This window comes from Ochlerotatus camptorhynchus, unplaced genomic scaffold (genome assembly GCF_037179485.1).
Source record: "Ochlerotatus camptorhynchus isolate MF236.1 unplaced genomic scaffold, CSIRO-AGI_Acam_v1.1 ptg000143l, whole genome shotgun sequence".
Classification (NCBI taxonomy): Eukaryota; Metazoa; Arthropoda; class Insecta; order Diptera; family Culicidae; genus Ochlerotatus; species Ochlerotatus camptorhynchus.
In genome coordinates this window covers 575,352-824,896 of record NW_027040633.1, presented here as the reverse complement: position 1 = coordinate 824,896, position 249,545 = coordinate 575,352, and the positions used below count along the sequence as shown (strand labels likewise).

At 39.5% G+C, this 249,545-nt stretch overlaps 1 protein-coding gene and 1 pseudogene across 2 annotated transcripts; both read left to right on the top strand.

The window, feature by feature from the left end:
* Nucleotides 1-48,027: 48,027 nt before the first annotated feature.
* Ncc69 (sodium chloride cotransporter 69) lies at nucleotides 48,028-213,395 on the top strand. 2 transcript variants are annotated; one of them, XM_065221505.1, is made up of 12 exons: nucleotides 48,033-48,173; nucleotides 48,822-49,002; nucleotides 113,532-113,573; nucleotides 169,397-169,846; nucleotides 176,448-176,562; nucleotides 200,641-201,265; nucleotides 201,324-202,018; nucleotides 202,079-202,883; nucleotides 207,276-207,323; nucleotides 207,564-207,658; nucleotides 212,282-212,696; nucleotides 212,772-213,394. In XM_065221505.1, the coding sequence occupies exons 4-12, from the start codon at nucleotides 169,497-169,499 to the stop codon at nucleotides 213,014-213,016; spliced, it is 3,393 nt and encodes a 1,130-aa protein (XP_065077577.1). In that variant the 5' UTR covers nucleotides 48,033-48,173; nucleotides 48,822-49,002; nucleotides 113,532-113,573; nucleotides 169,397-169,496; the 3' UTR covers nucleotides 213,017-213,394. The 2 variants fall into 2 exon arrangements, with proteins under 2 accessions (XP_065077578.1, XP_065077577.1); XM_065221506.1 differs by lacking the exon at nucleotides 207,276-207,323 and having other exon boundaries at nucleotides 48,028-48,173; nucleotides 212,772-213,395.
* On the top strand, nucleotides 211,385-211,533 carry LOC135700858 (U4 spliceosomal RNA; annotated as a pseudogene).
* Nucleotides 213,396-249,545: the final 36,150 nt, after the last annotated feature.

The window sequence follows — 249,545 nt, the reverse complement described above, 5'->3', positions numbered from 1 at the left end:
GCAAAGAGGTAGACAAATGATGTCTCCGGCAAAGTTGCTTGAAATTTTGAAGAAAGTGGAAGCACCATACTTGACGCAGTTAAGACAATTTCAAATTCAAACATGTTCTAAAAAATGAGAATCTTACCAATTCAATCAATATTTTACACAGTAATAGTTCAGTAAATACAGAATGTAGGAAAAATAAATAAAACGTAAATATCTGTTGATTTCTTGATGTTATAATAAATTTCTGTTTGGTACTTTGGGTTCCTAACTTGACGCATAGAATCTGTAATGTGCCTTATTTGACGCAAGGTGTTCTTTATTTGACGCACTTAAAAAAATAGCTTAATTTCAACAAAAAAACAAGTTTTTATTGAATGGTTGATGAAATATGGTAAATATACAAATCATTAAAGATCAAACAATCAATTTCATCTTCTTTGGAGCAGATTTAGGTTTATTTTCAAGACGTTTTGCTGCGGCCAATTTCTTCGCTTCTCTGGCTGCCTTTTTCTCCGCTCGAATTTGAAACGAAAAACGAGGCAGCAGATTTCCGAACTGATGTACCTCTTCGTGCCATGTCCACGGCTTTACCGAGTGCAGTATTGCTGTAGGTCATGTACTTTGTTTTGGGCTCCATGTTTCACATAGAAAATAATAAGGGCCACTGTGAGCCTAAATTGACGCAAAACATTTTCGTTAAATAATGTGCTCTAAACATACTATATATTGCTGAATCAGCTGTTAAACGTTAAAAATACTTACAGTTTAATAGTTAGTAACGTATTATTACACAAAAACTGATTTTCTGCGTGAAAACTAACAATAAACATTAAACTTGCTCCTTAGCGTTGTTGCTACGATGAGAAAAAAATGACGCATTTGACAGATGGCTTTTTCGTTTTGATTTTGATTGCTCTTATTAGCAATAAACAAAGTATGTTTTTTGTTATGAATGGGTGGCATGAGTGTAAACAAAGGACAGAAAATTACAATTTCGGTGCAATTCAAACCGAAACAGGAGTTATGATCGAATTGATTGGAAAGTGCGTCAAGTTTGGACCCGCGTCAAATATGGTGCTTCCACGGTATATGACCTTGAATCATATTGATATCATATTAACTTTATACCAAAAAAAGCACCTTTCAATTTCAAGAGTGTTGCGAGGGCAGCCGACCAGAGAGGTCGTATGTACTACCGTGTGATAATTCGATTAAATTCCATTCAAAGTGTTTTTTGTTACTTCATACGGGATATCATACTCATATGATTTTCAGAGTTGGTTGGATATGCTATCTAAAATCAATATGAAGCATTTTTTTTCCTCTGTTCGGGACATAACACTACTGCGACCAGTAATTTTGATCGATTGTAGTATATCCCGTGTCTTTAGTTTAGGTCATGTCGTATTACTCCATCACTATTGAGAAATGATGAAGTATTCGGTTTTGATACAGTTGTCATTCTTACCTTCATCGCAAGGAATCGATTCTAATTGAAAGGTTCCGCTATTTATACCCTTCGGAGTTGGAACACCCTCCAAAGGCGCGCCCCTTTGTCAGTCAAAATTGGATTCCTTAACAACAAAAACAAGCTATGATACCGATAATGACCATGCATCAGAACCCTAGTCTTAACCACTTCAAACTAGGGAACAACGATTAGAAGATTAAGAATCACATAGGTGAAGACTAACAAACTCATTTTTCCTTGTTTCAAGATCATCCTCGGTCCAGGCAACCCGAGGACTTATCACTATCAACAAGGCATAAAAAGTAACAAGGACTAAGATGTGTTCCTTTATTTACTGAAAAATCCTGTTCCCCTACTTTGAAGTAGTCAGGATTAGGAATCGGTGGTAGATCTTACATCCCGTAACGTACCACGAAAAGGTTATCTACCCACGTTACGGGGCAACATGAAGCATTAGTGTGATAATTTATTAGCTAGAGGAAGTTTTGAAGAGGGTAGATTGATAGTTCCACAAAAGTACGGTAGTGTGAAAAATTTGAATAGAAGTTGAAAATGTGCGAAGGGCCATTAACATTTTCAACTTCTATTCAAGTTTTTCACACTGCTGTACTCTAGCGGAACAATCAACCTACCCTCTTCAGAACATTCTCTAGCTAATAAACTATCACACTAAAGCTTCATGTTGATATTAGATTGATTTGGTGAGTGCGTTCCAGTTGAGGGGTGTTTTTATGATTTTTTTACCATTGCTGTTGATTCACGTTTACTACGTTGGGTGTGTTGGTCAGTTTGCGGTAGGGTGAGAGTTTCAATAATTTGTTTGTGTTTATGCATGATTGGTTTTGGCGGAGATGATGAATGTTGAGATCGCGATCGAATAGGCTTGGTGCTTAACCGATTATATTTTGATGTATTGTCTGTCGTGTGCGAATATAAAACAATTCCGTTGTGGTTCTCTGGAGTGGCTTTTGCCTAATTGGAGTGGGCCGAAAAAAAATTGAAGTGATATAGAAGAAAAGTTTACTCTGCCTAATTATCGTGCACCTTTAGCTTTGGTTGGAAGCATATATGCATGGAAGCTTCAGGAATGCGCTTCCGGGCAGCATGTGATCGGGATACATATATTGATTTGGTAAGTACGTTCTAGTTGAAATTGCCAGTTTGCTTCCCTGCACGTTGGCTTCGATCGCATTCGGTTCATCGGTTTGTAAGGTTGGATATGTGTGATGTTGCGATCGCCATCGAAAATGCAGGTTTGGCACTCGGTCGATTAGATTTTGATGTGTTGTAGGTGTGTGCTAGTTTTATTTTTTGACGTAGGATTACGTCTTTCGACAATATAATGGGGGTGCAATTTCAAAAAGTCAAAATCGACCGCGTTACGAAAAGTGGTCAGGATTTGACCACTTATAACTCTGTCACTAGCGTGTGGATATTAATTCTAAACAAGCCAATAAATTGGAATCTTATCTACGAATCTGCTAAAATGAACACTTTTTCAATTTTCAAAAGGTCACTAATGAAAATTGCACGAATGTACAACTGTTGCTATAATAATGAAAATTATCACCGATTGACTGCGAAAAGCGCTTTCCCCAACACAGATTTAAAAATCGAATTCACTCTGGTCTCACCGAACACTTGGTGTTCATTCAATCCGCGTGTGGTAAGTGGTGGTATCCAGTTGTCATCATCATCATCAGCAGCAGCAGCAGTGCTTCCGGCGCATGGCGTTGTAGATTGTTCTTCAGTACACGACGAAAGCCTGCCTGCAAGTTGCACCGCTACTGATCGGATTTCAGTTGCTCGTCGTGAGAGCCGCTGTGGGCCATATATGCCAAGCGCATCACCGTTCTAAACAATATACAACTTGCCAGCCTTATCTGTGTAAACACTTTAATAGCTCAACATTACTCAACCATCACGTCAAAACCACCATAAATTTGTTGTAGAGTATTTTCTGGACACTTCTCGCGTTAACTTTCAAATAGACCAAGCGGTCGATTCTCTTCATCGACTTTCTCTTTCGTTAATAGCTCGGCTCCAAAAACAGGTTCAGCTGTTATTATCGTCTCATACGCTTAATAATAGTTTCTGTTAATAGACTATGTAGAAAAATTATCAGCGAAAGAGAGAGTCGATGAAGAGAATTGATCAATGTAGATTGTTCTATTTGAAAAGTGACGCGAGACTTGTCAAGGTCATCAATCGGCTGTCAGTTCCAATAAGTAAAAATCTAACATACCATGTATTTTTAAGGCAACGTTGGGGGTGCAATTTAAAAAACCAAAATCGGTCACGAAAGTGGTTTGATTTTGATCCAGAAATGATGAATTTTAATTCTTAATACACCAATCGATAGGAAATTTGTCTACAAATCTGTTGAAATTAAGAATTTATCACGTTTCAAAATATCTATTGAAAATTTCAGGAAAGTGCTACTGTAGCTATGATAATTAAAATTATCACCGATTGCCTGCGAAAAGCGCTTTCCCTAACACAGATTTCAAAATTGAATTCCATCCGGTCTCACCGAACGGTGTTCATTCAATCACCGCGTGGCGAGTGATGATGTTCTCCAGTACACAACGAAAGGCTAGCTAGCTTTGATAATGTACCCAGCAACAAAACGGTCAAATGCGTCAAGTATTGTGGTACATACAAATTCTCGCCATGACCGAATACCACATGACAATGTCAATTAGCCAGAAACACTTCAAATTAAGGTAAGGTTTTCTCTAGGACGCTATAAAAAAGCAAAAAACTCGAATTTATATGGTTGATCGTGAATATCTCGCGACTGTAAATATTTATCAAAGAAATTCCTCTAATCCATTTCCACTTTTTTATTATCTATTGAATAAGCCATCCGTACGTTTTGTGCACGAAAATTCGTAATTTTGTCATCAGAAGACGAGGCGTTTCCGTGATGGGAAAAATGATTTCCCTAAAACAGTCGCCGAATATTGATACCGAGCACTGAGCATGCCAGACGGTACCTATCTTTATGCCTAAACTGGCTTCAAAGCTTCCAACCCATCGGTTCTTTCAGGACCACAAATTACTGATAGAAGAGTTAACTAAAGAGTTCAAGTAAGAGCTTGTATTCAAGACATATCGTCCAGGACACCGACAGAGCACCTGAAAAACATAACTCTCAAATTGCTTCCGAATTTCAACCTATCGAACTTTTTTACTGATAACGAGTTGAGAAATCAATTTAATATTTACTTTACTTTTGCTGTGACATCAAAACTACCTTTCGTAATCCTACGTCAACTCTACGGCTGTGTCTTGGATACAACCTTTTACTTTAATTTTTTGTATATGTTTCAGTCGCGTGTGATCTGAGGGGGGCGACACATCTAAATCTTAATTCTAGATGCTCAACATATCTCACTCTAGCGAATCAATATTCGAAAAAAAATCTTTCATTTCTTGCATCTACTTGCATCGCGCATCTTCTTTTTGCAAGAAATCTTCAGAATCGTCATCAATCTTCTTGCTATCTACTCAGCGTGCGCGCAGCTAACCACATCAAAATACAGTTTTTCCTACATTTTCCTAGATAGAGTCGACTCCCTCGGTGTGATCCATGTTCAACGCTTTAATTGTATTAAGGATTATTTTGAAGTTTCATTGATAATGTTTTATTGTACACGTGCAAGCAATCAGTCGGATAAATGTGGAGTACAAAAGCGTTCTTCTCGGAAGAATATGACTTTTGTTCGACCCAGGTTCAAATACACTGGAAAAAGATAATAAGATCTATCCCAGGCCGTTAATGTAGAAAATCGTAACAGATTGGCACCGCCGATCAGCTTGGTATTTATTTTTACTGAGAACTCAGCAAAATTTATGTTTGTTAGCTGAGATCTCAGCGAAATTCCCGTTTGTTAGCTGAATCTCGACAAGTTTGTCATCGAGATCCAGACAAATAAAATGCCTAGCTAGTCAACGGTGCCAACATCGCTAAAAAAAAAAACTAAGTGTGTATACCGTGGACCCCCGGTAATCTGACCGTTCTTAATCTGAACATGTTTTATTTTGAACCCCGCTCATCTGCACGCCGTGCAAACTAAAAATTGCTCAAACTTCATTTAGCACATGGAACGGATTAAAGTGAAATGGAACGATACGAAACAAAACGCACAATAAAAACAAAACAGCAAATACGGTTACCGGATACTCGTTTTTTTGCTGGTCATAGGGTTACTAGAAGTTCAAATTAAAATTGAACCCCGTTAATTTTCACGAAGCGTCGTTCAGATTAACGGGGGTCCACGGTATTAAAATTTGACGTATTATTGATCCGGCTTGAAAAATATTGTTAACTGCTTTCGGAGACGTCATTTTATTTGAATAATTTTTTTTCCCGGGCTTGAAATATCGTCGGTCGTAGCTTGTTGTGATGTAAATTGCTTTTGAACAACAGTTTTTACTTACTGAGCAGAAGATAATGATTTAGCTGCAGACAGACATTCAAGCAAGTACAAATTTTATCAAATATGTTGTGTAAATTTTCAAACTAAAATACATAAGAAATCACTTGTTTACTAGCGCCACGTAGGTTACAAATTGCGACAGTAAAATTGACAGACTATCATCTTATGACAAATGAAATGATGGCTGAATGCATTTCATTCGAAGTACCATCGTTTGTTAGATCTTCAGTAATAATTTCGGAACCATTTGTATTATCATTTTTCACTTGAGGATGAACAACGTGCGAAAATGGAACATCGTCGGATAGTAGCCTAAATGAAATCCATAATAGTAAAACCGCAGATAGAATTAACTTCTTTAAATGTATTGAATCACATTAATTACCCTCTATGTTTGTTATTCACGTCACGAAATGCTGCAGCGGGGAAACGATCCGAACATTGTTTTCGTTTTTGCATGGCCTGTAGGCCGTATGCCTGATACGCTTCCGTGATCTCTTGTGATGTGCACGCCATCACCCACAGTGAACAGCTGTAATTATTTTTTGTTAGGATCATCAAAAAATATTCCATAACTTGCAGTGCACTGTATTTCGGAAAACTGTAAAATGACACAGCTCCGAGTTTTCCAGGGCTCCTTTGATTGTTTCCGCAATAGTAATATTCACGTTTTCTTCCCATCTCGACAATAATGTCCTTTATTCATTTGAAATAAAACAGCAAAAAAGGTTATCTTCCATTTAATTCCACTTAATTAATTTTGGTATCCATGACAGATACGTATTTCGACTACAACGTGCAGTCTTCATCAGTGTCATTCCCACTAAAGAACTTATCAAAATCTAACTCCCTTAAGTACTCAAACAGCAAATAAGGAAATGTAAATTGCGAAGTGGCATCAGAGCCCGGGCTTCTGGATCGTTTCACATTAACAACAAATATAAGAAATTCTCAACACTGATCATTACCAAACGTATCTCATAACAATTTAAAACTCACTGCGTGTTTATGATTATTTATTTGATAATATTTTATATTTTATTGCAATACCTTACGTGGAGCTTTCTTAGCATCGTAATATTTGTTCACTTTGCACAATAGGTAGCCGGTTTGACAGTTCAATAGGTACCTTGGCTTTAGTCTTGGCGTGACTCTTATACACCGACTCTGGAAGCGACCTGGACAGTGCCAAACCCTTCATGCGAAACATCAAATTACATGAGAAGTCAATGACAAGAACTGCAATCATACTAAGTGGTTCTTATCCGGGTGTCCCGGCAAAGTGCCAATCTCTAACATAGATCAATATTCATCGTGTGACACCTCAAATCAAATCAGAAACTGGAAAACAAGATCGATGGTAGTTATACTGAGTGACCAGAACAACATTGACCAAATCTGGACACGTTCCGGGAGCTCCCGTGAAAGTGACCACTTCCTAACGTGTCGCATTGGCCTTTCAGGAGAACAATTAAAGTGCAACAAATTAAACCATATTATTCTCCACACATGTGGTATATCATTGAAAATTTGGATTAACTTATGTGTTATACATATTTTGCACGTTGAATTTTAGATTCTGTTTTGAAAAGAGCTTTTAATATGCATTGTAAAATACAATTTCTACAGTGTGTGCTCTAATTTCAGCTTAATTGACAGAACCCCAAGGGTGCAAAGTGTGTGGCGATGCTGTGAACAAGCACGCTTCCCGGCAAGGGGACAGGCGTGCTGTGTCATAGCATCGCCACGCACTTTGAAACTTTGGGGTTCTGTCAATTAATATTCATTTAACGAATAGTCAAAAGCATATGGTCGGCTCTATTTAGGTAGAGGTATGATAGCACAAATTCGTATGTAAAATTCTTCAATTATTCCGATTCAACATTGCAAATATTTACATTTACAAGGTTCAAATTTAATTGTTCGGTTGCATTCGTTGCATTGCACCCAGTACCAGTAGCGACCTTAAATTTAATCCACCCCTTTGAGTGCTTTTCAGGACTGGAAATGTGAAGCAAACATATGTAAATCCTGCTTCTCCTGCACACGTCGGGCATTGTGAAGTTTGCTTTACCTCCTACACACATAGCAGGAATGTTGCGCACATACAGGGCATGTAAATTTTAGTAGAATAATTGAACTAATTGAGACAGTGTTTTCCGGGAACCATCAGCAACTTGTCCGTTCTACGAGAATTAATGCTATCCGCAATCAAATACATATGGCACCGTAATAGATTTGCAAGCTTTGCCATTGCTCAGAGGAAACGAGAGGCTTTTCACCTGACTCCCAACAAACACAGAATAGAAATCAGTGGAGCATAGACCCATAAACACCAACAACGCTCTCTCGCCGGCTCCCATCATCAGGGGCTTCCTCACGTGTGACTCGTGCGTCGAGTAAATTATATTCGCAACAATGCCTTTTCAGTTTGAAGAGAAGCCTCCCTCCAACGTACTTCTGTGGAGGTTGGCTGTCAACTGCCGGTTTCAAAACGTGTTGTTTACCTGTAATGTGTGCAGCCTGGTAGAAGTGATTCTCGTTCTGGACCCGGCCAGCTTTGAAATAAAATTACACCACAAACGACTCTATTTGAGATTTTCTTCGACACAGCATCCAACACAGCCTTACATGCCAACCAGTTACCAAGCTAAGCCGAGAGTAGTAGATGCGTTCTTCCCAATGAACTTCACGCTTGCTTGGCTGTGTAAAGACTTTCAATTATGTGCGGTCGTATGGAATTTCCTTCGGTTGTTACTCGTCCGTGGGTCGTTGGCATGGCGGGGAGGGGTAATACAAGAGGCTCAGGCACCCGAACAGTCGGGGCTTGTAATGGAGGGAAACTGCTAAAGTTAATGGAATACGGGATATGGCTGCTACTGTTTTTTACCCTTCTTATAAAGAAGGGTTTATGAATCGCTTGAAAAATTGACTTTCGATTAGAGGCTTGGAGGGCCGAGTGTTATATACCAGTCGACTAAGCTCGACGAGATCGAAAAATGCGTTTGTGTGTGTATGTGTGTAACGAAATAAAGTAAGGCGTGTTTCTCGGCAACCGCTGCACCGAATTGGACGCAACAACCACCAAATAGAAGGTATTGTGGTCCTATTGAATATGTTTTGAATGATATGACTGGAACGATTCTCCGTTGAATACGGGCGTCAAACCCATCATGAAACACCTCAAATCACATTAGAATTGAAAACATTGATCAATGGCGGTCAAACAGTATCCGAGTATCCCCGGGAAGTTGGCCAATATATAATTAGGGCAAAAACCCACCATGCGATACCTCAATTCAAAAACAAGATCACTGCCCAAGTAACATTGCATGATTTATCGAGGTTTTAAAGTATTCTAAAAGTCTAAATCATGGTCTAGAGAGAGTTTGAGAGGTTGAGAAATGTTATGTAGTTAAATTGTAGCTTTTATTTTTATTACACTGCATTTTTCATGAAACATATCGCAGCATTATTTCATTGGGTTTAAAAAAAATCACGAGCTTTTCTTAAAATCTCCTTCATTATTTTTGCTAGTGGTTATCCTCAGCATGTCTCAGCGGCTAGCTTGTACCAAAATCTGGACAAATCTCCAGCATCTTGAATCACTTTGCCAGTCTTCTTCAACTTCCGATTAATAATTGTTCAAAATTGTTCAACTGGGTGGAATTGGAGGCGATTGGGTAGATTAATGTCCTTTTCGATAAAATCCAGTTCATTGTCGTGATACTACTGGAAAACCTGCCAGCTGTAGTGATAGCTTTCCAAATCTGCCCAAAGCATCAAAGATCCTTTGTGTGTCTTAATAAACGGTAGAATGCGTTTTCCCAGGTACTCTTTCTTGTACACTTTTGAGTCTATGGTCTTCTTTGTGGGTTCTTACCCTACCAGATCATCAGATCAGGTTCCGGCAAATTTGTCGGAGGAAACGAACTTAAACTTGCTGAGAACCAGTGGTGGAGAGTTCACGAAAACTTACTATGACTAGCGATTTTTTCCCTTGGTGAATTTTTCCCCAAGAGCATATTCTAGTGGTCATTTCAAAACTTAATGAATCGTGACGAAATTATCAGCATTGAAAGAGCAGCGCTTTCCAATTAAACTGCTACACTGCCGATCAGGCTAACTCAGAGAGAGAGAGAGAGAGTCACTTTTACTCGGTTGCTTGAGAAATTTATAAAAGGTTAAAGACCTACACACACTTTAATTTTTTCGCCGAGATTCCAACAGCCGAGTAGTTCTGCAATTTATTTTGCTGAGATTCAGTAAATTAATTGCCGAGACTCAGCTAACAAATAACATTTTGCTAATATATCAGCTAAACAAGAGATATTTTGCAGAAATATCAGCAAAAGTAAATGCCGAGGTAATCGGCTGTTGTAGATTTTACCGAGCTAGATTAAATGTGCACTGTCTTTCACACCAACTCAGAATTGAGTAGAGTCGACTCAATTTCATCAAAAGTGGATTTACTCAAAAGTGAGTGGAATTTTTCGGGCTTTTCCAGATAAAAATCTAGTCTGATCGGCCGTGCATCAAAAAAAAAATGGAACTGATCATTAAAGGTGCTCCTATAAAATAAGCTGTACTTCCGGATTCTAAGTGAACCATGCTTTAGGACCAGGCCTGTCATGGTTGTTACTTTTGGTCACTCCAAAAGTTACCTGCTCTGAAAACCAATTATTATTATTATTATTATTTAATTAATATTATAGAGTGTCCAAGAAAGTAAAAACACACTTTCAACTTGCCGCCATTTGTTCCCCGATGAAGTTTATCAGATTTTCATCGATGTGTGTCGTTATTACTTATTGCTCAACAAGCCGCATCCGTCAAACCGAGGGCTCGAAAGCTATTTGATTGCCTGCTATGTGGAAGACCAAGACCAATGCAGAAAGTTGACGATGCCGATAAGTCAATTTTTACCGAAAATATTGGTAATAAGGTCATGGTTTGGCAGATACTACCTTAGTGTGGCAAGTTGTCAAAGCCATTTGTGACGAATGAGACAATTAACATTGAAATTTACGTTCGGAAGTGTTTGAATTGGCATCTGCGGTCCATGCTCGATAGACACGGTACCTTGGTACAAAGCAAACAATGTCCAATACGTGCCAAAAGAGATGAATCCTCCGAATAGTCCAGAGGCCCGGACACTTTCCAAGGGGTATCTGCGGAAACACTTCAAGGCAGTGAGATTAATCGAAGAATTTGAAAAAGACTAGACAAAGTGGCCAAAATTATCGCCAGGGAATCTGTGTGGCAGCTCATGGGCAGCGTCAGATCAAAAGTTTGCTCCTTGGCATACGATTAAAGGAACTGCGGATTATTTTTTATCCAATCGAAAGAGCATACTATAAAGAACATAAATATGAAATAAAAATTTGAGTTCATTAACTTTTATTATACTATTATACTTTCTGGGCACCCTATAACTGAGTGCAAAACTATCAATCAACTTGCATTCCTTGGTCATAAAAGCTACGCACCAAAAAGTATAAGGGAACTTTTGGACGCCCGTTCAGATTACTCTGCGCTCATACAACGTAAGAAATGTTCTGTCTTGATCCATATTTTGCACCTTTTGCACTTATATTTGTACCAAGGTCAAGAATAAACGTTTGAAAAAAAAATCTGCTTACAAACGTGCCTTAACATATTTGGGCGCTACAGATATAAAATGTGCTTATGCACTCAAATTTGCGATAGGTTCAGGGCAGTCTCAAAGACTCCGGATAAATTCACTTCAGTGAAGATCGCCAAGCTTCAGGGCAGTTCCATTAACTTCAAGAAAACTGCAAAAGCTTTTCAGTAAACCTTGGGGCAGTCCCATGAATATCAAGAAAGTTGCGGGAACTTTTATAAAGTTCCGAAAACCTCATGACAGTTCCGTTAATTTCAGTAAAATAATGGAAACCTTCAAAGAACAGAAGCTTAGACAACTTCATAGAGTATTTTTCTTTATTAACAAGGCTTTTCGCCATCGGCTGGTTCGCCTAAGAACTTCATAGAAGATCCAGAAAATTCACGGAAGTCTAGATAATTTTAGGAACCTTTTGAGATTTTTAGGGCAGGTCCATTAGTTTTAGGACAATTCCAGGAATATCATCAGGAGAATAGTTAGAGCTTCTGGGAAGTTCCATAAATATCAGGACAGATTAGAGATCTTTAGTGTAGTCCCATTCAAAGGAGGAAGTTCAAAGAAGCTGCATGAACTTCAAGGCGGTTCCATTAGCTTCAGGAAAACTGCAGGAGTCTTGAAGAAGCTTTAAGAACTTCAGGGACATCCAGATAATTTTAGGGAAGTCAAGAGAGTTTCAGAGAAGTAGAGAAGTTTATAAAATAATTTATTAATTAAAGCTCAAATTAAAAAGTTATTAATTTTCTGGAAAACTTGAGAACTTCACAAAAATCTAGAGAATTTCAAGCAAGTTCCAAAAATTTCATAGAAGTTCAGAAAACGTTACTTAATGTCCGAAAACTTCAGAAAAACTCTGAGAACTTCTGGAAAGTTTTATGAACATTAGGAAATCGCGATAGCATTTCAAATCAAGTGCCGTAAGCTTCGGGGCATTTTCAAGATATGGGGCAGCTTCAAGGAAGATTATTGCATTTCCTTTAATTTCACGAAAATTTTGGAAAATTTTGGAAAATTTTGGAAAATTTAAAGAGGTTCCCAAACCTATCATGCAACACATACAATCACATGAGCATTAAAAAAAAACAATGGTAGTGCTCAGGATCAAATGTGTCAAACAAACCCGGTTATGTGCCCTTAGAAAGAACCCAATTGATTGAATGATCGAAATGAAGTAAGAAGTGTTAGATCTCACCATAGGGTAGATAGATTCAGTTTTTTTTTGTGCTTATGCGAAGCACGAAATGATGCCGATGGTAAACGTCGTTATCAGCCATAATCTGCTTACTGAACTTGATATATGGAAGCGCATGATGTTTCACAGGACATTGGATTCTTATTCGACACGCAGGATAATGGGTAGGTAAGTGAAATCAAGTTGAACATTTCGTGGATAAATGATGCAGCTGTATGGGTGCTCAGCGTGTGACAGTATGACACGTGTTGATGTCAGATCGTTTATGATATCCATATCCATTTTCGCTATAAGAAAACAATCATCTACTATCACAACAATATGAGTACCATAATGCGCTCGGTATAATGACGGATCTAATTAGTGGTGGCAGCTGCTGCTTACGGCAATCATGGGCTCCGCTGTGTGAACGTTGAACCACCCGACGTCGCATTAATCGCTTCAATAACACGTGAAGAAAAGCGTAAATATCTCGCCCAATTTAACGCTAACGGCACTCTTTATCACACGCTTTTGTTATAGCCACTATAGTTGATATAGTTTACTATTGAACTGTCCCTTGCTGGAGCCAATGGAGCATGGCATTTCCAAATTGGATCAATGTAGTAGAATTATTGTATTTAATCACATGAAAATTAAATACGTTTACGTTACGTTATGTCCACTTGTCGATCAACGAATCGATTAACATGATTCGCGTTCTACCGCGAACTGAGCGTTGGATTTGAAATATTGATGCATATAATCAAAAGTTCAAAAATTAAATTATAGATTGTAAGCATCATTATTGCGAGCGGCGCCGGTGGTGTAGTGATAAGCGTGATTGCCTCTCACCCCAGCAGGCTTGGGTTCAATCCCAGTCGGCGCCGCCGAGATGTTCTGAGGCATAACATGTCTGATCACGGGAAGTAATTCCGTATGTCCCCAGGTAACAAATTGATGCTTAACAAGAACACTTCATCGATTTCAATTCAGTCTTAATTTGAATAATTGTTGTCCATATACCACTTTAACCTTTGTTCAGCTTTTAAACATCAAAATCTGGTGATTTTAATCAGCCGAAAGTTTAACAGCAATATAAATTATAAGCTTTTCGAGGCATTAAACAACAGTCTTTTCCAACCCTTGTTCAGCCTTCCAGTTTAGTTTAAAGAAATAAATAATGGAAGACCGCTTCGTATCTTATACTTTTCATGAGACTGCTTTAGAATGTTGCTCACTAATTGGATTTACATGTTTATATTGTTAATATATGTCTAAAAATTACCTTTACATTTCGCGATTCGAACCAGCAGTCGCTGATTCACAGGCGTCAACTATATCCACTGGACCAGAAAAGCATACTTGTGGAAAAGGTAAGATCATTAACTTGAAGCACGTCAAATTTAAGTTGAGTAATAGCAACCAAAAGAGTATTATACAGCAATGCAGAATTGTAAACAATAAATTGGGACAGTAAAAAACTCCTCTCATTTCTAGTGCAGTAAACACAATGTGGACACAAAAGCGCGATGTATTTCGATGCTATTTTAGTGCTATAATTGAATTATATTTTTGAAATGCGGTATAAAAATTAAGTGCAATATAAAGTGTTAATACATCCGACGTCGTCGCAGTCCACTTCTGCCTCGAGCTATTCTTTAAAAGCTCCTCTTAATTTACTCTACTGCTGGCACGGCTTGGGATTAAAAAGGTAGGCAGTTAATTTAAAATAACTAAAACGTCGGAAATGCAACAAGTGACACTGACGAAATTTAACAATATTGTGAAATACATTCACATTATTCTATCAGGCTATCAAAATATTTGTAGCGCATTGCTGGATTGTGGAGTAGTGTTAAGCTTAAATAAGTCTTGTTCAGTCTTTAGATCAGCTAATTTACTGAGGTTGAATTATGGAGATACAATTCGCTTTATGCATTACTAATCAACTATATATTCAGCCTGCTGTTAATCAGCTTCTTACACCTTAAATCAATCAATATTCAGCTTCTGTTCTTACAATTCAGCTGGAATTGTAACTTGGGTATTCAAAAATTAATCGAGGATTGCGTTTTTCGCGGAAAACATCGTACTGGATAATACGCAAATGACTTAAATAAGGTAGAGAACTACTTCAGCATACGCGTCCCTATCCGTAATAACGGGCAGAAACATCAAATAGGGGAAATGACGGCTTCGGCATGACATACTATTTTCGGCAACCCAAATTGAAACACTATTTTCACTGGATTTTCTTACGAAAACACTTCGCTGAATGCATGCAAACGATTCTTTATGCTTTCAGCTTCAATTTGACTATATTTTTACCACTGAGAAAAAGCAATCTAGCAGGGTTTTCTTGAAATGAAACACACGCACTACAAATTGTAGCTGATTTCGAGTTGCCGATAATAGAACAGCAGATTTACATGCAGTTCAAATGGAACGGTTGCCGAAGAAAAACTGGTTGCCGACAATACTCGCTTTACTAGAGAAGATTGGAGCTTTGTAAAAGCGTTTCAAAACAGTTTTTGACAATTCTTTCGACTGAAATTGTTAGAGCAGCTGGCAGCAAAAGATTGTAGAGAAAAAGGCTATAGAAAGAAGGTCGCTGCTTAGGTTGCCGAGAATACGTAAATTCCCCTATATCAATTATTCTGACGTGAACGCCCAAGTAACATTTTAAGTTCTATGAAACACTACAAAGCAACTATAAAACAACATTCATAACACCCTGGTCAAGGCTATTTTGTCATTAATGCATCCACCAAAACATCATTAAGACTAGAATATGCCTGACCCACCCTGGAGAAGGTTCTGAAGGGTGTATTCTCGAAGCTCTTCAAGATTGATTTACTGCAAAAGGTTGTATGACGAATGCATTGAGAACCATTTGAAAGCTACAATAAAAGCTATTTAGCAACAATGGAAACCCTTTCCGAGCCATTTCCCCTAGCCGCATGCTGAATCCACTAGGAAAGCATCAATCAAGATAGAAAAGGATTTATGAATCAGATCTTATCAAAATAATTAAAATAGAAACTGATGGTATAAAAATCTTGTTGAATATCCAAATTTATTACAATAGTTCTCATTAAGTGGCCTAGTTTTAAGTGCCATATTAAATTTTCTGTGAAATGTACGTGAAAACATCGAAAAAATTAAGTCCACCCTCGTAAAACGTCGATTTGACTAATTATTTATCATTGAAAAGAAAAAATATATAGGGTAAATTATGGCTTCGGCACCCATTGACTGTTTTCGGCAACCGAAATTGAAACGTTAAGTTCACTGAATTTTCCCATCAAAACTCTTCGCTGAATATATTAAGCCGATTCCTTACCTTTTCAGCTTCAATCTGATTACATTTTTACGACTGTGTAATCCTGTTCTGCCATATTTTTTTTTAAATGAAATATACACACTACCAAATACGGCTGATTTCGAGTTGCCGATAATAGAACAGCTGGTTAACACGCAGTTCAAATGGAAAGGGTGCCGAAGAAAAAGAGACTGCCGACAATAGTCACACTCACCTGAGAAGTTTGGAGCGTTGTAAAAACATGTTCAACCCGTTTTGATCAATTCTGACGATTGAAATTGGTAGAACAGCAAGCAGCAGATAAATGTCAACAAACAAACCTGTCATGTATGAGTGTGACGCTGAGAAATCGCTGATAGAAGTTCGGACGCTGCTTAGATTGACGAGAATACGTAAATTCCCCTATATATATTCTTCAGATCGAGTTTGGCCGAGATTTGCAGGCTGAATTGTATTTATCTAAAGCCATTTTGCTTGATCCTAACTCGTTCAGATTTATGGCAGCAATTATGGAGGCAAAGTTGTCTGCAAAAAGTTAATCGTCAAAGTTTGTTTATCTTTCGATAGTTGCGCTGTGGGATCCAGGGTTCTTCCAGGTGGATTTCTCCCGATAGATTGGGAGATTGGTACTCAGACAGTTTGCGATACTGTTTTACAAAAAGATCCCCTTCTTCCGAATGGTTACAGAAGTGCACCATCCAACGATGCAGGGATGTACGCTTGAAATTTTCGAAGAGTTGATTCTTTCGCCGAATAAAATCGCTGGTATGGATCGGAAACCAGCTAATCTCCGCTAACTAACAGTTTCAGTGGTTTGCTGTTGGTTGTCATCTTTTCGCAAGATTTGGAGAAGGCTGGTATATTTTTTAAACTTTCGACAATGTTTTATGAATTCGAGAGCCCCGCTCAGTTTGCTCTTCTCCGCCAGATGGTCAGTCGTTGGTTCTTCTAAAGAATTAAATTTTGTTGAAATCGACTTGAATTTTTCATCCTACATAAATTTCCTTGTCATAAATTTGGCATTTATTAACTATGAAGAACCATCTTTTAAGCTCAATTTGTAAACAGAGTAATTGGGGAGTCAATGATGCACCTTAAAAAGCCTAAAAAGCAACAATAAATGCTCTTTGCTTTAATGCAAAACCTAATGGTTTTATGGTTGCTTTTATATTATTATAACACGTTTATAAAGTATTTCATCAAGACATTAATAAACAATTGGTAATGACGTTTATGCTTGAATTACAGAACAGTTTTAAGGAGGGATTGATAACTGTTTTAAATTTATTTTTAAAACAAGACAGTTTTTGATTTCCTTGCACAGTAAAAGGTTTTTAAAACAGCAAAAAGCTGAATTACTAAGCAGGAATGTTTTACACTTTGAAATGCTATATTTAAACTAAATGGATTTTTCATTGCCGTTATAAAACCATCATAAATCAGAGTGGATGCTAAATCGTTACTGAATTGTTACTTGGGCGAATCAACCACGAAAAACCAAGTCTATAAGAACGCATAACATGAATATTTACATCTTTTCTTCTCAAAAACAAAAGAATGCTCCTAGCGAATTCATTTTATCTGGCTTCATCCGCGTGTCGTAATGAATCCCATGACGTTTCAATGTGTTTGAATGCAATTGAAATTCGTATGACAGAATTGGAATCAAGAAGGTTAAAAATCTTTAAAATGTAAATTTATTAAAATTTATCAAAAGTTTTTTGTTGTTTATTTTTGAAGAAAATTGTGATTTTTTCAGTGTGTGTTTTTTTAAAAGGCCATTCAGTTTCCTACAACTTTATCATAGATATCATTTAGATTAGATGAGCACTTTTCGTGCTATGATTTAATGAAAAATGTCTTTTGAAAAAAATAGGCGAGAATCAAAATGGCCGAACTTCGGCACAAACTTGGTACAACGAGCAATTATGTGAAATTGTATGGATTTATGATAGATAAAATCTAAATATTTTTAAATTTATTCGCTGTTTGGCTTGGAACTCTTTGTGTGGTTTACTTTCTCTAAGATAAGTTGGAAAAGTATGTGAAGTAAATGGGAGAAGCACACTTTTTTTTTGCCAAGTGCTGTGTGAAGCATGAATAAGGTAGCTCTGCGCGCGGCTGAGGCGCTTTCCAGCCCTGAAGCCCATAATGAACATTTATCATGCTTATTTAAAATAAAACCATTTTAAGAATCCCATAAATTTTTTTTTCTCAAAAAATCAGTATCGTGGACTTCCGGTCATGTAAGCATTCTTATTTTGATATTGTTTTTGCTTGTACGCTAACGCTGCAAATTGTTTAAACGTTATCTAGCACCTGGAAACCTCTGAAAATGTATGATAAGTCTTAGACAAAAACTTCAAGTTCACAGGCAAGAGGAAACATTAGAAATGTTATAATCTGGACATATTTTGATGATAATAGAGGTGAAATATTAGTGATTCCATCTGTTCTCGTCAGTTCAACTCTTCTTGTCAGACTTTACACGCTGATTTTTAATTAATCTACAGTATGCAAAAAAAGTTTATCCACCCCCTACCAATTTTTTTTGTTTTTCTGTTGAAAATCAGTTTAATTTTATGACTGTTCCTCCATGATCAATCAATTTATGTTGAAGTAATGAAATTGGGTTGTTAGCGGAATGCTTAAATAAAACAGCAAAAAAAAAGGTTACCCAAAGGCTTGGTAGCCATCATAATGAAGTACTTAAGGGGGTTAGATTTTGAATAGTTCTTTAGTGGGAATGACACTGATGAACACTGCACATTGTTTGTGGGCCCAGGACCACATTTCATGGCCCAGTGATGACTGGAATAAGGTGATCTGCCCTTAAGACCTTTCTTATGAAGACGATTTCGTACGGATTATGATGTCAGTTGAATGGAAAACTCGCTTTCAATCTGTTTCGCAATTTTCGGAGCTGATAGTCCCCGGTCCAGCTCCGCCTTCTTCACGATAGCTCTGTCAATTCGGCCAGTTGCATTTGAAGGACGCCCCGATCGCTTAGCTGGTGAGATAGAACCACGCTTTTTGAACATCTGCACAATTCTAGCGACCGTATCTTTGTGAAGCTGGACAATATTGGCAATATCACGGTAGCTTTTGCCAGTTTTGTGATGTTCAATAATCAAATTTCGGATACTGATCGAAATTTGTGCTTTTTTGGGCATTTTGCAACAAATAACTTCCAATTTTGAACACAAAACTGAAATTTTGAGCACGAAAATTTCAAGAGCACTAAATGACAGCTAGACACAATGTTTTCATTCGAGAAAGTTGCAGAATACACACTAAAACTCTATAAAACACACTTAAATCATAGTATCCGTTTGGGGGTGGATAAACTTTTTTTGCGTAATTTTTTACAATTTTTCATAATTTATCTCATGGAATCTCAAGAAAAGATATAAACGCCGTATTTTCAATAGCAATGTGATAAATAAACATAAATTGATAAATCATGGAGGAACAGTCATAAAATTAAACTGATTTTCAACAGAAAAACAAAAAAAAAATTGTAAATTGGTAGGGGGGTGGATAAACTTTTTTTGCATACTGCATCTAACACAAATTTGTAACCAAATCAAGCTGTGATTTGAATTTTAAGAAATAGTGACTTTAGTGACTTTTTGGTGAAAAATTTTACTTCTTAGTGCCTGACTTGCACATAGTAACCTATACTAAAAAGTTACCTGGTACCAGCCATGCATCTTCGATAGACACATTCAATTGTTTTTTCAAACTTGAAAATAGAGGTTATGTGCTTAGATTAGATGGAAATTAGATCTTAACCCTATATTTGTTGCTCATTTCTTCTACGGATTTTGCGTAACACATAGGGATGCCATGTTTTAAGAAAAAAATATTACATTAAAAACAATTCACCATACCCTTTTTTTTAATTCTTAGATATAAATCGAATGAAACCCATTCCAACTTTTTGTACAAAAGTGGCGCTGGTGATGTATTGGTAAGCGTGACTGCCTCTCACTCCAAAGGGCCTGGGTTCAATCCCAGCCGGTGCCGTCGGGATATTCTAAGGCATACATACAATCTTTGATCATGCTTTCCTTTGGAAGGGAAGTAAAACCGTTTGTCCCCGGTCCATGAGTTGTGATGGGTCGATAGGTAGGGTTCAGGTGTGGGAGCTGCTTCCTTGGCGTCGGTAGCATCGCTACTCAGTACGGAACACAAGATCGACGGAAAACAAAATAAAGAAAAAAAACCCGAATTTATCCACCTATGGTGTGATCAGACCCTTCTTACTTATTCAAGTTTATTTATTTTATTGTCATTATCAGTGACCAAGCCCCCCACCCCCGTGTCATCCAGTGACGCTACGCCACTGCCTGGGGGTACCCGGAATATATCCGGGTGTAGTCTATTTGGTGAGGCTACCAATCACCTTATCATCTTATTTTAATGTGATTTAATGGGTTTTAATTCAATTCATATTCAAGCAACTTCCCCGGGGTACCCGGAACATGTCCAAGTGTGTCCAATGTGGTCTAGAACACTTAACACGACTTGCATTGATCTTATTTTTGAATTCTGTAGTAATTTGATGTGTCGCATGATGGTTTTGATACGTTTTCCGTTAAATCCAGCGTGAAGGCCCATATTCACCGAATCTTATTCCAGCCATATCTCCGGAACCGGTTCACCGATTCCAAAACCGTTCAATAGCGTTCAATGAGACCCCAAGACCTATCATTTGGCGCCGAGTTTGTCCAAATCGGTTGAGCGGTTGCTGAGAAACGTGAGCGCATTCATTTCGTTACATACACACACACATACACACATACACACGTACACACACACACACAGACATGTTCCGATCTCATCGAGCTGAGTCGAATGGTATATGACACTCGGCCCTCCGGGCCTCGGATCGATAGTCGGTTTTTCAAGTGATATCTATACCCTTCTTTGTAAGAAGGGTAAAAACATTCGTACAACATGTCTTTTTACTTTGATTTATTAAGGGGGTAGTACACTTTGAACGTCCAAAAAGTAAGGCATTTTCGTTAATTTTTTAAGCAATAAAACACTCAGGGAGGGCAAATATGTTATAACCCATTTATTAGTCATCCTTCGAACTAAAATTGGTATTTTTTTAAACTCGATTGGCGTCTCCCCGTGGCCGGTGCACCAGTCGAGCGTCCTCGCGCGGAAGTCGGAAAACGGCGTGGGAAAATACTCCTTTCCATGTGATCCTGGAACATAAATCGAACAAAAATCCTGATTAGTAATGAAATTTGGGTTAGAAATACGAATTCTGATTTTTTTTAAATTAATTTTTTCAAAAGTTGTGGCCTTAGGAAAAAAAATCAATTTTTTCACCCTAAAAATGCTTACAAAATCGTGGATTAAAAATCCATTTTTGACAAAATCGAAAATGTGGATATGTATTTCTAAGCAGAATTTAATTTTGAACAAGAAAACCTAGGCGATATCCAAATTTTAAGATAACTGGTTAGAGTTATTTCCCACGCCAGTTTGAAAAACCCCGTTTCGAGATAAACGCGTTTAAAGATAAAATTGCTCTCTCAGCGCGCCGGTACATGTTTTAGAAATCGCTTCGTAAAGCAGTAAGGAATATTCTGGCGGACTTGGAGTCTTTTCTAAATTAAAGTATACATCCCAAGGAACATTTTAAGCCAAAAAAATGCATTTTTTTTTGAAAAATCAAAGTGTACTCCCCCCTTAATGTCAGTCAATTCCCATAAAAATAATGTTTAGATCTTTGGGGCAACAAAGGGCGAATCAAGGCCAGAGTTGGTAAATATCACGGCCGTCATGTGACAATGAGAAAACAGGTTCTCTCTCTATCACGAGACGAAGCTACCTATCATGAGCTTTCTTGTCATTTTGCAATGACCAAGCGCACATGAGAATAATTCTAATGCGGTTTTGACATCAAAGTTTCTAACTGATTTTTGATGGATTTAGGCAAGCAATAGTATATAATCGGTAAAGAGAATATATTTTTAAGAATTCCGCGGTTCAGCTAACAAAAATATCAATAAATGAGCTAGTAATTGCGATCTTCACAACATTGTCACGTTCTGTCATGATTTTGAAGAATATCTCAATCATAGTTTTCCAATGCGAGTATGGTGACAGAAGTATCTCAGTAAATATCGCGACATTTGACAGTTCTGATCAGGGTCCAAAAATTTGAAAAGTAAAACTGTATGCATTATGTATTTTCGAAAAGCATTATGTTTTGTCGTCCCATATACGGGACGACGGGAGGGTCCACCACGGCACCGAATGGAAAAGTGGAAATGCCAACTCCCTGTCTTTAACATTTCGTGAATAGAGGGCGGGCTCTTCTACCCACTCATTGGGACATCCTCCAGTTGAATTGCCTGTTTTTTGACCGGTTGTCTGATCCTGGAGATTCTCATTTATCCTATAGATTCACGTGGGTGATGTTGCCCACGGATTCACTCAAACCGTTTTTGGCCCTTCATAAGCAGGTTTAGTACAATTAGAGGTTACTAAGATTAAATCTTAAAATTGATTGTGTGAAATATCTTTACTTCAGATTTGCTCCGGAACATACTAGCGGGGGAAAAGCATTGTGCTGAAGAGTATGTGTCCGAAGGACGAAAAGAGGCAGAAACTGATAGCAAATATTATAAATTAACAATATGGTTCACTCTTCTAATATCCCCAAGACACGATTTTTCCCGATACTAGCGGCTCTAGTGACGCGAAAGGTGACTAGTACACTGTAAATTGAGCGTAACAAGGCTATCAAAAACAACTCACTGTTGAGTAAAATTTAATCACACGGTAAGAAAAAAATAGTCAAAATTAAGTTTATATCTCAAGCGCCGCCGGGATTTTCTGAGGTAAAAAATTTCTGATCACGAAGGGTGGGTGTGGAAGCTGCTTCCCGGGCGTCGGTAGCATTGGTATTCAGTACGGAAAACAAATCAAGGAAAAAAGTTTATTTCACCCAACTAGGTACTATGTGGGAAGCCAAAAGTAAGTAAAGTCCCATGTACTCAATTAATGATGTTTTGTTGTTTTTGACATCATCCACATCCAGAGGGCCAGTCACTTTCGAATATATGGGAATGGTAGGAAACCATTTGGAAATGCATGAACATTTTCAGTTTTTATTTATTATCGTCTTTATGAGCAGTTTGGCAGTTGTCACAAATGACATCAAGATGCCTAGCCGGAGTAAATTTTGTTCTGAATAGTTTTCAATCCGATAAGTAGGCTTACTCAGATTGGGCTTTTCCGCTTTTTGCGCTGCCGTTCCGCTTCCGCTGTAATTGCGTAATAAAAAACGGAATGAAACGATGCAAAATGGAAAGCAGAATCAAAACAAAACCGCAAATAAGGCTACCAGAAACTCAAATTTCTAATGGTCATAGTGTTACAAGAAGTTCAAAATAATAATAAACCCCGTTAATATGCACGAAGTGTCATTCAGATAAGCGGGGGTCCACAGTATTGTAGGATATTTGGACACCGCAAAAATCTCCCTCTTATACCTGCACCATTCTAAACATGCGATTATAACCATTTCCCCAGAATTTTGGTACATTTTACTCATCGTAATAAAACTGGTTTACTCAGATTCTGAAAAATTTCTTACTGCACATAAGAATGGGTACCGTCTACCCAGTCTCAGAGTACACAGAAAATGAAACTTACCCAAAGCTTGAGTTTAAGCAACTCAAATTTAAGTAAAACCGCAGTAAACTCAGCACAGAAAATACGATCGACGGAAAACAATCAAGAAAAAAATCTCTGTTAAATCTCTATAGTATTTCGTACTTACGACCACTTTAAATTTCCGACGATTGCACATAAAAACTCTCCATAGTTCAGTCCACAACACTCAACTTTATCGTTTTTGTTTTGAGTTATGAAGGTTTTGACGTATGATAGAGAAAGCTAATACGTAGAGAAACATGTAAAAAAAGCCTACTTACCAAATGTAAACAATGACTTTGAACGATTTCTCATGAGTATTGACTCAATCTGCCAAACTGACACCAACATCTGAGAGATAACTTACTCTATCAGATGATATAGTTAGTTTGAGTGGGCATGTTGCAATTTGGGAACAACCGACGTTTAAATGCATGGCATACATTTGGCTTGTACGCCTTTGCACATGTTGCTGCATGGAGAACGAGGTACCCAACACGCTAACTTGAAAGTACCCATCTATAAGTAAAAAAAAAGGTCAATTTTGAAGAAAAGTGACTAAACTAGTTTTAGTAGTTTTTTAACCCATTAATGAGTAACTGTTATCCATTAATGGGTAACAGATACTCATTAATGGGTAAAAATTGCTAATTTAATGGTAAGTCACTTATCTTTAAAATTTATATTTTTCACCCAATAATGGGTACTTTGAAGTTAGTTAAAAATTGAGTTTTCTTTCACTCATCATGTGGCTTTCATGAGGCTAGCTAAAATTAAATAAATTATGAAAACTAAATTTTGAGAAATCCTCATCAATAATCCATTCAGTGAAAATTACCTAACCATCAATTGAATGCAATTGGCGTTCACAGCGACTCTGTAGCTCTTTATTCCTACGTTAAAATCCATAAGTAAACTTCAGACTGTGCGTGAAACATGGCGGACTTCGTGATAGTACGAATAGTACCGGTGGAAACTAACGATTTTAAATTGATTCACTACTTGAATTGCCTATTGGTCCCAAGCAAATCGATTAACGTACCCTATTCTTGTCGAAATTCTAGTACTACACTATGTTTGTTTTGATTCTGTATGGAAGTTTGACAGATAAAATGAGGGGTTCGTGGATTTTCCTATGTTTCGAGGAGTGCATCGATTAGCTTGGGACCGAAGATAGTACCAGAACTGAGCCAAAAAGTTGAGCACATTTTTTCGGGACCTTCTGGTCTTAAAGTTACCTCTATGGTACTATCCTTTCACTTCACTGAAAAATACCTTAAGAAACTGTCAATCATTTCTAGAAGATACCATTTTTCGACGGTGCCGTCAACGCCAATAAAGGAGCACGAACGAAGGCGATGAAGCACACAAAAATGACAGTATCAAAGGCAGCGCAGGTTGCTATGATTTTCATCCAAAAATAAGTTACAATTTCCCAATGGTGAAAACATGACGGTTGAGTACTTATAACTTAAAATCGAATTCATTTTAATTTTTGTTTGTTTTTGAGTGTTTTTTTCTTACCGTGTTTGTTAATCTATTACCCAAAATTGGGTTAACGATTATTACCGTGTTGAAAGTTTTCCTCCTGTCAGTTGCCAATGTGGTATGTAAAGAGGGATGGCAGATATAATTTGCATTTTCTTTTGTTTGTTTGGATTACCTCTAAGCTTATTGTACATTCAAACTATAGCAGATATAACGTTATTTAGGCACTTTTGATATCATATTATATAACGTTATTACGTTATTAATATCAACTATAGTCTGAACGTAGTACAATGTCATGACGTCAGGGTAGGCGTGTAACATGCATGAGAAAGCTAATACTGTTTGCCACACCTTTTATTTGACTAAACGTATGAATTGATTACACGCTTAAATAATAAGGCCACGAATGTTTTTAGTCACCTTTCTCACCGGGAGAGGGTATTACTTATGCGTCTTTTCAGAAATATATGGGAATTCTGGAAGTGAACCATATTGTTAATTTATAATATTTGCTGATAGGCAAACTGCCGGTCATCGTGATGGAGTGAATCAAGCGGGCCGTCATCCGGGAAGTGGACGCGTTTATTCATAAGATTTTTAAATACTAAAAGGCAGGATCTAACGATCTTTTAAATTTGTCGAACCTCTTAACGGAATCCCTTTATGAAGAGCTTTGAGTGTGTTGGTTTATTTCCTTTAAATTCCGTTATAATTGCTTATCTTTTGACAGATACGCGTATTTCGTCTACTACTTGCAGAAATCATCAGTGCCAAGTACTCAACACCACTGATGTAATGGATTATTCGGACCGTGATAGATGCACATGAGGATCTAGTGGAGTTGCCAAGGTGTTTTTACCCTTGGCAAACGGTAAGCTCCAAATTCGCTATTATCGTCGTCGTCGTTGGCAGTACTATTCGTATATTTTACGTAACCATCAACTGTAGAAAGTACATGAATTATCGTGTATCTTAATCGTTCGCTACATATCTCAAGAGAACTTAATCGTACTTTGACGCGAAGCGCTGTGGATTGTGAGATGCTCGGATCGTTTTTGCATACTGAGCAGAAAATCATGGATTCAACCTCAAGGTCTTCCACAGCACAATAAATCGACATCGTCATTTGTATGTATATTTGAGATTAACCATCAACCTCGGGAACTATTTGCATTATCGTATTTTCAGTCATTCGTTACATACTTACCAAGCGAAAACGTAGTGGTGTTTTGTCGCGGAGCGTTATGGTTCTGAGAAGCCTAGAGGGATCGTTTTTGCTTACTGAGCAGAAAATCATGGGTTTATTCCTAAGCTCTCCGTCATGACTCTTAAAATTCATGATCACTAAACAGAGAGATTAAATAAACAACAAATAAACAATACATACGTTTGGTTGCATCGCCAACTTGAGGTGAATCCTAACCGAATACCCTACCCAACCCTCCAACTCCTTAGCACTTATGAGGGTGTCGCTAAATCGGTGGCCTCTCGTTAAGTAAGCACTATCAACATTTCCTTCCCTATCCCTAGGTATAATAAAGATGGGCATGGCCGGGAATAGCGACAGTCATGCTTATGGCATTCTTGTTTAGATTGGAATCAATGTTTATTCCCTAGCATTATTCCTGAGAGTAGTCTAACTGAGAATTTCAAAAGAGTCGTGAGTGTCGCTAGTATCCAATCTACGAAATATACCATAACAACGCTAACGCTAATGCTTCATACAATGGCAGGTTCAGTACAATTAGAGGTTATTAAACTTGATCGAGTCGAACAGCGAGGATAAAACGATGAAATACTCCTTAAACCTTTGAAAAACGCTGCTTTACTGCGTAGCTACTCAAATTTACTGTCCTACCCGTGTTTTTTTAGTCAGCATTTAGAATGAACTTCCAAAAGAAAGCTTCTTTTAGAATCTTATTAGATATGGATCATATTCATAGAATTTATGGATCAATAGGAATTCTTAACGGGGTTTTATGGATCTTTTATGTGTTTTTAGGGAGTGTTTTAATTTTTTGCAGTGGATGTATTATGCTCATGAATGCATAACAGTCCCATGTGGAAAATCAGCAAGCCGAGAAAATTGCAGTTTATGTTAATGTTTTTTTTCTTTTATGGTATGGCTGGGTCATCCAAGTTTTGGTATTTCTATAATATTTTCAGAACAAAATAGTTCACTTTATATGCACATATTAAAATTCAGGTAGTTAATAATCGATTCCAGAAGTTAACTTATTTTTTGCCAAAAAGTCACATGGAACTGTTATGCATTTATGGGCCGTAATTCCTGGAGCAATATTAGAATATGTTTAATCAATATCCCCTGGGAATTTTTGAACAGGGTTGGGCAGTTTAAAACCTAGGAAAGCTGGAAATCTAATTTAAATCAAAATTAGCTGTTATGATGTAGATTGACTGCTGACTGCGTGACTGCTTTCTAACACCCCAATGGGTCTGGGTTCAATCCCTGCCGAGGTCGGTGGGATTTTTCTGAGGCATAAAAATCTCTGGTCACGTCTTCCTTCGGAAGGGAAGTAAAGCCGTTGGTCCCGGCCCATGTGTGTTGAATGGGTGCGATATCCTACGCAGGTGTGGAAGCTGCCTTCCTGCACATTCGATTGCCGTCAATGGATGGCAATCGATGTCCGTCGGTGATTGGCACTAGATTGCGGAACAGAGACCGACGTTAAATAAAGGAAAGAAAAGATGTAGATTTTTAAATTACTCCAGTTGAACTCGATTTAAATGATATCAATTTGATTACTGATTTTGTATTCAGAATATTTAAATGGATATGGGCCTGGCATAAATGTCACAAGTTACGAATGACATAAAATGTGTTAAGCAAAACAAACAGGCAATAATCTTTAGTTCAACGACAGATGAAATTGAATTAAATTTTTAACAAGAAGTTAACAGCAAAACTTGAAGTTAGGTTGCTTTCATTTATTTATTTATTTAATCAACCCATGTAACTAGTACAAATACGTATACAAGTTTTTTTTCTTATGAATATAAAAAAAATATTGTCTGCTATTCTATTTTTACTTCTTACGAGTTATGATTCCGTATGAAGTTAAAATTTTGTTGTAGTTTATGCCGAGACATTGAAAACAGTATTGATTATAAGACGCCACCATGCTATTTAATGGCCGAAATTTTGCATAATTTGTGCGATGATGGGTTATGGCAAATACTTTTCGATTTCTGAGTTGTCGAGTAGGTGCATAAAAAATTAATTTTGAAAAAAGTTCTACTGGGTTAATGCACTGCGAAACGATATCGTTTACAAACGAATCTATTTCATATTGACGTCGGATGGAATAGGAAATGATGTCCAACCTAATTTACGAAGGGCATATATTAGAAATTGCTTTTGTACTGATTCTAATCTTTCTTCGTGAGTGATTGAAAATGGAGATCATACAATGCTGCAATATTCCAGTATTGACCTCACATAGGCAATATAGTTATAGTGTTTTAATTGTGTATGGGTCCTGAGAGTTATAGCAAAAGCGTTTGATAAAACCTAGCATGTTATTTGCCCTGTGCATTATTGTATTGTAATGGTCTATGAAAGTTAGTTTGGAGTCTAATGTGTGTGAAAGAGTTAGGAATTTAGGGATTAAAATCCCTAACTCTTTCACATTTTTCTACATTCTGATTTCCTAATGCAATTGAAATGTATGATGGTGCTCTTTTTGTGCTAAATGATATTAAGTTTGAAGATGCTAATTTCAAATAACAGACTGTAGTGGTAATTTTTATACGATAGATGGAGTAGATGAAAGCATAGAGTTGATAGTTCCGTTAGAGTACGGCAGTGTGAAGATTGTATATAGATATTAGAATAGCGAACTAGGACAACTTTTAAGGAAGGTACAAATCGGTTTTTTCATCTCTCTTTACCAAACTCCCCCTTTGGAGAGGGATGGTGAGGGGTGTCCCCCCCCGCCACCACTGGCAAAAAGAGATGAAAACCGACCCGTTCAAGTACCAACTGTGTGTTTGAAACAGTTCTACCGATTTTTACCGCACTTCAATTGTTATTTGAAGGAAGGCATCCAGTCGTAGGTTTGGAAATTGCAACTATTGTTTACCCTAGAGTCGGTGTATAATGAGTCACGCCAAGAGAAAAACAGTTGAACTCGCATCACGGCTTTCGAAAGATTCCCTTTCTTTTAACTTGGCAACAGAGGACTTCTGCATAAACTTCAAATGACTTCTAGCGAGGAAAAAAATTAACGGCTGTAGTAAATCGTTATATCGGTGATTTTGTCGAATTATCTTAAAGAAAAATAGTAGAAATTGTCATTACTGATCATTACAAAACGTATCGCATGACAAATGTAATGCTAACCGCGAGTATATGATCATTTCTTCGATTATATTTTATATTTAATTGCAATACCTTTCGTGGACCTTGCATATCATCGTAATGTTTGTTTACTTTGCACGATAGGTAGCCGGTTTGACAGTTCAATAGGTAGACTTGGCTTCACTCTTGGCGTGACTCATTATACACCGACTCTAGTTTACCCCTACCACGATATGTGCTCCTATCATCGTCGACTTGACGATCTCGAGGGGACACGGGTGGGGTAGGTGTTGCTACTGTACCTTTCGACCATTGACAGTAATTGATGGTATGCTCCCATCCAGAGTTATGTTCTTTGACTATATGTTTTTAGTATTACTTCTACGTGAAGTCAACGATTTACATAGTTGAAGATGCTAATTTCAAATAACAGACTGTAGTGGTAATTTTTATACGATAGATGGAGTAGATGAAAGCATAGAGTTGATAGTTCCGTTAGAGTACGGCAGTGTGAAGATTGTATATAGATATTAGAATAGCGAACTAGGACCACTTTTAAGGAAGGTACAAATCGGTTTTTTCATCTCTATTTACCAAAATCCCCCCGTCGATAGTTGGTGGTCCTCTGTGAAGATGTGTTCTGCAACCTTTGATTTGAAATCATATGTTAGGCCTTTTTCCTCTTGCTTTTTGGCCTTATTAACCTCCGCTATATGTTCTTTAAATCTAGTTGCTAAAGTTCTCTTGGTTTGTCCTACATATACTTTGTTACAATGATTACAGCTTATTTTATATACACCTGCTTTACCTAAAACATTAACTGGGTCTTTAGTGGATCCTAACAATGATTTCAACTGGTTATGTCTACTGGTGAAAACTAAATCTAATCCGAATTGTTTTAACTGTGGTCTTAGTTTACAAGTAATATCTTGATCAAATGGAACGGACACTCGTTTCAATGGTTCAGGTGCTGTGGTGAGGGTTGTAAATAATCTCCTTTGTAGAATTCTCGCTTTTTTATCGATGATTGCCTGGATTGTGGTCTCCTTGTATCCGTTGAGTCTTGCTGTTTCGAAGATGTACTGTAATTCCTTAACCTTTCCTGTATCGCTGAGTGGAAGAGTCTGTATTCGGTGAAGCATGTGGTGAAAGGCGGCCATTTTCTGCTGGAACGAATGGTTGGAAGTATAGGGGATAACTCTTTTGGTGCTTGTTGGTTTCCTGTAAATTTCGTATTCAAGCGAGGAAGATGATGACGATTCCTTGATGACTAGAAGATCGAGAAATGCGAGTTTCCCGTCTTTTTCTACCTCGTGAGTGAATTTGATATCCTTATGAATTCTGTTGATCTCATCTAAAATTTGTGGAAGGGCTTCCCGTTTAACTACGCTGAAGATATCGTCAACAAACCTCCACCAACGGTTTGGTAATAGTCCTTTCTCCTTCAGGATTGTCTCCAAGTTGGCCATGAAAAGTTCACACAAGAAGGGGGATAGGGGGTTACCCATTGGGGCTCCTTTCGTCTGCTTGTAGAAGTTACCTCGGAAAGAGAAGTAGTTCTCTTCCATACGGGAAGCCAATCCCATTCTACCCAGGATCAAAGGTCTTCCCAAAGTCCATAGCCTCTAAAAGCTTTGGAATGCAAGAGATACTGACTATTCCACGATAATTACGTATCAGATTTCCATCCAGACTTAAAAATAGGTACCAAAAATGAGCTTTTCCATATTTTTGTGAAGGTTCCGGATTCCAGTGACATATTAACAGCCAAAACAATGGAGCAGTGAGTTCCATTGCTAGACTTTTTAAACATACTGGAGGAATTCCGTCAGGTCCAGAACCTTTTCAGGCGTCTAAATTCTTTAAAGCCTGCAAAATATCCTGCACATAAAGTTGATTGACGCCAATGTCTCTTGAAAACGCTAAATAAAATGCAAAATAATCGCGGATGTCTAATGTCGAGATCCTTTCCGGAAAATGGCTAAATCCAGTCGATCGAATATGTCCATATAGATAGCCAAAGTTTCAAAAACACTCTGAACTTCTTGATATGATATCGACTTATTTTGCGACAATTGAAATCAAAATCATTTTTCATTATGATAGGAACAGCAAACTTTCATTATGTAACCAACTTTTCTCGGGTATACTCTGAAGATTTTGTATAACTAAAAAAAAACATAACTGTACCAGCCTCAACTTCCTCATTTTGCGTTACGTAAATTGTTGACGACCCTAAGTATTTTATGTAATGGCATTTGCAACAACAAGTTAACTTTATTAGTCCGCCTATTAAAAACTTTGCGTTTCCGATAGCTTTACGAATAAAGAAAGTGAATTTATCGATCGTTTTAAATGTTCACTGTTCACTACAGTAAACAGAGCTGCTTAGCAAGCTGGATTATCATTTCATCTTTATCTCCGCTGAGAGATGATCACTTGAAGTTAGTTATGATATTTTTCGGTACCCCACGGTACTGTACATTAAGTTGAAAAGTATTTTTAATTAATACTTCAAACACTGATGATTGATAGAAATACAAATAACCCTCAGCCATCGTTATCCTCATATTGACAAAGCGTGAAACCCCAGACTGCAGTGCAAACAATAATTTGAATTTTAATTACTCGTCTATCACATTGAGATATGAAAAAATCGTATTGATTGAAACTGTGACGTGATTTTCTCTGCACATGCTTGGTGTATCGGACCAAGCGTCATTCATCACGTTACCTACGGTGCTGTGCTAGGCATCGGGAGATTCATGCAAATTAACAAGATTCAAACGATTGTTGATTGCAGCGCTAGGGTCGATAGATACTGTCTAGATTTGGTTATCTTACTGATAGACACGTTCATTGTTGGTAATTGCATTCACACTTTTGTCGACGATTGATCACACCCGAAAGAAATCGATACTCCGTACCATTTTCGTCCTATACAGCGGAAATCCACAGCGGCGCCGGTGGTGTAGTGGTAAGCGTGATTACCTCTCACCCCAGCAGGCATGGGTTCAATCCCAGTTGGCGCCATCGGGATGTTCTGAGGCATAACATCTCTGATCACGCCTTCCTTCGGGAAGTAAAGTCGTTGGTCCCCGGTTCATGAGTTGATGGGTCGATAGGTAGGGTCCAGGTTGGGCAGAGGTTGAAACAATTGACGTTTTTTACTACACTCGCTTCGTTGTTGAACCCAACAGTCTTTTTGTATTCGTACACTCATGCTCTACCGTCGTCTCTCTCACACAACACAAACGGTAGAATTACATTCGAGCCTAAAGAACATTATCAAATAACTATCATATGACATGTGTGATTTCGTTCTAATTTCTCAATTTGGTATAAATTAAACTATTTTTGATCCGAAATGTTATTACTAGAACATCATTGCTTGCTATTTTCAGAATTCACACAAGCATAACATCAGCAGCTCTTATTATGAGAAAAACTAAAATACATACATTCGTGACGGTCTTGGGCGACAGTGTCGTATGATAGAGCCTGTCATATGACATTTCAGTTTGGTACTGTACTATGATAGCTTGTTTTGCAAGTGTCGGAGGTAAACGTAGTCGATTATCATAGAAAATGTGTCGACTACCGTTACCGCTAACAAGACTGGGTGTGGGTAGCATTGGAAAAAACAAGGTCGTCACCAAATTAACCTGTGGAAGCATGTGAGGATCAGAGGTATAACCATTTTTAGCCTGAATAACGAATACATAAAATTCTTAAAATATCTTAATTTAGCTTGTGAAGCTCTGATTTTCATAATTTTATCATCTGCCGGTAGGCATATATTTTATTTTTATTATTATATGACACGTGCCTCTATGATAGTTCATTCAGTGGCTGTTTCGATGGAATAGGAGAAACCTAACACCGATCGGTAGTGGTAGATTGACGATCACGATCGGTCGCTCGGTTAACACACAAAAGAGCGGGTATGTAAATATGTCGGAACAAACGACACCGAAACAAAATTATGGATTACCGAATTGGAACAAGCGGAATGGAAAATTTCCATTGAAGGTGAATGATTCACTAGTTTGATGACCCGCCGTCCGCCGGTCTTATGAAGAGAGTGTGCGAATGAGTTATTTTAGCAGAATAGAAGAGTGGACATTTAAGTACATTGCACAGTAGGGTTAACAGGTATAAAACGCCCGCTTAATTAAAAGTGGCTATATTTTTACCGATTTCTCTTTAATTAACGGAACGATCACGTCAATTAAGTCAATCAAGGAAAATTACTCTAAATCGGTTAATTCAATAGATTATTATTAAAAAATAAATTAACTGAGCTACAACTTTGCCAAAAAATGTATACGTTTATTTCTGTAAATAAAAAAGTTATATATTTATTTCAATGATAATAAGGATCACCCCCTATGAAACAAAAATGAGGGCCCAACTATAAAAACAATTTTGCCGATAACACTTTTTCTCTAAAGCGTCAATTTGAGGCTCTAAATGCATCTATCCGGCTTAATTCCCATTCTGGACCACTGTGCAATGGTCTTCTGATTGGAAGCATGTGGGGCAGGAATCGAGCCATCTATGATATCTAGCTTTGCCTATAACAATAGCACTAAGTGTCTGCGATTTTCAAAAATAAGCATTCAAATTCAACAATGGGTCACTGCTCATATGGGTGTATCTATCTCACTCACTCATGCAACCTTGAAAAAACAAAAAATGCGATTATAATGCACATGATTATATTGAGTGATTGATTGACATCTATTTCTATTTCCAGCGTCTCGTTAACAGCACCATACTAATTGCCTAAATAAGGTGCTAAGCGCGGCATTCCCCAGCTACATCTTTGTGGTAGATATAGTGGGTTTGAGATTACTTTTTTCCTTGATTTGTTTTCCGTCGATCTTGTTTTCCGCACTGTGTTCCAATGCTACCTACCTATGGACTGGGGACCAACTTCCCTTCGGAAAGAAGGCTGTTCAGAGATTTTATTCCTCAGAAAAACCCGGTGGCGCCGAGTGGGATTGAACCCAGGCCCTTTGAGGTGAGAAGGAATCCCATTGTAGAGTGTGTTTGAACTAAAAAGAAATTACCCTAGTAACACGCTTGTCACAAATCAATAGTAGACACTTATATACGACTTATTTCAGTCATAAACAAGTTGCTGCAACTTATTGTGATGAAAGTGTGCTACTCGGGTATATGCAAACCCTGTCCAAATAATGCAAAGCATGTCTGAGCTTTCACTGAGGAGAGGAAAACGACCATGTTACGAAATAGAGCGTTGCTTTCGAATCAATTTTATTTTACCCTCCACGAATTCCATGAAACTTCGGATAATTGTGCACTGGGAGCAGTTTCACACCACCAACTGCCAAATCGATCTGCATGAATCTTTTCATAATTTTGAAGTAATGAAATTGGGTTGTTAGCGAAATGCTTGAATAAAACAGCAAAAAAGGTTATCTTCCATTTAATTCCACTTATTAAATTTTGGTATCCATGACAGATACGTATTTCGACTACAATGTGCAGTCTTCATCAGTGTCATTCCCACTTAAGAACTTATTAAAATCCATCCATCCAATATTTGCTGTTTTATTTAAGCATTTCGCTAACAACCCAATTTCATTACTTCATTATGATGGCTACCAAGCCTTTGGGATTTTCCTTACTAAAGAGTTGTATAGATTTTTCTCTTTTAGTTTATTAGGTTATTTGGTTTTTATTAGTTAGGTAGGTTCCGATTCAACACATTGTAGTTTCATTTTTATACCTGTGATCTTGACTTTTTCACCTAGGAGATGAGTACTTAAGGGGGTTAGATTTTAATAAGTTCTTTAGTGGGAATGACACTGATGAAGACTGCACATTGTAGTCGAAATACGTATCTGTCGTGGAGACCAAAATTTATTAAGTGGAATTAAATGGAAGATAATCTTTTTTGCTGTTTTATTCACAATTGTTGTTATGGTCAAACATTCACAGTGGTGTAGTGGTAAGCGTGACTGCCTCTCACTCCAAAAGGCCTGGGTTCACTCCTAGTAGGCGCAGTCGGAATTTTCTGAGGCATAACAACTCTGATCACGCCTTTCTTCGGAAAGGAAGTAAAGCCGTTGGTCTCCGGTCCATGCGTTGTGATGGGTCGATAGGTAGAGTCCAGGTGTGGGAGCTGCCTCCCTGGCTTCGGTAGCATTGGTACTCAGTAGGGGGCACCCCTAACTCTGCCACAAAATAAATTTTTTAGATTTCATGTATCTAGAAAACAGTTGAAGATTTTAGTTTAACTAGCATTAGTCAACTTTTTTTTTAATGTTCATCTTCCACATTTGTTTGAATTTCCGAATTAGATTGAAATTAGATTCATTATTTAAGAAAACTTAGAAAAGCAACAATAATTTTTTTTTCTAAGTAATTACAGACTATGAAAATCCTCATGATTCTACATTTTTGTTGAACGACTGAGGACTATTATTCAGATTTTAAAATTTTAAAATATTTTGTGCTTTAAATCCAATTTGTATCTTTGATTTTTTTTCTCTTCCATGAAACTCCAATGACTCTTAAACTTTCCCAAGAATCTGACATATTGAAATATTTTCAAAATTCTTATAATTACCTTGTTTTTCAACAGCATGGCACTTCAAAGATTGACAATGTTGGCTAGAATCAGCGTTGCCAGTATTCCAGATTTATCTGGATTTTCCAGATTTTTAGTCGTCTTGCCAGATACACAGACAGACCACGTATATTGCCAGATTTTTTAAATATGTTTGAGATTTTCCCAGATTTTTTAAACATGATGCTTTAAAAATATCACTGCAATTGATTTAAACTCTAATAAAAAAATAAAAAAGCCAAACTTGCTTCTTTAATTATTTAAGGCCATCAACGTTGGACATTATTGGAATTTTAAGGTAATTCTAAAAATAGTTCACAGTTAAGTGTGAGGCGAATTATTTGTGAAATCAAAGGAGAATTTCAAGCTACTTATGAGTAGAATTACATCCATCTTTGTGGGCTTCGGGGTCATGCGGTGTCACTCATCATTTAGTCGTATTGTGAGTGCCACGAAGTGAGGGTTCGATTCCCGGTTTAAATTTTGGCAACCTGAAAATTTCCCTACTGGTCTAATTGGTGTTGTGTGTTGACCGCTGTCTAGTGTAAAATATTCAGTCTGTGCAACCTCTGGTTGAAGAAGGTGTCAATTGTCTTGTCAACTCTGATGACCATTGCATGGAGATTTAGTCAATAAATCCGGAAGATAAATCATAGAAAATTCTTATGATGAAACTTAAGGAGTATGCTGATACGTATCGTGAGAATAATTTCAAAGGAATTCTGTCCAATCTTTCTATGGAGATTAATTTTAATAAAATTTTAAGCGCAATTTCTGGGAGACTTTCAAAACCATTTTGGAAAAGTACTTGAGTACTGAGGTAATACTGAAAAGGATCTCAAAACAATTCTGACCTTGCCTACAAAGCAGTTCAAACGAAATTATCGGATAAGTCTGAGAAGAGTGTGACGGTCATTCTGAAGAGTGTACCAAGTAAATTGTTAAGAATATTTTAAGAATTTCATAGAGAAAAATGGACACAAAATTGAGCCAATTCTTGCCAGTTTGAGGGAGTTGTGGAATTAGAGAGTGATTTACAAGAGATTACAAGAGGTAATGCTAAGAACTCTTAGAATGTTACTGGAAAAGATTAGATATTTTCAAGATTATTTTAGGGGAATATACAAAAGGAATATGGTAGAATTCTAGGATGATTCAAATCGAACTAAAAAAAAAAGGCGAAGATATCCTGTGAAAAGTTCCAAGTAAATTCAGACTAACAAAGAAGTTCATGATCTGGGACGCAGGAAAAATATAAATTCGGGAATTTAAAATCATTGCAAGATCCACTTTCATTTTAGTAACATAATAAAATTATTCTTTGGCATAAAATTATTCATAATGGTCATGAGAATTAGGTAGTTTAGGTAAACTGTGTGGGAGTTCCAAGATGTTAGGCTTTGATTCCCACTTCAGCCCGGTGAATTTTGCTTCAAAATAAAATTGCCTACTGCTCTGCTGGGTGTTGTGTGTCGTATGATTTCAAGAATTAAACTGTTAATCTGATCAACCTCAGAGTAATATTAGAATTATATAGAACTAATAAAATCTTTAAATTCTGGTACTGCATCAAAAAGTAAGGAATACATCGACTAATGGTTCAAAAAATCCATTCCATCAAATTTCCTTGATTCTTTGCTTCTCATTCTTTTTAAAAAAGTTTCAGATTAAAATACAATTCTAACCATATTTTCTGCTGTTTTTTACCCACATTTGACTCAATTTTTGAAATGCCGCGTAATAGATATTTGAACTTTTTGGGCACACCGTGTCAAAACTTTTCAACTTCTGGATGATTTTAGCAATGCTTACAAGTTATTTGCTTTATATAATTTATTTAAACATGTAATTTATAACCATTCAAGTTCCTACTTTCAATAAATTCCAGATGATCATACTGACCTTTTTTACGGGAGATTGGCACATCACTTTGATTTCAATAACATTATGTTAAAAAGGGGTTTTTTTTGAGCATTCCAGATTTTTCCAGATTTTATATTTTACCTGGTCCAGATTTTTCTGAAAATGACCTGGCAACGCTGGCTAGAATTCTGAAGAAATTTTTAGTTCGAGACATAATTTCAATGGGTTCTTGAAAAATATTAGGGAATTTTAATGAGAATCCTTGCAACATTCTAAGTTTCTGAATAATGCTTATAGGTAAATGTGAAGAAATTATCAAAGGAATTTTAATGAACATAACAATGTATTTAAAACATAGAATAAACTGAAGTGCGAGGTTTCATGAGAATACCAACAATACTGTAGAGTGAGTTAAAAAAAATCAGTAGATGGTGAAAGTTTGAAGAGGATTCCAATTAGAATCCAAATTGTTTCTAGTTAGCGTTAGCGTTAGCGTTGTTATGATATACTTCGTAGATTGGATACTAGCGACATGTTGATGTAGTACTTACTTAACGAGAGGCCACCGACTTAGCGACACCCTCATAAGTGCTACGGAGTTGGAGGGTTGGGTAGGGTATTCGGTTAGGATTCACCTCAAGTTGGCGATGCAACCAAAAGTATGTATTGTTTATTTGTTGTTTATTTAATCTCTCGATAGCCGGCTATCGAAAGAACATATTAATTTTGTTTAGTGATAATGAATTTTAAGAGTCATGACGGAGAGCTTGGGATTAAACCCATGATTCTCTGGTCAGTGAGCAAAAACGATCCCTCCAGGGTCATCGAGCATCTCAGAACCATAACGCTCCGCGACAATACAGGACTACATTTTCGCTTGATATGCAAATAGTTTCCGAGGTTAATGTTAAATATCAAATATACAAATGATGGACGATTTATTGTGCTGTGGAAGAGCTTGGGGTTAAATCCATGATTTTCTGCTCAGTAAGCAAAATCGATCCCTCGAGGGTCATCGAGCATCTTATAATCCACAGCGCTTCGCGTCAAAGTACGAATATATGGATGAACTATCTATTATTGAATAACTAATATTTACGATAATTAAATGAAATGAATAAAATATAAACTACAAACAAAACGTGACTGCTAAAATCTCAAAAAGATATTCTCACAAATATATTTCACGCCACCAGGAATCTCAAAACCATTAGACGTTATAATGATACTCTGCACATGTTAGACACAAGAAGAGGCCAAAAAGCAAGCGTCCGACACACAAAACCCGTAAAATCCACTTGCAGTCACAATCAACGATTCTACGAATCGCGAGCGCTCACGAATCATAAAACCGCTGACTGCGACACTCTGAAAGCGAAATTGACAGGCTCTATGCGTCAAACACCCGCCCTCCAATCTTCTCCCGCATCCAACAGCACAACTCTCCATTACAACATCTAACGAATTCAAAACTCCGAAAATCACTCATCTATAGCAAGTGAGTGGAAGCAACCCTGCATGCAACCATTCTTCATGATACACTTTTTCTGCCTATCTTTCTATTAAGCCTGTGGACATGCGTTAGCTTCGAAACTTCTAACCAAACTGGGTAAATTTTCAGATCACAAAAAAAACTTGAAAAAAACTTTCAAAGGTAATTACAAGTAAAATAAATATTGATTATTTTACGCAAAAACGAGCAAATAATATTAAATCTCTTGTATCATATGCTAATGCAAATTGATTGTAACAAAAATAATATGCTTAAATAAAATAAAATATTAATAAAATTATATGCAAAATTTACAAGAAGATCATTACTTTATTGGTGAGAAGTTTTTAATAAGCCCTCCCAGTTCCTCTGTATACAGAACAAATCTGATACTATAATCAGAATTGCTCAGTCTGCATGAAGCAACCGATTTCATCAAGGAAGTTCTATTAACAACCAAGAATTAATCGTTTGAGGCATACTGAAGCATTTTGAAGGTGATATGTGTCACTATAGGAAATCATCATCGTTAAAAATATAAAGAAATTAAACATAACCCTTTGCTTCAGTACCGTCAACCTCCATGTCCATGGGGACGGAGAATCCAAATTGTTTCTAATGTGTCAGAAATTTTGCATGTGAATACATTTTTTTTTAAATCATCATAATTGGGGCTTCCACCCAAAATAAAAATGTCGATTTTTGCGACTTTTGTACTGTAATCCAGGATGGTCTAAAAATAATCATAAATGCCCTTTTTTTCTAATCCCAACCCATACTTTAAGAAAAATGTAAAATAAAATGTTTCTTACACATTTTCAAGTTAATGATGATTATTGAAAAATATGGGTCATTCCAGCTCAAGTGGGTACAGAATTAAAAAAAGTTGTGGTCGATGTCACCGATTTGAGCCAAACTTGGCCAAAACGCTTATTTTGGCATTCTGAACAAACGCCTTTTTTGATTTTGCTCTAAAGTGCCTAGATCCTTCTGGGCTACAACCCTGTATTCCCGAGATTTTTAAAAATTTCAACTTTCAGAAGAGATTACTCCACAACCAAATAAGCTATTCGTGATCTTAGAACGTCAATTTGAAGGTTTTGTAATGTAAATATATATAAGTTAACAGCGGTAGCCTACATTTTCCAACAACACAAACACCGGTGACCAAGGAACAGCTCATAAACAAATTGCCGGCTTAAGCATATTCAACATCGGCACCATCGAACCATCGTGGACACCTGACAACAACAGCAACTAGCCTCGAGTGAACCTCGGACTTGCAGAAGCAGCACTTGACAACGACAACGACATAGGACAACGACACGGACTATGGCCCCCGCTACCTTGGTAGAGAAATGCAACGTTAGGACTTTTAGGGCCATTTGGTAGGTTTCAATTAATTTGGATCGATTAATAAAGCTCAGTCTCAATTGTACCTTCTTTTTAAAAACATCGTTTGAAGAATCCGTTTATTAATTTATATATATACATAGCTCAGCTTCTACCCGGAAAAGATCTTTTTCCCAACAATCCAGAGATAGTGAATTAAATAACCTCATGGTGAAAACGTGTTAATTTCAGTGTTTGTTTAGTAGGCTCTGCAACTTTTGTAAATAGTATGATAAAACAGTGTAGTTAATTAAGACAAGTAAAACTTTTTGTACCAACCACTCTCAGTTGAACCTACAGAAGAAGGAAACTAGAAGAAAACGGTAATTCTTACAAACTAGATTATGAAAACTATGCTGGTTTATAATAGGGACGGGACAGGGTAACTAATGCTGGGTCCCAACTAACCTTTTCAGATTTATAAGCCAACTTTCCCAGCGTTGTGCTGTAAAAAAGCTGAAAAAAGCTGCAGATACAGCTACAAGCAAAGCTAGCCAAATAGTTTTGGAGAGCGTTTACTCAACTTTTTCACAACCATTATTCAATTTGTCAGTCGCACTAAATAACAGCAGCCAATAAACGCTAATGTCACTTCTATGCAAATATTAATCAACTTACAACTTGTAGCTGCGAAACAAAGCTAATAAAGTGAATATATTTCTCATTTTATGGCTTCTTCACAAACAAGCACTTTTGCTGAATAACATGAACATCAAATGTGCTTTTTTAACAACTAAACCACCTGTATTCAGCTAATAAACTGGGTTAGCGCTACTTTGGAAGCTTTTTTTACAGTCAACTTGGTTTATTTTTAGACATGTGCAGTAGACTGATGCAAAATTTGACTTTTTCGCTCCACAGTGCTTAAATGGTTTCAAATCGGTCCTGATTACCCTCCCAAAGTTACAACTTATTTGGTTAGAAACAGACTTCGCACAAGCCATTTGAAGTTTACATGTAAATCACTATGGGAAATCTCAACTTTTTGTTCATTGCCTTCTAGTCTTCTTCCATATTGAGCTACGAAACAGTTCGATATCCATTCTAATAAACAATTTTCTCAGCTACAACTTTGCTCAAGATCGTTTCTATGTAAAACGAGACAGGAAAAAGTTATTAATTATTTAAGAGGTTGGTAAACTTATGACATGATCAAGCAGCTGCTCTGTAGGCAACACTGTATTTTGCAGTGTGACATAGTAGCCATGATTTTTGTGTCCTATTCAACGCCCCAGAAACACCAATGTTGCCTGCTGAGCAGTTGATTGAGCATGATCATAAGACATCAGCGCATTGAACCATTGATAACTTTCGATCCTTGCATTTATTCAAAATGTACTCTTCAGCAAAGTTGTAGCTGGGAAAATTTCCTACAAGTAAAATTGAAATTTTTTGAAGCAGACTAATATGGTGAATTATTAGATAGACATGAACAAAATTCTTGGTTTTACCATAGTAATTCCCATACAAACTTCAAATGGTTTGTGCCATCTCAGTTTCTCACCAAATGGGTTCAAATTTTGAGAGGTTAGTCAGGATCCGATTTGGAATCGTTTAAGTATTGTGCAGCGAAAATTTCATAATTTGCCTCACTCTAATGTGCAGTTTTACAGCTTTTACTCTACTCCTTTACAAAGCTGAAGTAACTAGTCGAGGAAAGTTATTTATATGCACTATTGTAAAGTCTCAACACAACGGTATTATTGTATTTTTTTCCTTTATTTAACATCGGTCTCTGTTCCGCAATCTAGTGCCAATCACCGACGGACATCGTGCCATCCATTGACGGCAACCGAATGTGCAAGGAAGGCAACTTCCACACCTGCGTAGGATATCGCACCCATTCACAACACACATGGGCCGGGACCAACGGCTTTACTTCCCTTCCGAAGGAAGACGTGACCAGAGATTGTTATGCCTCAGAAAAATCCCACTGACCTCGGCTGGGATTGAACCCAGACCCATTGGGGGTGTTAGAAAGCAGTCACGCTTACCACTACACCACCGGCGCCGGCTGGTATTATTGTAGAAAGTCATGTATATTTGTTTAGGTCAGTTCAAAGTGTTGGCGTAGCGAAGTTGGTTGTGTCAAGGTTTGCCAATACGGTCGGCTCGAGTTCGATTCCAGGTTCCGGTGCAGGGTAAATAATTTGGTGGTGTGCTAATTTCAATTAACTTGATTCTCACAGCAAAATCAACTCAATCAATTGCTCCAACAACAACAAAAAAAAGCGTAAATAATATTTAACCGACGTCAACGGCGCCGGTGGTGTAGTGGTAAGCGTGATTACCTCTCACCCCAGCAGGCCTGGGTTCAATCCCAGTCGGCGCCGCCGGGATGTTCTGAGGCATAACATCTCTGATCACGCCTTCCTTCGGATGGGAAGTAAAGCCGTTGGTCCCCGGTTCATGAGTTGATGGGTCGAAAGGTAGGGTCCAGGTGTGGGAGCTGCCTTCCTGGCACGTCGGCACCGACGTCAAGAGAAAGCTGTGTAGTGATTATTGGATAACCAGGAAAAGGTTGAGTAAGCGCCGTTGAGGGTTGAGTAAGCACACAACTAAACAGCAGGTTTAACAGCTGTATATAAACGTAAAATAGATAAGCAATAAGAGTTTGTCCCAAGCGTCACAACAGCCATAAGTAGCTGACTTAGTTCGTCAGATTTGCTTGCATACACTGATAAATTGAAATATTCCCATTTTGCTTGAAATTTAATCAATTTGACATTAAACTCGGTTTAATCATATCGAATGATTAAAATTTAATCCTGTCTTTCTAAAAAAATAAGCATCTGATATTATTCCCAGCTTAATCATGGTTGATTAGATTGTAGATTATCTTTTTTTGAATAAATTTTAATCATTTTTGATTCTATTTTAATAATTTTTGATTGAATTTAAATCTTTTTTGATTATATATCAGTATTGAAAAAGAATAAAATTTAATACTGGAAAGATTATTTCGATTTTAAACATGCATGACTACTGCCGAAGTAATCATGGCTCGGACTCAATTTGATTTAATTTATCTTTGAGTGTAGAGGTTCAGTAAAGGTTGCCTCATATCGTATAACATTTGAATACAACTTGAGGCTGTATGAATGAAATGAATAAAGCGTTAGGTCTGAAGGGCCTTTTTCTTTTATTTTGTGGTTTAATCTGATAAGAAAGTATCCGGTGAGTGGAACTCCGCTGATGCTTCGTGCTCGGAAAGCGGCCATTGTGATTATTCTCACATGGGGAGGCAGAGACTGCCCCAAAAACCACATCCGTTATCATGAAAACTACCGACCGCCATCGTAGATTCACCGTAACCAAAGCCACCGCGTGGTCAACGATAGTGTTAGCGGGTTGAATGTAGTCCCCGACTATCATCAGTGTCATCCTCGGCTACCCTCCTTCGGCCTTGCAGATAAATTATCCGGCTGCTGCCGTCCGCCACCACCTCCTTCACCAACACACAACCGCTACAACTGTCGTCCATCACCGTCAACCGCCGTTATCGACACCAGCGTGGATTCCGGTCAGGAAATAAAGTTTGGAAGCATCCTAAATTGTGACGTCATGAATATACAAATGTTAAATGAAATGTTAAAATAGCTTTAATGGTAGTCTGTTATTTCGAAGAGCAGCCATGGTTAACATATTTTCACTATTTTCGCAATTCCATCAGAAACTGGGTTCACAAGGGAACCATCAGGTCTCGCCTTTCAAGTGATACGAGTTAAAATTTCTTCTTCGAGAGTGTTGAGCATTCATTCAGTGCTAGTTCTGTCGGAACCTTCTCTTTGACAGGCTATCGACATCTGTGGTTGATTATTATTATCTGTGTTGCTCCATCACACAAGCAAGAGTGAATGACCCTGAGTTAGCAGATAACAAATACTTGAATTTTTTTTTTCAAAAATCATAACCTTTTCATCTCTTATTTCTCTTCCCTAAAATAGGTGAAGCAAGAGTAAATGACCCTGAGTTAGCAGATAACAAAAACTTGAGTTTTTTTTTCAAAAATCATAAACTTTTCGTCTCTTATTTCTCTTCCTTAAAATAGGGGAAGCAAGAGTAAATGACCCTGAGTTAGCAGATAACAAAAACTAAATTTTTTTTTAAATAATAACCTTTTCGTCTCTTATTTCTCTTCCCCAAAATATAGGAAATGACGGCTTCGGCATGACAGACTATTTTCGGAAACCTAAATTGAAACGCTAAAATCACTGCATTTTCTTACGAAAACACTTTGCTGAATGCATTCAAACGATTCTTTAGGCTGTCAGCTTCAATTTGATTATATTTTTACCACTGATAAAAAGCAATCTAGCAGGGTTTTCTTGAAATGAAACACACGCACTACAAAATGCTGCTGATTTCGAGTTGCCGATGAAATCTCAGCTGTTTAACACGCAACTCAAATAGAAAGGTTGCCGAATAAAAAGATGTTGCCCATTGTGGGCGACTATTGTAGTCGCTCTCACTAGAGAAGATTGGAGCTTTGTAAATGCGTTTCAAAACAGTTTTTGACAATTCTTTCGACTGAAATTGTTAGAACAGCTGGCAGTAAAAGATTGTAAACAAACTAATTCTGCAAATGCGTGTGTTTCTTATAGAAAAAGGCTATAGAAAGATGATCGCTGCTTAGGTTGCCGAGAATACGTAGATTCCCTTATATAAAAAATGAGTTTTTATTTTAAATAAAAAAAAAATAGTGATATTTTTGTTTTTCAAGTGGCTCCAAATGTCCTCTACAACATTGCTAAAGGTACCAAGCCGATTGGACAAACATTTTTAGAGTAACAGTTTTCTGAAGATATGCTTAGCATTTTCCACTAGACCCTTTTAAAATTAAGGCTGGATTAAAAATGGTGATCTGAAAATGCAAAACGGTGCTGAAAATTTTCAGTCAAATCCAAAAATACGAAAATTATTGGACTTTCGAATTAGTCTGGAATCGCTCTGTACAAAAAAACCACCGTAGCCGTCTTAATAAAGGGTGATACGGTCAAAATTTGGTCAATATCAACTTGACGTATTTCTTTCAATTTTGCATTTAAAAAACCTGAACACCCCTCATTTTGAAGGTGTGTGTGTGTAGAATGTTGCTCCTATTTTGATTTTGGAATTCACTCTTCAGTTGTCAAAATGCAAGAAGAGCAGCGTATCAAAATTTTGCTCGCGCATCGCGAAAATCCGAGCTACTCGCACGCAAAGTTGGCAAAATCGCTAAAAGTTGCCAAATCAACCGTTACAAATGTAATTAAAGTGTTTGGGGAACGTTTGTCGACAGCCAGGAAGTCTGGATCGGGGGGAAATCGAAAACCGGAAGCCGCTGAGACGACAAAGAGAGTTGCCGGTAGTTTCAAGCGAAACCCTAACCTCTCTCTCCGAGATGCCGCAAATAAGCTGGGTGTATCGTCTACAACCGTGCATCGAGCCAAAAAACGAGCCGGACTATCGACTTACAAGAAGGTAGTGACTCCAAATCGCGATGATAAACAAAATACGACGGCCAAAGCGCGATCCCGGAGGCTGTACACGACGATGCTGACGAAGTTTGACTGCGTGGTAATGGACGACGAAACCTACGTCAAAGCCGACTACAAGCAGCTTCCGGGACAGGAGTTTTATACGGCAAAAGGAAGGGGAAAGGTAGCAGATGTTTTCAAGCACATGAAACTGTCAAAGTTCGCAAAGAAATATCTGGTTTGGCAAGCCATCTGTACCTGTGGCTTGAAAAGCAGCATTTTCATAGCTTCCGGGACTGTCAACCAAGAAATTTACGTGAAAGAGTGTTTGAATAAACTTCTGCTGCCTTTCCTGAAGAAACACGGTTGTTCCGTACTGTTTTGGCCGGATTTGGCATCTTGCCATTACGGTAAAAAGGCCATGGAGTGGTACGCCGCCAACAACGTGCAGGTGGTTCCCAAGGACAAGAACCCTCCGAACACGCCAGAGCTCCGCCCAATTGAGAAATACTGGGCTATTGTCAAGCGGAACCTAAAGAAGACCAAAAAAACTGCTAAGGGCGAGCAGCAGTTCAAGGCAAACTGGCTTTCTGCGGCGAAGAAGGTGGACAAGGTGGCTGTACAAAATCTGATGGCAGGGGTCAAGCGTAAGGCCCGGCAATTCGGATTTGGAAAAGCGGAAGCCTAACTGAATATTTTTCCTGAATTTTATACTAATTGAACTTGAAAAAGAAATTTAATTTGATTTTTTAAATAAACGATTTCACCGATTTACACGCGTTTTCCCTTGACCAAATTTTGACCGTATCACCCTTTAGCTACTTTTACTAGCGACAGCTTTTAATCCATTATAAAAGAGACACCTACAACTTTGCTCAAGACACTATACCACTAGTCAAGTGTAAGCAAAATTTAACATTTTGCAGCGCCACAAGAATGAAAAAAAAAAATCCATTTTGAATTTTGATGTAAATGACATACAAAAGTTATAAATTAATTCATACACGTTTAAAGTTGCTTTCCGCGAAGCTGTTACCCTCGGCAACGAGTTGTTTACCTAACACGTGCTCGTTGTTCCCCGCCGCGTTTGGAGCATTGCAAACAGCGAGAGTGGCGGGCAAAAATTCCATCACATAATTCCGCGCATCACCGGTAACCAGCGCAGCGCAGCGACTGGAGAATGAGTGCCCGTTAAAAGCTATATCAACTCTCGCTCTTTGAGCGAATTCGAGGCCGGTCTTTTGAAAGTGAGACCGGCGCGGCGTCAGGGTCCGTTTTCGCGAGACCGGCTTTATGACAACAATCGAGAATCGCACATGGAGCATCTCCTAGAGTGGAAAAATTGCGAACTCCGCCAACCGTTATTGTGGTTGTTCTCTCGCAAGTCGCAACTCTTCTACTCATCGTCGTCGTCGTCGTCGCGGCGCATACGCGCATATATAATTCCAGCGAGTATCGGCCAGTGCTTCTCAGTTCCGATCGTGTTGCTCCGTGGTTCGTTTGTTCGTTCGCAAGGCGGGTTTGTATGCTAGTGATTTTGGCATAAGTTTGGAAGATTTTTTGTGGGTCAATTTCGGATTTACCGGATCGCGATCGCTTCTTTTTTTATTGGATTGTAATCAAAGTGATTACCGATCATCACGCGGGTTTGATTCGTGGGGTAGCTTGGTGGGGTTCCGGTTGTGCGTTTTTTTTTGGTTTTTATTAAAGAGAGTGTTGTAATTCGCTTTTTGAGGGGCGATCCGGTATAAGGTTGGCCTCCGATACGCATAGGCTGCGCAGAAGTCTTTCGGTCAGGTGTCGGTAAAGAAGTGTCGCGCGCTTGGAAAGGTACATAATCGCTTGTGACGGTCGCCATGTAGGCAATAAGTGCGGTGTACATTCGCAGCACTGATTGAGAATCGGTGTTTTCTCCGGTTGAAGAATTGTTTGCACTGCGTGCTGGCTGGAAAGCAAACCTTAACGATAATTTATGTGCATAGATTGTAAAGCAGATGGGACAAGCGGAGTGGCACTGCGCGGCGTCGTTGGAGTGTGTCTCCGTACAAGAGTCCCATTATTAGGTGTAATTATTTGTTTGCCATTCATCAGTGTAACGAAACGTAGCGAAAAATTGTACATTCAATGGAAACCGATTGACCTAACTTCAAGTGATACTATTAGTATAGCGTTTCTGTTCGTTTTTCGATTCTCCTTCTTCACCGACCGACAAAGTTTGTTTTGAGTTGCTACGAACCGCGCAGGGAGAAGTAAACTAAAGTTATACCGATTAGGGCAGTGTGAACATAAACGAAGTGAAACATTTGGCGCAACTGGAAGAAGAGAATACCACGCCTGAGCGAATCTTGAACTCCCAACGTGTGTCCCAACAACTTAGTTTTTATGTTATTATTATTATTACTTTTTTTATTTATTAGAATCAGGTTCTGTTCCGTGAGCTTATTTTCGTTATGGTTTTTGTTGTTGCTCTTATTGCAGTGAATCATTAAGCTGATTATACATACTGAGGTGTTCGTTTATTTGTGCTTGCTTGAGGTGTTTGAAGTATTAAAAATAAAAACTGCTGACTCTGCTGCTGGAAGCAGGTGATCCTGAACTACTGAGCTGTTAGCCATCGCAACGTCGACGCCATCCACGGGAAAGCTGTATGCAAACGCAGGTAATTTTGCTCCCATCATTCTGGGTAGCCACCAGAATTTATATACCTACAGCCATTTATGGCGAATCTAAGGTGCAGGTATGCTTACCTCATTGACTGATCGTGATTGTTGTTTTTCTGTTCTGCTTGCGCTTTGCTTTACCTAATAAAGGATTTTTGTTTCGCATTCACAATTTTTGCTGAGGCACGACAAAGTCGTAAATAGTGTTATTGAATGGAGCGACACATGGACGGACGGTTGGTTGGTTGGTTGATACGGTGATTTCCAGCCGGCGATAGCATTCAGCTGACCAAATGTCACGTGCGATGACGACGGTAGCGATCATCGACCGTTTTTGTGCCCCTAAGGGATGTGATGTGATGAGTGATGACAGGAAGATTTTGTTGAAATCATGTCAACAGGTATTTGGATTATAATGCGTACATTTGTAAGGAATTCTAAAGTTGACGGTTGATAACTGTCGCTACCCGTACTGTTGCCCCATGTTCGATAGAATTCTTATTAAGGCTGTGTTCCATTTGGCGAATTTTCACTTAAGATTCAAATAATCCTTAACCTTAAACCTCTAGCAAACAAGAAATCAGTTTTGACAGACACCTTCTGGAAAATCGGTCGATCTACAAAAGAGGGATTAACGAACATTTTAATTTATTTAATGGGGATCTATGTGAAAATTAACCAAATGGAACTAAATAGAGGTAGTATTGAAAATAACGAAAGTCAAATGACAATCATAGTTTTTATAGTAAGATGAGGTGAAAGTGAAACCTTATATTGGGCCAAAATAAAATCATTTAAATCATTTAAAATTAGAAACAGGATCAATGATGATACAAATTAAATTCTTTTACACTTAATTTGGCCGAATATAAAACTGATCCTTAAAAGATAGACCAACTACCGGTATGATTTTGAATTCAAACATGACAACATTTTCTTGTTCAAGTCAACCGTTTAGTTTCGAGCTCAGTTTTTTTTGGCTCAGTCGTCAAATGCAACAAATTAATTATCACCGGCAGTCCGCATCGTGCTCTCTTGCCGTGCGGATCTATTTGCTTTTTGCTGAAGGAAGTGTTACTACTACCTAAAGCTACAACAAATTTAAACAGCACTTTTCAGTGCTCAACCTGTAAAAATTTTCTACCTTGTTCAACTCTTATTCCTCTTCGATCCTTGTTTGGACCCTTCCCGAGGTAATCCTTCTTGGATATCGATTTGGAAAATTCCTCTTCGATCCTTCAGATTCTTATAGTAATCTGCTTGGAAGTCGATTTGGATAAAAATTTACTGCCGCCATGGCGCCTAAACGCAAAAGAAAGGGGCAAACTCTTGACCCCCCTTCTGATGAAATTAATTTGAGTAATCAATTTGATTTGCTCACGGATGATGAGAATGATCCATCATCCAAGAAAAATTCTAGTAAACTTTCCCGGCTTAATGCCAAGAAGGAAAAGATTCCCCCTATTGTGATAACCACTACCGATTTCCATGCTCTTCGCATGGAACTTTTGAATTTCGTGAAAGTTAAGTTTTCACTACAAATTGGACGTCGGGGTGAATGCCGTGTATTGGCTGAAACCTTGGACGGATTTAAATGTCTTCTCAAGTATCTTACTGAGAAGAAGCACAAATTTTTTACTTACGACACCAAAACTGAACGTGTGTTCAAGGTTGTCATGAAAGGACTGCCCAGTGGTGAATCCCTGGATCAGATCAAAGATGAACTGGCAAAATTACTTGGAGTTGTGCCACTCCAAGTAATCAAAATGAAAATGAAATCCCGTCCTGGCGATTCGCGTAACGGGATTTCTAATGATTTTTATTTAGTTCACTTCAAGTCTAGTGAACTAAACAACCTTAAGGCCTTAGAAAAAGCTAGCCTTATGCTCCATGTCAGAGTGAAGTGGGAACACTTCAGGAAGACTGGAGGAAATTTCCAAAACCTCACCCAGTGCCGTAAGTGCCAGGGATGGGGTCACGGAACTAAAAATTGCTACATGCCAGCTAAATGCATGAATTGTGGTGATTCCTCTCATGCAAAGGACGACTGTCCTGTGAAGGAAGATCCTAAGAAATTTAAATGTTCCAATTGTGGTGAAAACCACAAATCCAATTTTTGGGAATGTAAGACTCGCAAAGCGATCCTACAATCTCGTTCTAACCGTCAGGTAGGAAACGCACCACGTTTCCGACCAGGTACAAATTCCTCTGCTGTTAACAACGGTCAGCGAGGAACAAATTCTACATTCGTACCCGTAGGTACAAATATCTCCCCTGCTTCAAATGTTTCATCTGTACCTACTCCCCTCGCTGCTAACAATGTTCAGCGAGTTAATGGAGCTACCTATGCTGCTATTGCAGCGGGTAGAAATCAAAATACTAACCAACGTTCTAACGGAAATTTTGACAATTTTGACTTAGGAAGCATTACTGCCCCCAAAATGGAATTTTTACAGAATTCATTAATTGACATGATTTCTGATATGCTTAAATCTAACTCCATGTTTGATGCTATTCAAACTGGAGTAAAATTTGCAAATAATATTGTCATGACTTTAAAATTCAGTAATGGATTTTAAAGCATTAAATATTGTAAATTGGAATGCTCGATCTCTTAAAGATAATGAAGACGAGCTATTTAACTTTTTGAGAGTTCATAACGTGCATATTGCCGTTATAACTGAAACGTTCCTTAAACCTGCCCATAAGGTTAAGAAGGACGCAAATTACTTGATTTATAGAAATGATCGTCTTGATGGACCCTGTGGTGGCGTTGCCATCATTATTCATAGACGAATCAAACATAAAATTCTTTCTTCATTTGAAACCAAAGTTTTTGAAACTTTGGGGGTTTCTGTTGAAACAAAATTTGGACAACTTACGTTTATAGCTGCCTATTTGCCATTCCAATGCGTAGGCCAGCAAAAGAATTTTCTCAAGGGTGACCTCCAGAAACTTACCCGTCATAGGTCTAAATTCTTCATTATTGGTGATTTAAATGCAAAACACCGCTCATGGAATAATGCTCAAAGCAATTCCAATGGTAATATTCTGTTTGATGATTGTTCTGCAGGTTATTACACTATTCAATATCCAAACAGCCCAACATGCTTTTCTTCTGCAAGAAATCCCTCCACTATTGATTTGGTCTTAACTGATTCATGTCAACTTTGTAGCCAATTGGTTACCCATGCTGACTTCGGTTCTGATCACCTTCCAGTAACTTTTGAAATATCCCAAGAAATAATTTGTAATCCCAACAGCTCTACTTTCAATTACCATAGAGCTGATTGGGAGCAGTATCGAACATTTATGGAATATAACTTCGATCCAAACATTCCTTTGCAAACCAAAGATGAAATTAATTATGCTCTTGAATCTCTGACTACTTCTATAGTTGAAGCAAGAGCTGCCTCAGTACCAAAATGCGAGGTTAAATTCGATTCAATTATAATAGACGATGATCTTCAGCTCTTGATCCGTCTTAAAAATGTCCGTAGGAGACAATATCAAAGAACACGCGATCCTGCCATGAAGGTTATCTGGCGGGATTTGCAAAAACAAATTAAAAAGCGATTCTCTGCCCTGAGGGACAAAACTTTTGAAAATAATATTTCTAAATTAGACCCGAGTTCCAAACCCTTTTGGAAACTCACAAAAATTTTGAAAAAACCTCAAAAGCCTATTCCAGCGCTTAAAGAAGGTGGTAAAATTTTGATCACAAATTTGAAAAAAGCTCAGAAACTTGCTAAGCAATTCGAGAGTTCCCATAATTTCAGTTTGGGTCTTACTAGTCCTATTGAGAATCAGGTTGCTCGGGATTATCTGAATATTTTCTCTCGGGAAAATATTTTTGATGATTCCTGGGGGACTGATTTGGACGAAGTAAGGTCTATAACTAAAAATTTTCAAAATATGAAAGCTCCAGGTGATGATGGAATTTTCTATATCCTCATCAAAAAACTCCCAGAGAGTACCTTGTCTTTCTTGGTAAAATTATTTAACAGATGTTTCCATTTGGCATACTTTCCTGATAAATGGAAAAACGCAAAAGTTGTTCCAATTTTGAAGCCGGATAAAAATCCAGCTGAAGCTTCTAGCTACCGTCCAATAAGCTTCCGTCATCATTTAGTCACCGGCAATAATGCCTACATTACAGTTAAAGTGGATTCTTCCGTTTTTTTTACGCATCGAGCCGAAAAGTTACAGTTTGCAATCTTCTAGTTTTTTGAGAATCCAAATTATTAAGCTCATCATCATCATTTTGTATAGTTGTACATGTTCCTAATTTTTATCCTATAATAAAGGAAATCATTTTGTCTATTTTAATAACGCTATCGCAATTATATGTACAATAAAAACGTATTCGTTTCCGAACGAATATCAAACTTTTAATGGATCACTGTATGCTGTCAGTTTTAATTTCATCACTACTGCACCACCTTCATATGGGCAAAAAAAACCCCGTAAAAGTAATGTATCAAGATTTGAATATTTTTCCATAATTATCGACTTGGGAAGCGAAAACAGAAACAAATATTTGGTGGGGAATTTTTTTAATACTAACGACATCTGTTTCAAAAACCAACCATGCTTTTGATCTATTGAATGCATATTAAAATCTGCCATTTTTCGAGCAAAAGTCCCAAACTGCAGTTTAAGACACTCCACTAGAACACCTACCCTATAGACACCCATTAAAATTCTCTTGATTAATAAGTTTGACATATTAGCTGAAAGGTTTTGAGACCATGCTACACGGAGTGATGTTCGTAGTATTCTTTATAACGTATTATTAGAAATGGGAATAAGCTTAGGAGGGGGTGGTTTTCGACTCTCGCAGTCTTCGATAAGCAGCTACAACGATATTTTGCGTCTACTATCCGATGTTTCGATGATTTATTTTATCTTTTTCTAGGATTAGAGGCTTCGTACGTTCGAAATAAATTATCGGAACGTCGGATAGTAGACGCAAAATAACGCTGTAGCTGCTTATCAAAGACCGCGAGAGCTGAAAACCACCCCCACCTAAGTTTCTCAACATTACAGTCGAAAAAGCACCCTGGTTATGCGAATAAAAAATTACAACCAATAACAGATCTGGTGAATTTAATTAAGTAATTTGATAATCAAACAGATTTAAATATTTCTTAACAAAATGGTTCAAATCTAAAATCTACAATAAAGTTAAGATTTTAAAGTATTTTTTTTTTATAATGATTTGAGAATTACACTTCTAGATCTAAAAAAAATTAACAAACACCAGATATTGGGCTTTTTTTTAATTTTAATGAATAATTTAAATTTTAATTAGCACAAATCTAAGATCGATTTTCTCAAGTTCTACATCCTAAATTTTGGTTTGGGTTTTTCCAAGTCCAAGATCCGATAAATGTTAAATGGCTTGCAATGTTGGTTTTTTAAGCCTGGGGCCTTAAAGAAAAGTTAATTCGCAATTATAAAAAAATCTCTAGTGCGAATCAATACAAATCTTTCTGGTTTATAATACTAAAAAAAATAATAAATCAGGAATTTGTGAAAGAATTCAAAAATTGAAAGAATGAAGTCTCAGACATTTGATTAATTTTAAGTTCGCAATCTTTAACACATTTCATTTTATGAATAATTTTTGCAGTGAAATTGCATGAAAAATACTTTTGAATAAAGTCGCTTAATGTTCTCTTCAGAATTAGTATTCTCCGAAAATACTAAGGGGTAATCAACTCTGCACACTGTACCGGAACACATCACGGCACACTGATCAACACGTTAGGGAACTTTGTTGACAGTCGTTGATCTTTGCTTTGATCAGGATGAAATTAACAAATCCATTGAACTAGACAATCAGATGCCTGATTAGAAGTTAAACATATAGGACTTTGCTCGAATCTCTTCTGCAGCCAGTACTCTGTCCAATTACCTGCACGAGTTTTCAGAGTGCGGTGATAAATATCAGCGCCGAGATCATCACCAGCAACAGCAATAACTAGGTCACAATCAGGGTCATCCTCTTTTGCAACCAACATGATTGCAACAGTTGCTTGGAGTTTCCTGTAGCGACAATATCGGTAATCAAGGTTCACATGGGTCAATTCCAATGGGAACTAAGTGGTGGCCAGATACATAGCGTCATACATATCAGGCATATTTCTCCTCGAATGTGCGATATGCGGAGCCACTGGTTGCTCACCGTGTTTGAATACTCAGAATTCGTTCAATAAATATTATGACAATCACAAACGTCATTAAAACTTCAGGGTCACCAATCTCATGGGATACTTGATTGAAACCATTGGGCACAGATTGAGGTGTGCAGAGCTGATTACCCCTTGGTTTTGTTCAGAACCATTGGTATTTCGAAACGCTCCTTGAATTTCGCTTTGAATTTTCTAATAAATATCACCGGAATATCCTTGGCAAACCCATATGCTACGAAGACTCCATTTACGCGGTCCCAATTAGGCGCGCTCTTCGGGGGATTGCTGTACGCTCTTTCATAATCTCACTATCGGGTCGTCTGTCTCTGTTCATTCGATAGTCATCGCAAGCAAGCATCAATCCTACGTCAAAAACATTTCTTATGTTATATAGGGCCCTTAATCTGGCAAACGGTTTCTGTCTTCGGCAAAGTTGATTAATTGGAAAATACCGGTCAAACAGTGCACAGTTGATCAGCTGGTCAAAAACAGTCTGGTAGTGAACATTTTTATTCTCAATTGCTTCACTAGATGACGTTGTTTTTCTTCATCATGTCCGCAATCTTGTCGTTACTCTGCATTCAGCGCTGACCTTCCGATTTCTTTACAATGAATCATCTGGCAGGCTAACCAACAGATGGCGACTTGAGCGTGAACGCACATCGAAGGTACATGATTGAATCGGTGATTATCCCTTTTGTCGGTGGTGGCGGGGGGATATACCTCCCACCATCCCTTATCACGGAAGAGTTTAGTAAAGGGGATGCTCGATCCGATTCTTACCTTCATCAACATTGTCTGATATTGTCGTTAAGCATCTCCACCTATGTAAATCGTAACTGCACGCATGAAGTAATAAAACATGATTAGTTAAAGTAGCTGTGATGCATTTTTTAAATATCTTGTGAATCTAACTATCTCACCCTGGGGCAGCAACACGATCAAAGCTGGAAATCAAATTGAAATCAAAACTTGCTGTTATGATGAAATTTATTTTGAATACTTAACAGTTAACACAGCAAAAATGAGAGCAACATTTTACGATGTTGAATCAAACGGAAAACTAATCCTGCTATCAATGAATTAATTTGATTATTGATTTTTCATACATATTATTTAACTGAAAACGGGCCTGGCAGCATGCATACTTCTCACGTTGAAAGACTTGAGTTCAAATCTCACCCCGTACTAGTCACAAATGACTTAAAATGTGTTCAACAAAACAATTAAACAATAATCAACAAGACGTTAATAGCAGAACTTGAAGTTCCATTTGAAAAACTAAAAGCACGATATATAATCAGACTTATTTTGCGACAATTAAAATCAAAATGAGTTTTCATTATCATAAGACCACTTACTGAGATCTCAGGAAAAGTGACGTTAGGCTGCTGAGTATTGGAAAATGCTTTACGTCGTGTTTGCTGAGATCTCAGTAAAATTGATTGCCGAGCGCCGGGTTGTACGAATCTCAGCAAAAAATTGCCGACATTTAGCAACAAAAAACTTAGTGTCGGTATACTACGAGGGGTGCGACACATCTAAATCTCAATTTTAGATGGTCGAAAAATCTGATGCTAGCGAATCAATCTACAAAAAATCTCTTTTTCATCTTCTCGCATCGCTCTCCACCTTTTTGCAGGAAATCTTCTTGAAAATGATCGTATTCCTATCTATTAAGCGTGACTGCATCTCACAAAAGCAAAGCAAATTTGAGGTAATTGAAGGCCATTGGCTCACGTTTATATGGGCGACATTTTTTATATTTTTTTCAACAGGCCAACCACCAGATGTGTGCCATTAGGAGAGAAAACCACTCTCTGAAAATTTCAGCTCATTCGGATGTAACACGAGCTGGCGCTTTTGGTTAAATGTATAAATGGAGAATTTGGTTGAAATGTACGGAGAAATAGCAATTGATTAAGCCTGGTACGCAGCTGAAAAGTAATGACGTTTTTATGTGCTACCGGATAGGACACGGAATGCAAAAGAAATTACTTTTCCTCAGCATTTCTTGACCCAGTACGCAGTTCAAAAGAAATCGGTAAAGGAAAGATCGATTACATTAGTATCGTGATCGACATGAAGGTGGCGCATTCTGAATGCAATTTCACTTTCCTTGCGGAATAATGGTCTGATCAATTATTCCGTTAGGTAATGTTGGCGTTTATTGCAAAACTGATGTTTTGGATGCATTTAAACAACATAAACACTAATAAGTGTTGATTTTACAATTTGACCACATCTCCCTATAATCTCAAAATTTAGCAGACTATAGCTGTCAAATTTTCTTTTGGGAAAAATCCTCAAAAATTACTTTTCCGTTTTCTTTTCAGCTGCGTACCAGGCTTTAAGATCAGAATTTCAGCACATATAGCGTTAACTATAAGGATCGAAGAGTGCTGTGCTTGTAGATGGAAGCGAAAAAACTTCCTCCCGTATTTTTTTTGGATTTTCCGTTGTTCCGGATTTTTTTAACAGTAGAGTGATATTGGTGACGCACTGATACTTGAATTTCCTAAATCGAGTTCGATAGTGTGCGAATTATGTTGGACGACCAAGAGGTGTTTCAAGACTACATTCGGGACACTCCGTGCAAGCTCTACCCCAACCGGATTACCCCGTGAAGCGAACAGTCTACAATTGGGTTGTTTAACATCGAAAAATATACCAATTTGAATACATCATCTGATAGAGCTTTGTTTTCTGAGCACAACGATATTTTTATCGATCCCGTAGACATTCATCTTGATTTTTAAATCAAGATTTAAATTTTTGATCGTTGACACTAAATCTATTCGTTGACAGCTCGCTCCCATACAAAGTCCCACAAAGGGGCGCTAAGATGGTGATTTTCGCTAATGTAATCGTACTTATTTAAAATAGTTCCAGTGTACTAAAATTGATGAAATTTTGGATTTCGGTTCCATTTTTAATGCAGATAACGAATATGTATCAATACCCCTAAACAACCCAATTGCGACTTCCCCTCTAAAGCCTGGTACGCAGCTGAAAAGAAAACGTAAAAGTAATTTTTGAGGATTTTTCCCAAAAGAAAATTTGACAGCTATAGTCTGCTAAATTTTGAGATTATAGGGAGATGTGGTCAAATTGTAAAATCAACACTTATTAGTGTTTATGTTGTTTAAATGCATCCAAAACATCAGTTTTGCAATAAACGCCAACATTACCTAACGGAATAATTGATCAGACCATTATTCCGCAAGGAAAGTGAAATTGCATTCAGAATACGCCACCTTCATGTCGATCACGATACTAATGTAATCGATCTTTCCTTTACCGATTTCTTTTGAACTGCGTACTGGGTCAAGAAATGCTAAGGAAAAGTAATTTCTTTTGCATTCCGTGTCCTATCCGGTAGCATATAAAAACGTCATTACTTTTCAGCTGCGTACCAGGCTTAACACGTCAGGTCAGCTTGTTGGGTTCATTTGGCCAGGTTTGGTGAGTTCGTTCCATTTTGTCCTTTATAATATTTTCATACTTAAGTTGTTCATCAAACCCGCGTTTATCGGTCAATTTAAATGTTTTTTAGTTGATAGTACTGCCACCTGTGGCGCGTATTGTCAATTCTTGTGTTTGACGTTTAGAAACTACCAGAGATGAACTAGCCTTAGGCTAAACATCTCTATAATAAAGATTTAAAAAAAAATATTACACAAAGTGGGAATCAAGCAAATACAAAGATTGCTTGCCTTTCACCCTGCGTAAGTGTAGAGCAGTGGAGCAGAGAAGACAGACACACACCCAGAAATAACGAAAACTTGCTCCGACGCAAAGAGCGCCACTCAGAGTAGGGTTGCAAATGGGAAACCCAGCAAAAAAGCAAAATTCTTCTTCGTTCTGCACTTCTTCATCTCCTATGCATGCAGTCGTGTTAAGCAAAGTCTGCAAAGAACTCAAAGAAGACATTAGCACTTGTTGTATTATATTCGCCCCCTGCGCCGCACGGAGTGTACCGCTCATTGTGTGGATCGCTTTCTCAAAGATTAGTTGGAAAAGAGTGTGCGAAGCAAATGTGAGAACTACACACTCTTTGTCGAGTGTTGTGAGTTACATGCACAAAGTTGCGCTCTGAGGCACTTTTCAGCCCTGCCGCCATCTGTTCAGCATATTGCCCATCACAGTATACTCAACAGATGGCGGTAATGTTTTTGCGACGATGTGAAAAATATTCAATATGTTATGTCAGTTTGTCTGTGGTTGATCCTTTCAACCAGAAGGAAACAATTCATACATGCACGAAGGCTAATGAAGAATTAATCGATTTGTCAGAGAAAATTATTCTGAAGCTCAATTTTGGCCAAAGGAATGCGCTGATGTTTTGGATAAGCGTGCCCACACCCATTTGAAGAAGCAGTAACATTTCTCCTGCCGTTTACAACTTCGTATCTATGTGAGGCTGGGTTCTCCGCAATAGTTGCCATTAAAATCAAATCCAGAAATAAACTAATCTTGACTTTTTCGTTGCGGTTGAATTTTACTAAAATCAATATCAATTAAGCACGTCATCGAGAATAATCGCAAACAAAGTATTCCATCTGCACAGCAAGGTATGCCTGAATAAAGCACTATCATTCAATACAACAGATTGTATTAAACCAAAAATAATAAAAAAAAAAAAAGATTAAGATCTCCTTGGGGTCGAAAGAAGTACGCATATCGTTTTGGTAGGAATAAGTTTGGGAACCTCTGAACTAGATTACCTCTTAAACATAAAAGTTCATATTTTCCACAGGCCAACATCCAGCTGTTTTTGACATGACCCGGGCTGGCACTTTTCATTTTAAGTGTATACAGGGAATTTGCTTAAAACGTTCATGTAAACAATGCTAATGTACATACAAAAGCGAATATCTCAATAAAACTAACTGGGATCATTTTGAAAATTAGAATCTAATCGAGAACATAGAAACTTTTTTTTATGATCGACAGAGTGTAGGGGTGTAATTTTTCATATATTTTATCCAAACTGCCCATCCGAAATTCAAACTATAAGCTCCAGCTCATATTTAAACCAAATGAGCTGCAACTTTCAGGGAATGGGCTTCTCACCTAAAGGAACAAAGCAATGTCTAGATCTGCTTGGAAAATTGGAAGCATTATTTTTGTCATTTGCCAGTTTAACACTCCGAACACGATGCCTTCGGTAAAATGTGTTACGGCAAACTTGCAATCTATCGGTAACCTACATAGTATTGATGTTTTAAAACCTGCCCAATTTACCGTTAAAGCAATCATGTTAGCTCGAATTGCACGGTGCACATACCTGAAGTTTGAACTTAAATCGCAGTAGCATTTTTGTCGAAAAGTTTGGATTTTCAAAAGTTCATCTGCCCATGATATGCAGACGCTACCTAGCAATAAATTCCATTTAATTAGTTGCAAAGCTATGCTCACTTAAATTATCAACGAGTTTTTTTTTATTGACGAGTTGCAATTTCAATGATTTCTCACAAAAGATGCTATCCAAACACTCACGATGTCTGCTTCTCATCGTTTCACTAAGTCCAATAGCGGTATACCTATAATATGGAAAGGCACTCTCCTACGTGGGTCGGCTCGTTTCTGACACTATAAATTTATCAATTAAATTCTTGTTAAGGCTAGTTACTGCTCATCAATCTTCACACAGAAACACCTATGAGTAAAACGTGTCTGGCTGACGATGACGGTGTCGTGCTTGTAGAGTGTGTGTATGTGTGCTAATGATTGCGGCACGTGACGAGCAGAATCCACCATTCCACCGAAGAATCGATCATCGTTCGAGTAAGTGAGGTAGATGCTGACTTCTAAATCTTCAGGGTTTTTTTGCCAGAACCAGTCATGCCCGTACGTATATACTGCAGTGATGCTGCAATGATCTTGCCCGTGAGTAACCTTGAGCGGGTCCCCTCGCCCATCAGCAGAACTTATAAGATTCTGTTTTGTTCGCTCTCCCTGTTCCAGTTTGGCCTGCCTTCGTTATTAATTTTGTATTTGCATGCGTTCGTTCGCGCTGCTTCGAACTCATCCATGTATATGTTTGCTATTTGCGAGAGCACCCAGCATCATTAAACAAAAACACAAACCACCTCGTTTTCATTTCATTCATCTGAATCTCAGTCCCGCTCGTTTGATCTAGGAGATTTCCTCTCGTTCGGCGACAACACCCCGTTCTCACGAAGTTTATTGCAACATATATCTGAGTGGCAGTAAAATAGCAAATGGGTAGAGCCGCTTTGGTTGATACCACGAGATCATTGGAAGAAATCAAGTTGTTCTTTTTCTGAGCTTGACCTTACCCAAATTCACCGACCGCGTTACGCAATACATTGTGTTGGGAGTCCAAAGTGTGTGACACCGTTTAGTAGAGCGTAATTTTGAAGAACAGTAGATTCGCGTGTGGCGAGCCGATCTATGCTCCTGGCGGAACCAGAGGTACCCACCCATCGCCGCTCTAGCGGTATAGCGGTTATTGCTCACCATGATGGAGGATTATAAAATACTGACAGCGGCGTGCAGCGTTTCTTTTGTGGGGAAATAGCTAAACATAAATAAATTTCAGAAAACTTTCCATAATCATTCGCTGTGAGCAACAGTTCATGTTTGTGCCTAAAGTTCGACCATTTCCGCTCTCGCCTTATAGCGCGAAAATGCCTCTTCTAATCGAAGTAACGTCTGAGTAAAAGTTTTAGGACAATAGATGGGCTTTCCAGCAGAAAATGTCGGAGATGTGTGTTGAGACATGATCGCATTAGTGACATATTGTTGCTTCATTAAATAAAAATAAATAGATTTGCAATTTGAATTCCTAAATATATTATTTATAATATATTATTTACAATATTTTTAAAGTTTAAAAAAATCGATGGATGGATTTTGATTCATTTTTTAAGTGTACGGATTTAGGTATACAGTCAACTGAATTATGTTTGTATTTATCTAGTGAAGGCAATTCTTTGCAAATTCTAAATGTCAAGTTTCATATAATTTACTCTTGATCCAAATTTCAATAATCTTGTATGTGGCTTTCGTTGTAGGGTCATTAGGCCGAAAGCCACAAAGCAGATTGGGTAATTAGGCTTAATTTTAAAACGTGAAAGATTGAACTTTAACTCCAAAATCAGTTGATAAAATTAAAGTTTTGGGACTTAAAAAAGCGCTACAATAGCAATACAAAAGGATTCTGAACTTAGACCTAATTCTAAGATCATCGATTTGGATAACTTTTCACAATTCTTGGACTTAAGACCTTGTGCGTAGGAATTATTTTAAGAACTAAGATTTGGAAAAAAATGAGATCTTGCATATAGGAACATTTTCAGCTGAGAAATGTTTAGCCAATTATTGTTCATATCAGATTTCTCGAATTTAAAAATCGTATGGACATAGTTCATCATAATTTTTTATAGAAATATGTGGATGGAAGATATAATCAACATATAACGTGTGATCTTCAAGTTAAGAGCTTATCTGCTAGGATCGTTCATTGTTGATTTTACAGACTCTTACAGCATTATATTCTAACCGTTTCGGAAAATTGGCTTACTGTAATTCATCAAGGAAATCAATGAAGAGGATCAATCATCGCAGTTAGACCCTTATGATTCCCTAGATTTAATGCATTTTGCACATGTGAACATTTGAAAAATACACGTAATATGTTGATTATGTTATCGTTACAGCTGAATGCTGTAAAAAACCCACCAAAAAAATCGATTTTACTTGCAAGTACAACATATCATTATATCATCTAATGATTTCATTATAAAAGTAGTAGTAGTAGTAAAATTATATTTATTTCTGTTGATTATGGTAGTACATTGATTTATCATTTTAATTGATTAGCCTTCCTGGCTCTTCATCTTTGTTTAATTTGATATTCTAATTTAATATTTGCGTTTTTCAACTAGTTTACAGAATACCCCTTTGGGGATGTGTTTTATTTGAATTGAAAAAAGTGATAACCTACCTAACTACGAGTATAACTTAACCTAACGTGCTAGATCACGTATGATCTGATGATTTGATCTCAGACAGGTGTCTCTGAACCTTTCCAGAATGAATACTCTCCGTTCTTCTAATGTCTGAATTCCAGTCAGGAGGTGGATCTCAGAATTTCTAGTCCGCGGGGGACTGTTTAGGTAGGACCATCCTAAGGATCTTGTTCTGGATCCTTTGGAGTTTAAGGTGATGGCATTTTGCGCAACTCTCCCAGATTGGCATACCGTACTCGATTACAGGAAGGATGATTTGTTTGTAGACAGCAAGCTTAATTTTCAGGGACAGCTGTTGACTTCCTGTTGATAAGTGGATACAACGATCTTATCAAGATGTTGCACTTGGTTTTCGTTTTGTCAACGTGCTCCCTGAAAAGAAGCTTGCTGTCTAGTGTGAGCCCGAGGTACACGACCTCTTTGGACCATTCCACCACTGTGCCGTTCAGGCAGATCTTGTTATTCTCCGACGGAACAAGTCTAGGAGATTTAGAGTGTGGAAAGATGACCTGGGTCTTTGCCGCGTTGATACGGATCTTCCAGCTGTTGAAATATTCAGACAGGACGTCCAGGCCTCTTTGAAGTTTGGCAGTCAGACCTCCGATGACCCTTATAGACGATGGATGTGTCATTTGCGAACAGAGACAACGATCCACCATCAGGGAGAGCCGGCATATCGGAGGTGAACAGGTTGAATAGGATGGGGCCAAGGATGCTTCCCTGTGGAACCCCGGCACCGATGTTGAAGGCATCCGATGTGATGCCATTCAGAGAGACTCGGAACGTTCTGTCTGATAGATAGTTGTTTATGATCTTCACTAGGAAGATTGGAAGACCGTACTGCTGCAATTTGAACACCAGGCCATCATGCCAGACATTGTCGAACGCTTTTTCAACGTCCAACAACGCCATGGCAGATGTTTTCGAAACAGACTTGTTCCGTCTGAGAATGTTTGTTACTCGATTCAGCTGGTGGACGGTCGAACGACCTTTCCGAAAACCAAACTGTTCCTCGAGTAACAAGTTGTTTTCATCGGCAGATGTTAGGATCCGGTGGTACACTGCTCTTTCGAACAGTTTTGATAACCCTAAGAGAAGACTGATTGGTCGATAACTTGAAGGAGAGGACGGATCCTTCCCAGGTTTCCGGATGGGTATGACTTTAGCTGACTTCCAACACGATGGGAAGTAGCCAAGTCTGAGGCACTGAATAAAAATCAGTGCCAGATGGTTGTAGAATCTGGAACTCAAGTGTTTGAGTTCCAGATTCAGGATGTTGTCGAAACCTGGGGCCTTTATGTTTTTAGATGATTTGATATAGGCCAACCGTAGGTCAGCCGTAATCTCGGTGTTCGTGCAGGCGACTACTACTGCCTCTACCCTTAACATAAAATAGATACTGTGCCTACCCATAGATGTCACCACTTGTCCCCGTATCATTGTTATAGCTTATTATCTACTGTTCTTGTTATGTTACAGTAAATAAACGTCTGTAGTACTTTTACCTCCGCCATGGCAGGACGGTCAGTAAATCGATCGTAAATCATTATTTTGAACTATCACACAACGTACAAATTGGGTCCTATCCGTGCGCGATCACTCGGATTCCTCTGGAAAAACGTTAGGAATCTGAAGAAGATTGGTTGCATTTTCAGCAACCTCAGATTCATGAGGGCTGACGATGTTTTGTCCGAGATTATGGGAGCTGACGAAGTGTTGACCTATCGCGGCAGCCTTCTCTTCAGGAGTTATCAGATGAACCACTGGGTCACCGGGACGATCCAGTGGGGTCAGTGGTGGAATGGGCCTAGGCTTGTTTTTTAGATTTTTTGTAAGTTTCCAGAAGGGCTTAGCACAATCTGGGAGAGAGCGGATCTTACTAGCAAAATCGTTATTTCTGAGATCCACCATCCTGGCCTGAATGATCTTTGTTAATCGATTACAATTGGTCTTCAAGTTAGGCAGGCCAGTACGCTGGTACTGCCTACTAATGGTGTTACGGAGTCTAATGAGATCTTTGGTAGGGCTGTCAAGGTTCAGAGTGTTACTCACCTGTCTGGATACTGGCACGTGTTGTTCCCTGGCCCGGGAAATCACCTCCTCGATGATTTGTAGACACCGGTCAACATCTTCGGACGTCCCCGGTTGGACATCGTAGTCGATGGTTGTGTCGACGCAGTGTTGATATTGCACCCAGTTGACTCGATGGTAGTTGCGCCGGGAAGCTTCGAATCGGTTTACCGAGGATCCAACTTCGGCCACCACCGGGTAGTGGTCCGAGTTCAGCTCCTGGAATGCCACAGGTTGCGAGACGTTGTGTCCCATGTTGCTTACGAAGATTTCGATGGTCGCATGGACCCCAGACCGACTCAACCGGGTGGGAGAGTCCGGGGTCAAGATGATAGTGGCCCTATTGCAGGTCTTCATTGAGGATGATGCCGTTTCTATTGCTCCGACCATTGCCGCAAGCTTGGCGTTTTGCGTTCAGATTGCCAGCGATGATAAAGTTTCCGCTCCTCCGGGTGAGTTTGATGATGTCTTTCCGGAGGGCCACTGACGACCCGTCCCTGATGTTGGTTTGCTTGGGGCAGTAGGCCGCGATGATGGTGATTTGGCCAAGTGATGTGCTCACCTCCACTCCGATGGCTTCAATTGTTTTCAGCAAACTTCCGGTAGGAGCCGGCAACTGATGTTCCGTCTTGCAGCGATGGCCACTCCTCCACTTCCAGAGCAGGTGCGATCAAGTCTGACGAGCCGGAAGTCGGGAAGGAATATGTTCAGTTCGGGCTTCAAATGCGTCTCGGTGATGATAGCAATGTCGACCTCCTTGGTGTTGAGGAAATCGAGTAGCTCTCTATGCTTGTTCGTCAGTGAGCAAGCGTTCCAATTTGCAATTTTTATAGCTTCACGGTCTATACTTGGTGACGAGTGACAAGGCAGCATGAAGCTGTTCAGATCGAGTCTTGCAGGTGCGCATGATGATGATGACCTCGGCCACGAGCGGCACAAGTTCCTCTGAGGTGAACGGAGAATCGTCGACAGATTCACCTGAGACAGCACCAGCGTATGATAAACCAGGGGCGGTGGATGAACCTGGAATTGGCTGGGCCGCAGCAACAGCGAGACGATGCTGAACTGTCCGACTGTTGGGAACCATTTGGATACTCCCAGGATTGGCTTGTTGGTTGTTTAGCGGAAGCGGGGCTAGGTTCGGAACATGTCGACGGGCTGAAGAGCTGGGTACAGGACTTCCGTGAGTACAGGAGGCGAACGATGATTACGAAGGCGACCGAGCTGGTTGTTGATTGTGGCCTTCCGACGGATATTAATGAACTCCTTTCGCTTGGGACATCCGCGATTGGAGGCTTGGTGGTTTCCACCGCAGTTGACACACGTTGGCTCGATGTCATCGACTTGCTCACAGGACGCAGTTGAGTGAGTTCCAGCACACTTGCCGCAGTTTGTCTTCATGTGGCAGTTTTTGGTGCCATGGCCATATGAGAGGCAGTTCAAACACTGCGTTACATCACGATGTTGGGGTTTGTAATGCTCCCAACTGATGGTGACCTGAAACAGGTCCCAGATTTTGGATCTCAGAGCCGCAAGACTGGTGAATCCCTTCGTGAAATGCACCAGAAACAACTGATCACGGAAGCTGGTTTTTGGTTGGGACGCCCGTTCATCTGGTACACTGCCTCAGGCTTGAGCCCGAACCGCTCCAGCTCGGATTTCACCGCAGTCGCCTCGAACGACGGTAATCCACGCAAAACCACCTTCAGTGGCTTGCTCGATGGTAGATAATGCGTGAAGAAGTCCACGTTGTTGTTCTTCAGGAAACTTCCTATTTGTTTGTACTCCTCCAGGCTGGAGCATATGATTTTGGTACCGATGCTGCAAAGCTTGAAGCGAGGCAGCAGCTTGTGTTTTGCCAGTTCGGCACGCAGCTTGGCAACATCCTTCACCGGCGTGAAAAGCGGGGGAATTCGCTCTCGTCTTGTAATGGGAACGGCGTCACCATCGTTATTTTCTTCCGGGAGTACTTCATACTAGTTGGCTTGCAGTACTCGTTTTCCGGCGTCATCCTGCGACGCGCTAAGCTTGATTAGCACCTTTTTTGAAGGGCCCGCTGCACGTTTACGTTTACGCACCATTTTTTTCGTGTTTGCAAGTTCAATTAAACTTGCCAGAACGCGAGAAGGTGGCGACACTTCCACGGCGCAACGCGACAGCACAAAACGAAACAAAATCGAATCGAGAACTCGAGCGCAAATACGGACTGAACAGCTCGACAGTCGAGCAAAGAATCATGATGATTTCATTATTCCAAAAAAACAATTTTTTTATAGCAAGTGAGTGGAAGCAACCCTGCATCCGAAGTCCATACTTTTTTTACATATTCTGCACAAAAAATACTTTCTAAGCTCCACCCCTGACAGGATTTACCACCGTTTTTTTATGAATGGGGTGGGGCAGAAAGTATATGTTGTGCAGAATATGTAGTAAAGGATGGACTTCGGATGTTAATCTAATTGTATATAAAGAGGTACCAGATATGTTTTTCAGTCGATTGTTGCTAAATGACGAACATGATCAAAATGCTTCGTGAGCGAATTTTTTCTCAAATTTAAATGTTTTGGCTCTCTGGCTGGTAATTAACGGAGGCACGACAGCAGCGCTCTTTTTTATCTTTTCAGGTTCAAGCAGAACGATGTGCAACCAAGTGGTACTCGATTATGACGACTAGGTTGGTGGGGAACGTTTATTTAATAAGAAAAGTGACAAAATTATCATTTGTACATTTTTCAAAAGTTTTTTTTTATTGAAAATTGGAATAGTATTTATTTCAGAAGATGCGTAAAGTAATATCCTATCGATTGGCGTATTTGGATTTTTATTTTATCTATAAATGACACATTTATAAGCGTTCAAAACCTAACCCAACTTCACCACACATATTTTTTGATTTGCACCCCAGTATAGTCGACAAAGACGTAGTTCTACGTCAATTTTTAGTAAAATAAAAAATCGTCACAAACATCATTAAACGAACAGTTATTGAATCCAAAGCTAGTTCTGTGGAATGGAATTGACAGAAACGGGGAGCTACGAAATCTGCGAAGAGGAATGTACCATGGAATCCGTTCCAGGAGCTCGGGACAGTCCACATTGCCGGTAATTAGGTCGAAGATGAACAGTCGTTGCAATTGTATACGCCTTGCTAAGCGAGATTTCAAATCAATTAGCATGCATCGGTCTGGATAGCTAGGAAGAATGACTGGATTATTCCCTAGGAGCTGACGTAAAGCAAACCTCATGAAACTTTTCTGAATCCGTAGCGTAAAATGGAGACCACACTGGGGAAGCATATTCTAAGATACTAAGAACCAGCGAGCAGAATAGTATCTTGAGGCAATACACATTGCTGAAATCAGAAGCATGACGACGAATAAAACCAAGCACAGTGTATGTTTTAGCAGTTATGATGCTTATGTGTTCACAAAACTTTAACTTGGAATCGATCGTAACGCCTAGATCGCAGATTGAGTTATCACGTTCTAGGGAATCCGGTCCCATGCAGTATGGATGAAGAGTAACGCTATTGCAGCGGGTGAAGGATATCATCTTTGCATTTTTGCTGTTGACTCGCATGCCCTTGTCGCCGCACCAGACTAGCAAATGAATTATATCTTCTGGTACTGCAACACAGTCGGCAGGAGAAACAATCACACGTAAAAAAATAGGTCATCAGCATAAGACAGTTTGAATGATGAGAGCAGCTCACACAAGCCATTCACATAGATGAAAAAATAATAAGATTGAGAACACTGCCTTGTGATACGCCAGATGGAGTGTCAAAGGTCCTGGAGCGTACGGAATTCACCACGACGAAAGTATTTCGGTCAGACAGGTACGAGTTGAGCCATTCCGTGATCCAGGTTGGAAATCCTATGTGATTCATTTTGCTAATGATGAGGTTGTGCGGTACTGTATCGAAAGTTTCCGCAAAATTGACATAAACCGAATCCACTTGCTGTTTTGATGCTATATCACGTGATATCGCTGACACATAACAGATTAGGTTTGATGTCGTTGAGCGGTGATTCATAAACCCGTGCAGGCTGTTGCTGATGATCGGGGCAGCAACTCTGCATCGAGCTGTGTGGATCAGTTTCTCCAACATCTTACTGAGAGTGCAAAGTATGGATATAGTGGAAATGAATCTAATGTTGGCCTATGTATCTATGATTGGGCCCATCGCTAAAAATCAGCTATTTATCAATTTTATCTAGATGAAAGCGTCATTGGGACGGTACTAATGTATATTTTTGGTCGCCGTTGAAAATTTAGTCGATTGTTGAATTTATGTATGGGCCCAAATTAGGGGCATTTAGGCCGACATTACATCAATTTCCCCTACCTACCACGATCATTGGTGAAACATTTTATATTTCCAGACGGTCGATGGTCGGTACTACGGATGCCGTTTTCCATGCATTTGGGAACGTTCTGTCTTGGAGCGAGCGGTTTAAAGTAGCAGCGATGGGCGAGGCAAGCGTAGCGGCACAGTTTTTCCGCAACAAAGGAGGCAGGCGGTCGTTCTGGTTCCTTTCGTTGAATCGAGATCTTCGAGGGCTTTCTAAACTTCGCATGGAGAAAACTGTATGCATGGTAGATTAATGTTATGAGACGGATTCTGCTCGAAGCCTGCTTGGCTCACCGGTGATGCTTTACTAAATACGCTCTCAAATAAATTAGCAAAGAGATTAGATGAAATCCCAGAAGAGCGAAGGATTTTCCTTGACAGTTGTATGTATCCTACACAAATAGTTTTCGTGTGTTGCAGAAAGGGCAGCTTTGTACTCAAACTCAAGCTCACGGAGTCTAGCTTTATCGTACATATTTTTCGTACGGAAAAACCTGTTGCGCAGCTTACGTAGATTGTTTCGAAATGTACGTAGCTCTACAGTCCTCCACGGTTTGTTGAAAGCAGAAATCGGTGTTTGACTCTTTCGAGGTACATGATGATTTATCACTTCAGAGAGAGAGATTCGTAGAAAGCTGATAACATCTGGTTACTGAAGCATAACTTTATAATCGTTCCCACTCAATATTCATAGAAATTGAATTCTACAAGTCAAAGTTGCATGCCAAACAGTCAAATTTAAAACACTTGTCCTGATCGTCAAGTACGGATGGTACAACACTCTCGTCAAGTACTATGATGGCTGGTGTGTGATGGTTATCAACAGGTTATAGCGATGCAGGTGCGGCAATCAGGTCACGATATTCCGGGAGATTGGTAAACGCCAGGTCAAGGAGTCTTTCGTTTGTGTTGACAATGTTATTAATCTGCCTCAAGCCATTGTCAAACATAGCTTCTCTCAGTATCAGTCAAGGCTTTTGAAGGAATAAAACCATTAATTTCCTCGTCATTTCCAGAGAATTCCAGGGAAGTTTAAAGGTGTTCACGAGAATTCCATTTATTTTAAAGCGTCTTCATTATAATTGAAGGCTTTAGGGAAGCTCCGAAAACATCAAGACAGATCATAGAACTAAAGGACAGCATTCAAAGAAATTGCAGAAACCTTAGAGAATTTTGAAGAAAATTTCCGAAAAGATCCGGAAACTTCGGTTTGCTCAGAGAAAATTTCTGGAACGCAATAAAAATTATATGAACATCCGGAAAATATGAGAGTTTTTCAAGGGTGTTGTATCATGGAAATTTTAAGACCTAAACAATTTCGAAAATTTAGCTAAGTTGATTAAAGAACATCAAGGAAGTTTTATTAATTAAAAAAATGCGAGAACTTTCAGCAAGTATCGATATTTTCAAGAAATTCCAGAGAAATTCTAAGAAATTTAGATATTTTGAGATTGTTTCGTTATATTCAGCACAGTTCCGAGCACTTCGAGGACGATCAGATAACATCACAAAAATCCTATTAACTTGAAGAAATTTGTAGCGACCAACAAGGAGTTCCTTGGAATTATGGGATATTCCGGATATTGAGAACATTCAGAGAATTATAAATATATCGCAGAAAATTTACCGGAACATTTTATAAATTTAGAGAAATTAAGGTAAGCATAGAAGGGCTGCATTTTCCAGGGAAAATTAGTGATTTAAGGCAAAGTTTCGTGAGCGTTTATTAACTTTATAAAACTTAAGGAAAATTGTAGAACTTAAGTTTCTTAATTTAATTCAAGAGATTCAATTAATTCCAGTAAAATTGTGGGCTCTTTAAAAAAAATACTAAGATATTCAGGGCAGTCTAGAGAATTTAAAATTTTAGGAAATTTAAACACATTTTGGGCAGTTTTTAAAACATCAGGAAACTCTAGACTATTGAAGAAGCTATGAATTAGTTTCGAAAATTGACAAATCTTGAGAAAATCATAGAACTATATTGATTATTTCGTTGCGGTAGCTTAAAAAAGTTCCTTAAATTTCAGAATAACTTCAAAATCTTCAAAAAAGAACAGAGATTTTCAGAAACATTTCGAGAACTTCATAAAAGTCTGTGGATGGAACATAAATGAAGATCGGAGAACTTCAGGAACTTATATGGATATTTCGGGAGCATTTCAAATAAGTTTAGCAAAGCTCCAAAAACAAGGTGAATTCCAGGAAAATTCAGTTCCATTAGTTTCACTAAATTAGCGGAAAATTTCAATAAGTTCCCAAATTTCAGAGAACTTTAGAGAAGTTTAGAAAATTATTGAGGTTTTCACATAAGTCCAGAAGTTTACGGAAGCTTAAACATTTTTTGAAATAAGGTCAATTAAATTCAGGCTTCATGAGAACTGCAAACACTTTAGAGAAGTTTCGAGAACTTCATGAAAGATATTGATCTCGCTAAAAAGCTAAAAAAAAACTTCAAGCAAGAACAGATATCCTCAGATCAGATATATCCCAGAACAGTGAAATTACATAAATTTTAAAGAAGTTTAGAGAAATTCAGTGAAATTTTTAAACTTTCGAGAAGATGCATGATCGGTAGGAAAATTGTGGAAACTTTAGGAAGTCCGAAAAAGTTTAAAGAAGTTAAAAACAATGATCTGAAGTATTGTGATCATCATGTTAATTTCTCAAACAACAAAAGAACTTCAAGTCAGTTTCATTAACTTCAGAAATAGTTTGGGAACTTTCAAGTTGTTCCGAAGACCTAAGAATAGTTCATTACATATTCAACGGAGATTTCGCATGAAAATTCGCTTGGAGTCCTCGTCACACGGCGACCGAAATTTGAGTTTAGTTCACTCATAACCGCCAAAAGTGCAGGAACTCAGCGATGAGTAAATTTGTCTCATGGTGTCCTGTGGAAAACCTAAAAAATCTGCCGGAAAATGAGGAAATTGACGAAAATTTTATTCAGTCTCGGAGTAGTACCAATAGACTGAGTGAATCAAATCTTTACTTTTCTCAAATTCGGAAATTTTTCCTTGGAAAATCCTGGAAAAACCTGGGAAAACATGAGACAAATTTTACTCATCGCTGAGTTCCTGCACTTTGGGCGATTATGAGTGAACTAAACTCAAATTTGGGTCGTTCTCATTCGCCGTGCACTATTCGCTCGTATTCTCCCGAAACTCTCATGGAATTATTTCAGAGATTCACTTGGAACGTTTGTCTGAATTCTCTAAAAAATATCATCAGAATACAGTTAGAATACTTCTCGCAACTATCCTACGAATCAAATTTTACTTTTTTTTTTGCCAGGAATTGCCTTGAAATTCTCCTCAGTATGAAATCATAAGGAAAGATTTTCAGAATTTTAATTGAAATCATTTCAGATTTCTTTTTTAATCTAATTCCTTCCCTTGGAATTCTACTCACATTGAAAGCTTCCTAAGAATTCATTTTCATTTCTCCTCACAGATTCCTTATATTTCTCCCCTTAATTGGTTTGGCAATCTCTCCTGGAATTATTGTTCGAATTTCTTTGAAGATCTCCTGGAGTTGTTCTCAGATTTAATTGTAATCCTCTTTTTAGCATTCCCTTCACACCCTAAGTATTCATCAAAAAATTACGAGTATATACTCCGATTTCAAATGTGTGAATAGAAATAGCTAGAAATATTGAATATTTTTATTTTTATTTTTTTTTTTCTTTGGTATGTTTTTTTCCGTCGATCTTGTTTTCCGTGCTGAGCACCAATGCTACCGATGTGCCAGGAAGGCAGCTCCCACACCTGGACCCTACCTATCGACCCATCAACTCATGAACCGGGGACCAACGGCTTTACTTCCCATCCGAAGGAAGGCGTGATCAGAGATGTTATGCCTCAGAACATCCCGGCGGCGCCGACTGGGATTGAACCCAGGCATGCTGGGGTGAGAGGTAATCACGCTTACCACTACACCACCGGCGCCGTTAGTATTTTAATTTTAAAATGCATTCTTTTCTTTGGAATATCATAAGTAAAAAAAAATCTTGAATAATGATAAGATTCCATGAGACTACCAGGTATTTTCAGGAGAAATAAAATTAACTGAGAATTCCCGGTTTTCAGAATTTTCCAGGCAGTAGACACTTGGAGGTTTAGTCATAAACTTTCTATTGAATCTTTAATTTTAATGGTTCCTATCGTACATATTTAAGTGTTTATGAGATTCTAATTGAATAAATCTATGGTATGCCATCAGAACGATTAATTTTCTTCCCTTAGGTAACTATTTGGTCACTTATTTCTTCAACTTGGTCACTAAAATCACTATTTTTGGCAGCATTGATCGCTAACAGCCCTGAAATTACAATTTTATGCAAACTGCAATTTGCTCAAGATTGTCACAGTTAGTTATCGAAATAGATTCACACTCCAGGTAGGGTTTTTGGCCGCAATTAGTACACCACCACCCCACAAATGAGGGCTGGTTAACTCATTCCGATCACAGCGGAAGAAATCGTAATCCGACGAAATTTCACTGCTGCCAATATCGGCACGGAGCCATGTTTCCGTAAAGACAAGTACGTCATAGTCACAGCTGGATAAAAGAAGACGGAGCTGAGCAATTTTTGTGCGCAAACCTCTGACATTTGATAAAACACGGTTTGCTGTGGAGGGCGCAACGGGACTTGGCGGGATGCTTGAAGAGATGATATCACGTGCAGCAGCTACTGTGAGAGATGATTCAGCGGCTTCGAAAGCGTCAATATCCGAGTGAAACCCGTTTGCAGTGTGGTGACTAGAAGCGATAGGCATTACTGGAGGAGAAGTATTCTAGTCATATGTGTACTTGCCTGCGATAACGGTTTGAAAGACCCCTCTCCATGTTGAAACCTTCAAATAATTTTTTTGAATAACTTATTTCCCATAGGAAGGTGGTGCCATGCTGTCAGTAGTTGTGAGAGTTGAGAGTTGAGAGTTGAGTAGAGTTGAGAGGCAGTCACGTTTACGCGTCGCTACTCTCTTTTCTAATGTTGAATAAAAAAAATGTGTTAATCGGCTTCGCTTTAAAAAGAAATAAAAGATAAAAAAATATGCACGGTAATTTTTTCTTAGTAATTTTTAGTAAAAATTCAAGAAAAGTGAAAAAAACTAAACTTTTCCAAAATTTGTTTCTTCAATTTTGTTTTTTTAAAGCTCATGAAAAATGAAAACTTTTGGAATGTTAAAAACTATGGACACATGAAAATTAACAAAAATCGTAGAGCAAGAACTTTTGGAAAAATGTTTGAACTTTTTATTAATACATTTTTTTTATGAAATTTTATCGCAGGAAACCATTTTTTGAAACCGTTTCCTATGAAAACATAAAATAAAAAAGTGCTCAAGGACTTTGTTTACCCCATTGACGATAATAGGTAGAGGTATTCCCGAAGCCGACATTTCCCCTGTGTTAATTTGATGAGTGCATAATTTTAAACATTCCATAAGTTTTAATTTTTCATGAGATTTTTTTGGAAAAAAAAATCCATAAATTGAACAAGATTGCTTGATTTCTTTATAATAGAGACTTTCAGCCGTTGAAATTGAACAAAGATATTTTGAGCGTTTTAATTTTTTCACGCTTATTTAGAATTTTTACTCAAATTTATTAAGAAAAAGTACCGCGTATATTTTCCTCTAATTTCTGATTTCTGATTTTCTAAACAACTTTGACTCACGCGTCATTTTGATCAGAAGTGATCGTGTTAACGTGTTAACGTGCTACAATATACTGTAACATTTCAAACACACCATTTTGAAAATAAAAATAAAAAATAAAGGCTTGTGTCCTAGACACGACCGAAGTATGACGTAGAACCACGCAAAATTGATGTTTGTCATGAATTATTGACTATTATACTTATTGTTATGAATGGAACTAATATGCGATATGCAATAAGCTTGAAATGCGAAGAAGAAGAATGGGCGGGGCGGGGCGGGGCGGAACGTATCTTTTGTGCAGAATATGGAAAAAAGGATGGACTTTGGATGTTAATCTAATTGCATATATAGAGGTACCAGATATGTTTTACAGTCAGTTGTTGGTAATTTACCAACATAATATCATCGGATGTAAGTCTCCTCTTAAGCAATTGTTTTGAAAGTTTTGACTTTTGTTTTTACTTATAATTGTAGTTTGTTTAAAATTTATTTCCCGGAAAAAAGTGATCGTCAAATCCATGTCTTTTTTGAGTTGACGTTATAGACGGGGGGAGGGGTATTTTGCATATCCAAGTCTCATTCCTCATTATTTGACAGGTGATCACGCGGTGATCCACCTTTATCCGCTGACTTAGTCCTGCTTGCTGTAGGACCAAGTGCCTCGCCGTCCGAAGCGGTAATGATCATAGGCACGACAGCAGCACTGTTTTATATCTTTTCAGGTTCAAGCAGAACGATGTGCAACCGCACCTGACAGGATTTCCCGTCGTTTTTTATGAATGGGGTGGGGCAGAAAGTTTCTTTTGTGCAGAATATGTAAAAAGGATGGACTTTGGATGTTAATCGAATTGCATGTATAAAGGTACCAGATATGTTTTACAGTCAGTTGTTGGTAATTCATCGAATGTATGTGTCCCCTTAGGCATTTTTTTTTTAAGTTTGGCTCAGCGTGTAAAAATTGTTATTATTTATAAGGGGCTGTTCATAAACAACGTAGACAGAGTTTAAGTGGGGGGGGGGGGGGGGTTGGCAAAACAATTGTATGGACAATTGTCTACGCAGGGGGAAAAAAATTATAAGAACAATATTCGTTGAAAGAACTGCAAAAAAAAGAAGTAAACACTTTATACCCCGCTCACATTACAGCATATATCACGTGATATACGCTGTCTTGCAATGAGCACTCATACATCTAGTTTTCAGTGGAAATCCTATGTATGAGTGCTCATTGCAAGATAGCCTATATTACGTGATATTATAGAAATGAAACATGAAAAACAATCTCGTCGCTCATTTTCAACTTCTATTCAATTTTCATACTGTCGTACTTTAGCGGAACTATCTACCTACCCTCTTCAGACCATTTTCTAGCTAATAAATTATCACACTAAAGTTATCTAACATGAAGCTATGCAACCATCTATGAAAATCCTGAATTACCAAAAATCAGAACAGCAATCTTCCTCGGAAGAACTCTTCATGTTAAAAAGAAGAAATGAATTTCTAGAAATGATGCATGAAAACAAACTTCAAGTGCCAAAAATCAAAATAACAGTACCCATCGAAAACTGCTTATTCTTAAAGGGAAATAAACATCGGGCTATTAGCCCGTGCAATTTTGATATCGCTATGATACGTTCAATCAGCTCACAATCTTCACGGGACAAAGGACTTCCGTCTCATACTCTTTTGCATCCGCTTCTTTGTCATCGCCTTTCTTCTTTTCTTCTAAGGATCTGGCTAGTTTGCACAGATAAAAGTTCTGAATTTTAATTGTGATGTAAACATTCAATCACGTAGACTTGTATTTCATTTCACGCAACCGAGCAACTTGCAATATTTGCGACATTGTATGAAATGTGTCAAAAATTTACATGATATATAATGTAAACGTATATGATATGTGACGCTCCATTTATGTGCATCGTATTGAACAGAACTTTACACTACTTTTTGGAACTGTGTGAGTACTGCTCCACTTTGGCTTTGTTCGTGTCTCGTCAACCAGAACTGGACTTTCTTTTTTTAAAGTTCTTAGGGTTGCCTGTTCGCACAGATGGCCAGAATCTGACATGCATCAAAATCGTTTAAGGATTTGATTATTGTCGGTCAGGTTAAGTATCCAGAGCCACATTGGCCACATCTGGACATGTACCGGGCTCCCTCAGAGAAGTGGACAGAATCCGGAATGGACCAAAACTCGTCATACGATACATCAAATCACACTAGGATTACAAAATCAAGATCATTGGCGATCATATTGAGAACATTGGCCACACTCGGGGGCATGGTTCGGATGCCCATTGGAAGTTAATGGATTTTGATTTGAGTGAAATCGCATGATGTGATGCATTAAATTTTATATTTGTAAGAAGGTCCATCTTACCATCGGTAGATACATTTCGGGGTTTTTTGGTGCAGCCAAACCTAACACAATCAGACAGAATCGTCCCTTACTCTTCCTGACAAACGCCTATGCATTCAGCACTCTCCATGCATGTCATATATGTGCTATTCATTTACGAATAATCTTTATCGCCCTTACTCTACTTCTGCTACTGCGTTGCGTCTTCGCCGTCGTTGTCAGCAGCATGAGGAGCATTCGCGTGTTTCTGGCCCGCTTGTTCTTGAACCTGCATCGAATCTTCCGCAGTCCGCTATTCCTATTCCTCACAGATTTCCCCCCAGCCAGCCGTTGTGTTTTATATAGAACAGAGTGTATTACGGTTTATTTACGTTTATTGATAATTTCCTTCCTACTGGCACACAACATAGCTACTACTAGTAGTTGTTTCTTATTCTCCACTATGGTTTTGCATCTCGTTTCGTGAATTTGCGCTCATTGGCGACATCATCCATGAGCAGAGTGGTTCCCATTCCGTTACGGCTGCTGCCGGGGTGCGGTGATAAGTTGGAAACATGTCTATAGATTAGGTTTTATGCCCGCACATTCATGGTTAATTTACACGTTCAAAATGGTTTGGTATTTTTTTTTCTCAAATGGTCCAATTAAGCAAAACGGTGATAACACATTGTCAACCCCAGCAGCGAAAAAGTATGGAAGCAAATGTATTACAGCAGGTCGTACGACAATGACTTGGATAGTCATGCTTCATGTATTTATGATTGTCTAGTATGCAGTCTGGAGACCTATATTTCTGGCGGGATCGCGTCGGGAGCGGAATATAATACGAATGCAATGCATGCATCGTCTCTGCAAAGTTGTTCTTATTTGTATGTATATCGCAAACATGCAGCGTGCCGTCGTCGTCAGTATTTATGAATGTGCATAAAGCGATCGGTTTAAAGGTGCACGGGGTAAATAGGTTTTGTCCGTCATGGCTTTGGTTTCGAAGAAACGTGCAATTACCCGACGTGTCATCAACCGTTAGTCTGCAAGCTTGATTTGTTTTCACAGTATAAGCCGTAGTCGCTGCACCTGGTTCGTTATTTTAAGCGTTTGATACATAATTAAGTCGAACAGAAAACATCGATAACTTTTGTTTTACAAGAGCATACAAGTCTTGCTAACTCAATGAACCGTTTTTGTATTTAATCATACCCTTCGGCCAACTGACACTGCATTTGATTGACAAATAAGCTATTGAACTTGTCATAAATAATGCCAGTAGATAAAAAGGCTCGATACATTGGGCTGCATTTACAACATGCACAGCTCTGCGCGTGAGCAACAGATAGCATGAAATCAGCTGATCTGATGAATGGTTTGATTGGCGTGTCTTTAATCTAGATCATGCAAGTCAATCAAAGATATAAATGCAAAGAGGTATCTCGATCGACACGCGCTGTAATGGATCTTTATAAAAAAAACTAGACATGTTGGTTGAGTTCTTGTTTATTATATGACACAATCGTTCATCGAAGATTTCTAACTTGAGTCATATTTTTTATGTTTGCCGAGTACTGTACTAACCCTTTTGGAACGTATGGGTTATATATGCCCACTAGGGTGAGTCAAGATTTATGGCAGATCATAATCGATTGCTTCCCATAGTAGGTAAAAGTGAACTGGCCGTTGGGTAATTTTTTCTTACCGTGTACAAGCTTATATGCGCCTGTAAGTATGCGCATAGCACTAGGGCAAAAGAAAATGGTCAATAGGGTTTTGAAAAGAAGTAGAATCATGATTGCAATTTGCGATCTTTGCCAAAGTTGTTCAGCATAGATTTCTCAATCTAAGTCCAATATTTCAAGAGCAAATTTTCATTATGTCGTAAGTAACATTCGCACCAATCCGAGAAAAATAAAGTTTAGTTTTGATGACCGAAAAGTTATTCCTATTTCCAATTAAACACATATAATCTCATAGTGATAGCAATGTTTAACATATTTAGCAGGGTTTTAATCATACAAATGAAAATCGCTAGCTTTCATGCTAAAAATACTGGTTTTTGAGTCAAAAGTTATTATACGTTGTTTGGTGGCCCCTATTGTTACTTAAGCCAAAGTGTATTTACCAGGATATTCGGGAGAATTATCAATTACGTCTCCTTACGTGCAGCCCATTCATCATTTTAGGACCACCGAAATCATCTTAGCAACAAACAGTTAGATTTATTCACTTTAATAATGAAAAAGCGAAACGACGAACGTACACTTTTCACTGGTTTCTCAGCGCTGTTACTTAAGGCAAACGGCATCTCCATATAAATCAGGTGACTTAAGTAACATCGAAAACTATTTTGATTGGAAGGTGATTACGTCAAAAAGCAATTTGACTGGTAAATAATTTTAAAAATGGGATGTGATTCTATATTCGGACAGTATATAGTGTAATAGCAGGAGCATCGATTGACACTGATAGCTCGACTTTGTTTACCTTTGTTACTTTCGACGTAATGAAAATTTTCTCTTGATTTGAACTTTATTAGCGATATTTTTAGCTCGTTGGCAAGTTCATCTCGTACCAAGGTGTGATAACAATTGAGCATTTTTTGACCTTTTGATAATTAAATTAAAAGTTTTGTTCGTTTTCCACATTTTCCCACACAAACTTTCATGTTCTCCCGCAAATCCAGATCAAAACCAAATTCGTTCAAATTTGGCACAGTTGTTGTAGAATACAGATTGAATGAGCAGTGGTGAGTAGGGGGTTATTATGTTAACCCACCCTAATGATTGGTTGTATACAATATAGAAAGGAAAAGATTCCTATATATTCCGAAAGTCGAAGTGACTTTTGTCACTAGTGAAGTGAGGAAAGTCACGTCGTGGTTACGTGACTCTCTGTGCAAATCAAATGGAGAGTCACGTCACCACGACTCTCGGAATAACCCCCTATAACTAGTTTCCCTTTTCTTGACAATTTTTAACTACCCGGGAATCGGAAAACAGCTGATGATGTTCTGATGTTATTCATACATCTTCCTGAAGTTGTGTTCTAATTTGTAGGGGATGATTCTTCAATATTTTCTCGGAAGTTTCTTCCAAATTACTCCGGATTTTTGTTTTCCTCGAAAGTTTCTTCAAACCATCCCTGGAAGTCCTGTGGAAGTGTAAATTGATTCCGATTTTACACGAAAGTTACTTTTGACTTCCCTGGAAAATTCATCTGAGTTCTACTGGAGTTCCGACTTCCACAGAAGTCCTGGTGACTTTATCTGGAAGTGTCTTTCGACTTTCTCCCGACTTTCCCAAAGTCTCTTCCAAATTCCTTCGGAAATTATGGTCACCTTGCCCCAGAAGTTTCTTCCGACTTCTCCGGAAAAGTTCATCTAATGATATTGGAGATGAACTAGCCATAGGCTAAAAATCTCCTTAATAAAGAATAAAAAAAACTGATGATATAGAAGTTGCTTCCAACTTCGCCCGGTAGCTACTTCTGACATCGCACAAAAGTGTCTTCCAACTTTCCTTAGAAGTTTCTTTCAACTTTCTTCGGAAACTTCTTCCAACTTCTGCTGGAAGTTTCTTCCTGCCTCCCCCTTTGAAAGTGTCTTTCGAATTTCCTACATCTTTTTTATTTCGATTCATTAACATGTCTATAAGAAGTTCATCAAATTTTTCTCTACTACGAACTTTGAAGTTTCTTCCGACTTCCTCAAAAGTCTTTCTTGTTTCCCCTGGAACAGTCTTCCAATTTCCACGGGAAGTTCTTTCAGAGTTCGCCTGGAAATTACATTGGACTTTTCCTGGAAGTTTCTTCCAACATCCTCCGGAAATATCTTCCAGCTGCTTTCGGAAATTTCTACCGGCTCCTGTTAATAGGTTTTTCTAATCAAATAAGTAAATCTCCCAGCTTATGTGGTTCATTTTTAGTGAAAATGAATGTTTAGTATGGCTTCTGTACAAAAAAGTTTTTTCCCGGAAAGTCGGATCAGTTTCCCGAGAATCAGCTCCACGTCAAATCACGAATCAACGAGACCTGCTCCGATTTGCATTGAACTTTACATAATTGCATTCACATTTGAGCTAAAATTTAGCCATTTTGAATCTCGCACAAAATTTCAAAAATACGTATTTTAACAAATCAAACTCAAAAACGTCACCTCTAATTGAAATGATGTCGGAGACAAATTGTTTTCTGAAAAAAATACACACGGTAAAAATGGGTAAAAAATTATCAAAAACAGTGTTTCAAACTTTAAAAATAAAAAAATTAACCGCTTCAATATTTGTTAAACGTTTTTCATAAAAAGAATATCTTGTGGCCAGTTCCAGGCCAACTAGAATAAAAACATAAAAAAATTAAGACTCGACCATCTCCAATCATCTCCAGATCAAATGATCTATCAGCTCATTTGTATATCAATTCTATGTGAATAAGTTGTTCTAGGTGCTCCAAATTGTCCAGGAGGTCAGGCTATTTGATCTACTGGATCAAACAAGGCTTGTGCGATGTTCTGACCTACAAACATGTTCATAGAGTTTTGTACATAATTTATAATTCATTTTAAGGTATATAAAAGTAGAAAACGTAAAAATCCGGACACGCAAATCTTGTTAGCGAATCAATCTTCGAAAAATCGTCTTTCTTTTCTCGCATCTACTTGCATCGCGCATCATATTTTTTTTTCGTTAGCTAAACAATAAACTGACTTTAAATCAAAACTGGAGCTACAGTAAAATACCAACGAAAGTCACCGAAATTTTCGATGACGAGAGATAACATACTCTTTTTTTTTTCCTTGATTTGTTTTCCGTCGATCTTGTTTTCTTTGCTGAGCACCAATGCTACCAACGCCAGGGAGGCAGCTCCCACACCTGGACCCCTTTACTTCCCTTCCGAAGGAAGGTGGAATCAGAGATGTTATGCCTCAGAACATCCCGGCGGTTACGACTGGGATTGAACCCAGGCCTGCTAGGGTGAGAGGTAATCACGCTTACCACTACACCACCGGCGCCGCTGGATTACATATTTCATATGTCAAAAACATACAAACTCGTTCCGTTCGGTAGCTCTAAGAACAGAAGGTCCCGAAGAAACGTACTCAGCTTTTTGGCTCAGCTCTGGTACTCCTTCCGGATGCACCCCTCGAAACATAGGAAAATCCACGAACCCCTCATTTTATCTGTCAAACTTTCATAGCGAATCGAAACAAACATAGTGTAGTACTAGAATTTCGACTAGAATGGGGTACGTTCATCGATGTACTTGGGACCGGTAGGATAGTCCTAAGAGGAAGAGGAGACAACTGGCTTATTTTTGTCTGTGACGTGTTCTTCTTCTCGCGCGGAAACAACCGTGCAAAAACTAGATCATTATGGGCGACGCAATCGACTATCAAAATACAAGAAAATAGATTCCCTGTTGTAAAAATTCTCGCGTTTCTTTACGTTCACCCGACCAATCAGACGCTGGTTTGACAGAAAAATTGTTCAAAAAAGGCCCCCTATTGTCTCCTCTTCCTCTTAGGGCTAGTTCAGCGTGGGCCAATTTAAAATCATTAATTGCCACCGGTTGCTCGTTCGGAACGTGTTCCGATCATCGAAATGAAGGCCTCCCTAAAAATAAGCATTGCATCCAGTTTTGGGATTCATTTACGTCATGAAAACAAAAAATGATACCAGCTTCCGGAAAACCATTCATAACTGATGCATCTGCTAGGGCCACATGACTTGCACACGAGTTGCAGATTCTACGATGTGGTGATAGACAATTTCTGCCGTTCAGAAAAGAGGAAACAAAAAACTTCTTTTTGGTTAGGGTGGTTCAAATTTGACCATTTTCCTCCTTCAATTCTAAATCGGTTCTTCGTAAAAAATATTATGATTGTTTGGTCTTACTGTCGTTTATCTTCTGACATGATGATTTAAAAGCAACTTTTGGTACCTTAAGCGTGCTTGTCCCAGATAAATGCGTTCAGTGATGCCAGAACAGATAGTTCATTGACTCAATTTCCTTATAGCCGATAGCACACTGAGGAACAGAAAGGATTATTTGGACCACCCTAGTCTATCAGCATCACATTCGTGGTCAAATAGCAACCTTCGCCATAACGAGTTGAAAACTGACAAACGATGACAATTTAAAGCTTGTGGCAAATCCATGGGGATTTTCTTGGATTCTGCACCAAACCAAAACTATATATCTAGCCTTCTCTCCCGGGTAACGATAGTTAGAGACTGACGACTGAAAGAAGAGAATGGCGTTCTGCGTCATCACCTCAATTCTGATGGGAAGTTTGTCTGGTTTTTCAATGGAGAGCAGAAACTCTAGTAGGGGAAATGTTGGCTTTGGCTCATCTTAACCTATTATCGTCAGTGGGGTATATAAAGACCCAGCGTGCTATTTATTTGCAAAACGATGCTCTGGAAGATGATGCACCTTAATGCAAAAAATCAGCGCACACGGACTTCATTCACCCCCTGTTTATAATAGGTAACGAAGTGCCGAAGCCGTCTTTCCCCTACTTACTTTGTTGTACTGCAATACGACATTTCATCGCAGGAAGATAAAAAGTTCAGTAAGAAATTCAACCAACAGCTGTGAATCATCCGGAAGCACAATTGCTCGTTGCAGAAAATGCAGTTTTTCTCCTTTTATTCTCAGGGAAACTCGTGAAATGTGGGTGCAAATTTGCGTCGTCTTGAATAGTTTATTTAATCGGTATACAACTAGCAATTTATGAACCTGAACACATGATAAGTGTTTTAAGTTTAGACGATCGTACGGAATAGCGTCGTTTGATAAATCATCTTGAATTTCATCAGTGGGCCTTCACTGACAAGATGAAGATAAGGATCTGATTGTTAATATAGACAAATATTGGCACACTAATTACCTACAACGCCACGCTGCCCGCCGACCAACTTCACACACTCAAAATAAACGTGACTACAACACCGCCAGGTGTGATTCACTGTGGAAGTAAACTGTGCAATATGGTAACCTAGTGTGCCTTTCAGTAAAATCACTTACTAACCGGGCAATTGAAATCATTTAGCGCTTGTTTGTAGCAATTAGGCAGTGGGTGATATTTACCGGCACTGCCGGAAGATAATGATGATTAGACGGTAATTTAGTTTTCGTGATTGTCAATCGAACCACACTGCATTTAAATGATTAGTGGGAGCACATTTGCAACAAAGTTGATTACAATACGTTTTTGGAAACATAAAAAGCCGGGATTCCAGATAAATTAGAGTCATGTACCGTATGCGTGATAATGTGTGCACCATCGTACAAATAAGGTTCCCGTTTCACCTGTGCATACAATGCCTTGGTTTTCTTTGCATGCACGTAACCTATAGCTCATACCGTAGTAGGCTGTGTATGAAAGAAAATGATTAACTTAGTTTGACAGTTGCACCATGACGAAGTAGCAGCGTATTCGTGATTTGTCCCACGCGCAAATGTCGCAAAAAGACATTTCAATCGCCGTGGGAGTGTCCCGGTGGACCTTCAAAAGGGTTTTAGACCGATAAAAGAAAGGATAACTATCCGCGAAGGGGCCACAGGTCGTCCGAGGTCAGCTCGGGTTCCGAGGGTTATCGCTGCTATCAAAAGGAAGATTCGGGTGAATCCAGTGCGTTCAATAAGGAAAATGGCGAAGGAACACGGGATCAGTGACTTTACGGCACGGAAGATCGTAAAGGAAGATTGCGGGGCGAAGTCGAGGGCACGGGAAAAAAACTCACATGATTACCAACCGCATCCAGGAGCTACGAGTGGAACGATGCAAGAAAATCTTGAACTTCCTTAAGCGAAAAAATCCGGTAATCCTGTTCACCGACGAGAGCATGTTTACCGTCGATCCCGTATAAAATTACCGAACCGACTGGTATATTAGTTAAAAAACGTGGCCGACGAGCACAAGAACGTGTATCTGACCAAGCAACCTGCTAGCGTTATGTTGTTTGGATTGGTGGCTTCCGATGGCAAAAAAATGGACCCGGGGTTCATTCCAGAAGGCGACAAGGTCAACACGGAGGTCTAAATCGGGATTTTAAGTAAGTATGTTCTTCCGTGGATCAAAGAACAGTACGGTCCGAAGCCAAATGCTGTATTTTAACAAGATGGGGCTCCGTGCCACACCTCGAACCGCACACAGAAGTGGTTGCAGGAGCATCTTCCATTCTGGACGAAGGATATGTGGCCGCCATCCAGCCCCGATCTTAATCCGCTGGATTACTCAATATGGCGGGTCATGAAGGCCAAGGCCTGTTCTAAACGCCACCTGAGTACAGCAAGCCTCAGACAAACATTGACCCGTACCTGGAGAGAAATAGATCCAGAGTACATTATTAAAACCTGCCGTGCAGTGCGTGTGGAGGCCGTAATTGCAGCAAGTGGAAACTCGATCGATGATTAACATAGTTTAAGACTCTGAGAAACATCCCCCCCTTTTTTTCCTTTGGTTTGTTTTCCGTCGATCTTGTTTTCCGTGCTGAGCACCAATGCTACCGACGCCAGAGAGGCAGCTCCCACACCTGGACCCTACCTATCGACCCATCAAGCTCATGAACCGGGGACCAACGGCTTTACTTCCCTTCCGAAGGAAGGCGTGATCAGAGATGTTATGCCTCAGAACATCCCGGCGGCGCCGACTGGGATGGAACCCAGGGCCTGAGGGTGAGAGGTAATCACGCTTACCAATACAGCACCGGCTTGCTTCAGCTTGAGCTTGAGCTTGATTGACCGCCCACGGTTGCTAATCTGATATTGCCAGATCAGCTGTAATTACACAGAGAACCAATAGACGATGCTTAGGACTAGCAATCATCCTCAATGTGTAAAAACTGGTGATCTTAAATTAGGCAATACCAGCGCCGGCCGCGCCCGAACACAGGTCAAGAAAGGAATGGGAAGGATTGTGTTGACATGACACTCGCTTTGATGGAAGCCGAGAAGACCTCTGCACTTCCACGAGGAGTCCCTGGGATGTTGGATAAGAGGGTTGGGTTTGCAGCAGGGTTCGTTTTGGTAAACGATAAGCTGAATTGATGTCCTAACGATCATATAACGCGAAGGAGCTTGGGACTAAACCCACGGTCTTCTGCCCAGTAAGCAAAAACGTTTGCCACTAGGCAGACGAGCACCTTTTTAATCACCGAGTTGCTGTTATTACCATGTAGTCATATTAACAAATAAAACGATTGACGAATCTTGAATGTGGATGGGCCTGAGATTAGACTCATGATGTTCTGCTCAGTAAGCAAAAACGGTTGCTCTAAGGCCACCGAGCCCCTCATATCACATAATACCGTTGCTCAAATTTTTGTATCCATTCAAACCCGGCATCAACGAGAACAACGAGTTTCGCAAAATACACGATACACAAGCGATTTTACCATAAATCTCTTTGATGTGTAAGGACCTGGGACCGCGTTTTTCTGCTCAGTAAGCAGGCCACTGTAACCAACAATCTTTCAAATCCGAAAACTAAAAACTACGAAAAAGTACTTAGGCCTTCATTAAGTTCCACTTTCACGCGACGTACAATGTTTCAATTTGCTCTTTACGTATTGTTCAGGCTAGGCCCTTTTCAAAAGTTACGCGAGAAATACGCACAATCGTCGCCTACCTCGCAAAACTGGTTCCAAACGACAACAAAGGCATAAGCAACGATGGATTGTTGAACTTTGCTGGCTCCGGTGGTGTAGTGCACAGCAAAAAAAAATCTAATATCGATCAACGTAATTCAAGCTGGTGTATGAAATAATGATGTAATTGTAATTTTGTAATTTATCGACCACTGTAAACCAATCTGTCGTTCAGCGTTATCGGTTTTTGTTTCTGGATCTTTATTTGCCTCTGTGATATACTTACTTGCGGCATACTATTTTGGGAGTGTGTATGAGCGTGTACCATGTACAGTAGCTCATCTCTCATCGTGATGCTGGGACATAGTAGACAAATTAGAGAGAAAACAAGGAGGTATTAGTTAGTTATATGTAAACAAACAAAACAAAAGAAGAGAACAGGAAAGAAGAGCAGAAAAATAAAAAGGGGATAAAGTAGATAACAAAGATAACTCCGGCCGAGATCTCAGCGAAACCCTCCCCGCCGAGACCCGCACAGCCGAGCTCGGTAGAAAAAACTAAGTGTGTAGATAGATTAGTAGGAAAATAAATAAAACTACTTTATGGCTCAAAGTGCAATGAATGAGTGCTAGTTTCGGAATCATTTCAGTGTTAGAGTTATGTTAGTTTTGATCCGTAATCAGCCCTGCCAACCCCTCCAACATTAGTTGCAGGCAGTGGTTGTTAGATAATGCGGCACTGTAACTATTACTATTTTAGAGGTATGATTCGTCAAGTTTATACAACTCAATGTTTCAATTGAGGCAAACTATCTATCTTACAATTACAAAAGCAAACCTAAACTTACAATTATATGCAAATGCAAAATGAAACTTGACAAATCATCGTCAATCCCCTTATTCCAGGGCAGGGCCTGACGATTTGAATCTAATTTTGAGCAGTGAACGGGCACCATATGGTACATTTTCTCACCATGAACCTATCATTTCCAGCCTATCTGAACTATTTAATAAATGGAAGCCATAACATGGGTTACGCTCCCCCTAAGCGGGCCCTCCGCATCCTGTCTCTGTCTTATCTCAAATACAAAATGCTAATGGTATGTATGTATATAACTTGGAAATGACGTACAATCAAATAAACCCGTAACCCACTCACTTGGTCAGGCTTCAGAATCATCCAGTGGGCAGTGCGCTCTACACTCCAAGTTCCCTTTTTTTTCAAATTTACCGCAAATTTGATATTTTACCCATTGAGTGTTGATTAGTCACAATGAAACATTGTGACAGAAGTTGAGGTTACTAGTGTATTAAATAATCTAGGTCCTATTTAGGATTATATCTGAAAAATCCAAATCTGGCCAACGCCCACCCTAAACCTAAACCTGTTCTAATCCACCTGAAATGACTAACGAATGGAAGACTTTGACTACCCAGCCATGCAATAGTCTCATTCCGTGCCTTATGGCAACTTGATGATTCTATTGCGCTCATCTTCTGGCACCACCCAGGGGAGACTTGGTTCTGTACCCAGTTCTTAACTTATCTCCATTCCACTCAGCTACTCGCAATTTCTTGTGATATAGTGGGCGGAATATTATTATATGAGACAATTCAATGCAGACGTCTTTCCAAATTTGGCAGACAGGTAATCGGTGAGTTACCACGATAGTTGCTATTCAACAACTCGACAACGTCCCATCGTCAACGCCTGCTATGAGAATTTCCCATTGCAGACGCCAACGAAATGACGTCATCGAGCTATCGATCAACTACTACCTGGTTATCGCCTTGTACCTTATAGCACGAAGCTAGGAGGCGAACCGGAAGAATCGATGAGCTACCTCCCCCCGCTTACCAATACAGCACCGGCGCCGCTAAACATCCCCCCTTTGAATAAATAAAAAAAAACTCGAAAACGAATTTTTGAGAATTTTTGTAATTTTTACATTGCTCAATGATGCAAACATTATCACGCATACGGTATGTAATATAGATATTATAGATTACATAGACAAGTGGAGGCACAGTAAGTATTTTTTTGCAATAATGAAAAATAAATGTTCTTATTTGTGCAGTTTTGTTTTGTTTTGTTTCAAGCGCAAAAGTTCTAAATGAAGTGCAATACAAATCTTTGTATTCATTGTTACAAGTGGTTTGCGAAATATTTTATTTCTTGTGGACTTTCAGCAGACTTCCATCCAACCGAGCAGCACCGTATTTGCAGCGTTAGATTGTCGAGTATGGTGAGGCATCCTTATGGTTTTTAAATTAGTCTAGTCTAGTCTAGTCTAGTCTACACATACACAGCCAGTACTTGAAAGAATCCTGGAAAATGTTAGCATCCTTATGGTTTTTTAAATTAATCATTTAATTTACACAAGAAAAATATTATAATCAAATGAAAATAAATAACAAATTTGCTCATAATATTACAATACTTCCCCCGAAAAACACTATGATGACGTCATTCTCGTTTGGCTACACTAACCAGCTAGGTGGCATCCCTATCTTGTTTGCCTTGCCATGAAAAGAGCTAACATCGCTGCGGGCCCGCGAATTGTGGGCCCCACTGACAGCTCATAATTTGTAAACAAATAGAAGATTCAAGCCAGAATTTCAAAACAGGCGTGACTGATATTTTAGATATTCTTAATATTTTTGCTTACATTTTGTGAAACATAAACTTTGAACTCATAAAATATTATTTTATGATTTTCTACCACGAAGTCAACCATTTATATGGCATGAAAGGGAAAATAATTTCATTTCATAAAAATAAGAAAATTCAGTCACGCCATTTTTGCAGTTCACACTTGAATTGTGACGTTTCAGATGTTGGTTTCAATAACATGGCGGCATATCACCCAGCTGACGCTAACTGACAATTCGTTTGGCTACATTCTACTTCGCCTCCGCTTATTTATTGAATATGTCTGTATGTGTCTGAATTGGTAATTCATAAACGTTTCAAAAAATCAGTGATGCCGAAAATTTAATATAATTTTGAATAAAACTTAAAAACAATATGCAGCTAATATGTACAATTTATAAAAGCTATGTTCTTACAGCCCATAGTAATGAATTACTGTTATTACCGTGCCTAACTTAAAATACAAAGCCTACACTGAATTGTTAGTCTACACTTTACTATATTAACCTAATACCTAAACTAATGAAAATTAATAATTCCACTTTGAGCTCATTTGCTTAAAGACAGTGTTTAGTTTATTCGTTGGAACAGGAGTGTTCGACTGTGAATGGAATTAATTATTTGGTTTCGGTTTGCAGTCCTATAAACACTAAAACAGAACCATCACAGCAGCTACCATCCGACTACCCTCCAATATCACTAGAGAATAATCCATATTCCAACCAAATCTCACCTTCTAGTCAACCATCCTCCAATGCAATATCCAATAATCAACCACCGAATAATTCACCATCAGACAACAATTCACCATCCAATAGTCATTCTACAACCATAGCTCAAGCACTTAACCAAACAATAATGTCAAAGCTGGATATCACATACGAACCGAGCAAGTATGTTCCACTCAGTGTTCACTCGTGTTTCCAATAGTGATCTATTGAAAATTGGTAAAATATTCATTTTAGCAGGTTTGTAGAAAAATTTCCAATCGATTGGCTTGTTTAGAATTAAAATCCATCCGCTATTGACAGAGTTATAAGTGGTCAAAACCTGACCACTTGTTGTAACGCGGTCGATTTTGGTTTTTTGAAATTGCACCCCCAATATGTTGCCGAAAAACGTAATCTTAACTCCCCTGATGATAACTCTAGCCAGAGTCGAAACGTAGAGATGAACTACAATATTTTCGTTATGTTTTAGAGTTTATGGGACTGCAAAGTCGAAACCCAAATCTTCTGACTATATTTCAAAGAAATTAACGAGGAGAATTCTAATTCAAATAAGTGAATGAATTGTTCTAAGGAGAATCCCAGGATATTTCTGAAAAGAACTCAAGCCTTTTTATATGTTCAGTTTTTTTTTTGGCATTAAAACAGTGAAGAACAAATGATGTTATATCATTATAATTAATTACTATGATATTTGCCTGAACTTTCGCGCGCCAAGTTCAAAATTTCCGTGTTATGATTTATTGATCAAAATCGATAGCATATAGAAAAATTAGGCGTTAGTCAAAATGGCCTAATTCCGGCACAAACTTGCTTCATTGCCCCTGGAGAACAATAATGTAAAGTTGCTTGGAATTCGGAGAGAGAAAGATAAAATCGATTCGTCATTTTGCGTGGAATTGCACTTTCCCGCTTAAAGATGCCAGTCTCGGGAGACTATAAAACTCCAATACATTCCCGTAGACATTAGTTTTTAGTAATCTATGTAGCAACGTTGTAAAATAAGTATCAAACATACCTGACCAGATTCTAAGTGTTCCGTACTCTGTGTTAATAAACTGACCTCCAGTGATCCATGTTTTCCGTTAATATGACCGTTAAAGAAACCAGTATAAGTCCATTTATCCGTTTTTGCGTTTCGGCCACTGATCATCTAAACAACTGACCAGATTCCAGACAGACACGGAAATGTGCGATAACAATGTGTCTTCGATGGAAAGTAAGCTTTCGAATAATGGCAACCATGGATTGAGGGTTTGCATCAGACAGATTGTTAACATCTGATACGAAAAAGGACTAGTCGATTCGATTGAACTATTCAATAAATTCAACCACCTGCATCCATCCTTGATAATATCACGTATTTAATAAGCTCCACTTCTTCTTTTGAGGGGTTTTTTTTTCTCAGTAACTCCATCATTTCCCCCATATGCCGCATGCACTTGCCCTGCTAAATCGTATAAATGTAATTTTTCTCCATATTTTACTCTGTGCATTCTACAGGCACAGTCTAGTCATTGCGCGTGTAAGTGCCATTCATAGGAGCATACTTTGCATACATAAGCTCAACACTCTGACTAACAACGTGTGCCGTACAGTCTCCGGAATGCTCATTTTTCCATCTGACTTCGATTCGCGGTATCATTGGAGTGTATAATTTGAGCATCCCTACATCTACTAGACCACATGCTGCCACACTCAGCTCTTTAGCATACGTCCCTGATTGGTACCGAGACACGATCTCTTCGCAGAATTGGTCCTCTCGTCGTCCGAACTATGACATAATTGCATATTGATTGTAAGCTCTATCTGAATCAGGTTTTACTTTCTTATGGTCCCTCTAGATAGAACCATCGACGATGGTTGGCAACTGCGCTCGATAGGTAGGTACTTAATAACGAAAACGAGTTTTTCTTCTTACCGACTTGGATCAGGATATCCTTTGGCACCGTCGCTATCGTCGTTGTCGTCGTCGTCGTCGTCGTCTTTACCGTACCTGCTAACCATAGCACTAGAAGCACCAGATTTCAGTACTCATGGCGTGTGTTTAAACCACTGCTCTTGAATGTCCTCAAAAATGTATTATCATTTCCGTTTGCTCTCCTCTGTTTCTGTTTTCATTAAGCTGGGACCAGAATTTCCAGTTCACCAGACCAGCAGCAGCATGGTCGAGCATGAATGCACTTTTTACGCTCTCCCCTCATCTCCCCTGCACAGTCATGTGTCATTCCGTGAATGCATTTTTGCACTCCAGGTTAATCTTCGTTTGCGCTGCGATGCTTCGAAGAAATTAAATTTGGCTTGTGGCTTGAGGCCTGAGCTCGTTTCTGATACTTGAGGACCACCGCCATGACCAAGGTTGAATACATAACCGCTTTATGCGGTGGATGCTTGCTGCTGGTTGTCTCGTTGCTACACGCAAAACAAACGACATGAACATTACATGCAAGCGTGTATTTCTTACACCTCTTGCATATATTTCTTACGTGAAATTTTATGACACACACTCAGCTAAGTTTTACTTGTTCGGTAATTTATTACCGAAAATATTCGGTGAACGGAGAATATTACAGATTTTTCGGTAAACAGAATTAATGTTACCAAATTTTTGGTAAAGTTTGAACGAATTTCCGTTAATCGACTCAGTGAAAAAAATGCAGTACAAATGAGACAAACACCGAATTCGGTGAAAAACTCCCGATCATACCGTAAATTGCATCAGTTTACCGAACTCTTGTAATTTCAGACTGTCAAATCCTGAGACGCCTTTGTTTATAATTGAATGGTGAAAAGTGCAACCGGCAGGCTCAATGATTGGTGATGGAGAAGGTATAAAATCGAATTCTTAACGAGGCGAGGTTGAAATATTCCGCAAGTAAATGTTTGCTTAATAAGCTCGATTTTTCAGGCATCAGCGATACCGTATTTTTCGGTCACGATCAGACACCAGCTGATGTTTCCGGATTACAGTAATCTTTGTCCCAGTTTTCCGAAGGAACAGAATCAGCTAATGGAAGACATTTTTTATGAGAAAATTATAAAATTTGTAAATAGAATCCCGAAATCGTTTCAAAACCGAAATAACTTTTACATATTTACACAGCATAGTTTTAATATAAAAGAACCGAATCAATTAGTTAAATAAAATAAGATCGAATATTTTCGTTCCGAAACGTTCAGTAATTTTAACAACAAATTTTTACGGATCATCCGGTAGTCTTTTCGATTACCGAACTGATTACCGAACGTTCAGCTGTTGAAAGTTCGGTAAAAAAATTACCGAATACGTAGTACCGAATACGAATACAGGCTGTAGCGTTCAAGGATTCAAGATTTTACAGAATTTATATTTTTGTATAGAACCATTACTAGTCGATTTTCTAGCGTCAGTGCATTGCGTCAGTCCATTGCATAATGGACGTTAGGCATAAAGTCATTAGGCATAATGGACTATAGGCATAAAATACATTGCTGCTGTGCAACTCTAGAAACCTGTTTCTAGCATGGTAAACAATGCTTAAATTAGGCTAAGCGTTGAATAAAAAATGATACAAGTTAAACAAACATAGTTTATTTAATAAGCACAGTTTGGAATCCATCAGCTACATATTTACTTAGATCCAAGCGGTTAAGTAATCTGGCAATGAAAACTCAGCATAGTTTTGAATTATATCTTGAAAACAATCACACATTTGTTGTAATATATTCTTACACACATATTGCAATTTTCAAAGAAGAAAAGGTTTTCCTCAAAGAACAGCTCATGAAATAAAGAATGGTGAATTCTGTGATTTTTCATTCAACAAAAAAAAACAGCTAAGGTTGAATAAAATATGATGCCAAAGAACAGCTCATGAAATGAAGAATGGTGAATTCTGTGGTTTTTCATTCAATAACAAAAAAACATACCTGCTGCTTCCATACTTTTCGATATAACGATTCTATTTTTGTTGTCATCAGAATGAAAACTAGTGGAACCGTCTGCTGATGTGAGGGAGCGATACTTCCATGAACAGTGACGCGTTGCCGAAACAAACAAGGAACTGTGGCAAACGTACCATCTGTAACCCAATACTTTGTCTGTCCAAGACGTCGCAAGTTTTCATGAGTTCCAAAAATTACGCTTCTTTCATTATTGTCACCGAAGTCAGCAATCAATAGATGGTCCCCATTATCATCCTTCTGGAATTCATCGGGTAGATTATACCTAACATCCATTATGGCTAACGTCCTTTATGCCCAACTTCCATTATGCCTATCGTACATTATGCCTACCGTCCGTATGCCTACCGTCGTGTACCCCTAACAACAGTTGTTATATTCTTGATAGTTCATAGAAGGTTTTCTGTTAAACGTTTTGATGTTTTATAGCAGACCATGTTACGAAGAATCTTATATCTCAGTAACACAATATGTAATCATTCAGATATTTCCTTCTGATCAGTAAGCTCCTGAAACCAGCTGTACCATGCGACGAAGACCATTTCAGTTTTCCCTCATTAATCTGACATAATCGTGGTTTAACTAGTGGGTCAAACTTTTTCATCTGACGCTGTCAAACCCTTCTACACGGTAAGAAGAAAGTTCCCAACGGCCAGTTCACTTTTACCTACTTTTGACTAACGGGTGTTCAATAAAAAATGAGAATGATTTCAGTGCCGTCCAGCGCTCTTGTGAGAGCATCGCGACCTAAGAGAAGAGGTGACAATACGGGGGCTAAAATGAACCACTTTTCTGTCAAACGTGAACCAGCTCCTGATTGGCCGATTTCATGTGCGTAAAATAGAGATAGAGATAGAAATAAAAGAGGAAGAAGTCAATTGTCACTTCTTCCTCTTAGATCGTGACTAAGTTGCGTCGTACGGCTGATCAGGGCCCCTTCTCCAATATTCATTGACGTTTTTTATAAAAAAAATACTGAATTCGTTGAAAAAAAAAAATTTTTTTAGCTATACTGAAAAAATTCAATTTTTTGTTGAACACCCGTTAGTTGGTCTCCTTCTAATGTTGTCAAAAACGGAGAAGCAAAACCACCCAACGTAGTAAAGTGTGGGAACCAAACGTTGAGCATAATCATATTTACCTGTTTTTGGGTACAACTAACATACTTTAGGGTAGAAAGCTAGTGGAAAATTCCATACGAATTGCACAGAAATAAATGGAAACTATTTTGACCCACTTATAACGCTGTGTGGTTTTTATGTAAATATTTATCGATTAAGTTGAACTAGGGGAAATGGATGTAATGTCGGCCTAAATGCTCCTAATTTGGGCCCATCAGCAATCGACTAAATTTTCAACGGCGACCAAAAATATCCATTAGTGCCGTCCCAATGACGCGTTTATCTAGGTAAAATTGATAAATAGCAGATTTTTAGCGATGGGCCCAATCTTAGATCCTTAGGCCAACATTAGAGCCGTTTCCCCTATAATTGAAATAGAATGTTGATCATTAAGAATTCATTCAGTAGTGAAATATTTCGAGCGTTTCATAAAGTTCTATGTCGAAGGTACGCCTTATTTATGGTTAGGTGTTCTGGATAAAACTAGTGATATATTTTGCTATAAAAAACTCATCTTTATAGATAGTAGCTTCTATTGCACATGTTTACGTAAGGCGCCATGGAATACTTCGCCATTCGTTTGGATTGGCGCAATTTTTAAATAAAGGAATAGATTTAAAAAGGCGACCTTAATTTTAAAAGAAGAATGTCGTTAGGATCTTTCTTCCCCGCAAAAGGTACTCTGACTCATCCATTTCACTTTCGAATCGGGTGGTGAACAGAAGTGCGCAAATTAAGTTCTCGTTTAAAATCGTTTGTGCATTTGGCCTTACTTTAAAAAGTAGTTTAATATAGTGAGTGAGCTTTTATTTTTCAGAAGTTATGTTTATTAAAATGTTTTTTTCTTTGTACAGTGTAGCTAAAAGATCTATTGAATTCCGCGTAGTCTGTTCGATTAATTTTATTAGTGAATTTTGTACAAAAAGGTAATAATTAAAATTATTTTTATATTGTAATTATATAATTAATGTGAGTTCGCGTTGGATCTCCAGTGCTTTGTGGTTTCTTGTACGGGCTTAAAAGATATCTTCGATTCGGCTCGCAAGGCGGCACAGATAAAAATTCTGAATTTTAATTGTGATGTAAACATTCATTCACGTAGACTTGTATTTCATTTCACGCAACCGAGCCACTTGCAAAGAATGTTGTTTACAAAGATGGGTTTTTGTATACAATATTTGCTACATTGCATGAAATGTGTCAGAACTTTACATGATATTTAATGTAATCGTATATGATATGTGACGCTCCATTTATGTGCATCATATTGAACAGAAATTTACATTACTTTTTCGAGCTACGTGGAAAAGGGGTTCCGTTAAGTGGCATCTTTCCCGTCGTCCATGTGAAATGGACCATTAGACTCAGCTAAATGGAGAAAAGTGAAGTTCGCTATTCCTCGGAGCGAATTTTCCCCACGGTCGCCAATCAACCGTCGACGAGGTCCCTTTCCCGCTACCAATCCCGTGGACCATTTTGTCTGAGAGCGCGGACCGTTTGAGTGCGTAGCCAAGAGCGTATCACCGGATTCAATCCAAGGAGAGGGGCGGGTTTCATTTCATCCCGGGCGGTCATAGCGGAAGCTTAGTACCCAAAGCCATGCGGTGTTTAGAATGTTTTTCCCTGCTCAGTTCGAAAAAGTAGTGTTCAATATTATGCACATAAATGAAGCGTCACATATCATATACGTTTACATTTTATATCATGTAAAGTTCTGACACATTTCATGCAATGTAGCAAATAATGTATAAAAAAGCCCATCTTTGTAAACAACATTGTTTGCAAGTTGCTCGGTTGCGTGAAATGAAATATTTTGATTGAATGTTTACATCACAATTAAAATTCAGAATTTTTATCTGACTGGAATAAAAAAACACTCACTATCTTACGTTCAGTTTTTCCTTCGGTTTTCGCTCAGTTGAGTAAGCATTCCTTCTTTCTCTTTCCGTTTCGTTCATGTTTTGGGTTAGTCAAAGTAATTCGTTTCGTTAATACTTGTGGTTCTACAGAACTTGGCGTTATACCTTTAATAAAGCTATTCGTGCCATTAGTGATCGGAAACCGTTCAAGAGGTTCCCTGAGATAAGGTCTCATAAATCGGGCTAATTCCAAACACGACCAGTGGTCTCTCCTAACCGAGAGTGGCGTTTAAGCCACTGTGTTTTACGGTTACACACTTTACCTACTTTTGGGTTTCCTGCAGTATAGTACCATAGAGGTAACTCTAAGATTAGAAGGTCCCGAAATAACGTTGCCAACTTTTTGGCTCAGCTCTGGTACTCTCTTCGGTCCCAAGCTATACGAAACTACCGATTTTAAATTGGCTCACTACTTGACTAGCCTATTGGTCCCTTGCAAATCGATTAACATACCCCATTCTAGTCGAAATTCTAGTACTACACAATGTTTGTTTTGATTCGCTATGAAAGTTTGACAGATAAAATGAGGGGCTTGTGGATTTTCCTATGTTTCGAGGGGTGCATCGATTAGCTTGGGACCGAAGATAGTACCAGAGCTGAGCCAAAAACTTGAGCACGTTTCTTCGGAACCTACTAGTCTTAGAGTTACCTCTATGGCAGTACCAAGAGCTTCAGGAGAATCGTAAGAACTATAGAGAAGTTTCGAGAACTTCAGGGAGGATCAGAGAATTGTTAACTCCAGAGAAATTACAGAAAGAAGTTACGAAAACTTCAGGGAAATTGTTCAAATTCCAGGAAGTTCCTAAAATTCCAGAAAAAACTGCAGGAACTTCGTTAAGAGAATTGAGGAAACTTAACGGAAGTCAAGAAGTTTAAATATATCAAGGGAAGTACCAACAATCAATACGAAACTAACGATTTTAAATTGGCTCACTACTTGACTAGCCTATTGGTCCCAAGCAAACGATTAACGTACCCCATTCTAGTCGAAATTCTAGTACTACGCAATGCTTGTTTTGATTCGCTATGAAAGTTTGACAGATAAAATGAGGGGTTATTGGTTTTTCCTATGTTTCGAGGGGTGAATCGATTAGTTTGGGACCGAAGAGAGTACCAGAGCTGAGCCAAAAAGTTGAGCACGTTATTTCGGGACCTTCTAGTCTTAGAGTTACCTCTATGGAAGTACCGTGAGCATTTGAAAACTTAGGAATGGCCAACTGATTGTAGACAAGTTTTATCCAAACCCCAGTGTCAGGGTGTTTAAGGGAACAGTGCGATTGTCCGCCACCCAGGAACTAAACACGGCTCTGTAAAAACTGCAGCGCATTGAAATCTGACAATTCAGAAACAACGCTCCCAAGTAACAGTTTACGTTTTATGAAGTACTACAACAAAACAACATTCATAAAACCCTGATCATGACAGCTTTGCATTTATTACATCGACAAAAAACTCATTAAGGCTGGAATCTGTCTAGTTGGCTCACCCTGGAGAAGGTTTTGAAGAGTGTATTTTCGAGGCTTTCCAAGATTCGGTAAAAATCGACTTATGCGATGCGCGATACGATGCGTCAACACTTCTGCCATCACGAACGGTGTAGTACTGATCACCAGGAAGATTTTTGTAATCGCACACCGATTTTTTTTTTTTTTTTTTTTTTTTTATTAATTTATTTGTACAGGCTCAATCGAATAAACTTTACAGAGCCGAGTTATCATTTTCATTATACATAATTAATGTCTTAAATCTAGAGTTAAAGGAATTGAACCGATTACTCGCGGTCGTCTCGAGGTTAGTGGAGATTTACAATTTTTTGGATGGGGAAAGGGAGAAGGAGGTTTGAAATATGATTTATTATACAAATATTTAATTAATCCTAAAACATGAACTTATTTCTATTCATCTTGAAGACAAACATTAAAAAAAAACCTACACGCACAATACACAAACTAAACACAAGGTTAATCAAACTTACAATCTAAGGTTAGTATTCTTAAAGTAAACATATATGAGTTTCATAAACTCCAGATCACGTCTAGCCAAAATATCCCGAACTGGAACATTAGGTTGTCTACCTCGAGCCCGAAGGGAATCGCACAGCTCAGATCTGACTCCACGATGCTCAGCACAAGACCAAAGGATGTGATCGGCGTCTTGGTAACCTTGTCCACATTCACAGAGATTGCTGTCTCCCAGCCCAACACGAAACAAGTGAGCGTTTAACGAATAGTGATTGGACATGAGGCGAGACATCAAACGAATGAAGTCTCGACCCACATCCAACCCCTTGAACCAAGGACTCTTCGACACCTTAGGGATGATCGAGAAAAGCCATCGTCCCAAACTTCCTTCACTCCATTTATTTTGCCAGCTGGTGAGCGACTGTTGACGATAAATGAAGAAACATTCATTGTAGGCGATTTGTCGATCGTAAATATCGCCTTGCATAGCGCCCACCTTAGCAAGTGAGTCAGCCATCTCATTGCCCGGAATCGAGCAATGAGATGGGACCCATGCAAAGGTGATGACAAAAGATCTTAAAGATAAAGCACTTAAAAGCTCTCGTATTTTCATGAGAAAATAAGAGGAGTGCTTTACCGGCCTCATAGAGCGAATAGCCTCGACAGAACTGAGACTATCCGTAAAAATAAAATAATGATCTGGTGCAAGTGAGGCGATCGTTTCTAGCGTATAATATATTGCCGCCAGTTCAGCAACATATACGGAACAAGGAGCATGAAGCATTCGAGAGGCGCTATGAAATTCGTTAAAAATACCAAAACCAGCGGACGACTCTATTAGTGATCCATCTGTGAAGAACGATCTTGCGGAGTCAACTTGGCCAAACTTTGCAGCGTAAATTGACGGAACAATCATGGAACGATGATGTTCTGGGATTCCACGAATCTCCCGCGTCATAGATAAATCAAAACTAACTGAATTGCCGAAGTCGGAGAAGCATACACGATGGGGATTATGCTGTGAAGGGCTGACATCATGAGTTATGTACACGTAGTACAATGACATAAAACGAGTTTGAGGGTTTAGCTCAAGAAGCTTCTCAAAGTTTTCGATTACCAGTGGGTTCATAACTTCACAACGGGTGAGGAGCCTGAGGGACAATTCCGAAAACCGATCCGATAGTGGCAACATGCCCGCCAACACTTCGAGACTCATCGTATGAGTCGAGTGCATGCATCCTAACGCGATACGAAGACAACGATACTGGATACGTTCCAGTTTGATGATGTGAGTTTTAGCCGCCGACTGGAAGCAAAAACTACCGTACTCTAAAACCGATAAAATCGTTGTCCGGTACAACGTCAGAAGATCTTGTGGATGGGCTCCCCACCACGTTCCGGTAATTGATCGAAGGAAATTGATCCTTAGTTGGCATTTTCGTCTCAGATACTCAATGTGGGATCTCCAGGTGCATTTGGAATCGAACCAGACCCCGAGATATTTAAAAGACATGGAATGAGTGATCGGTTTACCCAAAAGTTGAAGCTTCGGTTGTGCTGGGCTATGCTTCCTAGAAAAAACGACCAACTCAGTTTTCTCCGTGGAGAATTCGATACCTAGCTGGATAGCCCAAGTAGACAAATTGTCTAAGGTATCCTGTAAGGGTCCTTGCAGGTCGGCCTCTCTGGGTCCTGTCATAGACACTACTCCGTCATCTGCAAGTTGTCTCAACGTGCAGTTGTCCCTTAGACAATTGTCAATTTCTCTGACGTAGAAATTATACAGAAGGGGGCTTAAACATGAGCCCTGGGAGAGATCCATGTAGCTGAATCGTGAAGCTGTAGAGTTTCCATGAGAAAAGCTCATATGTTTCTCTGACAGCAAATTGTACAAAAAGTTATTAATTAATGAGGAAAGGCCACAAGCGTGGAGTTTGTCTGAAAGGACTTCAACCGATACTGAATCAAAAGCCCCCTTAATATCCAAGAACACAGAAGCCATTTGCTCTTTTTTAGCAAAAGCCAACTGGATTTCTGTGGAAAGCAACGCGAGACAGTCGTTCGTTCCCTTACCCCTACGGAAACCAAATTGAGTATCTGAGAGTAGGTGGTTCGTCTCAACCCATTTGTCGAGGCGAAAAAGGATCATTTTCTCCAACAATTTTCGAATGCACGATAACATCGCGATGGGACGATACGAGTTATGATCTGACGCGGGTTTTCCAGGCTTTTTAATGGCTATAACTCTCACTCGCCTCCAAACATCTGGAACAATATTGAACTCCAGGAACTGACAAAACAAGTTCAACATGCGCCTCTTAGCGACGTCTGGGAGGTTCTTCAACAAGTCGAACTTGATCCTATCAGCCCCCGGAGCCGAATTGCGACACGAAAGGAGCGCGAGTGAGAGCTGCAGCATTGAAAAAGGCTGGCTGATCTCGTCTACCGAATTCGTCGTTTCGCGAGGAATCATCTGTGCCGGCACGGAATCAGGACATACTTTTCGCGCGAACTTGAGAATCCACCGATCCGAGTACTCCTCGCTCTCGTTGTTTGAAGACCGGTTACGCATCCTTCGCGCCGTGTTCCAAAGCGTATTCATCGACGTTTCGCGCGATAAACCGTCCACGAATTGCCGCCAGTATCCGCGTTTCTTGGCTTTGATGAGGCTCTTGAGTTCGTGTTCAAGAGTCGAGTACGCTTCGAAATACTCGGGTGTTCCGCGTTTCCGGAAAAGCTTAAACGCGTCGGACTTTTTACGATAAACCTCAGTGCATTGCTGGTCCCACCAAGGGGTAGGAGGTTTCCTACGAAAAGACGTTCCTGGAACCGGCCGAGTTTGAGCTCGAAGCGCGCTGTCCAAGATCAGATTGGAGAGGAAGTTATATTCCTCCAACTGTGGAAGCTCTTCTACGGACGACACGGCTTCATCTATCGCGGTCTTGAACGTTGTCCAATCGATATTACGGGTGAGGTCGTACGCGACGTTAACGGATTCCGACGAATTGAACCCACTGGCAATCGAAATGCCGATCGGCAAGTGATCACTACCGTGGGGATCCTGAATCACATTCCACGTGCAATCCAACGATAATGAATTAGAGCAAAGTGTGAGGTCTAATCTACTTCCATTTGAGGATGGACCAGCCAGACGTGTTACTTCTCCATTGTTAAGAATTGTCATATTGAAGTTATCACAGAGGTCATATATCAAAGTAGAACGGTTGTCATCATACAGTTCCCCCCAGCCTGTACCGTGGGAATTAAAATCTCCCATAATCAACCGTGGAGTAGGAAGAACTGAACAGATATCTGAAAGTTGTTTTTGACTAATCGAAACTCGGGGAGGAATATACACAGAAGCAATACAAAGGCTCTTGCCTTTAATAAAAGCCTGACATGCGACAACTTCAATACCTGGAAATTGTGGAAGATTCACTCTATAGAAGGAATGGCACTTTTTGATCCCCAAAAGTACTCCTCCTCCACGCGAATCCTCACGATCCAGTCGAATAATGTTAAAATCATGAAAAGGAAGATCGATATCTGAAGAGAGCCAAGTTTCACACAGAGCAAATGCATCACAATCATTATTGTGAACCAAAAACTTAAACGATTCTATCTTAGGAATAAGACTTCGACAATTCCACTGTAGAACAGTGATCAAATCCCCGACCTCGTTTGGAAAATTATCCATCGAACGAAATGATTGCTGCAATGAGGGGCCACTTCAATGTCAATTGCTTCAAGAGGGTCTTCACAGAAGGAAGCATTGCCAGAACAATGTTTTTGAGAGGATCAGAAATATTGAGGTACTTGAGAATATCGTCCACAATTTTATCAAATGAGAACAACCCGGATGAAGAAGGGGCTTCTGTTCTTAAAAATGGGCCATCAGGGGTTTTTGATGTTCCCGGGAGAGATGGAAAGTTCTGGTTATAGTCAGTTCTGCGGAAACCAGGAGGAGTTGAAACTTCCTTTTTTCCATCACTCCTTGATTTGGGCAAGCTGATTTGGGGTTCCTTATCTGCAACTTTCCGCGAACGGATGCGTTTTCGTTTCCGTGCAGAACCTTCCGGAAAACTGAAAGAAACTCCCTCCTCAGCCAAGTCAGAGTTAGACTCGTCATCAGACAAAACAGCAAAGGGATTTTTGTCGTTGGTTGATGGTGTGGCTGTTTTTAGCATTGCTGCAAAAGACTGCCTGGAACGCTCCTTAAGAGAGCGTTCTAGTTTCTCCCCGCGTTGTTTGTACGCCGGTTACGATGAGAGACCTTGAGGAGTTCCCTTACAGTACACGCATTTTGGTGCAGTGACTGTGCAGGCGCCATCCTCGTGCTTCTCCCCGCATTTGGAACAGCGTGCCTTGCTGCCACAGTGAGAGGCCGTATGTCCCAACTGTTTGCAGTTTTGGCAGTTCATGACCCGAGGAACAAACAAACGCACAGGTAGCCGAAGTTTTCCCAACTCGATGTAGTGAGGAAGGGCTGAACCAGAAAAGATCACCCGAAACGAGTCTGTGGGGGTAAAACTCTTTTTACCCTCGCTGACAGATACTGAGCCCAGTTTTTGGACATCCAGTATCTTCACCGGGGGGAGCAAGGGGTTCTTGAAACGGCCAACCGCCTGCTTCTCCAAGATCTCGGGGGTCAGACTCGGTTCGGTGACCACACCTTCGATCTCCACATCACGAGCTGGTATGTAAATCCTGTACTCAATCGTAAAGAGCTGGGAGGCAGCAATCTCGTTAGCCTGCTTCAGGTTAGAAACGACAACACGAAGTTTATTATGCCTAACCTTCGTGATCTCGGTCACGGCCGAGTATCGCTTCGTCAGATCAGTGGAAATTTGCATCAAGTTCAAAGGTTTGTTTTTGGGCTGAAAGTAGACAACCCATGGCCCAGTCGAGTCATCTGGATAGGCTCGCGATCGGGGGCTTTTCTGAGACGAACCATGAATGACAGGACGTTTTCGTCTTTTCTTGCCATCGAGTGGCAAACTGGTGTCATCTTCCGACAAAATGTCCGTATCGTCTTCTGACGAGACGTCCATTTTGCCGTACTAGTGGGAGCGGTAAACGCTCTACCACTGAAACGATGCTTAAAACCACACAGACACAATAAACAGAAAAACTACAAACACAGAAACACAAAATTAAATTTAACTGATGGGCGAGAGAAAGAAACAGGAAAAAAAAAACTTATCTGCTATACTACTACCACCGAGTGATTACACAGCAGCAGCGGAGCGACGCGCAGCGTGGGTGACCTTCGATGCGCGTGTGCGGGCGATCTTTGTAGTGGTGTGCTTGTATGAGGCTCGGCACTCAGCTGGACACACGATGATGGATGACCGGTATAAATGCGGAGGCAGATGCTGACACTCGATGACGATGATCTGTGTGCAGGTATGCGTGATCACGCACCGATGAAGCGCAAATTGGTTTGCGAATATCCAATTGCAAGTGAACAATTTTCTTTCCGATGACGCCGAAAACCACTTTCTTCTCAGAAAAACTCACTTTCAGATAATTGTTTAGCCGGTAACTATGCCAGTAATCACTAAGCGAGAAAAAACTGATAATTTAAACCAACCGAATACCGAGAAAACTTCCGAAATACCGGAGCGCGAAACAAGTCGACTGTACTTCTTGCTAGGTCGCAGTGGGATGAATCGCACACCGATTATCCGCACATTAATTGGTCGTATAGCTTTCGAGCTCTCGGTTTGACGGATGCGGCTTGTTCTTCACTCCGCTTTAGCTTATTCTGCTTTTTATACGTCTTTAGACCCATTCTTGCCTTGGCCCGCTCTTCGAGGATCCCACTTTTTAGCCACGTCTCGAACCGAAGCACTTGCGAGTGAAAGCTTGCACCATTTTCCGGTCCAGATTTTTGTCAACAGGGTTCGGTTTTTCGGTTTCCATCACCATACTTCTGAATCACGTTTCGAACGGCTCCGATGCTTACTCCTTCCATTCTCGCTAATTGACTCAGAGAAATTGTTTATCTTTCGATAGTTTTGTTGTACAGTTATTGTAACGAGGTTTTGCCATAGAGGTAAATCTAAGACCAGAAGGTCCTGAAGAAACCTGCTCAACTTTTTGGCTCAACTGGTACAGTCTTCGGTCCCAAGATAATCGATGCACCCCTCGAAACATAGAAAAATCCTCGAACCCCTCATTTTATCTGTCAAACTTCCATAGCGAATCAAAACAAACATAGTGTAGTACTATAATTTCGATTAGAATGGGGTACGCTTATAGATGTACTTGGGGCCAATAGGCTATTTAAGTAATGATCCAATTTAAAATCGATAGTTTCCACTGGTTGGTTCAACTCCAACATTGGATCAACGAGTTCGTGACATCCTCGATCCGGGTTATTTTTGACGTAGAACTACGTCTTTGTCGACTATACTGGGGTGCAAGTCAAAAAATATGTGTGGTGAAGGAGTGTTAGGTTTTGAACGCTTGTAACTTTGTCATTTATAGATGAAATTAAAATCCAAATACGCCAATCGATAGGATATTACATTACGAACCTGTTGAAATAAATATTTTTCCAATTTTTCTGTAATTAAATTTTTGAAAATGTACAAATGATAATTTTATCGCTGATTTCATGAAATAAGCCTTTTTCCCAAACCCAGTCATCATAAACGAATACCACTTGGTTGCACATCATTCTGCTTCAACCTGAAAAGATATAAATCAGCGCTGCTCTCATGCCACTGCTCATGCAGGACCACACAACATTCGCTGCCAGACTGTTGAGCAGTTCAGTCGATTTGAATTCTTTCTAGTTTCGTTCGTTCGTTCGCAAGTCGAATTAGCTCCGCGTTGTGTAGTGACGCTCTCGCTGACCCAGCCATGGGTAAGAAATCGCGCGGTAACGCGAGTGCCGGTTTACCGGGAAAACAGACTCTCCCAGGAGACGGCGCGACCACCGAGCCAGCCCAGAAGAAGCAGAAGAAAACCCCATTGCCCATCCCGACAGGCGTTGCGGACCCGCAGCCGGGGCCTCCCGGAACTAAACGACCCAGACCTGAAGACAGCAGCGCGACCGTATCAGCAGCAAAAAAGCTGCTGAGCAACAATCCGTTCTCCGCCCTGCAGAACGGAGCGCAGCCGCAGTCGGACCCTGAGACGGTGCCGAAAAAAGTTAAGTTGCCACCCTTCTATGTGAAGGGCTTCCCTCCCGGGCTATGGGAGCAGCTGGATTTCTACATTAAGCAGGGCCTTCGCTGCACCATTCAACGGTGCACGGAAGGCTACAAACTGATGGTCCTGGCCGAAAAACACTTCAACGCAGTTCAGGCCCTCTTGGACAGAATGAAGCTGGAGTACTTCTCCCACGACATCGAGGCCACCAAGCCGCTGAAAGTGGTGCTGCGCGGGCTCCACGACATGGACACCACCACCTTAATGGACGAGATTAAGGCAAACGGCCTCAAGCCGGTCGAAGTCCACAAGATGACCCGCAGCAAGGCCATCAAGTATCGTGACCAGCTCTACCTGGTCCATCTGGAGAAGAATTCCACAACCGTGAAGGATCTCCAGACGACACGCACACTGTTCCACATCGTAGTGAAGTGGGAGCGGTATAAACCCACCCACCGTGGCGTCACTCAGTGCTCGAACTGCCTATTGTTCGGGCACGGCACCAGGAATTGCCGCATGGCCAGCCGCTGCATCAAATGCGGCAATAACCACAAGATCGACAACTGCGACAGCATCGAGGAAGCCACTCCCACATGCGCCAACTGCGGTGCCGCCCACAAGGCCACGAGTAAGGCCTGTCCGAAGCGGGCCGAATACGCTGAGATCCGGAAGAAGGCCTCGTCCAACAGCCAGCCCGGTCGCAAGAAGGTTCCAGAAAACAACGCGCAGAACTTTCCTCCGTTATCACCGGTCCAATCACGGCCAATTCCAGTGTTGCCGCCGCTCCCGCTCAACCAACAGTTGGCTGCCGCTGCAGTACCCGGTCAAGCCTCCGGGCCATCGACGGATCCCCCTGCTCCGGGATTGGCCGGTACAACCGGTGAAGCTACAGACGATTCTCCGCTGTCAACGGATGAGATCGTCACACTGTTGGCCCAGGCCATCATCATCAAGCGCACCTGCGCAACAAGAACACAACAGCTCCAAGCTATCATCTCCTTCGTCGCTAATTATGGACCGTGAACCCATAAAGATCGCCAACTGGAACGCTCGCTCCGTAGGGGCGAAAAACATTGAGCTTGCAGACTTCCTCCGCAAGCACGACATCGACGTGGGCCTTCTCACCGAGACCCACCTCAAGACCGGTGACAGCTTCTGGCTGCCCGACCACAGCATTGTCCGGCTTGATCGCACCAGCTCCAGGGGGGGCGGTGTCGCGGTCATCATCAAGAAAGGCATCAAGTACTGCACCCTACCCCACTACCGCACTTCCATCATCGAGGCCGTTGGCGTTGAGGTGGAAACATCGACCGGAAACGTCCGGTTCATCGTTGTCTACTGCCCCCGGCAATGTACCGTTAGCAATGGTACAGCACAGCAGTTCAAGAACGACCTTGCCATCATAACCCACACCAATGCCCGCTTTGTAATCGGAGGGGACCTGAACGCCCGGCACGAGGCCTGGTGGAACTACCAGCAGAACCAGAACGGCCGCCTGCTATTCGACCATTCCCAGCATGGTCTCTATTCCGTCTGGTTTCCGGACGAACCAACCTTCACATCACCGACGGGCAACCCATCGACGCTGGACCTGTTCTTGGCAAACACCAGATTAGCCAAGCCGGTTGCCGTCAACGACCTGAGTTCGGACCACCAACCGGTGCTGACCGAGCTGGGCTACAACGTGGCCCCTGCACCGTGCCAGCGGAAGGACTACCATCGAGTCAACTGGGTCCAGTTTCGACGCGTGGTCGACCGCCACATCGACGACAACCCACCGCTCGACACAGTGGATGACATCGACCGGGCCCTGGAGGGTCTCCATCAAGCCATATCCGTGGCTGACGAAGAGTGCGTTCGACGAGTTCCTGTGAGGGGTAAGTTTCAAGCAATTGATTCCCACACCAAACTCTTGATTCGGCTCAGAAATGTTCGTAGACGCCAGTTTCAGCGGACTGGGGATCTGCAGCGTAAATACGAAATGGTCGATCTGAATCGGCAGATCGCTTCCAGAATGGTCTCAATCCGGAACGAGAGTTTCGGGCGGCTCGTTCAGAACCTGGACGACCGTTCCAGACCATTCTGGAAGGTTGCCAAGGTGCTGAAGTCTCACCCCAAGCCCATTCCACCACTTAGAGTCAATGACGAACGGCTTATCACCAACGAAGAGAAGGCCAATGCAATTGGGGAGCACATTGCCCAATCGCATTTGCTTGGCTCTACAATCCCAAGTCCACTCGAGAACCAGGTTGTGCAGTGCGTCCAGACGTTAGATGCCTCCCCTTGTGTCGTCCCTCCAGAAGAACGGATTACAGAGGAACAAATTTGCTCAGCGCTGAAACACAGTACGAACATGAAGGCTCCCGGGTTTGACGGAATATTCAACCTAGAGTTGAAAAATCTCAGCGCGAGGGTGCACTCGCTGCTGGCTGCCATCCTCAACAGATGCTTGGAGCTGCACTACTTTCCAAGCATCTGGAAGGTGGCAAAAATCATCCCGATCCGCAAACCTGGGAAAGACCCTTCACTAGCGTCAAGCTACAGACCGATTAGCCTGCTCTCAGCGCTGAGCAAGCTGTTCGAAAAATTGATCCTCAGCCGACTAAACAAGTTTGTGGAGGAACATGACATTCTTCTTCCGGAACAGTTCGGGTTCCGTAAGGGGCATTCCACCAATCATCAGCTAGTGCGGGTGATGAATAACATCCGGAGTAACAAAGCTGTATCCAAGTCCACAGCCATGGCCTTGTTAGACGTCGAAAAGGCGTTTGACAATGTCTGGCACGACGGACTTATATACAAGCTTTGTAACTCCAACTTTCCACCATACCTTGTGAAAATCACCCGTAACTATCTCCAGCAAAGGTCGTTCAGGGTGTCGTTGAATAGTTCCCTTTCGGGACAATTTCCGATCCCAGCAGGTGTTCCGCAAGGGAGTCTGCTGGGACCACTGCTTTACAGCATCTACACGTCGGACATCCCTCCTCTAGGAGACGGTTGCGTGTTCTTTCTGTTTGCAGATGACACCGCGATAGCCGTCAAGGGTAGGATGCCTCGTGAAATTACGAACAAGCTCCAACGATGCCTTGACACCTTTACTGATTATGCCACCACGTGGAAAATCAAAATTAACGCCTCGAAAACCCAAGCGATCATGTTCCTTCACAGACAATCGCCAAAACTTAAACCGTCTCCCTCCTGTACCGTAATAATGGATGGTACAAGGGTCGAGTGGTCCACTGATGTTACTTATCTCGGGATGTTGTTCGATGAGAAGCTCCTGTTCCGCTCGCACATAGAGAAAACCCTAGTTAAGTGCTCCGCCTTGGTTAGGTGTTTGTATCCGCTCATTTGCCGCAGATCCCGCCTCTCAAGGCAAAACAAACTGGCTGTTTACAAACAGATCATAGCCCCCGCGATCTTCTATGCCGCCCCGGTGTGGGAATCGTGCGCTCAGACCCACAGGAACAAAATCCAGGTTGCACAGAATAGAGTGTTGAGGATGATCCTAGATCGTCCATTCGACACAAGAATAGCAGACCTCCATCAAGAGGCAGAAATTCCCAAAGTAGATTCCAAAATTGATGATATGACAACCAAATTTATCCAAAAATGTAATCTTTCTGAACATGCTTTAATAAGCAATTTTTACATAGTAGGTTAAGTGTATATAGTAGAGTAGGTTAGTTTTAAGCTGTAAATAGTAGTATTAAGCAGTTTCTCTTCAAATTCTAAAAACAAAACAAACCAATCCCACCAAGGTGGTCGACCGTGTACTAAGTCTAGGACTAATTCTGTAAAACAAATTTTGAATTTTGCCCATACCTAAAGATGAAGAAAGCAATTAAATCACTTAGTAAAAATTTATATGGTAATCGTCCAAGTTAAACTAAAATAAAGATCATTTAAACTTAAAAAAAAAACTGCCACTGCTCATTAACGCTTCGGACGGCGTGGCGCTTGGTCCTGCAGCAAGCAGGACCAAATCAGCGGTTTAAGGTGGATCACGGCGTGACCACAATGAGGAAAAGCAATGCCCCCCCTTCAACAACCGCTCCTACCCCCACCCCCCCACCATCAAACCTCTCCTATCCCTCTCCCCACCATCAAACCTCTCCTAAACCCCTCCCTCAAATACCTCTCCTAACACCCCCCCCCCCTCAAATACCTCTCAAATACCTCTCCAACAATAACCCGAAAGCGAGACAGACTTTGACGATCCCTTTTTTCCGGGAAATAAATTTTAAACAAACCACAATCATTAGTAAAACCAAGTTTTACCAAATTTGAACAAAAAATTGCATTGAAGACATGTTTGATGACATTCAGTTGGTGAATTACACACAACTGTCGGTAAAACATATCTGGTGCCTCTATATATGCAATTATATTAACATCCAAAGTCCATCCTATTTGACATATTCTGCACAAAAGAAACTTTCTGCTCCACCCCATTCATAAAAAACTGCGGGAAATCCTATCAGGTTCTGAACCGGAAAAAATATAAAAGAGCGCTGCTGTCATGCTTTTGCTCATTTTCGCTTCGGACGGCGTGGCACTTGGTCACGCAATAAGCAGGACCAAATCAGCGGCTAAAGGTGGATCACGGCGTGACCACAATAATGATGTAAACCCCCTCCCCCTTTCACAACAACCTCTCCCCCTCCCCCTTCACAACAATCTCTCCCCCTCCCCCTTTCACGACAATTTCTCCCCCTCCCCCCTTCACAACAATCTCTCCCCTCCCTCAACAACCTCTCCTAACCCCCCACTACCACTCATCAACAACCTTCCTAACCCCTCCCCCACTCATCAACAACCTTTCCTAACCCCCCCCCACCCCTCAACAACCTTTCCTAACCCCCCCCCCCCCCACCCCTCAAATACCGCTCCTAACAAATCAATATCTATGTGTCGGCCACATACTTAAAATATGTAGGGTAGGATGGTGCAAAACGCACCCTTTAAGCAAAATCGTCAATGGCTGGCGAATGGAAGCTAAAATCAAGAAGAAAGTAATGGCGTTTGGTTCATTACCATGTTTTCTACAAAGATCGAGTGATTTAGAACTACAAAAGGATGATTTTCCATGACTTTCAAGGTATTTTCTAAATTGCTTCCAAAATGATAGCGGGGCAAAACGCCTGATTCATGATGCAATATGCACCACAACATTGGGACAAGACGCACGACAACAATGACCAAAACGCACCACAACATATAAAATGCACCCCATGGTAAAATGCACCCCATGGTAAACAAACCATAACCCCTGCAAGTAGATAATGCAAAGGGATGCGGTATTTCAAATGATTATTTCTTTATGATACATCAGAAATAAGGTCTCAAAATCTCAATAGAATGTTAAACTGTGATTCATCAAGTAAAATATCTAAAAAATATACGAAACGTTAATTTGTTATTTTTTTTTTGTGATGTATGATGTTAAAAGCTTAATTTACAGTCGATGATTTTAACAACTGTGTCCTGTTTTGCACAAAATGTAATTTTTTTTAAGGAATCAGCAGGTCAATACATGATTTTATGATCAAGAATTATTTGTGAAACCTCCAGTTGAAAACAATCACAAACCGTTACCCGGAAAATGCATCTGAGGAAAAGTTATCGCTGTTTTTCTAAAAGTGGGCATTTTACCCCAGGGGTGCATTATGGGCTATTCTCCCTTACATATAAAAACCATACGTGACCACACATACTATTCATTTGCGTGTAAATTTCATGTGTACTTCTGAGTGGATTCTGTTTATCTGTGGTCAAATGAAAATCATGTGGAATTTCACATGGATATTTGTCAAGAAAAATGTGTAAATTGTTTTGAGTCAACCATAACCGAAACATTGAAATACTTGAAAATTTTAAGATAAAGTATAATAGTCAAAAATGCATGAAAAACATCAATTTTGTGTGGTTCTACGTCATACTGCGGTCGTGTCTAGGACACAACCCTTTACTTTTTTTTCCATTCGAAGCAGTTAGGCCACGGATACACTTGTGTATCAAACTATGAACATGAGCATTATTTGCATAATAAATTATGAGCACATCCTAAAAGTATTCCAGTGTCAAAATGCAGCTATGAGTTGTCATACAAGTGTATCTGCATTCACTTTACTCTGCTCGTCGTCGGCTGCTCTGTTGTTGTTGACCGATTCAGTCGGAGCTGCTGGACCTCCCAGGAAGTTTTGGAATTGGATTCCGTTTCCCTTCCGTCAACAGCATCGCTAGAATTATTCCTCCTACTTCGACTATCCTTCGGAATTTTTTTTTCATTCTGTGTTTGAAATCCCCAATCGATTTGCGGATCAATCTCTTTATTTCAATTTGTAAATAGTGGGGGTTTTGTGATACGCTATATTGAAACCAAAAAGCAATAATTTATGCTTTGTTCCCGTTTGGAAACGAATGGTTTTATAATTGCTTTTATAATTATAAAACACATTCATGGAGTATTTACAGAACAGTTTTATAAAGGAATAGAGCGCTGCATTAAATTCATCTTAAAAACTACTTTTTTACTTTATCGTCAGACTTTGAAAGGTTTTTAAAACAGCATAGAACTGACCGACTAATCAAGAATATTTTGCACTATTAAATGCTATATTTAAACTAATGATATTGCTTATTGCCGTTATAAAACCACAATAAATCAGAGTGAAAGCCAACTCCCTTTCTTGTTGTATTCATATTTTCTTCAATGTTCTCTAAATCTTTCGGTCGGTATCTCAAAAATATGTTATATAATTTTTACAACACTCGCTTTATGAACACTTTTTTTTATTTATTTCAGGATTGACGTCTGATTGGTCGTAACAGGACGGAATTGACACAGGTACAACATTACTCATAGCTATAGCCCACATCACTACCGTTGAACTATATGCAACAATCACTATTCACTCAAGTTTCGATGCCAAAATTAATCCGAAACGAGAGAATCAACGAATGCGAATAATTGCGTTTTCTCCGAAACATAATAATTGATGGCAGTAATTTATTACACTTCATTTTAGTCATTTGGCTTCCAAACGCCAACTTCAGGAGAATAAAGAATAACTCGAAATAAATAACCCAGCAGTTCATTTGCTTTGATTGGTAAACCTGCTTTCGTTTGAAACAACTTACAGAGAGGTACCGTTGTTTACGGGTGGAATTTTTTGCCGCTATTTTTTTCTGGATTTCTTGATACCTGATTTTTGGTAATACAGATATCATTTACTCAAAAATCAAAACTAAAACTCCATCCGCAATCAACGGTATCTCTCTGTATGCCGATACCTGATCTCATATTTTTCCCCACTACCCATGATTCCAAATTTGCTCAACTGATTCTTTTTTATGTTCACCGGATACCCTGTTGAGTCCTGTTGTTGGAATGTTTATCGTGCCATGTCCAAGTTTGTCAGTTGTTTTCCAGTCCGTAGACTACTAGGTTTAGGTAGCTCTCTTTTGCGGCCACTCGCCCGTTCAAAGTAGCCAAATTTTGAGCAAAAGGTCGTTTGTTGTTCCACACAAATGTAAATATTTCACCGTCAGTCATGCGTCTACTATCCCTTCCCAAGCCTGCTGAACACATCCGTCGTCGCCACAAGTTATGGAAATGAGCTGTTTTGGGATTAGCACGTACTCGCGTTTTGCATAAATTGACCCACTTTTCAGTCGATGGCCATAGAGTGAGGTGCTACTGCTGCTGCTTCAGCTACAACTGGTCAACTGGAGTGGTAATCGGATATACCTACCTTATGTATATATTTACATTTTGATGATCGGTCCGCCGGAGTTGTTGATGACTGGTGGCGGCATGTGGGCTTGCCGAAGGTGAGGAATTTCGGTAGCGCCGGGATTGTTTCATCGTTCCGTTCGCAGTGTAGGGGTTAAGGGGTTGAAAATTTAGAAATACTGTCTGTATCTAGAATAACAGGTGACAGGATTCGATGGTTTTGTTTTGTTGCTTTTAAAAGTTTACTTCTGTTGTGAAGAGTTTCGTAACCAGTGGCTTTCTTTAATACCACATTGCTATTGATGGCACTTGGTCATCTTCCCAGGATTTGAATCATTGCACACTACACTGGAAGTGAGAACCGAAAGTTGTTGTTCTTCGGTTTTTGCCAACTCAATTTGATTGAAAGAGTCGATTTCGTTCTATGATTTATTGGAAGTCGGTGGAAGTTGAATTTCAGCACAAATTTGAACGATTTTCCTCACAACGAACAATTAGCCAATGTGTGAAGTTTAGAAATCACAAAAGATCAAGTTGCACGAGTGAGATTATTTATGTGCCCACTCACAATAAATAATCTCAGTGCTCATTTTCTTTCTCCACCGCAAATACTTAACCTTGAATTTCCTGGAACCCAAAGCAATTAATCTACTCCATTCCTGGGGCCACATTGCGCATCTCGAAACGAAAGACTTTTTTTTACGAACGCTTGTATGAAAAAGTTTTTCGTTTCGAGATGCGCAATGTGGCCCCTGGTCCTAACCCATCATCGTGGGAATAGACTTGCACCTTCATCAAATGCCAGATAATTTTAACCTCTCACTCTTGCGATGCTTCGTTTCAACCCATCTCGAGTGAGCATCCATCCATAAAAATGAAACACATTTGGTGGGTAGATGTTGACTCGTTGTTCCATTCGCATTGCGGAATCCATTAACATGGTGGTGGTGATGGCGCTGCCCCATCCCTTCCTGGGTCGTTGACCGAAATTTGCGAAAACCAAACAGCACCATCGGCAGCAGCGAGCAACGTTTTGAGAAGCGGATTAGCGCAGAGCCCGCGGGGTACGTCTATAAAGGTAAACCCAGGTAAAAAAGTGAAATGAGCGAATGATTCAACGGTATGTGTGTTTACAATCCCGACCAATCCCCGCAGGGTAATTAGAGGTAGGTGTAAACCTGTTTGACCATTGCTGTTGTTGACCTACCTAGCTCGGCAGAGGTGAAGGGATGCTCGACAGGTTGGTTCCCAAAAACAAAAACGCGTGAGCGCTGTTCAGTTTTGAAACGAACCGATTAATCTTGAATAATAGCTCTTCTGTGACAGATAGATTACGGTTCTTCTCAAGTGTGTCTTGCGTGAAACATGATGGGGAGACTCATTTTAGGTATTGAACTCTGCTATCGACTTGATCAAACTGCTGTGTTTGCATTGGCTTTGCTAAGAGAGTGGCCACTTCAGATCTATGTAGGCTCCCACTTATCGTTAGATGCTATACATTTATTTTTTATATTCATTTATTTGGCATGGCTCTTGATAAAACTTTACGGAGCCGAAAGTCTTTGAAAACTATTCTAAATTGCATCACGAAAAAAAAATGCTGTAGAAAATTACTCATGGGGTATTTTCTCTTGAAAATTTGGGTAGAAGTAGTTTAGAGTGTATTTTTATCGCTGTCAGTTTTTTTTAAAGTTGGAAGAAATGGCGTCACCGGAAAAGCAACGTCGCGAATTGATTTTGCGCAAGCACCTGGAAAATCCTCAACTCAAAGTTTGAATAGGGGTTCCTGGGGTAAAATGCACCAGTTATGGAAATCAAGGTTTTTTCCCGTTAAAATTAAAAGCAACAATGAATATCATGCGTTGCATAAATTCTCAACATACATGAAAAGTTTAAAAAAATAAATTAAAAAGTAATTTTAGAAATTGATAAAATAATCTGGAAATGCCACTAATTGGGGCAAAATGCACCCATACTGGGGTAAAATACCGTACAACAAAAGGGCAAGCCATAATGATGACTTAAAATCCACCCCAACAATGCAATACAATAATGGGGCAATATGACTCTCTTTGCCGTCTGATCATGACTACTTGACGCAGAAGAACGTTCGACAGCCTCCAGTCGATCGTAGTTGATCAAAGGTCCATGACCGCTTAATAGACTTCGGAACGTTGCGGACCTTTCGGAAGAAAGAATAGCTTGTTTACTAAGGGATCTTTTCGTCCCAAACATAGGAGTGCATTTAGCCCCGAATGAACAAAGAAAATCTTTTTGATTATAAAATAGAAACACATATTAAAACCTACCGGTAAATTATCAGAGCGATGAAGCTCTGAATGTTGTAAGGTAGGGAACGAACATTCTAATTTTGATTGATTGGCCCAATGTCACCCCCACTTACGGTACTTAAATTTAAGTGGATGTACAGATGCTCCTTTGCTTCCATCTCAATACATCACTTCACCTTATTTTTTTTCTATTGACAGATCCAACAGCTGAAAGTTCATTGAGATCTTATTTAATTTAATAGTTACATGCATTGACCTGACCTCGAGAACCAGTTCGATGACATTTTTTTACAAACTTTGCTCATGTCAACTTTACGTCCCCCATGGGCTGGTCGGTGGGCGCGCTCCGATTGATTTAGTGCCCAATAATTAATTGGCTTATTTGCCTATTTTCAGCCTATGCCACACGATAGTGAAGTGAATAGTTATGACCCGTACTAGACGCGGCATGTTTGCAACCAACTAACTAATGCGCGTTTACCATCGCCACGAGAACCTTTAACGGTATTCGGTGGGTCGTATATTGTGTACCTATCTATACCGCCAGAGGCAGATCATTAAATTGGAGATTGTGTTTTTTTTGCCAGTTTACTGTTGACGAGATCATGAAGCCGTGTTGACGCCAGCATTTTTCCTATATTTTTTTACAGTAGCAAATCGGTATTGATTAGTCAGGTGTGTGCCAGAATTGTGCCCTCATCGCCAATCGCTTTTATGGAAGTCGTAAATTACTACCCCTCTTGGTCTGGTGAGCTTCAAGTTATGGAAATAAACAATCATTAGCAGCCTAGAGCATATGGCGATGTTGATGACGGTGCTCATAAGTTCCTCTCCGCCGGTGCCAGCTTCCCAAACTGTACCGCATGACAGGTATTTACGAAGCAAAATCGCTTGCAATTAGGGACTGAGCAATACTGACATTGTCAATCTTCATTTGTGTCCCGTGTGAGACATGAAGGTATTTTTATATTTAGCCGAATGTTTACTCAATCAGTGAGACTCTGTGCACTCCAGACAAACGTCAATAAACTTCGTTCAATTTTTTTTCCGTAGAAATCGAACCTCCTTGGAAAGTTGTCATCTTTTTCGTATTCATTTTTACGAATTGGGACACATAGGGTAGAGCACTACTTCGGCATAAACGCCCATTTCCGTCATATCGGGCAGAAACGTCAAATATATAAATGATTTCGACGTGAACGAACCAATCATACGTTTGGCACGATAGTTTAGTTCAAAAGGTACAATACAAAGTCTACAAGATCGCATAACATGAATATTTACATCAATTCTTCTCAAAACCAAAAAACGGCCTTAATCCGTATGCCAAAGTGAATCCAATGTCGTTTCAATGTGTTTAGACGGAATTGAAACTCATTTGATGGAATTGAAATCAAGAACGATTGTTAGATTTTTAGCAATATCTCAAAATGTTTGACTCTATATCAAATCCAACGGTACGTATGAAAGCTAAATAAAATGAGTAGTTATTTTTTATAGAAACATACCCATTTTGGATCAAGCCCGTTCGAAAAAATAAAGGTTCAGTGCGGGTTGCGCTTAGTACGACGGACATTAGATCTTAACCCTACCTAAATACTACACATAGGGCAAAGCACACCTGGCTGAATCTGCCCACGAGCCACGAGGACGATGCTCTGCGAAGGTAGACAGACAAAACAGTCAATCTGGGGAGACTTGTAAACGAAAACTTTACCTGAATACGAAATTAAGTTGTTTATTTTACCATGAAAAAGTTCTTTCAGGCAATTCAGTGTAGGCACATGGGAGATGGGTGTGTCTCTTATGGACTTAATATTGGTGTTTAAGGGGCAGACATGTAATCTGAGAAGATGTGCTATTGTGGAAATCCTCTTTTTTGGGTACAGGCAGTGTAATTAGTTAGTAGTTGGATCTCAACTATGATTGGTTCATTTATCAAATTTGCTTCAAGCGACGTAAGCGATTCTAAATCAGTTAATTTATATTCCAATACGGAATGATACATTTCCGTGACGAAAATTAGTAATGTTCCCTATATTATATAATGAAAATGATTAGTAATTTCCATTTCATTCCACTACGCTAATTGCTTATCCTACAGATAAACGTATTTCGTCTGCAATGTGTCAAGTTACAAAACACTGAAGAAGGATGCATATTGTAGACGATATACGCGTACCTGTAGGATAAGCAATTGACATAGTGGAATGAAATGAAAATTACTAATCATTTTCTTTATATAATATAATCCTCCTCTGTTTCTTTTTATAGAAGGTATGTGGAACTAAATTAAAAAAAAAAAAAAAGTTTGGTTTAATCTCATTTCAAAACCCTAGAAGAATCGAAATCCAGGACCTTGAATAAAATGGAATCTAAGCTTGTAGAACTTTTAAAGATTTTTCAGGTTCAGGTGTCGGATTTTGAAAGTTTTCCGTTGTCATCGATTAAAAAACAATAAAATATGTTGAAATTTTTTTAAAACCTTGAACTTGCAGAAATAATTCTCAGGAGTATTCAAATGTAGTTTTGAGAAGAGCTTCAAGAAAAAAATAACAATTGCTTCCCTCCTAATTCGTGGTGAAAAATAAAGATAGAATCAAATGAATTCCAAGGTAGTTCTGAGGAGAATTCCAAAAGATTCATGGAGCATTCCAAGGTAATTCGAAAAAGAAATTCTACTGATTTTACGCGTATATTTGAAAAAAAAAACTCACTCAAAATTATTCTGAAGAGTTAACTGTTAGGGACTACTGCTTTAATCCTAGAAAATAATGAGCGGAATTCTAATTCAAATGAATAGAAACAATTTAAAGTATTTTCTAAGGAAAATTCCAAGGAAGTTCTGAGTCAAATTCTAGAATAGTTCTGAGGAGAACTCGGTGGAAATGTTGAAGAAAATTGCATAGGAATTCTTAGTAGTATTCCTTAGAAATGCTGAGAAGAATTGCTTACTAAATTAAACCGAGAGCTTCAAATGAAGTCAGAGATGTATTTAGAGGTGTTTTTTTATATCTTTATTAATGAGACTTTCAGCCCTGGGCTGGTTAGTCTCCGGTTTAAAGGTGATTACTTGCAGTGTCCATTTTCGCACTACGCTTCGCATTTTCAAAAGACATAATATTGTGGTTTTTGCAAATGCACGTAGCTCAAAATACTACTTGATATTTACTGTGAAGAAGCAAGCAATGTAAGAAAATTACAGATTTATAAATCACGTAACGCTTGAACTTACGAAGTGTAATAAGGGGTCATCCACAACTACTTTACCCTCTTACTTACCATGCTAGGGAGCTGAAATATTGCTGTATTACCAAAACGTTGGAGGCATGAATACAACTGTAGCTGAGTACAAATGGTTTGTTATGATATGTACGCCTTCACCGAAACTTGGTTGAACAGCAACACACTTTCTAAGCAAATATTTAGTTCGGATTTTACGGTCTATCGCACTGATCGTTCTCGAGCTACTAGCCCCAAAGCTTCCGGCAGTGGTGTCTTGCTAGCAGTTCGTTCTACTTTTAACTCTCGGTTACTTCATCCACCTAATAGCTCAGGTGTCGAACAGTTGAACGTGGTCTTCATTTGCGTGTTGTATTTACCCCCGGATCGAATTGGCAATTCTGATTTGATCGATCAACACATTGACTCACTTTTTTGGTTGTATCCAAGATTATTGCGATTGACGAAATCCTTGTTGTTGGTGATTTCAATCTTGCTTCAGTTAACTGGTCATCGAATGAAACAGGGTTCTTTCATTCTCGCTCTAATGGCTCATTCATTACACCTCTAGTAGCATCTCTCCTATAGCGAATTTGTTTATTATTCAGTTCCAACCTGGATCGGGTATCAAGATCGGCTCTGCTTGTTTTCTAACAAACGTCAGTTTGATCGTTTATTTTTTAAACCTACCTCAGGTACAGGTTTGCACTGACAAAAAGTTTGGTTTCACACTGGGTTGGAACTGGTTCCAACCCCGATAATAAACAAATTTGCTACTGGATTGCTACAATACTGCTGATCTTCTGCAACGGAACGGGATCTCCAATTAAAATCATAGACTGCTTGATCTATGTTTCCTTAGCCGTGAGCTCGCCTCTAATTGCTCGGTTCAAGAGGCACCTGAACCACTAGTTAAACGTTGTAGACACCATTCTCTGCAGTTATCATTACACTTAAATCAGGCTCGCACTTTTCGGGTTACCGTGGACAGCGTATCGTATGACTACCGTAGGACTGACTTCGAGGGAATGGCAACCTTTTTCGAAAACATCAGCTGGGACGATGAACTCCGAGATCGTGACCTCTTCTATTTTCTCGAATATTGTCGTGTATGTGATCGACCAGCCCATCCATCCATCCATCGACCACCCATATCTAGTAACCCTCCTTGGACCAACCACCGACTCATGCGACTAAAGTCATCCAAACGAGCTGCCTTGAAGACATTTTGTAAACTTCGAACGGATGCATCGAAGAGGAAGTACAACCTCGTTAACAAACAGTATAAGCGGCTCAACAAAAAGCTTTATCAAGCCCATCAGCGCCATCAACAAACTAAACTCAAAGCAAATCTCAAGAGCTTCTGGAATCATGTGAACGATCGGAAGGAATCGGGCTTACCTTCTACAATATACAATACGGATCAAGAAGAATCAGATATGGAGGGAATCGCTGACCTGTTCATGTCACAATTCAGCAGTGTCTTCGTCAAAGAAAATTTACCTAACGAGCACATCGTAGCCGCCTTAAGTGATGTTCCCGTACTTTCTGCTGTTGGGCCGCATCTGTCTATCTCGACTAATGATGTTCGTAGAGCACGCCATCGTTTGAAAAATTATTTCAGCACTGGCCCTGACGGAATCCCTTCCGCGGTTATTAAGAACTTTATTGGAGTGCAGGCCGCACCTTCAGCATCCATCTTCAACCTCTCTTTGGATTCTGGGATCTTTCCAGACTGCTGGAAGAATTCTTTTGTTTTCCCTGTCTTCAAAAAAGGCAATAAGCAGTCGGTGTCCAACTACCGTGGTATCGCTGCTTTATGTTCAGTCTCAAAACTTTTTGAACTATTGGTGCTAGATTATTTAAAACACACATGCTCTAGTTACATCGCGATTGAACAACACGGATTTACGCGAGATGGAAAGAGGTCATCAAGTGGATGCTATCTACACCGATCTTTCTGCTGCTTTTGATAAAATCAATCACGAGAGTGCAGTGGCCAAACTAGAGCGACTTGGTTTTCACGGTTCCCTTCTTGATTGGCTTCGCTCATACCTCACCGGTCGACATATGTCAGTGAAGATTGGAGATCATTTTTCTCAACCGTTCGCTCTTTCTTCTGGTGTACCTCAAGGCAGTTATCTGGGACCGTTCATATTTTTATTGTATCTGAATGACGTTCACTTTTCGATCCGTTGCCTGAAGCTGTCTTATGCTTGTTGGAAGTAAGTAGTGAAAGCCCCTGGATACGCGCATCTATCATGTGAGTCTCTATAGTGGCTCCCAAGATCGAGAATGACAGCTGCCGTATGAGTGTGTATGAGTGCGTGAGAGTGAGAGACTGACGAAGCATAAATTGCTGATGTGTGTACAATTTATGTTTGTTGACTAGTCCATTGTAACTTGTAAATAAAGACGCACGTAGAACGTAGTCCGCGGTTATTTTTCTTTGGTATCACGCGACTCCCAAGACGGGTGTTTATTGTCCGGTAGTTCGGTTTGGATAAACCTGTGTACATCTGCTTGCGCAGGGATTCCCACAGGTTATGGGCCCAGATCCGTGAAGAAAGTAATAGTGGAAAAGTGTTCTCCGGTGGAGGAGACATTTTGTGTGGATTGCGTTGCGTTTGTGCTTTGTTTACGAGAAGATTTCCCCCGGCGGGTGTATGTGCTGTTGTCCGCAGCTGAACGTTTTTGTCGGGTGAAATTGTGCTGTTGGCAGTGGAGTATCGGCCAAGTGTGTAGCACGGAACGGAATACGAAACGGAAAAAGTTTTGTTCGAGGAGGAGAAATTTTGTTTTTCTCTCCTGTACGGGCTGAAGTGCAAACTTATTGTTTGCTGGTCCGGTCTCTAAAAGTGCGATTGTTTGAACTGAAGAAGTACGCTTCGTTCGGAAAAAGCTTATAGTGGAATAAGAAAGAACACTTTGTGGAAAGTATCGAATTGTGAACATTGTTCGCTCGATTGTGAAGCTGTTTTCTTTGCCCGACCGTGCGCGTAGTGTTTTTGTTTCGTGGAAAATGGCCGAGACGAAGATAACATTAGACCGGTTGAACGATTTTAATTGGGCAACTTGGAAGTTCCGGATGGAGTTGTTGCTGCTCAAAGAAAATCTGTGGACAACGGTGATTGACGCGAAGCCGGAGGTGGTTACAGCAGCTTGGACGAGGAACAACGAAAAGGCTCGAGCGACGATCGGTTTGGCACTAGAAGATGGTCAGCTGTGCCATGTTATGGGAGCTGTTAGTGCAAATGAGATGTGGGACAAGCTCAAAGGCTACCACGAGCGAGGGTCTCTGTCGAACAAGATCCATATACTGCGGAGATTGTGCTCGATGCGGCTGAAAGAAGATGGCAGTATGTCGGAGCATCTAGTCCAAGCGTCAGAGTTGGTTCACCGACTAGCCAGCATGGGAGAGCCGTTGAAGGAACATCTTGTTGTGGCGATTTTGTTGTCAAGTTTGCCGGAGACGTACAACCCGCTCGTTACTGCTCTTGAAGGCCGTCCAGAAGAAGACCTGAAGCTGGAGTACGTGAAAGGTAAGCTTCTAGATGAGTGGCGGAGAAGATGCGAGAACAAAGTGCATGAAAAGGCCAGTGAAATGGCGATGAAAACCACAATGCGATCGGAAGAACGGAGAAGTTTTGTACGGGTTTGTTACCATTGCAAGCAAGAAGGGCACTTGCGGCGAAATTGTCCTGTGTTGATGGCGGAGAGGCAGCAGAACCAAGCGAAGTCGATGGTGGTTAAGCAATCGGATGCCGGTAGCATTGGCAGTAGTCGAGGAGTGTGCTTCACGACGACGACTGCAAGTGATGTGTCGATTGACGGTCGTTGGATCATCGACACTGGCTGTACGAAGCACATGGCTGGTTCGACGGCGAGCTTCGACAGCATGACGTTTTGCGAAGAGAAGGTGTCGTTGGCGGACGGGAGAAATGTAACTTCCAGAGGAACCGGATCTGGAAGGATCGTTGGAGTCGGCTTGGAAGGCGAGTCCGTTGACATGCAACTGAAGGGATTGCTGTATGTGCCTGGATTGTCCGGAAGTGTGCTGTCAGTGAGCCAAATCACAAGCAATGGCTATGATGTGCTGTTTGGTGTGAAGGATTGCAGAATCCAGAAAGGCAAAAAGGTTGTTGCTATAGGTGACCGGATCGGAGGGCTGTACTACCTAAGGCAGCCGGTAGTGACGTAAAGCAGGAGGAGTGCTATGGAACAGGAGGAGTGTTGTAAGTAGATGCAGTAGTGGGCTTCACTAAGGAGGAGTGTTGGAAGTAAGTAGTGAAAGCCCCTGGATACGCGCATCTATCATGTGAGTCTCTATAGTGGCTCCCAAGATCGAGAATGACAGCTGCCGTATGAGTGTGTATGAGTGCGTGAGAGTGAGAGACTGACGAAGCATAAATTGCTGATGTGTGTACAATTTATGTTTGTTGACTAGTCCATTGTAACTTGTAAATAAAGACGCACGTAGAACGTAGTCCGCGGTTATTTTTCTTTGGTATCACGCGACTCCCGAGACGGGTGTTTATTGTCCGGTAGTTCGGTTTGGATAAACCTGTGTACATCTGCTTGCGCAGGGATTCCCACAATGCTGACGATTTCAAGCTATACTTTTTCATCAAAGATCGAAGTGATGCATTGTTTCTTCAGCAGCTAGACTGCAGGTCGCCTTGTACTTGGTTGATCCATCATGCCCGCTACGTGCCTATTCTTCTTTTTCCTGTTGGGTCGCTTTCGAGGACCATTTTCACTGGGTCGTCATCAGGCATTCTTACAACGTGCCCAGCTCACCGTAGTCGTCCAATTTTTACAGTGTGGACGATGGATGGTTCTCCTAGCAGCTGGTGCAACTCGTGTTTCATTAGCATCCTCCACGTTCCGTCATCCATCTGGTCCTCCACGTACAAATACCAGGTCTCGTGGCCATAGAGGACTAGTGTCTTGTACACAGTCAACTTCGTGCAGCCCCGAATTTTATTCGACCGGAGCGCCCTCCAGAGTCCAAAGTAGGCACGATTCTGTGCCATAATGCATCTTTGAATTTCTCTGCTGCTATCATTTTTGGCGGTCACCAGTGAGCTCAAATACACGAACTTCTCGACCACCTTGATTTTGTCAATCTGAACTCGGGGTGGGAGGCTAACGTTGTCTTCCCTAGAAACTCTTCTTCTCATGTATTTCGTCTTCTATGCGTTGATGGCAAGTCCGATCCGCCTAGCTTCAGCCTTCAGTCTGATGTATGTTTCCGCCATCGAGTCAAAGTTCCGTGCGATGATGTCGATGTCATCGGCGAAGCCAAGAAACTGAATGGACTTCCTAGAGATCGTGCCACTATTGTCTATCCCATCTGTTCTGATCACACCTTCTAACGCGATTTTAAGTAGCAGTAGCGAAAGTCCATCACCATGCCGTAACCCCCTTCGAGATTCAAAGGGACTCGAGAGTGTACCGATACTCTAAAAATGCACATAGCTCGATCCATGATCGCCTCAGTTTATCCAGAAATCCGTACTCGTGCATAATCTGCCATAGCTGATCTCGATCGATTGCATCGTATGCGGATTTGAAATCGATGAACAAATGATGTGTGGGTACGTTTTATTCGCGGCATTTCTGCCGAACCTGCAGAATCACGAAAATTCGGTCCGTGGTAGCGCGGGAACCATGAATGCCGACTGGTATTACCCGACGAAATCTCTTACAAATGGTGGTGGCATAGAATTTGGGAGAGGACCTTGTAGACCCTTTTTGTAGATTGTGCAAACGACAGATCAGGGGCTGGTAGCCTGTCGTCTTCTGCGCGTGCTCCAAGGTCTGTTGCCGTGTCACCTTCGTTTTCTGCTGAGTTTTCCGTTGAGGTGCTCGGCATAGTACTCCCACCTCTCAATCACCTCACACTCGTTCGTGAGAAGGTTACCGTCCAAGTCCTTGCACATCCCAAGTAACAATTGTGGTTTTATAAGGGTTCTGAAGACCATGACTTAGACTTGTAGCATGCTTTAAAACCTCGATAAAACTTTCAATGTTACTTGGGATATCGGCTTGCGGAACGTAGTCTTTGCGCGAACTATTTAGCTTCTCGTAGAACGTCCGTGTGTCGTTTATGCGGTACAGATTTCCAACCGAGTTTTGTCTGTTTCGGTATACATTCAATCCTGTGCGGCGTTGCAGCATTCTTGCCCATGGCGGAACGGATGTCCCTTCATTCAACTTCAAGAGTAACTGCGCCAAACTGCTCTTCCGTGGGTAGTGCTGCTTCCAGCTGCTGCGCGTAATCCTCGATAACTCTGGCGTCCCGTAATTGGCCAATGTTGGGTATAAAAATGGTTAAAATTAAATTTGTTTATTCTACCCATTAAAGAAAAATTAAGCAAAACTAAACCCCCCTCCCTCCCATTGTAAGAAATTGTTAGAAATTTAGAGACACCCATCCCATTTTTTCTCTTACATAATTTGTGTATGACCCCTTATTTCATGCTCTCAACTTAGTGTTCTAGATGCACTTCCACAGTTATCAATTGAGAGCTTTCGATGCCTGTATCATTTTTTGCATTGGTATAATTGTGTGGCAAGTCCAATCATACTTCTATTGCCCAGGGAAGTCGAGAAATTTTCCAACCCGAAAAATTCCTAGACCGGACCGGGAATTGAACCCAGCCACCTCCAGCATGGTCTTGCTTTGTAGCTGTGCCTTTACCGACAGAGCTAAGCGAGGCCCCCTAAAACACCTTAACGCAATGCTTTTGAGATTTTCATTGAAACTCAAATGAGGATTCCATGACAATTTTAGACACATTTCAAAGAATTTACAAACAGAATTCCAACTTAATTCCAAGGGATTTAAAAGGAATATCCCTTTTGGTTTTGGGAGAATACTAATAAAACAATCAGTTTGTAGAGAATTCCTAGAGTGTTATGAAGAAAATAAAAAAAGGAATACCAGAGAAAGTACCAAGAGAACATGCATAAATGACGAAACGTGTGAGCAGCGTTTCAGATGTGGTGACCGGCCTTGTATTAGGTATGGCAAAACACGCTACGAGGGAGGAGGGCTAATATTGGTCAAACTTATGCTACGTCATTTATGGATGATCCTCAAGATAGATTTTGAGGAAACACTAATAGCTTAATGCTCCTTCTTCTTCTTCTTCTTCTTCTTCTTCGAATTTGAAGTTTAGTGCTTATCGCATAGTAACTTATTGCGTGCTCTCAACTTAGTGTTCTAGATGCACTTCGACAGTTGTTAATGCCTGTACCATTTTTGCATTAGTATAATTATATACATAATTATTATATATAATTGTGTGGCAAGTACAATCATACTTGAGAAGGGAAGTCGAGAAATTTTCCAACCCGAAAAATTCTTACACCGGACCGGGAACCAAACCCAGCATGGTCTTGCTTTGCAGATGTGCATTTACCGACTGAGCTGAAGTTGTTCCGATCACAACTATCAGAAAGTTTGTTACGGCTTGGTCTCAATCGAAATGTCCTTCCGCGGGTGCATAATTTTTCATCATCTTCCTGGACAATCCGACCGGCTGCAGCAAATAAATTCATAAAAATTATACGTATCTTATTCGGGAGAAAACAGTAAGTGATTGAAAGTGTCGGCAATAATATAAAATCCCACAACGGACTTTTCCGCAACATTCTATTTCTCCTTTGTCATGTTCCATGTTTTTCAGGAAACATTTTGCCTATTAGGGATGTATTATGCTGCACATAAGAATCTCTCGTCAGAAGTTCTCTGAACTTCTCGTCGGAACTTCAGAGAACTTCAATGAAGTTATGTAAATTGCTTGGAACTTCTCATCAAAATTTCTCTTAACTTTTTGTGGGAAGTTCTCTGAACTTTTTAATGAACTTCAGGGAACTTTGATGAAGTTCTGTGAACTTCAGAGAAGTTCTATAAACTTTTCGTCAGAAGCTCTGTAAAATTTTCATCGGAAGTTCTGTAAACTTTTCGTCGGAAGTGCTGTGAACATTTGTTTGGAAATTATGCGTTCTGTGAACTTTTTCGTTGAATTTTCTGTGAACTTTCTTTGAAGTTCAGAGAATTTCACCTGAGGTTCAGAGTATCTCACCTAAATTCCCGAACATTTTGTGTGAGATTCAGATAATTTCGCCTAAAGTTCAGATAATTTCACTCGAACTTTAGAAAACTTCACCTGAACGTCAGAGAACTTCGCTTGAAGTTTAGAGAACTTCCCTTGAAGTTATAAGATCACTCATAAACTGCATAGGAACTCTTTAAAGCTCATTAGGAGTAGTTCTGCGATTTTCAAGGAGGTATTATAAACTCTAAGGAAGTTCAACGCACTTCAGAGTTGTTTTGTGAACTTCAATTTTAAACCAGTGATCTTCAAACATCATGTCTAAGGTTAAGATGACATGTTACTTCATCAGGACATCTCAAACTACGCAGAATAGGCCTAACATCAAAATCTTTGCAGTATGCATAGCCACTCTGATGTTTACAAGAAATTGGTAATAGTACTCGGAAGTTTGTAAAACCACTCTGAAGTAGAGCAGACTTCATCAGAACGCATATTACTTTTCTTAGAGTAGCAGAGTTTAGCTGAAGTTCGCAGAACTTCTCTGAAGTTATCTGAACTTCTCTCTGAACTTCTATGGTGTTTGCAGAACAGTTTTGAGATATTTAGTGTTATTAAGAGAACTCTACTGTAGCTATTTAAAGTTCGTTGAGCTCATCTGAATGTTTCATAACTTCTATGAAATTTGTCTATTTTTTCTGCTAATTGCAGATTGGTGAATAAAGAGAAGCTGAAAAATATGACGGACTTTATGGGGAATGGATTGAACGATTGGACTTATACAGGAAGTAGGTTTTGTTACTCGGTATGCAGTTGGGGAAGGTTGGAAAGTACGAGCTTATGAGTGAATATGACGATGTTGGAAAATATAATGCACCGTTGGTTTGCGACGATGAATGGCTTGGAGACCATAGGGCGTAGTTGGGTGTAATAGGACTTTTTAGTGATTGACATAAGGGCAAGTATTTAGTGACTTAAGGGTGAGTGTTTTGGACTGGTTGGCAAATCGTAGGGACTCGTTAAACAATGCAAGCCTGTTCGATTAAGAGTGAATTTCGTGGTCGTGTGGTTAGTGGCGTTACCCGTCGTTCAGGCGTATTGTGAGGGCCACGAAGTGAGAGTTCGATACTCCAGCTCCAGTCGGTGGAACTTTTCGCAACCCGAAAATTTCCCTACTGGGCTACTGCTCACTAAGGCTGTGAACCATTTGCCGAGTTAAATTTAACTCGTGGTTAAAGGTGACATTTCGAAAGTTATTTTCTATGTTCGAAAATCCCTGTGCTGTCGATCGACCGGTTTTCGAGAAGAACTCAGCCAAAGTTGTCAAAATTTAACTTCTTGTCTGTCTCGGATAGCAGGGTCAATCGATAACTTTCCATCTGTCAAATTTTAACCAAAAGTTAAAATAATCCACCAAATGGTTCAGAGCCTAAGAAATACCTAATTATACACGTAACGGTATCCATGTTTGACATAAAGGATGAGACGTAAACAAACACGTCATGTAAAATTAAGTGCTCCGAGACTGAAAAGTTCGTTGCTCGACGTAAAGTACGTTTGATTGAGCAGAATTTGCGTCTATTATGACTCAATTTCATGTCAAAATTTACGCTCGTATATGTCAGTCTCAAAGCAGCTAAATTTGCATGAATGTTTCTATGTGTGTGGGTGTTGTGTGTTGTCCGTTGTCTACACAGATAAAAATTCTGAATTTTAATTGTGATGTAAACATTTATTCACGTAAGCTTGTATTTCATCTCACGCAACCGAGCAACTTGTAAACAATGTTGTTTACAAAGATACAATATTTGCTACTTTGCATGAAATGGGTCAGAACTTTACATGATATATAATGTAAACGTATATAATATGCGACGCTTCATTTATGTGCATAATATTGAACAGAAATTTACACTACTTTTTCGAACTGTGTACTGTTAATTGTTCAGTCTGTGCAACCTCTGGTTGAAGACGGTGTCAAATGTAGTATTTTTACTCTTCAACGAAGGAGTTTGCGGTTCTTTTGCAATGGTTTGAATAAAATAACTGCTCAAAAATAACAAAATTATGATAGTTTTAGCATTTTTAAATAACAGACGATGGGGGGTTGAGAGTTAAAGTCATTGTTTGCGTTGAGTTATTTTACATTATTTGCTTATTTATTTAATTTATTTATTTTCTTGTTGCTTAATTCAGTAATAGATTTACTTTTAAATAAAAAATAAAAGTGAAATTTATTTAATTTATTTAAAAAAATATATTTAGGTTAAAAATAGATGCATAAAATACACCTTAAAGTTAGAAAAAAAAGTTAGCAGTTTTGCGTTCAATGAACTTTCAGTCAGTTCAAAAATGAAGATTTAAAGGAAGTATTTGGTTTATTACGCTTTAATTTATTTTAAACTAAGCATTTATTTAAATTTGACGTGTTTAGAATTTAGATTTGTGGCTCAGGGTTAAACAGTTCATGAAACAGGGTGCTGGTAGGTGAGTTTTAGTCACCCAGCCTGTCAGAACATCTTGTTGGAGATCGCATCAAAACAGTGGACACCTTAGAGCGCCTGGGCACATTATATAGGGTGACCACTGACCACTGATCATAATTTTTTTAAACATGATTTTGAACTTTATGAACTCAACTGCATACTAAAGTCGTTCGGTTAGAATGAAACCAACAATTAATCACAGACACAAATGCACTCGCAGCTACAAAAAAATACAGTTGTACTGAAAAATCTGGCCCGCAATGTACACAATTTGTATGCTGTTGGTAAGACTGGCAGCCATATGGAATGATTTTATTTTTCAATTCATTCATGTTTCACACCATATTATCATAAATACATGAAATACTTATAACAGCTGCAATGTTTTCCAATAGTTTGAGTTTAAGTTTTTATGCAATGATCACTTTTAAATATCGACACATTTTTGAGCTGCAAATTTGTGGCATAAATTTGTTAATTTTCAGATGTCGCGTATATTTAATCGAAGTAAAATGTTTCATTTCACCATAAAACTTAATCCGTTTGAAAAATTGGGCTAGCTATCAGTTTTTAAGTAACTAATTTCACATTTCTATTCAATTTTTTTAAAGGCTGACTAAAAGTAAATTGGTACGCACAAAAAGACCTGTAATTCGTGATTCAATAAGTTTAAAAAGTCCATTAATGGTTACTTTACAGTACTTTTATTAAAAATTCTAACTTACAGCATTAATCTTAAACCTTCCTCTTGATGGAGCCCATCAGCACCCGCACAGTGGAAACGGGCACGGAATCAGCGCATTTCTTCCATTTTTCCCGCATTTGCTGGATGTCCTTGACTGCCTCGCCACTTCGTCGAAGTCGCTGCTTTGAAATTGCCCAGTATTTTTCGATTGGTCAAAATTCCGGGCAATTCGGAGGATTCATTAGCTTGGGGACAAAATCGATCTTGTTGGCAGCATACCACTCCGGAACCACCTAGGAGCCAAAAGATGACTTTGCCCTTCTGCTTGCGGATGAATGGAAATACACACTTTTTCAGGCATTCTTCGATGTAAACTTGGGATGTCATCGTCGAGGATGTGACGAATGGTTCCGTTTTCAGACCACAACTGCAAATCGCTTGCCAAATCATGGCCTCCTTCGCGAACTGGTCAGCAAACATGAACTCGAATCTTCCCGGCACATCCCCACACGGAGATGAAAAACTACTAAAAATTAAGTACTTTTCCCTCAATTCCGGGGTTCAGCCCAATAACCTAAATTTGAGTAAATCGCATATAGTAGTTTCCATTTAACATCAGCAAAAAAAAAAAAATACCTACTCTTAAGTATATTCTACCCAAAATTAAGTTTAATTCACGTAAATTTGAGAATATGCATTTTCTCAAGAGTAACTTATTGGGCTGAACTATATCGTTGGGTCGAATCTCTTGTTCCTTTTTTGACAACAATAACGAGTGCAAGTGAGAGGCTAAACTCAATATTAAGTAAAAAGAACTCAAATTTTGGGTAGTATTTTTTCTCCGTGCACGATCAGTCGCGATATAAAACTTTTGATCGGGAAGCTGCTTAAAATCGAGTTTGACGTATGTTTTGGCATCGATCCAAGTGCAGCCCTTGTGTTTCGTCAGCTTCAGTGCCGGTTCGGATGTTTACTGGCTTTGTACGATTTGTATCTTTCCCTGGCAAGGATGTTCCGCACCGTTTGAAAGTTGGCGTTGTACCTTCTGGCCACATCTTGGATCGAAAGACCGGGGTTGGCTTTAACGCACCTCAACACCTTGCTGCGCAGCTGACGATCCCTGGTTCCAGTTACTTCATGGGTCCGCTGATTCCTTTCCACACTCAGGGTTTCCTTGTAGGTTTTGAGCACTCGACAACTGTTGTTTTCGGCATCTTCAGCACTTTAGCCAGCTTGGAACTGGACCACTCCGAATTTTCCAGGTGTTTGTGCACAATATTTTTCTTTCGAATTCCATTTGACGTTATTTCTGAACGCGATCAACTACTTTGATCAAACTTGTACCAGTTGTTCTCTATAGAAGTGTAAACAAACCACTGTCAAAGATTTTTGATTCCCAACACTAGAGGCGTGCTACCTGCGAGAGGCGTAAAAATTTACTTTTAGTCAGCCTATATGATTGTCATCTCCGATTTTTCAGTCCAAATAATCTCATTGTCATTCTTTTTCCGCATCACCACACACAAATATCCAATACATTTATGTTGTTAGCCAGAATGTCGTTTACATGTATTCTAAAACATCACTGTATTGTTTTTTATATGTCAGTAAAACATTACAGTCAAAGTCTCATTTGCAACATGTGTATGTAAGTATGGATGTAAGTTAGCCACCATCCCTTCGAAGATCTTGTCTTGTATGCAGCTCCACTTAATAGCAACTTACGCGAAATCCACGGGGATTTAAGAATCTTTTTCTAGCGATACGATCCAAGAAATCGAATAACGCAATTCGCAATACCTATTAAGCTTCATACATAATGGTTTGCTAAGAAGGGCGCGTTAATCTCACTGAAACTGTTGGAGTAGAATTCACACCATCACAATCGAATCGGTAGGATATAGAAAATGATAGTGTTTATTTCCTCCTAGACTCCGGCTGTCAATCATAACAAGTCACATTTGCAACATGTATCATCAAAAAATCATGTTGTATGCAACTGATTTGCAACACCATTTGCAAAAAACATACGTTGCAAAGAGACTCCACCTACTGTTTTTTTTTTTTTTTTTAATTACAATGAAGTTGCCATTGGCATTGTCCATAATTTAGTCACACTTAGGTTGTTGTTACTCGCTGAGAAACAAATGGTGTTGCTTTGGTCTTTTTCCGCGGATCTGCTTCAACTTCCTGGATATGTCGCTTTTACACGAGCTTACGCCTACTCTGTTAATTTAGTGTTCTTTTAAGCATTTACAAAAATATTATTAGAGAGCTTTCTATGCTGACCAATGCATGAATTGGTATATTGTGTATGATGCCCAGAAGATGTTTCCGGGTCGGGAATCTAAACCATCACCACCAGCTTGGTAATAATATAGAGGTAACTCTTAGACAAGTAGGTCCCGAAGATACGTGCTCAAGTTTTTGGCTCAGCTCTGGTACTATCTTCGGTCCCAAGCTAATCGATGCACCCCTCAAAACATAGGAAAATCCACAAGCCATGGGGTACGTTAATCGATTTGCTTGGGACCAATAGGCTAGTCAAGTAGTGAGCCAATTTAAAATCGATAGCTTCGTATTGATTGTTGATTTTACTCTCGTTCTATGTTGTAATTTGTAATCGAACAAAGATGCGTTATAATACGCACTACTCCCGACACTATGTAGAACGTATAGAACGAGAGTAAAATCGATTTTCGCTAGTGGGGTTTCCAGTTTTCAGCTCTAATCATAATAGTAATCGATAAACCCTCTGAGGGCAAGTTTGTATAGCGAAACTATCGTACACAATTATTGACTACATAATTTTGATCTTCCATATACATTTTCTGTCTAACCAACTAAGTGAGGTTTTTGGATGTTTTTGGTATATCCTTAGCAAAAAAATGTTATTAATTGAATTTTCAATAATCAACCTTCTGCGAGCGGTACGGAACAGCATCAGAAAAGAATATTATATTTATTTAACCTCTCGCAAGAAATGTATTCCGATAATAACGATCAAATAAAGAAACCGATAAACCCCTACAAGTGGGAAAATAATCACCTGTGACTGGGTTTCCACTTATCAGCACCGTGCCACGTGTAACACTGTCTGATTTTTTTGAATTTTTTTGAAACCATCCAATCCTCCCCCTACTAGCGCGCTGCTTCAATTGAATGCAAATTGCATTCCAGCACGAGGAATCATTTTCGTAAAATCAATTATTTATAGATTTTTGCTTCAAGCAATGAATACATTAAGCGAGGAACAAACGTTCAATTTATGACGGTTGCGAAATTGCCCACCATCAAAGTGACAGTAAACTTGGTGCGGCTGCCTCCATCAAGAAGGCTTGGACCGGTGCCATCAAAACCAAAGGGCCTGTTTGTTGAATTATCAATTATCGGGCGCGGTTTGCCGGTCAGGAAGCAATATTTTTTGATCACCATTCCCTCGCATACTTCCTTTATTGGAAAGTGAAAACCAATCATCTTGTATACGAATCTAGGGTTTGGTAATTTCCAGTACCTGATCAGAATACGAATATTGATTACACGGCGGCGTATCAGCATTTTACTGGCGTTTTATTGATTTTTTATTACTCTCTCGGGTATCCCCTTCTCGGAGCTCAATTGATTGTAATGGAAAGGTACCTTCGAAGCGTTTGGGACTGGGTCATTGAGATGGATGGTTTATATTCGAGGACATTCGTTTAACAATAATGATGACGGGCTATGGCTATGGCCGATGATTGCTGGCCGACACTGCTTGCCTCACAAGGGTTGCTTCTGTGGGTCAGTGTCGAGTAAGTATTTGGACACATTTTCTTTGTTGAATGAGTGTCCTGCTCAAATGGCAGCAACTGTTGGACTATTGTGGATGTATGGATTTCCAGTACAGTTGTTCGTTTGAAATCCTTTTGTTGCTAATTTTAGGACAGGAGTCCTCCTTTGAAGAATTGCCGGATTATATTTAGTTAATATTGCATTATTATGCATTCTCTATTTTAAGTACTCCACTTCCGGATAAAAGCATTTTCATTGGAAAATCGAATTGATTTAGTGATCAATTCCATCGCCACGCACCTTTTTCAACTCATCTGTGATGAAAAATTTGATGCACTAGTGCAGTACATTCCCAACAAACAATTTAGCTGGTTAAAAGCTCAATAAGCTTGTCTATAGTTGCATGAAGTTACATTTGCCTGTATAATTTGATGTGCAGTTCATGTTTGTTTGGATAGCGGCGCCGGTGGTGTAGTGGTAAGCGTGATTACCTCTCACCCCAGTTGGCCTGGTTTCAATCCCAGCCGGTGCCGCCGGGATGTTCTGAGGCATAACATCTCTGATCACGCCTTCCTTCGGAAGGGAAGTAAAGCCGTTGGTCCCCGGTTCATGAGTTGATGGGTCTATAGATAGTAGACTGATGCAAAATTTGACATTTTCGCTCCACAGTGCTTAAACGGTTCCAAATTGGGTGCTGCTTAGCCTCAAAAAATTTGAACTACTTTAGTAAGAAACTGACTTGGCACAAACCATTTCAAGTTTATATGAGAATTACTTTGGGAAAACTTATGCTTTTGTTTATATTTATCTAACAATTCACCACATCACTATGCTTTTAAAAATTATGGCAGTAATTGTAGCAAATTTTCTCAGCTATAACTTTGTTGAAAACTACTTTTCAATCAAATGCACGGAACAAAAGTTATTAACGATTCAAGTCACTGATGTCTTATGATTATGCTCATTCAACTGTTCAGCAGGCAACATTGGTGTTTCTGATGCGAAGAATAGAGCACAATTATCATGGCTACTATGTCACATTGCAGAATACAGTGTTGCTAACAGAACAGCTGCTTGATCATGCCATAAGATTATCGATCTCTTAAACAATTAATAACTATTTAATTTGACATTTGACTGAAAAACGATATTGCGCAAAGTGATATCTAAGAAAAATTCCCGTAAGAATAGTTATAGAACTTTTCGAAAAAGCAATATGGAAAATGGGTATAAGACAATGAACAAAAATTTTGGTTTTGCCATAGTAATTTCCATATAAACTTCGTTTAGTTTGTGCCAAGTCAGTTTCTTGCCAAATTAGTTTAGATTTTGGGAGGCTAATCAGGACCTGATTTAAAACCGTTTGAGTACTGTGGAGCGAAAATTTCAAATTTTGCATCAGTCTAATAGATAGGGTCCAGATGTTGGGAGCTGCCTCCCTGGCGTAGGTAGCATTGGTACTCAGCACGGAAAACAAATCAAGGAAAAAATTGTTTGGTTATTATCAGTAAATCGCTTGACTATCAGTGTGCTTGTACGCTGTACAATGCGTACCATATGTATACGTACCTACAAGGGCGTAGCCAGGTTTTAAAATCAAACAATTTTTAAGAAGGACTATTAGCAAAGATGAATATGTACTAAGATAAAACAGTCAGAAGAAAAAACATTTTATTTGTGTGTACTTTTTCATCCTATGAATACCCCCTTATGCAAGGTATTTTTGTAATAATGCTGCCTCCTGACGTTTAGCGCTTATTCAATCACACTACAAATTAGAGGTGTCCCATTTTTTAATTGCTCGATTAACAACGAATCTATTATTTTGTGTTCGCTGTGTTGTCATTTTGCCTCCAATGAGAGTGCAAAACATTTCTGAAATTATGGATGATGATCCTCTCGAGATTTGGCATAATATAACCGATAGCAAATATTTTACTTTTCGAATAAAAATCGAACATCACAAGATCAGAGACGATGTTTAATAAGAGACGCTCAAAGACTGAAGCCAAAATTTCCAATCGAACCGTCAAACGCGGTTCCAATCAAGCAATGTACATAAACACGAGCGCTTCACGAGGAAAGCGTGGGGAGTATTGAGATTACGTATGAAATTAAATTTTTGAGATTTAAATAATTATAATTAAGTTTGCGGATGAAAAGCGTAATTGGAAGCTCTTTGACTTTTGGAATACAAATAAAACAAAATTAAAATATTCTGAGATCATTTTTTTTGTACTTACATCAATGTAAAAACGCTAATATTTTTAAAAATACAAAGCCGCTGATCGACTGTCAAGTTTTTAATCACTGGATTTGTATGGCTGATGAATACAAAGTCAGAACATTTTGAACCTATCATCTAGTTATACATAGCATCATCAAGGTAGCTAACCGGGCTGGAATATAATTATTATTCACCAGCTGTATTCTCGTTATGTTCTCACGAAATATGCACTCCAGTGCAAGGAAAAACAAATACACAGGCCCTGTGATCAAGGCGTCTCCGGTGTAATCTGTCAAGACAGTGAATTTGGGGAAAAATGCCTAAAAAGGAATTTTTCGATTACTTTTTAAAGGGACGTAACTGCTTTTGTAAACAATGCATTTGATCGTCTGTTTGGCGTAACTGGTAGCTCACCCACGTATTCATGCGGGGTAGGAAGCATGAATCGCAGATTGCATAATTTTGCGCAACGCTCTGTAAAATATCCCCTCCAACTGGTTTCACTAAGTTTTGTCAAAAATGATTATTCAAATGCTTCGTTTGAATACCGATACTACCGAAACGATTAAAATTATTATAAACTTTGCAGACTAAATAACTTTGCTGGCCGTGCAACCAGATTTACTTTTATTCTATCTGCACGTCTCTTATAAAACATCGTCTCTGCACAAGATGATAGTTAAACGTCATTTCAAATATAAGGGCCGTTCATAAATAATGAGACAATTTGAAAGGGACCGGGGCTAATCACAAATTACGTTCCCACGGTAACTGAAAAAACACGAGTACTGACCAAGATGCCAACAGGCTGAACGAATGTGATTAAGCAGAAGTGGTCACTAGGTCAAGGGGTCGAAATTAAAATTTCTGTCAAGTATCAGTATACAGTAATACCCGATTTTGCCAGCCCGCACATCAGACTTTTATCTTTCAATAATTTCACATAACCTTAACCCTCTGTTACTCGCGCCAACTTTTGTAACACGAGTACTCGCGCGTTGTACTCTGTACAACAGTGTGAGTTTTTAACTAAACAAGCTACACTTTTATCACAGTTAGCACCAAAAAAATGCGGATAATAGAGAAAATGTGAATGGAAACCGCGTAAACGGTGTCCGTACTACGTGGGATTTGACTTAATTGGTTACAACATGGAAAATTTTGAGATCCTGACCAGATAGAAAGCTACTGTTTTCGGCAAAGTTTTTTTTATAGATCATAACCTTTTTGCTGGTGGAGAGTAGTTCAGAATTTTCTCAGTACGTAGCGCTAGAATACATGTGAAATGATCGCATGTGAGTCGAGATCATGACCAGATAGAAAGATACTGTCGCCGACAAAGTTGTTCAGGAGGTCAAAGCCTATTGCTTGGTGCACAATAGCTCAAAAAAATTTCAATACGCGGCGGTAGTATACACGTGAAATTCTCATATAAAATATATCGAGATCCTGACCAGACAGAAAGTTGCTGTCTTGCACAAAGTTGTTCAGAAGATCAAAGACTATTGCTTGGTGTACAATAGTCGAGAATTTCTTAAGCGGCGCTATTATACACGAGAAATTTTCACATATAAAATATCACAAGATCCTGACCAAATAGAATGTTACTTTCTTGGGCAAAGTTGTTCAGGGAGCTAAGGCCTTTTGGCTGGTGGACAGAAATTCAAATTTTTTCCACATCATTGCGCTTGTATACACGTGCAATTCTCGCATTAGATGTATTTCGAGACCTGCAAAGTTGTCCAGGAGATCAAAACTTTTTCGTTGGTCGACAGTACAGAATTTTCTTACTACGCGGCGCTAGAATATACGTGAAATCTTCGCATACATAATATTTCGAGATCCTGCACAGTTAGCAATTTACTGTATTTGACAAAGCTGTTAAGGAGATAGAGGTCTTCTGGCTGATGAACAGTAGTTCAGAAATTTCTCAAAACTTGGCGGACAATTCACGCATATCAAATATCATAAAATAAAATTACAATTTACATCAGCCTTAGTGGGATTTGACAAATATATTCTGGATTTCTTTTACTGGTGAAGATTTTCATGTAGATTTGTGGAGACATAAATTGGGTTGAGTCGTTCCACTTGTAAACCTCTGATAAATTAGTTGTAACACGTATCTCAGATGGAAAACATTATCTTATCTGCGTTTAGAGTTTCTTTTTCATTTAAGGCTAATTTCAAGATGTCTTATCGAGGGGTCTAAAACAAAAAAAAAACTGTATTTACATGTGCACGGACAACGAGACTAACTCAGAGAATGAGGCGCAAAAGTGCAGTTGATTGGAGAAATTTATAAAACCGCACACTCCCGATCATACCATACCCGATGAACTATTTACTGTTCACCATCATAAATGCTTTGATCTCCTAAACAACTTTGCCGAAGACAGTAATTTTCTAGCTTTTCGGGATCTCGAGCTGTAGCATAGATGAGGATTGCACGTGTATACTAGCGCAGCGTAGTGAAAAAATTCTGAACTACTGTTCACCAGCAAAAAGACCTTGACCTCCTGAACAACTTTGCCGGAGACAGTACTTTTCTATTTGGTCAGAATCTTGAGATATATCACAGGCGAGAATTTCACATTTTACTAGCGCTACGTAGTGAGCAAAAATTTTGTGATATCCTGAACAACTCTGCTGACGACAGCAATTTTCTATCTGGTCAAGAGCTTGAGATATTTTATATCCGAGAATTTCACATGTATACTAGCACCATGAAGTGAGAAAATTCTGAACTAGTGTCCACCAGCCAAAAGACCTTAACCTCCTGAACAACTTTGTTGTAGACAGTAACTTTCTATCTGATCAGAATCTCGAGATAAAGCATATGCGAGGAGTGTACATGTATAGTAACGTCACGTGGTGAGAAAATTCTTAAATACTGTTTACCAGCCAAAAAGTCTTGACCCCCTAAACAACTTTACCAAAGACAGCAATTTTCTAGCTGATCAAGATCTCGAGCTATTGAATATGCGAGAAAGGTACGTATATACTAGCGCCGCATAGTGAGAAAATTCTATCTGGTCAGGATCTAGAGATATTTTATATGCAAGAGTTTCACATGTACAGTAGCGTCACAAAGTGAGAAAACTCTGAACTACTGTCCACCTGCGAAATAGCCTTGACCTCCTGAACAACTATGCCGAAGACAGTACCTTCCTACCTGGTTGGGAACTCGAGATATTTTATATGAGTTTTTCACGTGTATACTAACGCCACGTGAGAAAATTCTGAACTTTTGAGCACTAAACAATAGGCTTTGCCTCCTGAAAAACTTTGTGAAAGACATTAACTTTCTATCTGGTCAGGATCTCTATATATTCCATGTTGTAATCAATTAAGTCAAATCCCACGTAGTTGGTCACAGTTTACGCGGTTTCCATTTACATTTTCCCTATTATCCGCATTTTTTAGGTGTTTATTGTAATCAAAATTTAGCTTGTTTAGATCAAAACAAGTTTTTTGCGGAATTCTCGTTGGTTTCAGATCGATTGGTAGCTCAGCAACAAAATGGCAATGGAAAACTCATGTGTGTTGTACAAAGTACAACAGCGCGAGTAACGGAGTGTTAATTGCAAATCTATTTCATGCATCTTCAAGATGGATGTTTAAGGTATAAAGGGTGATACGGTCAAAATTTGGTCAATATCAACTTGACGTATTTCTTTCAATTTTGCATTTAAAAAACCTGAACACCCCTCATTTTGAAGGTGTGTGTGTGTAGAATGTTGCTCCTATTTTGATTTTGGAATTCACTCTTCAGTTGTCAAAATGCCGTCCAAGCAAGAGAGCAGCGTATCAAAATTTTGCTCGCGCATCGCGAAAATCCGAGCTACTCGCACGCAAAGTTGGCAAAATCGCTTAAAGTTGCCAAATCAACCGTTACAAATGTAATTAAAGTATTTGGGGAACGTTTGTCGACAGCCAGGAAGTCTGGATCGGGGGGAAATCGAAAACCGGAAGCCGCTGAGACGACAAAGAGAGTTGCCGGTAGTTTCAAGCGAAACCCTAACCTCTCTCTCCGAGATGCCGCAAATAAGCTGGGTGTATCGTCTACAACCGTGCATCGAGCCAAAAAACGAGCCGGACTATCGACTTACAAGAAGGTAGTGACTCCAAATCGCGATGATAAACAAAATACGACGGCCAAAGCGCGATCCCGGAGGCTGTACACGACGATGCTGACGAAGTTTGACTGCGTGGTAATGGACGACGAAACCTACGTCAAAGCCGACTACAAGCAGCTTCCGGGACAGGAGTTTTATACGGCAAAAGGAAGGGGAAAGGTAGCAGATGTTTTCAAGCACATGAAACTGTCAAAGTTCGCAAAGAAATATCTGGTTTGGCAAGCCATCTGTACCTGTGGCTTGAAAAGCAGCATTTTTATAGCTTCCGGGACTGTCAACCAAGAAATTTACGTGAAAGAGTGTTTGAATAAACGTCTGCTGCCTTTCCTGAAGAAACACGGTTGTTCCGTACTGTTTTGGCCGGATTTGGCATCTTGCCATTACGGTAAAAAGGCCATGGAGTGGTACGCCGCCAACAACGTGCAGGTGGTTCCCAAGGACAAGAACCCTCCCAACACGCCAGAGCTCCGCCCAATTGAGAAATACTGGGCTATTGTCAAGCGGAACCTAAAGAAGACCAAAAAAACTGCTAAGGGCGAGCAGCAGTTCGAGGCAAACTGGCTTTCTGCGGCGAAGAAGGTGGACAAGGTGGCTGTACAAAATCTGATGGCAGGGGTCAAGCGTAAGGCCCGGCAATTCGGATTTGGAAAAGCGGAAGCCTTACTGAATATTTTTCCTGAATTTTATACTAATTGAACTTGAAAAAGAAATTTAATTTGATTTTTTAAATAAACGATTTCACCGATTTACACGCGTTTTCCCTTGACCAAATTTTGACCGTATCACCCTTTAGTTTGGTGCAATAAGATAACTAAAAAAGCGCATGGGTTTCGTAGAATTTTAGAAAAGATTTTCAAAAAGAGGTCTAACAAAATTGGATCATTACTGTATTTCAAATTTGCATGGTGACGAGCATATGCCGACTTGCTATTTCCTGGTTTTTCTAAAAATTATTCCCGGAAATTTTCCTTGTTTTCGTACTTAGTACCAATAGGTTTGTTCCCGTACATGCTTTTTTGCTTTTGCTGTAAGTTGCTGCGAAAAAATAATACAGGCATTCCAGATTTGCGCGGTGGGTGCTGCCATCTACCCACCGCTATTTTTCAAAAGCATTTCAGCCAATTGGTTGGCCCTAATCACGTACACAAAATCAGCTCAATTGGTTGAAAGGTAAACGGCACCAACCATCGCGCAAATCGGGGATTCCTGTATTACTTTGTTACAGCAACTTACAACAAAAGGAAAACAGCAAGTACGGGAATAAACCTAATGCTGCTGACGCCAGGGAGGCAGCTCCCACACCTGGACCTTACCTATCGACCCATCAACTCATGGACCGGGGACCAACAGCTTTACTTCTCTTAAGGCGTGATCAGAGATGTTATGCCTCAGAAAATCCCAACGATGCCGACTGTTATTGAACCCAGGCCCTTTGGAGTGAGAGGCAGTCACGCTTACCACTACACCACTGGCGTGGTATAAATTTATATTAAGCATAAAACCAAATGGGATTGAGCCGAATGGATCAGTAAGTTAAATGAGTCATTATAAAGACAGTAAAATCTGTATATGTTTTAACGGGGGTGGTCATTAGGCCAAATGCAACTATGCCGAATGCCATTAGGCTGAATGTCATTAGGCCGAACGCTATTAGGCCGAACCTATCAGACCTAATTGGTGATTAGGGCGAAATTCTAATAGTTATTAACAACTTTTCATGATACGGCCTCTGTGTTGTTCCAGATTAAGACAATATCAAGCAGCTAATGAAGTATGCTGAATTATCTTGGAAAACATTGCAGTAACATACCCAGAAAGCACTGCTCATGTTTCAAAGATGGGAAAATCTGCATTGAAAAATATTTAACTAGAAATGTCAGCAGATACAAATTTTGATCCTCGATAGAATTGCGCATGATTGAAATAAGGAAAAAGCTGCTATGAAAAATCATTGTTTAAAAATTTCTCACCAGAAAATATGCATATATGCAGCCCTGCAGCCCTACTCATGGTTACTCCATGAGCAGCGAAGTTCAGAGCTCTTGTGATCCATTTTGAAAACTTCAGTGATGTTCCAAGACCTGTCGGAAATCCCGAAACATTCAGAGATCTTTTAAAAACTTCAGGAAAGATCCGAGAACTACAGAAAAGTCCAGAACTTTGGGAAAGTTTATAGCTTCTCTAGGGTTAATTCTGAAAACATCAATGCAGATCCATAAATTTCAAGGAAATTTGTTGATCTTAGAGATGAAGATCATAGAACTTCGCGACACTTCCATTAACACCAAGAAAATTTCAGAATTTCCCAAGAACTTCAAGAAACTTATTTCAGATATTTGAACCTACGTGATGGTTCAAAGATCTGTACGAAAGTTCAGAGAGCGTCGAAAAAAATCTTAAAACTTTAGGGCAATCTCATAAATGTTCGAAAATTTGTAGAAACATGAGGGAAATATAAAAAAATAATTTCTGGAAAATTTTAAGACCTTCAGCCCCGTTTGATTAATTTCCTAAAAATCGTATGAACTTTACAGATGTTCCATGAACACAGTCCAGAAAACAAAACAAACTTTCGAGCTCCATGAGCGTCAGAACTTATAGTAAATTTAAAAAAAGTAAATTAACGTTCCATTAACATCTGAAAAATTGCAGGAAGCTTCAAGAAGTTCTGAGAATTTCATGGACATTTTTAGAATTTAGAGGAACTCTAGAAAACTTGTAGGTAGTTCCGAGACCTTCAAAAATGACAAGAACAGTTTAAAGATCTTATATGGTGAGTTCCGATAGTTAGATCATCAGTAAAGATCAATAAGCAGGGCAGTTACATTAACTTCTAGAAAATTACGGAAACTTTACTGAAGATGCCAAAACTTCAATTGATTTTAAAGATCTTAAAGAAAGTTGCGTAGTTTCGGGTAGTTCTGAGAACTCAGTGCAGTTCCGTGATTAGGAAAATTGCGGTAACATTAGAGAAGTTCCAATGATGCCAGGTAAATTTTGACTACTTTAGGGTGGTTCCATTAAATTCAGAAAAATAGCAAGAACCTTCCAGAAGTTCAAAAGGTTGGAGATAGTCTTGAGAACATCAGAAAAGTTTAGAAAGCTTAAGAAAAATGTCCAAAAAAATCACAGAATTTTCCATAAATTAAAAAAATACTACAGAAAACGTGAAGAAGTTTAAAGTTTTATAATTTTCAGGAAAACTGTTCTAGGAACTTCAGGGATATTCAGAGAACTTCAGGAAAGTAATGAAAACATACGAGAAGTCAAGAGAATATAAGAAAATTGTTTAAAACTTTCTTTTTTTTATCTTCATTAAGAAGTTCCGGAAATTCCAGGGAAGTCCTGAGATTTAACTATTTTTTTTAATTAAGACACATTTTGGAAACATAACAGTTTTTTAGGGAATTTTATAGAATTTTAAGGCAGCTCCTTTCATTCGAAGAATTGTGAGATCTTCAGGGTAGCTTTAAGAACATCAGGAAAGATTGAGAAGCTCAGGTAAGCTTATTCAACTTCACGGAAATAGTAGGAACTTTACAGAAATTCGAAGAAATTTACATAATTACCGGAACTTCAGGATAGCTTAGAGATTTTAAGCGAAGTCCACAGAACATCAGAGAAGATTTTTAAGATTCACAGGGATGATCCGAGTATTTCAGAACATTTATTAGTTAATTTAAAGAACTTTCAAGAAGTTCCAATAATTATGAAACATTCCAAACATTTCAGGAATGTTATTTTTTTAATTTGCAAGGTCTTTAGCGATGTTCCATGAATATTAGGAATTGGAACGTAAGAGAAGTTCCTAGAGCTTCTTGAAAATTTAAGGAACTTCACGTAATTTTAGAGATTTCAAAGGAATTTCCTAGAGCTTCAAGGAAGTACTGAAAATTTCAGGAAAGATGCGAGAAGTCTTGAGATTTTGGAACTCTTTAGGGCAGTTCCAATTACTCCAAACATGCAGCGGAAACTTCAGTATAGCCTATATTTGCGGGGAAGTTTAAGGATCATGAATAATAAGTCATTTTGTTTCAAATTTTCAGCCTTTAAGAAAAAATGTAGATTACAGTTTTATCATAGAGGTAACTCTAAGACTAGAAGGTTCCGACGAAACGTGCTCAACTTTTTGGCTCAGCTCTGGTACTATCTTCGGTCCCAAGCTAATCGATGCACCCCTCAAAACATAGGAAAATCCACGAACCCCTCATTTTATCTGTAAAACTTTCATAGCGAATCAAAACAAACATAGTGTAGTACTAGAATTTCGAATAGAATGGGGTACGCTTATCAATTTACTTGGGACCAATAGGCTAGTCAAGTAGTGAACCAATTTAAAATCGTTAGTTTCCACCGGTTGGTTTTATCATCGACAAATTTTTGACCCAGGGGTTGGAATCTTCATCAAGACTAGTTTTAGATTAAGATCGTAAAGATGTTTGCACTAAACGATAGACGGGACAACTTTAAGGCAGTAAAGGCATGGGTTCGATTCCCGGTCCGTTCGACGAAATTTGTCGGGTTGGAAATTGGCTTGACTTCCCTGAGCATATAGTATCATTGTGGTTGCCACACAATATACAAGTTCACACTAAGCTTAGAGCCGGCAAATATTTCGCTAAATAAGCGTACTACATTGTAGATACCTGCTTGTTATGGACCAAGTTGATATTCTAACCGCCCGATGATTAGCGCACTGCCGTCGGGCGTTGTCCGAGTCGATCCGACATACACAACACCTGGTCCAACTGCATGGCTTCAATTAACGTCTGCACCTTGTCTAAGTATGGAAAACGATCATTTGCCTGTCACCGTCTCGGTCGAGTTATGACGACGACCAGTCACTGAGGGCACTCCATATTTACCCCCACTTTATCCAAGCGACAACGATGAGGTGGGCGGCTGAATGAACGACGTGCACGCCATTCATGTCAACTTACCAGATGAACGCGTTCAACTCGTTCCTCCCCCTTTGCACTGCCACCACTAAGTAGAAATGCTCAATGAAGTCGATAATTAAATTACTTGCCGCGGTCAGGGCCACACTCCATCAGTTTCGATCAAATTAATGCGTGACGAGCAGACCCAAACCAGCCAGTCCTCATTTGATTAGATGGGGATCTCTTGCAAACTAAACTGACTGTCGTAGGAGAAAAAAAAAAAAATGGTTTATTTCGAAGTTCGAGGGGTAGTGAATGCAGGGTACCAAGTGTTGTTAGAATCGTCTTCAAATATCCTTACTTCTACTTTTAAAATAAACGTCCGAGAAGGGGTTGTTCAGATTTTTAAAACATAGTCCTTCTGTAAGAATTATGGAAAATTAAAATTAATTAAATATAATTTGACTTTAGGAAACTTCAGGAAGAACTTCTTAAAACTTCAGGGAATTTCGTAGAAGTTCAAGAAACTGCGTAGAACTGGGCCCAGGGATCTCTCTCAAAGTGCAGCAAATTTAGTAGTGTTTAGCGATCTTCATAGAAATGCAGGGAATTTGAATAGTTCAGGAAATACCGTACACGTTCAGGAAGCTTCGTTTAACTTCAAGGAAATAAAACGAGGAACATACAAATGCAAAAAACTTCATAGAAGTGCATCAACTCTGTAGGAGTTAATCTAAGTACGTAGTAATTCGAGGAACTACGTAACATATCATCGAAGTGCAGGGAATTTTGAAAATGTTCGTAAAAATTAAGGGGATTTTTTTTAAACTACGGAACAGGTTTGGGCCGAAGGGTCTTCGATTTCTATTAAGCTTCGCCCAGAGTAGAGTTCATGGATATATGAACAAAAGTAAATTTCAAAAAAATATCAGTGTTGCCAATTTTTCACCAGCTTCAATGGTGATGAATTTGATGAAGAATTCCTATAACCAACAGTTACTGACTGATACTTCAACGAGCTTTAGCAGCTCTCTTTTTTCAAATCAGGAATAATATCTTCAACACATATCTATCTATAACGGTTTTTTAAAGGCGTTATTAGGTATAGATAGTGGCGACGATCACCCGAACGATCTGTTTCATTATGACGACCAGATCGTTTGACTTAGACGTTTCAACTCGGCCGACCCCTTTTAATATAATTGAATTTGATTATATTATAATGTATAGGGGAAATGGATGTAATGTCGGCCTAAATGCCCCTAATTTGGGCCCATACATAAATTCAGCAATCGACTAAACTTTCAATACCGACCAAAAATATCCATTAGTACTATCCCAGTGACGCGTTCATCTAGATAAAATTGATAATTAGCATATTTTTACGGATGGGCCAAATCTTAGATCCACAGGGCCATTTCCCCTATATGGGTAGCTAGGAATTTAAGCTGCCTCACGTACGGACGGTGTAAGAGGGAAAGAACAATTAATTTTTTTTTTTTAAAAGAAGAGCGCTAGACCGGTCAACAGTTTTTCGGACATATTTCAAAAACGGTTTGAGATACTATCTTGAAAATTTCACCGAAAAAAACTAATAAATCTCCAAACATGATTTTTTTTGATAGCAATCCATGATACAGACGATAATTTCCATTAATTTTCTTTAATTGTGAAAATCTTCAAGCAAAATTTACATTCCAATTGAATTTTTTATGAATAATTTAGTTATAGTTATAAATATAATTATAATAGAATAGTTTCAAGTAATTGTGATGCTTGGTTTACAAAGATATGATTTTTTGAGGTTGGTGGTTCCCGAGAAAATCGAAAAACTTTAACTAAGGTTTTCCTAAAAAATTGGCAACCCTGATTTTTCTTTAAATTTACTTTTGTTAATAGGGGAAATGGCTCGAATGTTGGCCTATGGATCTAAGATTGGACCAATCGCTAAAAAATCTGTTATTTATCAATTTTATCTAGATGAACGGGGACGGTACTAATGGATATTTTTGGTCACTATTGAAAATATAGTGGATTGCTGAATTTATGTATGGGCCCAAATTAGGGGCATTTAGGCCGACATTACATCCATTTCCCCTATATCTATGAACTCTACCTATGACCAAATTTTCATAGAAATCGAAGACCCTTGAACCTAAACCTGTCCGATAATTTAAAAAAAAAAAACCTTTAAGTCAGGGAAAATCCTAGGTATTCAGGAATATTCATAGAAAAATTGAGGATTTTTGTGGAAGTTTGGTTTATTCGTAGGTGTTCTGAAATCTTGGTAGAATTAAGAGATCCTGAACCAAATAATTTAAGCTTGGAATTTCGTAGAAGTTGCGGAAATCTTTAAGAACTTAAGGGAATTTTGTAGATGATCGGGGAACGTTGTAGAAGTCATAGGATATTATCTAAGCTATTCTCCCCAAAAGGGCAGGTTATCTGGAAATATTTACAATATTTCCAAATAATTCAGCTAATCGAAGATTTCAGTAAAGTCCGGTAGATATTTTTGCAAACATTGTTTGCATTCTTCGTAGTCAACACCAAGAAGGAACTCAAAATTTGATGTTAACCGCTTAATTTCTAAAGACAAAATCTTCACTTATCCACAGCGAACAGACGTCCAACTTCAGTCAGAAACTTGTGTATTTTTTATTAAATTAATTGGTAACATGACCGTTACGTGGCGCTGACATCCCTGAGTAAATTCCATATGACAGGGTTAGTCCAAATAATCCAGTGCACAGGGACGATGAGACCAACTCAAAATTGAGTTGCAGTCGACTCAATTTTGTCAAAAGTGGGTTAGCTTCGAGCTTTTCCAGGAGAAAGTTTACGAATAGTAGGAAAATTGATGAAAATCTAATTTATTCTTGATGTATAGTAATGGACTGACACTTTGTGAGCAAATCCACTTTTGACATTAGTTAGTAGGTAAATTAGAGTTTGGGCCGGAAATTTCATGGGCCGTAGCTCAGATACTTGAATGTGAAGTTGAATGGCTTTTTTTAAGGGGGCGCGAAAAGGTTTTACGAAGTTGATCACTGAAATGTTATGTTCTGGAAACTTTAATTCATGGTGTCAATCGAAGGTAAAATACAAGTGTTTTGGAAGTATTAAAGTTAAATGATGAAGTGGAGATTCCAACGCAAAGTGAAACGAATACAAAAGTGATAAATCTTAACAGAAGTAATGATGCTTTTAACGCAGAAGAGTTGGAGAAAAATAGAGCGAATTTTGAACCGATTCAGCGGTGAAGTGATTAACAAGAAAATAATTAATTAGGTGAAACTGATTGAAATCGAGAACAAACCAAGAAATATGTAGCAAACGATAAAAGGTGGACTGATTAAACTGAAACATGATAGGAAAGAATCGAGTAACGAGGAGGTGTATTTTCAGGAAAAAAAAAACGATTGAACTTGTTTTTTAGCGAGCAAAAAAGTCTTGATGTAAGTTTAAGTGAGGTTGATGTGTTTTACCAGCATCAAATCTGTAGCTTGGCAGAAAATTGAACAATGAAATTGTTTTAATTACAGAATAAAGAGAAATAGTTTTTGGAGTCACAGAGAGAAGGGGAAAATCAGGACCTTATATTTTGGAATTTGAGGATAAAGGGACTGAGTGGAAATCTTGTGAAAACACGATACCGATTAAAAAAATGTAATAGTCAGATGCTTAAACTAGCTTAAGGGGAGGTTTACTTGGATTTTTTCAAAAAAAAATGATTTTTTTTTGTATAAAATGAAAGCTACAAGTGTGTAGAATATGTGGCCAAAAGGATTTACGATCCGAAACATATTTAGCGAGTTATGGCGCTTTGAGTGAACTTTTGTCATGCGCGCTAAGGGACGCTACAAAACTTTAAACGCGTTTTTCTCGAAACCATATTATTCATAACAACTTAGAGCATAGGGCTTGAACAAATGATCCGATTTACAATCGGAAAATTGCGCTTTTTAAGCAAGGTCAAAGTGAGAAAAAAGGGGTAAAAAAAGCACTAAATTTTCAAATGTCCATAATTTGGTCAATTTTTGTCGGATTTCGTTCTAGTTAGGTATAAGCCATAGGGAATATTATCAACTTTAACCACAATAAAAAAATTTCATTCCAGTTCACCACCAGAGGGTGTGCACTTGAAGTTCTGCATCAAAACCTGACTGACACTTCTCCACGCGAGCCGCCATTTTGAGCCGCCATTTTGTTTTTTTACCTTCAAAAAATTTCCAAGTATTCAAGAATAGTGGACAAATATAATTATCGAAACCGGAAGTTCGTATGTCTTTTCATTCTCCTGAAAAAAAAATCCAAAGTTCAACTGTTTTTCAGCCAAATCCATGTAAACCTCCCCTTAAGGTAGATTTTTGACTAAGCCTAAAGAGGAGTTATACAAATTTACGATTCAATCATCTAAAGGAATACTAATGATTAAAAACAGTAACAGTAACAGTAGAAGCCAATTTTGATGCATAATAAAAAAATGGGATACAAATCTTTCGACGGGGTACCTGCATAAAATAAACAAAGTGATGATGGGAAACAGTTCTGCTACCAGTTTGGCTTACTCTTGCATAGAAACATTGATTTTCTTTTTAAGTCTCAAGTTTATGATATTTGTTATCGTTACTCACCGTTTCCTAAGTAGTAGCGTAGTGACGCCAATTGCGATTTCCTCGAAATGCTCCACTTCCCGCGCAATTTCCTCGAGCATGACACAACCAACAATTTCCACTTGTCCATTTTCGGCAAAGTTCCGCGTTATGATTTTACCATTTCTTTTACATGTCGTTTTCAAGTTGTCCAACTTTGGTCGTGGGACGTCCATTCTCGCAATAAGCATTTATTCCTCTATGGATCTTCTGGCAAACGGTCTTTTCAGGAGGTCATCAACAATATCCTGTTCCATGATTCTTATCTAATTTTGCACTATGCTATGAACAATTTTCCATCAATGCGCTGAGGCTACTGAATGAAATGCAGACATGGTAGTGAGAAAATTTAAAAATTTAAAAATTCGATTTGTGCGTGTAGGTAGGTATCCCAAGCAACAATTTTTGTTTTATTTAAGTTTTATAGCAGTTGATATAACCAAATTATAAAACCTTCACTGACGACCACATTGCTTTAACAATCTTCTGAGAACCGCAATACAGCCATGTCATGGCCAATTGGCCCAGTTTTAATGCAGTCATTAAAACTTGATATGCGAACTACTTTAGGAGCATAGGATTTATGTCAGTTTTATCACACTCTAGACGTGATTGTTAAAAATGAAAACATAAAACCTCCTCCAGGTCAGAAAGTTTTAACAGCCTTCTAATGACTACCATAAAACTATATTACAACCGCATAAATCGCTCCTGAAGAAGTTGATAAAACATGATACGCAAAACATTTTGACAACTTTGAAGGTTTTAAGTTGGGGTTTTTGGATGATAGTTAATATTGAGAAATATTTTATTGTGGTTTTATTCTTTCGATGTTTGATGTGAAATCATGATCCTTGTCAGTTGGTAATAATGGCTGATATTATTGTACATTGAAAATAAGACGACTTTATTATAATTTTAAACCAATTTGTATATGCTTCACAGCATGCCGTGCAATATTTATGGTGATTATTATACCAAATAGGAGCATAAATTTAGTGCGCCATATTTGTTTATTATTTGTTTATTTGTTTATTTGTTCTTCGTCTTTGACAGTGTCGTACAGACTAGTTTAACTTATGCTATGTTTTTAATCCTATTTTTAAAACAATTTTTGGACACATTAAAATCAAACAAATCACTAGCATTGTTGAAAGCTCTGAGGCAAGAACTGAGCGGGTTGTTATGACCATAACATGTTCTATGTGCGGGAACTGCGATAAGTGCTGAGTACCGCAGCTGACGCTGTGGAACGTTCAGTGATACTTGCAGGAGAAGATCCGAACAGTCGACGTTATTCTGGACGATATCGAATATAACCAGCCGCTGCAATTTCAGCCGTCTTGCCGATAGCAGTTCCAGATCAATTAGTTGACATCGTTCTGGATATGCAGGTAGATGGACAGGATCATTCCACGGTAGGTGCCGAAGAGCAAAGCGAATGAATGATTTCTGCACACGTTCGATGCGGATCACCTGAGATGTATGGTACGGTGCCCAAATGGGAGCAGCATATTCCAGGATACTTCGCACTAAAGCACAGAACAAGGCTTTTAATGTGTGCACGTCGGTGAATTGAGATGCATTGCGGCGAATGAACCCAAGAACGGAGAAGGCTTTGGCAGTAACGGTGGATATATGTTCGTTGAATCGAAGCTTACAATCCATGATAACTCCTAAATCACGGATAGACTGCACACGTTCCAGCGGAGCAGTGTCAATATTGTAAAGATGATTGATGGGAATCCAACAACGGCTAAAAGTGATCACCTTGCACTTATTGATGTTCACGCACATTCCATTTTCCTTGCACCATCGTGAAAGGGCATCGATGTCAATCTGCAGAGCAACACAGTCCAAAACAGACTTGATGACTCTGAAGATTTTGAGGTCGTCGGCAAAAAACAACTTTCCAGAAGATATTTGCAGGCACAAGTCATTGATGAAGAGCACAAAGATCAATGGACCTAACACACTCCCTTGTGGAACTCCAGATGGAATGTAGAAGGTCCTGGATCGTGCTGAGTTCACCTGGACGAATGCTTTCCTACCAGTCAGGTAAGACATTAGCCAGTCGGCTATCCAATCGGGAAAACCCATATGTCTCAGCTTTTCCACGGCATAGCTATGCGGAACAGTATCAAATGCTTTCGAAAAATCAATGTATACAGAGTCCACTTGATTCCGGCTTTCAATCTCACGAAACAAAACGTTGGTGTAGCATAATAAGTTGGTTGTTGCAGAGCGATGGGGAACGAATCCATGCTGGTATTCCGAAATTATCGGTTTTGCTGCAGACAGTAAGACCTCGTGGACCAAGGATTCAAAGAGCTTTCCCAGGCAACAGAGAATCGAGATCCCGCGGTAATTTTCAACGTGCCGCACGCTACCCGATTTGTGGATGGGAATCATTTTGGCAGTTTTCCATAAACCTGGGAATGTTTTTTCATTTAACGATCGATTGAACAGTATCGTCAAAGGTTTAACTATAGACTCGGCGCAATTCTTCAGCAGTGTTGGAGTTAAACCGTCGACTCCGGCTCCTTTCGACGCATCTAGTTTGGCTAACGCTCTCAACACTTCCTCACGAGAAAAATTGAAAAAAGGAAGGTGGATATCATGGGATGGCACATTTTGAAAACAACCCGGGTGAGGTTGGGGCGACTCCGCATTAAACACACTTTGAAAGAAGGTCGAAAAAAGATTAGCTGCCTCTTCAGAAGAGCAGGCCAAAGCGTCACCATACTTGACATTGTCCGGAACACGATTGCTTGCCCTTTGTTGCTTCACGAACCTCCAGAACATTGATGGGTTTTGTTTCAAATTCGATTGCAGCCTCTGCATGTATTCATGGTAGCTTGATGCTACGAGCTCTTTGTAGGACAGTTCCACAAGGTGAAGCGATTCTCGGTTTTCAATGGTTTTGTTAGCGAAGAATCGTTTACGTGCTTTACGCAGTCTGTTGCGCAGGTTTCTTAACTCAATGGACCACCAGGGCTTCCTGTTGGCTCCACTAATAGCAGGGCGGCGTCGAGAGACCTTCAAGTGGAGAATTTCGTAAAGCTTGTCGTAAAACAGAAGAACAATATCATCGACAGAGTGCCCCTGAAGAAGCTGCTCCCAGTCAACCGATGAAAATTCTGCATTGAGAGATTCGAAGTCGCAGCGCCTAAGATCCAGATCAATAGAGTCCGACTGAGCGTTTGCTGGAACGTGCACACATCTATGTACATCAACTTGAAGTTCTAACGGCGGATGGTGAGGATCGATAGGCAAGAGTGGTAAAACAGGATGCGATATTTCAAAATCTTCAGGAGCGTTCGTAAAAGCCAGATCGAGTAGCCTGCCATTCGGGTTTGAGATTGAGTTTAGTTGAACCAAACCACATGTAGAAATGGATTCGGTTAGTACGAGTTCTTGTTCGCTGGAGGCATTCGCAGGCAGGTATCCATTGACATCTTCATCGAAGGTCCATTGCAGCTGAGGGAGATTGTAATCCCCAAGAAGTAAGACTATGTCGCTGGCCGCCGATCGATCAGCAACATACTGAACAGCGGAAGAGTGGGTGGAATATAACGCAGGATCAGAAATCGGACGAAGGTAAATACCGAAAATGTGCAGAGACCGGTTTGGTAGTTTCACGCACACAGCGACTTGCTCAAGCTGTCTACAGTCGGTTAAAGATACCTCGGTACAGTGCAGACTCAATTTTACTGCAACGAGCACACCCCCGCCTCTCGACAAGTTGCTTGTTGATTCACTGCGATCACATCGAAACAGCGAGTAATCCGATGTTAGTTCCGCATCGATTATATCGGGCCGGAGCCACGTTTCGGTGAGAACGACCACATCGTAATCGCAGCTGGATAATCCTAACTTCAAGTCAGATGTTTTCGTTCGTAGACCTCTGACGTTTTGGTAATAAACCGACAGAAATCGATGTCTTGATGGGGTTCCACTACTGCCCCCACAGTCGTCGAACGAGGTCACGCAACGCTGGTAATCGGGTGCACTAGAAAGTGAATGATCATCAGGGAGCGAGCAGGTTGTTAAGCTTGAGTACTTGCCGGTGTTCACTGTTTGGAAGACCCCCTCTCCACTCCCGACAACGGGACCGAGACTCTGATGGCAGGATACTAAGTTGATACGGGATGCAAACTGGACCATGTCGGGAGGATCGGGGGCTTCCATGATGCTGTATAGCGGGCGTCTCGGTGTCGAAGTGTAGTTGGTTTGTATCGATGAAGTAGTTGATGCAGTATTAGCAGTCTCGGTTTCGATCTCGTCATTGGTGTTTGAACAAACAGAAGTCACAGTGCTATAAGTCGAAGGTACATCAGGCGAAGCATAAGTCGATAGTGGAAAGTACTTGCCTGATAATTCCGGTTGGAAGACCCCCTCCCCTACCCTAACAGGCCCGGGACGACTCGGTTGGCAGGATGCAGGAATGGGCACGACTGTTTCAGGTGGCTTGGGGGCTTCCATTAGGCTATCGACGTTGCATCCCGGGATCAGCCAGTAGGAGACGGGTTGACGGGCTTTCGAAATTTTTGGGAACCGTTGAACTCTCGAAACATGATACCTTCCGGCCACGTTGAAGGGTCCAGCGCTTGGGATTTCAATCCAGGGTCCAAACCAATTTTGAAGGAACTAAACGTTAGGTTCGATACGTCTTTTCCTTTGGGCACTAGTTTGACTATGTCAGGATTTTCACTGAGATTCAGGTTTGCCTTCACCATCCCCAGAACTGACTCGTTTGCCACGTCAGGCCTGATTCGTGACAGGTAAAGCCAGAATTTCTTCGGCTCCGAGTACGTTGGGACGCATACGACATCCTGGCACGATGCTTTGGATCCAGACAAACAGTTGTCAACGATGCGAGGCTTCTCAACTTGCGGAATCGGCCTAGGCGCAGGCGGCGAAGCGGTACTGGTAGAATTAGACGCCAACTGATTGATGATGATGAATACTAAAATATAGGGATATTTTTAATGTGTCTGCATTAGCACCATGCATTAAAGAGGTTAAAAGAGAAAAAGAAGGAGAAGAACAGTGAAGTCCGACCGCAACGCGGTCCGCAAGAAAATAGTTTCCCTAGAAGCCCTTCAATTTAGTGAAGAGGAAGAAAGTGCTGAGTGGTTGCGATGATGCGCGTTGGTGTCGGCCAAATGTTGTAAAGGATCGTGATCGGATTTACCGGGAAATACCGATTGGAGCTTATGGCCATTAAGGACAGGTAAGTAGTTGGTCCATCAAGGTAAGATAAATTAATAAACATATAAAGTATCCGTTCGATTTTGGCAACACGTTCTCAGTATATTTAAACTGCTTGTGCTCTGCAGTTATATTATGAATTTCTGTTTAATAATTTTCTTAGATTTTCAGTAAAATTGTGGAGCTTTAAACGTCACCTGCAGGCCTGTTCTGCGAGTAGTATGACTCTCTGTCGCTAGTAGGGTGACGGTGGTCGCCTCGTGTGAGGTGACTCTTCATTTGATTGCACGGAGAGTCACCCCACTAGTGCGTGACTTATGTTGACTCATTGGTGGCGGAGATTCGCACGACTCGCGGAATAGGTCAGATGATAAGATTTTCATTTATTAAAGATTTTGAAAAGCTAAGAGGCAAAATTGTGTTGACAAAATCTAACGGGTAATGCCGATATAAATATATATATATACACACATTAAATGCAAAGGGGAGGGATGGGACCACCAGGGCACCGGATTGAAGCGATTTGGATGGGGAGAGTGGAATTGCCAACTCCCTGTCATTAACATTTCGTGAATTGACGGCGGGCTCTTCTCCCCACTCATTGGGACGTTCCCTCGTATGATGGCTTGTTCTACATCGGGTTGTAGAATTTTATCATTGGAAGGCGATTCTCCTGATCCCGCGGATTGCGCGTAAGTGTATCTGCTTACGGGTCCGCCCCTCCGTTTTTGGCCCTTCTTACAATGGTAAATTGAATACAACCAGGTATCGTACTTGATCAAGTCATACTTGGAGGATGATCCACTGTCTAATGGCTGTGCCTTGCAACAATGAGTGGTATCCTTTACATACATACATACATTAGCACCATGCATTAAAGAGTCATTCAAAGATTATCTATTTAGTACAAAACTGTTACTACTGTTGAGCAATAACCAGTCACATATTATTTAATTATACATAGATGTATGAAAGTGTTTTATTGCCTATCAATTAAAGCGTAATTATTCATACTGTGTGAAATTTGTACGGCGACATTTTTTTTCGTTATAACTTGCTACTCCTTAAAAATACCTCAATATAACATATTCTCCTAGATTGGAATTCTATAGCATAACATAAACCTAATGGTTGTATCTTAGCATTTCGTAGTCCAAATTGAGAGCGTTAAGTTATATTTAAGCTATATAACTAGCTTGCTGGTTTTATTCGGTACAGCGAATCAAAACAAAACAAAAACCATGACCACCTGTCAAAAAGTCAACATTCCAAGCGATCCTCCTATTTTCGCTTGTAATCAAGATGTAAGAAATGCTTATTGGATCCACTAAAAGCTTTTTCAATACAAGGTTTAAAGCCGTGATGTCAATACTGGCCATCTCCAAACGGATTTAGTGAAACTGTCGGCGTTACTTTAAGAAGGGTTCGTGGATCTTTCGGAAGTGTATCGGAAAGCCGCTTGTTCAATATTTTTAACAGCTCCTTCACCGCACTGTGCCTTATGTAGGGATCGTATAACTGTAGTTCCTCCATATTGTTTCATATTGTCGATCGTCTCATCTTCATTGTGTTCAGAAGCACTGAAGGGGTTTTCATTTCATGTATCTGAATAGATTTGTTTTTTATAATGACAAAAAATTTCAGAGTATTTTTTGTTGTATCAGTATATTTCTTATCTGTGAATCTTAGGCCTCTGATAAAGATGATAGTTGTAATGAAGCTTTAATGAAGGTCTAAGACTGCTTCAAGTTTTATATCGGTCATAAAAAGTGTACCATAAAACATAATTGTATGTTTTGTTTTGGTTTTATTCTTCAGTTATAAGTAGTGATGCAGAACCACCTTACAGCTACCGTTAAAACTATGAAGTCTGAGTTTTAATTTAGTAGTCATAAAACAGTTTTATAGACGACTTGACGGCCTGATTTTATGACAAGCACACAAAACCGTAATACAACCACAGGCTGGAAGGGATGCTATGATAAAACAATGATAAAATAAGAATAAATCTTCCAAGCATTTAGATTGTTACTTGGGATACAACGAATGACGGCTCTCCAAGATTCAATCAATTCAGAGAGAAACTCAAATGCGACGTTGCCTATACGTGCCAATTTATTCTCTTCTCTTTAAACTGTGCAAAGATAGAAGTGCACAAAATAAACACTAACACAGCGGCAATTATGCTTACGGGACTTCAATACATATACAACTGATCTGGTTGTAAATACGAGCGTGTCTGGTGCACAAGCAAAAGTGCTCAGGCTGGGAGAACTAAGCATGCGGTGGCTTTGGTAGAACGAAGGCATATTTTCCTTGCTTGTTTTGTGTCGCTCATTCGCCATAGAAGCCCAAAAAGAGTGTTGTCTGCACGTGGTAAAATCCCAGCGTGCCCGTACGTGAAAACAAGATCGCTATGCCTCGCTTCTGTTTTTACGTACATTTCTTTCAGTGGCGGGTAAAACGGAGGTTGAGCAGCGATGTGGTAAACAATTCAGCTACTATCCAGTGATGTGGTGGATAATTCAGTTACTATCCATATGAAACAAATAATTAGGGCGGACAAAAATGGTTTTAATTGAGTATTAAATTTTTGCCTCTTAAAAGTAATATAAATTTTACTTTTTGAAAATTTGAGACTGTGCAGTGCACGAGGTGCACATATGGACGAGACACCACTGATAAACAATCAATATTATATGTCTGACTATAATGTGGATAAGCTTCGTAAAATGATAGTAAGTTACATTCAGATGAATAGGGTACGTTTTGAGGTTCTAACAGAATATATTGACGCTGAAAGTAGTTTTGGGTTAGTAATGAAAAAATTTAACCAAAATGGTTTTTGGCTAGGTCAAGAAGCAATAGTGGTGTTTGCTGAAATATTTAAGGTAAAAGTTAATGCAACCAACCAGAATGGTATAACGTATGAGTTCGGAGAACAACAAGTTGAAAATAACTAGATTACATTATTTTATACAGGAGGAGTAATTCAGAACCATTATGACAGTGTAGTTAAAAGGACAAGGGAAGTTGAACCAGATACATTTAGTTTTCAAAAAACTGATGCAAAAATTGTTGAACAGTGTGTTTTATGCAATAAAGAAAGAAGAAAGATAAATTAATTGAAGAATGATGAGGATTACAATGGCAGGAAGGACTATAAAGAAGGAACATTAGAGGGTATATATATGTCAGATAACAACGACACAATTAAACAGGTCAATGAAAGCAAACGGCAGGTTATCAATCAATCTGTTTAAAGGAAACCAATCAATGCAGGAGAACTAACTAGAAGTAAAACAAGAGAAAAGTAATACAAATTGCGAGTTGAAACGTAAGAGGGTGCAAAACAGAATCAAAAAGGGAGAAAATTGATGAAACATAAGAGGTGTATGACATAGAAATAGCAGTACTGCAGGAAGCAACTACCCTGGAAGTAGACAAACACACCACTTCCGGAAAGGTGAAAAAGTGGTTGCCCCTATCCGATGATGTTGTTGGTTTGCGTGAGCGTTGTCAAGAGTTATGTCTGATATTTGGTCAGCGAAAGACAATAATATCAATAAATCAAGGGGTTTAGCGATTTTGATCAAGAAAGGATCAGCAATAAAAATTAGCATATTAAAGAAACAAAAGCAGGTGTGGTGTAAACTATGGATAAGAGGAAATAAGCTAGTACAGGTTAATGTGCATGCTCCCATTGATACACAGAATAAGTTTTTAGCTACTCTGAGAGATTTAGTGTCAGACCATAAATACAGGAGAAACTTGTTGGTACTAGGAGATTGTAATGCTCAATAAGGGTTTTTTTTAACGGCTCATTAGTTAATGGGTCGATAGGTAGGGTCCAGGTGTGGGAGCTGCCTCCCTGGCTAATTTGTTGTCCGTGCTGAGCACCAATGCTACCGACGCCAGTCAAATCAGATTACAAGTTAATACATATGCAATGGGAAGTCTCTAGGTTCAGATATAGTTTTTGTAGAATATTTTAAAAATGCAGATGAAGAAACGATAGATGAGTTGGTAAGAATTATTGAAATGGTTTGAGCGGAAAACAAAATGCTATCAGATTGGAATAAGTCAACGCAGATACCGATCCCAAAAAAGTCAGGAAGCAGAACATTTTCGTAGAATTTCACTTCGTAACGTAGCATACACAATTTACGCTAAATGGATAGGTAATCAGCTTCGAAGATTCACAGGAGAACCAGGATTTCATCAAGCTACATTTACTAGAAGTAGATCAACAGATAACCACATATTTGTAGTAAGGCGGGTCATGAAAAAATATTGGAATGCGTGGGAAGATTTAATTATTTTAGCGTTAGACATATGTAAGGCATTTCATACTGTAAAAGTGCAAACTTTAAGAGAAGTGTTACTTTGACGTGAAGCGCTGTGGATTATGAGATGCTCGATGACCGTGGAGGGATCGATTTTGCTTAATGAGCAGAAAATCATGGATTTAACCCCAAGCTCTTCCACAGCACAATAAATCGCCACCATCATTTGTATATTTGATATTGAACATTAACCTCGGAGACTATTTGCATATCAAGCGAAAACATAGTCCTGTATTGTCGTGAAGCTTTATAGTTCTGAGATGCTCGATGACCCTGGAGGGATCGATTTTGCTTACTGAGCAGAAAATCATGGGTTTAATCCCAAGCTCTCCGTCATGACTCCTAAAATTCATGATCACTCAACAAAATGAATATGTTCTTTCGATAGCCGGCTATCGAGAGATTAAATAAACAACAAATAAACAATACCTACTTTTGGTTGCATCGCCAACTTGAGGTGAATCCTAACCGAATACCCTACCCAACCCTCCAACTCCGTAGCACTTATGGGTGTCACTAAGTCGGTGGCCTCTCGTTAAGTAAGTATGGGCGTGGCCGGGAATAGCGACAGTCATGCTTCTGTTACTCTTGTTTCGATTGGAACCAATGTTTACTCCCCAGCATTATTCCTTAAAGTAGTCTAGGCTGGTTCATCTCTACGTTACATTTACATGTTTTAAGATATTTTAACCAAATTTATGTTGTGTCACATTGGCCTATTTTGTAATTTATTTTTAGTAAAATGAGATCTCAATTTAAATCAACCATATCCATGACAGTCGTAACAATATATTATAGATGAATATATTCATATGCTTACAATTGTTTTCTTTGCTAAAATGTGTATGTTGTATGTCAATGTCATCCCTACTTATTACTTAAACATGTATAGTGAACTGGGGAGCTCATCATTTTTTATAAAGCCCCTCTAGACAGAAATCCTGGCTGTACCACTGGATACACGGCATGCTCTGGTAATATTGGATAAGCCGGTGGATATGCCTATCAGAAGGTGGATTTGATTTAATTTATTCATACTGATCGTACATCCAAGGATTTTTTATCTTACTTAAGAAATTTAAACGCTGGCAACAGAACAAAAAAGGTTTTCGGAACCTTATCCTCCAGTTACCAGATATAATCTCAATTTCTTTCTCAAACGTGGGCTGTTCTTCTGTCATGGGAGATAATTTATGAATTTTCAAAGAGAAAATATAATTGCAAGGCATGGGGTGTTCTCTGAAGATAAATAGGATAGACTAAATGATCACTCCAATTTAAAGAGATACGGCATTTCCAGCTTAAGGTGTTTCGCTGTGAGATGCTTATTCTTGGAACCACTCCCAAGGTGTACAAATATCAGCTTCAACGACACGTTCACAAATGAAACTGTTAATTCACGTCCACTGCACTGCAACAACTCAGGTGAAATGGGGTACTGATTTCCGAGATTTGGGTAATTGCAAATTCGAAGTGGAAGCGCACCACCCTCCAAATATTGGCTAAGGGTGTTACTAACAAACTTTTGTAAGACGGCAACTTTGGGAAATGTTGTTTAGTGGTTATAAGTTTGAGTTGCATTATTAATACAAAAAACCTGTTGCTTACACAGGAAAAAAATAATTTTAATATTACATCCAAGAGGATGCACTTCAATCATGTCGAAAATCTCATGTAATTGTTATGTCCACAACAACAAATAAATGCAGTAAAGGCAGCTTAATGCCAGTTCATGCACTGTGTTAATGATAATTTTGTCCTTTTTGGCAAGTCATATTACACCATATTTTCGCAACGATTGAAGTGCATCCACTTTGATGTGATATTAAAATTAATTTTTTGCTGTGTAGCTCCTAAATCCTAGCAAAGCTAGGTGCTTACACCAAAGCAGAAGGCTATAACCCGGCAGAAGGCTCACTTGGATTAGCAGGATAATTGAACGAGTACGGTCCAACTAATGATCCCGAATAACATCAACTATTATAGGCCTGGAAAACGGCTACAGTGAAAAGTTGATAGAATCATTGGGATAAAGGGTGGAACGGTCAAAAATTGGTCGACTGTAAATTGGTATATTTTTTTAAGCGTGCGCGTACCCCTCAGTTTGTAGGTGTGTGTGCGTTGCCTCTGTTTTGTTATTGCCATTTACTATTCAGTTGTCAAAACGGCGTCGAAGCAAGAGGAACCGCGTATCAAAATTCCTATGCCCCAGCCATTTAGTTTAAATGTTACCTTAGCTGGAGCTCGTATTCAGTAAAGACGGATACTGACTCAACGTCATTGGTCACTTACGCTAAATTGGAAGAAACCAAAATTTAATTATCAGCACTCAAGCTACTTACTAGTGAAATAATGTGTGATTTTTAACTCCCGCTTCATGAAACCGTTCTCGATTGAGACCTCTACTTTCTCATCCCAGCAGTGGAGGAGGAGATTTGCATCAATTATTTGGGAAGCCCGTTGTGAAACCAGGCATCCGATGAACTTCAAAGCAGCCAGTTTGGTTTGCAGCATTTTCAATTTTCGGATAACATAACTATACCAAATGAGAGAGGAATCATTCGTCTGTTTGTGTTGTTAGGTTTCCTGATTGAGCTTTAATTTGCGAGAAATCGGTGATTGACGTGTTTGTAACAATTATGCTCTGATCTCGAAGTTCTCCGGATTTATTTTACATACACATATTTGGCATTTGTAAAACACACGCCTTTGGTGTGTTGTTTATAAACATTATGTGTTTAGCGTTCTATGAAAGTTATGTGTGAATCCACATAATTAAAATCTTTGTTGACATCTCCTAGAAAGAGACTCGATGGTTGAAGTGCATGATGGTTTCGTGATTTATTCGGCTGGTTTCAAGGTTGTCAATTACATAATATTATTAAATATTGGATTCCGCGATATGATACGGTGGTGTGCTTTATATTTCACTTGATCCTTCACTGTCATCGGAAGTGAGCGACTGAGGATTGAGGGTCGGTACGAAACGTTATTCCTCAACGAGTTGAACCTCAGCTTCTTACTTGATTGCTTCAAATCTTTTTTTTATCTCCCAACGCTAACGTCAATCACCAGCGTAAAATAATAAGTACAGTTTAGATGAGAGAAACGTGCGGAAGTGGAATAGGAAGTGAGAGCGTGTTGAGTGATGGTCCCAGAGGCTTTCCCTAATCAAAAAGATCGAAAAAACAGAAATGATAATTAATAACTTCTCAGGTTTGGAATCTGCGACAAAATTGATCCGTAGCGTGAAACGCAAATGCTAGCTACTAGTGCATCTTTTCAAAGTGGTGTTCCGATGAAAAACACGTTTACATTGAATGAAGTAATGAAATTGGGTTGTTGGCGGAATGTTTAAATAAAACAGCAAAAAGGTTATCTTCCATTTAATTCCACTGAATTATTTTGGTATCCATGACATATACGTATTTCGACTAAATGTGCAGTCTTCATCAGTGACCTTCCCACTAAAGAACATTTCAAAATTTAACCCCCTTAAGTACTCATCCCCTAGGTATAAAATGTCAAGATCACAGGTATAAAAATGAAACTACAATGTGTAGAATCGGAACCTACCTAACTAATAAAAGCCAAAGATTTAAGCAAACTAAAGGAGAAAAATTTATTCAACTCTCTAATAAGGAAAATTCCCAATCCATTATTCCATTATTCGATTACATGATGTCTCTCATCGTGTTTTTTTTCGCGTTTTATTTTTGCTATCGGTTTCGGGACTCTTAATTTTACTTTACCTTGTTGATTTTTTTTCAAATCCATCATCCGCATAGAAAAGTTGGATCTGAATAATTTTGATGCAGTAACTTTGACCGTCTATCAGTGCTGACTCTCTGTTTTTTGTGATTGAATTTTGTGTCATATGTGACTCTTTGAGGAGCACCAAAATTTACATGAGTTCTACGAAGTATGACCAGCAAAAGGCATGAAAATAATAATGGCTTGAATAATGGCCTGTATGTCTATAGCCTATGTAGCTTTATGAAAAATCCGCAGGCTGTCATCATACGTAAATCTAACTGAACCAGATGTGTCCACTCCACTACATATGCCAAGTCATTCATGAATTGCAGTCGCGATTCGCTGTATCGCCATCGAGTACGACTATGCGAATTGAATTACAAATTTTATTTCACTTCCGATTGCGACTATATAGTCAATTCAGAGGCGTGTGACTTGTTATATGGTACCTATTTTACTCGTCACCTGACAGTTGCAGTATCACTAGCACTTACCTTTCATACTGCGTTTCCGAGTTGTGCCGTAACAGTTTTGCAAATACCACGTACCAAATGCATATTTCTACGTTTATGGCGTCATCCACCGTGGCGAGCAATAACTCACCCTTCAATCAACATATCTCAGACCTCTCGAATAGTACATGCATGTCGGTTATGTCACTGTAAATTGCACGATTACATCCCTATTGTTGGGGCTTTCTTCCATACAGATGCATCAACATCAACACTGCCTTCAACGGAAATGAAATTCAGAATCCTGCCACGAGACCTCTGAAACTGTACCGGCGGCACACCTACACAACATCGGTAAATACCTAGTGTGACTCCACCTGGAACGGTGTCCTGACGATTCTCCTGTATTGTTTGCTTTGTGAACCTGTTAATCCAGTGTAGCAAATTATGTGCAGTGCGGTTAGTCCGTGTTTTGCTCATTATAAGGAACGTGCTCGACTACAACTATGTCCTCGCTGACGGTCGCTGTATGCATTCTCACATTGGAGAGCTAGCTGTCCCGTACGACACGTGTCGATTTTAATTGACTCGACACGACGTGATTACAAATCTGATCGGTCTGAGGGAGGGGGCAAGCATAATTAAAAATTGCACTTGTACTGTATTTGGTCTTTGTATTAGAATTATGCTAAGTGCACGACACCATGCAACCGGATTTGATACGTTGCGGAAATGATGAAATCTACATTGTGTCTATTTAATGGTGAGATTGGCCGCTGCAATTCAAATTCGGATGCACTATTTCTCAATCTCGCATTTTACTTACTTTCTTTGCTTTATCATTCAGACTAGGATTTGAGCAAAGGCCTGGGTTTCCTTTGCTGCACATAGACGTTGTAGCTCCTTTTTCCCCGTGATGCCAGCTCCGGCTGGAGTACGAGTAATCATAGGAAATATCGGGTTACTTACGTATCTGTGCACGTAGACCGTAGGCCGAAGTAAGTCCTATGCTGCTTGTCTCCAGTTTCTTGAGCGTCTCACACTTTCTTGAAACTAAAAGAGACTTACTCTGGATCGACCCCAACTTCCGAATAACTAGCTCAGTAGCATATTATTACTGCTGAACTAGCATGCTACTGAGTTAAACATTAAATTTTCGGACTAAAAGACTTCTGGTATTCGGTAAATTACGTATAGTGTTTTCGGAAAAGTTTCTAGGTATTCCAAGTCCTGTCTATTGACAGTACACGCAAAAAAATCTCTTACATCCAATGTAAGGTAGGATTTCTTACATCCTTTGCATATGTTGCATACTGCAGCATACAACCCAAGTAACAATTCTGTGTTTTAAAATTAAATTTAAAGTAGTTCTCAATCCCACCTTAAAACTGTTCTAAAAATCAATCATAAACTTCATTAGCAATTTTTTATTAATTTCTTGATAAAATACTCTATAAACCTGTTCTATCATTATAAAAGCAATCATAAAACCATTTGGTTTTAAAGCAGAGTAAAATGCATATATTGTTGCCTTTTAGGCTTTTAAAAGTTTATCATAAAATCTCCTCTGTTTACAAATTGAACTTTAAGGATGGATCCTCACAGTGCATAAAAACCAAATTTATGACAAGGATATCTCGAAGGATAAACGAAGTTGGAGAAAGAATTCAAGTGATGCTAACGACCGAAGCGAAGTCGATTTCAGTAAAATTTAGTTCTTTAGAAGAACCAGCACGTCCGGAGGAACGGTTACCATCAACGACTGAGCATCTGGTGGAGAAAAGTGAAGTGAGCGTGGTTCTCAAATTCATAAAACAGTCTGAAAACAGACCAGCCTTCTCCAGACCTTGCGAATAGATAAAGATCGGAATAACTTGCATCAGTACCGACAGAAAACCACTGAAACTGTCAGTAAGCGGACACTAGTTGACTAGATTTTATTCGGTGAAAGGGTCATCACTTGGAAAAAAAAATCATTCAACCGTACATTCCTGCATCGTTTGATGGTGCACTTCCAGAACCATCCAGAAAAGGGGATCTTTTCGGGAATGATCGAGGTTACAGCTGTGCGAAATGCGAAATGTTGTGAACACTTTCTGAGTAACTGCTTCCAAGCCATCGGGAGAGAATCGCCTGGAAGAACGCTGAATCGCACAGCGCAACTATCGAAAGATAAACAAACTTTGACGTTTAACATTTTGTAGGCAAGATTACCACCATAAATGCTGCCATAAATCTGAACGGGTTAGGATCAAGCAAAATGGCTTTAGATAAATACAATTCAGTCTACAAGTTTTCTTCATAAAAGCCATTTCAAAACCTTATGAATTTGTTAAGGTTATCTTGAAAGCAGAATAACTTTTTCACAAATGGCCCATGAAAATCAACTTTCATGCCTCCGCCATATTACAATTATTTTGTTCGTTTTTTACAATCTTCGATTTTCAATCTTTATTTCCTTGGATATAGCTTTATTTTAGTTAATTAAGCAATGAGAAAATATTTAGAATGCAAAAATCTTGAGAAATAAAAATTTCGGCTAAGCTTAATGATCGATCTGAAGAATATATTTTTTTTTCTTAATGTTAAATAATTAGTAAAATCGATGTTTTCCGTGGGCGGACTCAAGTTTTTCAATGTTTTCACGTACATTTCACATCAAATTTTATATGGCACCTAAAACTAGGCAACTTCATGAGAACTACACTGGAGTCGCTTTTTACGCGGTTTTTTTACACGGTTTTTTTTACGTGGTTTTTTTGTTACGTGGATTTCGGAATTTGCACGGTTTTTTTTACGCGGATTTCGGAATTTACGCGGTTTTTTTTTACGCGGATTTTGGTTTTTTTTACGCGGATTTCAGAATTTACGAGGTTTATCGTTATACACTAGAGTCGCGTTTTACGCGGTTTTTTTTACGCGGATTCCGGAATTAACACGTTTTTTTTACGCGGGACGTATCACCCGCGTAAAAAGCGACTCCAGTGTATTTTATAATTTTGGAAATTCGGCAGGATTTTTATACGATCAGTTTTTATTTTAATTATTTTGATAAGATTGGATGGTATTTATGAATCCTTTTTTATCTTGATTGTTGTTTTTCTAGTGAACTTAGCAAGCTAGGGTAAATGGCTCAGATAATGGTTTTAATTGTTGCCAAATAGCTTTTATTGTACAATCATTTTGCAGTAAATCAATCTTGAAGAGCATCGAAAATGTACCCTTCAGAACGTTATCCAGAGTGGGCCAACTAGACAGATTCTAGACAGGTTAATGTTGTTTTATAGTAGCTTTGTTGTATTTCATAAAACTTAAAATGTTACTTGGGAACGAACTGCTTCCACAATGCATATTTTTGTATAAAACCTGGAAAATCAGGAATGCTTTGAAAATACAACGTACGTTGAAAATACTATTTTTAAAATAATGCTATTGAAATCAAATTGATATACCAATATCAAGAAAACCTCGTTCAGCTGAGTTTCTGAAATTTATGCAAAGTACCATAATCTTTCTGATTTGCATTGCTAAAATCATGAAATAATTTGGAAAAGCATTGGCACAATTCAAAAGCATTGGCACAATCAAATGTACAATGTGCAGAATTCCAAAAATTGAGATAAATTTTAAGTGAAACAAGATCGACGGAAAACAAATCAAGGAAAAAAAAAAGCAGCCCCATCTACCAAAGCTGGCTCTTCAAGTACTATTTTTTCGACCACACTCACTACCGGTAGTGAATTTGTTTACAGCTGTAATTACCTTTTTTATGTTTTTGCATATTGGGATTTGAACCGAAGCTCACTTTATTATTGTATCTTCCGTCCTTTGCCACTACTCAACCTGTACTTATTGGTGGAGTTTAAGTTTTCAGTTTTCAAGTGTTTGTTGTTTTTTAATTATTTTGTTTTGTCTTTATTGTTGTTTTATAGGATTTAATCATAGCTATTAAACATACTGTATATTTATTGTATGAGCAAATTTATTTATTCGCTTCAAAAAATTCATTGCATCGGTGTACGTTAAAATGCATCGACAAGACATTTTATGTAACATAACGTGCAGTTTTCAAAAATTCCACTATAAATGTACGATTAAATTAATTGCTAACCATAGAGTTTATATCCCGCTTTCAATTTCACCCATAAACTGTTTTATCCCGGGAGTGCATTCAAAATAAAGCGCCTTGGCAATCTATACCGCCTAGGTACCACAGCCAACAGTTCGATTGGCTCAAATCTAATCGGTTTGCTCCACCTTTATGCTTCACACTCGCTGTTCTCGGAACAGGATTAGGAAGTCGTTTCGCTTTTTAGTCCCCTAACAATCCCACGTGATTTTCTTTTGCGTGTGTCACTGGCACCTTTGAGCGTAATTGGTTTTCAATGTGCAAAAATCGTAGAAATTACGGCGTATTTCTACCATTCTGGCTCCTTTCGTATTCATGTGCGAATTTTGTGATTATGTATTGAAAATTGATTGTGTGTCTAATGACGTTGCGATGGAAATTAAACTTCAATTGATTGGAATACCACGTTGATACATATGGAATGCGTGTGTCATCAAAAACAGAAATAATAAGCCGGTTGATGCTGGAAAACGGAATTTTCCGATATGTTTATCGATATGTCAATGATGATATTTTTACTTATGATAAAATTTTGTTCCTTATCTTCGAAATATTCTTTCATTTAAGAATTAAAGGCAATTATATTTTAACTAATAAAGTTATTCTATCGTTACAGATTCCCTCGATGAATTTTACCATTTAACGTCGTTTCACTTGACCACTCACTGACCACTTGGTTCGACAATTTTAATCGTACCAATTATCCAAACGCCATCATGCCCCAACCGAAGGAGGTGGAAATGAACACGATGCACCGATCCGGATCGGCGAACCGCTTCCAGGTGAATCCAGTCAACCACGACCAGCGAGGAAACGGTGGCGACAGTGGTGGTGGCGTTGGCACCAACGGCAACGCTGATGCCAACACCGACGATGACACCTTTCCGGACGAACTGGTGAAGCGACGCACCTCGAGACTACAGTCGATCCGGTCCAGCTTTCGGGACAAGGAGCGAAAAAACTCACAGACTACACGCTTCAAAATGGAAAACGGTGACGGGTCCGATTCCAACGAAGACGAAGAGGATAATCTGATTGACGACAACAAATATGCCAGGAGTTTTAGGTGGGTGATAAAATTACATACAGTCAGCAGGATCGCTTTCGCTGCCACTATATATACACTTTATAAATTGATCCAATTATCTACTGCGTACCCGAGCAAAGTAAAATAACATCTTGAAAACAAGTCTTGTTATTCCAGATATCATTTAGATAGAAAAAAATTGATGTGCTATTGGTTGCAAATTCCACTTTATCATACATCTAGTTTAAGAGTAGCCCACGAAAAACTATTAGCGGTGTCTGATATTATCTTGGAAGCAAGTCTTGTTATTCCAGATATCATTTTGTTTGCTATTGTTATCGCATAACTAATTTAGTTATAAACCTCGACTAATTTGGTTATCAATTGTTATCATGATAGAATATGAAATGATGCAAGGTTAGTTCAAAACTTGAAATATTATCCGCATGGTCATGTTTCAGTTATCAGCGTAAGACTTCAACACCAAATCGATAAAATTATTTGAAATTTGAATGCAGGTTATCCAGATGTTTCAGCGATAACGATAGTGGAACTGTTTCAACTAAGTTTTTTTTTCGTAATTTTTTAATTGACCGTTACCGGGCAAGTTGAAGTTTTGCACAGTTCTTTGTTATTGCCCAACATGAATCTTTACACATTTGGTTCCTTAGTATTGTACGTGACTAACTATTTAAAAGGGCTTATAGGGTGTCCCAGAATGTCTAAGCACGACTTTGGAACACCCCTGCTTTTTTCAGATGACGTTTAAACAGCTGATTACCGCTGAATCATTGTTTACATTTCGACCAACAGTTTAGTGTATCACAAGTGACGGTTCTTTACATTTCCGTGACAATGCGAAGAATTTCTTCGGTAAAGCACAAACAGATCGTGCACAAATGGTGTACTATCCCCAACATTTATCTGAGTCAATTAGCGAAATTGAAAGATTTAAGCATCAGAGCCGTTCGAAACGCAATTCCGAAGTATGGTGATGAAGCAACTTTCTAGGCCAAGCAAAAATCAGGACGTAAACCGAACCCTGTTGGCCAAAACTTTGGACCGGAAAATCGTGCAAGCTTTAACTCGCAAGAAAAGTGATTCGGTTCGAGACGTGGCTAAATAAGTGGGATCCTCGAAGAGTAACGTCCAGCGGGCCAAGGCAAGGATGGGTCTAAAGACGTATAAGAAACAGAAGAAGCTAAAGCGGAGTGAAAAACAAGCTGCATCCGTCAAACCGAGGGCTCGAAAGCTATACGACCAATTGCTGTGCGGAAAATCGGTGTGCCTGATTATGAACGATGAATTACGATAAATTTGATTACAAAACTCTTCCTGGTGATCCCAGAATTTTGAAAAACGTTTGAAGTCCAGAATATTGTAAACATAAAATAACATATAATAGTATTATACCTAATTTCGTTGTTGAACTTTCACTTTCACTTTCACTTTTACTATTTAACTTTCACTATTTACTTTCACTATTTACTTTCGATTTTTGCTTTCAATATCACTTTAAAAATACTATAACAGATACGTTTTTCGTTTACTACTTGCAAACTTCTTCAGTATCAAGTCATAGCCAAGTATCTGTTATATATTTTTTAAAGTAATAGTGAAAGTAAATAGTGGAAGGGAATTAGTAAAAGAAAAACAAGAATTAAAAGAAAAAACAACGTTATAAAGTATACAAATATTCTACTAAAACGCTCATCAATCAATTTCGATAATAATATTAATAAATAAAATTAAATTCTCGGTTTTCCAAATCCCTTTCAAATGTTCCAGACAAATTATAAAAAAATCTTAGCCAAAATCATCAAAATTATAAGAAAGTATGAAAAATGAATTACTTTTTTCAAATGACCTATTATAGGTTGTTATTCTAATTCTAATTCTAATTGTGTAGTCTTAAGTGCAAAGTATGCATATCAGGAAAATTGTTAAGACGATAGAGAAGTTCTGAGAACTTCTTGATAATTGAGGAAACTTCATGAATAAACGAAAAACTCATTCAAGTGCCAGAAATTCAGAGAAGTTTAGAAATTTTAAGGGAAGATCCATGTTGAAGTTTCAAAAACTGTTGGAAAAATAACTTCAAGGCCGTTCAATTTACATCAGGAACTTTTAAAAAGATTTAAGAAATTCAGTGATCTTTCGGGAAGTTCCAGTAGCTTTAGAAAAGCATCTAAATCTACGGAAAAGTCTTCCAGGGAATTTTAAATACCTTGAAGAACTAGTCATTTGTTTCAGTTCTCAAGTCTTCAACAAAAAGCTGATTACAGTTTCGAGGAATTGAAATCTTTATTAGGGCTAGTTTTAGTTTTAGATTGTGAAGCGTTTTGCACTACACAAAAGAAGGAACAACTTCCCTTAACAGAATACGGTGGGTAAAAAACTTTACGCCGACTACGAAGCCTCCGAAAAACGTGTAACGGCAAGTTTGCAATGGCATAACTTAGCCATTTCTTAATGAATTTCAAAAATTGTGGTACCATTAGAATTCCTAGGGTCTGTAGACAATTTTTAATGTAAAAAGATTGAAAATAGAGTCGTCTACTTTTTTACAAAGCAAAAAGAGTTTTTACACGTTTTTTTTTTAAAGGTGTGTTTATAGGGTTTTGCAAGTGGCGCAAGATCTGTAATTTAGATTAATGGGCACAAGTGTTCACAATTAGCCAGAATACAGTCATGGTTCCTATATATGGACTCTGGAGGCAACGGAGCGGTCCTCGAAAAATCCGGAACATCCGTAAAAGTGGTCAATCCATGAACCTGATCCTAGAGCTCCGCGTTTTTTTTTTTTGAATACATTAGGCACTGTGATATAAACAGGTATTTGGGGTCGTGACATAAACATGGAGATAAATGGCCATGGGACCGTCCTCCGGAAGATCCAGAACATCCGTAAAAGTGGACAATCCACGAAACTGATCATAGAGCTCCACGTTTTTTTTAGCATTAAGAACTGTGATATATGAATGAATTTGGGTCATGGACCCAGATGGCTATCCATATGAAGTCCAGCGGAAGATTCGAAACATCCGTGAAAGTGGAAAATTCACGAAACTGATCCTAGAGCTCCGTGGTTTTCTTGAAAACGTTCGGAACTGTGATATTAGAATGAATTTGGGATCGTGATATTAGCATTGACCCAGATGGCCATCGGACCGTCCTCCGGAAGATCCGAAAAATCCGTAAAAGTGGTTAACGTATGGAACTGATCCTTGAGCTCCACGGTTTTTTTTTTTCGAAAACAATTGGAACTGTCCTACATAAATTAATTTGCGGTCGTGACATAAACATGTACCTTGAAGGCCATGGGACCGTCCTCTGCAAGATCTGGAACATCTTTAAAAATGGTCAATCCTCGAAACTGATCCTAGAGTTCTACGTTTTTTTTTTGAAAGCATGTGGAACTGTGGTATAAGAAAGAATTTTGGGTCAAGACATAAACATGGACCCAAATGGCCATGAGGCCACAACCAAGTGAGCTATTAAAATACGGTGGTGAAGCACTGGCTAGAGCGCTGTACTGGGTAATTGCCGATATTTGGGAGGAGAAGGTATTACCGGAGGAGTGGATGAAATGTGTCGTATGCCCAATCTTCAAAAAGGGCGACAAGTTGGATTGCTGCAACTACCGGGCGATCACACTGCTGAGCACCGCCTACAAGATACTCTCCCAATTTTTATGCCGTTGCCTGTCACTGACGCGATTGCTCAAAGCGACGATGGATCGAGTGATGTGCGTTGTTAGAGTATCGGGGAGGGACACTCTCGAGTCCTTTTGAATATCGAAGGGGGTTACGGCAAGGTGATGGACTTTCGTGTTTGCTATTCAACATCGCGTTGGAAGGTGTGATCAGAAGAGCTGGGATAGACACGAGTGGCACGATCTTCAGGAAGTCCATCCAGCTTCTTGGCATCGCCGATGACATCGACATCATGGCACGAAACTTTGAGACTATGGCGGAAACGTACATCATACTGAAAGCTGAAGCTAGGCGGATTGGACTTGCCATCAACGCATCAAAGACAAAATACATGAAGAGGTTTTAGGGAAGTCAATGTTGCGGTGACGAAATTGAGGTGGTCGATGAGTTCGTGGAGGAGGCGAGGCGGAACGTGGAGGAGGCGAATAAACCACGAATTGCACCAGCTGCTGGGAGAAACATCCATCGTCACATTGCAAAAAATTGGTGACTACGGTGGGCTGTGCATGTCGTAAGAATGCCGTATGACGACCCAGTGAAAATGGTCCTCGAAAGCGATCCAACAGGAACAAGAAGAAGAGGCGCGCAGCGGGCAAGGTGGATCGACCAAGTAGAAGGCGACCAGCATACCCTTCGCAGACTACGAGGCTGGTGAAGTGTGGCCATGGATCGAGTAGAGTGGGGACGACTTCTTCGGACAGCAGAGGACAACAAGGCAGCAGAGGACAACAAGGCCTTAGCCAAGTAAGCAAGCCATAAAATTGATCCAAGAGTTCCACGGTTTTTTTTTTTCGAAAAATGAAAAAAATTGGGCTCGAGACATCAACATGAACCTGGATGGCCATTGGACCGTCCTCCAAAAGATCCGGTTCATCCGTAAAAATGGATCATCCATGAAACTGTGAAAAAATCCCAGTTTTTTTCTAAATCTCTTGGAACTGCGATTTAAGATAGAATTTAGGGTCGTGACATACACATGGATCCGGATGGCCATGATCCGGAACATCCGTAAATTTGTCAATCTGTGAAACTGATCCTAGAGCTCTGCAGTTTTTTTAAACACTGTGATATAAGAAACCACTGGACCACTTTTACGGATTTCCCGTATCTGCCGGAGGACCGTCCCGGGGTCTCCAGGATCCATGCATATGAACCATGAAGGTATTGTAACTATTTATGAACATTTGTGCCCATTAATGTAGATTATACACCTTAATCCATTTGCAAAACCCATAAACACACTTAAAAATAAAACGTGTAACGACTCTTTTCACATTTTGAAAAAGAAGACGACTCTATTTCAACGTTTTTAGAATCAAAATAATCTACAGACCCTAGGAATTCTAGAGATACCTCAATTTTTGAAATTCATCAAGAAATGGCTAAGTTATGCCATTGCAAACTTGCCGTTACACGTTTTTCGAAAGCATCGTACTCGGAGTGTTAAGAAGGCCAAATTAAAAGACCGAAACATACGATAATTAAGTTTTAATGCGAGTTGATTGCAGACAAGTTTTTTGACGTAGACTACGTCTTACGGGAAGGTACTGGGGTAAATCGAAAATCTAAAATGGCGACCGTCACGAAAAGGTGTAAGGTTTGACCGTTTATAACTTTGTCATTTAAAGATGAAATTAAAATCGAAATACAACAATCCATGGGAAATAACTGTTACATGAAATAAACGTTCTCCCCGAACCCAGTCGTCATAATCGAGTACCACTCGGTTACACATCTCTCTACTTGAATCTGAAAAGTTATAAAACAGCGCTGCTGTCATGACCAGGGTTACCACAATACAAATCTATTTTTCTACAGATTTTTCAGAGTTTTTAAAACCAAGATTCTGTATTCACAGATTTTAGCAGATTACACAGATTTTTAAAATATGATAAAACATTTAAAAAATTAAACTTTAGATGTTTCATGAAAAAACATAATTTGCACTTCAGTGTAATTTTATCATAACTAACTTTTATATCTATGCATGTTTTTTTTTGCGGAATGGAAAAAGAGAACGATAAATGTCAGAGGTATTAATTTTTTGCCAAACCATAAGTAATTTATTATACACATATGTTTATCTATTTTTTGTCTCTGTCAGAAAAATGGCTCAATCACTTTCCAATGTCCCTTGGAAGGATTCAATTAATAAATTATCAACACAGATATTATCACAGATTTTCTGGACAAAAACTAAGATGCAAAGATTTTTTTTTTGGACAAAAACACAGATTTCCTTTTGGCAACCCTGGTTCCAACACTATGATTGAATGTAATTAATCTTGAATGATAATAATTTGGAATTACGGTTATTGGAAATTATTGAAACGTAAAAGTCTGAAGAGTGGAGGAGCTGAACAAATCGTTACTGAATTTAGTGAAGCACTGAATCTTCTGCCACCACAGCATTCAGCCGAATACTTAAGCAGAATATCGAAATTTGCAGTCTAAAAATATTGCCCAAACGCCTTGTCGACCTTGTTAGGTGAGAAATAGCCGAATATCAGTAAACATTTTAGAGTAATTGCTGTATAGCACCATTTGGTCATATGCAGTTCTCTCGCCCACAGTAATCACACCCGGATATGTTCCAAATACTTTCGGGGAAGTACCCAGAATATGACATGAGCCACAATCTCACATACTACACATGAAATCACCTGAGAATTTAAAATAAAGATACATTCATATGCTTAAACGTCAGTCATGGCAATACGTTCCTACTATTATCTGCAACAATTATGGCATATATGGATTCCTGGAACACACCATAATAAGAAGAATAGCAATGATTGGTACATATTCCCAACACTTCGTTGCTCAATTTGCTCACATTTTACTGTACGTCATTATATACAATACCACCTACAACATGTTAAACCTACCTACTAAACGTAATCCATTGTCGATTCCACTTGCAGACACTTCACAAGGGAAGCACTGCCACGTGCTGATAACTATAGAAACATCCTGTCCTTCCAGGCAAACAATCGACCAACGCTAGACGAACTCCACCATGCATCCATCACCAACAAGGTAAGTCCATATCAAATGGGTTTATAATAACAATAATAGGTAATAATATCTATAACACTGACATTGAAAGCATAGTACCTATACATATACTTATACACTATACACTATACAACGTGAATTAAACAAACGACTCAAACAAGCGACCTTCTCAGAAATTCTTCGAAACACTGTTATGGAATAAATCATCATCGAAAGATTGCTCCTGTTGGAAAATTGCTAATTGAAACACTGAAAAGGTTTTCTCTAATTATTGGACCGGAATCAACTCTGTTCGTTCCAAAATAAAAAATAATAAGAAGAAAACTAACAGCCCAACACAACAATTAAACCATTACCCTCATCCCATTTCTAGTTGACCCGTACCTATGTGTATAACATAGGGACCAACGGCGATGACTACGACGACGACACCCGTCGACACGACGTGACCTGCGACCCATTCATTAATTGGTAAAAATTACTCCGTCCATCCATCCATCCCATCCATTCATTCACCCATGCATGGAGCGAATTTTTGCACTCAATGGCCACCTCGGAGAGCAACGACGATTGGGAAAGGTTAATTGGCATTAAAGTTGACACACGGTATGGTGTGATGGATGAACATTACTGGATACATATGTCATCGTGCTCTATTTTACGAGCACCAGGAAGCTTAGTTTAATTCTCCACGATGAATCATCAATTGTAGTATTTTCGGCGGAATGCTTGTGATGGTTAGTAATGATGGCGTAGTGAGTGCTCTTCAATTGGACTCATCGTGTGAGCGAGTTTTCTCAGTTGAGAAGGTTTTCCTCAGTTCATCTGTCTGCACCCCAACGTGTTTCGAGTTCAGCAGTATCATTGCATGTTTCTATATATTTTATGAAAAGCACAACTATACAAAACTAATGATCAGAGACATGAAGATATAAGTGTTATTTCCATATACAGTGTATCTCAAAATTGATCGTACACCCTAGAGGACAATTTTTGAAACATGGTGAACAGATATATAATTTTTAAATCGTGGCTGGTGATTGAACAGATGTTAATTGATTTATTGCTATAGTTTTGGTCTTTATTGGAAGAGCCTGTATGAAGTTAGATTTATTTTAGTAAAGCTCGATTTTCAACTTTTTACCTAGTTGAAGAATTTTAGTAAAATTAGGGCCCATGCATTAATTATGTCACGCTAAATAGAGCAAGAAATTAACCCCTCCCCCCTATCGTGACGTTTTTTCTATACCTAATGCATTGCTTGTCAACAAATCTTTGAACCCCCCCCCTCCCCCTCCCTTAGAGCGTGACATAATATATGCATCAACCCTTAGTGGCATATGAATGATTCTTACTACGACTAAAAATGAGCAAAATTTTAAGAAGTTATGATCATATTATTTCAAGAAAATAAAGTTTTTCATTAAAAAGTGTGTTTATTTTTGTTGTTCTTAAATTGCTCTAACTTTTTGTAAAATCAACCAAATATGCCTAATACTGAGACAATAACTGATAAATGTATGCTGAGTCAGCTGCCAAAAATTTGAGACGTATCTTTTTAACTTGTGCTTCTAGAAACGTTTTTCTAAAATTTAAATGCAGCTGTACGATCAATTTTGAGCTACACTGCATCAGCCAAATTTGATGCTGAATTCGATGCAATTAAAGGGCTTTGAAAATATTGCGCATTTTCTACTGAACTGCGAATAGACTGCAAACAAGGGAAAATTCGTTCACTCGGGCGAGCACCACAGGAACACAATAGCGATCCTCACCTACAAACAAATTGCCGAACGAGTATAAATTCTTCCAACCAAGTGGCTCATCCAGGTAGACTCGGAACTGACAGCAGTAGACGGAATGAAGGATAAACTGAAAGACAGCCGAACAATTTTTTCTACCGAGGGAGAACCCGATCGAATGCGGAAAAAATGAACGCTAACGATTTAAATAGCCAAGTGAGATATTTTTGGCTCATGGATTTAAATCAGTTGAATTGACTATAGTTGTTTTGCGGTATTTTTGTGACGTTTACGTTTATGTGTTACAGCATAATACTTTTCACCATGCTGATACCAATTCAAATCTATTAATTTATATATAAATATAGAAAATAATAGTAATATTACACCATATTTTTGAAACGATTGAAATGCATCCACTTTGATTGATATCAAAATTAATTTTTTGCTGTGTAGGCGTCCACTTTTTAGTTCTTCGCTTTTTTGTTCAGCTGAAATAGTCATAAGCATTACTTGCGATCAAGAGTTAATGAACAATAAACCAAGCATCCTATTACACTAGCAACCCTGCAACTTTATGATGCCATCATAATGTTCAGCAAGGTCAGGAATCACATAACATATGTGGAGCTTTATGCAAAATAACTGACTAAAAGTTGACCCCTTTTTTGTTTTCCCTCATTGGAGAATCAAAGCAAAGCCAAAACTGGTCATGCGACACCTAGTTTTAAGATCCCCAATCACAAAAATGATGATGTACTAAACAAAATGTCATACAATTTGACAGATATCAAAACGTCATTACCGTAAAACGGGGTATATTTGAAAATGCGGGTAACTTTGATAGTATAATATAAAGATAAAATTCACTCGCTGCGCTTTTTCCAAATTAGATAAATTGGTTCCATATTGTAGCTAAGGGTATTTCCGTTGATATCGTATATAGTTCTTATATAGTATGTGTGCCGTCGAAACTGGAATCTCCGCTGGCAGAATCAAAAACCTCCACCAAAATTGTGCAGAACATCTTCCGCTGGCGCTGAGAATGCGAGAAAACTCCGTAAAACTTCCTTGGAACCTCCGCTGGCAGCATCATAAATCGCCACCGAAATCGTATGGAACCTCGCCCGCCATGATCGCAAGAAAACGCCATAGAAATTCCTTTTTTTTTATGTAATTGTAATATATTTATATTATAATATTACAATTACATAAAAAAAAATGTGGAATTTCGATTGATACTGCCAGCTTAGGGTCCAGGGAAGTTTAACGAAGTTTTCTCGCGTTCTCAGCGAATCAAATTCTGCATGATTTCAAAGACGATTCTAACAGCTGCCAACGAAGGTTCTAGGTTCTAGGAACTTTGTCTTGTTCTGATAAAGTATTCATCCACCAGGATTACGTTTGACTTGGTTTGACTAAATAAAATACATTGGGGTTACATTTAGTCTGTTGATGTTGACAAATAAATATTATTTTATATTTATTTTTTTTAATTATTATTATTTTTATTATAGTCACTTTAACACTCTTGGGTCATTCGTGACTTGTCCGGAGGTGAGATTTGAACTCGTAACTTTGGCATGAGAGAAATATTATTTATTTTATAAGCCCCAATGTATTTTATTAAGTCAAACGTAATCCTGGTGGATGAACCCTTTATCAGAACAAGGCAAAGTTCCTAGAACCTTCGTTGGCAGCTGCTAGAATCGCCTTTGAAATCATGCAGAATATAACTCGCCGAGAAGGCACAATAAACCGTTGAAACTTTCAGGAACTCCAGCTGGCAGCATCCAAAATGACCGAAATCTCGCGGAACTTCGTCAATCGATAACGTGAGAAAATGGTTGGAGCCTCCGTCTGCAGCATCCAATCTCTTCGCTGGTATTGTGCAAAACCTCTTTCGCCGACAATGCGTGGAAACTTCGTCGAAAGTCTTTGGGAACCTTCGTTGGCAGCATCTGAATTTTCGAGGGAAGTTTCGACGGAGTTTTAAGATATTCACGGTGGAGTGGTTTTTCATTATCGAACAATTAATCATTTTGTCAAGCTTCTGCATTCATGTTCCATCAGATGTCACTGCTGTTGTTTGCAGCGACATCTATCGGAAACTACACACAATCTGTTTTACTATAATTGTTCACAGAGGACACTGCAGTGCAAACCATGTCTGGTACCTCTATATATGCATTTAGATTATTATTCAAAGTCCCTCCTTTTTTACACTTCTGCACACAAAATAGCTCACCCCTCACAGAGTTTCCCGCCGAATTTTATGTATGGGGCGGGGCATAAAGTATCTTTTGCGCAGAATATGTAAAAAAGGAGGGACTTCAAATGTTAAAGCAAATGCATATATAGAGGAACCAGACATGTTTTGTAGTGTCAGGTACTCTATTTTGTAATCTGTGAAAGGGAAATCACAAATCGAGTGTCAACAAAATACATGGCATGTTGAGAGATTGAAGTCGTGAGAGCAAATTTTCTCTCTCGAATTTGAATTTTTTGGCTCTCTGGGAACTGGTAGTCAAGCAGGTAAAACTGTATGGGGAAAAATCATTTTTATTTAATTGTAGCTTGTTTAACAATAATTTCCGGGACAAAACTGAACGACAAAGCCCCTGATTAATTTCTTTAGGTTGTCGTTCACTTTTTTTGACCTGAATATGGACCGAAAGCGAATTATTCCCACTTCTCTCAATTTCTATATGGGGATTTTTATCACTTCCTACCAGCGGAACAGCGCCATCTCTGTGGAAAATGGTCGAACAAAATGATTAATTCGTGGAAAAAGTCATTGTTTACATTTGCGACATTGGCTCTTATGAAAGAAAAGCAGGTATATATTAGAGTCGGTGTATAATGAGTCACGCCAAAAGTGAAGCCAAGTCTACCTATTGAACCGTCAAACCGGCTACCTATCGGACAAAGTAAACAATCATTACGATGCTATGACGGATCGATCTTAAATTTGACTCCAGAATCGATCCACTGATTAAATGGTACCAAAGAATCAATCTTTGGTAGATCGATCTTTTTACTTTTATTTTAATACGCTTGTTTACGTTGGTACCTCAAGACATTATTTCCTTTATACTATTCCATTAAAAGTTGTCGTGATGGTAAGGGGCAATGAGCACAGGAGGGAGATAGCACAAACCTTCAAATGTTGCTGAATTCGTAAATATCGGAAAGGCAAATAGTGACGTCATTATAGGGAGCTGATACGCAGTGGTGAGAGCAAATCGTTTTTCGATGTAAATACACTCAGGTCTTTTTTTACACGGGGGATACGTACAGTGTAAAAAAAACCGTGTAAAAAACTGTGTAAACAAAAACCTACGAGATTTTGATTTTTGACATGCTTAAATGTTTTTAAAAAATCGGATTTTGATGCCATTTGTAATTATAGCATGCTATGGTCCATATAGACATATTTTAAAAAATTTCTGTTGCCACACCAAAAATTGTGATGTTTTTCTAAGTATGTCATTCGATTACCTATTGCTTGAAACGGATAATGTGATTGGAATCAAGTCGACCGTGTAAAAATAATTGTATGTATGTATGTATGTAAGGTAGCCACCATCCTTTCAAGACTTGTCTTGGATGCAGCTCCACTTAATAGCAAGATCAATTTGAGGTACCGATCTGAATTCACTATATCGCTGTATGAAGGGCCAAAAACGGAAGGGTGGACCCGTAAGCAGAGACACTTACGCGAAATCCACGGGAATTTAAGAATCTCCTTCCAACGATACGCTCCAACAAATCGAATAACACAATTCGCAATACTTATTAAGCTTCCTACTGGATGGTTTGTTAAGAAGGGCGCGTCAATCGCCCTGAAACTGTTGGAGTAGAATTCACACCACCACAATCGAATCGGTAGGATAAAGAAAATGATAGGGTTTATTCCCTCCTAGACTCCAGCTGTCAATCATACCATCGTCCAGTTTCAGTTTGAATGATACCCTGATGCTCCCTCCCAACCCAGTATTTATTTATATAATGAAAATATATGCAATGGAGAAATGAAATATATCAGAACATTAAAATATGACATAATGAAATACATTTATATGGATAATATAGTTGCTACTGCAATGAAGAAATATTTTACATATAATAAGATGCAGCTCTATACCTCCTCAGCTCACAATGGCAGGTGGATGCAGCACTGAAATGTATAGGGTATATAAGGCAATTAAATATATTTTGCTCGAATGGTACTAACAATAATGCTAAAAATTGTGATGAATAACTAACAGACGAAAAATATAATTTTATTTAATGTTGTTATTTCCTCTGCTTCATCAGCTTCATATTAATTTCGATGACTTGCTTGGGTAACTCGAATATTAAGCTAATAGTACCCAAGTAACAATCTAAATGCTTGCAAGATTTATTCTTATTTTATCATTGTTTTATCATAGCATCCTTTCCAGCCTGTGGTTGTATTACGGTTTTGTGTGCTTGTCATAAAATCAGGCCGTCAAGTCGTATATAAAATTGTTTTATGACTACTAAATTAAAACTCAGACTTCATAGTTTTAACGGTAGCTGTAAGGTGGTTCTGCATCACTACTTATAACTGAAGAATAAAACCAAAACAAAACATACAATTATGTTTTATGGTACACTTTTTATGACCGATATAAAACTTGAAGCAGTCTTAGACCTTCATTAAAGCTTCATTACAACTATCATCTTTATCAGAGGCCTAAGATTCACAGATAAGAAATATACTGCTACAACAAAAAATACTCTGAAATTGTTTGTCATTACAAAAAACAAATCTATTCAGATATATGAAATGAAAACCCCTTCAGTGCATCTGAACACGATGAAGATGAGACGATCGACAATATGAAACTCCTGGAGGAACTACAGTTATACGATCCCTACATAAGGCACAGTGCGGTGAAGGAGCTCTTAAAAATATTGAACAAGCGGCTTTCCGATACACTTCCGAAAGATCCACGAACCCTTCTTAAAGCAACGCCGACAGTTTCACTAAATCCGTTTGGAGATGGCCAGTATTGACATCACGGCTTTAAACCTTGTATTGAAAAAGCTTTTAGTGGATCCAATAAGCATTTCTTACATCTTGATTACAAGCGAAAATAGGAGGATCGCTTGAAATGTTGACTTTTTGACAGGTGGTCATGGTTTTTGTTTTGTTTTGATTCGGTGTACCGAATAAAACCAGCAAGCTAGTTATATAGCTTAAATATAACTTAACGCTCTCAATTTGGACTACGAAATGCTAAGATACAACCATTAGGTTTATGTTATGCTATAGAATTCCAATCTAGGAGAATATGTTATATTGAGGTATTTTTAAGGAGTAGCAAGTTATAACGAAAAAAAATGTCGCCGTATGAACAAATTTCACACAGTATGAATAATTACGCTTTAATTGATAGGCAATAAAACACTTTCATACATCTATGTATAATTAAATAATATGTGACTGGTTATTGCTCAACAGTAGTAACAGTTTTGTACTAAATAGATAATCTTTGAATGACTCTTTAATGCATGGTGCTAATGCAGACAAATTAAAAATATCCTTATATTTTAGTATTCATATGGCGCACTAAATTTATGCTCCTATTTGGTATAATAATCACCATAAATATTGCACGGCATGCTGTGAAGCATATACAGATTGGTTTAAAATTATAATAAAGTCGTCCTATTTTCAATGTACAATAATATCAGCCATTATTACCAACTGACAAGGATCATGATTTCACATCAAACATCGAAAGAATAAAACCACAATAAAATATTTCTCAATATTAACTATCATCCAAAAACCCCAACTTAAAACCTTCAAAGTTGTCAAAATGTTTTGCGTATCATGTTTTATCAACTTCTTCAGGAGCGATTTATGCGGCTGTAATATAGTTTTATAGTAGTCATTAGAAGGCTGTTAAAACTTTCTGACCTGGAGGAGGTTTTATGTTTTCATTTTTAACAATCACGTCTAGAGTGATAAAACTGACATAAATCCTATGCTCCTAAAGTAGTTCGCATATCAAGTTTTAATGACTGCATTAAAACTGGGCCAATTGGCCATGACATGGCTGTATTGCGGTTCTCAGGAGATTGTTAAAGCAATGTGGTCGTCAGTGAAGGTTTTATAATTTGGTTATATCAACTGCTATAAAACTTAAATAAAACAAAAACTGTTGCTTGGGTAATAGTACATCATGCAATGTATAATTTATATAATATATGTAGTGACATGCAACATATAAAAAAAATAAACATGTTTTGTTATTTATAATCATTGGCCGTGGTATGATTGAACTCAAATTTACCTATTTAATTAATCCACAATTTAAATAAAGAATCAATTTGCTACATAGTCGAGGATATCTGAGCATACAAGATTTATAAAAAAAGTATCAATGAATAATTCTTGAAAGAGCAAAATTCTGCAAAAGTAAAACAAATTAAAAACATTGGCCTAATGTATGATGATATTCAATTTATTCTCTGGGTAGTCCAAATTCTGAAAACCATAGATCATATTATATAATAATAAAATAAAATGTAAATAACAATGATTTGCTATTTGATACACCATCAGTATCTGCAGGACAACTATTTTCTGTAAATGAAAATTATAGTTATAATGATATAATGAGATTTTAAATATGTGAAATAAAAATAATTTACTAGTCATGCAATATATAAAATATAATGAATGTAAAATAAACAAGTATTACAAAATACACATTAGTTCAATTTAAGTTAACCGCAGTACATTTTTTTATTATAATTTTTGATATTTTATTGGAATTGAACAAACTCGTTATTATGCACCATGGAATGGTTTAACGCAATATGGAATGCTTTTTTTTAAATATTGGTAAGCTTAAATAAAGAATCAATAGTCACAAAAATCAAGGTTATTTGGACAGTTAACAGTTTTCATGCAATTGTAATCATGCATTACAATGTATTTGTATTTTCCTGAACGAAGGCTGATAAAAGTGAATCATTATAATATTAATTTAAAAATGTTCCATCATCGAAGAGCTGAAAATAAACTTAAGGATTTAAATCAATAAATCCAGCCTAAACGGAGGGTTCGCGAACACAATAAGTTTCCACATCACTCATATTCCGAATCTGATTAAATAAGTATTTACAAGTATACCAATAAATATATCAACAAGTAATGTAATTTTGTCTCCTAGAAAGGAAAAATAGAAAGGTTAATTGCACTATAAACGGTGTGCATACATTAGAGAAAATCAAACAATGTTACTGTGCTTATTCCAGTTTGTTTTGCTCCTGTTTTAAATATGTATTATTGAATATATAATAATAATATAATAGATTCGGGATCCATTCAAACTCAAACTCCACGGCGGCGCCCCCCACACAAGAACAAGCCTCTACCACCAACAATCCTCCAAACCTGGAAACAAAAAAGGTCCCATTCCCTCATTAAATTCTATTCTTACACGACGTTAATAAAAAAATAATAAGATTCTCTTCAATTGGTCGGGTCGCGTTCACTCCGGCCGCGGCCCAAGACCGGACTTTTCTTTTTCTAGTCACTTTGTGTACCAAAGCAATGCACATAATAAACAAAAGATCAGCGCTGTTCAAGTCAAATTATCGCGCCCGGGACACAAAACAATTTCGTTCGAAAAAACTTTTTTTTTTGCAAGCGTACCAATCACACACGTATAAACGTCCGGGAGGCAGAGTGACAGCGCTAATCATAAAAGAAACAGCGTAAGATTAAATTAAAATCACTTACCATAATTCCTCGTAATCCAAATAGTCCAGTAAACGTATCTTACCCTAGATACTCAATTCGCTTCCATTCCATACATTCATTCTCACGTTTTTCACTTTCACATACAGAAAACTCGCAGTCACACAATCACACAGAATGCCTTTTATCTGTATTCTTAAGCTCCAGCCTAGGGTTCCACTGAGAGTGTTCTCTTTGTCTGCTACACGTATTTCCCCTCTCTCTCTCTCTCGTTATCTCGGCCCTCTCCGCTCCAGAATCTCTACGCAGCGCAAGCACCGCTAGAACCATTCGAACACTGCTAGGCGTGTCTACGTTCGTAGAAATTGATTAGCTTTTCTCGCTCTTTTTTTTTGCTCTCTTTTTTACCACTGCACACGCCAAATAACAGCGCCTTCCAAGTAACCATGAATCAATCACACTACCACTGTGAGCATATTTTTCTTTTCTGTGTTATTCTTACTATTTCGACCCTCCTCGCACTACGGAAACTTCTTGGACTGAGCACTCTTTTCTGTATTGGTGGAAACGATTTTTTTTTCGTTCATTCGCTTCCTCCACACTTCACTTGCTGTAGATTTTACACTCTCTATTCGTGTGTGTGTGCGTATGAACGTTGTAATCACTCACTCCGTTTTTTCCTATTTTCCCCTCCTTTGAGAGAATTCTATCGCCGTCAAAATGGCGCCCGAAAAATTTAGAAAATTTCACCAATTTGTAGCAAAATAAACACTTCACAGGTTATCCACTGCTACCTTCTTCCGACAAGAAGGAAATTTTGCCTCCCTACATATTTTTTGAGCCACTGGGTGGCACCAGCCAGAGACCTCACAAAAAAGAAAAAAAAAACGTACATAATTACGCTCGTTTCCGCACTGTGCAACACTTTTATTATTCCAATGACTGGCCTTGAATTAAATTTCTTCCTCGCTGTGATAGCAAGACACTTCCACTTCTTCTGCAAATAAGATTTTGCCAATTTTCACCAAATAGCACTGTTTTCACTTGATTGAACCCGCCGAAATCGTAATGTTCAAGAGACATTTCCCGATGCGTTCGCGTTGCTCGACTATCAGACACCGAATCCGTCGACCGTGTAAAAATAATTGTGTAAAAAAAACCACGTAAAAAAACCATGTTCAGTGTACACTTTTTTTGGAGATCGAAAAGATCGAAAGAATAGATCGATTTTTCGATCTTTTCGTGGACAAAGAATCGATCCGAAAAATCGGAAATCGGGATGAAAAAATCGATGCAAGATCGCCCAATCCTAGTTGCATGTTCAGTAAGCATTGACGTTTACGACGACTCTGCAACTCTTTGCTCCTATGGTAAAATCCCATTAGCATCTGCCAATATGTGCATGAAATCTAGCAGACTTTGTCTTATCTCTTCACTGCACCATGGTACCAGCGAGCAACCGTCTCTCACGCAAAGATTGACAGTATCTTATGGGATTTTCAAAGGAGTAAGGAGAAATGTCCTCCATGTTTCACTCACAGGCAGACTTTTACTGATAGGATTTTACCATAGGAGTAAAGAGTTACAGATTGACCGAAAAGGCGAATTGTAAAATGTCAAGGTAATGCGGCAATTATTTTTTTGACTAGCTCTTCAGGAGGCTTATTAAGGGATTTTTAAACTAGTATTTTCAAGTCGATCAAAAGCCAATCAAGAGCGTTATCAACCAGTAATATTGACTATTTACAGATGTAATATTTCTTCGTTTCTTCGACCTGGCTGAAATGTATTGGATTCATTAGAGGAATTACGTCAATTGAATGTAATAGACTGTATACAATTGGAAGGTTTGGTGATTGCGTTGCGATAGGTGTAATAAAATTAAAATTTGGTCGGTCGTATGTTGGAATATTGTTCACTGTGCTTTTAGTAAGTCAACTTTTGAATGTTATGATCACATCATAAAACATTCTGTTGATGAATATTAACGCTTATATTTTAAAAAAAAAGTCGAAATATTTACTAAAATACCTAGAAATAAAACAAAAGTGTGTTCCAGTTTTTGGCCCTTGTGGTCCTCGAATTGTCCCTATCTTAAATTTCTCATTTTTACATTATTTGCCAAATTTAATTCGATACAAGATGAGAATATATGTTTTATCTAAATCTACGCAAATTAAACTACACACCAGAAAAATTCTGAATTTTACTGGCGATGTAAACATCCATGCATGCAAACATTCATACACACAGATAAAAATTCTGAATTTTAATTGTGATGTAAACATTCATTCACGTAGACTTGTTTTTCATTTCACGCAACCGAGCAACTTGCAAACAATGTTGTTTACAAATATGGGCTTTTGTATACAATATTTGCTACATTGCATGAAATGTCTCAGAAATTTACATGATATATAATGTAAACGTATATGATATGTGACGCTCCATTTATGTGCATCATATTGAACAGAAATTTACACTACTTTTTCGAACTGTGCATGTAAACTTCCTTTTCACTTAAACTAGCAGCTTGCAAGAAATGTTGCAAACAAAAGTAGACAGTTGCATACAATATATGGAATATTGCATGAAATGTCTCATAAATTTATACGATCTACAATCTAAACTTGTATGATATATGACGCTCCATTTATGTGCATCATGGTAACGGAAATTTACACTACTTTTTTTTAGCTGTGTATGAAAATTTGTTTCATCTTTGATTTAGGCTCTTGGGCCAAAAAATGGACCATTAGTGTCAAAACTGGTACACTTATCCTACGTAAAATAGATTAAAACCATATCTTTCGTTTGCAAATTGTGCTTATTGTAGAGTAGAAAAAAATTATTGTTCCTGGTAACTTTGAGACAGCTAGCTGGGTCGGCGCCGGTGATGTAGTGGTAAGCGTGACTGCTTTCTCGCCCAATGGGTCTGGGTTTCAATCCTAGCCGAGGTCGGTGGGATTTTTCTGAGGCATAAAAATCTATGGTCACCTCTTCCTTCGGAAATGAAGTGAAGCCGTTAGACCCGGCCCATGTGTGTTGAATGGGTGCGATATCCTACGCAGGTGTGTGGAAGCTGCCTTCCTGCACATTCGATTGCCGTCAATGGATGGCAATCGATGTCCGTGGCAGGTAATTGCACACAAAATCGGTCTACTTCGGTCAAAAAAGGTCTACTTTAGAAATGTAAACGTTAATATATTTTTGCTGTCTGAAGCAAGGTGATGATTTTTTTAAAGCTAGCTATATAGTTGTGAATTAAGGACGTAAATAATTAGTGAAAAACATGGACATAAGTTCAGAAGTGCTTAGTAGACATAGAATTATAAACCACGTTATAATTATTTGAATAGAATTGACTATCCATTTGATCCCCTTTCTCATTTTACAACTGGTATAATCAATTAATCAATTTGAGAGGACATCGGTCTTTCTATACCTCTTTAAATCATTTTTTAAAATGACTATTAGTAAATCAAATACAAAATGTATGTAATTTCTGTCCTATCCCTGACAGAGGAAAAAAAAAAAAAAAACGTGGAGAACGCAAATCTTCATTCAAGTGTGAAACGGCAACTTCTTAATCCTCAGCAGATTTTCATAATCACAGTATCATCTGCTAAAAGATTCATGTCGCAAAAAGGTTAAGCACGTCGCAAGTCATTAATATACATAATAAATAAAAGAGGCCCAAGGGTTGATGCATATATTATGTCACGCTCTAGTGGGGGGGGGGGGGGTCTAAGATTTTATGACAAGCAATGCATTAGGTATAGGAAAAACATCACGATAGGGGAGGGGGGTAAATTTCTCCTCGATTTAGCGTGACATAATTAATGCATGGGCCCTAATACACTTTCTTGGGGTACTCAAAGGTTATCACCATTTTCGTAAAATATCTCACCTTCAAAATACATGTTCTTGCCTTCAACTATCGTTTCCAAAAGTTCTTAACAATTAGGGCCTAGAAATTGTTTCAAACATGCGTTATACAAAAGTCATATCTTTACACTCCTCGCGCCGGTGGTGTAGTGGTAAGCGTGATTACCTCTCCCCCAGCAGGTCTGGGTTCAATCCCAGTCGGCACCGCCGGGATGTTCTGAGGCATAACATCTCTGGTCACGCCTTCATTCGGGAAGTAAAGCCGTTGGTCCCCGGTTTATGAGTTGATGGGTCGATAGGTAGGGTCCAGGTGTGGCCTCCCTGGCGTCGGTAGCATTGATGCTCAGCACGGAAAACAAGATCGACGGAAAACAAATCAAGGGAAAAAAATCTTTACACTCCAAGTTGTCTTTCTATTTTGCTAACACCAAATTCAACGCAGTTTCACAAAAATGGCTTTCCTGATATCCTTACTGTTCTGGTATCAATAAAGAGTTGCTAGTCAAATACTTCAACAACTGGCCTTTAACAACAGGTTCTAAAATTTTCTCTAATGTGTGCAACATGTTGATGGGACGGAACTCTTCGAATTTAATCTATCCAGCAACTTTTTGCAAAGGAACCACTAAGGATTCCGTATAAATGTGTGGAGATTTTCGAGAGTGAAGAAAGTCAAACTTTGACGCGTTTGCGCCACTCCTAAATCATGTCCGATTGAGCTCAAATTTTGCATAGGGTCATTTTTCGAGGCAATAAACATTTTGTATATGGTTTGTTAGCGAAATTTGATGGTCAAATTTTTCCCATACATTCATTGGCAGTCTAATGTCCAGTCTGCAATGATTAGCAAGGTGCAGCAAGATGTGGTCAATGACATGAAAGCGATTTTGAATAACTCTAGCATGAACATTTTTTTTTTTTTTCTTTATTTAGGAGATTTTTAGCTGTAGGCTGCTTCATCTCCGAGATCATGAACATTATCTACTCCAGCCGATTTTCCTAATGAAAAGCAAATAACTCTATGTTCATCCAATTGGGTAATAGGGTGAAAATCTTCAAATCTACACACTAAAACAACTGGATTTTACTGATGATGTAAACATCCATGCATGTAAACATTCATGCATGTAAACTTCCTTTTTACGTAAACTAGCAGCTTGCAAGAAATGTTGCAAACAAAGGTGGAAAGTTGCATACAATATATGGAATATTGCATGACATATCTCATAAATTTACACGATTTATAATGTAAATTTGTATGATTTATGACGCTCCATTTATGTGCATCATAGTAACGGAAATTTACACTACTTTTTTTTAGCTGTGTACAACTACTATTATATATCGGGCTGTTTTATTTCATCCTTATTTAGAGTTCCTTGGAATAGCTCTTTTCAGTTGAATCTGAATTTCTTCTTTTATGCTCACTAATTATTTTATTAAGAATGTATTTTTTTTTAGATTTCTCAGTGGTAGTCTGCGTAGAGTAATTAGTTCATCCTTCAAACATACAATATTGTTTTTCATTGAAAATAAGCCACTCCCATAATTCCACCTGATATTCCCTAAACTACGACCAACACTAATTACCGTTATATTCTTCCGATCCTCTGTTTCCACGAACAAAAGTGCCTTTCCAAAAGCTTTCAACCTGAAATTTGTTCCTTCCGTATTCGTTTGTAGCGGTGCCATAATTAGTTTCCAGGCATCCCATCCATTTTCCGAACACAATGATACAGAACAAACAGTGCCACATTAAATTAGCGTTTGCGCTTTTGATGTATGCGTTATAATGCAAAATAATGGGTCTCCAACCAAAAGTTTCATAACCACCACCCTCCACCATCGCAGTTGGGATTGAATGCGTGTTGTTTTTAATTCGCAAGGAAAATCTACTTTCTAAAGACCGGCAGTTGTGATGAATGGAACCACCGTTCCGTAGAACTGACTAGCCGGTGTGAACTTTGTAACTTTATACCATCATCATCATCATCGCCATCACCATCCAAATTGACGTACGTAGTACACCTAAACTGGGTGAAGCTGCTGAAGGTGTCATCCATCCTCCAGCTAGTGTATTGTGATTGTATTTTTGGATTTTTTCCTGGATGATAACGATGGATTTTTGTCACACCTTAACTGCACTGAATCAATATTACAGGTTATTTTCAAAGGGAAAATCGATACTTTTAGCGGTAGGCTGGTTCACAATATTTTAACTTTTATTGGATATCCAGATGAAAATATCACTTAGCAAAATTTAAAGTAAGTTCAGAGTTGGTTGGAAATGCTAACATGAAGCTTTAGTGTGATAATTTATTGGCTAGAGAATGATTAGAAGAGGGTAGGTGGATAGTTCCGTTAGAGTACGGCAGTATAAAAATTGAACAGAAGTTGAAAATGAGCGAAGGGCCATTAATGCGACAGTTTTTGAAGCAAAAGATGTGCGTCTGACTTCAAAAACTGTCGCATTAATGGCTCTTCGCTCATTTTCAACTTCTATTTAATTTTCATACTGCCGTACTCTAACGGAACTATCCACCTACCCTCTTCTAAACTTCTAAAAGATCATTCTCTAGCTAATAAATTATCACACTAAAGCTTCATGTTAGCATTTCCAACCAACTCTGAAAATCGCTAACTTCGCGTATGAAGTAACATAAAAACACTTTGAATGTTAAAGTAAGTTGTTTACCAACGTTTTCAATCCAACCAATAGGGTGCTTCACTTTGAAAAAAGTGATACATTTCAATATTCCAAAATACAACCGTCCCGGTGGTGTAGTGATACGCGTGATTGCCTATCACCCTAAAAGGCCTGGGTTTAATCGCAGTCAGCGCCACCGGGATTTTCTGAGGCATACAATCTCTGATCACGCCACGGTATACTTATAAGTAAAGCCGTTGGTCCTCGGTCCATGAGTTGATGGGTCGATAGGTAGGGTCGTGGTGTGGGAGCTGCCTCCCTGACGTCGGTAGCATTGGTACTCTGTATGGAAAACAAGATCGACAGAAAAAAAATTATGGAAAAAAAGAGGAACATTTGGATAAGGAGAACCAAAGTTAGGGTGATATTATAAGTGATTTTAAACATTCTTCAATAGTAATTCCTATACAGATTTCAAACCATTTGCGCAACCTCTAAACTGCCCATAATCGCAATTCATAAATGAAAATCCGTCATGCAACACATCAAATCACATGATAATTCAAAGCCATATCCATTCGCGGTCATATTGAGGGTCATAAGAACTTTATTGACCTCATCCGGACATGTTCCGGATACTCTAGGGTAATTGAACAGAATCTATCTTGAGCCAAATCTCATGATGCGATATGTTGTCTAACATTCTTATTTCTATAGAAGCAGGTGTAAAAACATAGCTGTGACGTTGTTTTATAGTTTATTTAATGACATGTTAATTTTTCACTAATGGGACTGACTTGCGGTTACTTTCTGCTATGTGGCAATTTGTCTTGGTATTGTTTTTAAGGTTTCTTGAATAAACCACCTTTTCCAAAAACATAGAAAGATGAACTGAATGATGAAGCTAACTCAAATACAGATGGGACTGACATGCGGTTACCAGCAGTAAACCTTCATCAATTGTTACCAATGTTTGCACAATTTCAGATTTTTATCAAAATAAAGCAACCCAATCAACATCTTATAAGACATTGTTCTGCATAGCTTACCCAATCGAAATAAATGATGTTGTGAATTAAACATAAAACATAACTTCGAACTGGATGGCAAGCAAAAAGTGAAGTTATAACTGGTATAATTTGAAATTAAGAAGTGAACTACAATGAATATCATTGAACTGAATTTTTTTTTTTTGTTAATTACTTTATTTGTACAGGCTCAATCGAATAAACTTTACAGAGCCCAGTTATCATTTTCTTTATACATTTTAAATGTCTTAAATCTAAAATTAAAGGATTGGAACCGATTACTCGCGGTCTTCTCGAGGTTAGTGAATGACAATTGTTTGGATCGGGAGAGGGAAAAGGAGATTTGGAATATGATTTATGATTCAAAACTGTCACTATTTCTAAAACATATACTTAATCCTATCGACGTTATATCAACTCTGTAATTATACAATTATTACAGAAACAAATCTACAAAAAAAAAAAAAATACACACACATATTCAAAACACAAACTAAACACAAGGTTAATCAAACTTACAATCTATGGTTAATATTCTTCAAGAAAACATATATGAGTTGCATAAACTCCAGATCGCGTCTAGCCAAAATATCCCGAACTGGAACATTAGTTTGTCTACCTCGAGCCCGAAGGGAATCGTACAACTCGGATCTGACTCCACGGTACTCAGCACATGACCAAATAATGTGATCTGCGTCCTGGTAACCTTGTCCACATTCACAGAGATTACTGTCCCCCAGCTCAACACGGAACAAGTGAGCGTTTAACGAGCAGTGATTGGACATGAGGCGAGACATCATACGAATGAAGTCTCGACCCACATCCAACCCCTTGCACCAAGGACACTTCGACACCTTAGGGATGATTGAATATAACCATCGTCCCAAACTCCCTTCACTCCATTTATTTTGCCAGCTGGCGAGTGACTGTTAACGATAAATGAAGAAAAATTCATCGTAGGCGATTTGTCGATCGTAAATATCGCCTTCCATAGCGCCCACCTTTGCAAGCGAGTCCGCCTTCTCATTGCCCGGAATCGAGCAATGAGATGGGACCCATGCAAAGGTGATGACAAAAGATCTTAAAGATAAAAGCACTTAGAAGCTCTCGTATTTTCATGAGAAAATACGAGGAGTGCTTTACCGGCCTCATGGAGCGAATAGCCTCGACAGAACTGAGACTATCCGTAAAAATAAAATAATGATCTGGTGCAAGTGAGGCGATCGTTTCTAGCGTATAATGTATTGCCGCCAGTTCAGCAACATATACGGAACAAGGAGCATGAAGCATTCGAGAGGCACTATGAAATTCGTTATAAATACCAAAACCTGCGGACGCCTCTATTAGTGATCCATCTGTGAAGAACGATCTTGCGGAATCAACTTGGCCAAACTTTGCAGCGAAAATTGACGGAGCAATCATGGAACGATGATGCTCTGGGATTCCGCGAATCTCTTGCGTCATGGATAAATCAAATAGAACAGAATTGTCGAAGTCGGAGAAGCAAACACGATAGGGATTATGCTGCTAAGGGCTGACATCCTGTGTTATGTACACGTAGTACAATGACATAAAACGAGTTTGAGGGTTTAGGTCAAGAAGCTTCTCAAAGTTTGCAATCACCAGTGGGTTCATAATTTCACAACGGGTGAGGAGCCTGAGGGATAATTCCGAAAACCGATCAGAGAGTGGCAACATGCCCACTAACACTTCGAGACTCATCGTATGAGTCGAGTGCATGCATCCTAACGCGATACGAAGACAACGATACTGGATCCGTTCCAGCTTGATGATGTGCGTTTTAGCTGCCGACTGGAAACAAAAACTACCATATTCTAGAACCGATAAAATCAGTGTTCACTCGGCTGTCGACAAAAGCAGACCACTCTCGATGAGTGCTACGCGATCGTCTGTTTTCTCGGCAGCAGCCATTGTGTGGTCCTCCTCATTGTTCTTCATCAGCAGTTCTTTCGGTCGATGCGTCGTCGACTTTGGAAAGCAACCGTTTCGTGATGAGTGTGTGAGTGCTGACCACGTTTTGCGTCCATTGCTGCAATGGACGCGCTCTGACCCTCGTTGGCGTACAAAAATTGGCCATACAATGAAACTACTGGAAGCGGCTTCAGTTCTGATGGAGGAGGCTTTTTGGATAGCGGAAGATAAAGTGTTTATTGTGTTGTACCTTTTGACTATATATTTAAGATGTATTGTATAGTGACCAAGAATCCTCGGCTCTGTTAAGTTAATTCGGTTGAGCCTTATCAAATAAATTAATAAACAAAAAGAACCGATAAAATCGTTGTCCGGTACAACGTCAGAAGATCTTGCGGATGGGCTCCCCACCACGTTCCGGTAATTGATCGAAGGAAATTGATCCTTAGTTGGCATTTTCGTCTCAGATACTCAATGTGGGATCTCCAGGTGCATTTGGAATCGAACCAGACCCCAAGATATTTGAAAGACATGGAATGAGTAATCGGCTTACCCAAAAGTTGAAGCTTCGGTTGTGCTGGGCTATGCTTCCTAGAAAAAACGACCAACTCAGTTTTCTCCGTGGAGAATTCGATACCTAGCTGGATAGCCCAAGTAGACAAATTGTCTAAGGTATCCTGTAAGGGTCCTTGCAGGTCGGCCTCTCTGGGTCCTGTCATAGACACTACTCCGTCATCTGCAAGTTGTCTCAACGTGCAGTTGTCCCTTAGACAATTGTCAATTTCTCTGACGTAGAAATTATACAGAAGGGGGCTTAAACATGAGCCCTGGGGGAGACCCATGTAGCTAAATCGTGAAGCTGTAGAGTTTCCATGAGAAAAGCTCATATGTTTCTCTGACAGCAAATTGTACAAAAAGTTATTAATTAATGGAGAAAGGCCACAAGCGTGAAGTTTGTCTGAAAGGACTTCAACCGATACTGAATCAAAAGCCCCCTTAATATCCAAGAAGACAGAAGCCATTTGCTCTTTATTAGCAAAAGCCAACTGAATTTCAGTGGAAAGCAACGCGAGACAGTCGTTCGTTCCCTTGCCCCTACGGAAACCAAATTGAGTATCTGAGAGTAGGTGGTTCAACTCAACCCATTTGTCCAGGCGAAAAAGGATCATTTTCTCCAACAATTTTCGAATACACGATAACATCGCAATGGGACGATACGAATTGTGATCTGACGCGGGTTTTCCAGGCTTTTTAATGGCTATAACTCTCACCCGCCTCCAATCATCCGGAACTATATTAAGCTCCAGGAACTGACCAAACAAGTTCAACATGCGCCTCTTAGCGACGTCTGGGAGGTTCTTCAACAAGTTGAACTTGATTCTATCAGCCCCCGGAGCCGAATTGCCACACGAAAGGAGCGCGAGTGAGAGCTGCAGCATTGAAAAAGGCTGGCTGATCTCGTCTACCGAATTCGTCGTTTCGCGAGGAATCATCTGTGCCGGCACAGAATCAGGACATACTTTTCGCGCGAACTTGAGAATCCAACTATCGGAGTACTCCTCGCTCTCGTTGTTTGAAGACCGGTTACGCATCCTTCGCGCCGCATTCCAAAGCGTATTCATCGACGTTTCGCGCGATAATCCGTCCACGAATTGCCGCCAGTATCCGCGTTTCTTGGCTTTGATGAGGCTCTTCAGTTCGCGTTCAAGAGCCGAGTATGCTTCGAAATGTACGGGTGTTCCACGTTTCCGGAAAAGCTTAAACGCGTCGGACTTTTTACGATAAACCTCAGTGCATTGCTGGTCCCACCAAGGGGAAGGAGGTTTCCTACGGAAAGACGTTCCTGGAACCGGCCGAGTTTGAGCTTGAAGCGCGCTGTCCAAAATCAGATTGAAGAGGAAGTTATATTCCTCCAACGGTAGAAGCCCTTCTACCGACGTAAGGGCATCTTCTATCACATTCTTGAACTTTGTCCAATCGATATTACGGGTAAGATCGTACGCGACGTTAACGGGTTCTGACGGATTGAACCCACTGGCAACTGAAACTTTGATCGGCAAGTGATCACTACCGTGGGGATCTTGGATCACATTCCACATGCAATCCAACGATAATGAGTTAGAGCAAAGTGTGAGGTCTAATCTACTTCCATTCGAGGATGGGCCAGCCAAACGTGTTACTTCTCCATTGTTAAGAATTGTCATATTAAAGCTGTCGCAGAGGTCATATATCAAAGTAGAACGGTTGTCATCATACAGTTCCCCCCAGCCTGTACCGTGGGAATTAAAATCTCCTATAATCAACCGTGGAGCAGGAAGTACTGAACATATATCTGAAAGTTGTTTTCGATTAACAACGGCTCTAGGAGGAATATAAACAGAAGCAATACAAAGGCTCTTACCTTTAATAATAGCCTGACATGCGACAACTTCAATACCTGTAAATTGTGGAAGATTCACTCTATAGAAAGAATGGCACTTTTTGATCCCCAAAAGTACCCCTCCTCCACGCGAATCCTCACGATCCAGTCGAATAATGTTAAAATCATAAAAAGGAAGATCTATATCTGAAGAGAGCCAAGTTTCACAAAGAGCAAATGCATCACAATCATTATTGTGAACTAAAAACTTAAAAGAATCTAATTTCGGAATAAGACTTCGACAATTCCACTGTAGAACAGTGATCAAATCCCCGACCTCGTTTGGAAAATTATCCATCGAACGAAATGATTGCTGCAATGAGGGGCCACTTCAATGTCAATTGCTTCAAGAGGGTCTTCACAGAAGGAAGCATTGCCAGAACAATGCTTTTGAGAGGATCAGAAATATTGAGGTACTTGAGAATATCGTCCACAATTTTATCAAATGAGAACAACCCGGATGAAGAAGGGGCTTCTGTTCTTAAAAATGGGCCATCAGGGGTTTTTGATGTCCCCGGGAGAGATGGAAAATTCTGGTTATAATCAGTTCTGCGGAAACCAGGAGGAGTTGAAACTTCCTTTTTTCCATCACTCCTTGATTTGGGCAAGCTGATTTGGGGTTCCTTATCTGCAACTTTCCGCGAACGGATGCGTTTTCGTTTCCGTGCAGAACCTTCCGGAAAACTGAAAGAAACTCCCTCCTCAGCCAAGTCAGAGTCAGACTCGTCATCAGACAAAACAGCAAAGGGATTTTTGTCGTTGGTTGATGGTGTGGCTGTCTTTAGCATTGCTGCAAAAGACTGCATGGAACGCTCCTTAAGAGAGCGTTCTAGTTTCTCCCCGCGTTGTTTGTACGCCGGGCACGACGAGAGACCATGAGGAGTTCCCTTATAGTACACGCATTTTGGTGCAGTGACTGTGCAGGCGCCATCCTCGTGCTTCTCCCCGCATTTGGAACAGCGTGCCTTGCTGCCACAGTGAGAGGCCGTATGTCCCAACTGTTTGCAGTTTTGGCAGGTCATGACCCGAGGAACAAACAAACGCACAGGTAGCCGAAGTTTTCCCAACTCGATGTAGTGAGGAAGGGCTGAACCAGAAAAGATCACCCGAAACGAGTCTGTGGGGGTAAAGCTCTTTTTACCCTCGCTAAAAGATACTGAGTTCAGCTTCTGGACTTCCAGTATCTCAACCGTGGGAAGCAAGGGGTTCTTGAAACGGCCAACCGCTTGCTTCGCCAAGATCTCGGGGGTCAAACTCGCTTCGGTGACCACACCTTCGATCTCCACATTACGAGCTGGGATGTACACTCTATACTCGAGTGTAAAGAGCTGGGAGGCAGCAATCTCGTTAGCTTGTTTCAGGTTAGAGACGACAACGCGAAGTTTATTGTACCTCACCTTCGAGATTTCGGTCACGGCCGAGAACCGCTTCGTCAGATCATTAGTAATTTGCATTACATTCAAAGGTTTCTTTTTGGGCTGAAAGTCAACAACCCATGGGCCAGTCGAGTCTTCTGGGTAGGCTCGCGATCGGGGGCTTATCTGTCCCTGTCCATTACCAGACTGAGATGACGAAGCAGGGGTGGCATCATCTGGTTTCTGGGATGACAGACGTTTTCGACCCTTCTTGCTATCGCGTGGCAAAGTGGTGTCATCTTCTGACAAAACGTCCATTTCGTCTTCCGACAAAATGTCCATTTTGCCGTACTAGTGGGAGCGAAAAACGTTCTACCACTGCAACGATAATCAAAATTACTCGGACACAATACACGAAGAAAAAAAAAATACTAACACAGAAACACAAACTTAAAATTCAATAGATGGGAGAAAGAAAGAAACAAGAACAAAAACTTATCTGATAATCCTATACTACTATCACCGAGCGTTTACACAGCAGCAGCGGAGCGACGCGCAGCTTTGATGATCTTCGATCCGCGTGTGCGGGCGGTCTTCGTTGATGTGTGCTTGTATGAAGCTCGGCACTCAGCTGCACACACGATGATGGATGAGCGGTTTGAATGTGGAGGCAGATGCTGACACTCGATGACGATGATCCGTGTGCACAGGTATGCGTGACCACGCACCGATGGTGCGCAAAATGATTGGCGAATTGCCAATCGCAAAAACAATTTTCGATGATGCCGAAAACACACTTTCTTCTCAGAAAAAAACTCACTTTTTGATAAATTTATCGGGAATTATGCCAGGAATCACTAAGCGAGAAAAACTGATTATTTACGTCAGATAATAGCGAGAAAACTTCCAAATTAACGGAGCGCGTAACAAGTCGACCGTACTTCTTGCTAGGACGCAGTGGTGTGTGAACTGAAATTTGCAAACAGTTTGATTGTTTGCCAAAAACTACTGTCAGGCGCTTGCTTGAACTTAGACAAGAAATCCATCCACCCCTACGCATCAAATTCTTGAAAATCAGCATACGTGAAGGACATGTTGATTGCTGGGATAAACTTTGCCGGCATCTAGCAGCCAACCAAAACGGAAATGGATTTTCACATTCCATTGATTGAAATCCATCCGTTGAAATGGGTTATCTGTACTTTCCCTGCTTCACCACCGATGACACACGACATGACGCAGATAGAAAAAAAAATACAGATATATATACATTAAAGTAGACATTTCGTTGATAGACATTTAAGTCCCTTCTCCTAATCAGAATCTCATTCTCCCGAACAGGAAACCATGCGCCGTGGGACGGTTCAGGTGGAGCTGGGTGAGATGGAAGGTATGGTTAAATTTGGCTGGATCAAAGGTGTCCTGATGCGATGCTTGCTGAACATCTGGGGCGTGATGCTGTTCCTGCGGCTGAGTTGGGTCGTCGGACAGGCGGGTGTCATCCAGGGCATTTTGCTGATCGGAATTACAACCGTGGTGACAACGATTACAGCTCTCTCGATGTCGGCCATCAGTACCAACGGAGTGATAAAAGGCGGCGGAACGTACTACATGATATCACGCTCGCTAGGACCGGAATTTGGCGGCTCGATAGGATTGATTTTTTCGCTGGCCAATGCGGTGGCTTGTGCCATGTATGTGGTCGGATTCTGTGAATCGATGACCGACATGTTGACCTCCATTGGCTTTCAAATAGTAGACGGCGGTATTCAGGACGTTCGAATCATTGGTCTTATAACGATTGTGCTTCTACTGGGAATCGTCGTCATTGGCATGGAGTGGGAAGCGAAGGCTCAGGTTGTACTGTTGATCATTCTGTTGATTGCCATTGCTGATTTCATAATTGGCACGCTAATTGGACCAAAATCCGATATGGACGTCGCGAGAGGTTTTGTTGGGTACAATGGTAGGTGTTTCGATGAGCGATTATGCTTCGAATCTAATTAATTTCCTTGTATTTTCAGGAACGCTTTTACTAGAAAATCTCCAGCCAGACTACCGACCGGTGAAGGGTATTGAGCATGATTTCTTCTCGGTGTTTGCCATCTTTTTCCCAGCTGCGACCGGTATTTTAGCAGGTGCCAACATCAGTGGTGATTTGAAGGATCCATCGAAAGCCATTCCCAAGGGTACGATCTTGGCCATTATCTTGACGACTATATCGTACATCGCAATGGCCATCATGGCAGGAGCAACCGTAACGCGTGATGCAACTGGAAATCTCACCGACATAGCTAACGGATCGTGGGCATTTGCTGATTGTGCTCCCGAACAGTGCGAGTATGGTTTGCACAATTCATTCCAAGTCATGGAACTGGTGGCAGGCTTTGGACCGATCATCTATGCTGGTTGTTTTGCAGCCACGTTGTCTTCGGCACTTGCCAGTTTGGTATCTGCACCGAAAGTCTTCCAAGCCTTGTGTAAGGATAAACTATATCCCAAGATCGGTTGGTTCGGCAAGGGCTTCGGAAAGAACAACGAACCGGTTCGAGGATACATTTTGACGTTCATCATCTCCGTGGCTGTGATTCTCATTGGAGAACTGAATCTGATTGCTCCATTGATTTCAAACTTTTTCCTTGCTGCATACTGTTTGGTAAACTTCAGTACATTCCACGCCAGTTTGGCCAAACCCGTTGGGTGGCGACCAACCTTCAAGGTAAGTGATCCACGCTTCTTTCTTACAAGCCAAGTGCTTATCAATCTCCCTCAATTTCAGTACTACAACATGTGGCTTAGCTTGGTCGGTGCCATACTCTGCATTGCTGTTATGTTCTTGATTTCGTGGCCAACAGCTTTGATCACATTTGCAGTTGTGCTCACTCTGTACCTATTCGTATCCTACCGCAAGCCGGATGTTAACTGGGGCTCAACAACTCAAGCGCAAACCTACAAGAATGCACTTATGTCCGTCCAACAGCTGAACAATGTGGAAGATCACGTCAAAAACTACCGACCTCAGATCCTAGTCATGTCTGGCCACCCCAGTACCAGACCACTCCTGGTTCACTTTGCCTACCTGCTTACAAAAAACCTTTCGCTGATGGTTTGCGGACAGGTGAACAAAACGCAAACTTCCCAGAAGTACCGGCACTACTTGCAGCGTAAAGCTACCGACTGGTTCCGGCGGCACAAGGTCAAGGGTTTCTTCACCTACGTCGACGATAATGACTTCGAAACGGGAGCCCGAGCGGCAATGCAGGCCAGCGGTATCGGCAAGCTACGACCCAATCTGCTACTGCTGGGCTACAAGAACGACTGGAGCAAGTGCGATTCGGTGGAACTGGAGCAGTACTTCAACGTAGTGCACAAGGCACTGGATATGTACTTATCGGTAGCAATTCTGAGGGTTGCCAAGGGGCTCGATTACTCGCAGGTGCTTGGGGAGGACACCACGGTGAAGCACATTGCTGAAGCGCCACGTACGATGTTGCACAACGACAGCTTCAACGATTTGGCTGGACAGAACAAGATTAGCTCCCTGCATGGAAGCTGCGATTCGTTGAGCCACAACATCTCACAAGGTAGGTGTGTTGGGACTTTCGGCATGGGCCCATGTATATATTGAGCATGTGTATGATAGGAGTGGGAAAATCCACCTATCGCTATATGCAATGTATACAACAGTCGAAGCTTACATTCGTAATCTTAGAGTAAGGCATGTTGGCACACTTCAGTGATGCGCACAGTGGGATCGTTATGGAAAAAGACGGTCAAATCCCTTTTTCACATTTTTTAAAGATTTACAGGTTAGTTGTCTTCTAAGAAGTTACTCCGCATAGTTTACAACATTCACCAGAATTTTAACTTTTTGAATTTTTGAGATAGCGGATAAAGCTGTAGAACTAATATTCTAAGAAACATAGCTCCCGGCACAACATTTCAACATCTTAAATATACAAAAAATATAATTAGTTTCCTCTCAGGACTACCTTAAAACTAGATTTTTGAGTTATTTAGTGTTTTATTCATATTTCATCAATCCAATATGTTAAAGAAATTTTTAATAAGCATCATAATAAGTCATTTTTTCTGAAAACACCAACTATTTTTTATAACACCGATGTCATATACAGTAAATTCAAAGTAAAAATAGACCAATATTCTGAACAGTTTTTTTTTTATGTGAATGTTTGTGAACCAGCTCTTAAGGTCCAAATGTTTTCATAGTTTAAAGCTTAAGCATACAACATATTGAAACCGGGCCTCGTCGGGTACATCTTTTTTTTTGCTACTTTGTACATGCCCGTTTACTAAATATTTTACATTAATCTCATATAATACGTCAGTTAACTGAGAAATCTGGCTTATATGACGATGTGGTGCTACACCTTTATGTATAATCACAGTTACCTGCGTATTATTTGAGAAAAATGTAAAATATTGACTAATTGGCAATATATTAAGTAGCATAAAGTAAGATGTACCCAAGGGTCCTGATTTAAATTTTTTATATGCTTTAAACTATTTACCAATTTATTGACGTTAAGATTTGGTATACAAACATTCACAGGTTTGAAAAAAATGATCAGAAAATTGGACTAGTTTTTTTTTAAATTTGTTAGTGACTTCAGAAAATTTCCTTATTTCAATGTTATCTAAAACTTTCTAGAACGTATTGAATTGATCGAAATTGAATAAAATACTAAATAACTAAAAAAAACTTGTTTCAACCGGTTCAGTTCTAATTTCGGCTGAGAATCATTTTAACACTTCGATAACACTTCGTGCCTTCGAAAAACGTGTAACGGCAAGTTTTCAATGTCAACACTTGTGTTACCACTAGACCTCCTAGGGTCTATATATTATTTAGATTGTATATAAATAGAAAATAGGGTCTTCTCCTTTTTTTAAAAAAGTCGTAAACGTTTTTTAAGGTGTGTCTACGGGTTTTGCAAGCAGCTTAAAATATAGCACAAATGTTGATATGTAGACTGTAGATATGTACAGACATAGCTACATAGTACTTCGATTCGCTCGTATAGGCCCTAGTAATTTTTGTTTACAAAAAAATGATAGGCCCTTTTCAAATGTTACACGAGGCTTCTATATATGGAGATAACGGAATGGTCTTCCGGAAATTCCGCAACATCCGTTCAAGTTGTCAATTCGCGAAACTAATCCTAGAGCTCCGTGTTTTTTTTTTCTGAAAACATTAGGAACTGTGATATAAGAATTTGAGGTCGTGACATAAATATGGACCCAGATGGCTATAGGACCGTCCTCTGGAAGATCTGGAACATCCGCAAAAATGGTTAATCCACGAAACTAGTCCTAGAGTTCCGTAGTTTCTTCTAAAACGCTTGGAACTGTGATATAAGAAAGAATTTGTGATAGTAGCATAAACATAGACCCAAATGACCATGGGACCGAATATCGAAAGATCCGGAACATTCGTAAAAGTGGTCAATACAGGAAACTGATCTTAGAGCTCCGTGGTTCTTTCAAAAACACGTGGAGCTGTGATGTAAAAAAGAATTTGTGGTCGTTACATAAACATGGACCCGAATGGCCATAGGACCATCCACTGGAAGATCCAATATATATTAGGTTGTCCAAAGTGTTTGGTGTTCAGATATTGAAGCTATATAGAGCATATTAAGTATTGAATGATATCCAGACTGAATGTGAGGTCCCATATAGATCCGCGGAGCCCCATAATAACACGTAGGACATATATTTGTAATTACAGTTCTAATAATCAAAGAGTTTTGTTTTTGAGGTTCTACAGGCTCAACAACGATTCTCCAAATGCTGGGAGTTCAGCTCTTGAAATTCTACAGGTTTAATGAAGTCATACATGATAATTCAACGTACTGCTTGGATCTCTCTGATCCACCTCATTCAGCTTGAATTTATTTTTGCATATCGAATGTATGGCCAAAATTATGGGGAGTCGCGCAAAATTCATTTTAAAATATGAAATAATATTGAGATATTGAAAAAAATGGGCACGAGCACTCCTGCCGTAGAACTTCACACAATTTAGCACATTTGTATTAACGATATATCTTATGTTCTTCCAAGCGTCCAGAAGTGCAGATATTGAAGTTCTGTAAGCTCAACAAAATCTTCTACGATGTTCCGTTAAAAAATTACAAGTGATCAAAAATTCAAACGAAGCCCTATAGACTAGCATATAGATATTCTCTCATCATGTATCAGGATGACCAGGAGTCATTTTGCTAACCTTAAAACCATCAGATATTTTATCATCATGTAACGTTTGTAAAAAAAAGTCCATAAGATGGATTATTTTGGAGACCTTTAAAGCATTAAATATAAGGTGGATTAGGAATCATTCTGATGTCCTATAACTTTTAAAAAATTCTGAAAGTCTCTTTAATAAAGAAAAATAAAAATAAAAAAATCAAACAATGTTCTTCAGATATTTGTTTGTCATATTAGGTTTACCATGAATTATTGAAAGACGTTCAGTCCTTCAGATATTCGATCAACATATTAAATTGATCAAAAATTATTCTCCAACAATTGGAGAGGGCTAGTTTCAAGATTCATTCGGCACATCATACAAGACATTGTTGATTCTGTAGAACTTCAAGATAATTACTGAAGAATAGTTTGTAGATCTAGATACATAGTGTCTACATTGAATTTCATTAAGCTTTAAAAGTTCAAAAATTGTCATCGTCAATGTCATCAAGTCATCGTACGATGCTTTATTGAATTTGTAGAACTTCAAGATTTTAATCCAGGATTTAGGCTCATTATTTGAAGAAAATGCGAAATCATAATTCTATTAGAATTTAGAGATCTCGATGAAGACCAAGATCCCTAAATTAATCTTGAAATCATGAAAATTTAATATTTTTTCTGCATAGTAGACGTATTGCAGAACAATTTTGCAGAAGAAATCATCTGATTATCTCTGAACATTGATTAGTAATAAACATATCCTGGGATCGAATTGGTTAATGTCGCCCTAGGAGAAAACCAATTGTATCTCATTAGGGTTAAGATTAAGCAATTTGAAGTCGTCTGAAAATATCTTAAAAATTAATAATTCTACAACTGTTACTGAACCCGTTATCTTAAAAATTCCGATAGTTAGAATTTGGTTTAGTAATCCTAGCTGAATAAAAATTCTGGTGACTTTTTCAAATGATGCGGAATTTCATTTAAAGCAAGTTCTTAATGTGGACCGTACACGATTGCTTTTATTGACAATAATCGTATTGTCAATACATTCAATATTGACGTCAATACATCGGTATTGACAATATTTTTGTATTCACATCATCAATATTAATGTCAATAATTCCACTTCGCGTCAATATATTGATACGTGTGGGGTTTGCTTAAAGGACACCTAACCTCTAAAACGTTAACAAAATGTGAGAAAAGGTTTTGACCGTCTTTTTTCAGAACGGCTCCACTGTGAAACGGTTCGAATTGTAGCTGTCTTATCTTTTAATTGTCATAGCTATCCTTATTCTATTTACGTATTTTCGTTAATTTGAAAACGTCACAATGCAGCTATCAGTTCAACACACTGCGACCGTTCACTGATCCTTACTCTGGTGCCCACCGCTCACAGGAATCGGAAAATAAACTCACTCTTAATCCTTTTTTCTCCTTCTTTTCTCTTCTGTATGCATAAATTTCATGTCTTCCCCGAACCACCACAACCGAAACCGAATGTGTGTTGCGTTGCATGAAAATTTCAAACCAAACTCGCACATTCTTCCCTTGGCACGAATTAATTAAATTTTTCCTCGGAAACAACACAACAATAACCCGCTCGAATGCAAACAAAATGACCCAAACAACCCGAACCATTCCCCCCGAAAAACACGCATATCACACATATCGTAAATTCACACGCCACCAAAACTCAACCCGGAACGGACCCTCTGGCGGCACACACACCCACACACACACACACACTCACACAGGACCCGAGCAGAACAATGTGCGCGAGAAGAATGAAAAGAATCTCAAAGGTGAGTAGGCATGAATTTGTCATCGGTGCTTCACTATGGCAACCAATAAAATAAATGTTGGAAATGCATGTTTGAACCAAATTTACCCAATCAATTTGAATTGCTGAACGAGAAATGTTCAACAAAATTTTACTGATTCCATGCTTACAGGAAACCCACATTTATTTATGTAAAATGTACCTTACCTTACTCAAATAAACCTGCTCACGTCCGCTATCATTTTGTCATTCCTCCAAACAGCCAGCAGCACCAGCGATTTGACCACCGGTACGCCACGTTTGCAGACCGTGTCCGGAATGCCCGATCCGCTGGATATCAACGCCAAGCTTTTGAACGTGAGTACCATCTCAGCTAAGAGAATTGTGTTTTACCGGTGTTTGTCATCCCTAACAGAACAAAAAAAAAACAACTACCATAAACTAATGGTAAAATGATAGAACTATTCCACAAACTGATGATATTCCGCTAAGCAAAACAACCATAACAATTTTATTAGGGATGCAATACTATAAGTTGAGTAAGTTTCGCACATTAGAAGTATAATACGAGCGACACACGGTCAGACTTGTCATACGGATAAGACTTGGATGAGTTTGACAAAAATCCTGACCGTTTGTGGTGTGAGGAAATTGTTCGCCCAAATTATAATCGGAATGATTGATTTTCTGCAGATCAACATGGGAGGAGCGAACATGAGTGTTGGATTTCTTTACGTGATTTACTAGACAATATGAAGGGTTGAATGTACTCCCTTAGCTCAGTCGGTAAAGGTGGTTCTATAAAGAAAGACCATGCTGGAGGTGGCTGGGTTCGATTGTACAGATTAGAAAGCTACTAATTAACAATTGTGGAAGTGCTCAAAGAACATTAAGTTGAGAGCCGGTGTAAAGTCCCAGTAGGGATGTAAGCCAAAGATGAAGAATCATTATAGTCAGAGTTTTATGGATGTTTTTTTTAATAACTTGCTTGGTAGTTGGTCAACTTCTGCAATCTTACTTACAACGCAGGATGTTCGGCTACCCGGGAATCGGCAAAAAAACTGAAGGTTCTTCCGGGGAATTCCTGGGAATCGGGAAATACCTTGATTCGATGATCATTTATACTGTTTGACCTAGTTTTTCATTTGATAGTTATTCAAAAGAAATAGAACTTCGTCCGGACTTGCACGAAAGTTTCCCGGTAATTTCTTCCAACCTCGTCCGAATTTTTTTCCAACGTTCTACATGTTTCTTACAACATTCCCCGTAAATATCTTTTGACTTCCCCGTAAATATCTTTTGACTTCCCCCAGAAGTCCTATTGACTTCCTGTTGAAGTGGAAATTGTTTCCTATTTCACACGGACGACTATTCTGATTTCTTATGGGAATTTCTTTCAATGGTAACCTAATAAACGATCACTAAAAAAAGGGAAGCTCCCATGGGGAGTTTCCTGATAGTGATAAACGCTTGGATAAACGTCACTAGAACTATTTCACAGCTGCAGACAGCATATGAGCAAGTCACATGCGCACTCCTTTGCCTGTGGATTTGAGTAAATACCTCATGTCCCCTCATCCATCAAAATATGAGTTAGGTAAAAGAGTGCGCATTTGGTTAGTTTTGTCGCATTAACGGCCGTTCGCTCATTTGCAACTTCTGTTCAATTTTCACACTGCCATACTCCTCTTCATAACTTTATCTCGCTAATAAATTATCGCACTAAAACTTCATGTTTATATTAGTATAGCATTTCTTCATAACTCGAACTTATCTGGAACAGACTAACAAAATCCCTGCGTGATTAATGTCCATGGTGCGGATTTATACATTAAAAATTAAAATTGAATCACCATTGCATTCACTTGATTCAGAAATGGCAGAAATCTATTCGGAATTTGTCCAACATATTCAAAATGAATACATTCTGCATAAGGCAGACGGGTCATGAATCATCATTCTCCATGATAACCATCGACAAACTGACATGAATGACTATCATTTCGCACAAATTTTCCTCCAGCCGATTCTAGCCACACAATAATTAGATATTAAAGGGTGTCCTACCATCAAATTGCATCACGGGAAAAACCCTGTAGAAAATTACCCATTGGGTATTTTCTCTTGAAAGTTTTGAGTAGAAGTAGTTTAGAGTGTATTGTTTACACTGTATTTTTATCGCTGTCAGTTTTTTGAAAGTTGGAATAAATAGCGTCACTCGAAAAGCAACGTCGCGAATTCATTTTGCGCCAGCAGCTGAAAAATCCTCAACTCTCTCATCGGGATATCGGAAAACAACTCGGAATCGTGCAGTCAACGGTCAGTCGTGTGATTAAACGTTATTACGAAACTCTGAGCATCGAACGGATGGAGAAATGCGGTCATATTGGATGTTCTATTAGTGATCAGGATCACAAGTGTGTCGTGAAAGCGTTTAAGCGGAATCCCAATGCTTCGGTCTGGGATGTGGCAAAAAAGCTGAATCTGTCCAAGTCTTTCGTTCAGATATCCAAGGACCAGGAGGTACTGCATACGTACAAAGTGCAGAAGGCTCCAAATCGTTACGAACGGCAAAATACGGCACCCAGATGCTGACGAAGTCTCATTGTCTCGTCATGGCAGACTGTCGGCAGCTTCCTGGGCGGGGCTGCTGTTCTTCACCGCCCAGCACAAGTTTGATGCTCCGGAGGAAGTAAGGAAGCAAAAACTTTCAAAGTTTGCCAAGAAATACATGATTTTGCAAGCGATCTGCTCATGTGACAAACAGAGTGTGCCGTTCGTGACTACCGGGACTGTAAACGGAGAGATCTACCTCAAGGAGCGTCTACAGAAGCGTCTGCTTCCTCTGTTGAAGCAACACGAGGGCCCTACGATCTTCTGGCCGGATCTAGCTTCGTGCCACTATTCAAATGTTGTCCTGGAGTGGTACGAAGCCAACTTTCGTACCCAAGGACATGACCCCCCAACGCACCGGAACTAAGGCCCATCGAGAGATACTGGGCTATTTTGAAGCTGGCACTACGGAAGCATCCCAAGGAGGTCAAATCTGAGGAAGACATGAAGAAAAAGTGGGTTTCCGTACAGAAGAAGCTGCAGTCAGATGTTGTACATAACCTAATGAGTGTACTTAAGCGTAAGGTGCGAGCGTACGGTTATGGTATTGAAGTTGAATGAAATAAATATGAAAAAGCTTACTTATAGGTTACATTTTATTGTCTGAAAGTTTGAAAAGGATCGGTCAACTAGGTAATTTTCTTCAGCGTTTTTTTCCGTGATGCAATTTGATGTAGGACGCCCTTTATATTAGATTTTTTAAAGTCCGCAGACTTTCCTGTAACTTGCTGAGATTTCCGTAAGTTTGCATAACTTTCCTAGTATAAGCAAACTTTACTGAAGTTACCAGAATGTTTATAAAGCTCAACGCACTTACTGGAGATGGTGGAATATTTTTGAAATTCACAGAATTTTTCAGAAATTCGCAGAATTCTTTGAATTAAGTAAATTTTCCTGAAGTTCATAGACTTGCATGATGTTCATAGTTTTGCTTGCAGTTCCTATATTCCCTTGGAGTTCCTAGATTTTTCCTGAAATTTGCAGAACTTTCGTGCAGTTTGCAGAACATTCAAAACTTTTGCTGAACTTTCCTGCAATACGCAGAATTTTCTTGGAGTTCTTGAAATTTTTCTGTACACTTCAAAACTTTCCAGAAATTCGTTCAAATTTTCTGTAGTTCGCAGAATTTTCCTGACGCTCTCCGACTTCTCTGAGATTGGCAGAATACTTTTGAAGTTCGCAGAATTTCACAGAAATTCGCTGACTTCGCATTCGTTCTCAAATTTCAGTGAAGCTCATAGATTTTCTTTAATGTAGTACAATTTTCTGAAGTTTAATAAAGTTTACAGATTTTTTTGAAGTTCGCATACTTGTTTGTAGTTCCCAGGTATCCCTGAAGCCCAAGTTTTTTCCTGAAATTTGCAGAATTTTTCTGAAATTTTCAGAATTTTATATGAGTAAGTAGAACCTTTCTGAATTTTTCAAAACTATCAAGCAATTTATAAAAAAAAAATCAGGATTTTTCGGAATTACTTTGCGCTGTGGCGATATCGTAACCAATGAGGTACAACCGAGGTCGATTATTGCTAGTTGAAAGAAGTTTTCGGAATATTCCTGAAGTTCCCTGAAGTTCACTGAACTTTCCTGAAGCTACCAGAATTTTCCTGAACTTTCATGTTCTTTCATCTCTGATTTTTTTTCTTAATTTTCTTGGAGTGTGCAAAATTTTTCCAAAAGTGATTTGACCTTTCTTGATGTTCGCAGAATATTACTGAAGTTTGCTTTATTTTAGTTTTCAGAACTATATTTTAATTGCGCACTATACTGGAGGAAACACACAGAGTTTTTTTTAGGAATCGATGGCAGAATAATTTTAGGGTTTGCAGTTTTCCTTGATTTTTGAAGAATTTTTCAGAAATCAACAAATTTTTCTGAATCTCGAAGAATTTTTCTGATAGACTTCCTAAAGATATTTTTCGCATGTTTGTAGAACGATCCGGAAGTGATAATGATGTTTTATACTAGTAAGTTACAAGAAGAGGTTATAATCTTTGTGCTTGGCACATAAAACCTGTCGATTTCGCATTTAGAGAGTCACAATCAGCAATTTTATGATCACTGAATATTCGCTCTTCGTGAAGATTCCATATTCAAGGATCATCAAATTATGACTCTCTGAAAACAAAATTGACAGCTTGCATGAGTCAAACCCATACTTTACAAAATATGACCATAACATCTAATGATTTCATAATTTCTAAAAAAAAAATATGTATACAATACAATGCCATTGCATTTTAAAAGAGGGTTAGAAAAAAAAACTTTATTTCAGCTTTGTTTAAGCAATACTCGTCATAATGATTCTAATTAAATTAAAATCTCATTACATCGTGCTTTTCATCGAAACATACCATCCAACCGTTACAGGAATCAGGAAACCGGTCGCTGAAGCGCACCAACAACGACCCGGCTCTGCTCTATCGCGGCCCGGGTGGTGCCGAACTGCCCAAGGACGTCCTGGACGAGCTGACGCAATTCACCAGCAAGAAGAAGCACGGTGTAATCGATGTCTACTGGCTGTACGATGATGGTGGCCTTACTCTGCTCTTGCCGTACATCATCAGCATCAGACGGAACTGGAGCTCCTGCAAATTGCGGGTGTTTGCCTTGGCCAATCGGAAAACTGAACTGGAATTTGAGCAACGGAACATGGCCAGTTTGTTGGCCAAGTTCCGGATCGACTACTCGGATTTGACACTGCTGCCGGACGTCAACAAGAAATCGTCGCCGGCCATGATGGGCTTCTTCAAAGAACTGATTCGAGATTTCACCGGCGATGATGGTAAGTAGCGATCGAACAACCATGCGTGTCCATTTGATCCAGGGTGCTGAAATTGAACGATTTTTTTTTACGTAGGTGTCATATCCGAAGCGGAGCTGCTTGCTGTACAGGATAAAACGAATCGCCATTTGAATCTACGAGAATACCTTTTGGAGCATTCGAAGAAATCAGATCTTGTCGTAATGACTCTTCCGATGCCTCGGAAGGGTGTCGTGTCGGCAGCGCTGTACATGGCCTGGCTGGAAACTCTGAGCCAAGGGCTTCCACCGTTCCTGTTCGTCCGTGGCAACCAGACCAGTGTACTAACGTTCTACTCTTAAGGTATCCCCATCCGCGTGACCCCCTTCTCACCATTTGTCAAGTATTTACAAGAAAGTCCAGATGTGTGAATGTGTATCACTTACAAAACTGTTTGTCGCTTATTGGAATCGTTCCAACTGTTGGGTACTGTGTTGATTCCCTTAGTTTTAATGCCTTCCAGCATTGAAGTCTTGAACCAGTAAAGTACGACTCCATAATTTATTTCCATTGCGGTTTCATTGAGCAAACGTAGCTTGTAAGAGGAACTTTTCACCAGCATAATAGAATATTACCAGGTGCCTTAATAATAGTTACATTGGAGTGGGCGCATAGATTTCGTGTAGAAAGCCCAGAACGTTATTGTTATAATCTAGTGCAGGAAGCGCGGGGGTGACAGAGGTTGAATAATTAATAATATTTTGACGAGCTGCTAATTGCCATCATATAGTGATGTTTCGTACGATTACGAAAAAGAAAAATTAGATTGTATTTCCATTAATTTGATTTTTTTTAAATAACACTTTTTTTCATTTTTTTTTCTTTTACACGGTTTAAACCAATTCTACAATAAAAGTTCAAACCATTACATTCATTTACGCGGATCAAACAAATCCTATTATCCACGTTCAAGTTATTACCTGGAAATGTTCCGACCTGACAACTCAACGAATCGGTCTGAAAACTTCATTCAAGGTAAGTAGATAAGTAATGCTCCCTCCCACACATGCATTCACTGCTCTGGCATTAGATTTACAAACGACCTACCTAATAAGCAGAAAGGCAAACTCTTTCCCCGCACTCTCCCGCCAGGGGCTCGGATTTCATGGTGAAGAGTAGGTATCACTTACTCTAGAGTGCATTCAGTTGTTTTTGCTTCTGCTATTACTGTCACGATTATGATTTCAACCTAAGCGAAATAAGAAAAATCATTAGATAGAGAGAGAGTGAAACTTTCTGGTGCAAACATAAAGTTAAAATAAAAGTTGAATACAATGGCAACGGGAAGCTTCTGAAGCAAAATGAATCACTTTTAGTTTTTTTTGCTGCAGTAAAAACGGATTATGTTCGCAAGTCACTATTAGTGATTCTGCGTGTGCTAAGTTAAAAGTTTACATTGAAGAACTTATAATGCTGAAAATGATTCATTTAATCCCAAATTTTAGAATAAAATGGACCATCATCACAGAAGAAATGGAAGACACATTGTCAGTATTACACAGTTAGGTCACCTTTGGAATGAAGCAAAATAAAAACTGAACTTCCGTTTCTAAAAAAATAAAGCTGAAACCGATAGTTTCTGAGGATCAGCTGATTCAATTTTTCAATAATTATTGTGAAACGACCCTGAGAACCATACCCTGCACGGTTACACTTCAAGTTCACACACTGATTTCGAGGCAGCAGGTTGTGCCTCTGTCGGTCACGCCATCGAAGGTTTGTATACTCGATACAAGTTATTGTGCACTTTTTACGCTGCCTGCTTACACTAATTGCTATTTTGCCTCCATTGCGCATTGGACCAGAAATTAAATATAGCAGGAAAAAAATAATAACGCTCTTTTATTGCATCCAATTGCATTGAAGTCTGCAGGTAAGCTTCTCGGATTAATTAGGACTACAATTTGGTTAAAGTTTTGGCCGCAAAGATGGCGCAGCGATACAATTTTATTTTATTTCACAAGATAGAGGTTTGCTGCCTCGGGTAAAGTTGTAGAACGTAAAATTTTATGAAAAGTTGCTGAAGACGTAAAAGCTATTCATCTTCAAATAACTGGGATATACAAAGTTTTATAAAATTTGACTGAAATTCACGTTTTTAGTATAACATTTTCAAAAATCGTTCAAAAGAATACTTTTATCATTTTTCTTCGATCGATACTGATCAAACCAATCTTTTCCAGATTAATGTTATTATTTAATAATACTTCTCATACATCAGTTGTTTGAAAATGTATACACACTTAGAAATAACTAATTTGAAACTCATATATGTTTACTTTAAGGATATTAACCTTAGATTGTAAGTTTGATTAACCTTGTGTTTAGTTTGTATTTTGTACGTGTGGGTTTTTTTTTCAATGTTTGTTATCAAGATGAATAAAAATAATTTCATGCTTTAGGATTAATTAAATAGTTGTATCGTAAACCACATTTCAAACCTCCTTCTTCCCTTTTCCCATCCAAAAAATTGTAAATCTCCACTAACCTCGAGAAAACCGCGAGTACTCGGTCCAGTTCCTTTAACTTTAAATATAAGACAGTAATAATGTATAACGCAAAGGATAACTCGGCTCTGTAAAGTTTATTCGATTGAGCCTGTACAAATAAAGTAATTACAAAAAAAAATAACTAATTTTACACGTGACGGAATCCATCTTTGACATAAAAGATGAGACGTAAACAAACATGTCATGTAATATTAAGTGCCCCGAGACTGAAAAGTTCGTTGCTCGACGAAAAGTACGTTTGATTAAGCTTTATTTCGCGTCTGTTATGACTCAAACTTATGTCAACATTGACGCTCGTATATGTCACTCTCAGAGCACCTAAATTTTTATGACTTTTTTCGAAGTGTGTAGCTTTTATATCTTCGATTTTTTTTATAATATGTTAAGTTCAACAACTTTGCCGAAGATAGCAAACCTCTGTTTGTATTGCTGTGCCATCTTTGTGGCCAAAATGTGTACTATTTTTATCCACCAAATTGTAGTCCGAATGAATTCAAGAAACTTCACTGCAGACGTCAACTCAATTAGATGCAGCAGATAGAAGCAGCATATCGGATCTCGGAGGAGGAAGCCGTCTTCGTTAAGTATAAGCCAGAGGAGTTTATGCCATCCTTAGAAACACAAGTTACGAAATAATTTCCAATTATGAAGATGAAAAGGCAGTGAAGGTTTGTATGTCGTCTGCGGGAAGCACCTTTCATTTCGTTCGAGTTTACGATTTACCACCTGAACTCTGAGATCGTGATTTAGCGTTGATGCTGGGGAAGTATGGAAAAGTTAAGCGGGAGATGAGTTTGAACACCGTCCGGTTGGCAAATTAGCCGGGGAAAGTGCTGATAATGGGTCCGTCGCGAGTTTTGGTGGTGATTCGAAGGCCGACATTGCCGTGAATCAGGAAGTTTTCCGCTTGCAAAAGTGCTCGTCTGCTGGTCTCTCGCCAGTGTCGGAGATTGTGAGCAATCTGAAGGATGCCTCGCTGGATACGCCCAAGACAGGACGAGCGGTAACATATGGCCGTGAACGGTTCCTGGAGAAAGCACTAGGCGCGAACCTACTCCCAGATGACCAGGGCAATGTAGGGGTATTTGCTATTAGATGTTTTTGCAGACAGTGACGGATGGCAGACATGAGTCTCAGGTGGTGGTGCCCGGCAAGTGTGTTGTATCTTAGACGGGTGGTAGGCTGTAGGTTCGCCGTTGTCGTCGTCGTATTCGCCGTCGTAGTCGCTGCCGTAATCGCCGTCGTTGTCGCCATAGGCAGTACCGTTGGTATATTTAAATTTAACCATCAGCCACTGAAACTATATGAATTATCGTGTATCTCTGTTGTTCATTACATACCAAGCAAAAAGTTAATCATATTTTGCCGTGGAGTGTTGTGGTTTTGAGATGCTCGATAACCCTAAAGGGGTCGGTTTTGCTTAGTGAGCAGAAAATCATGGGTTCAATCCCAAGCTCTCCCACAACATACACGCAGAAAAATGGATTTTTGTTTCAGGGCCTAATGTATTTTGTTATTGATTCAAACATATTGTATCACTATTTCAACAAAACATATTTTTAAATCATCAAAATGGTTTTTAGAATCAACAAACAGATTATTGACTATAAAACCGGTTTGTTGATTCAAAAATATTTTTCTTTGAATTAACCAAATAATATATTTGAAACAATACCAAAAATATATTAGGCCCTGGCCAAAAATATATCCATTTGAATTTAAAAATCGTGTGTGATAAACCGCCGAGAGCATAAACTTACTTACTTAAGGGTGCACCAGCGGTGCAAAGGGCCAACGTGAAAGACTTCCATCCTGGGCGGCTGCTCACTTTTGTCTTGACCTGGGCCCAGGTCAGATTCCTATCGACTTGCTTAATTTCTAATTGAGGCTCCACCCCCATGAGCCCCTGGGTCTGCCTCTGCTGTGATGTCCTGCCGGATTCCAATCCAGCGCTTGCTTGCAGATTTCGTTTCCGCCCCATCGAAGTGTGTGGCCGACCCACCTCCATTTTTGCTCTAGAATTTCTGTTGCTATCGGCTTCTGATGACATCGACGATAGAGCTCGGCATTCGAGATCCAGTTGTGAGGCCACCAGGCACGAATTATATACCGCAGGCATCGGTTGATGAAGACCTGCAGCTTTTGAGTGTTCTCCGCTGATACACACCACGTCTCGCTGGCGTATAACAACACAGATTTCACGTTCGAGTTGAAAATTCGGATTTTGGTGCGTTGACTTATCTGGTTGGATCTCCATACGTTTCGTAAACTCGCAAAGGCAGCCCTAGCCTTCTTGATTCGTGCACCTATGTCGCTCTTGGTCCCGCCGTCCGACGCTATTTGGCTGCCAAGATATTGGAAACTTTCGACCTTCTCCACTGCTTGCCCCGCTACCGTAAAGTTGGAAGGGTTGCCCGTGTTGATATCCAACGATTTGGTCTTGTTGACGTTGATGGTCAGACCCGCCGCAGAGGAGCGTTCGGCTAGGTCATTGAGCTTACTCTGCATATCAGAGCGCCGTTGTGCTAGTAGAGCAACATAATCAGCCAACTCGAAGTCGTTGAGATGCTCCATGGTGATAGGCTGCCAAAGCAGCCCACGGTTCGGTACACGGTCAATTAGTGTAGGTGCCATGATCTCGTCGATTACGATGAGAAACAGTAGCGGTGATAGTATACATCCTTGTCTCACACCAGCGACTACCCGGATAGGGTCGGACAAGGCTCCGTTATGCAGAACTCTGCACGTGAAAGCCTCATACTGCGCTTCGATGAGGTTGACGATTTTAAATATCCGGGACTCCCTTGCGTCTCAGGGCGTCCCACAGATTCTCGTGATTAAGACGGTCGAAAGCTTTTTCGTAGTCAATGAATACCAAATAAAGGGACTCTTGGAATTCATTGACCTGCTCCAGGATGATGCGGAGCGTGACAATATGGTCCACACAAGATCTTCTGGCACGGAATCCTGCCTGCTGCCGTCGGAGAGTCACGTCGATCTTCTCCTGTATCCGATTCAGGATAACTTTGCACAGAACTTTGAGAACAATACACAGTAGCATGATGCCTCGCCAATTGTCGCACACAGTCAGATCCTCCTTCTTTGGGACCTTCACTAAGATGCCCTGCATCCAGTCGGCTGGAAAAGTCATGGTGTCCCAGATATTACAGAATAGTTGATGCAACATTTGTGCGGATAGCATGGGGTCAGCTTTGAGCATCTCTGCTGGTATGCGATCGACCCCTGGAGCCTTGTTGGATTTCATGCTTCGGATAGCTGCTTCAATCTCCTGCAGTGATGGGGCCTCGGAATTGACGCGAGTGATGCGCCGCACCCTAGGCGGATCATGCCGAGATATTGATGGCTGGTTGGCCGTCGAAACTTGAAGAAGTTGTTCGAAGTGCTCAAACCAGCGCACAGTGGGGATTTTGGCAACAAAAAGGCTTGAAATTGTCTGCCGCTCAAACCACACATTTGGGAAAAATGTCAAGAATGTTATTCTGCATATTTTCGATTGGCGCACGTGGTGATAAGTGCATGTGTGGAGCCAATTTTGCCCCAAAATCCCGTATTTTCTGTAGTTCTGTTCCATTATGATACTTCACTGATTGAAATAGTCAGTACCTTTTATCAGAAATAGCCAATTTGTCTTCTAGTAGTCAGCTTGTGCCTTTTAAAAACTATTGACAACATTTATAGCAGAGCATGGGGTCAAATAAGTCAGATTTTGTAATAAAATATAAAAGTTTTCCGAACTTAAACTCAATACTAAAAAAAAAAAAAAAAGATGCTCTGAAAGTGGATTACAATAGTCCTTTATGATGACTACGTTCTAAACTAAATAGAAGAAGTAATTTTGATAAATCAAATGAAATCGATATTTAATCGATGGCATAATAGGACGTCTACAAATTTGTAATGAGCCCAGGGATTTTTCTTTAACGTCTGGGAACTTCGTAAAACTTCAAGGACTTCTAAGAAGTTCAGGGAACATCGTAGAAATTGAGGAAACTTATTATTAATTTCGGGAACTTCATAGATCTAGAGAAATAATTCTAGAAACAAGAAACTTGAAAAGTTCTGAAAACTGCGTAGAAGTGGCAAATTTATTTGAGTTTGAGAAGCTTCGAAGAAGTTAGGGGATCAATATTTTATTTCAGGGAAGCTCGTTATTGATCGGGAACCTGTATATAATTTCAGGGAACTTTTTTGAAGCCTCATGGTCTTGGAATAGTCGTGGAAATTACGTACAAATGCAAAAAAATTCGTTCGTGGAACTTCGCGGAAAATCATCGCGAAACGCATGAGCACAGACAAACAGACATAACTCATTGAATATTTTTCAATATAAAACATCGTCGCTAAAACACTACCGCCATCTGTTGAGTATACTGTGATGGGAAGTACGCTGAATAGATGGCGGTAGTGTGTAAATGTAAAACGCAAAAGAATTGACTATGCGCGCCACAGGTAGCGGTACTACCAACTTAAAAACATTAAAATTGACCATTAAATGCGTGAGCGATGAACAACTTGCGAGTGTTATGTCTGTCTGTGTGGTATAAGTATAGCAAACTTTGTTGAAGTTTTGCGAATTTCTTAGCATTTTGAGGAGCTGCGTTGCATTCTTGACATTTTTCCCAAAGGAAGTCATATCTTACAATGTGTGGTTTGAGCGGCAGACAATTTCAAGCCTTTTTGCTACCAAAATCCCCACTGTGCAGCGTTTCAGCTGGTCAGTGGGGTCGGTAAGCAATTGTCCAGTCGTGTCCTTCACTGGCATCCTCGGGTTCATCCTTGCTCCACTCAGGCGTCATGAGATATCGTAGAGGAGGCGTATATCGCCAGTGTTTGCGGCTTTCTCCCCTTCGTCGGCCAGGGAGTTCACCCACGCTCGCTTGTCCCGTCTGCAAGAGCGCTTGACTTCCTTCTCTAGAGCCGAGTACCGTTGACGGGCTTCGTTCTTGGCTCCTCTGGTTCTCGCCCGCTCTATCGTGGCTTTTGCTTCTCTGCGCTCCTCAATCTTCCGCCAGGTTTCATCTGTGATCCACTCTTTCCTCTGGGTGCGCAGCTCACCCAAGTTGTTCTCGCTTGTTTCTATAAAGGCATTCTTGATGGCCGTCCATTGTTCTTCTACGCTGCCACCTTCTGGAACGTCCGCAGTTCGAGTCTCAAGTTCTTCGATAAAAGATCTTTTTACCGCTGGATCTTCAAGTCGGCGTGTGTTGAACCGCCGCCCGAGTCTCTCCTCCCGTCGCTGGATCCACGCCATGCGTAGGCGGATTTCGCCGATTAGAAGATGATGGTCAGACGCGATGTCGGCGCTGCGTTTATTCCGAACATCAAGAAGGCTTCGTCTCCATTTTCGGCTGATGCAGATGTGGTCGATCTGATTTTCGGTATGTCCATCACGGGAAACCCACGTGACTTTGTGCACTGGCCGATGGGGGAAGAGCGAGCCCCCGATCACCATGTCGTTATTGCCACAAAATTCTGCAAACAGCTCACCGTTCTCGCTCATTTCGCCGAGACCATGGCGTCCCATGACACGCTCATAGTCCGTGTTTTTTTTTCCTTTATTTTACGTCGGTCTCTGTTCCGCAATCTAGTGCCAATCACCGACGGACATCGATTGCCATCCATTGACGGCAATCGAATGTGTAGGAAGGCAGCTTCCACACCTGCGTAGGATATCGTACCCATTCAACACACATGGGGCCGGGACCAACGGCTTTACTTCCCTTCCGAAGGAAGACGTGACCAGAGATTTTTATGCCTCAGAAAAATCCCACCGACCTCGGCTGGGATTGAACCCAGACCCATTGCCATAGTCCGTGTTGTCGGAGCCGATCTTCGCATTGAGCATAAAGCGCAGAGTTAATAACCATTGTGTAGCTAGAATTTTTGACGTAGAACTACGTCTTTGTCGACTATACTGGGGTGCAAGTCAAAAAATATGTGTGGTGAAGGAGTGTTAGGTTTTGAACGCTTGTAACTTTGTCATTTATAGAAGAAATTAAAATCCAAATACGCCAATCGATAGGATATTACATTACGAACCTGTTGATATAAATATTTTTCCAATTTTTTTGTAATTAAACTTTTGAAAATGTACAAATGATAATTTTATCACTGATTTCATGAAATAAGCCTTTTTCCCAAACCCAGTCATCATAAACGAATACCACTTGGTTGCACATCATTCTGCTTGAACCTGAAAAGATATAAATCAGCGCTGCTCTCATGCCACTGCTCATCATGCCATCATTCGCTGCCAGACTGTTGAGCAGTTCAGTCGATTTGAATTCTCTCTAGTTTCGTTCGTTCGTTCGCAAGTCGAATTAGCTCCGCGTTGTATAGTGACGCTCTCGCTGACCCAGCCATGGGTAAGAAATCGCGCGGTAACGCGAGTGCCGGCTTACCGGGAAAACAGACTCTCCCAGGAGACGGCGCGACCACCGAGCCAGCTCAGAAGAAGCAGAAGAAAACCCCATTGCCCGTCCCGACAGGCGTTGCGGACCCGCAGCCGGGGCCTCCCGGAACTAAACGACCCAGACCTGAAGACATCAGCGCCACCGCATCGGCAGCAAAAAAGCTGCTGAGCAACAATCCGTTCTCCGCCCTGCAGAACGGAGCCCAGCCGCAGTCGGACCCTGAGACGGTGCCTAAAAAAGTTAAGTTGCCACTTGCCACAGCCGTTGTCGAAATCCACAAGATGACCCGCAGCAAGGCCATCAAGTATCGTGACCAGCTCTACTTGGTCCATCTGCAGAAGAACTCCACAACCGTGAAGGATCTCCATACGACACGCACACTGTTCCACATCGTAGTGAAGTGGGAGCGGTATAAGCCAACCCACCGTGGCGTCACTCAGTGCTCGAACTGCCTATTGTTCGGACACGGCACCAGGAACTGCCGCATGGCCAGCCGCTGCATCAAATGCGGCAAAAACCACAAGATCGACGACTGCGACAGCATCGAGGAAGCCGCTCCCACATGCGCCAACTGCGGTGCTGCCCACAAGGCCACGAGTAAGGCCTGTCCGAAGCGGGCCGAATACGCCGAGATCCGGAAGAAGGCCTCGTCCAACAACCAGCCCGGTCGCAAGAAGGTCCCGGAAAACAACGCGCAGAACTTTCCTCCGTTATCACCGGTCCAACCACGGCCAATTCCAGTGTTGGCGCCGCTCCCGCTCAACCAACAGTTGGCTGCTGCCCAGTCGGCTGCCGCTGCAGTACCCAGTCAAGCCTCCGGCCCATCGACGGATCCCCCTGCTCCGGGATTGGCCGGTACAACCGGTGAAGCTACAGACGATTCTCCGCTGTCAACGGATGAGATCGTCACACTGTTGGCCCAGGCCATCATCATCAAGCGCACCTGCGCAACAAGAACACAACAGCTCCAAGCTATCATCTCCTTCGTCGCTAATTATGGACCGTGAACCCATAAAGATCGCCAACTGGAACGCTCGCTCCGTAGGGGCGAAAAACATTGAGCTTGCAGACTTCCTCCGCAAGCACGACATCGACGTGGGCCTTCTCACCGAGACTCACCTCAAGACCGGTGACAGCTTCTGGCTGCCCGACCACAGCATTGTCCGGCTTGATCGCACCAGCTCCAGGGGGGGCGGTGTCGCGGTCATCATCAAGAAAGGCATCAAGTACTGCACCCTACCCCACTACCGCACTTCCATCATCGAGGCCGTTGGCATAGAGGTGGAAACATCGACCGGAAACGTCCGGTTCATCGCCGCCTACTGCCCCCGGCAATGTACCGTTAGCAATGGTACAGCACAGCAGTTCAAGAACGACCTTGCCATCATAACCCACACCAATGCCCGCTTTGTAATCGGAGGGGACCTGAACGCCCGGCACGAGGCCTGGCGGAACTACCAGCAGAACCAGAACGGCCGCCTGCTATTCGACCATTCCCAGCATGGTCTCTATTCCGTCTGGTTTCCGGACGAACCAACCTTCACATCACCGACGGGCAACCCATCGACGCTGGACCTGTTCTTGGCAAACACCAGATTAGCCAAGCCGGTTGCCGTCAACGACCTGAGTTCGGACCACCAACCGGTGCTGACCGAGCTGGGCTACAACGTGGCCCCTGCACCGTGCCAGCGGAAGGACTACCATCGAGTCAACTGGGTTCAGTTTCGACGCGTGGTCGACCGCCACATCGACGACAACCCACCGCTCGACACAGTGGATGACATCGACCGGGCCCTGGAGGGTCTCCATCAAGCCATATCCGTGGCTGACGAAGAGTGCGTTCGACGAGTTCCTGTGAGGGGTAAGTTTCAAGCAATTGATTCCCACACCAAACTCTTGATTCGGCTCAGAAATGTTCGTAGACGCCAGTTTCAGCGGACTGGGGATCTGCAGCGTAAATACGAAATGGTCGATCTGAATCGGCAGATCGCTTCCAGAATGGTCTCAATCCGGAACGAGAGTTTCGGGCGGCTCGTTCAGAACCTGGACGACCGTTCCAGACCATTCTGGAAGGTTGCCAAGGTGCTGAAGTCTCACCCCAAGCCCATTCCACCACTTAGAGTCAATGACGAACGGCTTATCACCAACGAAGAGAAGGCCAATGCGATTGGGGAGCACATTGCCCAGTCGCATTTGCTTGGCTCTAAAATCCCAAGTCCACTCGAGAACCAGGTTGCGCAGTGCGTCCTGACGTTAGATGCCTCCCCTTGTGCCGTCCCTCCAGAAAAACGGATTACAGAGGAACAAATTTGCTCAGCGCTGAAATACAGTAAGAACATGAAGGCTCCCGGGTTTGACGGAATATTCAACCTAGCGTTGAAAAATCTCAGCCCGAGGGTGCACTCGCTGCTAGCTGCCACCTTCAACAGATGCTTGGAGCTGCACTACTTTCCAAGCATCTGGAAGGTGGCAAAAATCATCCCGATCCGCAAACCTGGGAAAGACCCTTCACTACCGTCAAGCTACAGACCGATTAGCCTGCTCTCAGCGCTGAGCAAGCTGTTCGAAAAATTGATCCTCAGCCGACTAAACAAGTTTGTGGAGGAACATGACATTCTTCTTCCGGAACAGTTCGGGTTCCGTAAGGGGCATTCCACCAATCATCAGCTAGTGCGGGTGATGAATAACATCCGGAGTAACAAAGCTGTATCCAAGTCCACAGCCATGGCCTTGTTAGACGTCGAAAAGGCGTTTGACAATGTCTGGCACGACGGACTTATATACAAGCTTTGTAACTCCAACTTTCCACCATACCTTGTGAAAATCACCCGTAACTATCTCCAGCAAAGGTCGTTCAGGGTGTCGTTGAATAGTTCCCTTTCGGGACAATTTCCGATCCCAGCAGGTGTTCCACAAGGGAGTCTGCTGGGACCACTGCTTTACAGCATCTACACGTCGGACATCCCTCCTCTAGGAGACGGTTGCGTGTTCTTTCTGTTTGCAGATGACACCGCGATAGCTGTCAAGGGTAGGATACCTCGTGAAATTACGAACAAGCTCCAACGATGCCTTGACACCTTTACTGATTATGCCACCACGTGGAAAATCAAAATCAACGCCTCGAAAACCCAAGCGATCATGTTCCTTCACAGACAATCATTAAAACTTAAACCGTCTCCCTCCTGTACCGTAATAATGGATGGTACAAGGGTCGAGTGGTCCACTGATGTTACTTATCTCGGGATGTTGTTCGATGAGAAGCTCCTGTTCCGCTCGCACATAGAGAAAACCCTAGTTAAGTGCTCCGCCTTGGTTAGGTGTTTGTATCCGCTCATTTGCCGCAGATCCCGCCTCTCAAGGCAAAACAAACTGGCTGTTTACAAACAAATCATAGCCCCCGCGATCTTCTATGCCGCCCCGGTGTGGGAATCGTGCGCTCAGACCCACAGGAACAAAATCCAAGTTGCACAGAATAGAGTGTTGAGGATGATCCTAGATCGTCCATTCGACACAAGAATAGCAGACCTCCATCAAGAGGCAGAAATTCCCAAAGTAGATTCCAAAATTGATGATATGACAACTAAATTTATTCAAAAATGCAATCTTTCTGAACATGCTTTAATAAGCAATTTGTACATAGTAGGTTAAGTGTATATAGTAGAGTAGGTTAGTTTTAAGCTGTAAATAGTAGTATTAAGTAGTTTCTCTTCAAATTCTAAAAACAAAACAAACCAATCCCACCAAGGTGGTCGACCGTGTACTAAGTCTAGGACTAATTCTGTAAAACAAATTTTGAATTTTGCCCATACCTAAAGATGAAGAAATCATTAAATCACTTAGTAAAAATTTATATGGTAATCGTCCAAGTTAAACTAAAATAAAGATCATTTAAACTAACAACCACTGCTCATTAACGCTTCGGACGGCGTGGCGCTTGGTCCTGCAGCAAGCAGGACCAAATCAGCGGCTTAAGGTGGATCACGGCGTGACCACGATGAGGAAAAGCAACAACCTCTCCTACCCCCCCCCCCACCATCAAACCTCTCCTACCCCTCTCCCCACCATCAAACCCCCCTACCCCCCTCAAATACCACTCCTAACCCCCCCCCCCCTCAAATACCTCTCCTAACCCCCCCTCAACAATAACCCGAAAGCGAGACAGACTTTGACGATCCCTTTTTTCCGGGAAATAAATTTTAAACAAACCACAATCATTAGTAAAACCAAGTTTTACCAAAAGTCCTGCAGTAAGCAGGACCAAATCAGCGGCTAAAGGTGGACCACGGCGTGATCACAATAATGATTCCCCTTTCACAACAACCTCTCTCCCTCCCCCTTCACAACAATCTCTCCCCTCCCTCAACAACCTCTCCTTACCCCCCACCACCACTCATCAACAACCTTTCCTAACCCCTCCCCCACTCATCAACAACTTTTCCTAACCCCCCCCCCCCCCCCACCCCTCAAATACCGCTCCTAAAAAATCAATATCTATGTGTCGGCCACATACTTAAAATATGTACATATAAAAACCATGCGACCACACATACTATTCATTTGCGTGTAAATTTCATGTGTACTTCTGAGTGGATTCTGTTTATGTGTGGTCAAATGAAAGTCATGTGGAATTTCACATGGATATTTGCCAATAAAAATGTGTAAATTGTTTTGAGTCAACCATAACGAAACATTGAAATACTTGAAAATTTTAAGATAAAGTATAATAGTCAAAAATGCATGAAAAACATCAATTTTGTGTGGTTCTACGTCATACTGCGGTCGTGTCTAGGACACAACCCTTTACTTTTTTTCTGGAGGGAGCCTAGGGAGGACCTGTTGATTTTTTTTTAGTTTTGCTAGACTACGGTTAAATAAAAGCTCGCGAAGATGCTTGTTTTTGGGTACATTTTTGCTGTGACCAATAATATGACATTGGGGCTTACTTTTATTTTAATGGTGAAACAATAAATTTGTTTTTTTTTTCATAGCCATGATTGGGACCTCGATCGGGGAAGTTTTAAAAGTTTACTGAATTTGATCAAACAATGATCATTTTTTCATTCTTTTTGTAATGAAATCACATAGCATCCGCATGTCATAAATTTAGGCATCTCAAACTTAAGAAAATGCTTAAAGTTAGGTAATTCCATGAATTTTGTAACTAGTTTTTTTTTTATATTATGAATATTTCATCATCAGTTAAATCTCAGATATAGGAACCAAAATTAAATTCTAGTAGTTTGAATTTGAAACATGGTAAAATGTACACAGAATAAATTGCATACATTTAGGACAAAAATATTGATAATTATAATTTATCATGATTCTGATATTTGAAGAGGAAAGAAAGTAATAAAGCATTTATTCAGAACAATTTTTTATTTGATGCATCGGACTTACTAACATTCGGAGTCAACCAAGATTTAACTTTAATTCTAATCGAAAGAAATGAACTGGAAACTTGAATGATTGTGTTCCTGTTTTTAACTAGATAATAATAGAATTTATTTTTACAAAATCACTTTGATTTTTTTTTTTAATTTTAAATGAAGTTAGTTTTGGTCATACCCATTTGGAACCAATTAATTATTTACTTTTTCAGTGTTCTTGTTATATTTAATAGAAAAATATATACAAACAGCACGGATTTTTTCGTGTGCTAAGGTATTCAAACTATCCTGTACCTGAATTCCGGGAATAAATTTCATCGAAAAGAAAGAAATATATACATATATGTTAAAATTAAAGCCTGAAATTCAGCTGCTGCAAAGTTAATTCTTGAAAAGATAGCTAAATCACCAAGGCACGGGTCTTCCCTATAGAGAATGTAAAAACATGTCCATAAAATCTAGATTCATCATTCAAGATTCAATCAGATTCAATTAGCTGAAAAAAATTTGAATACCGTAATCCAGGGATAAATTGATTACTATTTAACGTAAACAAATAAACTCTACAAAAAAATAAGCTGAAAACTAATGGTATTTCAATCAGTAGCTATGAGGGCTCTTCCTGTATGATTTATTTATTTTTTAGAAAATTTCCGAAATCTTAAATTTGAAATTATCGATATGGGGTGGAATTGATCAACCCTCAAATGGCTTCGCAGTGAATTTTTGTAACTGTTTTCATTAAACGTGGGTTCCATGTATCCGATTCAGATGCTAAAACCATTGTGTGAAAAGTTTTTTCAATAGAAATGCCAAAAAAAAGATGACTTAAATGCACAGTTGCGCCTAAATGTAGGCAATTTCATTCAAAATCTCTGGAAATTTTTCGAAAAACCCGGAATTTCATGATATTTGAAACATTCTACCGCAATTTATTAAATAATTCGGAATCATTGTGACTTAGTTTAGTAAAACATGATATTTGAATGGTAATAACATCAATCGTTGCAGTCCTATGATCTTTTGTTTGATGTTGATATTGTATGCTACACCGTTCAAAAAATTAATTTAAATTTCTGCGAGATATAGCGCACATAAAATTAACGCTGGATTTGGCATAAATTTACTCGATATTGCGTGTAAATTTAAGCTTGTAAACAATTTTGCTGTTTATGCCAAGTATAGCTCAAAATTAAACGTAGGGAGATTTTACGCGATAGATAAAATTCAGATTTTTTATTAAAATTGAATAAGAAAGACACCTATCATCTACAAATATTCTTGAACATCTGGAAAGTTCCTTGAAATTTAACGAAGTTCTCAAAACCCCCAAGAAGTTCATGAAGCTTTTCCGAATTAAGATCTCTGATAAACTGCAACGAAGTTCCCTATATTGAAGCGAGGATCCCTGAAGTTCCTAGAAGTTTATTGAACTATCTTTAGATCTTCTACAAAACTACCTGAACTTATTCAAAATTACGTACACTTATATGAAGTTTTACGCAGCTCCTCAAAATGCTAAGAAATTCGCAAAACTTCAACAAAGTTTGCTATACTTATACCACACAGACAGACATAACACTCGCAAGTTGTTCATCGCTCACGCATTTAATGGTCAATTTTAATGTTTTTAAGTTGGTAGTACCGCTACCTGTGGCGCGCATAGTCAATTCTTTTGCGTTTTACATTTACACACTACCGCCATCTATTCAGCGTACTTCCCATCACAGTATACTCAACAGATGGCGGTAGTGTTTTAGCGACGATGTTTTATATTGAAAAATATTCAATGAGTTATGTCTGTTTGTCTGTGCTCATGCGTTTCGCGATGATTTTCCGCGAAGTTCCACGAACGATTTTTTTTGCATTTGTACGTAATTTCCACGACTATTCCAAGACCATGAGGCTTCAAAAAAGTTCCCTGAAATTATATACAGGTTCCCGATCAATAACGAGCTTCCCTGAAATAAAATATTGATCCCCTAACTTCTTCGAAGCTTCTCAAACTCAAATAAATTTGCCACTTCTACGCAGTTTTCAGAACTTTTCAAGTTTCTTGTTTCTAGAATTATTTCTCTAGATCTATGAAGTTCCCGAAATTAATAATAAGTTTCCTCAATTTCTACGATGTTCCCTGAACTTCTTAGAAGTCCTTGAAGTTTTACGAAGTTCCCAGACGTTAAAGAAAAATCCCTGGGCTCATTACAAATTTGTAGACGTCTTATTATGCCATCGATTAAATATCGATTTCATTTGATTTATCAAAATTATTTCTTCTAGTCTAGAACGTAAGAAAAGTAGTCATCATAAAGGACTTAAAAAAAAAAGATTGGTAACATCGAACTTGACAGGCTTGAAAAAATACCGGTGAATAAAAAAAAAAAGACACCAAAAGTTCTGGAGAGGGGGGCTAGATAATTCTGGAGGGTGCCTGGCCCCCTTGGCACCCCCAGTAGCTACGCCAATGTTAATAACCAATATTTGAATTGTATAAACCATGAATTTTGGAAAAGTGATCTGCGTGATCTAGTTTGGAAGACATTGTTGGCTGCTTTCAGAGACCTTGCTTCATTTAAATAGACTTTTGTTAAGTCGGTCGTAGATTGTGGTAATGTAAGGGGAACGGTGGCTATAGATCAACCGTTTTTGCTTCATGAGTAGAAGATCATGGGTTAAAACCCAAGCTTCATTACATTAGTGAGTTAATCTATCATCCAGGCCACTATTGTAGAAAATAGTTAATAACAGAAATTGAAGGAACGATTCAGAAAACTAATAAGTATGTTTAGATCAATAAACATTAAACATGAATGATGTTGGTATTGTTTATTGACAAAACCGAAAAATGTTTAAAGTACATAACCGATTCAGTCAAGGGTCGTTTGGGGGTGGTCTGGTTTTGATCCTGAGTCATTTTGTTAGTCACTAGAAATAACCCCGGTTGCTTGGTTATCCATTTGTATGCCTCTTTTCACACCTACTCGATAACAGTCCCGTGGTTTCACCAAATCGCCATTTCAAATTCTGAAAAGTGACAAGTTTTAATGCAAGTATTTCGGTTAAGGGTCAAGTGGGGGCGGTCTGGTTCCTTCACCATTTCATTGCATTTTCTTGTACTTTCAATTGTCCAAAGAAAGGCCTGCTCGTTTTTGTCCGTTTAGCAGTTATTGGTATTGGAAATTGGGTAATTTTCAACCAAAAAATGTAACTAACTTTTCAAATATTAATGACAGCGGCGCCGGTGGTGTAGTGGTAAGCGTGATTACCTCTCACCCTAGCAGGCCTGGGTTCAATCCCAGTCGGCGCCGCCGGGATGTTCTGAGGCATAACATCTCTGATCACGCCTTCCTTCGGAAGGGAAGTAAAGCCGTTGGTTTCCGGTTCATGAGTTGATGGGTCGATAGGTGTAGGGTCCAGGTGTGGGAGCTGCCTTCCTGGCGTCGGTAGCATTGGTGCTCAGCACGGAAAACAAGATCGACGGAAAACAAATCAAGGAAAAAAATATTAATGATAGCAATTTGCAGTCTTCTGAAAAGATATGTAATTTTCTATTTCTAACATCTTATATAACCAATATAACCTTTATATCTCAGCAGTTATAAGAGCTAGAAAGTTATAGTCTTGAGCAAAGTTGTTCACAGTAATGTTTTCTACAGCTTTGTCGAACACAATTATTTTGTATCTTATCATATTAAAAAATAAATTTTGCATCTCACTTTTAGGTGGATTAATCTTTAATTTCCTTTTACCATAAGAAGGAGTGTTGTAACCCGAGAAACTTCTCAGAAGACACCTAGTACCTTTACTCAACCATTTCAGCGTAAATAAAAAAGCGCGTGTTTTGATACCCTTGGCACCACTGTGCGCCGACTGGGATTGAACCCAGGCCTGCTGGGGTGAGAGGTAATCACGCTTACCAATGGCTCAGCTCTGGTACTATCTTCGGTCCCAAGCTAATCGATGCACCCCTCGAAACATAGGAAAATCCACGAACTCCTCATTTTATCTGTCAAACTTTCATGGCAAATCAAAACAAACATTGTGTAGTTCTATAATTTCGACTAGAATGGGGTACGTTAATCGATTTGCTTGGGACCAATAGGCTAGTCAAGTAGTGAGCCAATTTAAAATCGATAGTTTCGTATTGATTGTTGGTTATACCAGCGAACGAAGTGAAAAAGGGTGGTCGAAACTGGCAGGATAATAAGTGTCATTCTGTGTTGATTCAAGGTGTGGCAGATAGCCACCTTGAATATGTGAAAAAAATAGTCCCAACGAGATTTGGGACAGTACCTATGCATGAGATGTTTGAGCGGAAAAGCATCACTAACCGGTTCTTGCTCAACCGTCAGTGACACGCAAACCAAAAAATTATTACAATGAATGTTAGTTCCACTTCCTATCATCCTCTGTTCATGAACATCGCAGCGAATGTTAAAAGTTGACCTTACAGACGATGCAATGATTTTTAATCTTTTTTTATTCTGTGTTCTGTAAATGCTTTCACCTAAACAAGCAAGCATTTGCCTTGATTGTTATGTATAACGCACACACTTGCCTCGATTCTCTCCAGCAGAAAAAGCAAACGAAGTCGAGTATGCGATGAAATGAGCGCTTCTGGTTTGTTTTTAGCCTATTCATATCCCAAAGCATGAAGAGAGCATTGGATAATGCACAGGTCTGATAATCGCAACGTTCGTGGTGTCGCGAATCCCCAGTCAGCACTTTTTTTTATCGACATGATTAATTTCACACACTAATACACTTCACGTTTTCTTACATTGGACCGCAGCTCGGTATTTTGCATCATCGGTTCATGCGGTCTCCACTAACATCCTCTGATGATGAATCCCACATAATTGTAAGCGAATCTTACATCCCCCGGTTGGGTGTAGTGATTTATGTCGATGACATCCTTATCATTGGGAATTCTGAGAAGACGATAAACGAGCTAAAGCAAAAGCTGTCGCCTGAGTTCGAGATAAGGGACCTGTAGGATGTTCGAAGCTTTCTCGGTTTGAACATTCAACGTGATCGGAAGAGAGGTGTGATGATCATCCAGCAGAATGTATACGCATGTGTTCGATAAAATAGCAGCGCATGCCGATTTTCATACAAAATGGTAACTGTGACATGATGTAACTTTGTTAATTTATGATCAATTGAGCTGAAACAACCGCCAAAGAACTACAAATATGTTTAATTTTACGATAACAAAATATTAAATTTTTGGAACCACCTGCCGGAAAGTGAGACACCAGGTAAATTTTTTCAAAATAATAGCAGTTTTTTATTTGAAAATTTACGTGCTGCAAATATTTTAAACATTTTTAACTATTATGTACATGGGATTGTTAGAATTTTGAGAAACAAGAAACAAACGAGGAAACAATCGTCGATTACCCTGTCGACTACAGAAGTGGAATTGATGGTACTCTGCTTGACTAGATGTGAGCTAATCTGTTTGACTAGCTGTGAGCCAACTTACTTCGATCGATTGGTTGTGATATCAAAAAACCGCTGAAGGTCTATGAAGACAATCAACCATGCATTGCGTTGACAACGGAATCTCGCAAGCAGAAGCGGATGAAGCACGTGGAGATCCAACATTTCCAACTCCGACTCCACAGCATTGATAATAAATCACATACATTTAATTGGACACATAAGGTTTATGTGATTTTGTGGTGCGATTCTTTATGATGAGATCACATGAAAGTTGTGAGAAATTCTCATGGACCATCCATAAATTTGACCCCCTCCCTCATCATAGCGCATTTTGCTGTATCCAATACATGGCCGCTCACAACTTCTGAACCCTCGCCCCCTCTCCTCTCAAAAGCTACGTAATTGATGTATATTCCCTAATGTTACCGATATTTCGGGTGTCAAACATCTTATTAACTGACACAAAATGAGATATTTGGGAAATATTTAGGTACAGTGCTGCTATTGTACTTCTCCCAAATTGTTTCCACATTGTTTCGCACTCATGAAGCGTGCCCAATTTTGAAGATTAACCTCGTCCTGTAATCTGCTCACCCGTTTGAATCTCAAACAAATGAATATTTGCCGAGCATATCGTATTGGCAGCGGTTGGTTTATTTTTAGCTTCATCATCAATTCTGTGGAGGCAAACATTTCAAGGGAGGCTTTTGCAAACAAAGAATCAATTATAAATTTGTCGAAAATCTTAGCTCATGTTGGGGAAACTTTACCCTAACTGGTGGTGGTGTTAGTTTGCGTGGGCGAGCAAAGATTTTGACAAATTTATGCTTGAATCATTGGTTACAAAAGCAGATACGTCGTTTTGAAAATTCATTCTTGATATCTACGTATAGAAGTTAGGATATAATTTAATTTCAGAACCAGCTTCTACTCCTTCCAACCCAAACTCAGCCACTCAACAACAGGATCCACACAATTTTCATGCGTCGTATTTCATAAGCAAACCAACAAACATCGCAACGGGAAATGTGACGTGACCTATAAGGGATGCCGGTGCCTGCTGAAGTTTTCCGCCATCACAATAATAGAATCAATCACAGCGAATTCATCTCCGACCGCACCCGGTGGAGAAAGTTTTTTACTTTTTATCGTGCTGTGGTTTAGCCACCTTTCGAGATAATGGCCACCCACTAAAACCGCACCATCCCACGATGTTTATCGAGCGAATTTTCAGAATTCTCCGGATTCATCGCTAATTTCTTGTGCATCGTTTGTTGTTTGGGATGGTTGCTTTTTTGGTTGTGGAAGCCTTTCAATTATGTACGAAACAATTAATTACTTTTCCTCGGGTCGAAAGTCGTTGCTAGCGATTTTGCAGCTCGATTCGGCAGATTAGCCATTGAAGAATACACGAATGTGAGATTTGAGCTAATTGGCCAGCTCTGATTTCGATGAGACACTGTTAAAACGGGACGGCAAATTTAATGCATATGGCATAGTATCGTATGCTGTTTCTGGGTTTCAACCACCCATATGACGTACATACAACCTTGACATCGGAAGTTCGTTGAAAAGCATTCCTAAAGTCCACATATGGCGCTTTTTCTCCACCCGAACGGATGTTGGCTTATTTGCCACGTTGAAGTTGACACTCTTTTTTCAACGTTTTTCTCTTGCTATGTAGATTCCAGCAGATTCCGGAACGTACTTTGAGCTGGAGCTCCGCATTTCACATGTCCTACAAAAGTACACATTTTTTCGACACGTTCTCTCTACACACCGAGCTATGTAGCATCGAGTCGATAAATGTATCGATGTTTGAAAAGAGTTTTCCTGCATCACACGCTGTTTTATGGTGTATTCAGATCTGAGCGTGCATTAGCGGAGCGGAGCAAAATTTGCGTTCGAATGAGAGAGACAACTAGTACTTCTCTCCCTCCCGTACCTTCGTAAAGTATCGGGGGGCGCGTGAAATATCGCTCAGGGCGGTATCCACCTTTAATCTTGCCCTGTGAACTGCAGCTGATGCGAACACTTTTAGGGGAACTGGGGGTAAGACGGACACCCTAAGAAATGTTATTATTTTATCGTCAATACAGCATTCTGCTGCTAATACAGTCACCTTAGTATTATGGGCCACCCAAAATTATGGGCCATTCTGATTAGCATGCAAAACTGGCTGACCCATAATAAATAGTGTTACGATGCAAATTTGGACAAACAAGAATTTGTATAAATTGATTGAATTTTTTATTAAAAAAAATCAAGTTATTTTTCTTTTCTATGTTAAATTAGTATAAAATACAGAAAAAATAATCAGCTAAGTTTCCGGTTGACGGAATCCGAATTGCCGGGCCTTTCGTATAACTCCAGCCATCTGATTATTTACAGCCACCTTGTCCACTTTGTTCGTCGCAGAATGCCAGTTTGCCCGAGAGTTTGCCTTGAAAGGTACACAGTTTGAAAAGTAGTGTAAATTTCTGTTCAATATATGATGCACATAAATGGAGTATCACATATCATATAAGTTTACATTACAAATCGTGTAAAGTTCTGAGGCATTTCATGTAATGTTGTAAATATTGTATGCAACTATGCATCTTTGTAAGCAACATTTAGTGTAAATCACAAGTAAAATTCAATAATTTTTGCTGTTTAGGTTCAACTCATGCATAAAGAAACTATTATAGTGGTAAAACCTTTTGAATCAAAATCCATCATGCGACATCTCAAATCACATGATAATTTGAAGCCATAATAAGGGTTGCTTCCACTTACTTGCTATAAAAAATTGTTTTCGGAATTATGAAATCATTACATGTTATAACGATATTTTGTACTTGTAGTTTGCAGGAAGAGGTTGTAAAGTATGTATTTGGCTCATAAAACATGTCAATTTCGCATTCAGAGCGGCACAATCTTATATTTTATGACTCGTGAGCGTTCACTCAGAATGAGCGCTCACGAATCATCAGATCGCTTATTACGTTGCTCTGAAAGCAATATTGACAAGCTTTATGTGTCAAACACATACTTAATAACCTATTTTTATAACATGCAAGTACTAATTTTCATTATAATATCTAATGATTTCATAATTATGAAAAACAATTTTTTATAGCAAGTCTGAAACTATATATTTATTGAAGTTTAAAAAAATACATACTTAATACAAACTACACGATCTGGATGTTGAACACAGAATGATTTTTTTCAATTATGAAAGCTTATATCGAACCTATCGAAATGCCCTAAAGTCCCTACCAGGGTTGCTTCCACTCACTTGCTATAAATTTTTTTTTTCGGAATTATGCAATCATTAGATGTTATAATGATATGTTGTACAAGTAAGTAACAAGAAGAGGGGGTAAAGTATGTGTTTGACTCATAAAACCTGTCAATTTCGCGTTCAGAGCGTCACATTCAGCGATCATATGATTCGTGAGCGTTCACTCAGAGTGAGCGCTCACGAGTCGTAAAATCGCTGATTGTGACGCACTGAAAGCAATATTGACAGATTTTATGTGTCTAACATATACTTCATGACCTCTTCTTGTAACTTACAAGTACTAATTAGCATTATACTATTTCATGATTTCATAATTCCGAAAAACATTTTTTATAGCAAGTGAGTGGAAGTAACCCTGGTCCCTACACAGCAATTCCGATCTAGGCCACTGCTACTGAGTCGTCGTTCGGGCCCGAGGTTCAGGAAAGTGCTGCGTCGTCAGGTTGTTGGTGTTGTTGCTATCCGCTATCAATGGTGGCAACCGTTGTTGTTGTCATATGCTGAGTCGTCAGGTGTAAGTCATTGGCTCGTTGATCTCGTTGCTACCAGCTATCGATGATGATGATGATGGTGGTGAATCTGCTTAGCCAAGCAATTCCATGAATTCCTTGAGAACGACACAAATTTGAGTTTAGTTCACTCATAATCGCCAAAAGTGCAGGAACTCAGCGATGAGTAAATTTGCCTCATGTTTTTCCAGGTTTTTCCAAGATTTTCCAAGGAAAAATTCCCGAATTGGAGAAAAGTAAAGATTGGATTCACTCAGTCTATTGGTTCTACTCCGAGACTGAATCAAATTTTCGTCAATTTCCTCATTTTCCGGCAGATTTTTTAGGTTTTCCACAGGAAACCATGAGACAAATTTTACTTATCGCTGAGTTCCTGCACTTTTGGCGATTATGAGTGAACTAAACTCAAATTTGGGTCGTTCTCATTCGCCGTGAAGAGAACGCCTCTACACGTCTGCATAAAAACAATTGAATTACTTACTCATTCAAGGGGTGGATACTCTACACACTCATATTGCGCCAACTTTTTTCTCAGTGTGCCGCAGCTGCGTCAGTCATTGAACCGACATTCCCAACAAACAATTTGAGTTGATCAACAGCTGAATAAGCCATTTTTTAGCCGAAGAGTCTTATTTTTGTCAGAATAAGCTCTTTTTCAACATTCAATGTTTTTTGGATTGTTCGGTTGGCATGTTTAACAACCCGGTATTTTCACAGTGTGAAAGTTTTATTTTGAAGGGAAAAAAAATCACAAGTACTGGAACCGGTCCGCGAGAAAAAAAAGTGGTGGAATTCAAACCAAGACGGTGATCCAGAGGGACCTTGGTTGGAGATGTTAAAACCGGATAAATTGATTCGAGTGGATGATCCACTTGTGAAGATAAAAAAGTTTCGCCGACCGCTGCAGATAATCGCCAAAATAGCATCGAAACGCATCTGCTGACATTCGAAATCTATAGCCGCCAGAGAAATGTACTGCTGATGTTGTAATTTATGTTATTTATTTATTTATGGTTTCAATGATTCATTTGACGTATGGTTGTCTAAATGAATTAAAAAAGTATAAATAAAACAAAAACAGGGCACGTTCTAATTCCGAACAGTTAACGGCACATATAAGTCAAACAATGCATAGCCGTCATTAAACGTATTAGAAACGGCACGGATAGGTTCATTCAACACATAGGGTAGCGAACTACTTTGACCTAAGCGCCCATTTTGGGCTTATCAAGCAGAAAACATCAAATAAATCCATGATTCCGGTGTTAACAGGTAAATTATGCTTTTGGTACGATACTTTAGTTCAAAAACTACCGAACGAAGTCAATAAGAACGCGTGATATGATATGTGAATGCGAGTTTGGTGTCAAGAAGGAGTGTTAGACTTTTAACAATATCTCAACAATTTGTTTCCCTTTGTCAAATCTTCCGGTACGTAGGGAAAGGTAAATAGAAGCCATCAGTAATAATAACATTCCGCTTGGTGCTAAACTAAAGGGTGATACGGTCAAAATTTGGTCAATATCAACTTGACGTATTTCTTTCAATTTTGCATTTAAAAAACCTGAACACCCCTCATTTTGGAGGTGTGTGTGTGTAGAATGTTGCTCCTATTTTGATTTTGGAATTCACTCTTCAGTTGTCAAAATGCCGTCCAAGCAAGAAGAGCAGCGTATCAAAATTTTGCTCGCGCATCGCGAAAATTCGAGCTACTCGCACGCAAAGTTGGCAAAATCGCTAAAAGTTGCCAAATCAACCGTTACAAATGTAATTAAAGTGTTTGGGGAACGTTTGTCGACAGCCAGGAAGTCTGGATCGGGGGGAAATCGAAAACCGGAAGCCGCTGAGACGACAAAGAGAGTTGCCGGTAGTTTCAAGCGAAACCCTAACCTCTCTCTCCGAGATGCCGCAAATAAGCTGGGTGTATCGTCTACAACCGTGTATCGAGCCAAAAAACGAGCCGGACTTTCGACTTACAAGAAGGTAGTGACTCCAAATCGCGATGATAAACAAAATACGACGGCCAAAGCGCGATCCCGGAGGCTGTACACGACGATGCTGACGAAGTTTGACTGCGTGGTAATGGACGACGAAACCTACGTCAAAGCCGACTACAAGCAGCTTCCGGAACAGGAGTTTTATACGTCAAAAGGAAGGGGAAAGGTATCAGATGTTTTCAAGCACATGAAACTGTCAAAGTTCGCAAAGAAATATCTGGTTTGGCAAGCCATCTGTACCTGTGGCTTGAAAAGCAGCATTTTCATAGCTTCCGGGACTGTCAACCAAGAAATTTACGTGAAAGAGTGTTTGAATAAACGTCTGCTGCCTTTCCTGAAGAAACACGGTTGTTCCGTACTGTTTTGGCCGGATTTGGCATCTTGCCATTACGGTAAAAAGGCCATGGAGTGGTACGCCGCCAACAACGTGCAGGTGGTTCCCAAGGACAAGAACCCTCCCAACACGCCAGAGCTCCGCCCAATTGAGAAATACTGGGCTATTGTCAAGCGGAACCTAAAGAAGACCAAAAAAAACTGCTAAGGGCGAGCAGCAGTTCAAGGCAAACTGGCTTTCTGCGGTGAAGAAGGTGGACAAGGTGGCTGTACAAAATCTGATGGCAGGGGTCAAGCGTAAGGCCCGGCAATTCGGATTTGGAAAAGCGGAAGCCTAACTGAATATTTTTCCTGAATTTTATACTAATTGAACTTGAAAAAGAAATTTAATTTGATTTTTTAAATAAACGATTTCACCGATTTACACGCGTTTTCCCTTGACCAAATTTTGACCGTATCACCCTTTACGCAAGATTAAGAGAGACTAAGTGCGGGTTGTGCTTAAAAGGCCGGAAATGGGGTAGTTAACCCTATTGCCGATTACGAGCTGCGAGATGTACAAAATTTGGCTGTCTAATCACTCTCTCAGGTGCGTAAAAGAAAAGCTGCCGAAGTAATTCAGGGGAATCAATCTCGCTGTTAATGATCTTAGCAGCAAACACAGCTGGAGTGCTCCGTCTTCTTTGTTCCAAGGTGTCAATTCCAAGCAGATGACAGCGGTTAGCCGTGTCACGAAAGGGCAGATGACGAAGCGCGTAGCGAACAAGCTTTCTCTATATACTATAAAATCTTGCTATCCAGCATGCTTGGTACGGGCACCAGATGACAGCACTATACTCTAATAACTTGTTCATGCTGAGCGTCAAGAAATTACGGGAGCACCAACTCTGCATACGATCCACAATCAGCTGCAACTCCTCACAATCAGCGATACAATTGATAACCACATACATTTTGACATTGTCAGCGTAGAATAGCCGGCATCCAGGTGGCAGTAGACACGAAAGCTCGTTGAAGAAAAGCGAAATCAGAAAGGGTTCCAGATTAGTTCCTTGGGGAACGCCGGAAACGTTCGTGAACACTTCAGAACGAGAAGCTCCAAACTTAACGCAAAGCGAACGGTTCGTAAGGTAAGATTTGAACCACGAGATGAAGGATCCAGATACTCCGAGTTTCAGTGTAAACAGCGTCGAATCCATGGTCCGAACGCAGAGCGACACGAATTCGGTCAAATTGGTTGTAACTGACCGTTTTGGGTAAAATCCATGCTGAGCCGTGGGGATGTCATTGGTACAAGAGCTGAAGAGCGCCTCATTGATGATGATCTCGAATACTTTGGAGCAGCAACATAGTGATGTGATGCCTCTGTAATTCTGGACATTTATTTTATCGCCTTTCTTGTGGACGAGGAACATGTACGAAAATTTCCACGCCTCAGGAAATTTACTCTCCTGTAGTGACAGATTAAATAACTTCATCAAGGGAGTGAGCAACGACTCGGAACTCAGCTTCAGAACGGACGCAGGAATGCCGTCTGGCCCGGCAGCAAACGAGAGTTTCAACCTTTGAAGAGCTAGATTGACGGTATGATCACTGATGTGAAACGGACGGAGCTCAAATGCATCTCTTGGAGAATCGCTTATAAAAATCTTGACTTTATTTGGTGACGCCAAGGATTCATTGAACGAACTCATGAAATGTTGAGCAAAAATGCAGATTTGGCGGTTTGCTCACCGAGATTAACTGACGATGGCAAACCAACTTCGATCTTTTTAGAGTTTACAAACGACCAGAACCGCTTTGGATTTCTGCGAAGAGATAATTGGGTACGGAAGACATATCGTCGATACAGGAATCTTTTTTATTTCCTATAGTCGTTACTTGTGCGGTTGAACTCCTCACACCAAAAAATTATGAATTTTAATGTTGATGTAAATATCCATGCATGCTAAAATTGAAGCATGTAAACTTCCTTTTTACGTAAACTAGCATCTTGTAAGAAATATTGCTTACAAAGATGGATGGTTGCATACAATGCTTAGAATATTTCATTAAATGACTCATAAATTTACACGATCTGTAATGTGAATTTGTATGATGTATGACGCTCCATTTATGTGCATCATAGTGACAGAAATTTACACTACTTTTTCGAACTGTGCTGCTTCGTAATGTACGAACGATTTTGGCAGTATCTTCGTAGCGATTTAGCCCTATACCGTTTCAGTCGACGCAAGTGACCGTTAGACCACGGTGGCTTTGGTACAGGCGGGCAATAGGTACAAATTCAGCCCTGATATCCAAAATCATTTGACTGAAATATTCAACGACATCATCAACACATCCAGCTAATTCTAATGGTCGCCAGTCGATACCGGAAATAGCAGCACTGATCGCAACATAGTCGGCTGGAAGGAAATCCAGTGTACGATTATTTTCGGAACAATCCTCAAAAACGATTAGCGCTGGGAGGTTCATCAGGACGTCTAAAGCAGGGTGGTCTGAAGTGAGTTGCAGCCTCGTTAGACAGAACAAGGTCTAGAAAGCGAGCGTTCCTATTCGATACACCATTGACCTGCGTGAGGCCATATAAAGCGAAATCGATTGAGGCTCAACTTGGAAAACCCTATTGTACGACTTACTCCACCCGAGCAAAGGCTGGTTATAATCTCCTAGCTGAATTCAATAGCACCGGTAGAGTTCACATGGTCCTGAATACTAATGACATCGTTGCGGCGGTCAGGAGGTAAATATATCACGCCTACACTAATAACTGTACTTGGCGTAGGGATTCTAACCCACAGCTGTTCTAGAGCATCGGAAACAGATGTCGGATCGATATAACTGTTCCAACAAGATGAAACAGCGGTTAGGGCATCTCCACCACGTGTTTTTGCACTGTTGGAGGTATTACGGTCTGTGCGGTAAACCAAAAAGGCATTCCCGAACAGTTGAGCACTGACTGGTTGAGTTGGAACGCGCTCACGCTATCGGGCATGGGAGACGCTCTTACAGGGATCGAAATCGGCTGCGAAGATCAGCGATGGCAGTGAACCAGGACAAGTCAGATGCACTGTTCGAGGTGGTCAAAAAAGCGGGACGAAGTGGTAAAGCTGCTTCCATCGGCGGTGTTTAAAGATGATGACATGGTGAGTGTTTCTGTTACTCAAAGTTGGCTGCCTCAGCGGTATCAGCGAGAAACAGGTGAGTGATGTATTCAAAAAGTGCCACCAAAATCTATTCTACACGTTAAGAAAAAAGTACCCAACGGCCAGTTTACTTTTACCTACTTTTGACTAGTTGTCTCCTTTTCTCCTTCCAATGTTGTCAAAAACGGAGGAACAAAACCACCCAATAGGGGTAGTCAAGTGTAGGAACCCATCGTTAAGTATAAACATATTTACCTACTTTTGGGACAATTAACTTACTTTTGGGTAGAGAGCTAGTGGAAAATTCCATACGAATTGCACACACTACTTTGACCCACTTTACCTACTTTTGGGTTCCTGCACTATAGTGCCGATATGAGTGAAAAGAACTTACTATTGGGTTCTTTTTGCTTACCGAGTAGGTAGCGGTTGTTCTCGCTACTGTCATCATTGCTGGCGTCTCTAGCGACCATTATTAATATTTGCACCGGAATGAGCATTAGACTGAGGCAAAATTTGAAATTTTCGCTCCACAGTGCTGAAACGGTTTTAAATCAGGTCCTGATTAGCCTCCCAAAATTTAAACTCATTTGGCAAAAAACTGACTTGGCACAAACTATTCGACGTTTATATGGAAAACCAAACTTTTCCATATGGCTTTTTCGGAAATTTCTATAACTATTCTTACGGGAAATTTTCTAAGCTACATCTTTGCAGAGCATCGTTTTTCAGTCAAATGTCAAATTAAATTGTTATTAATTGTTTAAGAGATTGATAATCTTATGGCATGATGAAGCAGCTGTTCTGTGGGCAACACTGTATTCTGCAGTATGACGTAGTGTAGTAGCCATGATGTTTGTGCTCTATTCTTCGCACCAGAAACACCAATGTTGCCTGCTGAACAGTTGAATGAGCATAATCATAATACATCAGTGATCGATATGAACAAAAACATAAGTTTTCCCATAGTAATTCCCATATAAACTTGAAATGGTTTGTACCAAGTCAGTTTCTTACTAAAGTAGTTCAAATTTTGGGAGGCTAAGCAGGACCCAATTTGGAACCGTTTAAGCACTGCGAAGCGAAAATTTCAAACTTTGCATCAGTTTAATGAGCATGTTCCGGGGAGCAACAGCCATGGATAAATAACTGCCAACTGAAACCAGCCTATTTGGAACTGTTCAAACCAAAACAGCTGTGGGTCAAAATAACGACGCCTCGTAGATCAATAAGTATTGGCGCTATGTATCTACCTCCAGACCGGAAATCGATTCGAGCAGCATTGCAAACCACATCAGTTCGATTGGTACCGTGTTCTTTCGACTAGAACAAAACGACCTAGCTCTGGTATTTGGTGACTACAATCAGTCTGGGCTCTCATGAAACGTTCCTGCAAACGATCTTCCTAGCATTGATGTTCTTCGCTCGAACATGCCCGCATCTTGCTGTGCTCTCCTTGATGGTTTCAACCTGCATGGCTTAACGCAAATAAACTCGATACTGAATAGCAACTCTCGGCTGCTTGATCTCGTTCTGGCGAACGAAGCTGCAGGACTGGAATGTTCTATCCTAACTAGAAGCCCCAGAGCCTTTGATTGGCATCGACACCAATCATCCTGCGTTGGAAGTTTTCATCAACCTATCTGTTCCTGTTCGCTACGATAACCCCCCTGTTGATGTACATTAGCTCGATTTTCGTAGAGCAGATTTCGTCGCGCTGAGTCACTCGCTTGCCCAGGCAGTTCCTTGACACGTATTCATCTATTGATGAAGCCGTCAACTACTTCGCTGAGGTCGTTGGCCGGGCAATAACTGATTCTGTCCCACTGAGGACACCCTCTCCCAAACCCACATGGTCCAATGCTCGACTACGGAATTTGAAGCGTCTGAGATCGAAGGCCCTCCGTAAATACTGTCGTACTCGTAACCCATTCACCAAACGATTATTTTCAACTTCGAGCAACGAATATCACACATATAACCGCTACTAGAGCTACACAAGTCGTGTGCAGGCTAATTTACGGCTTAATCCAAAGCAGTTCTGGTCATTCGTGAATACCAAATGAAACGAGGAGGGGCTACCAGTCGAAATTCACCTGGGTGATAGAATCGCCAGCAATTCCCTTGAGAAATGTAATCTTCTGGCAGAACATTTCAAAAGCATTTTCAATGACACTACGGCTTCGTTGTCCCAAGTTGCTGAAGCGGTGAGGGACACTCCCAGTGATGCTTTCAATTTTTCGATTACCTCGGTTACAGTAGACCTCGTCGAATCCGCCATCAAGAAGCTGAAATTTTCTAATGCTGCTGGCCCTGACGGGATCCCCTCAAGCATCCTGAAGCGATGCTGTTCAGAGCTTACAGCACCGCTTTCGAAGCTGTTCAATATTTCATTACAGCAGGGGGAGTTCCCTACGCGTTGGAAATCGTCATTCATGTTCCCGATCTACAAGAAAGGAGACAAGAGAAACGTCGAAAATTACCGAGGGATCACATCACTCAGTGTCTGCTCTAAAGTTTTCGAAACCATCATCAACGACGCATTATTCTCTAGCTGCAGAAATTACATTTCTCCTGACCAACACGGTTTTTATCCCAAGAGATCAGTTTCAAGAAATCTAGCTCCGTTCATTTCTTTATGACTTCGGAGTATGGAAGCTGGAGCGCAGGTGGACGTTTAACTCGTTGGTTCAAGTCCTATCTGGCCAATCGGGAACTTTGTGTTAGGATCGGATCAGAGCAATCGGACTATTTTACAAATAGCTCCGGTGTTCCTCAAGGTAGCAACTTGGGACCATTGCTATTCTCGATTTTTGTGAATGAGGCCGGACTGATCCTCCCAACTGGTTGCCGATCGTTCGACGCGGATGATGTGAAGATCTATGTGATTGTTCGTAGCTTCCCCGATTGCTTGCGGCTTCAGCACCTAATCGATACTTTCGAAGAGTGGTGCTCAAGAAAGTATCTCACGTTGAATGTACAAAAATGTAATATTATCTCATTTCATCGCAAGCTGAAACCAGTGGCATTCAACTATACGATAAATCACCACCTTCTGCAACGTGTGGACAATGTTTGTGACCTAGGAATCACGCTGGACTGCGCCTTAACATTCAAGCTTTATTACTCGGGCATCGTTGCGAAAGCTAACAGGCAACTCGGGTTCATTTTCAAGATCGCTGACGAGTTTCGCGATCCTGCCTGTCTAAAAGCTCTATACTGCTCTCTAGTGCGATCGATCTTGGAATTCAGCTCGGTAGTATGGTGCCCGTATCAAACAGTTTGAATAGCGAGGATTGAATCTGTTCTGTTCGGAATGCCTTACGTCACCTTCCTTGGAATGACCCTGTGAACCTTCCGCCGTACGAAGATCGTTGTCAACTCCAGTGTCTTGAAACACTAGAACATAGGCGGACGATTAGTCAGGCCGTGTTCGCAGCGAAAGTACTTATTGGTGATATCGACTCTCCAGGAATCTTGGCTGAATTCGAAATCTACGCACCCGAACGAGTTCTTTGGTCGCGGAGTTTCCTGCATCTTGGACCTCGTGCTGCGAACTACAGCTTGCATGACCCAATACGGTTCATGTCTGGGTGTTTCAACGAGTTTTACGAGTTTTTCGACTTTAACTGTGCAGCGGAAACCTTTCGTCACCGTATTCAACGCAGACTTCTGAGAAGGTGAGTAGCTGTCCATTTACTGTACACGTGAAGGATTGTGCTACTTGATTATTTTTTGTTTCCGGTTCAACTGCATGACGAGGACTTCTACCTGATTCACGGACAACTCTATGCCATAGGAGGATAACTTTTTTTATGCTATATACTTAAATAATGTTCGTTGTAATTGTATTGTATTATTGTGATTCATGTATTTCGAAAAGATATGGGGTTCTTACGCCTTTTCTAGGCTTTTCCAAATCAGGCTTAATTTAGACACGGTAAGTCTGATGAAGATAAACAAATTAAATTAAATAAATAAAAACACATTACAGAAAAGTAGTGGAGCCCACAGGTCCGTCCTTTCTTTCGTTATATCCCACATGAAGCTACAGGGAAATCGATGGAATACCTTGGATCCACGTTAATCTGTACGAAACTTCGTGCATATTAACGGGGTTCATTTTTAATTTGAACGTCTGGCAATCCTATGACCATCAGAAAAGCGATTTTCTGGTAATCCTATTTGCATTCCATGTGCTAAATGACGTTTGAGAAATTTTTAGTTTGCACGGCCTGCAGCGCACTAAGACAAATGGTTATATTACCGAGGATCTACAAAATAGAGGAATGCGATGAATTTCAAAGCCAACTTTTAGAAAGCAATTTTAGTCGAGGATTCAGCAGTCGTCAGGGTGATAAATGATCTGACGGATAATAACAGCTCGGTTTCACGACGGTCAACTGCGAACGTCCTGATCCTGGTTCTTACGGTCAGAATGTTTTGGTTTTATCATTGACCTTCCGGGCATTAGGCCGTAGTTGATTCTAGCGATTGCCATGGTTTTGGTATGCACGGTGGTCCAAATGTGTGAACTCTGTTCAAATGTGTATACAGCTTCGGAAAGGCATTGTAAAATGTGCAAAGGGGAAATCCATAACGGCCTTGGCGGATATACAAAGGTAATACAGTGTTGCCATGAATATTTCAAACCGTCGATGCCAAACAGTGCCAAAGAATGTGTTTAGGTGTGCCTAAGTAGTGTTTTGGAACACTGTGTGGAGTGACCTACCCCTTGTATTAATTTCAACAAACAATCTAGAAGTGAAGAACAGGATCGTAAACAATGTTGTAAGCATTTTACTACTTTGGTGCTGTACAGCCTTAGGAATTGCACATCGAAATTTACATCACATCATCGCAATATCAATTTTGTTGCTGTTTTTGTTTATATTTTCACATTTGACGGATCCAAGTTTTGCGTTCTGAAATGCATCAAACATCGTAAATTAAGAGTGGAGTGACGAAAACCAAATAATCCAATAGATGAGCCGTCATACAATCAAATGTCCTTCTTACCCCCACAGTCCGTCTAACCTACAGTGCCGCTACGTGGAATTAGATGTGTGGTGGTTATGTGTAAGTAGGTATGTCCCGGATGCAAGATATCAGACGTTTGAAAACTAACAAATCGAGTAGTAACTGGCGTTAGGAATGCAGAGACTGCAGCAGTAGATGGACGAAGCACTCCGATTGGCCAAGAACGCTTCGTAGTTTGTCCGGAATGGTAATGGTCATGATCTCTTGCATCTAATGAATAGCTGTTTCAGGACTAGATATTATAAATAGAATAGTTTTAACCCAACGGTAAACGATCCACTAGCAGTAGCTGAAACGCTGTTATGACTACTACTCACAGAAGCATAATCCTGTACAGATAAGCATTGCTGTTTTAAAAAATCGAAACGTTCAACCACAGGTAAGAATGCCCTCTATGAGTAGGTTGGTGTCAATTCTAGTGGAATATCTTCTCTGAACTAACCTAACCAGCCACAAGTTAGGATCATTTTTTATTTTTATTTTTCCCTTTCGTGCTTGCTGTCAGTATTTGCTTCCGCCTTGGTCATGTGCACCTGCTGAGCTGGTTTTACCACAACCATTTGTTTTCAGTGAGTGCTATTTCTTGTACCCAGTTTAAAACTCGTGCTACAAAACATCTCTGATTGTTGGGAAAATGTTTTACAGAAGCATGAAACTTGGTACAGGACGTATATAGGCCGTGTAGACAAATTTTGCTTTTTTGCTAGTGGATGTTTTTGTTACTTGGAAGAAAAGGTTTCATTCTCAAATTACTTTCAGTGAGACTCCTAGTATCCTGCATACTGTGTACCGGGAACCCCTATTTTAAACCCGTTAGTTTGAATAGCTAAAATTGAAATTAAACGGCATTCATTTAGAATTGTCGCACCTTCGTGGGGTGCTAGTTATAAAAACTCAATATGAGCACCGTTTAATTATGATCTTAGCTATTCAAACTAACAGGGTTCTACGGTACTCATAACATTCAGTTACAGAAAATACAAGTTAGGAATCGATGCACAAGAAGAACATCGTAGAATAAAACTTGCCGTTCAAAGTGAGTATGTGACGATGTGGACAAACAATAAACTAGCAGTATTTTGATTTTGTCGAGACTGAAAAGCCATTCACAACACACATCAATTCCCGTTCGAACCATACCAAACATGTTAAATGTAAACGCAAGTCAGTGTCACTCAGATTTTGACGATAAAATAAAAATTTCATAATATTTTATCCAATCTTTTTAGCTAAACAAAGATGCATTGTATCACATTTCTCGTTTATTTTCAAAATCATACCTCCAAAATAAGTGTAAAATGTGAAAACTTACCAAATCTTTAAACGCCGTTTTCCCATATCCCGTTTTTTACAGAATGGACTGACTAGCGGCTACCGGCAATATAGGGCAAGCATACTTTAGCATATATAAATTAATAAATAATCCATAGAAAATTGATAAACGCTTCTTAATAAACAACTACCCAACAAACAATTCAGAGTCACAAATGAGCATTTATATTGAATAAATGCTTTATAACAGTGTACAATGCTGAATAAAACGGGTTGTCAAATTATGAGCTGAAAAAATCTCATTAAGATCTATGGATGCGCCTTTATTCCGCTGTTTGCTCTGGTTTTATTAATATACTTATTAAAAGCTATACCTATTCTATATAGCTATTCCTGATTCAACACCAGAAGTTTGCGCTTACATTGACGCTTTAATTCGACTGTTTTCAATTTATTTAATAACATGCTTTATTATACGTCTAATAATTGTTTTCTAGCTCCATTATTAGATTCCATTGTATTGCTTAACAATATTGCAGAAAAAAGGTGAATACAGTTAGCATAATAGCTCTTATACCACTATGCGTCATATCACTGACACGACAACCAATTCACCGATCTATCTAAAAGAATAGCCCAGCATCCTTTCCATCGAAATTAGAGAGATGAAGAGGTAACATTGGTCTTATGTAAAACAACTATGAATGAATTAATCATTCTCACATCTCCTTGAATTAGCTAGAGTTACGGCTGGGAGTGCTGATAGCTTTTATTGCTTATTTGGCTACCCATATGATGTATTCTAGGATAGCTCAGATGGCAAGGCAAGCGGCTCGTGATCGGAAGGTCATGGTTCGAATCCCATATGACCAATTCCACGCCAAATCGGTCAGTCACCAAACTTGACTATCTTCGATCTGGATGATACTTGGCACATATTTTCAGTATGATAGACCAAGTATTTTCCGCAGGAGAGGGGACCCTTTTGACTCAAGGGTAATTTTTGATTTTGACTCAAGGGTAATTTTTGAAAAGGGCCTATGTGTTTTTGCACACATACTTTAAAAAAAATGTAGTTCGAAAACAGTTGGTTGTAGAAAAAAATTTACTAAGAAGGAGTTGTAGGAAACTAATAAGGCTTAATAAAAAAAAATATACACGGAATTTTTTATTTGTTTTTTTACAAAAAAAAATAAATCTCAAAATTTAAATAACAAAAGAATTTTTTTTTGATTTTTTTTTATTTATTTTTTTAATAAAAACTTGAATAGAAAGCAAAAGTTTTGAAATCAATTTCAGGATGGACAAACTTTAATAAAAAAGTTTTTCTAAGAGCAACTTTTAAGGCATTTTTTAAACTTTCATTATTTACGGCAAAATGTTCAGTTTGATGTCAGTATATGATTGAAAAAATCATTTCAAATGATAATGCCCATATCAATAAACTTCCTTAATGTAAC

Excerpts from the sequence above, each read along its gene's own strand:
- Ncc69 (XM_065221505.1), top strand. The coding sequence starts at position 169,497 with ATGCCCCAACCGAAGGAGGTGGAAATGAACACGATGCACCGATCCGGA. Across the intron at positions 207,324-207,563 it reads GAATGAAAAGAATCTCAAAG|CCAGCAGCACCAGCGATTTG; the intron begins GTGAGTAGGCAT and ends TCCTCCAAACAG. Across the intron at positions 212,697-212,771 it reads AGATTTCACCGGCGATGATG|GTGTCATATCCGAAGCGGAG; the intron begins GTAAGTAGCGAT and ends TTTTTTACGTAG.